This window comes from Chrysoperla carnea, chromosome 1, assembly GCF_905475395.1.
Source record: "Chrysoperla carnea chromosome 1, inChrCarn1.1, whole genome shotgun sequence".
In the NCBI taxonomy this organism is placed as follows: Eukaryota; Metazoa; Arthropoda; class Insecta; order Neuroptera; family Chrysopidae; genus Chrysoperla; species Chrysoperla carnea.
Genome location: NC_058337.1, coordinates 108,894,308 through 109,182,665, shown reverse-complemented (window position 1 = coordinate 109,182,665; position 288,358 = coordinate 108,894,308). Strand labels below are relative to the sequence as shown.

Genomic DNA, 288,358 nt, shown 5'->3' with positions numbered 1-288,358 from the left:
TTTCTAACCTGCAATAGAATTCAATTTATTTTGATATGCAATTTGATGAGTTACAAATTGCTGTTCATATAACAAGTAAGATTATCTTGAGTCAACGATGTCAAGGTTTTAGTTCAACAAAATAAGTAATTGAATGCTTATAAACTTTCTTGAACCAAGATCACTTTTACTTGCTACAATATTAATAATATATTTTCTGCAGCTTTTTTTTATCCTCATAACAGAATAAGGTAGGTATCTTCTAATGTTGCCCGATTATTGATTCAAAAAGTAGTGTGTTATGAAAGATGCTCAATTTATACGATGTCACAAAGATTTCCATTTACCTAATATAAATTTATCTCTACAACAACGTCTCATTTCAAATTGTTTTAAAAGTAATACATCAAATAAATTTAAATTAAAATACTTATTTATGCCAAGAAACCAATTTAAAATTAAAAAAAAGCATTAATTAAACTTCTTAAATAAAATAATCAATTGTCTATTGTCAATTATAAAAAAAAACTCTTGTATTTACTAGATAAAACAATATTTATCTACGGACTCTAAAAATAATAGATAATTTAGTGTAACATTTTATAAAATGTCTATGTATTTTCATCATGTACCATAACTCTGGCTAGTAGAGAAATAACAATTAATGAAGAATATAGTCAATACCGGCACGAAATATATCTAAAAAATTTGAAATTGTACATGTTTTCAACAGGTACACCAAGTTTTTGTGAGTATTCTCATTTTTATTACTTATTATTGTTGTTCACATTTAATTATGCACACAATATTTACATCATGGTCTTTCGACTAATTTTGATATATAATATGTTACATTCAATCGTAAACTAAATTGACAAATGTCTTGTCTAGCAATCTTAATTAAAGAGAATTGAAAAAAATACACTCGAACCAGGACTCGAACCCGGACTTCTTGGATTCATGTCAAGCGCCCTACCAATTAGGCTATTCGAGTTCTAGACACGAATGCAATTTTTTCAACTCAATGAATTTTTTACTTTGTTTATCCACCTTATTTATTATTATTACTTATTATTGTTGTTCACATTTAATTATGCACACAATATTTACATCATGGTCTTTCGACTAATTTTGATATATAATATGTTACATTCAATCGTAAACTAAATTGACAAATGTCTTGTCTAGCAATCTTAATTAAAGAGAATTGAAAAAAATAATAATAAATAAGGTGGATAAACAAAGTAAAAAATTCATTGAGTTGAAAAAATTGCATTCGTGTCTAGAACTCGAATAGCCTAATTGGTAGGGCGCTTGACATGAATCCAAGAAGTCCGGGTTCTAGTCCTGGTTCGAGTGTATTTTTTTCAATTCTCTTTAATTCTCATTTTTGCTCATTTTCTATAAATATTTGGTTCCAAAATTAAATCTTTCTTTTTAACTATAATCAATTTCAAATGACATAAATGATATAAATCAAAAAATTAAAAGAACATATTTAATATGCTACAAGTCAATATATTCAATTATAACAAATTGTAATCACTTATATTTTTATTATAAATATTAAATTACATTGTTTATATTTGTTCATAGAATATTATGAACAATAAAACTTATATATATGTAGATTTATTAAATACAAAGATATATTATAGACATGGAGGCACTGGCCCCAATATAGTCTTTTGGGACAAGCACGGTGACCTTTTTGAGTCAAATAACCTATCTATATTATAGTCCTGCGATCATGCTTTGGAGATCATCATTTTTCTTTTACAGCAGATGATTGATCTGAAGAGAAACGTGGAGGTTTTCAAAGTAGAAATTTCAGCAAGAGATTTGGGTTAGTTCAAAAAGCAAAATGAAGAAAAGCTAAAGTAGGATCGAGACTATTGTATCATAGGTTGAAACTTTGGACTGAAAATTGATAGCAGTAGGGTAAAGAGTCAAGAGTTAAGAAAAGTCATGTCTGCATGGTCACTGGTGTAAGGACAAGCCCTTACAAGTTTATCACAGAAATCAAGTTCGGAAGATGGAGGATTATGTTAAACCCACAATCTCATATCTTGCGATTGAGTGTATTAAATGGTTTAGTTGGTACTGAGAGGGTAGATATTGAAGAAACAATGTCCACCAAGTTAATGGCCTCCGATGACCTAGGCCTGTCAACCTAGCCTAGTAAATGACTGCAAATTTGGTGTCTACGTCTCCAAGTCCATGAAAATATTGTTTGTATATATTTGTAAAATATAAACAAGTGTAAATGTTATATATTATAATTTAAAATAATAAAATATTTATAAATAAATATTATAATTCATATGTAAAAATATTATTAGTGTAATCATTCAAATTTAAATAATTTATTATGTTATATGAGAACAATTGAATTTCTTTTTATTTGCTCATTTATTTTTGTATAAGTTTCAAATTAAAACAACCAAAACTTATTTATAGCTTATTATATACAGAGTGTTTATACACATGGTATTGCAGTTTGCTATATCACGAAAAAGAGTTGAAATTAAGTTAAGAGGGTGTACGCCTGTATGAGAGATTGTTTGCGTTTACTGCGTTCGATAGTAGGTACTAATTCAATTAATCTACGAAACGGATGACAAAATTGCTATCAGAAACAAAAAATACGTAATTATAGAAGAAAATAAGCTAAGAACATTGCGTGTTTTCTGTATGGCTAATCAATGACAAACACATCTCATAGGAAAATTTTACACGTTTGGGTTTCCTGCAAATAAATGTGGCAATTATTATAGTTATTACTTAGAAAGCCTAATGGATTAATTTTGACATTCAAAACTATTTTCCTGTTTTCAGACAGAAAAAAGTATTAGCTGTTTCAATAAAACTATTGAATATTAAAGAAAAAGTCCAATGTATCTTTCTATACAAAAACATTTCTTTTCACTTATATTACAGACTAAGATTTCTGATAACTTCGTATAATTCACTCACAGATGGCGAGACTATAGTTCACAATGTACGTTAACAACACGCCAAAAATCGGCTTGTATGATATCGTTTCGTGTAAGATTTAAGTGTATTCCACAAGTATATTAAAGCCCATAAACATCATGATACATTCTTACATACAGAATCAACCATTATTTTATACTCATACATTTTAGGAATCAAAAACCATCTTCTGTATAGCAATATTAAACTGGTTAGTGATATGTGAAAGGGGTTTTATTTTTGGTTTGAACCCTTATAAAATAAATTACTCATGTGTGTTATATCATCCCTATTATATCTACATATTCGGATGTGTGTCTGTTGTATAGAATATATTTAATTATCAATCCTATCTTCATTCCCAAATGTACTATTATTCTCATTTATTTTCAGTGACGGAGATACGATATTATTTTCAGAATGAAGTAATTAAACTTGTAGGCTCACGATAGTACAAAGGATTAAACAGTTTTCATTGGTTTAGTGGACATTTCATGTCGTAAAGATTAGAGATTCAATTTTGTTTTGATATCAGGGTTGGAATATTATGATTGCACTTAATGAAATCTCTGAAAATAATTGTTTTCTGTTTTTTTTTTTTTTTTGTGGGTTTTGTATTCCATAGAAAGGCGTGTGTTGATATTTTTTATCAAAACTTCTATTCAAAATAGCGAACGAAAAATTATGTTATGGGAATGATTACATAACAATAGCATAGTTGATATTTTTATTATGTAATATTTATATGAGTGTACAAATTCTCATAAATTTCAAGCATTATTTTGAAAATAATTATTTTGATAACAAATTTTTCTGTTTAAAGTAAAAATTCTAAACCAGGCATATTGTTTAATTAAATTATCACTAAACACGTTTACTTACTTGTCAATGTTCTTATAACGAGTAAATATGCGATCTCATAATCTAAGAAAAGTATTTGGCAGCTTAAAACTTTTTTTTGAATCCAAAAGCAGCATATTTTTAAAATATGGCTACATACATATTTATTGACCTTTTCAATATGTATACATTGTAACATATTATTATAATATTTTATAAATATGTATGAAACACAAATTTATTTTTGTTTGTAAATAAAATTATAATTCAATATACATATTGTTATAGCCAAACAAATATTGAGAAGATATATAATATACGATACAATATTTTACGACATTCAAGATCCAACGTAAATCTGCATGTATTATATTATACGATATTCAACAACTGAAATAATATATGCAACTTTGGATATATCTGTATGAATACTATACAAGACATCTACTTGTTTGAACCCCCTCCTGCTTTCTGCATTTAAGAGCATGAGTTATATGGATTTAAGAAAAAATGTACTCTCATAATCAAAATAAGTGATTTTGGTAAATATACTTAACTAGGTACTACTAAAAATTCGGTACTCCGCCCATACTTCAAATTTTTGCTACTACCAAACCTATCCTTACTAATGGTCCAAAACATGAATTGTAAGAATTTAAGAAGCATCATTTTGATATAATGATTTGTAATAAAAAACGTTTCGAAGTTTATTCAACCGTGTTTTGAAAGAGAAAGTATAAGTACCTACTATCTGCATACATACCGATTGGAAAACACTTCAATTTTGTAATAATCGGTTTATATTTTATACCTTGTATATTGGTAAAATCACTAATCACGTCAAGCAGTAAATATGGAGTAGACTAAAACAATTAAAAACCAACACTGGTTTAATGAATCATATAAAAAGAATGGACTATGTTTTTATTAGTCAGTTGGTTCAGACATTCAAACAATTTTATAGTAAGTTACTATGGTTTTTAATCAACTCAGTTGAAACCTGTTATCGTAATTATATTGAATAGCACCGACATGATGTCTCATTTGATATATACTAAATTATTTCCAATCACTTTCCTCAGGAAAAATAATTCACCGATGAAAGTGGCATCATAGATCACTATATTCTAGTGGGCTCCACAATGAACTTCCTACATAAATTTCAAAAATAAATAAGCAAAAAAGGCAATGATTTTTCTAATATGCAGGTAGTTTTCATAATAGCATTGCAATATTATTGACAAAATAATTTTCAAAGTTTATGATCGATCACTAGAAACTAGAAACATTTATCAATCTAGATTGGTTCAATATTTTCGTTTTTAACCATATTGATTGCTGCAAAATAACAATGTACGTTCTTCAATCTTTATCTGAACTGCAGATAAAAGTAGAATCTTTAAAATTCTTTGATACAAATTGTAGTATAATACAAGAAGAATTTATAAGACGTTTACAAAATATTTATGTCTTTCATATACAATACACATCACAAGTTTATTTAAATTTGTGAATGTATTCAATAAGTGTTTTTAAAACAAAATTTGTTTAATGCAATAAATTTTATTTAATTTTATCAATATATGTACATCTCTTTACTTTGACTGGATGCTACAAATATCATACACAAAATGTCACAGGCCTAAATTCACTAGCGATTTACTTTCACTTTCTTGAAAATTATTGCTAACTATGAGACAGAAACTTTATGGATCCAAAATTTTTGAGAAGGTAAGCAACTGATAATGGTTATTCGCCTAGTTTTGTCTTTTTTGTCAAATAAAATAGAAATACAATTTTTTAGTACAAAATCTATAACCTTTCACTTCACTGCCTAGGTAAAATCACAGTCTATAACCTAAATCATTGCTTATTGGTGCTTTACCACGTTTAAGTTGTAATCAAAACTAATGTATAATATTGAGGAGGTAGTTTCAAATGACCCACCATCATATAAGATGTGATCGTATGAAATTAAACAAATCCTCTAGCTGATATGGCGCAAAAATTGCTGTTGGCGAGATCAAAAAAGTTTTTGCAGGCTATTGTTATAGTGCTTAAAGGTTCTAACGGCATTAGAGAGAACACGATATCATAGAAAGAGGAAAATTATAGTTCTCTAAATAGTAGTTCTATTAGCGCACTAAATCTGCAAATGTTATAACGAATACTATAATATATTGCTAGTCTGCATATATGCGAATACTAGAATATTTTGCTCATCTGCTTAATATGCAAGCTGCACAATGGCCACAGCCATCGTCACTTCGTCCTCGTAATATTCGTCCAAATGGAAATTTTGTTTATTGTTTTTCGTAAACTAAATGAACAATTACATTTTATTTAGCCTTAAAGGATCCCTTATTTGTTTATTTACATGTATCTTGTTTTGCCTGGAAAGTTACTTTTATAGCAAAAACGCGAACTAAAACTATTCACAAATGTCTTCTAAATAGTATGGATTGCTTATCCTTAACATGCTTATTGTTGGCAATTTTGAAAATTTATAGCAGCTAACAGAGACGGTCAATAGTCCTAACATTTTACAACTTTGTGTTGTTGAAATATTTTCTTTTTACATCTATTTTCGTTTAAATTTTTCTTTCGAAACTACTTTCAGCGCATGTATAAATGAAGCATGATTAATCAAGCATGATTAATCAAGATGATTACGTAAAGAAGTTATAAAACTTAGCCAAAGACTTGGAATTGAATTGAGGAATCTGGAGATTGATATCATCCACGATCTTTTAAGTATGTTCATTCCGTGCGTTTCAATATCATATCCTGTTACACCCTGTGTGTTGTACAAAATATTTGTTGATACATTCATGCTTGTTGTGTATTTACTAAATTGAATTTGAATTCAATTTTTAGTGATATGAATGTATATAATGTAATAAAAAACAACATTCACAGTAATTTATTTCATATATACTCTACGAAATAATATTTTGGTTTTACGCTTCAATTATTTTTATTGCGATTTTATAAAATGTTTATTGGTAGTATTTAATTAGTTGATATACTTAATTATATCAAATTATTACTAATCTTTATACTTATTAATTACTATATAAACATACGAAATAGTTTTATCAAATTTAGGTATATTTGGTTTATTATCGTTAAATTTGATAACTTATTAATAAAATTTGTTCATATATTTATAAATTAAGAATGAAAGGAAAAATAATCATTTAAATGACCTTGAAATGATTTTAATCACTCGATATCTCTGCTTTAAGCGCACTAAATAATTCATATTTCTCTTTAAAACTAAAGTAGAGTTCTTCATTCGAACCCAAATGTTATTAGAATAATTGTTCTGATCTATTATCGGGATTTAACAATATCATCCTCATCAAGATTCTAGGTCAAAGATATTACAGGATCAAAGAACTGTGAATTGTCCTGCATAACATGCGATAAGAAAACTCGTAATCAATTGGTTCCAAATGTAGAAATCAATTGCGATCTTTTATAGCTTTCAATATCAACGAAAGCACTTAGCGAAGGCTCAAAAAATTAAGTTCAGTTGACGAGTTGATAAGCATCTCTCGAGATATCGCCGAAAATCTCTTCCAAATATAGGAGTTCAAACATATAGGATTCGAGGACCCGGAACTTCGTTTCAGTTATTATTAATCTTAATTAGCCTGTAGCTATATTGTATGCTAAGCCCGACCGCCAAATACAAGTTTTACTCCTATGTGTTGGATAGAATTTAGGTCTGGCTGGACCCTTCGGCCGTGGAGTTTCCTACGCTCGCATATATCTTGTAAGAGCTTGTTCTTACATATTAAAGTTGGAATATGGAGATGAAATAAGAACAACCATTTGACGTCTATAAATCCACTTTTCTGGGGCTTATTGGTTGTTTGTGTAACCAAAGTAATAGGTATGTACGAGATGTCAAGCATGGATCTCATTGATCTTGCATACGATCAATAAGAAACAAGAATCGCCAGCCCGTTACATACCCCCCCGCAATAGAAAAAAAAAATGGAAAAACTAGCAATATTCAATTTAAAATTTTTAAATTGATATTAATAAATTTTTCGGTTTTTCTTTCAACCGAAGAAAAGTTATGGATTAATTTTATTAAAAAAAATAATACATATTCAATATTATTAGGGTAAACGACCATTAAAAAAACTACTGCAAGTGATTCACTGAATTGTACATAATTTGAAAATTGGAGAACAATAGAATTAGTTTGTATTTAAGAAAAGTTTGATATTAATTCAATATCATAAATAATTTTGAAAACAAACTAATTTTAATATTATTTTCCAAAAAGTACAATATTAAAATACATAAAAAACAGTTCATTGTGTGAAGCGTTGATGTTGACTTCTGTGAAATGGACATTGTATACAAACATTACCTTAGCAACGCCTGTTGTTTGTACTCCACATAATTGCGGAATAAATTCTCAAACATAGTTCTTTTGGTTTTATTTCGTATTTTATTTCAGCATTTTCATATGTAAGAGCAATCTCTTACAATCTCTAATAAATACCAATTCACAATAATTGAATAATAGTAAATAATACCTTTATACTATTCAAATACATATTCACAATTCTAGAAAAATATGGTGGGAGCGTAAATAAATACATACTACATAGTTAGATGTAATGTAATGCATAATTTATATGCGTTTCCACCATTTATTTCATAAGTTATAATTATTTGGTGAGGTAAAAATTTAGGCCCTAAAATCAAGCTTATATTATTCGTATAGTTTTTGAAATATAAACCAAAATCTTTTATGAGCCATTTCTCGAATTTCGCTATTTACAATTATTTTATATCAGTAAATAATGTATCTAGGTGTCTTACATTTCTACTGGACTCTTAAGTATAGTTTGGAACCAGCAATATTTAGACTCACGTGATCTCTCTCTTTTACCTTATTCATAATTTATGAGATCTTTATTATGAAAACCATAACTTTAATGTTGTAAACCAAATTTAAATTAGATTAACTTGTCATAAATAGTAATAGAACAACAAATACTACTGTATTCGATCAATCACACCCGCATGCATTTTATTGTACAATTATATTATTTTTATAACTCTTGCCGGCAGCCATATAATACCGACTCCAAAAAAATATAAAAAAATAAACAAAAACAAAATGCTGAGTAAAAAAAGAGAAGAAAAAACACAGGCGTATAGTTTATATACATAAAAGCAAAAAAATAAACTTTAAAATGGATGAATAATTCAAATATAAAACAAATCAGTAAACAAAAGCAATTTTTGTTTTAAAAGAAAAAAATTTCAATTGACATGTTTATGTTTATGTTTATTTTATTTTTTTGTAAATGGAATTTTTTGTTTTGGTTAAAAATTCTTGTTAAAGTTGTTGATAAGACTACGTCAGGCACATATGTTTAGAGATTGTTTTCAAACGATTAAAAAATATTAATGCATATGAACCATTTCATAATTTTAAGATTAAAAAAATTACTGAGTTAAAATGTCTTACATTTCATAAATATGATTTATCTGAAATTCAAGGGTTGATAAAAAAAAGTCAGCTTTTATGAACGAGATAAGTTTTTAACATAACCATTTTATAATCACTAAAAAAAAAGTTTGTATGCTCTAAATATGGTATTATGTAGATTTGTTCTTGGTTGGAAGAAATATTTATTTTGTAAAGTATTGAGATGAATCAAGTAATAGTTGAATCAAGTAGTATTTAGTGTTTATACATATAGAGCTCATGGACTATCGATATGAATAAGATTAAATTGACCATTTCCGCGAAAAATATAAAATTTCAGATTAAGCAAACACCGCAATTATTTGGGAGCTCGAAATAAAAACCCTTGTTGAACAATTCCCTGCCATCTTGGCTGATGATAAATACGTACTTGAATTTTGCTCATAGACTGGTCACACATCAATTTTTAGAATTTATTCAAAATAAATAATATTCAAAGTAGCGTCCCCATCCCATTTTTGGAGACCTGTTGATAAATTTCAAACTTTGTGCTTTTTTTCTCTTTCTATAACTTCATTACGGTTCAACTTTCATGAACTTGACTTTTTCATACCCAGAGAATCTTGGTAATATGCCTTGCGCGCATCCTCAAGGTTAACAAATATAATTCATGGCCAACTATAAATTACAACCATTATAGGATTTTAAAAAATAAGTCCATAATATCAAAATATTCATATACTAATAAACTACAGTTGCAACAAAGGTTTAAAAAATATAAACAAAAAATATAATTCAGCAATATTTAAATCAGTTTTGGGAACCACAAAATGATAAGTATCGGTTATTTTTACATCATAATTAATTTTTTTCAAAGAATAAAAAAGCAAAAAAATATTATACAATAAAATAAATAACGACAAAATTTCAAGAACACATCGTAAATTTCTAATATTAGTAGCGTGAGTGAGGCTCAAAAGTGGATTTTTTTTTCATAAATATTTTTTGAAAAAAATAACAACCAACCACAAAATTATATGTTAAATTAGATAAATAAAATAAAAAAGACATGAAACATTTTTTGAAAAATAATTCCCTCTTAAAGTAATAATTTTAGTTAAGTTATTAAGGGATCTGTCTAATTTTATTTCATTTTGTTCACCAAGCATAGATAAGAAAGAACCCAGAATATATATAGGATAAAGTGTTGTTCCTTGATGAAAAAGCTACGATAAATAATCAAGTTTCAAATTGCAACAATATTCAGTCTCAATAAATATATTGTTTTCTATAACAGTCAAAAAGATTTCTAGTTTAGGAAATATATTCTGAGAAGCAAATAATTATTTTCTTGATTGAAGAAAATATTTACTGGCTAAAGTTTCATTTTTAAGCAGTCAAATACTTATTTTCTTAAATAAAGTATTGAGATCGTTGGCTCAAGAAATGTTACTGCCAACAGTAATACTTTCAAAATAAAATTTACATACCTACCAAAAGGAAAGCAACCGTGTCTCCATATGCCCGTTCATGTGATTTTACTTTCCTGTAAAATAAAACAAATTTTATAATAAAATGCAAGACTAAATATCGGGAAGAATATTTTACAATGCAAAACCTTTAGCTTTTAGTTTTTAAATATTTACAAATTTTTTGTTGACTTGTTATACCTTATTTATCTTTAAAGCAAGATCAAAATACACTGTTCATGTACCTTGGGTCAAAACAACGTCTTGCAATAGTGCTCAATAATCACAGGTACTTATCGTAACAATTATTTTACTCAGAAAATGTGCCAATAAAAATTTTTTGGATGTTTCTTTTCAATGTTTTAAGTTAAAACTTCTTAGTACGCTATTCTGTAATGTGAACTGAGATAATTCCTGTTGAAAGGGGTGCCTCTAGATACAATCGATTGAGGTGATGATAGTTATGTTATCGAGATAGTCTATTTCTGTTATTTAAAATGAAGTTTCATAGCACACATTAAATATTTGGCGTATAATACAGCTGAACTGAAAAACGATCAAGAAACATTTCTTTCGTAAAAAAATTTTACTATGATTTCAACTGAATACAAACTTGAATACTCTGTGGAGGTGCGCTATCCAGTTGTTCGAGATGTTGTTATAAATATCATTAATTTGATATTAACAGTTAGCGTGCACTTGTTTTTTAATTTTATTACCATTATTTTCTTTAGTTTTAACCTCCGAACTAAAAAAATGGGGTTTTATAAGTTTGACCGATATGTGTGTTTGTCTGTTTGTGTGTCTGTCTGTCTGTGGCATCGTAGCGCCTAAACGAATGAATCGATTTTGATTTTTTTTGGTTTTGTTTGAAAGGTTTTTTAATGAAGAGTGTTCTGTAGCTATGTTTAGTGCTTGTTAGGGCTACGTAGCCGAAAAATTTGTCGGAGAATTTTTAGTTTTTGTAAATTTCACTTGTGGAACGAACATTTGTCGATTAATTTCTCTGAAAAGTTTTAAATTTAGTGCATATTTCTTCTTATTTTATACCTAATATACCACAGGGTACTTCGTTCTTATCGAGTTTCCTACGACATTCTTTTTTTAAGTAACTTCAAACAACAGGTAAATATAAATTGTGATTCAAGGCACAACACTCCTTCGAATATTTATTTTTCTTAAAGCTGTTTAAAAAAATCTCTTTTACCTTCGTTTCTACGTTAAAATATTGTTATTGGATGTAGTAAGATGCCGAGTTCTTACCTTGTTCTTGTTTGGATAGAAGATATTGCAGACAATTTATGTGTATATATCTATGTGTGGGTTTAAACTATATATACCTTTATGAATGTAAGCCCCTCCATGTGATGATGATTATCGTTCGATATATCTACCAAACATTGTACTGTTTGTCTGTTTCATATACCATAGCATTCTTACATGATAGGTTTGTTGTATATTCGTTTTGGAGGGCTCCATCTTGTTTAGTTGTGGTTGTTTGTTACATAGTTTATGAGATACATTCACGTATACCTCTAACAGAAAATCTTCCCTACCCATTTCCTACTTAAATATCACGCAATATGTTATTTTTGTTGAATCATTGATGTTGAATTTTAAAGTAGATTCGAAACATTTTTGTAAAACAAAGATTTGTTTAAATGGTAACATTTAATGAAAATGTCCTGAAAAGATCTTCTTATGATCTAATAAGTTTTTACATTTATATTTAATACTTATTTATTAATTTTTATTTATTAAGAGCGCTTAATATTTTGAAAGATAAAATTGAAATATTTAGTTGAAATTGAATTGGTTAAAATAAAATAATATGAAAATTAAATAGTGTAGTCAATAATTAATTTCGTTCAATAATATAGAGGACTAACGAAAAATTTTAAATAATCCGACGCAAAAAACTTTGATTACCTAATATCTTTATAATGTACTTTAAAAACTTTACCCGAGTAGATCTCAAGGTTATTCTTAGAAAATTTTTTTACAAATTTTTCAAAAGTTTTTCTAAATATAGAAAAAATCCAAAAATGTAGTAAAGAGAGATGGTTTCAGCTTGTGGTCAAGGATTTTTTCAATCAGTTTTATGGTATTTCGAACCAAATCTTGCTAAAGTTTATATGCTTTTCTAAATTATATATTTCTGAAGGAGATTCGAAAGAAGTTAAAAGAACAACAACAACAACAACATTTGTAACGCAGGAGATGCGTTAGTTAAGCGAATTCCCTCAAAGATTGAATAAAATAACACATTTTTCTTAAAATCGAATATTGCTTTATTAATTTTTCAAGATTTTTTATTTCGAAAACTAAGCGTCTCGAGAAAAAGCCAGATGAGTACTTTTTTTGCTTAAAACTGATAAATAAATATTTTTATTTTGAAAAGAGTCTAAATTTTGAATTTTGCGTATCCCTTCACCCTTTGTCTATCGGTCGATTTTTCTCATTAACGAACTTGACCTTTCATTTCAAAAACCAAAATCCTTCTTGAAACGAAATTATATTCAAATTGGACTAATAAGCGTAAAAACACACATAAACATAAATATATATATAAATTTTAACGATGGTCTTTTTTAACATCTATGAGGTAGGATCGATAAATATTTGAAGAAATTTTTTCAAAATTCCATTATGCTAGTCACTATATCTGAGAATATGTTACTAAAATAATCAATATTTTAATGAATTGTAAATTATATTCTTCTAAAATTTGTACAAATTGAGACTAAATATAAATTGCTTATTCTGGGTATGCATCGATTTATCTACTCCATTGATGTTCACTGATGTCAATAGTTAAATACTTTTCGTATAGTTCATAATTTCTATACTTAACTGGTAGGTGTCACATATAAAGTAGATATTTTATTGTTGCGTGGTAACAAATATAAAACGTACGCTTCAGTTATATTATTGGCCGAAAAATAAAAATTCTACTTGATATTATTTATAAATAGTAAATTGTATGTTGTATGTATGTAGGTATATTGTTAAGCTTTTTTATTTAATAAAATAAATACTTTCAGGTATTCATTCTGAAGAAAATAATAATAATATTCACAAGCTAAGCAATATATTATAATAAAATTCATTAAAATTTATATGAAAATGTAGACATTTAATAAAAAATAACTTAAATAATATGTATTATAAATTATACAATCTTATTAACCAGTTTAAAGTATTAACAATAATATGTAATCGGTAATATAATTTATTTGATGTTTTATGAAAATGTATAAGCCATTGAATCACATTTCATCTTATTTATTCAAATATTTTGATTTGTAAAGTATTTGGATTTATTTTGATAACTCCAAGAGCTAACTACCAGTTGCAAACGAAGCAATAAATTAGTTTTCTGAAAACTATCCACTGAAATGAAAAACTTAATTCTTGGCGATGATTGCTCCATGTTTTTATAAGATTCTGAATATCTGAAGTTATCATAGGTTAGATTATACTAGCTGTCCACGAAGGACACAGTTAGGCTATAGAGCCCATTGTGATACCATACATGTGTTTTACCAACTTTTCGCTGATAATTTCATTTATCAGCTCCTCAATTATTTTCAGATTCTGAGTGCACCACCTTCATGCATGGTACATGCAATACACCAACCCATCACAAACATTATTTAAATTAATTTTTGTTGTGACGTAGGGAAACGAACCCGCTATCCTAGGCATACCGTGAACGGAATGCCTGAAGTTGCTACATGCTTCTGAGTTATTCGAGCTAGTTGCTCTATTAGCTTCATATTAAGCGTTAGTTAAATAGAGATTGACAGTGCTTAATATTTGTAACCTTATAACGACGCAATATTGCAATCTGATTAAAGGTTTATAGTACCATGTTTTTTATATACCTTTTTTATACAAGCTGCTAAAATTTTTTGAACATGTTTCAATAGTTCCAGCTCAAATTTATCGAAAACTTGTCGTTTTTTTAATCTGGGTTAACAATATTTTTTGTTTCGAATCGCCTGAGCTACTTATTCAGCTGTTTTCAAATAACTTGACAATATTGATTTTTATTACGTGCCGAAAAATTGAATATTGGTAGAGTTCTTTTGTTATGAAAGAAATCACCTAAATATATAAACACGTATCGAGAACAAAGTTTTCAAATTTAAAAACAGGTTCCTACTAAAATAATGCTTTTTATGCTTAATTAATTTATAAGCGAAGAAATTTTGACAAATTCTAAGAGACTCCCAGGTGTTAACTATAATTTTATATACACAAAAAATGATATAATTTATAATGCAAAATATTATGCCTTCTTTCATTGAAGCACAGAATGGAAAGAAAGATCCACACATTGAAAAAGCATAAGTGAAAAAGTGATACAAGATCGTATATTTATGGGTTATGTTCTTTATTTTAGGGGTTGATTCCAGTTTAGTGTATGAAGAAGAATCTCTCTAAGGGATATAATGATCGTTATTATTTCAGTCTTTTTACAAAAACAAAATATAGCCATTATAATATAGGATACATACAACATCCACCATCATCAATAAATGCTAAGGGTAGATTTTTACCCCCTGCTTAGGTGAATTATGATGATACCAGTAGTGTATAGACTTATAGAGTAGTTTATAACAAACTTATTTATTTAAGAAGGGGTGGTTTGGTTCTTTTTACTGAAAATAAATAAATAATTAAGCTACTGTCTTTAACAGAATATAAAAAAATTATTGAATGCTAAAATAAATATGTTAAGAAACATTTACAATATGTGCAATAACAAGCATTAATACAAATAAATAAATGCAACAAAAAAAAAACACATTTGCAGCAAAAAATAATTTTGACACAGGAAATATATTTTTAGTAACCTTCCTGTATGAATGCGCCATGTCTCACAATCTGAGCCTTTATTCAATCCAACATATTCTCTATATCATTCTAAACTAAAATTTTTTATAAATTTGTCTTTAAACAAAGACTATAGCAAATGAAATTATCACAGTTTTAAAATTTCCTTAGAAATTTACCGAAATTGCCTGATTGTTGAATAGTTTCCAAGACTATTCATAGTATCTCTGGAAGAGTTCTTATTAGTAGAAAAATCACTAATGACGCCCAGCTGTCAATATTTCAGTCAATAGCAGGCTTAAATTAAAACAGCACTACCCTATGGAATAACTACCATTAAAAGAGTTGGCGAATTTTCATTATACAGTTCATTTCATCTTTTGATTTATATTGTTGTAAATTACTATAGTTTCTTCATATTCATATATTTAGTCAACGACCGTTGAAATCCAGTCTAAGCCTGTTATCGAAATTTAAGCTACCGGTTCTGCCATGGCAAAATGATTTTGAATATAACAAATAATTTCTCTAACACTGATTCCATGCGCTTCCACCAATAAGTAATAAAATTTAATATTGATTTAGTTGTTTAAATAGGAAGAAAAATGTTGTAAGGAGCTTCTAGTCATTTTAGTAATAGGACGGTATTTTTCACTTTTATGAGCATTGGATTTTCAAACTGAGTTGTTCTCAATTCAAAATATAATTGGTATATATTCTTCAAATATCTTAAGTAATTTTTTGTCTTTTGATCCAAATAAAAGTAGCTACTTATATGCTCGTTGGATTATGATACAATTTCAAGATCTTGTGTAAAACTAATTTTAAGAAAGTTAATTTTTTGATTTTTGTTTAATACTTTTATTATGATCAAACTGGCGCTACAATCGTAAAAGCATTTTTAAATCGTATTATTAAATAATAAATAACCTCAAAGTTTCAGGATGTGAAAATCTACAACAAATAACAATTAATAATATGAAAACTATATTTCTTACACAATCGACGTTTTAAACAAAATATATACACTAAGTGTTTATAAATTTTATTTATGCATCTATAGAGACATAAAAATATTTTCAAGCTTAATTTTATATTATAATTCGCAATATAAACATGCAACTAACATAACTACTGATAAGGATGTTTGAATGTATTTATTATCTTTGTAAGTGTAAGTCATTAATATATTTAGGTCGTGTATTAAGAGAGATACATCGAGATACTATACTTTATATATTTTGATACTGTAATTATCTGGAGCGTTCTTTGTCCCATGTTCTCTGTTTTTATATACTAAGAATCATCGCACACTTGAAATCTCAACAGTAACTATTAAAAGATGCGTTTTGTCACAGAAAATAACATTTTAACTCAAACTTATTACGCAGAAGCATGTTTATGTCAAAAAGGAGTAAGATAGTGGCACAATCGAATTCTTCATTTTCTCGTTTCAACCATGAAATGAGCCAGAAAATTATTTCGGTATAGACTAGATTAGGTTAGACTAGGTTGGATTGGCTTTCCATGAGGGACACACTTAGGCATAAGGCCCCATTGTGGTATCATATATGTGCTTACCAACTTTTTCGCCGATAATTTCAGCTCCTCAATAACTTTGAGATGTACCCTAGACAAACCGCGTATGGGTTACGCCTTAATTAACTGAGCCACTAAGGTTGACCAGTGTGAACTAAAGTCAGGAAAAATTTTCCATTGAGCCATAAGAGTAACATATGAAAAAAATCTTCTACAATTCCGTGAGTCCTAGACCTTGCCAATATTTCTTGTGACTTCACAGTACCCACTTCAATACTTTTAATTTTACGAAATTATGTCCTTTTTTCAACGTTTCTGCTACTTTTAATAATTATTCCTATCTCTGTTTTTCAAAGCAGGGTTTAAATTAATACAGTGAAGATCGAAGTCCAGGAAATTATAGCTGTTTCGAAACATGGGAATTCAAATGTAAAAATGGAGACAAAATGTTCTCTTGTTCAAGTAAAAACTGTAAAGATTTTCCGCCTCTATAAAAGAAAATAGCATAGTTTGACCTGATGTCATAATCATAATAAATAAGTTGTCTCTGCAATGTTGTCAATCGAAAAAATAGGTAATTGCTTATTGCGAGCATCAAATTAACAGAATAGTAGTAACATAATATTATGCCATGTTTATATGCGAAATATCTGTCATAAAAGTTGGATATTTTGCAAAAATCGTGTTTATATTATAAATCGTGTTATTTATTCTGGCATACACAAAATTAAATTTTATTTTCAACGTGTTTTCCATTTCATGTCATAATATATAATGACTTTATATTAAAGTTAGCTGTGCGTTCTTTATTACCGTTGCGTTGTTGGAGATTAAACCAGAATCTTTTTAAATAGTAAACAAAGATACAAAGTATAAAATATTTATAAAATATCATTAAAATATATTCAAAAATGTCAGAAATGTTTTCTTAAACATTTTATTTTATTATTATAAAAGTATCCGTTTTTTGCTTTTTTATTTATTAAATTTGGTGCTATAGACTTACTATAAATTATTTCGATCTGACACGTATTCCTTACTAACAATTCTCATTATAATTTTTCTAAAACGTCTGAATAGCATTTTTTTTTTTGCTGATAATTCGGCGTTTCTTAAGATTAAGCAGTTTTGGTATTATAATTTCCTTATAGAAAACATGTTTCTTATGTCAATTAAAAAATAAATTATGGTTTTTACTTAACAATTTTGACCCCGATTAAGTCTTTAATTTTTAATGAGTTCATTATAAATGAGTCGAGAACTTTTAATTGTTTAACGTCTTGATATCGGAAAAATCATTTTGGCATCCCACAACGAGTTGTTGAAAGTGATCTATTTGAACAAGATAAAATTGGATTAAATAGGTGCAGGGTTTCGGCAGGTCAAGCAATAAATTGATACTAAGAAACTATAGTAATTTAAGATAATACTGTTCAAATGTGTGAAGGAACTGTCCAACAAAAAGGATCCCACTCTTTCAATGGTCAAGTGATTAAGAATCTTACCATGAAATGATGAAGGTCATATTCTGTGGTAATATCTTTTCACTTCTTGATGGCTGTATTTTTGTAAGATTTGTAAGTTGATGAAAATTTTATGATAATTTTTAGTTTTCTTAAACACGACAATAAAAACATTTTAAATGATTTCCTTCTATTTCAATTTTAATGGGTTTTGTTTAAAAATATTATTTTATATTACTTTAATCATTTTATTCTTGTGCCACTAAAATATGATGAGGTTGTGGATGGTTGAAGAATGGCACACTCATTTCGCGATATCTTTTTTACGTAATATAATAAACGAAAATGTTTCTTTACTTTGGATAAAAATGTATACAGATACACTCGCAGGCAAAGAAATAGGACCACTTATATTGTATCTTAAATTAATCACTTAATTTTTTAGTAGTAAAATGCACTTATGATTTGTGTTATACTTTTACAAAGATTATGAATTAGAGATGAAGTTGGTACTTATAATCAGCTTGAACTGGCATGAGCTAAAGACGATCTAAACTACGTAAAATTAAAAAATTTAACATTCAATCAAGATGGTCTTCGAAACTTGATGAGATGTTCAAAATATTTCTTCAAATCTTTCTTTTCTTCCATATTCAAATGATGAATTTTCAGGATGATATTCAAACAAATGGCCAAATAGATAACAATCGCAAAAAGTATTTTATCCGCCATTCACCAAAACTAAATGTCTTTTGCCGCTTCAAAATAGCCGGTAATCGGTTTTGTCATACCGGCTAAAAAATATTCTTTTAACTAACGAATATGATTAAATGAATAAATGGGATATTACTTAGCGAGCCGATTTCTTTGTTAACAAGTGTATATATTTAAAAATGTATAATTTAATGTTAATTATATGATTATTATCTTCTTTTATTATTTTGTATAATAATAATAATTGAATTTAATAAAAAAATATTATTTAAAGGTATCAACTATTTTGTATATAAAATTATTTTTGTTATGTTGGAATTTTTGCAAAGACTCTTTATTTGATTATCATTAAATTAAAGTTATTTCAAGGTTAACTCATTAAATATTTTTGCAATTATTTTTATATTTTAAGTAGGAATTTTAATTAAAAAAAATTATATGTTTATTGACACGCATTGTTTCTATATTCTAACTGGGTTTCTAGAAACCGTTAATTCTTATGATAACTGCACACAAAGCTACTTCACGATGTTATTTTTTCTTTATTTTTTTGTTCTTCAAAAATTTATGAAATTTTTCCTTCTATTAATTTTCACAAAAGGATAAAGTAAAACTCTTAAGATGTGATGGATAGTTTCAGTATTACAAAAATAATTTCGGTTGGGTAAATTAAACCAGTTATCCCGTTTGTATAAAATTTTGGTATTCGCACTTCTTTTTAAAACCCGACTAAAAAGAGATTTAACGTGTCAGTGTATCTGGGTATCTGTCTGTTTGTCTGTGGCATCGTAGTTCCTAAGCGGGTGAACCGAATTGATTTTTTTAAACAGTAATTTGATCGACAGTATTAGTACCCGATAACAACCAGAAAAGAGAAACAAAATTGGTTCATACTTACGTTTAAGAGTTTCGATGCCACAAACGAGTAAATTAGATCTAATTTTATTTCGGGGGTTGCTCAAAGTTTTTGATTTAATATTATGAACAGTCTGCGATATTTTAAAGGAAAAGAATAACCCATTCCTAAAAAAAATATAAAAAGTTGCTTTCTTATTTCAAATTTTTCAAGATGACAAAAATCGAGGAAATGTTTTTCTGGCGTTAAGCAAGTTCTTCCTCTATCCAAGAATATTTTTATTTTTCTTTTAAAAAAATTACTTTCTGTGTAATGCCATTCTTTGCTATTTATAATTTCGTATAGGGATATTGTTTCTGTTTTCGATTTATACTTACTCATGCAAAACTAAAGCAAAATTAGGCCAATTTTGTTGCCTTTCAAACGTTTGATTAAATATATCAGTTCTGTTTAAACATTTTTCAATAGTTTATTAGACATCCTCATTTAATTTATAAATATCTTCGCAAAAATAATCTACTCAGTATCTACTAAAACTTTAACTAAGTTTATGATCTTTGTTGCTTTAAGGTAGTACCAGCATGAAATCACTTTTCGACAGATTTGGCCGAATTTTTTTTCTCGGGTTTATAATAGCTTTATTTATGAATTCATAAAATTTCATAATTTTTGACCGTTTAGATCGCGAGATATTTAAAGACAAAGTTCGCGATTTTGAGGTTCATGTCCCATTTAAAGCATGTAAAATGTCCGGTCTCTCCAACTATTTTTTATGATATTATTATATATTGAAGAAAAAGTAGAAAAAAATGTTTATACAATACAATTCTAAAAAAAAAATTTAGAAAGTAATTTTCACTTTCGAGATATTAATTTTGACGTAAATTGATCGAAATTGGGACGTTGGCATAATTATTTCCCATTTTAAACGGTCAAAATTTCTGAAACTTTGGGAATTAATAGTAAGCACTATTAAATTCTTAAATTTAATTTTTCGTTAAATTCTGTCGAAAAAAAAATTGTACCATTGCTTTAACATAGAAACTGCAAATACCATGCTGGAACATCCTTAAGAAAAAAATAAAGGTTAATTATATCCAAAAGTAAGTTTTTTTTTTTCAAAACAGATAAACGTATTCATAAAAATGCAAACACATTACATGCACATACGTCAAAAAAAAAAAAAAAAAAAAACTAACGTAATATTATAAAGTTTTTGAAATATGTTGGGTGTAATAAATTTTAAATCGTATATAAATCACATTTAACAAATTACATATGTTTTTAGGGTTTTTATTTATTTATTTTATTATATGTATATAATATATATATTATTACTTTAAGTTGCGAACTTCCGTAGATTTAAATAATAAAAATATGATCTGTAAACATTCTATTTTCAATATAAAATTTTATTAAAATATTGTCCGAGCGAACCGGGAAAGTAATCCGGGAAAAAGACCATACCTGTCATTTGTCTCTTTTGATCAGGTTTACTTAAATTGGAAACAACACAATAGGAGAGCCTCTAGATTTTAAAAGCCTTGGCAAACTAAATTGCGTGATGAAATTAAAATATTGTCACATTAGCCCTTAAGCTATGAAGGTTCCTTAGTTACTGCCAAATTGCCAATTTTTTTAAGAAGTAGTTTTAGTAATATTTACAAGCATTTAGCAAACCCCCATTTTCTTTAAAACATTTAGCATCCTGTCTGTCGAAATGACAGGAATTATCTTGATTTTATCGTTATCTACTTTTGACAAAATTTGGCAATTATAACTTGAATAGCCATGTATAGTGTGATCTAACATAATTTTCCTATTTTTGCAACTCTTTAAATTAGTTCATTTTGTTCACTCGCGCTACAGAAATAACAATTCAGTAAGAGCTTTGTATAGAATTTTACGGGAATAATCTTTCAAATTGAATCTTCTTAGTTTAATAGGTGCAAGTTGGATCACCTCAAAGATTGAATCGGTCAAGTTTCAATCGAAATAGCACCCCAAGACTTGCAAAATAACTTACTACGAACATAGAACCATAAAAAATTTCTTCGAAAGAATAAACTGCTACAGAAAGTTCAGAAGTGAACATTTGGTTGACATTATTTTTCATATTAAATTTATAACATTTAATATTCGGTGAATAAGAATATCAGCGAAAGAATCCAAATTCTGTGCATTTTAATTTTTGATAACGTACAATGTGGACCGTGACTAATTAGGTACAGTATATAATTCTGTATATTTATTGCCAAAATATAATCACAATCAACAAAATAGTTTTTTAATCAAAATGCTCGTTTTTTTCTTTTTATTTTTATTTTTTTGTAATTATATTTTAAAGACTAAAATCGGTTATGATTAACTTTATATAATTTCTTATCTAAATTCATGTGCATTTATTGTTTAAGTATGGTAAGAAGAATGAGTCATTTAATCAAGGTACACCTCATTAAACAATTCGATAAACGATTTTATACATTGTAAGGCACATATGTTCTTTTTGAACCAAGTTTATACACTATTTTCAAAGAGTGTGAGTAGAAAAAGAGAGCCTTATATCAATGTAATAGCAATATCCTTTTCTACTTGCTAAGGGCACTACACTAATGTAAAAATAACAAACTAGGAGTAATAAAACAACACAGTACCATTTTTAAGTTAAGTAAACAGCAAACTTACAAAAAATGTAATTATTCGCTTTAATCTGTACAAACGAACGATATGTAATTATATAATTATATTATGCGTTAAGTTGATATTGATTAATTATACAAATACAATATACGAAAGCACTTTATACACCTAATTTAATTGTTCCTATAAATTGAAAAAATTTGTTCCAGTAATTTATAAATTACTCAATTAATTTAAACTTTATTATAACTAAAGAAGGTGGGAGTGCCAGGGATAAAAGGCTTGATTTTTTTTAAATTGGAAGTTGAAGGAAAACGGTAGAAGCAGGGCAAATATGCAAAAATTTTATTCATATTTTTCGTCTACATTCTTGAAATTATAACAAAATGCATCATCAAAGCTGAAAATAAGGTACAAATAATTGCATCCTCAAGTCTAATCTTGCTTTGGCGCTCGTACTATCTTAACATCAAATCAAACAAGAAATACGTTCAATATTCAAAGTCAGCCGTCTCTACGTACCTCCCATTGCCCTGTCATTTGCCCCATCCTATTATTTTTACATGGCCTGTACAATGTATGAATTGTTAAAAAACTAAATAAAGATTGAAATAAATTCAACAGACGCCGATGTTCAGCTCTGACTTTGCTATGCATTTTAATGTCTACAACAACTTATTTACATTGCATACAAATATCAACCAAGTTTTCATTAAAAAGACTTCGATAGTTATAATCAACTAGCTCTAAGTTTTTATACAAGTTCTCAGTCTCGTCTCGTCAATCTAAGGGATGTTAAATATTTTAAGTAAATTTGAGTGAAAATTTGTGTTACTCTTCACGGCAAACATGGGATAGAAACACTGGGTTGAAGTAAACACGTTTGATGCTCTTATAACGATTGAATATTTCTTGAGTTAACAAGCTCAAATAAACAAAAAATTAAAGTAGATATCTTGTTGAACTAAGAATATATTTATTTGTTACTATGTTAAGAACATATTTCCTTTCAATCAGTACTTTTTTTTGCCGCATTCTCTTTAATGTCTACAAACTTAAAAATTTTATGTCATGTTGCTAGTTACGATTTGACAGTAAAATATTTTTAATAAATGAAGAACACTTTGTTGTTTGTTCTTCGCTTATGATTTTCAGATATTCTTTTTAAGCTATAAATTTATATATAAGTTTACATACAGATATAAAGATTAAATCGAAAACTTTTAACAATGTACTCTTTACAATATATGACCGAACATTATTGTTAAAATATATTGTCTAATATCAGCAGAATTTTAAAGACACAAAAAAAATATTGTAGACTTAAAAAGAAGAAAATAATCATTTTATCTTCATTGCTTTATCGAAAGAAGACCACTTTCATTTAACTTCTGTATATACAGACTAAAGTCCATGTTCATTTTCGTGTAAAGTATGGCTTCATTTTAAAGTTTCAGACGATGATGGAAAAATTAACTTTTTTTTTGGTAGGTACGTTAGCTTTTAAGTTTTCAATACCAAAAAATGAAACTTCTACTGCTAAAAAAGTTATCTACGACTTTTATGCTTGGAGACCACTTGAGTATTTATATTACTATTAACCATGTCTTAAAATGAGCACATTAACTGAAAATATTTACCAATAAAGAGTACTTCTAGCCTACATGTCGTAGATTACACAGAAAAAATATCTCAAGATTAAGAGGAAATGGAAATTTTCTAAAGAAACAAATTTGTTTTGCTAAGAAATAGAAACACATAAATTCCTTCTCGATCCTAGAATTTTTTTCCGGGTATAAGCTTTGCTTGCATTTTTCATTTGCCTTCAGCTATAAATAATATACGGAGGTCAAATATGGTTCAGATTTTATGTCTTGTTATTTCTTATATAATAATATTTCCACGTTGAATGATATTGTTAGATAAATTCATGTATGAGATTCTTTTTTTTTGCATTCTACATCGTCTAAAATAAATCTTAATATAAATGGAAAGATGTCAGAAAATGCAATTTTCTATGAAAGTATTCAACGAATTTTTAATTTAATTTTTATTTTGCTTTTTGTGGTAATATAAATATAAAAAATAAGAAATAAAAAGAAGATATTCAGATAGAAAATATCTAGACATTAAAGTACAGTTCAAGACTGTGGATGAATTATTTTCAATCTCCATTCTCTGAATAAATCTGAATTAATTACTCTTTAGTTTTGTAAGTTTCTACTTAGTTGCATATGCCTGGTTTATAATTTTAAATCCACCAATACCAATATAACTAGTTTTAAAACTGTTTAGAGTTTTGTCTTCTTCGGGATCTTATATGTATATTATGTAAGAGATATATTAGTAGTGGAAATACTATCTCTACAAGTTATTTTTCTTTAATTTGTTATTTGCTCTAAGACCCTGTATTTCGAATGCTTACAATGTTTATGTATTAAGCTGAAAATAGGTAATGATGTAACACACAGTTGGGTGTATACCTACCTAAGAAGTCATAAGCTGTATGTGGTAACAAGATACGAGTATAAGGTAGAAACATAACAAAAGCTTTTATGAAGATTAGAATGAAGAAAATGTATTAAGAAGGAAATTGCACGTCACATGTAATGTAAATTATGGTTCATGATATTGTCTTTTGTAATATACCTTTTTGAACCGGCAGCTAGCAACATTTTAAATTAACTCGTTTGTTGCCCAAAGTGGCCTACTATATATTGGCTGCCTACGGAGTACATTCATAGATCGTTTCAGTTTCTCAGTTATTTTAGAGGCTAAGTACACCTCCTTCATGCATATACTACGTATGGCAACATCTCATCTCAACTACTAATAATTTTATAATGGCAGAAATTGGGTCCGCTAACCAAAAGAAAATTTTCTCTATCCGTGATTTGTTAGAAACATTAGTTATTTTTTAACCCCCTTCACCAAAAAACCAAGGTATGAATTGGAAATTTGTACCAATCGCCATCTTTCATCTGTCTGAAAAGTACTGTTAGCAGTCGGTCTATCTCCATACAAGGAACGTCTATTCTAGAATGTAACTGTATGGTCTACATAAACTAACTATGTGAAGGTATTAAAGAAATGGTTATATGAAGAAAAAAATTTAATTAAAGAACTTATACATTTATTATTTGCATCTAACTAAATTAAACCAGCGGTGGTAGTTATGATTCTTATAGAATAGTCCACTAACTTAGCTTAGAAAACGAAAATAAATATCACCTTCCGTCACATATAGGTAATCAAATTCATAAGAACTGGTTCACTCCAAAATACCTATGGTCAAACTATCTCCTTTACTGACAGCTTTTTAGCATCCTATACAACTTGCGGCCCAATTTTCAAGCAGACTTATCAGTGCTAAGAATGGTTGTATCAGATAATTTTTTTCTCAAAATTTTAGTCATACAGTTATGGACGCACACACAATACACACGTTTGTTATCAAAAAATGATGTGACAAAATTTTGTATTCCAAATTTGGAGAGAATACAATACCTTTCTATTTAAAAAATAAACATCTTGGTTGCAACAGAAAATTGCAACTTGTTTTTATTTAGCTATTGCATGGTTAGTTGTGTAATAAAAAATTAAATTTTTTTTTTAATGAAAATTAAAATTTGATAATTAAAGTTTCCCTTTTTTACTATTCATAAAAATACGTACATAATTAGAAATTAAAATTAAAATTCGTGATAGTGTATTTTGATGCAACCAATTTTGGTTTTTGCATAATGGCTGTGCAAATTTGTTGCATAATAGATTCAGCTCTTTCTAAAAACTTGCATCTAAAAAAATCGTGAATTCACTCAAATTTATCGAAAAAAGCTCTAGTTGTACGAAAATATCTATCAAATTAAAATTTTCTGGTTGACTTCAGTATAGAGGCCAAATATTGTGAAGCTCATAAGTTTGGACATTTCGCTGATAGCATAAATTAAATTAGCTAGTAATAACCACTTGTTTTTTTAGGCATTTTTGTCTCCTTTCACGCATACCATTTATTACTGGTGTTGTGAATTTGCTAAGTTTTTGTGCCTCGAATTTCAATCATAATTTTTCGAAGTGCTAATTCCTACTGAATGCTTGGAAACCGAAATTATTGGGTTTTAGAAATTTTTTTTCAAGGTTTTATAATTTACTATTTTCATTATAAAGCAAAAGCCGTTTATTTGTTCGTATCATCAAATGATTCAGCTTGTTAAAATGAAGAAAAAAAAGTGTTGGTTGAAACCTTATTCCAATGAAATAAAGTATGAGGTATATTGTGGAGAAATATATGGCATACAAAAGGCGAACAACGATTGTTATAAGAAGACGTTGTTCGAATGAGAATAAGTGACTAGTGTAGCGAACGAAACAGGTCATAAAACCTTTACCAAAAGTAAAAGAATATATACCATATAAGAACTTAAAAGACGCGTTTCCCACATATATGTGTATATTTTTTACAAACATGTGTAAGAGACAAACATATTGTTTAACAATGAAACTTATATTTCCTTCTCTGTTTTATCGAATCATTTTGGTGATCATTTGTTGATAAACAAAGATAAATAATCTTATTATAGTATAAAATCGATGGTTCTATCTTTCTTTGACACAATACAGTAATTTTTGGATTTTCTTTTTGTATGAAAAAGTTGGTTCGTTTCCTATCAACAGAAAGAGTGGTACGTGAGCCAATTTCTGCAATACCAAGGCTAAGTTTATGCTTCTTTTTTATAACAGGGTTGTTGCTACAATTTAGTATTTAATTCAGTACCTAAGAGATTTTATGGAAATCATTTCTTGCACTGTTTAAGTTGTACTAATAATGCTCAAATGTTTCGATTTTTTGCAATTTTTTTAAAGGATACCCCTAGGAAAAAATCGAAAAAAGCTTTTTTTTTTTTGAAAACTCGGTAGAAGGGGTAATTTTGATCCAAAAAGTATAAAAATTAGGTTAATTTAATGATTGGATGGAGAGTTTCTGAGATATCGCAATATTTGGATCGATTTTAGTCCGTATCTCAAAAACTATTCGACCAGTCATGAAATGCATCCGATTTTTGAACTTTTTGGATAAAAATTACCTTATATACTGAGTTTTATCAAAATTGGAGACAACAAATATTTTTCGATTTTTTGCAAGTTTTTTAAGGGGTACGTACCCCTTTGAAAAAATCGAGAAAAATCGAAAAAAAAAATTTTGTTGGAATTTGATGAAACTCGGTGGATGGGGTAATTTTGATCGAAAAAGAATAAAAAATAGTTTAATTTAATGATTGGATGCAGAGTTTCTGAGATATCGCCATATTGGACTATCTATCTTTGGACAAAAAGTCAAGTTGTAAGGTTTGTTGTTCGTAACCGTTTCTCATCACGTGTGCCAAGTCTGTCAAAATCTACAATTTATGTCGTAGCAAGATGAATTGTAAATATTTACAGCATTACAGTTTAATTTATTCCATTGGCATGGTCAGTTTCGATAAATCAACATATACATTAGTTCATTAGAAGAAAATATTCATTTTCATAATTCGATACTCTACTTTTGTAATTCTCAATCACTTTTACTTCGAAAAACGATGATTTAAATATTTAGATTTAATTATTTGATCTATAGATAAAGATTCAATAAGTTAGTTATCCATTTAAGTTTCTATAAATCTTAGAAGCCGGTTCTGTATTCGGAACATGTACATAGAAGAGTTTTAGAATTGTTATTTCCGTAACGTTTGCAAACCAACCGACTGACTATATATTTTTGCTAAAATCGAATACGTGATGTTTTTCTTCTTAAGAACTATGTACATTAAATAACAAAGAAAACCGTATAGTTTTACCAAAATAAAAGAAGATTGAACAGCATTCTAATGTCTTCTATACACGAACAATAAACAAATAGTACGTCAATAAAATTTCAAATATATATTCATTTCGTTCTTTATATTACTTACATAGATAGTACTTATATTCCTTCGATTTAAATATATTTTGCCAAAAAGCAGTTTTCATATAAAAAAGTTTCTTTTTATTTTGCTGACTCTGTCCCCATTTTTAGTAGAAGTTTTAATAGAAACAATATTACTGTAAGAAAGAATCAATATTACTAAATCAAGAGAAAATAAATTAGCAGTACAAAGTCAGTGTGGTGCTGAAGTCGTGTGAGTGAACATTAAAAAAAATCTTCAGTTAGCCTTCATGGATTATTCTTCTAACATGTACTGCAGATTATGCTGGAACGATAATTATCTCCATAGATAAATGATTCTGTATATTCAGTTTTTTCCAGTTTTTTTTATTACCATTAAAGAACTGCTCATCTAATTCTGCTAAACTCTTTCAGTTCTTAAATACGCGATTTCGCGTCGAATAAGCCTAGTCACGTGTTAATGTCATAACTGGTTCGCGAGATAATCGACCCGAAAGAATCCGAAAGAACATACGAACATACGCACAGACATCGTATTAAAAAGGCTTGATTCGTATATTGCGGCCTAAAAACCGCGGAAATATGTAAAACTGGAGATTTTCAAAATCGGCTCCATTAAACTAACTTCCTCTGGGATTTTGTTACTTCTATGCAATGATTTTTAAGTACCTACGAAAGCTGAAAACGTTTTCGAGTTTATTTGAAGAATGAAGAATAGCAGACATTTTTTTCCATATTGAAATAAGAGACAAGTTACGTTTTGCACCTTAAAAAAACCAAATTTCTATCTGGCAAAATAAAATTACGTTCTTTAATTATAGAACTAAATAAAATTTTATTGATTTGAATTTTTTTTTTTTTTTAGAGTGATATCTGGCGCGAAATTTTTAGAGCAGATTTGTATCTCTTAAAAATCTTTTGAAATCATGAGTATCTCGTTTGTATACTATTTTGCAAGTTTCGTGGTTGATATAATTAAGAAAGTTTCAAATATTTTATTTATAAAACAAACGTATTATTATAGCATGCAACTGTTGTATTCCATCTTTATATTCTGATTACATTTATACTTTCGTCTTGTAATATTTACAATTTATCCATGATATAAATAGTGAAATAGATACTCATTTACATGTAAATTTATTCATGAAAAACTTTGAATATAAAATATACACATAATACTTTGACAACAAGCATCCAAACAAAACAACATTGTCTGCCGACTTTCGTATTTTCCTAATATTTGTCTCCAGGGAAATAAATAATGTCAATATTAACTTTGTACATGTTTTGTAGATGAATTTATATTAAGTTAATATTCAAAATGAATCTTCGAAGAAAATTTAAATAAGAATTATTTGTGTAAATGATTGTGTTAGTTTTCTTTTTTGTAATCATGAGCAACTTTTGACTTTCCAAATATTGAGTATAGTATATACACAGTTCATTTAATCAAAACAAATTTTTATAAGCAAATGTAATTTTGACATATAATTTAATTACGAAATTCTTTAAAATATTAACAGATAATGAAGTTAGGCGTACCTATTTTAAATTTTTTGTCCCTTTCTCCCCAAAAGGCTGCTGAGCTTTTTCACATGGCCTATGATCGGCAGGAGTGGAATTCCATGATCGCCAACGTCTGTTGAACCGACATGGCACACAGTGATGATGATTTTGAATTTAAAAAAAATCTCTAATCGGTCAACAGGTAATGCAAAATAAGGACTATGGCGCAACATCTGCTCCCATTAAAGAAACTTTTTCGCATTTTTTATTTTACCCCAAAATAAGCTCTGGAGTAAAATAAATGATTATAGCGAAGAAAAAACGAGCAAATGTGCTGAATTGTCTAATAACAATCATAATTATATGCCCTATCTTGCCATAAACAAACCTGCGTGGAAAAAGATACACAAAATACGATAAGACTCGCCTTGGTACGCCGTTCTGCCAAGAAGCTTTAAGTACATTATCTATTCACGGTTTATAAAAAAACTGTACAATTTTAATATGCAGTGTCATAAATTCATATGACTGATTCTTGGATCGTCGAAAATATTACCTTCTTCAAAACATTGTTAGTTTTAAGTAAAGTATTTGATTAAAAAAAAAAAAAAAATTCAGTAAGCTGTGAAATTTGTTTTTATAACCTAATTTGGCGAAAAATATCAAGAATGATAGTTTATTCTAAATTATATATGAGAATCAAAAATGGAAAATGAAGGGGAGAATTTTAAAACAAATTTACATCACTATATATGTTCTTATAAGTTAAAAAAGAGTACTACTAAAATATACCCTTAATTTAGTCATACATAATTTATCAAGAATTCTCAAGACGCATTGCAAAAAAAACTGTCATCACTTTGTTCCCACTTATAAAATGCATTGAAGCGTATCCGCCACATAAAAATTGTTATTTATTCTCACAACAACAAAAAATTTGAACAAAACTTTCATTCACAAAAGGGAATACACTTAAAAAGATGAGAAAATGGCAACCTTTATTTACGTATACACACATAATTTTATTACAAAACTTTTACCCCTTAAATTAATAATAATATCATCTAAACATTGGTGGCAAAACATGATATTAAGGGAAGGTGTAGTATCAAAAATGCATATTTCTATTTATCTACTTGTCGAAGTTATACTGTTTATATGTCTATCATTCCTAAACACTATTCATTTTTTTGAGAACTTAAATATCAACCAACTATAGACACAACCGCAATGGTTAAACATCCTAGCGTACCATGATTCATACTCTAATATTTTACGAATGACCCACTTCGATTGGTCTTTTCACCATGCGTTACAGTTCACTCTAAGAAGAGTATCATAGAATATATGTGATTGGACACGTATCTCCTACAGAATTTCACAACTCTGAGCGTCCAGCAACACTTTCAACCGATATTTTCATGACTTGGGAAAGTATTTGAAAACAAAATCACATTAACAACCAGGCTTCAGCCTACCTGCATTCTGATGAAATATCTACATTTCAATAAAAATGTTGTCCAGTATCAATTTGTGTAACGAAACTACAAAATGAGGTACATTTAACTCTAGGTACTATATCTTACCCTAATATATGAAACTCTCTCATTGTCTCTCTCAACTCTCATGGTGTTGTCATAAATTTTGAGATCATAATAATATATTTTTATCATAAAGTTTTCACAATAATAATAATATTTTATTTGTAAACCTTTTAATGTCTTTATTTACCTTTTGACTTAGATTATTATATGTGTATCATAATTTCAAAGTTTTCTATTTATGTACATAAATCCTACGGGTATTTAAGAATTGTAAATGTAATGCTGTATAGAAATTCTTTGTTTCTTTGTATTATATTAAATAATAAGTAGAAACAAACAAAATATTCTCATAGATATCCGAGCTCTATTTATACTACAATAATTTTAATTAAAATAAAAAACTGTTTTTCATAATAAATAAAAATTATTATTTCTTAAATAAAAAATACCGGTCGATAAATTCTCGTATCTAAGAACTGAAAGAGTTTTCAGCAGAATTATTTCAGCCGTTTTTTCATAATAAAAAAACTGAAAAAAATAGAATAAACAGAATCTGAAAAGTGGATAAAAGACATCATTTACCTATAGAGATAATGATCGTTCCAGCATAAGCTGCAGTACATGTTCGAAGAATAATCTATGAAGGATAACAAGCCCTTTTTTTAACGTTTTTCCCACTTTGGGAAGTTACTCGTGTGGACTACAGGGGTCGCACTCACACGACTTCAGTACCACACCGACTATGTTCTGCCAATTTATTTTTATTTGCATAAAAGTTGATTTAAAGACGAACTTTGGTTATTTCTTTTCTTATTGGGGCGAAATACGCCTGTTAAGTACCTGTGATTCAAAGATTTGTCGACGAAGGTAAACTAGATGACCCACTTTGGCAAAGACCCCACCCAATAGACCATGTACCATGGTATAAATATGAAAGTGGCCAATTTATAGATGTTCAAAACTGCTATTCATATCACTCCTACCACTAATTGCCAGGCTGTTGTTAACTCTAAACCAGATACTCTTAGCGTAGATCCAGCGTTACTTTACGTAACTGCTTGCTTTACCATCTCTAGTACCACTTCATCTTTTCAATCACGATGGTCGTTCGCTATGCTTTAAATAAACATTAATCAATAATTTTTAGCTTTAACTCCTTTTCTAATTCGTGAGTTTTGTAAACTGTACTTATTTATTTTTATTACTCTGATGTCTGCTTCTGGTAATTTGATTTTTTGAAAAGTAAGAGTTTTATTACATACTGCTCAAAAATTAAACATATTTTCTACATAAAATAATCAAATTATTTTTTTACGAAAAAAAAAAACTTTAGTAAAGAAGAAAAATATATAATTTTTATCTAAAATCATAATTTTATGGTAGATATCAATATATACTTTTTATCTAGAGAAAAAATACAAATTCAATTCAATGTACCATTTTCCATTTTCTTCCCATCCCGCTAACAATACAGATGTAAAAGATATGAAACACAATGGTGGACGGACGGGGTGGTAAACAACACAGAACATACATTTTCTAATATTTCAGCACAATTCGTTTTGTAAAAGCATACAGCAGAAAAGAAAATAAGAAAAAAAACACACTAAGAAACGATTTTATATTATATTTTATTTTGAAAACTTTTCAGTGTTTTAGACATTTTCCAGTTCAGTTTTTATCTCGATTAAATTTTATAACTTTTCTCTGTTAGGTATATGTTTTCAATTCAGCATTTTCTTTTTTAAAAACATTAAATGTGATATATATATATACATATATGTATGTAGGTATGTATGTATGAGTAAGTGAAATAAGTGAAAATAACATTTTTGTGTTTTTCTTTTATACATAAGAATTTTATGTTGGCATGGTTTTTCTTTAAACTTCTGTATACAGACATATAGAAGAGCGAGAGGTATCGCGGAATACCCCGAGCTATATTTTTTTCGCTGTAATTTTTGTAAATATCTTTTGTCAGTCATAAGTTTCTATCTGACGACCATTTTCATGATTATTCGGAACCGTAACCACAAGATACGGACTACTTAAGAATGCTATTAATATTTCAAGATAACCAACTACCAAAAAGGGTAGGCCAACAATTTTTTTTTTTTTTTTTTTTTTGGCTAGGAACAATTTCAAAGCTGATTAAGTTTACTGCGAGCTTTAAAAACGCCCGTTACTCAATACAGTGTTGACTTCTCTACGTTGAGCATAGTATAAGGCATTTTATATATTACATCTATAATAGTGCTGTTATATTCGTTGTGTGCGTATTCATGGTAGGGACAATAAAATCGATGCCGGCGCTTCCAGGGAAAAATGTTGGCCATAAAGGAGGCTGTTATGACTAATTTGCAATTCTTTACATGTTAATGTTGTAGAAATGTCAAATTAAAATTATTGAAAACACTAATTAAAAAAATTGTGAAAATAAGAAATCAAATTGCACAAATATTATTTTTCAAATGTAAATTATCATAATTATTTATTTAAATTTGTGATACAATAATATAAAATTTTCAATGTAAGTCATAAATGCAATCCATACAATTATATATGCATCCATACAATTCTATTATTAAAGTAGTGTATCGTTACTATGGAAACGCCTCCAATAAAACTCATACACGATGCGAATAAGTTATAACTACAGGATTTCATTTGATGATAGATAAACGTTAAAATCGAGTCAATTTCTAAGACATACATTTGAAGGTTGCCAACACACCTACGTAGAAAACTTGAAAATTTAACTGCATGAGCTAAAAATTCTTCATGATAAAGGCGATTAGTCAATATTCACAAAGTATCCTTTTTTCTTAAAATTTTAACAGTCTGTATGTAGAAAAGTACGCTTTCTCAGCTTTGAGTGTCTGTTAGAGCTTGGTACACCTTGTATAAAATGAAGAGATTTTTATGGGCCAAGTAAAATTCGTATTGCCGTCAACAATTTTATACATGTGTGAGCAACTCTGATCTATCACGTAAACACTTTATTTAAATCTTTAACCTATACATGGAGGCTTTTACATCAGATTATATTTTTTTTTTTACTTTTCCACATGAATAGGTTTCCACCTAACTTATTTTCTTTCAGGCAACTAACATTTTCTTATAGAAAATATATTGATGATTTATACGAACATTTTGATTTATGCGAAAAACTAATGGATATTTATACGTTTTTTATTCAAACCTACATAAATTTTCATATAATACCAATATTAAAAAAGAAAAGTACTGAGAAAAAAAAACACTGAACGAATGAAGGCTATATCATAAAAATTTACGTTCCATTAAATAAATATTGATTAATATTGAAAATCAGATTGCTGTTATTTTCTTTCTATAGTAAAATTTCTGGGTCGATTTCTAAGTCATGTTCACATTTTTATCATTGGCTCAGTAGCCAATTTCAAACCTAGAATTGATTAAGTTTACTGCGAGCTTTAAAAACGGCCGTTACTCAATACAGTGTTGACTTCTCTCTAGTGCTGTTATATTCGTTGTGTGCGTATTCATGGTAGGGACAATAAAATCGATGCCCGCGCTTCCAGGGAAAAATTTTGGCCATAAAGGAGGCTGTTATGACTAATTTGCAATTCTTTACATGTTAATGTTATAGAAATGTCAAATTAAAATTATTGAAAACACTAATTAAAAAAATTGTGAAAATAAGAAATCAAATTGCACAAATATTATTTTTCAAATGTAAATTATCATAATTATTTATTTAAATTTGTGATACAATAATATAAAATTTTCAATGTAAGTCATAAATGCAATCCATACAAATATATATGCATCCATACAATTCTATAATTAAAGTAGTGTAGTTACCAGTGTAACCGAATGATATTCATATCTCCCAAATTAGACCTTAGATTCAAATTTGGAAAAGAGTTTTTTTGTTGCTCTTGATGAGCTTATTTTCGGAAGCTAGGTTTCTGCAGTCAATAACAGGACACGTTGCATATAATTTTCTAAATTTGTTCGAATATAGGAAAGGGTAAATTAATCGATTGTTTTCAAAATTGGATAATTTTATTTAATTGTACAATTCAAATATTTTAATGATATTATTCCCAAAGCTCATAAATGTTTTAAGTACATTTGTATTGAAATAAAGGGGTATATTTTTAATTAGAATTTTAAATTTTATAGTTTCAATGTTATTTAATTTCGAGTTATTTAAACTAAATTACATTTATTGTAAATTGTGCCATCAAGAAGTAAAATATCTCCATTTAATTGTCGAATGTTTGATTTTACCACCGCAAAGTCAATTAAGTTTAAAGTTGTATTGTTGATAGCCACGCTGAAACAACTTAATTAAAAAAATTGTTTATTTGGCAATACTTCCGACATTTGTACCGTAGGTACACTTATGTGCAGCACGTTTGGGTAAGCAGGTAATCATGTCAACGCTACGAGATGATTTGGGAACGAATCACAAAGACATGAGTGGGAAAAAGAAAGTAATTGAATGACAGATGATTGAAGAAAAGATTTCCCTAGAAGGAGTTCCTATTGCCAAAGAATGGTTGATTCAAATATGTCTATGTACTCATTAGCCGGGAAGTGACTAATGAGTGCAAAATGCTTAGAGAGAGAGATTAATTATTTGTAATGACTGAAATCCGATATCCATACGTGATTCACTCATGCTATGAGTCACTCATACATGAAAAATCTGGAGGATTTTTATCAGTAAATCCTTTCATTTGACACTCATGTACTTTGAGTGAATAAATATAACGAGTTTGCCATCTTGAGTGGTCTGACATATTTGGTTTTGATTTACCTGAGCTAGCTTACTTTATTTTATCATCCAAACTAAATGTGAATACAAAATATTAATGCAATCGGCTGATGATAGCTGCTTGAAATTCAGTCAAGATTTAATCCGAGCAGATATGCAAATGTTGCTTGTTAAATAAAAGCATGTAAAAAGAAAGAATTTTACCGTTACAGTAAAACGTAAGTTTTTCTATAGAAGTCTTACTGTAAAAAAGGGGTTGTATTTTATAAAATGTATCTAGTAAGCAAGGGGTCTTGCCTGTTGTTTTACGTGAATATACTACATAATTTTAAATTATGGGGGTGGTTACAATTTATCAAAAATAAACATCATAGCAGAAGCTGGATAATATAGTTTTATAGAGTAACCTACTCCCTCCCCTCCCAAAACGCAACGATTCACTCTTCTCATGTTTACTTTAATAGTTGGCTGTCTTCGTGACGGAAGTATGAGAGATAAATGTTCCTCCATCATCATGTTGTGATGGGTATAAAGTCAATGTGGGTAAATGAAATTGCAGTTTACTGTAAATCCTGTATTTATTTTGATACCCATTATGCGATGTACATATACAATATATACGCAGAATCTACCAAAACTCACCCCAATATGCACATAAATAATTTGTTCTTTTTGTATCGGTGAGCTAGATTGAGTGTATACAGAAAATGATGATGCTTCTACAGTGTTCTTATGATTGTCATTTCCTGCTTGCACCCAGTGTAAATAGTGTTTTCACTACGGTACAAAAAGAACAAAACATAGTGAATTGTGTTGGCTTAACTAACAGGGTGAATAAACTGAGAATGGTTGAATACAATTTTAGTATAGTTCATTAAACATTGAACACAGTCAGTAAATGAACAAACAGCAGGGTTCAATGCAATCAAGTTAAATTCGCGTTGTTTCGTAGATATATTTCTGATGAGCGATGATTCTATCATAAAACCATATAATCCTTTCTTCCTGTTAGATTGGGTTTGTTTATACGGAATATATCGTAAAAACGTAGTACGGAAGTTTATTTTTACTGGCAATATGATAAAATGAATCAAGGACCAGGCAAGTTTCTGGAAGCTGGTAGACTAATGTGTCAATGCCAGGAAAACTTAATATTTTGGTACTTTATTAAAAATAAGCCAAATTTTGTTTTTTACACCTAATTTTCTAATAGTCAAAGTTGATTTTTCAGCCCCTTCCGAGATACAAGCGACTAAAAGTGGAACATCAAAAAATTATACTGATGATGAAAACAGTATTTTTTAGGACGTGCGCCCACGGTCTAGCATAACACACCCACACAGAAAACATTTAGTTATATTATTCTAAATTAAGTTTAATTATAATTTCAATTGTTTTATTTATTTTTTCTTTAATATTAACTTAATATTATTTATTATAGAAGCTTTAAATTAAATTTTCTAAACAATTCATTCAGATTTAAATTCTTTATTATTTTGGTTATTGATTGTTTTTTTTTTTAAATATTCATAAACTGAAAGATGATGTTGAAAATAATTGTTTTTTTTCCATAGAAAAAAAGAGAGAAAATAGGAATCGTGGATATGATTCTGTGGATATTAGTCTGATTATTTTTCGACACAAGAACTTCCCAAAAAAGTGACATAGAAAAATTAATGCCTGGCTCAGGGCTCAGAATTTTGGTTTTATAGTAATCCTCAGATTTTTCCACGATCGCCACGACAAAAATTGTATTATATGAAGATTATTTTTGAAAAATTGGTTATTATTCTGAATAGAAACAGAGTATGATAAAACTGACATTTTGATGTGAGGAACATTTATCCGGTGACGAACAGTTTTTTTATAGAGAAGAAGAAAACTATTCTATGTCTTAAACTAGAAAAACTTTTGTGTGGCATATTTTCTTGAACCCACATTAAATTCGGAACCATACTGAAATTTAATGTTTCATCACTTGTAGCTACGATGGTTTTATCGATACATATTCCTCATATCAAAATATTTGTGTAATCGTACCTTGCTACCTTAGTGAATTCTGGCCTTTCCTTGTAAAACATCGGGCCTTAAAATAGAACATGTCTCAGCCGTCTGATGATCGCCCCTTCATCGTAATCCTTTTATTACTTGGAAGGATACTGTTTTGTATCTTAAAAATTTTTTCTAAACTAAATTTGTTGATTTTTGAAACTTTAGAAGTTAAGCAATGCAGAAAATGTATTTTAACAATGTATCAAAATGTTCCACGTCACTATCACACCCCTATGCTTACAAAGCAAAATAGCAAAGATAGTGGCAATAATCCCCTAATTTTTCTAAATAAGGGACAAAACTGCTGTATAATCAATTTATAACATCTTAGAGAACTCAATTTACTATATTGAATATCATTTGTATTCTTCAGAATTGCTAGTTAAAATGTATTTTTAGTTTGTTAAAATATTCCGTCTTAACCAATTCCAAAACTGTATTTTTAATATAAAACAAACTTTAAAAAATCGTCGGATAAATTTAATCTATAACAAGTCCACCAAAAAAAAAACAGACAGATTTTTTTAAAAACATCTTTTGAAAAAAATCAAGTTTTTTTTACCTATGTTAATATAAAAGCATCATTCTTATTGGTTGACTGGATTATATCGTATCTTTGTCATACAAATATAGAAATAAATTTCATGGACTCTATTTATTATTTATACATATATACAAGTTTGACGCCATGTTTTTGTTACTGAGCTCTATTAAAAATATTATTGTGACTTAAGTAATAATGATTCGGTTTTTCTACGAAAGAAGGGAATCATAATAATGATGATATCTTAATTTTGTGCTTAAAAATTTTATTACTCGACAATGGTAAATTTTTTTCACGATGTTTAAAAACACAATCAGTGCAATTATTTTTATTTGTTAATAGTTTTTTTTTAATTATTTATTTATTTACATTTCAAGTGGATTTTTGTGCTTTTGTTTGTGAAAAGTGAATTTTTTTTAATCGTTTTTGTTTTATTTTGACGTAAGGTTATATTCTTATCTTTTTCAACTTTATGAAAAATGTATATTTAAAATGCAAAATAATATAATAATATATTCATAAATATTATAATTAATTTAATTAATTATAATAATTAATTGTAAAAATTATGCAAAACATTTGTACATTAATTAATTGATTTTTATCAACGTGCTGAGAGCGTTTTAATTACAAATTTTTTTTTGCATTATAAATGAGCTTGGTGCTCGCGGTTTTGTTTATATTTTAAATTATAAATTAAGGTTATTTAGGTTATTAAAAATTCTTTATTAATATACAATTTTTATAATGAATTTATAAATGATATTATGCAATTACTTTGAAAAAAAAAAGTATTCAAAAATTGTGTACAATAAACCAGTTTAGAAATTTTTTTATGAATTTTTATCATGTTTAAAATTTGGCACGATTAAGTACATCACGAAAGTATATATAGCCGGTAAATATATGCAGACAGCTAATATATGCGGACATGATTTTTAAATTTTTACCATACTGTAAAACAATGTTCTTAATGGTAGCATATGTTCTTAACATGGTTGCAAGTAATTATTTTTTTGGTGCAAGCAAATCTTTAAGTCGAGGTCGTTGACTCAAGAAATATTTCCTTGTTATAAGAACATCAACAGCCAAGTAAATGCGCTTATTTCAGTTCAATTTTCTTTTACAGTGTACCGATGATAAATGAACTTAGATACTTGAGACTAGAAAATTTATGTTTCTTCTACAAATTATTCTTTGAAAATTTTCAAAGTTTGTTTTTTTAGATTTGAAATCTCTTCTAAGACAAATTCCGTCTCTAAAACTATTCTGGTTGGATTTCCAAAGTTCTCACGACTCTTAGTACCCTATCTAGTTACCCTATAATAGGTACAAAATATTTTGTTTTGGAATATTTTGTCCAAGTAGATATTCGACCGAAGAAAATTTAAATACGACTTGACCATTCCTTCCAAAGAAAAACTGTAAATATTCAAAAGTGTTTTGAAATAAAAGGACCAAACGATACTTGATTTACTGAAACAGATACGTATCTGGATATCATATAATTTACTTTTCAACATTAATGAGGTCAGTTGTATCAAGTTACGGTAATTTTTATTTTCATCTGCAGATTTTGCTTCGGAAATAGAAAATACACCAAGTAATTTATCTGCAGTATTTTGAAAACAGTTTTGTTAAATCCTTACAAAAATTCTTAGATTTTTCAAACAAACCTTGCTTATCTATACACATTGGAAGTAATTTTAGATGTAGACCGGATTATATTGAAATTTTTGTATCCAGTGCCTCCCACTTTCATTATGTTTGGAAGTAAATAAAATGTTAATCGTATAATTAATTAAAACTTAAAACTCACCGACAAATTAGAACTAAGCCGGCTGAATTAGTAATCGCATAATTAACGAACAAACAAACTGTTTTTATTAATTAGTATAACAATAACTTTTTGCAATAATTAATTGAAAGTATGTACAAACTGTTCTTTGTAAAACTACAGAAAAATTATAACTAAAAATCAAAAATATTTTGGTATGATATTTAACCACATAAACCAAAAATGTCTTTTCCAAAAGTATATTGTCATTTCAATGATTTATGAATAGCCAAAATATTTAAATTTTTATTACCCCTTTGTATGTGTTAATAAAATGGCCTTCTTACCTTGACGACAGTTTTTTCTTTCAAAATAAATATGACTTTTGTTGAAATATTTATGACAATACATGCGTTTTGTTTCTAAAAATAAAAATATTTCTTATTATGCATTTGGATAATATATTTTATACATTTTTAACCCCCTTAGAATTAATATACACTTGGCATGCATGCATGTCATTTGAAATACTCGACTGTGATTGGTTCGAATAAATTAAAAGCCATAATAACATACACAAAACTCAAAATGTTTAGATTTAGTTTTTTTTTTATTATTAAGATTAGTTTATTTGAAATGTTGGCGGGATATCAAAAAGTGAATACATAGTTTACAAAAAAAAAAAATTAGTTTTTTTAAATGTATAGAATTATTTTATTAACAAATTACTCAATAACTAAAAATTTTTATACCAAAATTTTGCAATAATTTTTAATATCTAATAAACACCTAATAAAATGTTTTACTGTATTTTTATGGTCGTTAAATTTTATATTTTACTGTATAGATTTTTGTTGTTTTTTATATACGTAAATGTTTTGTTGTTTGTTTTTTGTGTGCGTTAGTACAAGTTCCGGTTTGTTTAATATTGTTTTTAATTGTCAATTTTTCTAAATAGGTAATTATTTTTTTTAATTTTTCCCAATTCTAGTTTTTACGAATTAAAGGATATTTATTGAATCAAATAGTATTTTGAGCAATAATTAAATTCAATTTTTTAGCGAGAAATGTTGATTAGTTGAAAAATTTTCGAAATAATCTTCGAGGCCGCCCTTTTTAATATATTTTGATCGATATTTATATGAGAAATTATTTGATATTATTTGAAAAAATGTCCACAAATCTGTCTGAATTCTCTTCGAACAGCACCCTTGTCATTTGATGTGATGATCGAGATTTTTGGTTTTGAATGATTCATGAAACTATAAATTTTATTTTATTGTGTTATAAATGGAACGATTTGAAACCAAACGTTTTCTCCAAAATAATTTTAAAAAAAAGCAATTTGAAAAAATCTGTGAGTATTTTTATCAAATTTTGGCATAACATTCAGAAATTTGTAGCATTTTTATCGTTAACGTTAACTTTGCCGTCGCATCGTTAAAAAATCTTAGAATCAAAAAGTACCTATATTCTTTTCAAAAACTAAGTTAAAATAATTGATTTTTTTGTCAAGAATTTCATGGAATTTTCCATTATCAAAGTGGCTTGTGGGTGTAAATTCAATAGCATTAATTCTCGAGATAGTTTGTTTGATTTTAATATGAGAAAATAACTAATTTTTGTGTGTGAAAATTTTATTTTGGTCAAAGAAAATGCAAAATATTAAATTGAATATGTTATATAACATTTTCGAGATAAAAAAACAAAGAAAATTCAATGAAAAGTCATTTTTTTGAGATGGAAACAAAATTCATCAAACATTTTTAATGATATTGCAAACGATTTATTTATGGAAAATTTCATAATTTCATTCTTTCACTCTTTCTACCAATACTGTTTTGTATTCGGCATCTTATTTTCGATATATATGAGAGTTATAAATCTTATATTTAGTAATTTGAATGTTTACTGCTTGGTGGAACTAAGAGAAGATCGAAAAGTGGAATTTTTTGAAAATACAGTCCCTGTAACAAGCTCTTGAATACAGTTTAGTTGGAAACCTGGTTTGATTACAATATGTCTTTTACTAGTTGTGTAAAGCTACGATAATATGATTAGTGCTCGGAAGACTTGATGGATAATATCAGTAATTTTTAAATGTATTCTTCCTTGCGTTTCCACCATAAAGTGTGCCTTGGACCTACTTTGCGTTGTTTTATTCAATCGGTTAAAGTAAATATGTTTTTTCATATATTTCCCAATTTTAATATCAATAATAATTTAATTTTCCCACTTCACACTTGTAAATCATACCTTAAGTACCTAACAAAACATAAAAATATATATATTTAAAATATATTATTATTAAAAATATTAATAAATTCACATATAAGATATTTTATTTATATTTTCACATAATTTCTATATATATATAATAATAATAATAATAATATCATATTAATCACGAAAATATTTGAATTTTAAAATATTTATAATAAATACAAATTCAGTTTTTATTTATTATTATCAAACTTTTATTGAACTCTTATAGCGTCAAAAAGACTATACAAATACGTATATTATTATTACATTTTACACATATAAATAATAAATTGTAATATAATATTTATATAAATATTATAAAAATTTATATAATATTTATATAATAAATATGGTATTTTAAAATTTTATATATATATATATATATATATATATATATATATATATATATATATATAAAGGTATAATATATTGATATGAGAGCTGGCAACGTTTCCGCAAATTTATGTTTATAGGCGGTTGTAATTAAAATATTTTGTTCTCTCCTTATTTCCATATTTTAGGTAGGAAGTGTGAATAGAGTGGTTACGCTAATTAATATTGGGTTCACATCAGTAAAGCAACCTTAATTGTGGCTAATTTCAATTACATTCTTTAATTATAAAACAAAATTATATTAAAATTACAGCTACGCTAAAAGGATTAAAACTCGTTTTTTTATTATTTCTAGAATAATATCTATTATAATTATTATTGCTCAAAGATCATTAAAAATAATTTTTTTTCAATTGATTAGAAAATCTTTTACAGGAATGTGCCAGGAAGGTGCCAAACGTATGTTATTCCTACCTAATTTCAGTTTGAAATTCCAAAATTCCAACCATATTAAAATTAATTTTTTCATGATGGTTCTAGCACTTATACTATAATATTTAGCATATCCACTTTACAAATGCAATTATAACTATAATATATGTGTGTATAGTGATTATAACAAAAATGTTTCCAACTTATCCAAATCTGACAATTGTAGAATATTTTTATACTTTCTCACGAAATTATAACCCCAAAATGGTTTAAATAAAATAAAGTTCGAAAACTTAAACCCCGACAGTTACAGAATCGCGATCTTAAAAGTATGAAAACAAGAAAATATTTTCATCTGAAATTGTTATGACATGTAAAATCGTCACCTCTAAGATTAACAGTTTTCCACAAGACTGTAAAGACGATTTTACTGATCGTAACAATTTCAGATGAAAATATTTTCTTGTTTTTATACTTTTAAGAACACGATTTTATAGGAGAGTCGGGGTTTTAGTTTTCGAACTTTATTTTATTTTGTGTATCAAGATCTTTGCTTCCATGTATGCAGTATGAAAAGATCCTTCACAAATTAAAGAAATATTTAGATTGGAAATAATCCAATGTAAAAGCGCGTACACATTATAGATGATACCCTTTTGTTTTATGTTCAGTAAAACTGTTTTATTACCTATTTATATATTATGTTTACTGATACAGTGAAATGTGTATATCTTAATAATGTCATTTATACTTACCATACATAAGACAAGGATAATAAATAAATATATATGCAATATATCTATCTTATTTTAACACAATCATATAATATATTGTAAATGCTGTATATGCATATAAAATTTATTATGCAAGTAAACGATATCAAAATGTATCAATAATTGTTGAATTACAATTTTTATACCTTTAAATACTTGTACATTGTTTTGCATTGTTTTTTCAAGTTTTCAATTTCTTTTCGTTTAAAATCTTACATGAGAAAATCTCAAGTTCGTACTTTTAATCGTTTGTACAATTTATTAGTTGGGAAGCTGGAGTACCTTAGATTACATTTTGAAATTATACGAATTTTAATGCCATTTTTTTAATACAACAATAAAAACAGTCTTCCTTGAATGCACACATACACTAAGTATTGTTTGGACGATTTCAATAAGAAAAGTATTTTCCATGTAATAATACTATAATTTACCATGAATCGCAACCCAGTTTACTTTGAATCAACTACATCGCTTTTAGCTTTGGGCGATGGCTTCCCTATGTGTGATCTTTTTAGTCCACTGTAGGTTACAATATCACTGATAGAATGTAAATAAAACACTGAAAATCCTTCTACAAGTTTGCCTTATCTTGTCTTCTATTGCATGTTTTGCATATTTTTCTTACATATTAAGCTTCGTCTTGCAAATCTTGTTTGGTCTTCCTACCGTGGAATAGCAACAAGATCAGAGTACACTTCTTAGTAATATCTGTGTAAGATTGGTTTTTGTCCTCATTTCAAAGAAGCTTTATTAACAAACAGCTTGGTTTTTCTTTAACTGGGGTGAAGAACACTTTTCTCATACGCACCACGCGACATGCTTGCCAAAGTAAAAATAATTTTAGTATATCTGTGATTATTTTTGATCAGAGGTTCACTTTATTGTCACAAAATTATTCTGAAAATGTCATATAAAATTACCCACCAATAAGTACTGCTCGAATCTCTGCTCGAAAACAAAAGCATATGAACAAACTACTGTATCAATTGATTGGGGTTGTCACATAAGGGTTATCCAAGGTACAGTAACATCAAGGAACAACACTCTCCCCTCTATAATATGCAATTTGTACATTTTTTATTTAGATTTAATATTTTTTGTGTTTATTTATTACCTGTTAATTGATAGAAATATAACATAGCATATCATAAGTATTGATATAAAATGTATATTAATTCGAGAAATATGAAACTAAACATGTATTAAAAAAATTATTATATGCTTACAATAATCAATTTATATCAAAACTTAACAAAAATTCAATCAAACAAAACAATTATTTATTTTTGGTATACTGGCTGAAAAATTTTAACCATTGAATTTTTGGAGTAGAAATATGAAATTAACCGATTCCCTTACTCTACGACTTTCTCAATAGCGATCACGTTAAAAGTCATTAATATTTACAATAACATGCATTATTATTACCATAAATGTACGCTTGCCTTATACCTATAACTATATCGTTTTAATATTTTCTAAGAATTTTCCCCTAGGCACCATGTTTACATGACATTTTCTCATGAAATGGCTTGTCAAATGCAATAACAATTACTAATTAATCAACAAAATGATTGGCCATTATGAATAAGAAAAACTGTAATGCGATTATTATAAATAGAAATGAGGCAATTTTTCAAGTGAACTTTTTATTTTCATGGTCGTCAAGTTTGAGTAATTTATTTTGGTTGTATTGAAATAAAGATAAAGCATTAATTAAATTTTTTATTCCAGTCTTTTTGTAACGCATTTTTGGATTAAGTTTTCAAATGTGTAAAAGCTGTTTTGAAAATTAAAAATATTTCGTTTATGACATGACCTGAAAGTTTTATGGGATAAAACATGCATGCGAAAATATTTTAATTTCCGGTTTATTTTAAAATGTATTCTATAATAATAGACCATATATAGTTTACATATTTTAATTTCCGCTCAAAAAACATTTGATACTTTTTTTATTGAAAATATATAAAATTTTGGTTTGAATATCTAATTTTATTTAGTACTTAATATATACTGATAAGATAAAGTTTATAATAAATATTTTCTTTTTTATATTGCAGATTTTGCAGTCCCTCTAAGTTATATGATTTAATTCAGTTTTTGAGATCCATGGTAAGTGATGACATTTTTTATTAAATTATTTTTAATGTATTATTTTTAAAAAAAGTACATCATTCATTTTTCAACAAATTTTCTTACTTCTCACAGAATATTTGTATACAAGATAATTTTTCCATAAATTTTCCACCCTTTTATTTGAAAAACGAAATGGAAATTCAGAGGTCAACTTTGTTTTTTAAATAGAGCTAACTTTCTTTGTAGCTAAATCTTATTCTTTTTTAAAGATCTCAACTATTTGCACCTGTTTCTACGCATTTTCCAATAAGCTTACACCCATGAAATTTTCATCTCGTTAACTCTCAATAAAATAATTTGCTTATTTTTATCAACAATTCAGGTTCAAAATTCAAATAATGTTTCAAAAAATGCCTGACGTCTGCGGCAAAGAACAAGAAAATGCCACAAAAAAAGTTTCTTTCTATTTCTCCTGAAACTGACCTGTATTTTCGCGCTTTTCTGTTTTCATATTCGATTTTCGAAATGCAACTGTTGAAATTCCTTATAAACATCACTCATATAAGAACATAATATAGAAATACAGTCGAAATCCTTTCTAAGGACGAAAAAGAAAGGTTCCGATTGGATCCCAATATTGAATCTTTTTAACCTTATTGACTTTATTTTGGACTTACTCATTTATCGGTGTGAGTATCTTTGCATTTATAAGACCAATCAACTTAACTGCGTGAAGAATTGATTCAAATAGACATTTATTTTAGAGTATTTCTACGAGATTGTTTCACTGATATCAATGTTGAAACGATCTATCGTGAAAACTTTTAACGCTATCATACAAACAGAAAATTCCAGCTATCTTTCTGTGTTACATTTCGAGCTCCATTAATTTTTTGTTAGTATTTACTTTTATCAATTATTATTATTATTAGTTTTTTTTTTTTTTTTGTAAAAAAAATTTACCTACCTTTCAGCTTGTGTGCTTGCTTACTTGTGTGTATTCCTACCTTATACCTAATAGGTTATAAGAAGTTATGTATTACAGCTTCTTAATACATTTATTAAGGTAATAAATTTTATAGCCTAATAATAAAATTAATTTTATTGTTTAATTAAATTAAGTGGCCTATTTACACTTTACACAAATTATATTATTATTATTACTATACGAGTATATTGTTTTGAAAGGGAAATTCATTTTTGACAAAAATTTTTATGGTATTGAACAAAAAAAAATCTAATTGATATAATTTAGGGTTTATAAGACACCATAATTTATTGTTCATGTGAATAATTTCAGTAACGATAACTTTTTTGTACACAAATTTGATCTCTCCTTATATATTCACTGTCCCATCTACCCAGTCGCACCAAGGTTAACTGAAGTACTCACTACTTGAGGAGCTTTGGAAGTGAACTACGCAAGTAGGTACTCACGATAATGTAAAGATGATATAGGTTGTGGAAAATTTAGAAGATAAAGGATTTTTTTTTATCTCTTATTTTCTATTGAAATATTCCAAGTTTTTGTTTATTTTGTTTCAATTCTTAAATATTAATAATTCAAAAAATTTGTGGACAATGATGGTATACATCTTTGTTGTGACCTGGTCACAATAAAAATATTTATGTTTTTATTAATACAAAAGTTGTAATAAAACCTTAGAAATAAAACATATATCTTAGGACTGAAGACTTGTGTACATTACTTTCCTTCAATTTAAGTGATGATGCATTTATGACAAATAACATTTTGTCGTTTTACGGAAATAACTAATGTCATTTTATTATATTTTGGTGTATATTAACGAAATTTCATTCATTTGTTTTACAACATTGTCCAAAATCTCTGTAAATAATCACTATCAGTTACCAGTCTGCTTCACTGGACAGTACCTACTTACTTTTAAAACAAAGACTGGTACTGAATTATCTTTAACCTCTTCCCCCCGCCTCGTAGCCCACAATTAATCTTCTTACCACCAAACTTATCTCTACTACTCGGACAAAAGACTTTCACTTTGGGTAGGGTTGATTTGATCACTTTTGACTTCATCCCCTCCAACTCCACGGCTCCAGAGGTAGACGTCCAAGAGGGGAACTATATCAAACCTAGGACCTTGTTGATATAAACCCTGATACGAAGTTTCACTGCTGTCCCCTCAGCCTCTCCCCTAGAAAATCCCATTTTCCTGTATTTGGAAAGGTTTTCCCTAAGGTGTGGGCCTTCTCGAATTTTCCCAGATATGTGGTTTATACCAATCTTAGGAACACCTTAAGGCCTAGCCCTGTGCCCAGTTTAATCGAAATCGTTAGAGCCGTTTGAGAACCCCAAAAATCCTCTTTTAGCCTAGAGGGAAATACCCTTAAAAAAGGCCTAGGGAAAAAAATAAAAAATCATCTGGAATTATGACCAAACTGAACCTAGGTACTAAGTTTGAGAAAAATCGGTTGAAAATTGAAGGCACCAGCTTGGTAACAGACATACCGACATACCGACGGACGCAACTTTTTTATATTTATAATATAATAAAGTAAAAAACCACAAATTTTATGATAATGTAGGCAAAGCAAATAACAACTGTAAGAGACATTTAAATAATTATTGTATTCATATATTATTCAATAATTAATTTATAATAATTATAAATCAAAATTTATTGTATATTATTTTACAATCAAGAAAAACAACTTTTAATTAATTTTACTCCTTCATTTCTTCTTTCAATTAAGTAAATTATATAAAGAAAAATACTTTTAATTGTTTTGTAAATAATTTTTTGTAGCCTGAAACAAGAAATAGTTATTTTAATTTATTGAATAATAATATGATCAATTATTCTGTAGTTAATGCGCTCGCGGCTTCTTATTAAGAATCTATCGAATTCAGGCGGATACATTTTTGTCAGTGTCGTCATAGCTATAGAATCGCTTTAGAAGCCATCGTTGATAAGTTCCTATTAACTCAATCAGAACTTGAAAAGACGTGTTTACGTTAATTCCGTAATCTTCTAAAATAATTCACTGAGTTTTCGTTTGCTTCGAAAAAGGTAGTTTCCCCTTTAAAAGGCAAAATATTGTAGCACAACAAAAATTCGGAACAGGTACATATTGACTGTATTTTTTATAAATTTATCTCGATTTCTTAATATTTTTATACTTACAAGTTTTCTGTATATTATTTGACTAAATTCAAGCACGAAAACTTTATAGTTTAGACCGTATTTCGTTCCATTTGTCTAAAATTAAAACAAAAATTCTTTATCAAACATGCTATTGAATTATTAAAACCAAAAATTAAATAAAAAACATTGACCATACATTGAATAAGTTTTTTTGTGAACATATATACACATGGGAAAAAAATATAGTTTTATTAAAAACAATAATTTTAATTAAATTATTAATATTAAAAAACTTATATATATATGTATATATATATATATATATATATATATATATATATATATATATATATATATATATATATATATATATATAATATATTTAATAATAATAAAAAGTATAATATTTCGGGCACCAAATATGTCAATAAATAATTAAAACTTTATGTATAATAATCTGGAATAAATAAATAAATATATATAAAAAATTAATTTAATTAAATATATCAAATGTAACATTATATTAAAAAATTATTTATATAAAATTAATTTTAATAATTCAAAAAAAAAAGTAACATTAATTTTTCTAAATTTAATTATTTTATTTCTAATATTGTTTCATAAATAAATGTAATTCTCTTTTTAAAATTGTTAATATTATTATTAACGAATTCCCTTGCCAAAAAAAAATTAGCAATGGTTTTGAAAAAAAAAAAACAAGAAACAAAACAAGTACTCAGTTGCAATGTCTGATGTCTATCGATTCCTTTATGCGTAAGATTATTGTCCAATCGGAATAACATTTGATATCTAACTTATTTTTGGAATAAAAAAGGCTGGAAAAGTTTGTATAATTTCATAACTGAAGCGTATACGAGCTCAAATGCTAGCGGTGCTCAAATATGATTTTTGAAATTTCATATAACAAGTTACACCTTCATTGGATGAATAGTAATAATTGTTGAGTATCTACCTAATGTAAGGTCTGGTACTCGATCCCAGAACTAATGTTCGATTATAGTCATATTCCTGGCTTTTTTTTCTGAGCTATTTTTCCTTAGACATTCATTCATACGTTTGAACAGTATTGTTGTATGCTACTGTTGTTTTTTATTCAACTCCAATTAAAATCCACGTTAAGCCTGTTGTCGTATTTGTATTTTAAGCCATCGGTAGCCGAATGGCAAAATGATTTTCCTCAAATTACCCAATAAGTGACTATTTTATTTTTAATCAAGAATTCTTTTAGTCTATGTAACTTCTGCGAGATGGTTTTTTTTTATGTTTTAATTTGAAACAAAAATTTCTTGACTTAAAATAAAACGATCACATTACTTTAATAACATGTACTTATAACAATTACTTACTATAAGGAAGTACATTTATTTAGTATTTAGTTTTCAGTTTATGTGCAATGGATTATTATTTTATTGTTCAAAAATATTGCTTAGAAATTATAATAATATCTGTTCAAATTGAAATAAATATTTAATTATATTTGAGTGGATATGATTGTGAATATTTTGTGAAAAGTGCTCATTTAATTATGTAATGGATTAATGTTTTTAATTTCTCAACTCTCGCCATTAGTTTTATAACCTTTTGAATGGATTATTAAGGTACTAACTGCAGTTTTTAACTTACAATTTAATACTTAAAGTTTTTGAATATTTCAATTTTTCGTATAACAATGTTTCAGGCTAGGAAATAGACCCAACTCGTAGAAGCACTATCACCAAATTTACAAAAACCGTGTAACGCATGTTGTTTTGTTACGACTTACGTAACCCGATCCATAATCCGAACCACAGTGTATGATTTATAGGTACAGTACACATATATGATGAATATATGTATTTTTTTTTTATTTGCCAATAAAAACAATATAACGACATCAGTGACAAAGCGTTAAGTATGTTATGTCTTTATTATTTCACACTCAGTTCGAATTGTGGCGCCATACAAATTATAATTTATATACAATACACGTTTTGTTTCATTCATTGCAAGGTCGTCGTCATCGATACTTCTAGTATACATATACGTATTTACTCATTATTTATTTATTTATTCGCGGACTCAATATTTCGATGTAGTGCCTACAGTAAAATCTCTATAATTCGATTTCTAAAGATCAAGCTACTTGAATTATCAATATTGGATACAATTTAGATGTTTAAATGAAATTATATTCAAAAGAACAAAACTAGTTGGAAAATAGATAGCAAACTATTTGTCGATGGGCATTTTTCGATGAGATTTAGGACATTTTAAAATAAGTAATATAGAAATTTAAATATTTTAGTTTGATCCGTTTAAAATTTTCTTCTTTTACTGGATACCTAAACCTTGACCAGCCTTAGATTCATCATCGTCCAAAATAAATTAAAAATGGAATGAAATTTTTTAATTCCACTGGTTTTATACTTTGAAAGATTAAATTTAATAATATAAAATATGATAGATATACGAATACACGTGGATGATTACTTAGTCGGTAATTCATTTTCATTACATACAAGGTTGTTGAGTGAGATGTTACCAAGTAAATGGATGACATTTTGTCGAAAAATATAATGAACAATTCTGTATAAGAAAAACTAACTTGGCAAATAATTAGTCTTGATTAGACATGATCCAAAATTTTTAAAGATTTTTTACTGTACTTATTTGAACCAATCAAATTAATGAGTAAAAGGGATATTTTTATAGCGGAACACAAAATATTTTATTCTTTCCATGAAGAACAAGTCCTTCTTCATCAGCATTTATATTTAGAAGAATTATCAAAACGTATAAGAACTACGCTTGGCTGTTCTCCATGCTCCAGCTGATCACGACCAAGAACAGGCCAAAAGTGCTAATTACGCCCTTTAGTTTCATACCATACACGCTATCATTAAATCGAATTTTGTTTTTCGATCATAACTTTTACTCCTGTAGAGAGCGCCATATTCAATTTAATGTGACGCCACATAGCCTATAACCATCGGGCAATCAAAATGCATCTAACGATATCTCATTTGTAAAATTATGGTCAACAGTTTAGAAGCTCGATGGGAACAGATGACCATACATACATATGTACCAAACACATAACCCTCGCCATTGTATAGTCGGGGTTAAAAGTAATTTGCTAGGAAAGAGTATCAACCGTAGATAAAAACTCCTTAACTTACTCTGAACAGAAAGATACACTTGCATTAGTCTTACAAAAGCTAACGAAATTGTATTTTTATGTGAGTGCAAATTAGTTTTCATTTCGATAAATATTCGGGAGATGTCTCAATCGTAGCGGTGTTTCGTAATACCCATTTGTTTTCCATTTTTTTTCAACGGGTTATTCTTAAACTGTTACTATCTTATAATAAACCTTAACTAGAACACTTATTTACAACCATTGAATGCTTATCTTATTTTACCTCTGATTAAAATTTTAAAAAGAATCAAATAATAATAACTTTTTATTGGCATTTGTTATATAATAAATAAATACCTATGCGATGACGTCATAAAAACATGAACAGATACATAAATTAACTGTACAACAAGAATGAAGTTAATAAAAATAATATTAATGACATCACAATAATGTTTTTAATATATAATAATAATAAGTATTATAATAGTTATGGCGTGTGGTTTAGTGGTAACTATTTTGTGGGAATATAAAAAAAATTGTACATTCATTTCTTTTTTTACGCGATTTTAACTTGATTTTTTTAATGTTTCATTGAGTAGGTCAATATTTAATTTATTACTATCTGCAGTCGTATAAATCGTAAACGGTTCTGCACATTTTTTGCCTGTTTGACGTTTGAAGCATTTCTTTGAAAAATTAGATCCTTTCTTGATAAAAAATGTTAAAAATTTTGAACAGATAGTGTGAAGTATTATTATACGGTATTAGAAAACAGTACGAGACTCTATGTACTTTTTTTAAATTTTTCGTAGATATATGAGATAGTTGACATATAAAGTTTTTGGTATCAGCTATCTTTATCAGAGTTTGCAGTTCAGCTACTGTTACATCCAGTATAAAACAAGATTGAAATCTGAAAAATTAGAATTATATAAACAAAATAATAATTTATTCAATAAATACAATAATAATCAATTGTCATGCATATTTAAATTATTATAAAAACTTTATTCTTAGAGAGTAATAACAATTTATTTTATATATGAATTACCTTATTGTTTTTATTAAAATAATAAAAATCAACTACTTTGAATAACATTTTATAATACTTTTTGATAAAATTGCAAAGGTGCGCCTAAATAATATTTTTCAAATAACATACTTCAAGTTTACATTGTTTATATGCACTGGGTAAAGTTGCTTAGGTAGGTCGCTTGTTTAGCCTGGGGCAATAAAATTAGTTTTTCTATTACTTTATTTTACTATTAGTTACTTTTTGCTGTGGTGGAGAGGAACTGATCACCACTGCTACAAATTTCTTACCAATAAATGTGTTTTAAAATCTGTGCCACAAAATTTTATGCTTTCAGATTGAGACATTGAGACAGAAACAGAACGATTGAATCAAATAATAATGATTGGCACAATGAGATAATGCTAGTGTCTTAAATTAACCGGTAAATTTCGGAGGGTGTCGTTCGCGTATCGTTTGTCATTTTTTCAACGTTCAATGAACATCTCATTTTATCGAATGTCGGACCAAATCATTTTTCACTTATTCGATGATTAGATAAACACATAGTTTTGAGTGAAGTAATAGGTAGCCTGAAAGTGAAATTGTTTTCATTTATTTATCGATTAACCAGGAACTGCAATTTTTTCTTTTTCATGAAGCCAGGGACTGACCTTGATGGACTTCTCACAAACATTATGATAAAATCTGATCAGAATATTTATGATAATAATTTCACGTTTTTTTTTTTTTAAATTTTAGTTCAAATTTAGTTTTGTTTAAATCATTTTGATAATTTTATATATTTTTAAAAATGCATGTAATAATCACATTAAATCATATTTTATATATGCCATATTTATATTCAAATTATACCTATCTCTAAAATTTATATATTTTGATTGGGGATTACTTAAATGAAAAATTTTTATTTGTTAAAACTATTTCAGATTTGAATGTCAAATTTAAGTAACAATATTTCGATAATCTATTTATACAAGATTTCTTGTATATCAAATTTGTGTAAAATAATGTGTAGGTGTATATAACAAGGTTGTTTCAATTATTTTATAATCAAGTATCCGAAAAAAAATATGTCTGCACAGCATTAAATTATTTAATTAAATTGCTTATTTATAAGAAAATTATATCAGCCAAATAAATTTTATTTGAACACTCCCCGTTTGAAATGACGAATGTTTTGCAAGGCGGTTTCAATTTTTTGTAGAACAGTTGTACAGATGAGCTTTGCAGAAACTGATTTAGCCAGAAACATCAATATTTTAAGCGCAAAAAGAATAAAAAATAAATAAAAAATGGTGAATTTTTTTACTAAAAATGATTTTTCTTCATAACTTCTCTAGATTTTGGTATTTAGGTACCGGGTATTTAAACAATTATTTATATTTGTTGTTATTTCTCGTACTTGAATCTTTATAAACTAGTATATAGGAATACTTAATTTACCTGATTTATTTCGTTTCCAAACTCTTCCACCATCGCATCGTCGTCACTTTTCAATCATTTGTGCGAAAACGCTATGGCCAAAATTATATTTTTAATGAGCGTTAATTTGCTTACAGGAAACGAAATGTGAATGACAAATTGAATCTATCTTTATTCTTTAAAAGTCCATACGAGTCCGACAAATGTCATCCAAAAATGCACTAATATCTACCGAATATCTTTTGTTAAAACGATGCAGGAGAGAGAAATGCAATTGGTCAAGGAACCTAGGATTGTTTCGTTTGTGTTTTTCCTTAAATCAAGTTCCATTGTTGTTACGAAGGTGTCGAGAGATTATTTCAAAATATCATTTTAAAAGAAAAAACGGTAAATCAAAGACGTAATGATCAAATTTTCTGTATTATTATTTTTGCCATTGTTTACAAGAAGACGCCAAAAAAATCAAGTTATTACATTTTTTGGGACATATGACGAACTGTATATCACCTTATATGCGAGATATTTTCTCTTGCTCTTGTTTTAATAAGTTTGTTTTAATATCGTTTGCGCTGCGATTCTTACATGAATTGTAGCCTTTACATATCACCTTGTAAAAAAATGTTTTTGTTTTGAAAGTTTCATTTAATATTCACAGCCAATAGAAACTCTATCTATCGTGTCTTCAAAAATTTACATAATTATTCCAATGCATGTCTAGTCGTACTTAAAAAAAAAGATGGTATTATTGCGTTATCATCAGATATAAACTCTAAATATGTAAATTTAATAAAAACTTATAATATGTCAATATCACGCATTTAATGCATAAAAATTTATTTACAATTCTACGTTTTTTTTTTATCTCGATATTTTTGTCTCGAAATTGTTATTTATTATTTTAAGTATTTGGTAAATTTTTTCCCATTCTGTACAAATAAATATATTTTTGCTATCATTAATAAAATATATCTATGTTCTATCTCTTAAGTGAAAATGAATTATGGCTTTTGAGTGTTTGAGCCTGGTAGAATATGTATGGGATTTAAACATGAAAACCCCAAATGTATTAATGCCAAGAAAAATTATCGTGAAAATAAACTGACTTGTATAACTCTTATGATGTTTATATTCTATATGTTTATAGTTTACTGTTGTCTAAAATATAGGTTTGCATTGGAAATTTTTGTATCTGAATTTTTTTATAACGTAATCCTCTTTCATGTTTCAACTAAAAAATAAATTTAACTTAAAACGAATTAAATTAAAATTTTTGCGGAAGCGATGAGAAAGAGCAATTTAGTTTTACAATTCTGCTTTTTTTTTTTTAAATATTGTATTTTCTCACTATCTCATCGAGAAGTACCTTAATTTTCAAATATAAGATTCACATCGAGGCAATAGATAGACAAAAAGTGAGTTTAAAATTCACCTTAAAACACGATTTTTAACTCAACGTTTTTGTTACTGAGCCTGGTCATTGAGAGAAAACTATGCCGCAAAAATATAAGTATTATTGGTTTTCTTGGACGAAACAGTTGTACTTAAGTGCAACGAAAGTCTACTTTTCAATACACGGCACAGCGAAGCAGATTACATTCTACATGCGATACTGTTTTTTTTTTGTTATACAAAACACATATATCACTTGATAGCCTAGTAAAATGAAAAAAAAAATACAGCATCCACTCAGTGAACAGCAGACTTGATACACTTATGTAGTAAATGTCATTTTCAGTAAACTCAAATAGTGTTGTATTAAATTTTGTAAAATCTGAATCAAGAATTGATTCTTTTTCATAAAATTCTCCAAAATGAGCTATTTAACAAGATTTACGACGTTCTCTATAACAAAGACTTTTGTTGTTGTATTGAAAACTTTTTTGGGGCGAAATGTTTTAGTGCATTTTATTTCATTATTTTGACTAACAAGGTACCTTTAGATTGTTATTTCCCAATCCTTTCTTTTCTTGAAGATTCATTGACTGGACCAATTAAAGCTAAAATAACGGGAAGCTTGCAACTCTTACAAAGATTGAGAAATGGAGTGTAGAAAAGAAAACGCGTTTACATGGACAAACAAAATTCGTTTGAATTTTTGGCGAATTTTTGGATCTTGGGAAAGGCTACATTTTGTAAGCTTAATAATACGTTGTCAATGGAAATTAACTATATTATATTTTTGGAATTTGAAACATAAACGGTATATGTGTAAGCTTCTGAATCAGTTTGAATCAACTCAACACTAACTCTCAATACATAAGTTGAAACATTGCTTCTTGTTTCTCTCAACTCAGAATATAGTGTATAACATAGAATATAACAGTTGGCAGCAATGAATAATGGTTTCGTTTCGTTTCGTTTCATATTATACATGGTTGGTATGGTACCATGTTTTATATTTTGTGAAATATATCTAGATGCTCCCATTTGGTAATAATTCCCAGACCAAAAAACTTTTGTAAGAAAACACATCTTGTTAATAAACCAGATGTGTTTGTTGTAAATATTGTGTGATGCTGGAACACAAAAGTGTACGGGGCTTGTTGATATAAAATATATGTTATTTTGTATTCGAAGAAATAAATTTTAGTATCGAATTCGATTCATGGTTTGAAATACGAGCTTCGAAAAATAACAGTTATAAGTTTCTTATACAACTCACTTTTCTTAGGCCAAATTGCGATCCTAAACAATTTAAATTGTTTTTGAATTGGGGAAGCGCAGGAAATCAATTCATTTTGTAAGTATAAACATTAGGCTGTAGAAGATCTCAAATGAGCTCCATAAATTTTCGTCACCAAAAACCAATACTTACACCGATTATACCAGCTTGCAAAAATAATCGCATTCAAGTTTAAATATTGAAAATGTCGAAGCTTCAACGTCTTTGATTTTAAAGCTTTGCTTTTTTTAAAGCAATTTTCTCTCAAATAATTGTGGTTAATAAAAAACAATGGTTTCTGGCCTTTTTTCGATAGGTTTCCTTTAGAACAAACAAGTTTTATAAACCACTTTTTCACCAAAATTTCACAATTTCATTTGTAAAAAAATTAGTCTTGGTGTTGCACTTTTTTTTGAACCTAGACTAAGATATAAATGCAAGGCTAAAGTAAAATACTGAGTGTACAAGTAAAAATATTCAAAAAATGACACTGATCATCCTTCTGCTTTTCACTACTTTTCTCCATTTACCAGCATTCATTCTGACAATGGTAAATACAGTGTTGTTTAATCTATTAATTCAAAAACTTTTTGGTACGATCGGATAGATAGTAAAAAACGTGCAAAGTACCACCCAAATTTAAGATTTGATTTCTTGAAAACTGGTATCAAAAGTTGTTTTAAAAGTATACTTCCAAAGATGGGTTTTGACGGAATCTTTTCAAGCAATTTTGGATGCCACATCACAGCATCTTATCTATCAATTAATTGTTATCATCTTCTTGAATCAATTTTTACATATAAAAGAGAGGATTTTACCACAATTTATTATATTTTGAAAACATTTCCAAATTTGGAATACTAATTAAATCGTCTCATAACGATTAAAATAAAATATAAATAATCTCCATAAATAATGTATTTACTAAATTATTTTAATCAAACGAAATTAAATTTTACTACAGTCTTTGAATTTATGTAAATTATTGTGTTCGCCAAATAAACAAGTTTGTATAATAAAAATTTATTTTTAAATAAATGTTCAAATAAATACTTTTTAATAACTTTATTTACCACGGATTAAATTTATAAAATATACTCATTAAATTTTGTGGAATCGTTTTAGTAAATTTTACTTTATTGGATTTTTAAGATTTTTTTAATTTGGAAATTTTTTTTTGTACAAAATGTATGCTAACGAAATCTTATTATTTAATTAAAATTTATTTTTATTACTTGTCGCGAATCGTGCTAATCTTTTGCGTTAAATTATTACTTGAACTCTTGTCGCATGTCCAATTTTATATGGTATTAAAAATCATTAATTTAAAAAGAAATTCCGTTTCTAAAATTGTCTTTTGTGGACTCTTCTGGATTTTATATTACTTTCTTTCTATAGAATTCTCATTAAATGATCTACTAGGCCTTAATCAGATAAGTGGTATTTCAAACAATTTACTTTAGAATTCGTTCCTTATAGGAAGACTAAGGAAACAGAGATAATCCAAAATCAGGTAAACAAATCCATAACCTAACTTCGGAAAAAATCCTATGGAAATAGGTCAGTTTGTTAGAAAGCTCAAGACTTGAGTAACACAATTAGGAAACGAGTCAATAAATGAAACAGTACCTACTTAATACCAATTTTTTTTTTGGTCAGTGTTATTAAAGGCTTTAATCTTTGTAGATTAAACTTGTCATAAAACATGAGAGCAAAAGTCGTTCAATTAGAAATACATTAGATTTGGGAAATAATAACTTTTTGAAAAAACTAAATTTACTCATATTTTTTCCTCTTATTTTACAGCGAACTGTTTAAAATTCTTTTTATTTTGTAAATCTCAAAAGAAATAATTTTTTAATATTTCTATTTTTACTTTTAGGTATTATAATGTGCATTGTAGACAATTATTTATAATAAATATATTGACAAATGGTTGATATTTTTGCTGAAAATATATTAAAATATAAAGAAAATTTAGCTTTCGGATAAAATAAGCGAAAAAAAAAACTCTCAATTTTAATATTGTTGATAAAAACAGCAGACATAAAAAAACTTCAAATATAAAGGAATAATATTATACTGCATGCACAGCAAATACAAGGCAGCCATCCATGTACACAAGACCAAACGATATGAGAGAGTCTAATAATTCAAACTTGAATGACTTGTGAAACTTCATACTGCCACGCCTAAAAATATACATGAAACGTGCCGTGAATCCTGCGTTCAAACAAAGATACAAAATGCAACCGATCTATATGAATAAACAAAGATACACTATAACTATTTCCCGGATACCATGACTAAAAGATAGATATATATTACATTTAATATATTAACATGAAACAGTTATATATTGGATAGCTTGGCGGCCATGATTGTATATTTTTGTATGTATATGTGTGTAATGTAGCGAGAATACAATTTTTGGATGGATCAATAACATTGTATCCGGGGGTTGGTTTTGTTGTATGTAATGTATCCAACAACACTGGTGCCTTGGAATCAGGTAGTTTTCTTCATTCTATGGTTACAATAAGGGTTGTTTTTAGCAGTGTATGTGTGCTGGTTGAATACATTGCTGGTCAATAAAGCAATGTGAACTATGCCTTCGTGTCTGGGGATTAATATGCGCGCGCATTTATATTCTATATATATTTGCATAAATATATTTTATTCTAAAAGGATATTGTTTGACTTGAAATGGTTTTTTTTTCTAGTTGAAGTAAATTTATTATTGCAACAATTTTTAAGCATCTTTATTTATTTTTCAATGCACAGAATTAGATGTCCAAAAATGTTTCAAATTATTTATTTTTGTTAATAAACGTAAACCAGGCTTAAAAAAATTAATGAAGTCATTGAACCAAAATTTAAGAAATGGTAGACATAAAAAAATTTTTTTTTTGTTTTTAGCAGACGGAATAAAATTAAAAATATTGTAATCTTATGTTCCACATGATGGATTATTCATTACACGAAATATTAAACTGGAATATTCGGTGTATTTTTTAAATATTTTATGTAAATTAATGTCTGGGTTTCTGTCCATCGACCTCATTAACCATTAAAAGTTTGCGTTTTGGAATTTCAAATCTCTGCCAGACATTCAAAATTTAATACGGTTTATTGTATTTTTTTAGACTTTTATCTCAAGGGAATGAATTTAAAATTGATTGCATTCTGTTTAACTCTATGGGTCATAAAACCAATATATTTTATTATTAATTAGAGACCTTTTTTAAACAGCTCTTACTCTAGACTAGACTATTATTATGAAATATTGTACTTTACTTAGTATCTCTTGAAAAATGCTTTTTCTGAAACTTTCCATGAGTCTATAGACTGGCTAAAATTATCCGAAAACATCTTTGAAACGCTTAAATTTACCCTATATCGAAGTAGAAAAAATCTTTGAATGCATTTAGAAGTATCTCGTGATGTAAGAGAGGAATCTCTCACGGTTACCAAGAAATAATGCATGAAACCTGAATTAAAGCAAACAAGTAATTCTGTAAATACGTGGCAGGTAGAAATGTAAGTCAAAATAAGGATTACTAATCCAATCGGATTATTGCAGGAATTTCTAATAACGTAGTAGAATAACGAATACATATGCTTAAAAAATTTACGCCTTCAACACTTTTGGTTGAATTTTAAATTTTGTAAAATCAATTAAACAAAATCTCGTTATATATTTTTTTAAATTTTGAAGTAAAAAAACTAATTTTCTGACTAGTGATTGAATTATTTTCAATTATTTTGAAATTAATTTCTGAGAAGTTTTTATAAAAATTAGAATTATTTTTTCTAGAAAAAAAAAGAAAAAACAATTTCAACAAAATAAATTGTTTTCCAGCAATAAAACAATCAGATTGAAAGCATACAAAAAACTTAATAGAATGTGTTCAATTAAAATTATTAATAGTTTAAAAAAAAAGACAATGTTATTCGAGTAACTCCAAGAAGAAAAAAAGAACAAACATAAATGAAAAAAATCTTAGTAAAAATATATTGTATTTGTATTCGTAACCAAACAGGCCACGTATTTTAGTAACAGTATGAGCCTTTTTTTTGTATTTTATTGAAGCACGTGCGTTGAATTTAATTAAAACAAAAACCATTCTAGATGGTATTAGGTCTAGAGCCACGTGTAATTTTTGACAGGCTATTGCTATACAAAAAATTTTATAGCTAAAGAACATTCATTGATGATATACGCGATAGCAGCATCTTGTAAGAGTCGATTTTAAGGTGACCTAAAAGCGTTTGCGTTTATTGCATTTGCTAGAGCTCATTCTCGAAAAAGCTGCGAAAATTATTGCTTTAAAAATCATTTTAAGACGTTTTTTAAATCTTTTTTCTTGTTCTTCCAATAAAAATATTAATTTTCAGTCAGTTTAACAGTTGTTAACTTCACTCCAGAGATTGTTAGACATTATTCTAATAATATTTTAAAGAAAATGTTTCCAATCCGTTTTACTGTGGCTGTAATTTTTACATGATTTAGTCTTGTAATTAAAGAATGTAGTTTTAATTTTTAAGCCAAAATTATCTTTCTATATTTAATAAGAATATAGTTGATCAAAAAACAAAATTTCTAATTTCCAATGGACACTCTATTTTGTTAAATAATCTATCATATTTGCATTTTTTATTCAATTGTCTTCTTGTTTGAATATCACTCTCAATTCTCAATATTAATGAAATAAAAGTACCTACTTGGCTAGCCATTCAAATTTTCAGTCCTTCTGAAATGACTTTCAAATTCTACGCATGGATCTAGACTTTTTTTTATACACACATATATACAGAATGTAATCCATTATATAATAATATTCGTTCATAGGAGAGCAAAAACGTTTCTGTTATAACAAAATTAGTTTTAAGTAACAAATGTTCTGTAATGAGCCTGGAACGAACGCATTAAGAACAACTTTTTATTCTCTGGTATGTCGTTACACTCAATGTGTACGGTTACATAATCCTTATAATTAGTTTTCTTAGAGTTTATGTTAAAAGTTTTAACACCAAACGAAAATTTGGTTAGATAAATTGCCTTTGGTATTACTCAATATGTCTGTTGGGATGATATTAGTATTTTTGAAGTAAAAATATCCATAAAAAAAGCATTGCTTTATATACTTTTATAGACGTGTTTAATCTTAAGAAACAACTAAATAAATTCCTTAGAAATAACGAAAAAAAAATTTTGGTGGATGTTCTGGGTACATTAAATTTACCAATCGCGAAATTAATTTAGTATTCAAAGCTTTGCTATTTTCTTCGTTTTCGCGGTTGCCTTGTTTAACAAAATACATCAATAACAATTACTATTTGCCAAGATTGAGTTAAAATAAGTTTTTGTAACTAAGTGAAATAAATTGTTTGAAAGATATTTTATATTATAAGAATCGATACGTCGCGACGGCATTGAATGAACACTAGCTCTTTTCTACAACTATTAAAACGACTATTTAATTAAACGCATAAAGCAACAGAAAAACTAGTTTTCAGTCCAATTTTAGTATTTATTGCTCAATATAAAAGTGACTGAACTCGTATTATTGAAATGATAAGAAGCCTTAATAAACCCGGAAGTAAAGTTCGTAGTAAAATTATTATCTAAGAACTAAAAAATACTGGTCAGAAGCATAAATTTGCTATATCAAACTCATTTCATCGACTGAATCGCTATAAAATGAAATCGTAGCTTCAGTGTACGTGGTAAGAAATCCATGACGTTTACTACAATGCTGGTAAGGTATAGAGACAGAGAATATAATATCTATGTTAGCATAAGTAGTATCACAGTATTAGATATAGGTATCACCAGAAGTATTGTGGGAATCGCCTACCAGTATGAATGTCAAGCTAGTATGGACCTGACACCCATAATAACTGCATTGACTCGTCTGCCTTTTCGATTTCTAATGTTACTATTCTCTCAATAATGTACACAGTATGGCGTGAACACCGATATTGACATAGTAATATCCACAAAAATTTCTTACCGTATAAAAAGTTTGTAAAACCGTTATAAGTCCAATGAAATTGTGCTCTATTTTTTAGCAAGCACCAAAGAAAAAGCCAAATAAAATATTTCATCGCATATAGGTACGTTCAAAAATATTTACATTAAATTATAGAATCCGCAGATTATTCAATCCAAATTTCACCGTCAAGAAGTTATTATTTTTGTACTCAAGAATAATAAAAACATTTTTGTATAGAACGTTTGGAAAGTATCGCGTTAACACGTTTAAAAAATCCCTATTTGAAACATAATTATAAGGTTAAATTTCCGCGTTGCAACTAATCACCTTTATGTATAATAGTTCAATCTCGTGCTAGAAACAACATAAATATATACTTTCCCAGAGATTAGAGTAAGAAAACTAATTATTTTTAATTAATGTACATGAAACTATATTTTTATGTTCATATTTTAATAAATTATTTCAGTTTTTATTAATCATATTTGTTGCATAAATTCAAACAAAAAAATTTTTTTTAGTAATATTAAAATGTAATTATTAATATTTATGAAACATAAAATAAATTTAATATAAACAGTCTCGACTGCAACAATATTGTAAAAAGTACTTGCTTTTGTAGAGTATTTCGCATCGAAGGTCTTGAAAATTGTTTAAAGTAGTGTCTAAATGAACAGCAAAGTTAAAAATTAATAGGTATTAACCTAACATTAATTTAATATCGGGTATTAAATTGAGAAGTCACGAGCACGTTTCAAAATAGTTTCTCGCTACTCAATAATGGATGGAATCGAGTAGCGAGCATTATTGTCAAAAAGGTAATAATCACCAAACAGTGAGATCAATATAAGTTGAATACGCTGTCCGCATTTTTGGAGATGCATTACTTCATCCCTTTAAAGAACTAATCAAAATTTACCAAAAGCAATTTGTTCATTGGCGTTTATTTAATTTCTTAGGGTGTTTTTGTTGCAAAACTATCTGTTTTAAAACTTTCTAACTCAAGTTTTCTCAATTTCAATAAAATATTAAATTTTTTTAAATTACTTTTAGCGACTCTTCCACCATATCATTCTTCCACCATATCAAAAATAATCAAAGAAGTTTTTGAAATGTTTCTGTTTGAAATTTCACATGAGTTTGATTTTTCTTAGCAGGTTTTATTTCTTAGGATTTTAAGCATCATATTTATCAAGCTTTTAAAACTTTTAGAACTAAAATCTGCAAATGTTTTGATTCTGCTTTTGTTATTTGAACACATGTTAAATTTGTTAAAAGTTATTACAAAATTTAAACACATAAATGCTTTGAATCAAAGCATTTTTTATCCACTAAAATTTGCAGTGCAATTTACATCAAATAATTTGAAATTCACCATATTTTAACAATAATAAATAATAATACATATAAATAAATATTATAAAATGTAAATATAAAGTTCTTAAATTACATATATTATCAATTAATTCAATAAAATTCAACGTCCCATATCAACATAAACGTTTATTATTTATAATCAAATATAAAAAAAAAAAATGTAAGTTAACTTAGTATTTTTAAAGTCAGAAAACTTAAAGGTTATATTGTTCAACTAACCAGTTCAGTGTACAATATTATTTTTTATATAATGTATACGATATGTACGATATGAGTATTTATCGATCGATATTCGATTCGAATCGAACTCAAATAAAACTTGATATTACAATAAGTACTTAATATTTTGTAAAGTGCTTATTTGTATAACAATAAGATATAATTAGGGTCTTTTGTAACTTTAAACTTCGTGTAGAACAAAAAAATTATAAGTTTTTTTACTAAAATATCATAAAGGCTGGGAAAAATAGGGTGCCCTCTTTGAATAGCTCGGTGCTCGTTTCCCAGTATGGAAAATGAAAAACCAATGTGTTTTTGCACTGAATAAAATTTCTAGCTCCAAGAAAATAATATGCCTCTTAGCATTAAAAATTTTCTTAGTAAATATTTTCTTGGTATAAGAAAATTCTTAAGTAGTTCAATACTTATTTTCTTAAAAAAAAGTATTGAGACCGTTGATTCAATAAATATTTACTTGTTACATTTACTTGTTTTGCCAGAGCCTTCAATAATTACCAACCCGAGTGAGAAATAAGATACAAAAATATTATATTCTAAGTTGCACATTGCTTGAACTAAAGAAAATATTTAATGCATATTCGTAGGCAGGTGCAGTTTCCTTTGATAACTTAAAAAATAAATAAATTAAGTTAAAGACATTAAAAATGATATGCATTAATTTCATCACAACGTTATAATGCGAACCGTTTTATTTAAGATCATTGAAACTGTCATTAACGTCACTGATATCGGTTATTTATAACCACTGTCAGTGATCAGGCGAAAATTTTCGGTAAATTAAAAGAAAAACTTACTCGATCAATTATGTGTAAATTATCGTAAATTCCTGTTTGCTTTTTGCATTCTTCTAAAAGGGTGGTTTTTTCAATAAATCAAAAAATCTGTCTTCCATCACTGATGTGCATACATTACATCCAAACAAAGTTAACTCAAATGAAATTGTAATTTGCAGAGAATTTCCACCAAAACTTTAAGTCAGAAAATTTTTTTTCTGAACCAATCAAGCACTTTATTTCGTTGTTAGTTTGAAGTAATCCTTTTAATATTGTTGTGAATTTTACAAATAGGATTGTTTAGTAGGTACTGAAGAACTTCTTTCTATAATCTTCAACCCTTTCTTAAACTGATTATGAGCAGACCTTCTTGTTTAAATATTTAGACATTTATGAATGTCCATCTAATTATGTTTTTATGGTCCTACAATTTAACACTTTCACCTTTTTTTGTTACTTTAACAATAATTCAATTATGTTTGAATTTATTTGGAGTGCTTTATTATGGTAAATTTTTTTTTCATTAGAATTGAAATTTTTATGTTTAATGTCACAAGGAATCCTTGGATTTATACTCCTGAAGGTGCTTATTAGTGCATTTTTAAAGTAAAATGTCTGAGCTTGTGAGATGTGCACACTTTTCATGTTACATGTTAATTTTTGTTTCGATTTTTTTTCTTGTTTTTCTCAATTATGTATATTCAATAATTTTCAAATTTATTTACTTTAATGATTATTCACATTGAATATATTGAACCCACATTGTTAATGCTTTCATAAAATAACATTTCTTTTGCGTTATATACGACGTAGGGCGTAGGTATATTGTGTATTTTAGGCAAAAGTACCGTGAACGCGGACGCAAATTGTAACTACCAAAGAAATCTAATAATTGTGAGTCACTTCTATCAATATAAATATTTTCCATACACTCAACACTCAAGCCACGTTTAATACTTCATTTTTCTCTATTCCCAAACTTTTATTTACCAATCTTCTAAATGGTAGAAAAAAAGAATCATAGAAACGCTGCTTAATTATTAACTCTCGATCTATGAATTTCACGACATACCTGAACTCAACGTTATGTCTGCGACACATGTATACCTCAGTGTCACAAAAAATGCATCGGATTAATTAATACTATATGTAAACCGTGCATTTTTGTGACACTCAGTATATATACCAAGACGTTTAAAAATATTGTAAAACGTAAAGTTTTATAGTTGTAAATATTTATTTAAAAAAAATAAATAAATAAAAATGTATTTTATTTATTTTTCAGTAAACACCTTAACATTATGGAGTAAACACTACATACATTTGTGTTTTATTTTTCCAAAACTACATAAACAAGTTTAAGCCATTCTGTGGTAAGTCCAACTATTATTTATTTATTTATTAATTTTAATCTAAACTTTTTTTTTTTAATATTTTAAAATTGAACATTAAATTCCAAATTCGTATGAATTTAAAAATGTTTTTAAGTTTTTAGTAAAATTTTCAGTAAACAATCATTTGACGTTAATATCGGATATGGACTTTCGGAAATATCGGACTTTCCATCTTTTGTCAAGGTGCATTACGAGAAAAAATATAGCATGCAACTTTTTAGAAAATTGTGAAAATAAAATTTAATTTGCATTAACTATTGCAAATGACCAATTCAATCTTCCCCATGACTCTCTTTTGAAATAGAAGTACCTAGGCATAACGTACCTAGGCATCAAGTAAAAATAAGAAAATGGCAAGTAAACAAATATTTTGAGACTTAAAAATATATATTAAATTTTGAATGTGCGTCATGCAGAATCTTATTTAGGCGGTACATGATTTATAATGATTGCATTATTTAATAATTTAAATGAACACGACATTATTTTTAAGCTGAAGGTCGTGAAATTATTCCTCGATTTACATGGTTATCGCACACAATTCTAAAAATAAAAATTAAATCTACCTTGACATTAACGTACATTCAAAATGGCCACTATCGTATTTGTGTTACATTTATACTGCAAACAAAATTACTTAGGACACTTTTTTCAAACAATCTCATAAAATTTATTATTTAAATGAAACTTTCTATTTGATCATTTATACTATCGAACCAACGGATGTTCTGTGAATTTCGAATCGAATTTCTAATATTATAGAATACATACAGTAAAATTATTATTGGATTGAAGTGAACGCGCTTACTTTGCTGTTGATGTTCTTCTAAGAAATTGGTTCGTATTTTGCTTACAATTTTAGGGTATCTATGATATAGATTGCAAGTTATGAGAGACTTTTGCGTTTTAGACAATATAAATCGTATTAAGTGTAGATATATAGAAAAAAAAATCGGTGCAATTCAAAATGGTCTTTTTTCCCGTAATCGGTACTTTTATTTTAGACTGTGAGCTCATAATGAAACGAAGTATCTAAGATTCTGTCATTTGAAAGCTAGAAAACATGAGTTTATAATCATGTTAAATTGATGTAAATCGAGATTTTAATATTTTTCAATGATTATTTTGTTTTTCATGTAAGTTTTTGCCAAATCAATACTAGCAAAAATGGCAAGAATTTTACTACTAGAAAGGAAAAGGGAAATTGATTGTTTTTAATAACTGCACTTTATTTTTCAACCCTTTTAGCAGTTTGCACACTACCACTTTCTTTCACTTATTGTTTTTTCAATAACTTTGAGACACGATTAAAATCTCAATTTTCATTCACATAAATTTTGTTTCATAAATCAATTTTCCCAACAAAACGCTTGTTTTTTAAACTATCTCATAAAATTCAATATTTAAATGAAATCCTTCAATTAAAATATATAAAAGTTAAAAAAAATTATTATTTTATCATTGAAAGCAATGTCTATTAAAAACAATATAAAATAAATGCCTTTCTCATAATATCAAAATGTCTCTCAAATGTATTAAAAGATTACTTCATTCCATTTGGTGTGTGGTGTAGACAAAACGAAATTGAAGATGATACAGAATATTATTATTATCAACAGTAATAATAATATTTTATACACGTAAAATGTGTATAAATGTATGTGTACAGAGTGGCCCACACAAAATTTAGTTTAGTTGTGTTTCTTTTAAACTTATATTCATTTGTAAAGTTTGTTTCTTGAAATGTTTCTTATATTTAAAGATCATGAATAGTTTGAAGATCTTTTCCTAGTTATGAAAGGAGAAAAGTTGTAAGCGAAATTCAAGGTTCAAGATAAAAATTTGAATATTAGTAATGTTTAAATGGATTATTTCCTAGTGTTTCAATAATGAAATCTAACTAACTTAACAGAAAATGCCCTTCTACTTCTACTGGCAGTTTTTATTAAGTTTCGTAACGCTATTTCAAAAGTTTAAAAAATTATCAAATTTGTTTCAGTAATAAAAAACGTTCAATTAGGAATTGAAAAAACCGTGGTTATTTCAATATTTTAAAGCATATGACGCTTTTTACTGAAAAATGGTTCATAGGGATTCATGATAGCATATCTTTATCCTATTTCATTAGCTGTGAGCCTCACTGTAACCACTGTATGATAAAAAAGGATAAAGTTTAATTAAATTCTGGAGACAAGGAATATGAGAATATAAACTTTGATATGTTTATTTTGTCTTAGCATTTATATATTACATACATTTAGGTTTACTAATCATGGGTATTATGTAAGTTCTTAACTACTTATTTAAAATCTTTGGAAGATGGGAATATAATCCATGAAGTATAGTTTCCAATTAAACTGGCTAAACTTAAATCGATTGGGAAAAAATTAGTTTTTCTACTTTAAATCTCTCAATAAGGTAAATTTCCTTAACGTTTAAAAAAAGATCAAAGTGAATCTTGTATCATAATTTCGGTGAATTGTGTTATAAAATCAGACGAGCAACTCAAGCGAAATATATCAGTCTAAGGTCGAAGAATACCATCTTACACAAAAACTTCGGCTTCGGCACATACTTTCTTACACAAAAACTCACCTCTTGCTTACATAATAAGCCACCCCTTGCCTGTCTTTCTTCATTTTTGCTTATATAATTTCTGAAAATATAATATCATTGTACATATTTAATATGGTAGACTGACTTTTTGACTTGAATGAGTTAAGTTTATTTAATCTTAGAAAGTTTATATTATACATTTTGTACATAAAGTTTATTAGGGTGGTAGCACTGTTTATAGATAATTCTTATATATTTATGTATTTCAAACATATAAAGATTCGTTGTTAAGGAAGCAAGATCTTTATTAAAATATCTTCTTTAATGGTGGAACTTTATTTAAACGTGACCCTTTTTGACATGATAAATTTTCTTGAGAAAAGCAACGTTCACACTTTGTTACTGAAAAGGGTAAAAAAGTCTAGCCATTTTGGTGCCGTCTTATTCACCCTCATTCCACTGGTATAGAATCAATCGTTTTTTAATCATTATGATTTTTCAATTCCTGTTCAGTTCTGTCCCTGTTCAGTTTCAGACATTTTCTTGTTACGGTTCCTTTGAATCACCGTGACTTGAAATGCAGTTATTATTTACATTTTTCATTTGTACATAATAGTTCATTTTAGCCAATTTCATAAGCACTTACCTCACTTACCTAATGGCAATTTTCAAACTTAAACCCTTTCTTTCTGACAGTGTTGTATTTTGTAGCCTATAAAAATTCATAAATTTAATTTTTGTGTTGTCAATTAATGTTAATTTAATCGTAAACTCTTTTAATTATATTGACTATAATTTTTTTTAATTGAATCAATAATCTTGACCAAGTATCGATAAATCATTTAAACATATCAACATTATAAACATAATATCAATTAAATTCGATTAAATGATGTAAATGAAACATGTCATCACTTTTTAATAGTTGTCTAATTTAAAAGAAATGTTCAATATAAATCACATTTGAAATAAATATGGCTGTTCAAAGTTTAATGAGGTTTATGGTTACCTACTATAAAATTTCATTCAAAAAATTCAAACTAATTAATTCGGTAGTGATTTGTGGCGTAAGTTTAGTCAAAAAGTACATAACAAAAAAGTATATGACTACTTAAAAATTAAAGCAGAGCAGGTATATTGTTTCCCTTAACTATCTTTGTATAGTCTGTTTACATACGCCATTTTAGTTGTTTTCTCGTGACGATAGTAATTGATTTGTTTGCTCAATTATTATCTCGAAATATTTTATAAAAACAGTTTTTAAATTTAATGCTAAACATAAACTTTTATAAGCGGTTTTCTTGCATGGAGATACTAACTTTGAAAAACAAATGTTTTCAACAACACTATAAATAATGATTCAAAAGATTAAAATTCCAATTACATATATGTTAATAGAAACAATTATTTATAGATCGTGCGATTATATATAAATCGTAAAAATAATGTAAATTAAGACTACAAGACTATACAAGACTACGGAATAGCTAATTATACGTTATACAGAGACTGGGCATCAATTAACATTATTTTATCAACAAGTTCAAAAAAAGGTTCGCTATTATGAATATATTATAAAGTAACCATAACAATCTTTTATAAATTAAGCTGTGGTGCATTTGACCATTAGAACCCAAATCAATGACATTTTTTAGCGAACTGCTGAAGGAAATGGAGGTATTGCTTTTGTATTGATGGTGGAACTTTGGAAAAATTTCTTAATATAAATTATATTGTAAATTTTAACGTTTTCAAAATGAAAATTCTTGAAAAATAAAAATTCATTTTTTAATTTCTAAAAAATGGTTTAGCTAACGCAGCTCCTGCGCGTCGTATTTTTTTAAAGTAGCTAATAAAAGAAATTTCCCTTTTAATGTGCCTTACTAGGAATCAAATCTGATCTAAAGTGATGCCGCGACAGACAAGAGTCGATGCGAAAATAAGTCATGAGTAATGAGAGACAAAATTATAATAAGAATTCTATTTTTTGAAAAATATTTAAGAGACAGGCGATAGATTTTTCCAATAATTAAAAAAAATACTCATCGCTTATTTTCGTCAAAAGTGGAGATATAAGAATTTCGCCACAAAAACATATGGCGTGATTCATATTTTGTTAGGATTTTGAGATAACGACATCGTCTTTTAATTGGCTAAAATTTAGTAGATATTATGTTCTTGGTAACATTAAAAAATTTTAAGCCGTTGGATTGCGTGAATCATATACAAAAGCTGTCTTAAGCACAAAAAGACAATTAAAGCTTTGAATAACGTAATTAAAATGATTAAACTGAGTGAAGCTCAGTCGTGGCATTTATTTGAAAAAAATAAACATAACCCCCATACTATAAACTGAAATATACCATACTCGTTTTCTATTTTGTTGGTCGGGATGAAAACAATCATTTTCTATCACAAAGTTTAAAAATGTATGTACCAGACTGTACAAAACACTAATGACAAGAAAGAAAAAACGACAAAATTATTTTAATTTTTTAAGAAGATTATAAATGGTAGATAATTTTTTCGAATCCATAATAATCATAAAAAAAAGAACAGAATTAAATGAGAAGACAAGAACCAGTTCGGTAAGAATATTGGTAAATAAGTTACATATTTAATGTTCAAAGATTTGACAGTTTAAATTGTTCCTCTTTTTTTTTCCAACATGAAAGAAACATTCGTAGGTAGTAAATGTTATAAAATGTTTAACAAAAAGTTATACAGAAACTGCATCATTAAAATGTTGAATTCATTACCGTGTATTATAATCATAAAAGAATTCGTCATGCAGAAGCTGCATAGACTAAGTGAATTCTTTTTAAAAATAGCTTTAACTTCAATAATAATACTGAAAAGTATATATCAATACTGAAAATCTATAATTCTAGACCAATCGTATTAAAGACATACAAAAATTGAAATAAATAAATGATCAGATGACAAAAGAAAGTAAAATTGATGGTCTATACTTTGTTGATTATAAAAACTCACAAATGTCACTCAAATTAATCCAGATATTAATAATTGAATTATAAAATTAATAAGCCCTCATCTGGATCGCGATAGGTCTCAAAAATGGATTATCAAAATTGATATAAAATTTGTGGTCTATATTTTAATTGAGAAGTTCCACAATTTTTTTAAATCTCGTCCTTAACCGTCTTTTTTTCCAAAAACAGTTAAAAATTAATGTTATATTCCTTCGAGTAATCATTGTGGTCGAAGACGCGGTAAAATTTGTGTTGAAAATATTACTTAAAATATTTAAACAATATTTATTTTCGTATTCCGCTAGAATAATCTATGAACATTTAAAGAAATTTTTCGAAATTTCATCATCGCTATAAGACCAATAGCTCATTTTCGTTGAATAGGAAATTCGGTTTAAATTGTTGCATACGTTTGAATGTAGTCTGAAGTAAATGAATACTTTATTTTTATAAAAATCACATATTTTTTAAATGTGTCCTTCACTTTTGATTGGTTCAAAAATCTTGAATTCCTTTTTTTTTTGTATTCTGTGTTATTTTGTCATTTATTTCAAACTTTTTTTGTATACTATTTTTATAAAAAATACATTGTGATTGGTCTTTATTTCTTACAAAGTAAATACGACATGATTATTTCAACAATGTTAAAAAATATAAGCAGTAAGAAAATATGTCTGAATACTCTTTTTTAATGGAATAATACGTTCGTAAAAAATACGATTAAGTAAGCTTTTGAAGATTCTCTTAATTTTTTTGTAATAAATTTATACATGCAAGCCCATCCTCTCTTCTCCGAATTTAACGGGTCGGATTCAAATACTAATTTAAATACATCTTGCCAATCGACTTACCACAGGATACGATGATACACACCAATTATCTTACCTGGTCACCAATTCTTCCACTTTTCTCGAATTTTTTCACAATATAACGAATTGTTCGCTAAGTATATCGATTATATTGTCCATAATCTTCCCGTAAAAGTTAATTCATTGCTATTTCCGAAGATTAATTGCTCAATTTTAAGACCTTGAGCGTTTGATAAGTCTAATATTTAACGTTAAAAATAAGTGACCGTATTCATAGCTTTCTAATTTACAGAATAGCAAACATAAATGCAAATGAAATTGGATCACATTTATAAAAAGTTGTTCTGAGTAAAAATTCTCTTGGAACTGTTCTTGTAGTTCCCAAATGAATGACAGAGTTTCCGAACAGAACATGCGCTTTTCTCTTGAAGACAGCTTTAATGTGAAACTTTTTTTGAAATGTTGAACAAAATTCGTTTGGGATATTTCCATTTTGATGGAAGCGCAGATAAGTTCATTAAACATACTATATCTTCTAAAATTTTAGTGTTCTTTGCGCTTCCACCATAATTAAAATATTAGTTCTATTTTATCTGCCTGCGTATTTGTTAGTGATCTTTTGGATTAATTTTGTTTGATGAATGGTTTAATATAAAAACATTTATTTTATTTTTGTTTTAAAGAAATATGCACATTAGTTGGAATATCCTGACTAAGGAAGTGTAAAGATTTTCGCTACATTATACCTTGTTTCTCACTTAGTTTTTTTAATTTTAAAGATTACATTAGCCAAATTTAAAGTAATATTTTTAAAATGAATATATTTTGCTGGCTCCAAAAGTTTAAAATAATATTTTTGAATACTTGTTACATAAACATTGCTTCATAAAACATCTTGAAAAGCACTGAATATATATCACACGAAGGTTATAGTTAAACGGACAAATCTTAAGGTTGATCCCAAATTTTACGACATAGATTTTTTGTTCCTTTTACTTTCATTTTAAAAGGATTTTTTTTTTATATGTAACCCCTTCAAGTATTGTAACATACATATGAATATACAAAGACAGAGAGCGAATGCTAAGTTTTCCTACTGCTTATATATTCTTATCTTTATTTTGATTTGGTATATATTACATACATAAGTCGTAATAAAGCCTCAATTTATTTCCAGGGTTATATTTTTTATACACTTTTTTTTTTCTGTACCATTTTGAATATTCATTACAAAATTATACAAAAAAAAGTCTTCTTTATCCATAAAAATGGAAAGTGCTATAAAAATTTTTTTTTAAAAGACCATCACTAAATGTATTTTGACATTTTTTTTATGCATATTATAAATTTTGAACTGCATAAATTAATGTTTTTCAGAGAAATATTTGTTAGTTGAGGGTCACAGACATTTTGCTTTTATGAATATCAGGATTGAACAATTTTGTAAATTAAGAAACAATCAATTTTTAATCTACCCTTATGTGCCCGGGTAGCTTTTCCAATATTAATTATTGTAAAAAGAATCATTATAAATCGAATTAGTAAATCGAGTTATCTTAATTAAAAGTAATTAAGCCACCATATTCACGTTCAAAAGTAGCGCCCACTATTAATAATTGTTGATGATCGTTTCATCTTACTTAAGACAGGAATTCGGAGGCTCAGAACGAAAAAATAAAAATAAAAAGCAAAAATGTGACGACGCAGGCACCTTGGTGCGCCCATAAGAGTTAAGCATACAGAGGGAAAACTTTTTACATGAGACAAGAAAGTTTAAATTGATTTAATTTTAATAAATCCATCAAAAAAACTCAATTCTTTACTAAACTGAAGTTTAAAATTGAGTCAGGAATTTCATTTCTAATTGATACAATAGCATATCAATTGATAAGAGAATTGAATTGAGAATGCAACAGAAAATTATTCATTTATGCAAATCTTATATTATAATTATATTCAATATTTATTTTACCTACTTCTTGACTCGTAAACAGGAAGATTTTGTGGAAAATAATGGTAGAAAATTTATCTAAAATCAGTGTTGATCAAAATCTGTCTTAATTTCACAGCCTTCTTTTAAACGAGATCAAGGCAAAAGCCAATACAAAGAAACTGTCTACTACAATAAGTTGCCTATTTTGGATTCGTTTGGCCTACTTTAGTAAAATGTGGTACTGTAAAGTTGCTTCATTTAAATAAATACAAAATTTTTACACTAACGCTTTTTTTAGTCTTTGTTAATGAACTTGGTTTCCCTTTGTCGCACCCCTTTCATAGAAATTTTCCCCTGTCTCTCAATTTTTTTTGAGGGCCTAGTACATGCTCCTTTTCCCACCTGTTAAATTTTCAACTGAAAATGCCACAATTTCCATCAAGGCTTCTCTCCATTGAATATTACTACTTATTAACTGTACTCCCGTTGGTTCGAAACGCTTATATTATATACCTATGTGCCTTCAACAGTTAAGAAATTTTTCAAAAATAAAAAATTTTAATAGGCTATCGTGTAAATGAAATTTCCGATATTAAAAAAAATATACTCTGAACAGTAATTTGTATTACGTTCAAATATTTCCGCCGTTCAAACGTTCAAACATATGAAATGCGTGTAAGATGTTATTGAACGCTCTCCTAATACCCGAACCCAACTTGTAAACCACATTGTAAATATTACAGTAGTTCACAACTTTTTCAATAGATGGCAATATAAAAATTTGAGTAAAATAAACTTGTATATTTTAGAATTTATGAGAAAAGTAAAAACAAATTAAGTTATGAAAAATAATATTCATTTTATTATATTTTAATGACAACATTAAAATTTTGTTTTATAATAATTATTTTTATTATTTATTTATGTTAAAAATTGATCGATTTTCAAATAAATACATTGATGATTATTCAAATTGTAATTACTATTTGGAATTTGCATAAAAATTTGTTGAATTTTTCATACATATGTAAAACATCACACAACTTCCATGGTATTCGTATTGATTTTAATGATTTATGTGAAAACCATAAACTCTTCTCATTTTACATGCCATAATTAATGAACACTCCAGTGATAATATAGTGAATTTTCATCAAAAAAAAGGCATAACACTGGTAGTCAACGACTTTGTTGCTTAGCTTAGAGAAAAACTAATTAAAATTCTGCCCATAACAGTTAAAAACGAATTCTAGGATTGATACATTAGCTGACAACGTTTTCGAGAGTTTATTTTGGGACGGTGGAATTTGTGATATTTATTTTTGGGATAATGAACTGAGATTGAGGTGAAGTAGATCTTGCATCTGTGGTTAAGTTAATTAATGCGAAATATGTACATGTTAAGTAACCAAATTTCGATTGAGCAAATTAAAATTACATTATTTAATTATAAAGCTAAATTATCTTAAAATTATATCCTCAATAAAATGATTTGAATATATTGTTTTGTAAGTATCAATAATATCTGGCACAGTGTAAGCAAAAGTAAAACTGTTTAGAAAATACAATTTATATCAAAAAGGATATGAAAAATAATTTTAAACAAATTGTCTGAAAACGATTTTAAAATCAGCAATTTTCACAGCTATTTCGGAAATATGTACGTTCTATTGAGCGCAATAAACGCAACGTCAAGTGCCAGACGTACTTCATCCTTTTCTAATTTCAGTGATGAAAGAAATATCTAATACACATTCTTCTTTAAATCAACTTTTTTGTGACATTGTCAGTTCTTATTTTCTCAATAACAATTTTGATTGAGATTGATGATAATAAATAATTTCATTATGAAATGGTAATGCAGAAAAAATTTAGCAAACTAAACAATTACTTTCCCATTAAAAAAAATTTCCTATGTATATTATTCCTTCATTTTCCAGATCATTGACAAAAACAGTTAACAATTTCCTTGTGAAATTAATACCCGTGTAAATAATGTGTAAACATTACTGTTTATAATCGGAAGCGAAGATTTGTTTTAAATTGCTTTTGCTTTAACTATTTTTAACAGAATCGTAAAAGTGGAACAAAGGGGAAAAATAATAATAAGAAAATTAATATTAAAATTTATATAAAAACTTCTGTTTATCCAGAAGATGAGAACTATCGTATCGAAATTATCTGTCATTTCAAACTTGTCGACTTCCTCCTTCGCACTGAAATGATTATCAAATACTATGCCTGGATAGACGGGTATACTTAAAGAGTGTATAAAATATAAAAATGAATCATTAATAGTTTCTGTCTCATATGTAGAATTTTATGATTGCAATTTACTTCATTAGTAACCTGAAAATAAAAATTTGAATAGCTATACAATACCTGTTCCGTTGAAAACTATGCATTTCCTTTTAATTAAACCTTCCCATACTAATTTAAATAAAAATTATTTAAAACCAAGAAGGTCTTAATAAAATAAACTGATATTAATTAAATCAATTAATATTTTTACTAATTTCTCATATTATTTTATTCATTCAATAACGTCAAACATGAAAATTTATGGCTATGAATTTTTAGAGAAAATATATTGATTTAAAAATTTTAATTACCAATACTGACGGGAAAAGACTTGTGTTAGTTTTGGGACTGCGTTTGTATGCCAACCACACTGGTCAATCGCAATTTAATAATACCTATATGAAGCATTCTCATATCTGTCTTCTTAACAAGTTGCTGAAAGAGAAATTATAAACATTTTGATTTAAAAATTATTTATTATTATTAAAATTTTTATTTAAGTCTTTTTATTCATAATAATTTTACAAGGTTTTAAAAAATGTATATGTAAATCAATCGGAAATCCATATAGAAATTTTTATTGCTTATTAAAAAGTGATTTTAAAGTAAATTGAGAAAAATGCCATTTTTACCTAATATAATTTCTAATAAAAAATTTTCAAATAAATATCATTTTAATCGTTTTTATTTTATATTTCTTAAATATAAAATTATACACTTTTAATATTTTGAAAACTGAAACTTAAGTCTAAATTCTTATAATATTATATTTACAATTTTTATATTTTATTAGACATACTAAATTGCAAATAGCACATATTAATTTTATAGTTTTTATACACTGTAAAAACGCAATAACATGAAAATGGAAGGAAAACGTGTTGACTTAATAGTAAAAACAAATTTGCATACAGATTTTTTGCTAATAGAGCCTTCAATGAAAAGTTTTGCAAATTTTTTTTGTCATTATATTGGAAAAAGTCTGTATTAACAACACAAAACGTGAAAATAACAGAAAATTCACAACTGTCGAATAAATTAAAAAATTAATATTATTATTTGAAATTTCAATTTCTTTTTTCAATGGCAAAGCGAAAGTGTTGAAACATAAGAGTAAACAAATCCACAAAAAAAAAAATAAAACTTGATTTAATTTTGGGCTCTCGAAATAAAATAAAAATTTGATTGTACGAAAAAATTATCTAACAACAATTCGTAAAATTGACTATGAATGATTATTTGGGCCCTAGTAACGACTATCCAAATCTCTGGTTTGATGTTTTTTCTTTGAACATAATTCGTTTGCTCCTTACAAACTAAAACAATCAACTCTTTTTTATGTTCGACAATATTTCCTGAAACACAGTATAAATTTAAATAAAACTCAAAATAAATACAAAAATGAAATTAAATACAAAAAATAAGTCTTTTTTTATTATAAAATCAGAAACATTTAGTACAGCATAAAATATACGATTAGTTACATTGTATACAGAATCCCGCTGAGTTTCACATTTAATATTAAATATTAAAATTGTCAATAAATTGATACTCCATATTGAGATTTTAAGTTGTGATTTCCTTTCACAGACATTTACGTATACAATACTGAACTTATTATATTATAAGCACTTTTCAACCGCTCAGATAATTGGTTTCAGGACTAGACGGATAATCGTTTAAAATAAGGTCATAATTTACAAGAAAATAATTGTATCTGCAAATAAAAAATCTTCAATGCTGAGGATTGAATATTTAACAAAATTAAATGTAAATTTCTTCTGTAAATAAATGTTTTAAGACAAAAAATGAATACGAAATGAAATGGTCTGTGCTATCCAGTAAGAATAGAATGAAAGGCTCTGTGTCATATTTAGTCCAGCATGTGCTGTTGTTCGAAATAAATTGTCAGTATTTCAATTATTTTCAGTAATTTTCAGTGAGAAATTGTCAGAGTTTTCAAGGCAGATTATCGGAGTATAGGTAAGCATATCATGCAAATCAAAATCTGACCATTTTGGAATAGCATCAAACACTTTAGTTCGATCAAAAACAAAAATTTGTCTATTCATACATCTGTTGTGATGCAAACTATGTCTTTTTGCGTTACGTTTCTACAGACATTTTGCGTTTTCAAAGTGTCACATCTCGAAACCGATATTAGTTTGGCTATTCTTAGCAGTACAATATTTGGAATCAGATTAGTTTTGGTACGAAATATATATAAATAATGAAAAGTTATCCACAAATTTTTTTGGATGGCTACAATAATATCATTGACTTTGGGCTTGGTAACACGGGGCGTAATACAAACTGGCCATACACTTTTTACCTGTCTAAAAAATTGGCGTTTAGGAGCTAGACTAATACAAACTGTTATACTACACATAACCGTTATAAAATGTTATATATTCATGCTCATTTTCATGCTTAAACTTTGTGAATACAATGTTAAGACATAATGGTTATACCGGGTGTGTCACGATTAACTACCGATGATGAAAGTATCTTGCTTAATTCACGAAGATGGTTACATTATAAACTTTGATTCCCAATATAGTATAAAAAAATTAGATTTTGTTGAAAAAAAAGATTGATACAAAATATTTTTCGATAAAAGAGAGTGTAGGAAAGTAATTGCAGCACCTTATGATGTGCTTTTTATAAAATTGAAATGGGAAATTGTTGAGAAGTTTACACATGATTTGCGAAATTTGTCATGAAACACTCAGTATATATATTTGCATGTCATTATTTTAATAGCAGACCATGTTCTAGGTTTATTCTCTTTTGGTGGATGTTTTCAAACAATATTATAATGTATAACTCGCCCTCCTTTGCCCCACTTTTTGCACCATGTGACTTTATTGTATTAACGCAATTGTCTTTTATAAAATTATACATATATAAATGTTTTAAAGTTTTACTTATATACTTAAATTTTATAACAGTAAAGGCCAAATTTTATGTTATTCAAGTCATTTTGAACACAATGTATAACCTAAGCTATTTGAAAAGGTCACACAAAAACAGAAGATCGATTTGATCTTGAAGAAATTCTCGATTTTACTAAAATGATTAAAACATGACGTTGTTGTTGATTCTAATATGCTTAAGTACAATAGTGCGTTAAAAAAATCAATATTCAATAAATCGTAGAAAGTGCAGCGATGTTCATTTCAAATTTCTAATCCAAAGAAATAAAATTTCCTTGCTTATTTGCATTATTTAGTACCTGTAAGGTTTTTCCATCTTATTGTTTAACAACATGGTAAAACATAACTTCCTGGTGAGCTTGGAATTATTTTGATAACATCAAAAAAAGTTTTCTTACTTTCATTAAACAAAAATTTAAGTAAGTTAATGAGTTGAATTTAACGCGTTTACTGGACATTTTATGTTTCTATAACAAGTAAATATTCCTTGAGTAAACGATCTGAATACTTTATTCAAGAAAATAAATATTTGACTGCTAAATAATTAAATTATAGCAAATAAATATTTTCTTGGTTCTAGAACAATGCCCTTATTCTCTTTTAAATCATGGCAAGTCCAATGATAAATCAAGATTATAAAACTTTTGAAATCTATCACTAGTTTCCGGTTTACAATGAAAAATAGTTATTAACAGAATTTAAAATCATAAACAACCTTTTACAAAATTATAATATCTTTAGCCGTTGTTATTATATCAAAACTTTTGTTCCACTATTTCCTTCTCTAGGGCTTTCTTCGTCATCCATTCTTCTATTTAAATTTAAACAATGTTATGTGTCTCCTCATACTGTTGTCGCCTGTTACCATTTCTAATCTAGTTTACTGTAGGCTTCTCTATATGTGACGTTTTCATAAAGTTCAAGTCCTATTATTCAAAATTTTATCTTAATGTTATCAGCATGTATTCAGACTTCAGAGACGTATTTTCATTGAACCTAAAAATCATAGAAATAAGAATAAAAATATAGTTTTCCTAAAGTTAGTCTAAAAATAGTGTATTTTAAAGACTTTCACAACAAAACATAAAATTAGACATCATACTTTATCGGCACTTTCATATCTGTAAACGAATTAATTTCTATGCAAAACGTACCGCTTATGTACATACATAGGTTTTATAGATGGCTCCACTCCGTAATTTTATTTTCTACGCTAAAAGCCACATCTTTTATGTGTTTTGTGAGTTAGTACGAATTATAAATTGCCACTAGAAATAACGCCATACTTTATTAAGTGGTAAATTTTCATAATTTTAAAGATGATTTTCTAAAGGTCAGAAGTAGCTTAGTATAACTCTCTTATTTCATCATTGGAAAAATAATTTTTACCATGTAACAACCGGTAGCCTTCAATAGAACTACGAAAGAACAGGTACAAACTAGGCTTCAGCAGGCGTTGGATAAATATATAGAAAATAAAAGTGCCTGTCTAATAAAAAATAACCTAATAATATTTTCATGGTCTAGTCATTCCATAGATCACTTAATCTATGCTAGGTACTTTTCCCAATATTATCCACAGGATATTCACATGCCCAAGTGTCATGAAGATGAAGTAATACATACTTTAGGTAATAATGTATATCATTGGTAAAGTAATATATATTTAAGAGCAATTTCCAAGTTACCAAGTTATATTGATAGCCAGCTTGATACTTCCGTGTACGATATCCATAGATGCACAAAAAATCGTCCGTTTCTTATCTGTTTTTTAAATTTTTGACTTCAAAAGCAATGCCTCAGCCTCTAGACAGAAATAAGAGATACCCCATTCTTCTAAGTTTGCTTATAAAGTGACAATGCATTTAACTTTATACATCAAAATTCTCAGACAATAATGTATTTTTACAGTCTGTATTTTAAATTATTTCTGAAAATCGGATATAAATTTCACAAAGTCATCATAAAACGTACATTCATAGAAAACTATTCTAACTTTTTAATAGATTTTCTTCAAACTTAAACTTTCCAAACAAATTCAATTTATACTTCGAACAAACTACATACACAAAAAAAGAACTATATATATTCTGTATAAATCCACCTCTGATGTAAATTTTATACTCAATGGCGAGATGTTAGAATATATTTGGTGCTATCTTTCGCTCAACCACTCAGTAATACTAATGGACCATGAGCCCATGACGAACGAAACTTCTCCAATTCTTGTTGCCATATAGAAGACTGATAAAGGCAATTTTTGTAATATAGATTAATTAGTGAATAATTTTTCGATCTTTGTGTTCTGAACGATTATTTCTTTGTCTGTTTTCTTTTATTTCTATCTTCCCAGCACGGGAAATTTATTGTATTGGGCTCTAAAATATAAAATGGAGTTTTTAACATAGCTTTACTATTCATAGTCAGGAATAAATCACAGTTAATAACGTTCTCGGATTTGCGCCAATCGTTATTACATCAAGATCTGAAAGATTGATAAGAGTGGCACGTGCACTCCATTTTAATCATTTATGAAGGTTTTCAAGTATTTAAGACTTGTTTGTAATTATTTTAATCCATTTTCCAACTATTGCATCAGCGACCAAATCTTCCGTTTTTTGACGTATTGTGTTGTCAATAACTTTCTTTTAACATATAAGTCAACAATAAAAACATTGTTTAAAAACTAACCATTATCAATCCCCCAAATGACAGACAGAAAAACGACATTTCCCAATTAGCTCACGGTCTAAAAAATAAAGATGAATATATATAACACTCATTTAGAATCAAATGAGATAACAAATTCAAGTTTATACGGTTAAATTACGTTTACTACTTCGAAAGCTTTTCTAAATTGTATGCTTTTCATTACATTTATTTAAAAAACGTTCAAATTTCTATTTATTGAACAAGGATAACATTATTTCTTCTTTTAACACATTTAAATTTTACTAAACAAAGACAAAACATCAGTAAATATACATCCCTCTCTTTTTTTGAAATTGCCTGCCAACATTTTAACCTAGAAAATTCAAATATTGTTAGTATTTTCTCTTCTTATTTAATATTTGTTTAAGAAAATTTATTCAAGAAACAATTCTATTTAAATATTATGTAGGAAATTTACATATTTGTTTAAAGGTCGATGGCGTATGTTATAGAAGGATAGTATTACATGAAAACGTTTTAACTTTTATTTAGTTTCTTTGTCGCTGAAAATCCAACAAAATGTTACTAATGAAATATTTCAGTATATATCAAACAAAACATTTATTTTCGCGTGCTTGCTTTTAGTCTAATTAAAAGGAAAATGTTTTTCTTTTGATATTTTCCTCTGAGAATTTCTCATGAATATTTTCATAAACTATATATCTCATTGGCATACTTTAATTTTACAATTTATAAATAAAATTTGTTTAAATAAACAAAAGTTTGTTTTAAAAATTAATTTATATTTACGTCAATATTGAAAGTTTTCTGCGGGGTGAAAATGAAAAACAGGTTCCAGGTTTTAAATTCTACCAAAAAAAACCTTTTATTTTGGATCAAATAACTATAATCGCTCATTGATTTAGAAATTCTTTATTAATCTTAAGGAAAAATTCGAGGTTTATCTCCATTAGATTTCTTTTTATTTGTAGCAATGTTTTGGAATGTTTACTTCCTTCTTCGATGAAACTTTACCAAGCTGTAAAAACATTTAGTGTGTTTAGATGCATGTTCAAAACCAGTCATATCTGCCTCTTTTGGTGTTTTTGATATGTATGTTCAAGCCCGATTATATTTGTCTTTGCGTAAAATATTAGGCAATTTTAGTTAAATTTACTCTGCGCTTCCACCAAAACTTTTTACTTTATAATATTAATCTTCTTTATGAGTTTTTGAAATCGTTTTCAAATTTTGTAAATTTTCTTTTATTAGAAAATATTTGATAGCAATTTAAAAACATTGATTTTTCTTTTATCTTTTTTAAATAGAAGAACAAATTTAGGGAAAATTTTATTAACTAATCATTTTTTATACTGATATACCTTTTCAATTAACTATTTTGATAAATGTTATAGTTTTCGAAATATTAAGGCTTTTCATGTGCAAAATAGCTAACTACCTTAGTGCGTTAAGCACGCTAGTACGTAATTTTTGCTGTTTTTCGCACACGAAAAATAGTGCAGAAAGAGAATATTGATTATTTCCATTTTCTATTAACGTACTTGACGCACTACGTTGATAATAAGCTATTTGTTATTGCCCGGAAAATTGCGCAGAAATAGAGGACTAAACCTGTATTGGGACAGAAAGACAAGGAACAAGGAACAGACTCCAGAGATAAAGTAACTCGCATCGTTTGTACTTTCAACTTTACTCTCGTTTGCAATTAACTATTAATCGTACTAGTTACATAATATATATACTGTGTACAACCGTAAAACAAACGTTTGGAGGGTTTTCTTTCTTATTAAAACTAACTACAAATATCATTCAAATCAAACAAATGCCGCATGTTATTTCCAATATGCAAGAAAAACAGAAAAACACACAAATCAATAATTGATTTCTCAAAAAGTCCATATAAATTAGTCGTTATTTTGAGTTACTTAAATTGAAAATTTCCATATAATTGTTTGGCTAAGGTCTCTGAAAATAAATTTGGCATGCAATAATTTATAATTTATATTTCATACACCGACACGATGTCTATACAATGGAAAATATGTATTATTTATAATGAAGCAAAATTGCACATATTATGAAACAAAATGATTTTATTTTCTATTTTAAGGACGTTATTTATTTTAATGTAAATATTTGAAACGTTTATTTAATGGCTTGTTTCCAAAATGTCTGAATCAATAACGGTTTATATACAAATACATTTTTATACTTATGGGCAAAGAAAATGGAGCAAAAATTATATATTTTGTACACTACAATATTACCTGATATACCGTGAGCTTATAATAAAAGATGAGTTTGTGTAATCAGGAAAATTGAGATGTAAACCGCGAACGAGCAGTGAACTAAGTGCTGAATTATGGATATTGATATTTTCGAGTTTTTCTTTCTCGGGGATTGTTTTTTGTCTACCGCAAGTGTTCAAAGAAAGAATAGCAATATTAAGAAAGTGACCATTTCCAAAAATTTTAGAATCGTTTAGAAAAATATCGGAATGATATTGATTAATGGTAAGTGACCTGGTTGTCTAAATTGCAACTACTGAAAAAAGTACACTTTCTGTGTTATTTAGTTAGCATTTTTTACCGCCATTTGGAAGGATTTATCTTTCAATTTTTATATTTCAATATGAACATCTTGATTGGCCTTTAAAAATTGTAAGTACAAGTATTGCTATCGGGTAGTTCAAATTGGAATTAATGGAAACAGGCCCACTTTCCGGTTATCAATTCCTAACAGTTAAGTACAAATGACAAAATATTTTAAGAAACATATCTGATTTTTTTTTCAGTACTACTTAAGTATCAGGCCATTTCCTACACATTGGGCTAATATCCTCTAAATTGTATAATTCCTTGCATTTCAATTATATATGAATTTATATTCAGTCTTCGATTATGTTATCTCAATATGTTTATCGGTCGGTGTACAAATACGCAATTGGATATTGCAAAAAATAATTTTGCAAATTAATAATAATTTATGGGATGCCTATGTGTATTAAAAATATTGCTACTAATATGTGGATTATATTGCTCAATGCTCAATTTCATAATTCAATCAAATGAAATATTAAAAATTACTTTGAAATTGGATTACTCATAAACACCAAAATTATTTGTTTACGCTGATAAAATTATACTCAAGAAATATGATACAGATATTAATTTATTCGCAAATCGGATTATTTGATAACTGTTTGGTTAAATTGATTATAATTGGTGATTAGAGCATTTAGCTTTCGGGTTATAAGTCATTTCTTCGCCGAATTTCAATTCAATTGTTTTACAGTGGCATTTATTTTTTCAATTTTTGAGTAGAATAAAACCATTAAAATCATATTCGGTTTTCAAAATGACAGTCAGACCATGTATCTAAGACTTATTTAGGACAGGGATCTGCGATAGTTATATTCTTGCCGAAAAAGAACGCTTCCCATTATTAAAAGATGCATCTGAAATACATGAATGAAATAAATTTTGACTTTATGTTAGCCCGAGGTAAAAAAAGTATCCAATAAATGTGGAAACCGTCAAAGTTACTAAACTGTTATCACAACCGCTGTGCTTAAGCATGATTATGGGAGAAAATTTCGTATAATTTGTTTTGTACAAAAGGTTTGCAGTCACGGGTTGATGCAAATAGTTTAAACGTATTTAGTTTAAAGCAACAGCGAATTGAAAACCATAGGAGTTTATTAGTAGTACGATAATCGAAATGTGTCTTATTGTCCATCTAAAAGGGATTTCGTCAACGAATAAAATCACACTAAATAACGTAATGGAATCGTAAAATTTTTTGACGTTACAAACTTCAGATTAGAGAGCTTAGACACACGCAGGATATTTGTATAATCCCTAGACTATCCGTCAACAAAATTTTAATTATATTTTAAAACAAAATCCTATTATTTAAATAATATTCTACTACGACGATATTTACTTTTATAATTAAATTTCGTACATTTACTGGACTTTGAAATAGCTTCATATAACCAAACGAAAATTGCCTTTCGAAGGTAGAATATGTGATATATAAAGGTACCAACCTTTAATGTTAAAATATTCCATTCATACATAGTATAATCGTAAATGTCCCTAGATTATATTTAAAGTCATGATCATATTGTATAATGTTCCTTCAAGTAGAAAATCATCCAATTTGCATAAATGGTATAAAGGGACCATCTCATATTGTGTATTTTCTGTTTTTGTTTCATCATCAAGTTCATTGGTCCCTTTTTCTCTCCGTTTTAATTGTTTTCATTAACGTTTTACATGTTCCATGTTCGATAATAGCGTCCGAAGTTCACATTGCAGCATTTCTATAACAAAGTTGATTACTCGTTGACTGTTATTATCTCATTGTTATTATCTTCATCATCAAAGCGTCTCTCTCTCAAGCTAAACAAGGATAGATTGTAGGTATTCTTTTCTCGTATTTGCTTGTGTTTATAATAATACAGTGTCCATTGGTCTGATGTGAAATATAAAGATCATTATTTTAATAACCTGAAAGTAATTTCAAAGTTAAATTATACAATTTATATACACGAATGATTACGTATAAGTACCGAATGACATAGAAATAACGGTTTGTATTTCAAAGAATAACCATGTTCCATACCGGTTTAAACGAATGCTAGAGTCAGTGTTTTGAAGAATTTTTCAAGAAATCAAAACTTTGTGTAATCGTTGTATTTAGGAAGCTAGCCAATAAAATCCTATTGCAAAAGTCGTGTTAATCTAGCGGGGCAATTAAAAATATCATCGCACATAAAAAGCGCGGCTTTTTCAATAGTCCCTTTAGTGTTGCGCTACTTAAGGACTGTATCTATTTTTGATTTTTTGCAAATAATTTAAAAAAAGTGTATACTGGATGTTACTTCTATAAAGCGATTATTTAGTTATAAATTTTTGTGTGTTCCTTCACTTCATATGTCGCTTCTTACTCTCCTTTTGTTCACAATTTTCTTTAACCTCTAAAACTATAAGTGTTTATTATATTTTGAATGTATTATATATAAAAACCTTCCTCTTGAATCTTCATCTATTAGAAAAAACCGCATCAAAATCTGTTGTGTAGCTTTATAGATCTAAGCATACTAGGGACATAAGGCCAGGCAGCGAAAAGCGGCTTTGTTTTATGCTTTGATTGATGATTGTTACATATTTTAGTTTTTATTTGCTAGTAGCGGGGCCGTAGCTAGAAATTAGGTCCAGAGTGGTACGGGAAACAGCATGTTATCGATTGATATATCTTCAAGGCATGATTTTCATCTTAAGAAAAATTTTTAAAATTTTGAATGAACTTGCAGAATTTTGTGGCAGTTTTACCTTATGGCGATTTTATGCCTTGGCGAGTATTAATTTTGCAATGAAAAATTTAAAAATATTTTCATTTCATTTAATCAAAATTAGTTCTATATTAGTGAATACTACCCTTGACAAATTTATTCCAGTAAAAAAATTACTAGATTGAAATAAACGTGTTTACTGGTATGTTGATGTTCTTATAGCATGTAAATATTTCTTGAGACAACGCTCTCAATGAATCAAGAAAATAAGAATTTTACTGTTTAAAAATCAATATAAACCTAGCAAGTTTTTTTTTTCATGAATTAAGAAAGTATTTACTTGCTACAATGTTAACATATTTAGAAGTTGCTACTTTATTTCTTAATTGTAATTTTGATCCCAATAAGATCGTGGGATGTCCAGTTAACGACTTCTAATCTCAGACTTTAAAGTTAAAACTTTAATTAATATGTATGACATTTTACTTTGAATAACATAAAAACCTTTTATCATGGTTAATTATTATCTGTTTATCTTTTTTAATTAAGAAAAAAAACTATTTTATGTTTTGAAATAATTTTCAAATATCACCATACTTTCATATTTATAATCAGCTTATTTAGACATGATAAACACTATATATATATTAAATCGAATATTATTTAAAAAAGGATTGCATTATTTATACTTACGTTGTTAACCAGAGTCGGATTAAGGCAGTAATGGGTCCTCGGTGTAACCACGTTTCAAAATCGCTTATTTTATGCTTCACTGTTCCGTAAGTGTAATATTCTGTTTTATTTATCAAGCCACCGTCGTTCCTGCACAGATTGATTTATCAATTTTCCATAGATTCTGAAACAAACCATACATTCATTTTTGATACCATTTTGAACATTTGAAGTTATTGTTTCCTAAAAAATTTGCCCATTTGTCCGTTGTTGTTATTGGGTTGTGATTTTAGTACCTTTAGGTACAGAGTGAAACATAAGTGCACCTACAATTATAAATGCTTATATTTTTCGTAGTTAATCTAATTTATTTCTAACGTAATTGGTACTGTCGACTTGTGAACTAACTAAAAATGAAAATTTATGAAATATATTCACAGCAGTTTTCTCGTTAAAATTGTATATTATTAATTATGATTCATATGATCGATTATCATGAAAATCAACACTGTTATTGAAATAGTTTAAAAATTACATCCATGAGACAGTGTTTTTTAACCCTCGAACTAAAAAAAGGGGTGTTATAAGATTAAGCTATATGTGTCTGTCTGGCTGTCTCTCTGTCTATGGGTAAACCAATTTTGATTTTTTTGATTTTGTTGTAATGTTAATTAATTGAAGAGTGTTCTATGCTATGTTTTAAGTGCGAATTTATGATTCCTTACCCGAAAAGTACTAAAAATTGGCGATGATCTTCCAAATCGGCTCAGTTTGGATAAGGCTTTAAGGAAAAAGGAAATTTAATGGAGAGTGTTCTTAGATATGTTTCAAATGCGATTTTAGGGTTCCGTAACCGAAAAATTTTTCAGGTATTTTTAAAATTTTGTAAATTTCACTTGTTTGTAAACTGATTTTACACTTTAGGCGTTGTATTTGTTTACATTTTAAGTTATTGAACAATATAAATAATTGTCATGGGAACGTACATATTGGTATCATTGATAGGCGGATCAATGTATATAAACGTACCTACAATAAGATATATAGAGAACCAACAAACATATAATTATTCTAATTACTGTATGTGTTATTCAAAAACGAAAAATTCTTCAAATATTTAATGAACTTAAATACGTTTAAGATATTTTTAATATAAAAATAAATTTAAATGAAACTATACGACCTCCCAAGATGAAGAAACTAAATGATTATTATAATAAAACTAAAGAAGAAGAACTCTAAATTCATATAATATATGTAGAATTGAGGGTAATGTGTTGTACCTTGACTACAATGTACCTTGAATCACCTTTCAACGACCAACGAACCTATGTTGATTCCTCTCATAGATCAGCTGAGTTCTACACAAATTCAATCACTTAAATAACTAGTTGAATAAGTAATTGGACGCTCAAAGCTGCCAGTCCTACTAATCACTACACAGAACTGCATATTAGTTTGAAGGACAACTCCAAAGTACAATTGGTTGAATTGATCAATAGAATGTAATCCATAGTAAATTATAATCTTGTTTCATGGATCAAATTTTAATAAAAAATTCTCAATTAAAAATCTCAAAAGAATGCATTGTGTATGGGAATAATAGTGTTATAAGGATATATTATTTCTATTATTACATTTAAAAAAAAATGACTTGAAAACATAAATGTAACTTGTATTCTAAGGTACAACATGGCCCCTATATATCAAACTAAAACTTCAAGTATATATGTTGTGACGTCATTTTAAATGGCTGCAGCTGTTATAAGATTAACTAATTGGTATCCTCCATGAATGTGTAGCTTCATAAAGTATAATTAAAAAAAAAAATATATATATATATATATATAAATATATAAAGTTAGTGTAGTACCTACCACCACTTGAAAGTTCATTGGTTAACTTTTTTAAACTAAAGAAACTAGACTCATATATTATATTGTTTTACGTGACATATTTAAATTACATTGACAGATTTATAATTCTTTTATATTATTATGAATATTATAAATATGTTTATGAGATGTTGTCGTCTCTAATATTGAGGCCATTGCTTATTATTTGTTACTGCTTGGATTGTTATACAAATGAGAGTAACATGCATTTATTGTTTAAAGATACCATTTTCAATACATTTTTTAAAATTAACTGCATTTGATTTCGATTAAATATTTCAACATATATATTAATGGATTTCTTAGTTCGAAGATGATGTTGGAACCTAGAAAATAAAGAAAAGAACTCATAAAGCAATATATAGCATTACATAGTATTGATAAAGGAACCGGCACAAATTTTGCTCATATTGCAAGATTTTTTACTTTCTTAAGTCCTGATCTAAAGTCTCAACGGACAAGGTCCGTCATATGCAACAGTTTTTAAGATATGGGCATTGAAATGTGAATAATTTATTAAAAAATGGTTTGTGTTGGAGGATGACAAAAATCTTGTAATATGAGCAAATTTAACCGAAATTCAAGCTCCATAAGATTTGTGCGAAATTATTTTGCTAGATGATTAGGCATAGCACAACTAGAAGCGTTGTGCAAACACGCATAGTTAATATTGTTCCTAAAAAGTCCTCTGGATCTTATCAAAACTATGTTTTATAACTGTGGATTCTGATGGTTTTTAATTTTTATACATAATGTTCTAATGATATAACAATGTAAGATCAAACATTTTGTGGCACTGAAACATATTTTAATACACATTTATTATATGCTACAACGTTCTTAAACAAAACATTTTGTCTAAAGAATAATTCACGTCACCGTATAGTCACAAATTTCAATGTTTTCTTGACAAGAAGATCGTACAGCCTTACCTCATTAATATTTCTAGGTAGTCTAAACGACTTCTGTCAATGTTTTGTTAGTCGTGAAATCGTATTTTTTTATCGTTCAATGTTTGTCCAGTAAAAAGTTGCAAGAAGCAAAACTCTGCAGGCGAGGTGCGTTCATCTGTAGCCCACCACAGCATGATGTATTCTGAAACAAAATAAACAAAATTTGAAAATATATTCCTTTAAGTAACTTCCAATTTCTCACTTGCAGTATGTTTGAACTACTTTTTACAGCATTAAGACAAAAACTATCTGATTATTAACTCTGATATTTCCTTACAAATTTATTTGTACAGTTAAGCTCAATCTAGCTGTTATTAATATTGTAAAAAACACAAAAAAAAAGAACGAATCAAATATTGAAACAAAATCGTTTAATTTCAGTTCAATTTCAGAATCGAGGTAATTTGCATTGTCACCAAAACTCATGTTTGTAAGAATAAAAGCTATGAAAAGGTTTATCTAATAAAATTTCGCAGTTTTTGTTATACAAGATTATATTTAGGTACTTCTGGGTATACATTTTTTTAACCTGAAACAATTCGGAGACTTTGGGTATAAATTTGGTAATACGTACAAATATTTAGCGGAAATTTTCGACACATAAACAATATTTATAGATCGTTAAATCGATCGAATTAATCAATTAAGAACCTACAGTATTATAAATTACCTATATGTGAAATGTAGTACCTGACTTGGGTAAGCGGTAGGTAAGCTCGATTAGTATTGATATTATTATTACCAGGTTTTTGTTTACATTGTGGTAAATTTATTGATTTAAATACACTAAAGACCACCAGCAGTCTATAAATAAAAACCTACTTAGTCATTGTGTACTTGAAAAGCCATTTAGCTATTTAATATATTTTATTAAATTGTATTCCCACTAAAATAATTCCTTTTAAAGTTTTATCATATTCGCTCATGGGCTAAGGAAAGAAAATGATGACAGGTTTTACTCAGCGATTTTCTAGAATATACCTCCAAGAAAAATATACTGTAAAAATTAGTAGTATGATGAAAAACTTTCTTCTTCTTTTGTAAACAAATAAGCTGCTTTCAAACAGAAAAAATTTAAGTGTTCACAAATGTTTTACCGAATTTATTTATCAATATACTCAATAATAAAATACTTTCAAAATCTATTTTAAACTATGCATTTTTTTTAAATATATTTTTGGAATATTTAAAAACCAGATTATTATTTGACTTGACATATCGTTTAGTAAAAAAATTAAAAAAACAACATAGAGGCTGATAAAAAGTATGATGAGTAATTTTAACTTAAAATATTAATTTTTAATTTTAAAAAATACAGTGTGTTCAAAACTACTGCTTTATTTGGGAAGAAAAAATTCAAAAAGCTTTAATACATTGGCTAAATCAATCAATACGGACTAAAATCTTTGCTTTCAAATTTCAATGAAAATATCTATTTTGAAAAAATATGGATGATATAGGTATTGTAAATACTAATAACACAGATATTAGACAAAGAGATCGGACATAGTCTTGGACGTCATATACTATACGTCAAGAAGGAAGAGCTAGAAAAGCTAGAAAGAGATATAAACTTTGACCGCCTTTACCTCAGTAATTTTTAAAGTAATTCGAAAAATAATTTTTCTCTGATGTTCGCTACGTGAATAAGCTTTTATTTAAGAAAATCATCGATATTCACTATTCGACGAACTTTTAATTTTGAATTACATTATACTTCTTGTTGAAAAAAGGAATTCCTCATATAGTTACAACCTTCGGTTCAAAGTAGCTTTCTTTCATGAATTTTTCGAGGAAAATTCAATTAATGTTATTAATTACGGAAACTGACTGATTTGAATTCTAGTTTGCAACAATAAGTTGTGTCCATGTGGAAGGTCCTAAGACTATTGTTTGGTTTATATTTTTTAGCTAATAATATTTCTTTTAAGTGCGATTTTTCGGTTTCATGCTGTATATTAATTACTACATAATTTATAACGAGATTATATTTCAAATTTTTTTTATTTAAGCGATAAATAATCGTATGTTTACCTAAAAAATAATATTTTTTCTGTTATCTACATTTTGTAGTAGTTTGTATATTAAAATACCATAAGTTTCGTAAACTCAAACTATTTTTAACACTTCATACGATTGGTTAAATATTTATATATTTATTTTGTTTATCTATTTTATTAACATTTTCAAGTAATATCAACTATATTGCCTCAACGATATTTATCCATCGAAAATCATTCATGCAGAGGAGGGAGGCACAAGTTCCTGACAAGTTTAACTAATTCCTAGAGCAACTAGCAATGAAACGTATCGTGAAACAAAGTTTGAAACAGTTGTGCGGGAAAACAGTTGTCCAAAATTAATAATTTTAAAAATTTAGTTAAGGTATTAATTAATATTAAAGTTTATTCAATTCTGCGCGATCTTTCGTTTCTGTTTCGGCGTACCTACTCAATCCATCATTTTGAGCAATAACCATTTCAACAACATTCATTCTCTTTGTGTCTCTCAGCTTGTGATGGCATAAAAAAATACTCCTCTTGAGCTTAACATAACAATTTCTCCCCTACGAAAACTCTCGTAAGTTAAACATTTTTCTTTTACGAGTACTTTTTTCCAGTACGATTTGGGGAACTACATTGAAATTTCTTGTACTAAACAAGAAAAATTTTAATCAAAGGTACAATTTAATTTATGATTTTTAACTTGATTTTAACATCAGTAAGAGCATTTTTTATGTTGGAGATCAATAAGCTCTATATGTATGATCCCGCTGGCAGTACAGTTTTGGAGATTGGTACGCTTTATGAAACTGATTTCCAAAATCCTTCTTTTTGATGAATTTTAATAAACAAAATATTAAGTTTAATTAATGACAATTAAATTATCAACATTTCGCTCAAACAAATTTAAAAAATTATATTTGATTTATGCACAAACTATTTAAAGTTAAGTGATACGATCATGGATGGCTAGTCTTCCTTACATTAAGAACGTGGTACACATGGCTTGAACTGGATCCACATATTCTCATGCACGTAGATTATAATATCAAGTACTTTGTACACTTTGTTTAAACTATAATAATATATGCTCTCATATTATACGTACGTACATACCTCTAAAATTTATATTATAAACATTACATATATGGATGACGATGTCTGGTGCCATTAGAATGTAATGGTGATGGCTGGGCTGGTTTACTTGAAGCATCGTCTGACGCTATTAAACAAACTACTAGTTTGAATCTTGAGTAAATCGTGCAGTACGATACAATTTTTTAATGTTTTTTATCTAGAAAAAAATTGTTTATGAAAATCGTTTCTATCAAATGTTTGTTTATAAATTCGTGTGTGTTTTTTGTCAAATTTTCTCCGACTATATAGACATATGCAATGTCTCGAAAGTCAACGGTGATGAGTGGGTATTTGTTATAAATCCTATTCATGACTCCAAGAACAGAATTTATTGATTCTTCAAAATATATATCTGCAAATTTTCTAATATGTTCACGTTTCTACTTTGGACTATGTCAGAATTTTTTCTCTCAAATCAGCTGAATTCGATTGGTTTTGATTTCAAAGTCGATCGAGGTTATAAAATAGGGGACTTTCGATAATTTGAGATTGCCAGGAAAAAGCCGTTTTCTTTCAATATTTTTTAAATTTAGGGTTGAAAATGTTTCTTAGAATTGTGTTTATGTTAAGAAAGAGCCTTTTGGTGGTGTCACATTCCTACCCTCCTTCTCGTGATTCTTTTATATAAAACTTTCTTTGTTTCAAAATAATTAAAAGATAAAAATCATCCCTCTTCATTTAAGTACAAAACATTAAAATATAAGAAGCGTTTTTTGACGGGGAAATACGACCTTAGAGATGGTTTTCTGCTGTTCACAAGTTTTTTCTTCTATAAATAAACTCTATCCATATTTACAACCAAATTTAATTAATAGCATAGTAATAAATACGTGAAAGCCCTCGACATTAAACAAAAATAAAAATATCCGTGTTTGAAGCGGAGTTTTGAAGATAAACACAAATTTCCATCGCGTGTTTTAGAAAAAAGTCAAGACGATACATCATAAGTGTGATAATTTATAATATATGAATAGGATTGATATTAATCTTATTAAAATTCCAGATATATCGTAATATTTAAAGCCAGGACAATAAAAGATCATTTTAATTAATAAGTGTTTTTTGTATTCTTATGGAACACCCAATTTGTAGGGCTTAAAGCCGAAGAAATAAGAGAACATGCTAATTAAACAGCGTTTGTGTATATATTTAACACAAAATTAACTGAATTGAATTTTCATAGCTAATTCCTGTCAAATGGAACTGATTTAATGAGAACTGATTTAAATAATGAGTTTTTAATCCCATGCCTTCTTTTCGTGATATTTGCTTGTTGTTGGGAGGCGTAAATGAGGCGCATTGAAATTGTTAAAATTTCAAATTTTAACTAAATACATTCGTAATTCAAAGCTTCTCATGGGAAAAACTAGGCCACACGCTTCAATGTTGTTAATAACATAAAACTAATCTTAACAGTACTACGATTTCACGTCTGTAGATAACGCTAACGGTGACCAATTTGCAGCACAGTTTCACTCCAAAAGTATTCGATAAAAAATATCGATATCTTATACTGTTATAGACGTCATTGATCGGTCTACATTTTTAATGGCTTATTTTGACTTTCTGGTGCAAGTAATCGCGTTTATATTTTATTCCAAGCTTAAAGTTAACAAGGACAATACAAGTACAAAAAGTGCAAAAATTATTTTGCTTAAAAACTATGTACAGTATTATACAACTTTTATCATGTTTATTAATATTAATAATATTAATTTGTATTTACCTTTTTTTTCATATAATTGTTAATTTAAAAAAATCATAAGTCATGAATAAAAAAAAAAAATTAAAATTAAAAAAATATTTGAAACCATGACGTGACTCTAGTACATCTCACGGAATTGTAATAAATTTGGTCTGCCAAACTTGATAATTAATTTCAAATGCACTCAAGGCCTTACAGTACATTTCAAGGTACATTTCATCTTTACAATGCTCATGAAAACTTCTGTTTAACAATGGCCTGTTTTTAGCGACGCAATAATAAACTAAGCGTAAAATAGAATGAAAAAATTCGAGGTATTGTGAATCCACGATTCATATATATTTCTTTAGTAAAATGCCAATAGTACTTATTTCGTATTAAGGCATAGACTTTAATCAAACTACATATGAGATTAAACATGTAATAAAAATGGAATTTACATTATGTCAACTTTAATATTCGGATTAGTAAAGCAAGTTTACATACACAAAGTATTAATTAATAAACACTAGTAATAAAAATTGATCTTGTGCACTTACATAAAAGATATTATAGTTTTTCATAATTTCTAGTATTACAAGTCTTAACGATAATTATTGTCATAGAACAATTACAGCTTAAGCAATTCTTAACAAATACATAAATAACTCAACTTGTGATCAGCAAAGCCCCGTCATTAAGCTCATATTTCTCTCTCATTAGATACTGCTTACAGTTAAATTGTTCAAGTGTCATCAAGTTTTTTAACATTGAATGTTTACCTATAGAAAATAGCAGGAAGGGGAGAAGGTCAAATAAGGCGCTTCCTTCCACGGATAAAAATTAGAGTAAAAAACGCGAGGGTAACATCGTCATTCAGGACTAAACTTTTATTGTAAAATTCACTATTTACAGTACAAAGATTAGATTAGACCCATAGATTTATATTTAAAAGTATGCTCGAAACCCATCCGCAACGGTTTTGTGTTTACAAGTCTGGGCTGTAGAGATGCAAAGAATGCAAAGCTTTAATAAACGTATACGTGTTTCGATATAAAAAGAGTTCCTAGAAAGTTGACAGCCCAAAAGAAACTCAAAGGCAACAATTCACTTACGTGCACGATTTCAATCTTCTATCTAAATTTGCTGTTGTAAAAGTTAGCAAATCCTTAAAAACTCCCAAAAACTTCATAACTTGACTCAAATCAAGAAATTTGACACTCGCGAAAGGCACTTCCCTTAGCTTTATCGGACTAAAGCGATAAAAAAAGTCTTTAAATCGTTAAAATTAAATCAACAGGCATCTCCATCTCCTTTCGCTGACCTTGAAAGTATGACATGCCATAAGTCTATATTTTTAGAGATCACTTAATTTATTATAAATACAGTAAATAATTTAAATAAAATAATAATAATAATGATTAATTTCATGTAAATAATTATAATTACTTAATTTCCATTGCAAATAAAATAAGTAGACACTATAGTAGTATCTATAAAGTAACTCCACATGTAAATTTATTATAATCAGAGAATCATTAAAAATAAACGTCGTGTTTTTTGTTGTTGTTGTTGTATATATTAAAACTGTCTGTAGGTGTAATTTATTTGCAAAATTTTTTATGCATTTCATTTTGAAAAAACTTTGCTTTTATCTAAACAATATTAGAAAGAAAATTTATTCGAAACGTCAATGAAAAATTTTTTTTGAATATTTTAATTTATGTTATATTCTGAAATACACATAATTGTTTTTCTAATGATACGAAGGTTATAGCTAGGGCTGCCAAATGATCCGAATTGAAGTAAATTTTATGAAAAGTGATTAAATATGATGTGAATAATTTACAAACACTTGAAGGTCTAAAGATTAATAAGTCAACATATAATTCAAGCCATAGAACTTGTGTAACTATAAAAAATTATAGAAAGTCTTCGACATCCAATTTAGGCGTACAAAAATACTATACACAATATAATTTCAATGTTTAACCTATAAAATAAAACAAAATTTACTTTCATGTCTTGAATTGTTGTTTTATAAATTCAAATTTTAAATACTTGTAGATAAGTTAAAGAATGAGTAAAACATCTTTAAATACTATAAAAAAATTTGCATATACCAAAAACAGTTTTATAATACCCATGTATATGAAATATACTAAGGTATATATAGTTTAGTCCCAAGTTTGTAATGCTTAAAATGATACTATGAACAAAATTTTGGTATAGGTGTTCATAAAATCACCTAATTATACCAATTCCGGTTGTCTGTCTGTCTGTCGTCTGTCGTCTGCCCGCCTGTCTTCACGATTACCCAAAAACGAAAAGACATATCAAGCTGAAAATTTTATAGTGTGCTTAGGACGTAAAATGTGAGGTTCGTAGGACCCATCTTGTAAACCGTTAGAGATATATAAGGTATAGGTAATTTTGACCCAAAAAGTACAAAAATCGGGTGCATTCGATGACGATGATGAGTCAGTTGTTTGTTTTCACTTGTTTTATATCTAGAATTTGAAAAAAAATTTAAAATATTTGTAAAAAAAGATTGTTTTTTAATGCAAGCAAATAAAATACTTGATTCTATTGGTTTTGTGATTTTTGTCACATTCATCGATAGCGTGTTAAGCGATAATTTTAAATCAAATTAATTGTTTATTTTAACGGTTCTATTGATTATGGATGCATGTGAATGCATCACTAGAAACAATAATGCTATTATTGAAGTTGATCTAAAGAAATTCTAGTAGTTAATTTTTACGTCCATACACAGAAAATATAAATAGAAATGGATCAAAACCATAGATGGCATTTTTAGTCAATATATATAATTTTTTTCTTATCATTTCAGAGTTGAAACAACTGCCGACAACGTTGTTGTTTTATCAAAAATGGTCGGATCACTGATTCTCAAGCATTGATATTTTAAATTTTTTTGTTTTATATTTTAAATACTTTCTTATAAAGTATTTAAATATATTTTTTATATTTAATTCAATGTAAAAATTTTGAATTTTAGCAATTTATACAGAGGATACTTGAGTAAATTACACCATAACTTTAATACCACAATCATATTCGCGAACATAATTCATATATAATAAAAAGTGTTTGTGTAATAAAATGCAATGCCGGCGGATATAACTTTAATTAATTGTATTAATAATAGTAACACTTCATAAACATTGGCATAAATTTAATTTTAATTCTTATAAATATTATATTTTAATACATTATAGAATTATTTTTGAAAATCATTCAAATGAAAACAATTTTGTATGAGATACGGTTATACTTTTTGAGTTTTTGTTTTGTGGTAACACGATTATTTTTAACGGTATTGCCCCCAGACTACGTTTATGTACAAAATCTAGAAGATTACTTCAATTATATAAATATTTGATGGGAAATTTTATGCACGAAATATTAAAAAAAGCCTACGTGATTTTCTTCAATTAGAGCTCTTAACTACACAAAAGAAAGAGTGTTTCCTACTTCGAACGAGAAGAAAACGAGGGCAAGTAATATCGTTCGTCTGAATCCAATCGTCTGTTGAAACTTTTGCAATATTTAACGATAACAATAATATTTTAATATTTAATCTGATCACCTTTTTAAAGATAAGCAATTTCTTCCTAGTTTGAAGAATTTTAAAGTACATGAAATAGTCATTTCTAATAAATGATCAAATAATCAAACTGAAAAATTGTTCATAATTTCGGATGAAAATTATTTAGAAACAGGTAAACAGGTTGTAAAACGTTTCTTTTCAAAACTTAAAGTGCTTCTTAAATTAGTTTAAATTATAATTAAATAAGATTTGAGAAATTTTTATTCCAACTTCCGGTAAATCACAGCACAGATGAATGGTAAATCACTTTGAAAAGAATGATTGTGTATGCCTTTGTTAAGAATAAATTGTCGATTCCATATTAATTGAAAACAATTGATGTAGCTAGACATTAAAACGTAATATTCGTAAACAATGATATCAATCAAAGTATAAACTTTAAAAATGAATACCGTATTTAATCTTATAACTGCATTGAAAATAGTAAATCCACTATAAAGAGAAAGTTATCATGGTTGGCCCGCAATAATTATGCAGTTTTTCTATTAGCAACTGTGAATTTTGTTTGTGTTTTGATTCTTCCTAATGGGAAACCTCTTGGGTGGAGGAGTTCATTGTTCAGCTAATTTTTTTCTCTATCATGGAGATTTCTCACCAAACCAGTTTCTGGCTTATACATGAGCGGGTTTCTCACTTAAAAAGATTTTAGACAAATGCAAAATTGGCTAGTTTTACGAAATTGAAGAATGGATCAATGATCAATTGAAGTGGTATGGGTTAAATACGCTTGACTGTCGCTTATAGGGGTACAAGAAAGTAAAAGGCTCTTGTAAAGATCGAAGAGAGAAAAGAGGGAAAAAACGAGTTTCTCTAATAGAGGTTCCTGTTCTTCACTTATAGTGTCTAGAGGGTTAAAACTACAGGCCTTGGCAATTACTCTCAATTGTAGTATTTTCTCGCTTATCCAAGTCTCGCATACCCTGATTTTACTGTTATCTTGCTTATCTAAGTCTCACACACCCTAATCTTAGTCAAGATGGTACCATTTGAGCAGTCTACCTTGACTCACCAGTATATTGGTGAAGTAAAGATATCGTGAAGGTCGAGATATGATAAATTTTATATCGTTATCGTACTTTCCGGCGATATTTGTGTAGGAAGTATCGACATAACATTAAGAATAAGTATGTCGACGAACTATTTGATGCTTTCGACATTCGTCACTCTGAATAACGAAAGAAGAGAACAATTGAAAAGTTTGAAATTTCAGCCACCAATTGGCACTAATGGGCTAACCTACATAGCATGGACAAACATCCAGCAGATCTTATGAATGTGTTCTCCCGACTTTTTGACGATGATCAACCGCGACAACGTTCCTCAAGAATCCACTATACATTATTTATCTATAATACAACTACAAAAGGTACAACTGCGATTCTTTTTATGTTTAAAAAGCGTCGCTTTATATGCATATACTTAATAAATAGTGTAAGAGTCATCCATCTCGATAAACATGTTTTAAAATGATAGACATATACGATAGAAGTCTAAACATGACAACGTGCTTCATAAAATGATCATAAAATAAACGATTTTATGAGATAGATAACATGTATTTCTGTATAGAAGATATATTTATTTTGTGTGTATACAATGATTTTTAGTGACCATTATTATGCTGTTTTTTTCTAAGATTAATTCAATTTTTTTGTGATGTTTTAAAAATATTTTGCATAAAAGAAATGGAGTAAAAATGGATAAAGGTAAAGTTGGTTTTTTAAGTCTTTTGTCGGTATTTAAAGTCAATTAGCATTTCAAATTTTTTTTATTTCTTATTCTCTTCGTATCATCTAACTTTGTCGGATCAAGTAAACATTTTTTTGGTACAAATTAAAAATTCAAAAATGATAAATAAGAATAAGGTCTTTAACATCAAATAATGTAGTTTACATAATGTTTATGGAAAGCGTTTTCATGGAGTGTATTTTGTCAAAACCCAATGAAATTTCATCATCAACCCATGTGCTCTTTATATCCATGCATTTTATTAGTTAAGCCATCTAGATTCTAGAAATCTTCTTACAAAGTCCACACTGTGCAAGCCAAGCGAACTACAATGTCGCTGGTTGTGATACTCAGCCCCACCCAAGAAACAGGATGGGAGTCTCGTATTTATCAGAACCCAACACTACCCTACTGTTTGCCAAGAAGATCGTGAGTTCGTGTACAAGAGAAAAGCAAACTCGTAATAGTTTTGTAATTGCCAATCCTTAAGTCAAATAAATTCTTTTTTTTTTATGTTCGAGTTGACAATCTTATATTACTGTAACTATTAGATATTAGAACTTACATATTAGCTACATATCATTTACCAGACCCTCCACCATAATTAAGAGACAATTTCCACTAGCCAACAATTGATAGTTTGTTTGAATTTAACTTAAGGATGTTCCAGCATGGTATTTGCAGTTTCTATGTTAAAGCAATGGTACAATTTTTTTTTCGACAGAATTTAACGAAAAATTAAATTTAAGAATTTAATAATGCTTACTATTAATTCCCAAAGTTTCAGAAATTTTGACCGTTTAAAATGGGAAATAATTATGCGAACGTCCCAATTTCGATCAATTTACGTCAAAATTAATATCTCGAAAGTGAAAATTAATTTCTAAATTTTTTTTTTAGAATTGTATTGTATAAACATTTTTTTCTACTTTTTCTTCAATATATAATAATATCATAAAAAATAGTTGGAGAGACCGGACATTTTACATGCTTTAAATGGGACATGAACCTCAAAATCGCGAACTTTGTCTTTAAATATCTCGCGATCTAAACGGTCAAAAATTATGAAATTTTAGGAATTCATAAATAAAGCTATTATAAACCCGAGAAAAAAAATTCGGCCAAATCTGTCGAAAAGTGATTTCATGCTGGTACTACCTTAATAAGTTTACAGAATACAACAATTTTAGAAAGAGAAACTCAATTTTGATGAAATTGAAATAAATTCTTTAATAATTTTACTACTTCATGAATTAATTTTATTCATATATCTGATCCAATCAAAGTAAACAATCAAAATGGGTTGTTTTTCTAGTAGACGATTTCTTTGTAATAATTTATTTTACAAAAATTAATTAAATTGTAACTAATAAAGTAGTTATATTTATGCTTAAAAAACAAAATTCAAATCTCCTTTCATAAATATGTAGTAAAAAATCATTATGAAATATTAATGTATAAGGTTTTCCATTGGGAGGTCATTTAAAAGTTCACAAGTTTTTGTTGATAAAGATATATTATTTCAAGTATAATTTCAGGCTGTTATTCATGAAAATGAGAATTCATTTGTGGCAGTGAGATGCAGCACTTATTCTAAAAGCATAGATATTTGAAACCGCAATTGTAGGGACTTGAAATCAGACTATAAAAGTAGATATTTAGTATGGAATTTGTGACACATCTTAATGGAGGGCTCTTTTTATATTTTTTTAGTTATATTATAGTCAAACATAAATTAAGTTATTAGTTACAAAATTTTATTTGACGTCTTTTAATCTATTTAAAAAAAAAAAAAATTAAAAAATAACTTAATAAACACGTTTCTATGTTCACTTCGAACAAAGTAATACATTTACGAAATTGTATTATAAATCGTGGATTTAAAATACAGAATGTTACAAGAACTCTTAGTTCATAAGAAACTAAAAACTGACCTACTGAGTAGGTACTACTGAGTAGGTAGTACCTCATTGGCCAGTGAAATAATAAAATATTTATGATAATTATTATAAGAGATATTTAAAACAAAGTAGGCACATAATTTTCGTAGCCGTTGCAGAGCCATATTAAGGGTACAATTTTTTATTCAACAAAATTTTAATTAGTAAAATTATGAAAGAACATTTTTAAAATAAAAACTGTTTTTTTCTGTATTCATTTCCCTTCGCTTTCACCACATTTCTGGTGGAAGCTAGAATTAGAATTTCCTTATTTACTTGGAAAGTATTATTTTACTAGAATTGTAGATTCTAATTAGCCTACAATCACTTAAATAAATCAGTGACACATGTCACTTCTTGTCTTAAATTTAAAACATGAAAATAGGTTTCGAGAAACACAATTGAATGGAGAACTCAATGGACCCTTTTCATCCTAAGCAATAGCTCATCCAGTTTTTCAGAAATAAAAAAAGTTAAGGTGTTTTATCGGTCCCAAATTTCTTTCGGTTTAACTTTTAAATACAAATATTGTCAATGAAAGACTTCATGGTAAAATTATGCCCAGATTGAACAGGAAGTTACCACGTGGTGGAGATTTTGTTTACATGATGCTCAAACTTAAATCAGAGAAAGTCGTTATCCAACTAAATCGTTAGATAACGCCTTTCTCCGATTTGAGTTTGAGAATCATCTTACCTTTGTTACCGTTTGAAAGAGTTATTTGGACAACATGTTTTTCTTACTTAAATGAAAAGATCTTTTTGGGCAGAATATCTCATTTACGTGGTAATGTCTTTTTGAAAAACCCTACATTTCCTATTTTCCTAATCTGGCCGACACAGTATGTAATAGTATTCAGTAATTGTGTACACTAATGCTTTAACACCCATTTAAAATCGCTTTATTTAGGTATCTATATCAAGGAATGTTTTTTACTCCTTAAAAAAAGGTTATGTTCTTATATTTGTGTAATAAATAATATATTGCGGTTTTTTAAAGAAGTTTAGCGATTAATTTATTGCAACGGGATTCATAAATAGTCTTTATTATTTGTCTATGTCACTGAAGATCCAACGAACGTGAACGCGAATTTTAAACTTATGTGAACGTTTACGTAGGTATGAGAATTTGAAAGTGGGCCACCTTAGAAATAGGGCCATCTTAGCCGTGGGTACCTTAAATGAGTTTAATGATGTTGATGGTAATCAGGCCCTTCGAAATATAGTCCGTTATGAACAAAAATCTTAATAACGTCTCTATTTTTCATTTTATATGACATTTTACATAAACAAATCTGATTTACAATTCACAACACAAAATTATTTTTATTTTGCACGAGGCAAAAAACTTTAAAATGACAAAGGTCTAGGCTTCAAGAGTAAAATGTTGATCTATATAAAACGTTTTAAAATATTTTATTAAGAATGTATGTATCATATTCGTGTGATACGAATCAATTCCTCCAGATGGCAATTTTATTCGAAAATATACAAAATATAGGTATTAAGTACAGAAGTTATTTCTTGTATCACAATAAATAACATTATTATATGTATAGAACATAAAAATAAATGTATGCGTTATGAGTATGTGTAGCATGGTACATTTCATATTTATGGAATCATTTAAAATAGCTGTCTGTCTATAGACATAGTGTCAGAAAATTCTAAATTTTTATAAATTAAAGTGTATTATAATACAATTACCATGAAAAATTAAAGTCGATTGAAAATCTCTAGCTCGCAGCAAACCTAATTTAAATTCATTGGCACGTAAAGAAATTGGAGAGGTTGTATTTTTTCTAAGTTCTATAATTCTAGAATAACTATCAGTCAGAAATTTTTTAAAAACTAACAATTCCTTGATGCATCTTTTCAGTTTTTCCATCTCGTTGCTTAGATATAAAAACGAAATTTCTTTCGAAAGTTCCATGCAGATAAATTATAGTCCCTTTTTGAAATTTTATTCAGATTTAAGGTGAATTCAAGTTTCTTGTTGGTTTGATATAGACTACAAGACCATGCTAAAGTTTCCGGATAAAATGACCCACCAGGAATCATGTGAAAAAGATACTACAATATGTAAGGTAATTTAAGCACTATAGCGTCAGTTTTGCACGGTACAGCTCAGTACAGGTGAGGATATGCATGTCACACTCCTTGGTGTCCCCTGCAACAGCAAATATGTTCGACGTTTCAGGATATTAACTCTGTATAAGTATTCAAAGCGAATTAAATAAATGCCGGTTCAGGGGTGGGACACCAAGGGGGACTACATTCATATTCTCACATCTTTTTCAAGAAGATATTGGGTGACTCATTTCATCCGGAAAAATTTAGCATGGGCTTGTTGTCGTAATATACATGACGAACAAAATTTTAAAAAATGAAAGTCTCGACCAAAATGAGAATGAAATTGTCGATTTAGACTTTACATTTGAAAGAATCTCAACAACCTGATTTACGTTGCGTTCACGTAAGTAGTTATTTTTTAACAAATTACGGATTGTTTCAGTGAATATTTCCTGTACGTATAACTAAATAAGAAATAATCGGTACATAAATTACCTACATGTTCAGTTTTTCTTAAATACACTATAAAATTTTTCAATTTAAAAAAAAAAAGAAACATATTGAAATAGTACATAAATAACTCAATTTTTTTTATAAAATTGCCCCCGTCTTAAATTCTGTTTTGAAACAATGGAATATTTTAGAATTTACGTGCGTGATATTTTTGTAAATAAATTAATTTATACATGTTATAAAAAAAAAAAGAAGAAATATTTTCAAAACTCACCGCGCGACAACACACTATTAAAATTTCAAAAATTAATATTTTATTTTCAACAACAAAATTTTTTTTTGAAAAACAACTGCACAACTCAAACTGTCAAACATAACTACAAACTTATTGGCATTCTTAAAAACTTTTAATATCTCTACTTTCTAAATTTGCTTTGACTATGAAACAGAAATATTTATAAAAAATTTTACATAATTTTTTTGGTTTTATTATCTATATTTAAGAGACCCTTTTATGACATTAAAAAAAAATTCTTTTCAAATATTTATTGACCAAAATATTATCGAAACTTTTACGAATATAATAGACACGATTTCTATTTTTATGTAAAAAAAAGTATTTAAATGTAGCCCAAAAAAATTTTTTTTACTTTATTGACCAATATTTTATGGAAATTTTACAAATACAAATGATTTCTTGTGTACCCACACAAAACAATTATTTAAATTTACCCAAAATTCTTTTGAAATAATAGAAACGATTTCTAAAATCCAAAAAAAAAACTTTTTGTATATTTATTTTGTGTAATGAGCTCTTAAATTTGAATATGTTGATAAACGATTTCTAAAATTTTACGACAAGATTGTGGATTGTCTGTTGCCTCAGGTACGAATAATAATGAAATTAATTTAAAAACTCAGGAATGGAAATATTTCAGAAAGAACAAAATATATCTATAAAAGAATATGTAAAAGTTTTAGGCTTAATTAATCTTGTAGGCTTTGTCTCAGTTAGAGAAAAAATCTTTTTAAACTGATCAGTTATTTTTAATAGTGAATTAAACTGGTCTTGAAATCATGGACCAGGTTTCTCAACACAAATATTTCACTCAAATAATTTCCAGAAGAAGTTGGAAATAAACACCAACGAAACGTTGAGAACTTTGATAATGTAATATTTTATTTTTACTATTACTCCAAGTTCCCGAGATTTAGTATTTTCATTTTATTAGTTTTCATGTTCATTATTTATAAGATACTCTCGGCCCCTGGCCTATAAAAACTATAATACTTTAAGTATTATACCAGATGTTCAAGGAATAATGAGGAAGTATATTACCCGTATAAATATAAACGCCTTGTCTTTGTAGTATTGAATACTTAGACATATCATAATTATATTAAATTTTTGGCATTTTCCCAATATTCCAGTACCTATAATTATAATTATTGAAATAAATTGGCGCGAATACAATCACTGATTCAAAAGTTTAGTAGTCAAAATTATATAAGGCACTACACTTTATTATTTATTACCATACGAAACGAATTTATATATGCTGTATAGAACGCATTTTATTTCTTTGAATTTCCAAAATTTAAGATAAGCAAGTTTATAAAAATGACCTAAGGTGTATGAAGTCATTTATGATGCAGAAGAAGCTTATATATCAGTCAAAATAGATTCTAGCAGAATCAAAATTAATATTTCTATTGCAAGCGGAAAATCAAACAATGACAAAAATATTTTCGAAGTTGCAAATTTCGTAAATTATTGGATTAGAACAACATTCATTTATCATTTATTATAGATTTAATTTAGTGGAAGAGGTGGGAAAAAATATACTTACTATACTAATGGATATAAGCAATTGAAAAGCGACTGTAACTTTAATTAATACAGTTAAAGTGAATTTTTGAGCGAGCATAATTCACACATTGAAGCGATTTTTGCACAAAGTTTATACAATGATCTGCAATTTTATTATCACGACAAAATTTGTCATTAATACATTTTTCTTAGCCGTTTTATTATTTTTATACATTGTCTATTTTTCTTAGAGCATTTTTTCAGATGCAATGATTTAATAATATTTAATGACTGCAATCAAACACATCAATACTTTATGCCGCCCTGTGTTCAACCATAACGGAAGTTTTTTTAACTCTTAAATAACCCTTTTTGATAATAAAAAGTCATAAACTTTTAAAATATATCATAAATACGATTACAGTTTTGATTAGATATGATATTTTTTTAAATAATTTTTATTTTATTGATAATCATAAACGATCATAACTTATCCCTTTAAATTTGATCTAAATATTATATCATTTGATAAAACAAAGAAATGGAAAGAAAAAAATTAAGAAAAAAAACTGTTTCGTTTTCCCTTTTTATTTTATGAGAATTTACATAATATACATTAATTCCCAAATGTGATATAAAGTTAACTATAAGTACTTGAAATAAAAAGTTGAATTTTTTTTTATTATATTAATTATTGTAGATAAAGACGGAATTATTACATTTTACTATTTATCCATAATTTTATTCAAAGAAATAAAATAAAATAAAAAAACTTTTTGTTGTATTTTGAAATTATTTTAAGAATACCGGTAGATGTTTTGAAATATTCAAGTGTGTGTAGGTGTTTAACGTTATTTTGAAAATAAGACGAAATTTTTCAAAGTTTATTATGAAACTAACATAAAAGTATCGAAAAATTTATAAATGTTTCTCATTGTTTATTACTAATTTTTGAATTAAATTTAATGATAGCATTCAGGTTTTTGAAAAATAATCCAATTGGTGGAGTAATCTTCTCAGAAAAGGTGCTTCTAATCAATATATATACCCGACTTTTCTCTTCGCACCTCTCCAGGAAATTACAAAAAATCGAGAAATTTGCCTCCGACATCGATAAAATTCATTAAATATGATAACTTTGACCCAAAAAATCCAAAAATCGGATTTACATAATGATTGGATGCTTGGCTTTTGAGATATACCTAATCCAAAATTGAACAAAAAGCGAGCGATTTTCTCAGAAACTAAGCATCCAATCGATACATACATCCGATATTTGTATTTTTTGGGTCAAAATTACCTTATATACAGAGTTTTATCTTAAGAAAATTGTCAAAAATCGAGACCCAGTTGACCTTTGTTTTGCTTGTTTACTTTTTACTGGTAATCATTTTTTATAATCGATTAAATCCAGATTGTAATTAATTTGAAACAAATGACCAACTTCATGCCAAAGCCCGCATATTTACCTACATTTGTATTAATTAGGCCATGTGACCATTAAATTATTATATATATTTTTTCTTTACATATTCAAACGTTTAAGAATTAATTTTAATAAATTAAAGTTATTTACATTTTAGCTATAAATACGTGAATAATGGCAATTAGTCTTTTTTCTTTAAAATTTAAAAAAATATGTACTTAAGGGGTTTGAAAGTTTTAAATCAGATTCCATCACGATTCAGATAATAGACAATATTTAATTTTAACTCCCATTTTTATGTTATTTCTAATTTCGTAAAGAAATGGTCAGCTAAAATGCTTACAAAACTAAAAATTTCTAAACTCACAGGTGTTTGATCAAGCCTTTTGAAATTTAGGCCGAGTCCGTTGTGGGCTTGTGGAATTTTCACAAAACCATTAAAAATGTAGCCTCTTCGAAATTTTATTTTTATGTTTTCATATTAATAACTTTTTTAGCATGCAATGCCTTTATCGGTGTCGCCAAGTGACCTATCGGAAAATCCCCTATACTAATCCCCTCAAAATAAATTGAATAAAATTTATAAATATTTAAAAAAAAATATTCGATTCATGATGGGCATAGATAAATGTTTTTTTTTTTTTAAAAACTGTTCCATTTTTAAACTGCAAGAAACCATGTTTATTTTTTCATTGGATACTCATACGATTGGTCCCCGAATATTCTAAAATGGTTTATTTTAAAAACTCAATGAGTCATTAATTTCTTTTGCCCATAATACGTTCATTTTTAATTGAATTGATTGCATTAATTTTGTACAAATCAATCGTTTGGCAACAGATGTACATACTTTAAAACGTAACCGCACATTTGATTTGTTCAAAGTAATTCTTTTTCCTATACGATAGGTATACCTCATACATGAAGAATGTATGTACTTACTGCAGATCATACATGTATGTACTCTTTGCTTCGTGTACTTAGAGTATGACCGTTTTGTATTCTGTTCTCCTAATACAGAGTATGTACACCTAGATCATACTTCTAAGTCATGTCGAACAGTTTGGTGGCTACTGATACAATTGCGGGGTAATAACTATATAATTATAAATATGTACTAGAATTTAATGTATATGTGTGTACTAAACATATCTATTCCTCCCCAATATGGTCCGGGAGATGTACGGGAAAAATAAAGATAGGCGACAATGTGCCTATATATCGTCCCATTCGCCATTCTGCATCAAGGATGGATCTCACTGGGCCCTCACCACAAGTTAGCCCCCGAGTGCATTTACAAAGACGAAAAAAAAGGAGAAAAAACACAAATTTGTATGAAAGGGCACCACAAGAGAGACACCAAGTTCAGTAACGAAGACTAAACAAAAACAAATGTCCTGAAACTATAATTTCAGAGCCCCTAGAGAGATTTTGCCCATTTGGCCCTTTTCCTCCAATTCAGCAATGGATCCGAAAGAACATATCATCCCCAAAATTGAAATAAATCCGGAAAGATTTCATTAGCTGCATGGCGAAACACGAACAGATAAACAGCTACAATAGACCTAAGCGCTACTTTGCTATAAATTTCGTCCACCTAGTTCAGTTGGAGAGGAAATATATGTACCCAAATTGTTCCCAAAAGTTATTGGAATTCACAAAGTCACGAAGAGCACGAAAGTTTTTGTAAAGTAATCTGTCATATAAGTTTATCTTCCCTATTTGTCTCTAGAATGGGCCCCGGAATTATTTCAACTTAGAGGGTCTGCACCTCAAACTCGATTTGAGGTTTGAGATAGAATCTGGATTCAAAAGACAATGTATTTTGAGTCGTATTTAAGTCTTGAGGCAAGCTTCTGGCTCGGACTTTTCCCGTACATCTCCCGGTCGCATCTTTCATGTGTATATGTAAAACCTTTTTATACGTATGCTCTTCAATGTATTTCTGTTTGTGCAAGTGCAGTTTTCCTATCATGATGCAGGTCAGAATCATTGCAATACAAAAATAGCATCATTTGACGACAATATCAGTTGCATTTCATTTCAAGCAGTTGTATTATTTCCATTGCACAGTGCCGTAATTACAATTTATTTTTATTTTTATTGGTAAATTAAACTGCATTTCCTCATTTAATTAATTTCTTAAAGAACTTAAAATTTTATTTCGAAATAAAAAAATTGGTTAATTTCAGGACACCTTAAAATTGATGATTAAAAAAATTTTTTAATTTATCTATTTTATTAAATTTATTTATTTATGAGTGAATTATGCAAACTATTTTACATACTACGCATGCGCAGTAATTAAAACATGGTTCCTAAATCATGCTACCAAAAAAAATTCACCAATCATTCACATTTCTTATACGTAGTACAAATAACATGTACTTAAAAAATAATTCATTCTAATTTGCAAATCAAAAAAATTTTTTTTTTGTAAGGCTGCTCTGATTGTATTTATTGTTTTTAAAAATTTTTGATTTTATTTTATTTTTTTACAAAATATTCAAATATATATTGCACTTTGATATATTTCATATTAGGCGAACATGAAAAACAAGTGAGAAGTAGAAAAAATAAATAAATAATACTACTATGTTATAAAACATTGGGCGGGTTAACTTAGCTGTTTAACTACACTGTTTGTTCTCACCACTGCCATGCATGGTTGTTGACGGATGAATACTTGTGTGCCTGTGAATACTGTGAACTTATCTATGTATGTATAAGATAATCAGTCAAAGGAGTGGGGGTCATATAATATAATAATGTGTTACTTAGTTCATAATGGAAGGTGATCTTGTTAATATAACTTGATAATTTATTGAGTTCACAAATCAAAATCGTTTAAATTTATATTATAAAAAAATAAATAATAAATTATACAATCAATAATAATAATTTTAATTTATTTATTTGTTTAGATCTATAAAAATTAAGTATTCAATTCACACACAATTCAATTGTTTTATTTAGTTATCTTTATCTAACTTGTATTCAAATGTATAATGTTTGGTTTGTTTTATTTATTAATATGTGTTTTTGTGGTTGGTACTCTGTGTATATTTATTGTAATAATTTTTTTATGACTATTTCTTCATTTTTATTGTGATTTATGAGTACATATTTAGAGAAGTACATCGTTCGTTATATTATTATGTGTGTAGAGATGAACTACTGTTTTTGAAAATAAAATATTATGTGTGTATTTGTTTGAGGAGGTTGTTAATTGTTGGTTCTTTTCTGAAGATCTATTTGTCGTTAAAGCTTTAATCTATTCAGTCAGAATGAAGTGGAAGGTGGGTGCTAAAGCAGACCATGCAATTAAGGGAATTATATCATCGCAACTTATTGTTTTTTAATTCTTCGTGTTTAGAATGTCCGTTCTATTTGGAGAAACAGATCAAATATAGATATCTTAGATCATACTTAGGAAGAGAAGCCAAATATATCGCCCAGATGTAACACGGAAATAAGAAGATATGAAAATCAGAAGAGAGAACGACTTAAAAACAATTACGAACAAGCTAGGCTCGTTGAATAATTCCAAGTTAGTTATTGGAAATATAATAAAATACTCTAGACCCAAGCGTTTTTAATTACAGGTTACTGAAAAAATAGTTTCATTGAAAATGTCGAGTATTGTGGTTTGTCAAACTTGGTAACTCTTAGAAAATATGATGACTATAATACTCTTAGTTACTCGTAGATCATATCGGTCATGTGTTTTTTCTTGTTCTTGCTTATCTCTCACAGTCTTGACGTTCTGTGGCTGCCACAGATATCCTAAATCAAGATTTTGATCATTACAACTCAACTATAGCCCTAGGAATAAGTTAGTTACATGTCTATTCAGATTTTCTGTATCTATTTTTTCTTTTATGGCTTGGTGCAAGACCAAAAAGGACTAAAACTTAAATGAGACCTATAGAATCGAACCTTTCGCCGAAATAAAATATTATTGAAGAGTCAGAATATGAGCATAGCTGTAAGGAAGGAACATTTTGAATGAAGTCGTGGTAAAAGTATTGAGTATGAAACTGAGAAGCACGATTTTCAACATCGAATACAATCGAGACTAGAAAATGGAAATTTTTAACTGTGGAAAGAATGAAGGATATGAAGGACCATAAAATAGAGTCGAAACCAAATGGAAGATTACCACTTGTCTCAGGCTATCATGACGTTCCTATGGCAGTTACTAGTCTAGGCATAACGTCGATGGGTGAATCATAATAGAATCCAAGTATAAAACATTATTATATTTATTAATTTTTAAAACACAAAAGTATTAGTTTATTTTCTTTTTGTTGTATTACTGAATTAAATATTCATGTAGGCGTGCAATGTAACATTGTATTGCATTTATACATATAATTTTTATAATTTATATGCGAGATAAATGTCAGGCCCTTTAATTGTTTTTAGTTAATTAATATTTCTTGTATGAATTACATTGTTGTGTGTGGTACGTATTTTATAAAAAAATATGCATACAATGTAGTCAAATGATTGAAGGAAGAAACGAACATGTTCAGAAAATTTTTTTTCTTGATTGATTTATGATGACATTTGATATCCTTGAAAATATTAACTAGCTACTTATATTTTAATGTCATTCGATAAAAGTTTAATAATGCATTTATTGACGGCTACTGTAAATGCTTGAATATGAGTATATTAAAATGCAGCCAAGAAATCATTCAAAATGATTCATTTCATCAAACGACACATTCCATGCATTCTTTGACGGTTAAAATTAAGCGAACACAATGGTCACACAGATACTTTACGAATGTGGAGACTCCAGTTTTTAATTCACTTTTGTTTGTTTGACTTGTATGCAATCTTGAAACGATTTAAAATTTCGGAAATGATGATTTCCTCGTGGAACAGAACAATACAGAAATAAGAAAGTATGTAAACGGAATTTGGAGGTAGAAAAGAACAAAAATTATCCCTGAGCTATTTTCAAAAATGAATGTTTTATATTTTTCTTTTTTTTGAGAGGTATTCGAAAACTGAGTACCAGAAAATGGCCACAAAAATAAGAGGGTCTACTAAAACATACCATGGTTAAACAAGATGAGAGCAGCCAATAACAGAGTGAGTTAGGATTATTTGTGGAGACTTTCTCATCTTATGCCAACAAAATTAATGTAGCAAATGTAGCAACACTGTATTTTGATAAGAAGAGGGACCATACTACATTAATAGATATACCTAAGTAAATATTTTTACATTATAATTCAGAAACCATAACTTTTTTTCATTCATATAAATATGTTTTCTTGTTTTCTTTACAAAAGGGAGATGAAAAGTGAAATAATAAAACACAGCAACAGAAAAAAAATCCTATTGTGAAAAATGCTTTCTCTTTTCCTATTGTTTGAATTTTCAATAAAAATAACGTGCTAAGATTTTCATTTAAAAAGTACGTCTATTATTAAAGTATTTTTTGATTAAAGCTCTTTTATTAAAAACATCATGATAGTGTTCGTATCCCATATACCTAAAGCTTGCTCCGCCAAGAGATTGCTGAAGATTTTTGAATGGGTCTAGCTAAATATTTCTAATATTTTACCTGCTTTTAATTTTTCATGCAAGTATCTTCCCTACAGTGATGTGGAAGACCACAAGCAGTAATACATCGTTATTACCGATCAAATTTGTAAAGCACATTATTAATGGAACTATAAATTAAAAGCAAGGAAAGATACAATAGGTTAAATAAAAAGAAAGATACAATTAAAGCCGTTGAAACTATAGATATTATTATAAAAAAACTATACAACCGGGAACAGCCTTGCGAGAAAGAGATTGACAATAACTGCCGGTGATAAGCGAATGACAAAAAAATAATAAATTTTACTTCGGGCTGGAAACGTTGTGAAGTTTTGAGAAAGGGACATGGCTACGGCAATCCGAAAAAATGTCAGCACTACTGATCCACCTTCTGAATCTAAGTACCTGTATTAAAAGATAATTAAGATTCTTTATTCGAAGACCAAAGATTATACATGGTATATTTTACATTGAATATTTACGTTCAAGTCATTGGGAAATACGCATCAACCATCACAGCCTCATGCTTGTTTGCATCCCCTAAGTATATATTTTTGTTTGTACACTCATAATGTTGGGTAGGTAGGTATTAAAAGCAAATGTCCAGCATGGATCACAACAGCACATTTATTTACTCGCCATATTATTATTTTAACCACCATTCTCTTCTAATCTATTTTTCTGTTATCCATGTCATAAATACTACCTACCCAACCATAATGTACTTAGTACTTTTCAAACTACACAATAAGTCTTTTAAGTCACGCAGTGAATGTAATAATATATAATACGTATGAATGCAACCAATAACAGAAAAAATAACTTTATTCTTCTAGAAAACAAATAATATTAAGTTTATTAGATTCGACTTGTTAGCTGATGTGGTGAAATGAAAACACAGCATGGTTTAATCAAAAATATTATATAGAAACCATATTGGTTCAAATGTATCTAATTTAGTTTTTTTTCTCATTAAATTATAATTAATTTATCATTACTGAGTAAGCGGTCTGAATGTCAAACAACGGGAGATGTTTTGCTAATAAATTTTTGTGATAATGTGGTATAAGAAGAACAATTATTCAGGCCTCGCTTATCAGATAATAAACAAAATTGACGTGCACCAAGATCCTATAGTTAATTCAGTTTAGTGATGAGCAACAACACCAAAACAAGATTAATATGATCTTTATCTTTGACACACAAGCTTGAACGAATTCGTATGTTAAACGAATAAAAGAAAATGCAGTACCTACCTCTGGTCTTGGTCTTGGTCTGGCTTTTGCTCAACACTAATTCAGTGGCAAAGCGTTGTAAAAAATGGAAAGGTATAAAAGTTCTTTGACTGCTATTTCCGAGCCACTACAATTATAATGGCTACAACTGTAAATGGCTTAATTTACCGCGCCCTATTAAACAAATCATGATCCGAAATCATTTCAAATGAAGATCTTTAGAGCAGATTTTGATATTTTGATCTTCCTCAATCATCTTTTACTCGATATTTTGATCTTCCTCAAGCATCTTTTCCTATTACATTTGTTGTAGTTATTGTCTTTTATAATCTCCAACTATTTTGACCTTCAACCACATAATACGATTTTCCAAAATTACTACTTATTGTGGTTTTAAACACCAAAGGTTCTTCATATGATTCAGTTGCCACTTGGTCTTTCTGTTGTCCAACCATGATAAATACTTTAAGCAATTACCAAGCCAAATTGATTTTACTATACCTCTCCTTTACTTTTTCTTTAAGAATCCAAAGACATTTTCTTTAAGTGATTGAACGTTGATAGTGGAGAGTATGCATCTTCACATGGTCTAACTCAAAGGAAGAAGGAATACAAATGATCAACTGATCATATCAGAAGAAGGGAAATCATATTAACACAGAACAGTTCCTGGAAAGGTAAATGAATTTTTTAATACAGGGCAGCTCAATGAGCGCCATTACTCCAAGTAGATTTCAGCACTATTGACTGAAATCTTGAACCTGACTGAAACTATCTTTCTACCAATGTGCTTACCTCTAAAAGTATTACTTTCCTATAAACGAAACAAAATAAATGACAATGTTAGTGAATAGATGTTCAGATTCACATGTAAAACATGTCTGAGATTTATCTAAAATCACATAAAGAATTATTGCGTACATTTAATATTAGTAACACGTAAAAAAGGGTACACAATTTTTTCTCTCCCTTAACCATATTTATTATTACATTCTTACGTGAATACACCCTGAAGCAAATATTATATTATTATAAGTTTTATATTATATGCACATACGAGACATTATTAAGGGCGATATGCTCTACTGCTATGGTTAGGTAATTTTCATTGGTTTATATGTGGGTGTTTGAAACGTGCTTAAACAGTCAAAATGATTGTTTGAAAACATCTTAATATTATAAAAATTTTGAGATATATCATATTATATTTACCATCATCCCCTTTTTTCGTTCGACATTTTGCAATAAATTTTTTGAATTTCTTTAACTAAACACATCTTTAAAATTTTTACGATTTGTAATTTTATTTTTATCTGTTAGTTTTTATGTTTATTTAAATTGCCATACTTAAAAATTTTAAGGATAAGAAGGAAATAATATAAAATCGAAAGTATAATTTGACAAATAATTTTATTATAATTTATTGTTTGGAGTTATCGAATTAACCATTTCAAAAAATGCAGTATTCTTGTCTGGCAAAATATTTCTTGAATTTCTGATTATATGTATATTTATCAAGAAAGAATGTGGTATTGCATTCGGTATCCTTCGGTGAAGCTCATTTGAAAACGAAGCACTTTCGAAAAAAGTACAGTTCAGAAATTAGTTAACAAAAAAGCTGCTGTCGGACTAACATTTCTGTTGGGTTTTTTATTGAAAATGTTAAAAATTTTAAGTCATAGACAGTAGAATAACAAGTGCGGGGTAATTTTATTTGGAACGTTCTGTATATTTGCTTTCTTTGAATTGATGTACAAAAAGCAAGAAAAAAGTATTTATCTTTTGTGTACATATCTGTAGAAATATATGTTTGTTCATTTTCTTTACATTCAAGAAAAATTTCATTTCCTAAAAGGATTGTTGGTTCTATATACAAATGTCTGCAATGATTGTGACTCACTTCAATGATTACATGAACCCTCTTTTTTGGTGTAAATATACTCAGTCTTACATCATAGATTGTTTTTATATCATGAATAAATAAATAAATGAAAGCAAAAATACTTTGAATTTCTTTTATTGATTGGCATTATATACAGAAAATTCTAAAAATATATATATTATTTATATTCTGGGTATTCAAAAAATATTGTCATACCCCCTTCCTTATCTAATAAGATCGTTGGCTAAATAACTTTTTATATTTATAAGAACAGCATCCTAAGTAATCCTTGCTTTCTTCTAGTACCTATTTTTGTTTCTGTGCATGTGAAAGACTATAGCGCTTTTAAAGTAGCTTTGAATTCAACATGCAGATTCATTATGCAGTGTCCCAAAATTTTACTGAAATTCCTATTCGAAACAAGGTACTATTTCTGAAAATAAAAGAAGAATACAACTCTCTATAGTAACCCTCTTAGTCTTTTTTCAGTTGTTTAATTTTTAAAAAGTGGCCACGCTACTGTCAATCTAATTAAAGAGCTGTTTATCAAAAGTTTAGTAACGTATGAATAATATTCTAAGACGTCCAGTACAAGACAAAAACGGCTTTAAAACAAACTTTTACGACTGTTGTTTTAACAGCAAAATATATTGTTTTTTTAGATTGGGAAAGGATATATTGCATAAGTTTAGTTCATTACTTCAGAATCTGATTTAAACTTTTTAGTAAAACATACTTCCATTAAAATTTTCATTCAACTTCACTTAGTGCAAATCTCCGATAAAAATAACAAGAAAATCTCTGTCTTGTCTTATAAAATTTTGTTAATCTAATTAGTAATTTTATTTTGGTTTTATATGAATAAAAATTTTTCTTTTCTCGCCTGAAGGAAACAAAAATGTGGTTAGACGATAATAAGATAATGCTGTATAATTAAAGTGGGGTAATATTAAAGTTTTTTTTGGGGTGATGATTGCAAGAAACATGCTTTATAGTTAAATGTGTTTTTTTTTAACCGAGGCACATACATTTCTATGTTTAATTTGTGAACGATAATATCAAATTCGTAATATTTTATCGAAACATATGTCTGAAATTCTAATTTAAACCATTTTTGGCGGATCGTTTGTAAAAGCGGTTGAAAAAGCTTCCCACATCTTACCTATGTTTTTCTTTTAAAATTTCCTACCGTATTAGACCACGTTCCACCAATATAATACCCTCCCCCAATGAGAATTTCTGACTTATACTTTTTTTTTGGTCTTACCAGATTAAGAATTCAATTGTTTGCCCTTATTAAAACATAAAAGTATGTGTCAATACTAAGAAAAAAATGTAGATATGTGTCGAAAATTGTTATTGAATTTCTAAGAAAAACCATTTCATTGATTGAACTGCCTTAAATTAAATCATAAGTATTAAAATTTTGCTAATAGAGAACAGGAGTAATGCTTTAAAAAATGAATTATCTTGAGCTAAGCACTGTTTTTATGAATTATAATTTAATAAGAGAAAATAATTCATAAAAACTTACTCTCGCGAGAAAATTACTCTCAAGAGAAATATTTTTAAAAAAAATCATAAATCTATCACTATTGCATTTACAACCATTCGCTTAATTTTCTATTTATATTCGAAGTTAAACATATTATTATGCATATTAAACTGAATACCGTAACATTAACAATACTTATACTTTTTAATAACTTTCCCGACAGGTATTAAGAGTAAATTTACGAAAGGTAAGGTTATTTTAGCACCACAAACACTGGTTTTGTAGTGGAAGATGCAATTATGATCATATATTACACATTGAAGTTAGTTTTACTTTCTTATGAATCCAAATTTACATCATTGATATGGATGTAGTTAACACTTTTTGATTTCAATACTCTTCTGACTTAAACCTGGACAACCATAGATAACTTTTCTTGATACGAATGATCATTTGATTTTGCTTACCGTCGTTCGTAAACTAGAATTAACTGTTGAGTTAAAAGGGTAAGTTCATGGTCCAAATTCCTTCTTTTTTTCCACCAAGTCAACTTGACTATAAAATACCAAATGTTAAGATCTCATTAGAATCTTTTACATTTAGATGCTGTAATTATTGACTTATCAGTACAGAAAAATAATTTGTTAAAACATTTATTAGCGCCATTATTTCATCAAGGTTTTGTTTTCCCTTTAATGCTCTTGAGCCATGAAAACCATTTGCTTTACCACACTCTTTATACGTGACTAAAAAGATTTAAATATATATGAAACGATAAATATTGAGTCTTTTTATTAACGATGAATATAAATAATATTTTTTTTATGTAACCGACGCAGTATTTTTCAGTATGAACATATTATTTATTATATAAAATATTATCTATAATAATATAATATGAATATGTATATTAAGCATTGAGTAAGAGGAATCACAAACCGTTAAATTAACTCATAAAATCAAACACTTTTAAACGATTTCTTTTGTATATTGCGTTTGTTAGTTTTTATAGACAATATATATTATTATAATGTTATCGACTATAGGATAGAAAAGAGGTACGTGTGCCCCGTGGCTTTGATCCCGTTATGCTTTGAGAAATTATTCCTATATGGATTTTATACGCTAGTAATTTTTGTTGAGAGAATAATGTGATAGTTAAAGTATATTAGATAGATTAAAATGATAAAATATTCCGGTGCATTATTACAATTTTTAACTGGTACATTTTGGTAAATACAAAAAGAAAACTCTCTTTACGGGTGTACTTTAATAGATCAATGTCTTGTTTCGAAATAACCTTACACAGTAAAAAAGGGTAGCAAGTAAATACTCTCTTGGCTCAAAAAAATATTGTTGACTGAGTATCTAATTTAGTATTTATAATCTTATTTTCTCAAATTGAGTACTGAAATCTATAACTCATAAGATATGTACTTGTTATAAGAACATCGACATCCAAGTAAAAGACTTTCAGGCTAATAAGCAATAAAACAAACACTTTCATGTCTTAAAATTTACAGTAGTGCATATGAAAGATTCCAGATGCCTAATGGCATACGCACAAAGATTCAGGAAAAATTATTCGATTTAAAGGAATTTCAATAATTCTTTGTTAGCAATGAAATGATTTTGCAGGGCTGAAAAGTTTTGAATGAAAAATCAAATGAATATAAAAAAACAAATTTCTTCTTTTTTCAGCATTTTTACACAACAATTTTATATGAGACTAAAAAGTTAGGAATGAAAATCAACTGTACTAACTACAATAACTATTGTATATATGCTACTTTTAAGCAAAAAAGTTTAAAATATATACAAACGCAGTTTTTAACAACTGTCGAATTAAATAACTTTATATTTTTGTTCAAAATACAATATTCAGTCAAAATTAAGTTAATGAATAATAATAAATGTAAGAAATTAAAAATTTTTGTATGAAGTAAAGGTTGGATTATAATCGTTGCAGAGTTGACAAAATTAAAACATATAAATGAAAAGTTATATATACATTGTTTCATAACAAAAATAACTAATGTCATTTTTCATCAAAATACAATGCAATCTCGTTTCGTTTTGTGTGTTCCAAATACATAAAAATAAATTACCAACAAAAATAGCAAAAATGTAGTAAGTTATTATATTTTTTGGGAAACATGTGCAAAATAGTAGTAGTTATTCTTGTATATGGATATTATATCCAATATGTGCCAGAAAGATATCATTTTCAACCATTTATGTTAAATAAAGATAGTAAATGTACAGAGAAAAGTATATTCGAGCAAATCTTTATGTAAAATAAATATAGGTTGAAACTCGAAAACGTTTCGAAATCAAGGAAAGTTTTTAGTTGAATTTACACTAAGCATTAATTTACACTAAGCAGGTTTTCTCAATTTTGTAAATCTACTATCTTCACTTTGGGACATTCCAGAAATGAAATACATTTTTGAAATAAGCGTTTACTCCTGGGAAATGCCAATAGAAAGGAAATTTGTGTTTTTTTTACTTCTTGGATACAAAACTTGGATAAAAAAGATCAAATTGTCAGATAAAATTTCCAATACAGGTTCATGAAGATTCATGTGCCAAAAACAATTAAACCCATTGAAACAAACCAATTAAAACAAAAATTTGACTTGAAGTTGAAGGATAAAAGTCGACAAAATGAAATAGACTTGTAGTAAGGTGCAGTAATCGATAAAACTGTCCAATTTGGATTAACATGGAAACAACTGTAGCACAATCTCAAAAATGAATCAAGCTAAAGTGGAATACATATCCTCTACTTCTCAAAGACAATATAACACCCGTTGATTGCTTGACAATATATCTGCGAACATTTTCTCTAGTGATGAGCACCAAAGCCAAAATAAGGCTAGTTTGGTTGTCTTCATGCTAAATCTTAGGCTTGAACTTTCCTTGTGTCTTACACATTGGTTTTGGTTGCAGTTGTTATAACTGATTTTGTCTTGCATGCTTGGTGTTTTACTTTGATTTTGCTCTTACATGTGCAAGACCAAACAAGACTGGCAAGACCGAGACCAGTGGGTAAGACAAAAATGTTCGTTAAAGATAAATATTCGTCAAATACAGTCTTTGTTTTGGTCTTGGTATTGGTCTCCCCCATCACTCATTTTCTAAGAATATCTTAATGTCTCTACAACTCTGAATGATTGAGGGTAGTACGTCTTTATGCATACCAACCTATAAATAAGAACGACAAATCCGTTATAGCCAACATGAAATAACGAAGCAACAAAACGAAATGAACATACATAGATATATAACACACAACCCCATCAACCCTTATAATGCACATGTGTGTATATATGTAGACACTCAAGGGTTTACTATAGACGACTTGGAGGATCATAGGGAATATTGGAATAGCATGGGTATAAAATGTTAGGTTATGGTTCTAGAGCATTCAACAACAGAATGAAATGGTAGGGAATTACTCTTATTTTATGCCACCCACAATATATGTAATGTATGTACGTGAAACGAAATGTTAGTACTCTCTGTGAACTCTTTGTACAGTACAGGATGCAACGAAATTATTTAAATTACGTAAATTTTATCAAGCTTTAATTTTAAAGTCATTTTAAAATAACACTAAACTATCCACCGGAAGTCAGACTTGAATTATCTAAACATTTATTTATGCAGATATTTTAATATAAAATAAAAAAAACGAGTATTAGTTTTGAGCTAGTGTCGCTAGTAAAAATTTACCCGGCCTTCTACCTTAGCGCTTGTTATATGTTTTTGAAGGAATACAAATACACATTTTTTTATTTTCTTTTACTGTTTCCAAAGCACAATCAAAAGCTTTTTTCAAATCACTATATCAACCAGAAAACAACGGAACAGCTGAAAAACTATCACCTTTCATGTACTTACATACAAACATTTCGATTAATTCAATAAAGCATGAGAATTAAAATTTGAAAAACCGTCTATCCATTTGAGGAATAAGATGTGTTGTTCGTTTTGAGCTAGTGTCACAATTAAAATTTTGTTTGGCCTCTAATTAAAAGCTTGTTATGTGTTTTTGAAGGAACACAAATGTGCTTATTTGCCTTTACTGTTTCCAAAATGCAATCATATCAATAATCAAATCTCCATTTCAACCGGAAAACAACGGAAAGGCTGAGCAAACTTTCACCAAACATATTTAACAAACATCCCGATAATTTCAATACAGCAGGTGAATAAAAATAAAAATCAGTCTACGAAAGAAACACATTAAAAATCTCTGGTACTCTCCAAGCTTATTTCTTAGAAAAACAGAACACAAGGAATTTTGATTGTCATAAGTATCGACTCAGATGAGCAGCACATTTTTAATTTTAAGATTCAGAAGATTATTTCATCTCAGTTTTTGTTGAAATATTTCTCTTTTCCCAGTTGTTGCTGTACGTCTAATTATACCAAGAAATTTCCCCTACACATGTCCAGTTCTTAATGATAGTAGTTTATTGTTCTTTTTTAAGTTAGAAATTCTCTTACATAACACTTCTTAAAATTATAATCATTGTGTTAAGTTGTATAAAGACCGACGCTGTTATAGTCAGTATTTTCACTAAAGCCACATCAAGCTCAAAGCTATATTATATATGTATGTATAATATATAAAGTAAAGATATTGTATCCCATTCTGTAGGAGCTTTAAGAAAACGTTTCTCGTATACATATATATTGTTAGTATTTTATAAATCCGATATTTTAAATTCAAACGTTGTCATCAAAGACATTTATATTTTTCAAACTTTACTTCTGTACAACTGTGTGGAAATGAAAGAAAATTGCATTTGTTTGAAAAGCGAATCAAAATGAGAAAATTTAATAATACATTTTATTTTTCATTTTACTATTTATTTTATTATATGTACACTTCGTTACATTGTTAGAAATGGAACATATAGAAATGTCACAGTGCAACAAAAACTGCATTTGAATTTAGAAATTGTTTTAGTATGTAAATTAAATTTTTCGTTTATGTATGGCAGAGATTTGCCATATTAAAGAATCTTGTTCATTTTGATAAATTGAAAATTATAACAATGTAAAAAATCACCGCTTTTACAATCAATTCAATTTTGTAATAGAATTGATGCCTGAGTAAACTTCCTTCGTGCATATACCATGCTCTACGTCATCTCACAATTAAAAATATATTAATATTTCTTGTGACGGCGGAAATCGATAGTCCAAGGCATACCGCGTACGAAATTGGTTAAAATTGTTCTTTAACTTTTGTCGAAAACTGAATATTTGTCCCACAAACAGTGTAAAATCAAGATTAGAAGAAAATTCGTTGTTTTTGAAATTGTTAGAACTAAAGAAACGATACATTTGGACATTGATTAAGCATTGAAAAGTAATAAAAGAATAACGATAGCGCGATGAATAAAGAGAATTATTCCAAGATAAATTAGAATAGATAATGACGCCGTTCACTATATCAGTGTTTAATGAAACTCAAAAAAAGAAAAAGAATATTCTGTATAAAAATCGTAATACCGGGCATATACTTCTTGTCTCTTATACGATGTAGATACAAGCTTGGGATCGCTAATAAATAAATTAATCTCGTAGGCACTGACACACCAGTGCGCTATTTTCTCAAATTGATTCTTTATTGGGATCCTTGCTTTTGTCTACAGACCTAAAATAAAAAGATATTATATAACACAAACATTAATTTTTTGTTTTCATTTTGTGTCTGTAATGACGGAGAAGCTTGAAGTTTAAAGAAGACAACAACAAAACAAATACGAAGATGATACAAATATAAAAAAAGCAATGCTATATATACAGAACATGGCAGAGAAGTGTAAGATTTTGAAAACGTTGTAAAATTTCTAAATTTGTTCAATCTCACAACCTACAATTTCTTTTTGTAAGTTTACCCAAAAAAAACAAGCTCAGGGGAGCAAGAAACTGTAGGTACCAAGGTAATCAACCATAAACAGTTAAAGCACTGAAAGAACAGAACTGATCATAGGTCGTTCCAATCCAGTGGAATATAATAAATAACTTCATCGGCTGGAAAAATGTGTAACCTAAAGGTGCGCGTACAGGATCTACTTTTTGAACTCAGCTATGTATTTTAAGATTTCAATAAAATTATTTAGAAAATAAATCGGTGTTTTTTGACAGCGTTTTCAAAATCTCATACATTTTCCATATCCAATATATACATTTGAGTTGAAGCTTAATGTTTTTTTATATATTTTTGTCCGTTAGACTTCGTATGCTTTTTCTTATTTGACGTTATTATAACAATGCCCCTGAGATATAATGACGACTTATACATATACATTCATATACATATACATATATATACATTCAGACAACAAGATACACAATAATATATACACAGTTCTTTTTCTAAACAATGGCATAACGAATACAGCAAACTAAAAGTGCGAGTATTATTATATTGCTTATTCCTATCGGCTATATTATTACTTTTATGCGCACTTCATTTTATACAAGGTGTATTAGAATCCTGGATTACATTTTCTTGATTTGAGTGCGAAAATGGTTTCTATGTAGGTGTTAATTTTTCTTTTTTGAGTAGTTAGAAAAAACATAACCTTCAATTGAAGTTTTCTTCTAATTCGAAGGAAAAATTTTGTTTTTTTAGTGCAAGAGCACAACTGTTTTCTTACAAAATCATGCAAGTATAATGCTTTTATTAGATTTGGAACAGTTTGCAGTAACCTGAAGATTTAAAAGAAGGAAAAAAATAACAAAGATAATTTTGTTAACTCTTTGTTTAAGCTAAATGACACAAAAAACTTGCGTCTAACCAATTGGTTAAATAAATATTTAATAAGTGGCGTAGAACAAAATCGAAACAAATTAAAACAAGTGGTTCCAAATAAAATAATACTCGAAATTTAAGGAGACAATAAATTAAAGTGTAAAGAAATTAAAGTGTAGGTGAACAGTTTCCTAATTAGTAAAACACCTGCTTACATTGTGTTTAATTTGTTGCAACAAATCAAAATTTATCCTAAACATCGCCCAAAAACACAAGGCATTGGAAGCTGCACTTTTTAATTGCAGAGCTTAGAAAATTTTTCACCGTGCTATAAGCCTGAAATGGATTTATGTGCGTTTTTAAGAAAATCAGTTTTTTTGTCCAAGCTATTACTACGTCAAAACTCATTTTTATTTCTTGCTAATAATTCTAAAAAATATATTGAAATGCACTTTATTCCATTTCTGTACAGTACTGTTACACCCGGTATAACAACCTTTGTAAATCAAATTCTATAGACGTTTTAAAAAAAATATTTTGAAATTTAGGTTAATTTACTATAATAATTTCAATCATATTTATTAATACAGTTACTACAAAAATAATTGTAAATTTATCATAAATAATTGTAAATTTAACACAAAAAAAAACTTATTTTAAAGCAATAAACAAGTAATAATAATAATTGAAATGTATAAAAAATATTCAATTACTCATTAAATTTAATGAGCAATAATTTTAAGTATTTAATTCATTGATTTTAATAGTTTTGGAAATGTTATGTGTATCATGTTTTATAATACTGTTGCCCGTCTGCATAATATGACATCATGGATAAATACACATTTGGAAATTCTTGTTTGTAATTCTGCTGTTTTCTGGAAAATTCCCGGAAGTGTCCTTTATCCCGAAGGGCGAATAATTTATTATTGTTGCATGAAATTGATATCTAATCCGAAACTTTGAAAACGCTCTGAAAATTGCGTTCGGCGATAATACATTGAAAGCGATCTATTTTGTTGAAAAAATGATTTGTTATTCAATTTTTTTCGTTTGAAAATTAGAAATGGGCATAATTCATCAATTTTTAGCTTATCCAAGCAAAAAAAACTTCCCAGACCACGTTAAATAATGTATCGGTTACAGTTAGTTTCGTAGAACCGCAAATTTTTATGCTTACACTGTAAAGAAAAGAACTACTCTTTTCTTGAATTAAGTACTGAGATAGTTGACGGTCAAGTAAACGCCTTTACTTCCATTCAGCAATTTGAATAATATATCGTCTCAAAATAATTTGTTGAGGTGTATTTATATAAACAATGTATACTCATTTAACGGGCTCCTAGACTATTATAATAATATTAATGATACTGTTAATTCGCATTTAATATCATAATATATCAATTGCGATTTATATCATCTTCATGTCGGCACCTTAAGGGCCCTCGCAGACTGCAGACTTTTTATCGGCCGATAGTTTGGTCGGCTTCTTAATGAGTATGGAGAGGAATGCATATGCGCACACTACAGCGATTCAGTATCGGCCGATAAAAGAGTTTGATGGGCTACCCGATTACATTCAAACAAATCTGTCGGCCAACTATCGGCCGACTGTTTAATCAGCATTGGCGCATACACGGCTGCGCATACATGACGATTGTTTAGTCGGCCGATAGCTCAGTTCGCTCTGTGATTTGGCTCTTCCACAGGTATAGAAAGTCTATTTGTATCCTCCTTCGCTATTGCTGGTCCAATTAGCTTGAAAAGTTCATTGAAGCTGGTAATGCTCATTCAATAATAGGCGGAAATTTTTTTCGGGTAATCATGTAATTTGGAATGCATAGTGTAAAATTTTCCACTAACTAATCTATCACTGAGAATGGGATGCACCCGATACTCTCGGAATCTCTTGTTGATTTTCCTCCTCCGGAGTATGTTGGATAGTCTGCGCCCTGTTCACCAACCAAACTGTTTAGTTGCCTCGGTGTGCGCACTTTCAGCCCAACCCGACTAAACTATCGGCCGATAAAAAGTCTGCAGTCTGCGGGGGCCCTAATTGTTTTACTGAACAATTTTTTTCTGTACAAAATTTATAAAATTTCCATATAAAATTAAATAGTTCTTTTTATCCTCATTGTGCTTTGACTTTAAGCTGCCCCACCCAGATTTTACACATTAATTTATGTTTGGGAGTACGGACATCTGACTGATATTTGTTGGATTTTTTTGGCTAAGAACTACTGCTTAAATAAGTTACACCACGCTGACATGCATAAAACAGCAATTCTTTTTATTCATTTTGATATAAAATTCTTTCGTATTATAGACGTCAGTCATGTTATCATTCTACAGTCATTATTATATCATCTTCGAAGTTTAATTTCTCTTAACTAGCTAAAACAAATGAAAAACAACGTCTCTACATTGTTTTAAGTTTTATGTAAAACCATGCACAACACCAACGCTTTTTATGATATTATAATAATTTGGGTTCTTTGTTTATTCTTTATACTTACAAATGGTACAGGAGCTGGCATCGTTTTCGAGTTTTTAATTTGAGAAAGATAAATTTTGAATATGTTTTTCTCTTCTTGTTAAACTTATGGGGGGATTAAGTACGTCTAGCGTTTGAGTACGTCGGCCAAATTAAAATTGCACTCTGTTATTATAAAACTAAATCAGGTAAAATGACCTACAACAAAAGTTATTTGAAAACGTTTATTTTTTAATTATCAGAATAATATCTGGCGCATTGTCGAAAATGACAAAACTGTCAGGCTTTTAACATTTATATTGCTAAAGGAGTATAAAATTTTAGTTTTCTTAAAATGGTCTTACAGTGATTTTAAGTAATTTTAGTATCTTTTTTCAAGAATGCGCTCTATACGCGGTAAGCATAGACGCTTTCAGATGCAAAACGGACTTCTCTACGTAGTTTCAATTAGAAAAGATATAATCCTAAATACAGCCGTCTTGAAATCAACTTTATTATGACATTTACCAGCTCTAATCAGGTCATAAAACAAATTTTCAAAGGATCGCATAGATATAATTTAAAATTCATTTATATGTAAATATTGTATTTTTCAAAGATAGCTTCTGCATTCCTTTTGTTTCGAGGTAATGCAGATTTGAATAATAAGTATTAAAATTAAAATTACTTAAATAATTATATGTAGAAGTACCTATTAATAAGTGTATGTAAATCAGTTTGAACATAAAAATTAACTTGTCTACGCATTTTTATTACTTCAATAATTGATTTATAAATAAAAAACAGTTTTAATGAGATTAAAACGTTATCTCCTTCTGGGACTTTTCTTCATCTGTCTTTGTAAATTGCGAAGGATCTTAAAAATTATGGAATTAACTGTCAGTTTAAGGATTATTCTACTTAATTCTATGTCGAACGAACAGTCAATTTTATAGGTTCAGTTTGTTAAAGTAGGGATTTTGAAGTAGTGATTTAACATAATATGATACTTAATGACTAAACTAAAGCAAGAATAGCCACATTTTGATCTATCAAATTAACTAGAATATACATTGATTCCATAGTCAACTCCAAAAAAAAAAGCTGAATATACCCTAAAATCTCGTAGAAAGTTCTATGCAAAATGCGCGAAAGCAACCATAAGAAAACTCCAAATGTTGTGAACGACGGCGAATCCATAAAGTTCCGGGTATTTCACTACCCTTTGACTCACAGAAGCAATATTCTTGATTGAACTAACGCGTCGATGATGCACACGCCTTAACCTTCTAGTCTTTTCTTCAATGCTTCTAGTCTTTTCTTCAATGCTTCTAGTCTTTTCGAACTATTTCACAGTGTTACGAATAATTGTTTTCTTAGTTAAATTGGCCATAATCTTTTCGTAAAGTCTATTCACAGTTCCCACAGAATTTTTACTTATGTAGAACAACTGATCAATCATTAAATATTGAGCGTTATTTAAGCGGGTCATATTGTAAATGTGTTGTTTTAAACCAACAGTTGACGTTTGAAACAAAATTTTCACAGTTTTGTAATTTACAGATTTGCAAACATATGAAACTGAAATTGGAACACCCCTCTTTTAGAAATGTGTTCGTTTTAAGAATGTTATATCAATTTTATAAAATAATGAATGACAGTCCTTGTTTAAAATAAAAACACGTGCTACTACTACTCAATGATTGCGGTTACGCCAATTTTAATGGAAATATATTCAAAATTAATTATGCTATGATGTAATTAATTATTACTTTCAAGCATTCAAATTTAAAGAATAATCAAGCAAATCTTTATGTATATAAAATTATAATTAAACTTCAAAAGCGATATACACACACACATACACACATAGATACATACCCACTCGCACACCACAATCTTATAAGACTTCAAATAAAACATATATAATCAATTTACCATTAAATTAAAAGCTGACTATGTATAAAAAAATATATTGTAAATGAATTGAAAATTTAATTTTATAAAATGAACCAGTTAAGTGCAAATTATTTTATAAAATATACATCAAAGATGTTATGACGGTGCGTGGATACGTCCCTCTATACAGGTTGTTCAATCGAGACGGGTTTAAACGCAAACATAGATTGGACAATTAGTATAAAATGTTAATTGTTGGGATATGATGTGGAAATTTGAATTAAAACAAGTGAAAACAAACAATTGATTGAGTAAATTGTTGAAATACGTTGTATAGAAAGTGTTGAATATCAAAGCTTGCATTTTTTTTTTTATAAATTAGAAGAATTTAAAAAGCACAATTATGGCGGCCGAATTTTATTGGGATTTCGAAAAATTGTGAAAGTATTTTCTAGACTTTTGTTTCGTTTTACGAGAATGTTTCACAAAATCGCTAGTTGAAGCTACCTTAAAATGTTCAGCTCTCTATCTTTTATAGTTTTGGAGAAAATGGACACCAAATATTTGTCCCAATTTGCACCCTCGCATATAAACAGAGACGTTTACCAAAAACTTGTTTCACACAAAACTTTTTTTTATAAAAAAAATTTTTTATGCCTAAACTTTCGTTCTATCTCCGACTGTTAACAAGATGGGTCCTACGGGCCCACGACTCAATTAACCTATGATGCTCATTTACGAACTCGACCTCACTTTTTACGTCCCTTGCACGCTATATAAATTTCAGTTTGATATTTCTTTTCGTTTTTGAGTTATCGTGTTTACAGATGGACAGACGGACAACCAAAAATGAACTAATAAGGTAAATTTATGAACACCAATATCTAATCCAGAAGTGAATTGTACAAGCACCATCGATATTCAATTTACTTATGTGCTGTGACCTTGCTACATGCTGTACTTTGAGCACTTATGAGCAATTTATGAGAATATTCGCTACTAGTGCAACTTCTATTTAGGGAAATTAAAATTTTTTCTTTCTAAGATACACCTTTACTCCGACAGAAATACCGTTAATATGCGAAACGTTCGGAGAAATGTTTCTCCGTGTCTTATAACACTTCAAAAACATTTCATTAAAAAGTAGTATGCTTATAAACAGAAATGAAAAGCGTGTTTGAATGTTCGAATACTGATGATGGTAGGTATGGTTGTATTTAAGGCACTCATGATTCGATGGATGCCGAGCGTGTATTTTGTTTGTATTCTTTTACATAAATAGAACATTCAAAAACATTTATTACACGTGCTATGTTTTCCTTATGTGCGTTGTTTATATGATGATGGAATCATTGACGCATTGACTTCATAATTAAAGATAAGCTTCTTTTATGCCGAATAACTTAACTTTTCGCAATCTTTTTGAAGACTGGCGTAGTTTTGCGTCAGTTGGATAATAATAATAGTAATCAAGGGTTTTTCAACTGCCGCTAAACACGTCAGCTTTCAAAAAGATTGCGAAAAATTAAGTTTTTTTTTGTTTGAGTTTTGATTTTGGTTGTCGGGTTAGCAAAAAACCCACATTATCCTGAGACTCTAAACATTTATCCAAAATAACGTAATTTCTGCTAGACAAAAAAAAACTGATAAGGTGCATATTAAGAAACTATATAGCAACTTACATCAATATTTGATAAAAAGTAGCGTACTCTTTTAATGGTCTAATCCTCTAATCAATTACTATACTACTCTTTTAGATATAAGCCAGCTATCGGAGGTCATATTGACTTCTTCATTTGCTAGTTCAGAAAAGTTCAGTACAATCTCACTAACTCGGCACTTCAATAAACCGATATATCCAATAATTTGGCACCTTCCGACAAACGAATTTTATAAAAAAAAATTACCAAAAAAGATGAATTTCGTATCAGTGACGATTATAATCTAGTAATCCGAATATTCCATTAATCCGATACCCTCTGGTTTTTTATTGTGTCGAATTAGTGAAATTGTACGATTGTATTGAACTATTTTTGTTCCAAATGTGACACAAAATGAAAATTCACGTAATTCTTACAAGACGGACCAATCACGCCATTAAGAAAGATTTTTAATGTAAGCAGTTTTCTTGAATTTGGAAATGTAATATCCATATGATCTGGTTCGAGGACATTGACCAATCTTTGTGTAGTATGTCTTTTATACACTCTCATATACTAATGTTGTGTATTTCGATATTATGATTAAAGTGTAAAACTGAATAAAAATATACGCAAACGTCTTACGTTAAAGTGAATAAACATTATATAGAAAAACTGGTTATACATACATTACTGGATCGAGTGTTTTTGTTAAATAAAATGTATGCTTATTTTACAAAACTGTTACTTTACTGCTAACTTTAAAATGTGTGTGGGTATACATACTTACGTTAAAATTATTATTTAAAATGTTGAATAAGCTTAAGTGCTTTTCTACATAGCCGTTGCAGTTGATTAAGTTTAAAAAAATAACGAAGTAAAGATAGTTAATTCACTTAGGGTATTATGAGAAACAGTTTTGTCTTCTGGTATTTAGGTAGTGTTAATACCATTTGATTTAATAAAACTTGTATGTTTCTGATAGTCAAGTCGATATCTAGTTTGCTTTGATACTTTGGAAAAATAACTGTTCTTAATTGAGTCAAGTATCTATACTCTGGATTAACATACTCAAAAAAGGTCGGAAATAGCTCAAAATGGCTTGCCTGAAAATTCTTATTCGCACCGTGCATGAGTTTTATTTTTGGAGTTTCCATGGTAGTGACACACTTATTATAATTATGGATGAACATATAAGTTTATGGATTGTACATACGGTTTTCACTGAAAATTTAATACTATGTTCTAAAATATTTAAGTTATGTTATTTTCAAAATATTATTTATGAAAGTTGATCTTTTATTTTCACAATTTCTCCTTCAAAATTTTTGTGATTCAAATGCAAAGTGATTTTTATTCGACATTCAATTGGTAAACCAGTATGTAAACAGTTGAAAAATAGTGATATTTTAAAAACGTCTGATTTATTACAAATTTTATAAGAGAGCAGCGCTGAGATCGATTCAGTTGCCCCCTCTACTTGCTTTCACTGTACACACAACAAATTAATAGTATTTTGAAAACCATTTTATATAAATTTCTTAGGAAATGTCTCTTTAAAAGGACAAAGTAACAATGATTTATTTTGGATGTGCTAGTCGATTGCACACCGTATTAAGTAAAAAACATCCTTTTCCAAAGGAAACTCTGGAATTCTGGTACGGATACCATGAGTTTTTCCTTAAATAGGAAATTCAAGCATTAAATTTAAAAGATCTTCACAATGATTTTGATAAATTGAGAAAAAGCAGTCCTATTCAATTGTTTGATTATAATGAAATACCTACCTAAACTAAAAATTTTTTTTTAAATTATAAAAGTCATAACAATCAAAAAGATTGCATTAAATGCATTTCATTAAAATCTTAAACTTTATTATAAATAATAAAAAGATTGTCATTTTTAATTGTCTTTAACATTTGTATGTTAAGGTGCATGTTTTTCAAAATTTCCCATCATAACAATAAATTATAAAAATGATTACATTTCTCGCGTTTTTTGTTTTCATAATAATTATCAAATTAAAACAAAAATTGAATATTTTGTTTATTTTTATGATCTGTCAAAGAAATAAACCACATGACGTTATGTTCCTATGTTTATGTGTAGATGTCTCTATAACAAAATTCTTTGGATTATTTTGTATATGAAATGGGTTTATGATAAATCCAGATATAATAGACCCAGTGCCCGTCAACTTTTCTCATTTATAAATAGACCTCCAGCAATAGGGCATTCTACCATATTTAAAAAAGTACTTCAAAATGTTGATTTTGCTAATAAAAAGCCACAAAAAATTTATTTCGGAAAAATAAACACGCTTTCTTGCCAAAAACTTAAATTTTAAACCTTTTTTAAACTGTCTAAAACACGGGCATCCAATTTGGTGACGTTATATCGGTATCATTATACGAAATAACACAGATAAGTTTGACAGATATATTCATAGACATCTGATTATAATAAATATAAATATTTATTATATATCGATATATTATACCCAGCTGCCTACACTGAACTAACTGATGGTCTATGGCTCATACCGATATGGCATCACAGCAGGGCTTGCCCGCGTTTTAGGTCACTTAATATTTTGGGAAAAATGATTTTGGTATTTGCTTATTTTCCTATTAAAAAAGAATAAATATCCATCAATTTAAAGCTTGCCAATGCGATGAAACCTTTCCGATCAAAACCGTGAAATAATACGTCTCACTTTCAAGAAATGATGAAGAGACGTATTTTTAAATGGCATTATTCTCTTACGGGCTCTGGTACTATAAGCTTATAATACTTGTGTAACTGGTTTCAATATTCGATTTTACTCACATATTCCAAAGAAATATTATCTGGAAATATGCGATGCATGCGTACAAACGGTGACAGTGTGACCTAGCAACGCTGACTTGAATACATTACAAAAATTACACAACATATAAAATGACCTCAGGGGCTATAAATGTACATGGAATTTAAAAGAAAAAAAATTATTGTATTAATAATTTGTAATTACTGTCAAAAAAAAACCATTGACTTCGTGTTTAGGGCAGATGTTTTACAATCAATGAAGAATTTTGATGAATAAATTAAACAGATTATTATCTTATTTAGTTGATTGGGCAAGACTTTTAAAAATGTTTTTAATTATACACAAATTTTTAATTTATAAGAATTTCTTATAAATATTTATACTACAAAAACCAGTTAAATTTTTTTTTGATTTTAAGTTAAAATATCTTATAATAAAATTATTTATATTTCCTTTAAATTAACATCTAATTTCAATAAATTATTGATATTTAATTAAAATTGATAAAATAATTGTTTTCAAAATAAATTTTAAATATTCATGTCTAAAAATTTATACTGTATTTTATATCATTATTAAAATAATATAGATACTGTATTATATAAACATTTAGAGAATTGATTTTATTTATAAATTTTCATTTAAAGACGTTCAATAAAACAGAACAACATATATAAACTGTATAATACTATCTTTGTTTAATAAATATGTACGGTTTATAGGGTTAGAATCACAGTTGACAGGTCTAACAAGTTAATCGTGTTCGGCCATCTTGGATTTTACAATAACCCCGCCTACTGTATAAGCAGTATGGATATTTTTAGAGAGAATTGAGCTTATACCAAATATCAATATATTTAAGAGAGATGTGTATATTTAATTTTATTAAGGATAATATTTTTCATAAATTTTCGCATTATTTTTTCACTTTATGTGGAGCGTAATATAGTTCTTTGATATCGTTATAAGGTTTCTTTTAAAATAAGAACACGTTAAATTTGTATTTTTAGATTTTTTGATCCATACTTTAAAAACGTTTGTTTTCGATATTAACATTGCCTTTTTTATTTACCGTCGGTACGATGAAAGAGTACCTATTTAAAAAAATTAATTTCTTCTTTTGTTTTAAAACAAACTTTTATCTTTTTAAAAGCAAATGATTAAAACACACAAAAAAAAGTTTTTCTTTTCAAGGTGGCGTAAATAAAAAAAAGTTCTATTTTTTTTATTAGTATTCTTGATTACCATTTTCTCATACTATTTATTAAGATTAAAATCTTCCCGCTTTTATAAATTATACTACCAGAGAATATAAAAAAAAAAAATGAAATAATCTGAGATAGTTAAAAAAGTAAAACGACAATTTCAAAAGAAAACTTTTATTTACTTTTATTTAAATGAGAGAAGAAAAATGATTAAAAAAAATTTATACTTTACTCATCTTTAGAAAAAGAAGAAAAAGTTTTTCTTTTTGTGTTCGTTTAATTATATTTCTTTTTTTTAAGTTTTAATTTATTCTAATTATTTTTTATGGAATGGGAAAGAGATTTTTTTTTTTGCCTACATTTTCATTTTAATTAAATGTTTTGAAATTTAATATTTTTTTTAAATTTTATAAAAATTTTTGACCAGTCAGATAAAATTTATGAGTGAAATCATTTATTTAAATTTTTTTTTATAAAATGCGTTATTCAAAATTAATTGATTGATGTCCCTATAACAAGTACATATTTCTTGAGCCAGCAATCATTAGACTAAATTTAAGAAAAGAAGTATTGACTGCTTAGTAATTTTCTTGAACCAAGATTCTGATCACATTTTCAGAGTATTTTTATGCAACACTATCAGAAAAATTTGGTACCTAATAGAGATTAATGTCAACTTTGCAAGAGTTGGTAACATTTTTTTTCGGTTTTATGTTCATAGCAACGTTAATTTTTTGATTCAGGGAGATTCAGCAATCAAAATTTCTTTATTTATAGTGTTTGTTGTAGCTTCCTAATTTTTTCCAGAAAATAAGTCCAAATAATTATATTTATCGAAAGTTTTCTGATATGAGGCATCTAAATATCCAGAGAATATCAGTATATCCAATACTGGAGACAGGCACAACATTTTTCATAGTTAATTCAGCACTGTTTTCTTCTCTCCTATGATAAACCTTCTCATTTTGGGTTCAACCCTACGCCAGAGTTCTTTAATTATTAAGTTTACACGTGCACGTTTACACGTTTCATTATATTATTAACTAAGCTTACACGTGCCTTTAAAAATGAATTTTCAAATAGATAACAAATTACTTCTTTAATATATGGCTCTAAAACTAAAGTCAAGGTAAGAGACCATGAATTAAGAATGCAAATATATTCAAATCGGATTTTAATTTTTTATTGAAAAAAAGATTCCAAAAATATCTTAAATTTCATAAAATTTTACTTCAGACAATATCTGTTTGTTCTGTATGATAACGGTCAATATTAATTTGACAGTTATTGACACAATTTATGAATCTTATACCAAATTTTGTGTGGATTTTTTTTTATAACACTCAGAATTACTTAAGAAAATAAAAAATTCCATAAATTAGTACACAAAATTTATGAATAATATCACTATCAGGTATAAAGGAATTAAGTCAATAATGTTAATGTAAAGATTTTTTTAAAAAAAGTATATTTTTAGGCTTAGTATCTTGGTTTAGTGGTATGGGAATGTTAGACATTGTTTTTTTAATAAATATCTTAAAATTAAGCTACCTTTACGAAATGGAGATACTTAGATCCGAGAAGATCTTTTGAGTGAACTCCATGGAAAACAAGAGTTGATTATACAGGGTGAGCCAAGTTACATTGGCAGGACTTAAGTGTTTGATTGATTAATGATAAAATATATACATTTATAACCGGGTAAGCTACTCTTTCTAGATACAGGGTTTATTAAAGTTAAAAAAAACATAAGACATTTAAGTGAATATTGCCAAAATGGTTGCTGAAAAAATGGAAATTTTCAAAAAAAATACCCCAAGAAATGAGAATTTCAAATTTTTTTTCTCGAAACCAAACAATGACGCACTCATATCTTTACTTCTGGTTTTCGTAATTTATCACCTTTGGCCTTTAATTTTGAAGAATCTTTAGCTCATACTGCCAAAATTTCAAGTTTTCATTCCTTTCCTTTGGCCGTTCAAAATTTCTACGCTCGAAAAGGACGCTTTTTTGACTCTAAATGTATTGAGAAATTGTATTTATTTATAATTATCCACCATTTGATGAAGTTCTGCTGTTATGGATTTACGTTACTTTAGATGCAGTAATCAAGTTTATTCACTTATCAAGTTTGTAAGAAATTGCAGTTTCAAGTGGTAATCTTCTGAGATGAAATCTTTATTTTGACGAAAAATTAACTTATAATGATTACTTGACAAGATATTTGTCAACATTTAGTTATCGCTGTATGTATCATATTAAAATATCATCAATTATAATCGAGAGATCGTGATGTAAATAAATATCGTACACGTGATTAAAAGTCAACAAAAACAAAAAGTAATAACGAAAATCTTATTTAATTTTCACAAAGAATACTTAGTACCTTTCCACTTAACATCGAAGAATTATAATAATAATTTTTTTTTTTTTTGAAATAAAAATATATGATGATGATACAGCCAAAAGTTGTAAATAAAAATGAAGTTTAGTGTAAAAATTTTTGTTTTTTGTTTGTACAAAAATATTATAAATGTTGTATTTACAAGAAACACAAACATCTACTAAAAACATAAATAAAATTTAACATCTCAACACTTTTTGGAAGACGACACGATGCAAAGAAGCTTATAATACAACATTTTCTTATTTAAAAATATCTGTATGGAAATATAATGAAACAATTTATAAACATGTCTTGAGAAATATGTGAATAAAAAAAAAAAGAATAAAAAGATATAAAAAGGATACCAAATAACAGATACAAAATGTAGAAAATGTAATAAAAATATATACTTTTTTATATAAGAAAAAAAAATGAAAAAAGTTAATACCAAAACTTACGAATACATTTACAGTTTTTTTTTTTATAAAATTATTTTTTTTCTTGTAAAAAGTACAAATTTTGTAATTTTTTTTTGTTGGGCTATTAAATATATAATTTAATTCGTTCGATGTGTCTTCATAATTTTGGTTACTGTATCAAAAATATGAGTTAAATGTTTTCCTATTTAATGAGTTTCTTGTATTTTAGCTGCTTTTCGTTCGTTGAAACAGTACACAGTAACAAAATACTATTTGATTAAAAAAAGTAAATGTGTTTACCTGGGTGTTCTTATAACAAGTAAATATTTCTTGAGTCAAAAATCTCAATATTTAATTCAATAAAGAAAGTTTTTGGCTGCTTAAAAATTAAAGTTTTGCTGCCAAGCTAAGCACATAAGTATTTCCTTGCAAGAAATTCTTTTTTTAACCATAGTTCTCATCGGTTAAAACAGCCAATTTCACGATGAGAAAGATTTAGTTCAAAGTTCTTGCTGAAAATTAAACTTTTGATAAAAGCTTCATGCTTGGTTTTAATATAATGACTCTTTCTATCTAGTTTATGAAACACCCAACGGAAAAAGTTTTGGACATTTTAAACTTGCTTTTATTTGCTTCATACGTATGTTGGTATGTAACGGAAACATTGAATATGATTTTGAACCCTTTCAAAACATCGGAATAACTCGAACTTTACCATAATTATCAAGGACCGATGACAATACAATAATTAAATAAGTTTATTTGATTATCCTGATTAGGATATGCAGGATTAACGATTTCCATATCTAAAAATATATACATTTATTTGCGCTCCCACCATATTTATACTGAATTTTTGATAAATAAATAATAGTCTAAAACGCTGAAAAGCACAAAATAAATAATAGTTTTAAAAAACTATAAGAAAAAAACGCTTTTGTAACTAGCTGAACTTAAAGGTAGAAAATAATTTCTTTAAATTCAAAATAATCTTTTTATCGTAAAAAACAGTTGCAAATAATACCTATATCCTTCTTGAATTAAATATTGAGATCTTTGATGAGAAATAATTGAATTTACAAGAACATCAACAACGAAGTAAATGTATTTACTTCAATCCAGTAATTTTGTTTACTGTGAATGCTATCTCGACAAATTCTGATCTCAGACGCATTAATTTAGGATAGAATGAAATTTTTCTGAGTAAACAAGGGAACAATATCCCCAATATTCTACGTTGATTCTCATTTCATGATTTAAATGAATTGTTTTAAAATGTAATAATTTGCTATTTAAAAACACAAAAGAATTGAATCGAATTTAATATAAAATGTAAATTAAGTTAAAACAATAGACATTTTTAGTATAAAAATGCAAAAAAGTATATATTTTTATCATTTGATATGAAATCAGAATGAATAGAATTGTCAGACATACGCATATCCAAATTCAATTTAACCAAATGCATAAACATACTTATATATATATTCATACTCTTTACCAACGATAATAATACGAGACAATAAAATTTATACTAAATCAATATTATCAATGCCTATAATATCTGATAAAAGCCGTTCATTCAATCATGTAACCACAAATATATTTATTCCTTTTTTTTCGATATACTTCAGCAATTTTAAGTTTGCGATGTATCCTTTCTTTATTTTCTGGATATTGATTGTTTGTTTGTTTATTGATTATTGATTTGCACAAATTTAAAATAGACTGCCCATTAAAATAATAAATATAATCGTCCTTCGACTTTGGCATACGAGCCAAATTTTCGTGAATTTTAATCTAATGTACGAGACTTAATTTATAAAAGTTTCTACTTTTTAATCTACAGAAGATTAAGCAGCATATTCAAAACGAATGCTTCATTTAACATTTGCTATTTATAAAAAACATAGTTCCTACAAGTGTCGTGAAATACCCGGTAGGAACTATGTTCCATTCGTAACTTGTACATAATAAATGTAGCACTTACTTTTTTTATTTAAAAGTTATTTTTGTGAAAATTTAAGGTATTAATTTTAGAAGTCAAATACTTGTTTGATTCTTTCAAAAATTTAATTTTATAGTTACCTTTAGTTTTAACTGTATGAATTAATTGTAGTATTAGTTTAAAAAAAACTACTTTTGATGAAGTAATCAACATTAGATTTGATCAGGATATTTATTGACATAACATACAAATTTCATTACACTTACTTTAAATTATCTCTGTTAGCTTTTACTTCTAATAACTTTCACAACTCATTTTTTTTTAATGAAATTTTTTTTCGTTTTCTCAAAATTCATGGCAAGTTGAATCGATTGAAAAAGTTTCAGATTTCTAGGTAACCTACATGTCAGTTTTTATTATCATTCATTTTCTTGCACTTGTTTTGATTTTACTTCCTAACCAGCAAATAAATGAAAACGATAACTTGCGATAAGGAACTTAGTTCCAAAAAAATTTTTTTGTATACTTATGAGTTAACAATAACATATCAAAAGTTCAGATTTTTTCTATACATTGTTTTAATGTACTATCAATCTTAAGTACAAGTACAAGTACAATATCAAATAAAATGGAGTATAACAATTGTTTTAAGCTGATTGTTTTTATTTTGATTGTATGTATATATATTTTTTAGTATTCTCTAGATATATAAACACACACAAAAAATCCAATCGAATCCAATTACTTTCGAGTACAATTTTATTATTTTATGCAGATTTTTTTTTTGAAATGTATTTATTTAAAAAAATATATATTTTTCATAACAAATGCATTTACTATCATACGCGTCATCGCCTACTCAACCAAAATTACCTTCACAAGAACGCAATACAGAGTGGGGCAGAGAATTATGTGAATTTAAAAACGCTACAAAAAGAAATTTCATAAATGTTTCTAAATTATCTTTTTATCACTTTAAATATATAAATCATTAATTAAAAGTACCGAAAAAATTTAATTATGTTTTTCCTGTCGTCTATATTCAGCAAATATTGCAGGATATGTTGCTGCATGTGCTAAAAACGCCTTGAAGAACGACGTCTTATTGAAGCGTAAGAAATTAAATTATATATTTACTAAATAAACTGAATTTATTGAAAAACATGATACAATTTACTTAAAACAGAGTTAATTTCCTTCAGTATACTTAATATTCTTACATGATTTTTTATGTAGTTTCAGGTGGTAAAAAGATCATTTGGTAAAATTTCTGAGGTTGACAAAATTTTTTTCAAAATCGCACACAACTCTGCCGGCCTCTGTATTCAAACGATTATATTTTTTTCCCGAATTGGATATATTGAATTCTTCACACTATGAATAAATTATAATAAATTGAATTGCTTCTATAAAAATAAATTTTTTTATATTCTTATTTTGATTTATGTTTTTACCATACATATCCACATTTTGATATTATTGTTATTATTGTCAAAATGTCGCGTTGGTGGTGTTTCGATACGATAAAAGCAAAGCTTCTTTTATAATCAATTTTGATGATTACTTATTTAAATTCATCACACATGAAATTTATGTTTTTAAGAATGTCTGTTTGATAAAATCTTTGTTGTAGTCTTATTAATATTTTTAAACATTTTGCTATATCTAAAGTGCATATTGATTATTAAGAGACGATTTTTTTTATTCAAAGGCGTATTGATAACGGACGTAAGGGCTACATTTTACTTTACAAGTAATACTAGTCATGTTTCTCGTCTTTGCTTAAAGATTGTAATTGTTTGCACTTTGTAAGTTTTGTCAATTTTTTAGTACGTCCTTCCCTTTTTATGTGAAAACACTGTAAATCGTTAATAAAATTATTCTGAGTGTATGGAAATAGTTTTTCTAATTTTTCTTAATTGCAAAATTTATTTTTTTACTTGAGCTACTATGGGTAGCTAAATCGTTTGTGGATTAGCTGAAATAACATGCCAATGAAATAACCTTCGGACTACTGCACTAAAATTGGTTCCGAATATTGAAGAACAATGAAAAAATATTTCTGGATTGACGAAAACCCACTTACTTGGACTTGGACTTGGAGCCTCAATATTTGACTCAGAAAAATGGGTATTTGAATGCTTAATAATTAAAGTATAGCGATAACAAGTAAATATTTCCTTGAATCAAATAAATATTTCCATGATTTCCATTTGATACCATGGTAATAACATTTTTTCTAGTACTTTACCAGTACTTTTTTGAGGGTGAATGATTGAAAATGCTAATACTGATGATTCGAATTTTGTGGCCCAATATCAGCACTTACAATTTTCCACATGCCAATACTTTTATCAGCACAATTTCCTGCAGTGTATACAATATAAAAAAGACTGAAAATACCGTTATCCGATCAAGATCTGAATAACGAATAACATTGTAGTTTCGAACTATTATCAAAACAACTTTTCGAAGAAAAGAAAAAAACATTGTTAAAAGATAAAATTCTTCTTAGTAAAATGATCGCATTCCATTTACAAAGAAAGTAAAGATATTTTCATAAAAAAGCTGTATTTATTGATGGAAAGAAATTCAATATTCTAAAAGTGTTTTTCACTGTAAAAGCGTTTAAAAACGATAACGATATACGCATACCTCGAATCAGAAAAAATCAAAGTTTCTATATAAGTGAAAACTGTTTTTTCTTTCATTTATGTACATTTTTCCTCTATGTACCCGTTATAGGATAAGTATGTCCCGGAAATTGAATATTTCCCACGATATCTAATCCAATCTGTATATGTATGTGTATGGTTACTCACTGGTTCATCCCCTTCATAGAATATACTTTGTATATGTACATAAAAAGGAGTTTATTGTATAAAATTATTTAGGGTAGTAGCTGTTTACATGAAAATTTTCCATTTTAATATGTTAAAAACATTTTCCCAACCATTTATTTTAAGTAAATTTACGTTAATATTTTTGTACGAAAATTTATGCTTCAAAAACTTTTTAAAATTATTTATACATGATAGAAAAGCTAATGGAAAATAATTAGAAGCCGTTTTCAGAATGAATTTGAGCAGTGTCATTTGAGAGAGAGTCACAATTTGCAGTTCTTCCTAACGATTTCCTTATATGTGATAACAAAAATTTGGTTATCATCCCCATTTTATCTTCTGCCCTGCGCCAACACCATAATTCTAAATTAATATTGCATTCTGCGACAATTATTTTGTTCATTTTACTCATTCCTTAATGGATGTATAAACGTACTTTTGGAAACAAAGGATACTGAGGTTTTAATCTTGATCCGGACTGGTGTCAAATGGTTTTGTTGTTAAAATTGCATTTCATTTCTCACGGGTTTCAAGCTTTTTAAAACTCATTCCTTCTCAACTACACTGAAATATGAAGCTGATAATAAAGGTGCTTCGTAAAATATTTGAGAGAGACAATTTATATCAGGTAAAATAAAAATAATAAAGGGTAGTATATAATTTTCTGGAGAGATTGGGAGTATTACCCCACCCACTCTTTTTGTTTAAATATTTTCAACTATTTAAAGAATTTTTCTGTAATGCATGCTCAATTTTCATTTTGATATTCCTAGGGAACCACATCACATTTCTTGATGAACATTTGCTCTTAATTAATCTTTCCCGTAGTCTTCATCCAGCCAAATAGAGAGCTCCCTGTGTGCAGTCGGTACAACATGCTGTTAATTTCATCAATGTATAATTAAATATTAATTTTCTTGTGTGTATTATATTATATGTGAGAAATATTATTATGATGGGGTTAGAAATTATTTTGTGGTATGCCAAATAATATCGTTGTGATAATATTTTCATCTATTGCCTATACTACACCTCCCACCAATATATATTTCTTTCTCCATCATATAAAATACAGACAGCGGGTGTTATATATTCGTTGAGAAAATGAAATTTACATTCATTATCATATATACGCCATGTTTTTATCATTTTCTGTGAGCTTTTAACTTTTGAGAAATTGTGCTATATTCAAATGGTTAAAATTAACTACTATTTAAATATTTAGTAAATAATTGTAATAACAACTGAGAGGTTGACGATATTTGGGATAGTTTCAAAATTTACTAATATCAAGTCAACAAAACCTTTAACTTTATGTTTTTAATTTTGGACTGGTTCAATTTTAATTTTTCTTATATCTAGGTAGATATAATTTCATACTTTAAGGATATACAAGCGCCAGGGAAATTTTGGATAAAAAGCTGAATTTATTTTTATATATGAAGTTGGACTAAGTCTAAATCAATTCTGAAAATTTTAGGGGGCGGTTGTCCAATTATTTAAATAAATAAATGACTTAAATAGTAGGCATATTTAACATTGATCTTAAGGGAAAGCGGAAAATGGACGATATGTTTTCATAGATTTCTACAAAACTAGTTAGTAGAAATTTAAAATGATGAGCACGGTAGTGGGGACTAAATAAATGACTTGTCAATACAAGACGAAAAGTAAGAATACAATTTTGCGATATCTTGAGTAATTTTCAAAAAATGGAAAATTGAAAATTTATTTAGCTTTCGATATTTTTAAAAATAAGGCAGATATCGAAAATTTTATTGTTATTTTTCGTCTACAATCATGAAGTTATAACCAAATTCATCATCAAAATTGAAGATGAAGATTGAAGGTAATTACAGACTTCTCGAATATTGAAAATACAAAGAGAAACTAGGAGGACTTAATTACATTGTCTATATATTTTAAATCTGTAGACAGATTAAAAAAAAACAACTAAGTCGTTTAATTCAAGCTTTATATGAATTTAAAATAGGATTATCTGTGAACAAACTCTGCGATGTTATATAAGTTTATTAGAGCCAAACATTGAACAAAAGGGTTTTTACACACAGCACAAAGAACCAACAGACACATATTATTGTTGCTTGGGCGATTATAAAATCTTGAGGTTCGTTTTATTCGTAGGCTACCAAACAAATTTAAACGAAAATATGAGCTTTTTGTATCTATCTTCAATTTCTAGAAGGAATTCACGTACTATACAGAGAGATTGATGATGCTTTGACTCTTAGCATTTTGATCACAGGTATAACAATTGGTCAATTTTGACGAAAGACATTTTTAGTCGGATTTCTGTAGTTCATATTACAGCTCCTAAGCAGTCACAACTTTTCATACGGAACCATATTAACTTTGACAAAATAAATACCCGCATTCAAAGTGTTGTTTCCTCTTTATATTACAAAAAAATTAATTCTCAAGTTTCAGTGAATGACTTATACAGAGATTCCCAGAGCCTCCACCATAACTTTTTTTAATAGAAAAGTCAGAAAAAATAAAAATGCTTTTGAATTTACTAAAGGTGATTATTTCGAGATTGGTTATAGTAGTTGTGTACACAAGCATACTGCGGTCAGTCAAGCGAACGATAGAACAGTGGTCAGATATATGCAATCGAAACGGTCATAATTGTCATGGTATTTAAATGAATTAACAAAAGCTAAAAATTGTTTTACAGATTATATATTGCATATAAATAACAGTTATGAGAGTCAGTCTGTTAAATGCTAGAACAGACCTGGTCAGTCAGCCCTAATGTATATACAATAAATAAATAAGATTCAGTTATGATTGCTGTGGTATTTAAATGAATTTACTAAAACTGAAAATTATTATACAGGTTTAATAAGTTCAAAATATGGCTCTTAATCTATAATGTCATTATATTGACTTGATTATCAAAACTGAAATATACTTAAATAATTTTGAATCACTTGTACGCATCAGTATTTACTCATACATGTATATTAGAATGTATATAAAACGATGTTGTACTAACTCTCAAGCATCATATAACCTGGGTGTTGCCTAGGGTTTTCATAATTTAATTTGACTCACAAAAGAGAAGAGACATGATATTCATTTATTTTCAAAGTATGAAAACTATGTCAGGAACTTTATCCATTATTATACTACACTGTATATATATGTATATATGCTTGTGCGGTTTTTAACCGCACTAAAATATTAGAAGGGCGAACGACGAACACACAATGATGATATCATTTCTAGATGATATACATAAAATTCTTCACGTTGGAGCTGCGTGTGCCAAGTAAAATTTCTTTTTAGAATAAGTAAAAATAAAAGTACCAATGATTAAGAAATTTTAAAAATTAGGTTTTCAAAATATTGATTTCTCTTTCAGGATATCCCACATTCAACAATTCAGTTGATAATTTGTAGTAAAAGTTACAGTGTACAAAAATTCATAGTTTACCAAAGCTTTATCATTAAGGAAACTTCACAAGTGTTCGTAAGAAAATGGTTAGTTCATAGATTATAGAAAAAAGTATAGCAGTTGTTATAAAAAACCTGGTAGAAACGAAGTACTTTTCGATAATTATTATAATATATTTATATAACAGAGCGTACAGAAGTTTATGTATAAACTTAACTTTAAAGGCAGGATTCCTAAAATATTGCAACAACAGTTCATTTTCTTTAAATAAGAAATTCGCTAAGATCTATGGTATCTATGTAGTATCTATGGTGTATGAATTTACGCATCATATTTTATGTAGTATAAAATGGTTAAGTACAAGTTTGATATATGTTTTGTAGGATTAAATTTTCGTTGGAATAGATTTAATTAATATTATCTGTGTATAAAACCTTCAAACAATTTTATGTATGGAATATGACGAGAAATATTTAAGCTTTAAATTTTGAGTATTTCGTTAATATCTAACTTTTATAAAGCTATACTGTGTCAACAAAATTTAAAAAATGAAATTATATTGCCGTTTTTTTTTTTGAATTTTTTAGGTTATCTTTAATAAATTGGCATGTTGTGATTTTGTAACCTTGAATGAACGACACTTAAAAATTTTGAAGATAGCTAGTCGACGAGACTGAATCATCGAGAAAGAAAGTATCACTGGAGCAAATCAAATTTCGAATCTGTCTATCAAAAACTCACTGAATTTTAATCATGGGCTGAATATCCTAAATTTTTTAAAGCAAACAAGCATTTTGTAAAAAGGCTGTCTACATATTCGCTCTGATATTTACTTAAGCTAAAAACTGTCGACCACTGCACGATTTTATATTGGACAGCAGGTACTTATTGCATCGATAAAATATTGGCACTTTTTGAAGCATACTTTTTTTTCGCAGTTAAATATTATCGTGTTTTCTTAGTAAAATAAGAAAGAAAATTCCGGTTCGGTTGTTGCATCTTGTGCATTACACGAAAATAAAATACATTTTCAATTACTTACGTTTGTCATATTTTAAACAGAAGTAGCCAGACCCATTTGTATATTTTTCTTATTAAAGTTTTATTACTAAAATTTAATTGCATCAATTAAAAAAAATTATTCATTTGTGTAAATAACAACCAACCAAATTCAACCCTTAAATAACACCAGAATGTATACTTTAATTATAATTTGTAACGCAATAAATTAGAAACAATACTATAATCTTCCCTCGAAAAAAAGTACAAACAAAACAGAAAAAAATTATACATTTTAAAAATATTTTTAATTAAAATGCTTTACTTGAATTAACTTTAAATAATGCCTCCATTTGCTTCTCTGCTCATTTAAAATTCAAAACAAGCGATGATTTTTTTTCATGGTTAAAACCATCTCACATAACAACTAAATGAAAAAAAAAAAAGAAAAAAAATGCAATGTAGCTAAAATTAATAACGTGAAATAATATTTGATTTCGTCTGCGTTTATAAGGTTGCAATAAAAGGTTATTATAAAATACTTTGCAAATTTTGTTAACTAATTTAATGGAATTTAATATGTACATTTATTTAAACTTGCAATTTTATGTAGTTTTAGGTTTTTTCGACAGTGCACAATATTATTTAAAACTTTATGATGCAAATAAAATTTTAAAATAAAAAAGACGGGTAAAATCACAATCCTTTTTTAGTCATGATAATATGTTTGCATTATTGTTTATCGATTAACTTTACGAACAATTTCCAAAGAAAACTTTTTGTAAGACGAAAGAAAAATTATATACATACGAAAAACTAAAGAAATTCGGACAAAATAGTCCGAAAAACAATATTTTAACAATGTGTTAACTATAAATAACTTCATTAAAATAGCCCCAATATATCTATCCATCCATTAATAGCGAAAAGATTTTGCTTTGAGGATTCAAAGGAATTATTCTCTTTTAGTATTCCTGAAGATTATAAGCTAAAAACGTTTCTGAAATCTAGCTTAAAATAAAGTGAAATATTGGTAAAAAAAAGTTTAAATTTATAAAAATATAAATCTAGTTCAATTAAATTCAATGAATTAACAAGATATAATTATTGTTTCAGGCATTTTTTTCTGTGTGGAACCGTTACATGTAACGCCTCAAGCTGTTCGCAGACGTGGAAAAATCACTCCGACCTTTTGAGCTGTCAAACAGGTAAATTGAAATATATTTTATATGAAACGAGTTTAAAGCTATTTAACATATACGGGATGTCACACGAAAAAAAATACACAAACTTTAAGAGCATGTTCCATCCACATATTTGAATTGAAAATACCGTCTGCACTTTCGGTTGAAGAATTCTACGGGCTGTAAAAATAAGTGATAAAGTCGATGAGAAAGAAACCAGTATATTATGCAAGCAGTAATTAGTTTTTGTCCAATTTTACTAATTAACAATTTTTGGGAGTTTCTGTATTATAAAATCAGAAATATCTTTAAATTTTTATGTTGTTTAAAATCTCGTCCTAACTATTAAGCTGTAGATAAAAGTGTAAAAAGCATTTTCGATTTAAAATTGTTCAATATTGAATGTGTAGCTCAAGAAAGTGCAGTTTATTCGTGGGACACCTTATAGATTATTACTTAATTATTACAATTTTTTTAAAAACTGTGGGATAGTTTTTTTTTTTTTTTTAATAATCATAATTTGAATATTATAGATAAAAAAATATAATAATGAAAAATTGTCATGAAATAATTTAAAAATATTTAAATGTCATTATCTCTAACTAATAATTTACTTTAAAATGTCGGATATCATAATGGAATATTAAGAATAATAAACATTTTTGTTTTTTTCAAATGTTTTAATTATTTTTTAAGAATATTATTAGTTGGTTTTTTCAAATTATGTGTCTTTGTTAATAGAAAAAAACAGTCTACCATTTTAAATAATTTAAATTTGTATAAGAAAGAAAGGGTCATTTACATTAAATTTTTTTTTTTCCAAAAAAAAAAATGTATATGGAATAAAATTATCATTTACATATATTTCATTTTGTAAAATAATGTTATTTTATTCTCTTGAATTTATGTATATTTCAGTTATTTTAGAATTTACAGATCATACGATGATGTTTTTTTTTTTGAAAATTGTCTGAATATATTTAAATTTTAAGTAGTATGTAAGTACTTTAAATTTAAAATTTTAATATAAAATCAGGTTTATGCAAATTAGTGACTCCAATTTGTAGTAAAATACACGTTTGGAAGACTTGTTCCAAATTATCAATTTAAAGAAACGAATTTTAATTATATTATCGAAAATTCAACTTGGTAATGGTTTACAATAACTAAAATAAAGCAAGCGTATTCTAGGTATTCTAATTAGACGATAGACAAGTGAAATTTACAAAGTTAAAAAAAAACCCTCGCCAATTTTTCGGGTATGGAACCCAAAACTTGCACTTGAAACATATCCAAGAACGAAACCAAAAAAATCTTAATCGTTTCATCCGATTGCTACGATTCCACAAACAGACAGACAGACAGACACACACAGATAGCGGTCAAACTTATATCACCCTTTTTTTTAGTTCGAAGGTTAATAAAATAGCTTCCGAGAAAAAAGATGTGCGATGTCGACACCCGAAAGATTAAGTAATGATGCCGGGCTTTAGATACACCGTTTTGTCGAATGAGCCGTTTTTTAAAAGACTTTTGAAATGGTTCCAAATTATCTTCTCGCCAGAATAGCCCTTTTCAAACTGAAATTATTAACGACTTTTCTTTTGAACTAATTTATTGTTAGCTAATTCAATAGAGTGAATAAAAAATATATTCTATCTTATTCCACGTTATTAGGTACTGTCATTCTTTAATTGGAAAGGTGATTTTAATCATTTTCAGTTGCTAGCAAAAGTATATCCGGCTCTGTTCTTTAAAGGTGACTGTCATGATATCGGTTTGTTTTTTAGGGATAATTTCAAAAAATGTATACTGTATGTGTAAATAACGTAAATTCATTCATTACGGGATTCAAAAGTATTACAAAAGTTTAAAACAAGATATTAAATGGTAAAGTTTCCAAATGATAATTCTAAGAATCTAACGCGAATAAAACTAATCCACAAATTATGATCCAACCAAAATACAATTTAGTATTTTTTTTTAAAGAAAAAAATTTATAGTTATAACTTAATAAGTATGTAATTTATAGAAATTTCATAGAAAAATAATCGATAATCGTTTCATATTTCATAGTATAATCAATACCTAAGGCTAAAATATACTTACCATAAATTAAAGCAAACTAATTCCCATTTAACTCCTAAATAACTAAACAAGATGGGTAATTCTAGGTATTGAAAAACTTATTTTATAAACATAATATAAATAAACTTATTTAACAGCACACTTGTTTGTATTAAAAAAATGTAACACAAAAAATACACAAAAGATTACATTGATTCGTTTCAAAAACAAAATTAAACACCGCCATCTTATAATATTTACATTAAAAACATGATTTTTATAAACATATGAATATATATGTCTGTCGACAAAAATTCAATACCAACGAGGATTAAATAATTTATATTTATTAAAGCACTTAAAAAACATGTTCAGCATTAACTCTCCAAAAATTTCGCATTACATAGCAGTCAACGCCCTCTTAAAAATATTTTGAAACTAATAATAAATTCGCGTAATCCATGAAGCGTGCTTATTTACTTGACTATGAAGATTAAAAAGCAGTATAAACTAAGAAATCATGATCTTAAATTAGAAATCCCTTACGGTTTTTTTTTATCTGATGAGGGTAGAAAGTTTGTTTTAAAACATCAAAAATTATGTGTAGCCAATAAGATTTTTTGGGTGTAAATTTTTTTTTTGAAGTTTTTTTTTTAATACATTTTGTGAAAGTTTTAAAATTTATGGCTTGGTTTCATTTTTTTTTAAAATAAATATTTTGGTTAGAATTAGGTCATCAATAGAAATTTTAATACATGTGTGATATTTTAGAATTATATTTAAGGAGACAAAAAAAGAAACTGAATATACCGAAATAAACTGTGAATGATACTTGGATGTATTTACAAAATATAAATAGAATATTTAAATTTTAGTTATGAAAAAATATTTTAGACTAGTTTCCAAAAACTTGACTTATTTTGAAAAATCATGCGTTTACCAACAACAATATTCTGTTTCTAAATAGTTTTTGTTAAAGATATAAAGTCGAATTCTAGTTCATGAATGTTGCTCAGAAATTTTTACTTGTGTAAACTTGTGGTAAGAAGACCACTTTTCACTGCTAGAAAACAAATTTAACTTTCCTAATTTTAACGGCTATCAACGATTGGGTTAATTTTTAGTGAGATATCTGCTAAACAATTACGTTCACATTGGCGGTGGGAATTTGAGATCACTGTGGCACTTTTTAAAACGTGATAAAATCAGTGAATTTATTTTTATATCGCATAGAATTATATTTTTGTGGAAGTGTATCGAGATTACACCTACTTCGAATGTTTAATATCTTGATTATTACAAACAATTTCGTTTAAATAAATTGCTTATACTTTTGAATAGTTTTCGTTCTTCGGCTGTAATTACTTGGATGCGAGACATTGTGTCCGCGTTTTTATCTTTTGTGCTTTTTCCAAATTTTTCTTACATTTTAACTTTTAAACAGTCGTGTAAATTTCATAACTTAAGTTTTATCTTAGCTTATGTTTGTTTACTTAGGTATCCGCGATATATATTTGATGTATTTTAAGTAAACAAATCGAAAATCTAAGGAAAGCTCTTGGGTATATAGTTTTATAGATACTTTCGATAAAGATTTCGATAAAGATAAAAATAAGTACTTTAATCATGTTAAGCTACTGTATTCACAGGAATGTGTACCGTATTTGCAGGAATGTGTTTCTGCTATCATCTTCAACCGTGTTAATAACTATAACTATCAATACTAATAATTTAGAACCACAAGCGTTATTAGATCGTTTCACACTTGGCTCATTTTACCATGTTTCTTTATATATAATTAATACTTAAGAATAATTAAATGGCAATTATAAAATAATTATATTTTTTTTATAAAAAGAAACAAAATGTTTCAATATAGATATTAGAGCTTTATAACTCTTACTTTTGTTTGTAACTATATTGCCAACTGTCGTAAATGATATTATTGTTTTTTTTTATGATCGATAAAAAATATATACACACCTGTAAAAAATATTACAGATGTTTTATGTAAAAATTTCATCACTGGATGGATATTTAATATTTTTATCCATTAATTTGTCTGATTTGTGTTTTTGAATGAAAATTTACAGATACTTTGTTTAAATTTTTAACTATCCAGTTTCAGAGAATTAGTTGTATTTTTAAATTTTCATATAATACAATTTTGTATTACACACAGTCTGCCATGTTCGTGACGTAAAATACATAGAAAAGTTTATACTTTTTAAAACATTCAATATTCAGGTTATTACGTAGAACGTTGTAAAAAGAATTATATATATTTTTTTTACTACTGCAAAATTATTCTACTTTTGAATAGTTTTAAGTTAAAACATTTTTACTTTTCTATATTTCTAGTTTCAACAAAAATGTATACTTTAATTTAATATCAGGTAGACACTCCTACCTGTAATTACGGTAATCTTTAGGGGAAGCCTTTGTCCTACTATTGGGATGATAAGCTTTATTATTGTATTATTATTATAATGATATTATTGCTCAATTCAGACCATTCGCACGGTATCCAATAAATTACACAAAACAAAAAAAATTACTCTAATTGTTATTACACTAATAAATATATTATTATTATATGATTTTTTTTAACATTCCTTAATAATAAAAAGATGTGTTGAGCATCATGATGGAACATACAAAAACGTACATAATAACATGAGTAGGTACCTACACAAAGTTAACTACTACCTAACTACCTAACCTCAAGCCGTATACACATAAGTGTTTCATAAAAATTTTTATTGGGTCAATAAAAATGTGTAGAAATGATTTATAATATAATAAAACTATTAAAACTAGACAAATAAATTTATAAGTTGACATAATGTTTAAATATCAATTAAATTTTATATTTATTTATTTTTTTTTTGTTTTTTCATAAATTATTGACAAATTGATTTAAAGTTTATCAAAGGCCGTGTGCTCAAAATGAAGCAAAATTTTAATGATTATTGTTGCTTATCTTTCTTAAGATTGATAAAGGAATGTTTGGTAATAAATAAGTTAAAAGTTTTCATCGTGGCTCGAGTGTCCAGTCTGTAGAAATCGAGTTTTACGATTTTAGGGATGTAGACGAATGTGTTTTATTATCCATATATGTTAAATGAAAGTTCTTGACAATACAATCAGTGGAAAAAAAACTGCACAAAATTTAAAACCGTCGAAAGGAGTCGAAAAATTACTGTTTTTTAATTTCACTTTTTGGCGAGTGAATCTTATTTCGAGATCAAAGTCTACAAAGTAATTGAATAGAATATTGTTTCCCAAGATTCAAACCAGCCTAACTTAATCTTACGCTGGACTTCTTGCATTTGCATATATTGATAAGACAATCGACATATACGACTCATAAATCCTACACGAAATCACATATTGCAAAGAGTGACTTTACGAATTGCGTTATCTTTTCGTATTAAGCATTTGATTTATTCTTAAGCTTCTTGTATCTATAAAATTTTATTTTATCAAAGAGCGTTCATGACATCCATAAAGTATATAATAAATATATAAATAATTCTTGAATCAACAGTCTATCATCTGTAATTGTAAGGTAAATATGTCCTGCTTGCCTCGAATTGCTATAAATGCGTGATTTTGTAATATTTGTGGCGAGATTCCAATATCCTTCTATGAAAAAATTAATAATAAAAAGAAATAAATACCTTAAGCCTTAATTATGATTAAATTTAAAAAAAATTTGTTTACCTGCGGTGTTTAATTTAAATAATCAAAAATTATAAAATGACACACGAAAAATACTTTTATACACAAACACAAGCATGTCTTATTAATGTTTAAAATTTATAAGCTAAATATTATTTTATGACAACTTCTGAGAACTTCTTACAACAAAATATAAAAAAAAATATAATAATTTTTTTAAATAATTTAATCTTAATCCTGAATGAACATCAATTGTATAAAATATACCATTTTTATTTTTCATAATTACCTTCATTTTTTTTTTTAATATTTTATTTATTTTAATAAATAAATATAAAAGAATATGGATATATTCATAATTTTCTATATCTTTACCCTTATTGGTCAAAGACTTCTTAAAAATTCTAGTTTCTGAACCCATCAGGTGTTTTTATTTATTTAAATGTGAATATTGGTATTTCGTTTCAGTTGGTATTTTTTTTAAATAACGTACAACCAGATTCTTAAAATGCATTTCATTAAATATGTTTCTTAATTTACGTTTTACTATACTTAACAGTTTCTATAATAGTTACTTAAGCAATGATATTGTACTGTTTTCTAAATCGTTGGAGTTTGGAGCTTTTTTATACGGGAAGAACAGTTTTGTGAGCGTTATTAAGTGGTGAGCGACCACTTTGATTTTTAATAGCAGTATCTTTTTATTTAGTAATTTATCTTGTTTCATTATTTTTATATTTTACGAATAATTTGATTTCAACCAAATTGGCATTTTCGAAGGCAAAGTTTCGATTAAAAAGTTTACCGCAAACGCAGATCCTACCAGCTCCAATTTCGATCGGCCTTCTTTGACCCTCTATGATTATGAATATACTTATAAAGTGAATGTAGTTTAATAACTAAGAAATTTGTCTGAAAAACCGAAGTAATGCACGATTTTTGTTTCAAAGCGTCTAGACGAGGTTTGAAATCATCGTAATTCCTATCGTTGATTTGATCCGTATTTAGAGTTTTAGCTTTAGAAGTGTAATGCTTGGACAATCTGTTCTACTGAGGCTGTTGTATGCCTTGAAATCTACTAAATACGCATGCGTTTCAAGTTGTATATGGTTTAGCTCAAACATTCTCATTATTGTGTGATTTATGGATTAAAAGTCTTGGTAGTGCGCCTGAACAGGGCTGAGATATTGTTTTCCATATGCAGTTCTAACTGGTTCGCGTATAGATTAACCACCTCTTTCGTAATTTACTTCTGGTAATGCCATAAATAACTATATGTTTTTCTTAAATTTAAAACCATTTAACAAAATTACTACTTCAGAATTTGCTTCAATCAAAAATGTATGAAAAACTTACACTATAACGCCAACCACTCTGCAATGGAATTCATTTATTGCACTGATTATATATATTAAACTTGGGTTCATGAATACATAATATTAAAAGTTACAATGTGTCACATAAGATATCTTCTTTAGAGATCATAACCAGGTTCCAGTTAAATTTTATGAATATTACTAGTTTGTTACAAACATACATAGGTAAACGTCTATTTATTATTCTTAATATTGATTTTATTTTTGTGCATTCAAATATTATACAGTTTACAAACAAATATCAAACTTCTAGCCAGTTAAGTTGTACAATAGTATTAGTTGAACACTTTTAATTCATTGCCTGACATTCAGTGGCGGATTTAGAGATTTGCCGCCCGTAGGCTATTCAATTTTTGCCGCCTCTAAATTTTGAAAGGCAGCTTTGAAAGTGTACGCATTCCTGAACTAAGTCTGTTTCTAAATCATTAGGATACATTTTTTCTAAAAAACTGGCTTAGTCCGTCAGAACTGATGGTAACAACTCACTTATTTTGGTAAGAAATGAAAATTTCTCGTTAAATCCGTGATAAGCCTCTTGTCGTTTTGCTAACTCGGATATGAGTCTGTCTATGACAACGAGAAATGTGTTAACCCTGAAGTAATCACTCGCAGCTATTCCAATATCTTCATCGGGTGTTTCATCGAATCTTTGTTTTCTTTTTGGTTGTCTTTTTTTCTTCTCTCTTGTATATTCTTTTGATACGCTTAACTCGATCGAAACCAATTATAGTAATTATCAGTGAAGAAAATATGTAAAAATAACTAAATTTCGACTATAATATGGAATCGCTATTGCGATATTCTAAAAATTCATGATCATTACATTATAATCAAAAGCGTTTAGCAATTGTTTATGCAGAGATTTTGAGATATTTATTATTTAGCACTGTATATAGGACTATATTTTGGTTTTTGTTGAATATTTTAATTCCTCTATAATTTTTGAAATTCGTATTTTGTGTGTGTATTATAATTTGTTCTAAATTTTGTCAATCGAAATAAAAAATTTATGAACTAAATTTGCCGCCCCTTAAAATTTGCCGCCCTAGGCTCCAGCCTACTCAGCCTGCTGGTAAATCCGCCACTGCTGACATTTGCTTAAAACAGTCTACAATGTTCGTGTCTTTTCATTTTTTGGAAGGAGGTACTTAACATGGGATAAAAAAAGCTTGGAGTGCTGGTTTTAAAAGTGCGACAATCCCACTTCTGTACTTTCTTAGGTTTGCCGTGATGTCACATTTTTCTTTTGATAATTCTTGCTTAATACATTCAGAATCTTGGACCTCTTCGAAGGTCAATTTTTGATAGAATATACAGCTTCAACGAAATAATCTGGTTTGCTCACGTGACTTCCTTTTCCTGTATGACTTGCTCGATATTTATTTCTCCTCGTAGCGTTGCTAATGAGTATTCTAATTATTATAATATTCACTTCTAGGTTTTTATTCATCTTTTTATGGCTAGAAAACGATAGCAGATCTTGTCATTCCGGATTTAGTTCCTTATTTTATTATCTCTGGGGGGTAAATTATAAAATGGATCGTTAATTTGAACACTATGCATTAATTTCCCCTTCTTATATACCTACTTTAATTCTGCGTCTATTTTCTACGTCAAGTACCGCTGAGTAGATTTCGTTTTTGACCCCCCGATTGACTGAGGAATTATGATTACCTATCAATTTACTCTTCTTTCTCTAAATTTAACTTTGTTAAGTGCTGTCAAGTTCAAGACTTGCTTTACCCGAGTCAATAAGGCCAAATGATATTAAATATGAACTCAGTGACTCAAAAAATCCTGGATCCTAGTTTTCAGCAACTTTAATGGTTTTATAAGGGGCGATTATACATTTATCCTTTAAATATGCACAAAACCCAAAGGTGCAGTTTAGATCAAATATCATTAGAATTATTCAAACAAAAAATTATGAAAATGGGAGTTGTGAATTAATTTTTCATCGGTAAAATTTAGCCTCAATGACTTGGGTACTATGTCTTAGGAAAATATTGTTAGTGGAACTGGAACTTAAAAACCATACTCTGATTTAACATTTGCATCATGCATTTATTATTAAGTGTTATTGACAAAAAAAAAATTAATATTTTCTGTGTGTAACACTTTGTATAACAATTGTGGTTGAATTCATCCTATTAACTTAACGATAGCCTTCATATAAACTTAACGATTATATTGACAGCAATAAACTGATAACATTATTATTATTATTGTGATTATTTATAATTTTATTAAAAAAAAAAAAATATTATTCAGAAGGTGTGTTTATAATAAATACATTGTATGGAATATGGATAAATATATCTTATAGGCTTTATATGCGAAGGTGTATTATTTATAAAGATTTCTAAATTTATATTATATAGTGGAGAGATTATGGGAGACGATTGTACCTTGAAGCAAAGTTCACATTAAAGTAATCCATGGGACAAGATCATAACATCATTACGTACCAAGGATCATACCTTAATGTACCTGTGGTAATCTCTAATAATTGTATTTGAAGTTCCTCTCTTCCATACGAAAATCTTTATTGTTCACTCTGGTTAAGAGCATACTAGGTGAAATGTGATAGAAGCAGTGCAAATACCTTCAAGTCTGTCTAACAAACATATTTTCGCAAAGCATCCAGGAATTGTTTAAGCGATTATTTTGTTAATTCAGTGGTGTGACATGCTTTGTCATACTTTGTTCATTGGCCACTGGCATAGAATGTGATTCAATTCAAATCAATTTTATTCATTCTTTTTAGAAACAGTACAAACATTGTACAGAACATGTCATAAGAAAGGGATAGGGAAAAGTGAAAGGAAACGGGAGGTATGTAGCTGTAACTGTCTTCGTTAGTAAAATCTCTTATCCTTGAAAACAAAAGCATATGACAACTACTCTTTTTCTTTGGTAACCTGCTTGCTCTTTGGCTCTTAAGTAAAAGTGTCTCTGCTACGGATACAACAATAAGTTTCCTGTTAATTTATCTTAATAATGAATAGTTTATCTTAATAATATTTACATGGTCTGATGTTATGTAATATAAATATTATTTGACAATCAATTTTTAGACTTCTCTTTGTCGTGTCTTTTATTTCTTCGGCTTGAAGGTAATTTGAATAACTTTATCAAGATCTTGATATTACAACTTCATATAGTTATACTATTAGAGATAATTGTACATTTGTAGAGGTGATTCACGCTATAAGGTACAAGATATAAGTCTCCAAGGTACACCACTTTCCCATATTATATGTAGAAGAGGTTATTGTCAATATAATAAAATGTCTTCGAATATTTTTAAACAATATTTATTTATATTTTATTCTTGCATATCTTAGTGATGATAATGAGGGTATAACATAATCTTCTATATGAGAGACATGTGTTGTTATGTTCTCAGCTATTTAAGCGGCCATTGCTTCTACAAAATCATGTTTTTTCTTTGGAATTTTAATAAACATTTGCTACATCTAAAGTATTTTAAAGTAAATACAAATGATAGTCTCCTGCTACTTAAATATTTAGGTAAGTATAAATACCAAAAATTTCAAATCACTTTGAAACAATGATTTAAGTGAAATTTTGAACGATTCTCAAAATATTATCAAAAACTTATCTTTTACGTATTAGAGGTTCTTATTGAAGTGTTACACTATATCGTGGCTTAAGAAATCTGTAACTTTTCTCAACTTCTAGCAAGCTAAAGTTATGTCGTTTATTAAAGGAAGAGGAAGGGCGCAACTGTTAAAGTGTTCTTTTTGATGGAGTCAAGCTTTAAAGCGTACTGATTTCGGCCATGCTATAAGTCCGTAGACTTTATATACTGGAATACAGGCCGGAGAGGAAGGTTCACTGATTTTACTGAAATCATTATATTACGAGCTATGATAAGAATTTTCAATGGTAATTAGAGATTCCACAGAACATTAAAATTTTTAATCGCAATACGGAAACCAAACTTAACATGGATAATTAATAGCATAGTTTCAAGTTGTTTTTGATAATGTTATTTAAATTATACAGTTTTCTGCTTGCGTACAACGACCCGAATAAATTTTCAGTTTATAGTCTATCAGGTTAATTAAGAATTAATATTCGGACATACTATTAAAGTTATTTCATTTCTAAAATAAATTCACTGTAAAAAAAACTACTATTTGCTTGGAAATATTGCACTGCAATTAATTCTTTTCAAATTAAAATCTTAATTTCCAAAAGCTAAATAAGTGCATTTACTTCAATCCAGTGTTTTGTTCATGTGCTTTGAGCTTGCAAAGAAACTTAAACGTTCAAAGAATTCTTTTTTTTAATCTAATCTTAATAGAAAATCAAAATTACTTTTTTAAATTTATATATCTGAAGGCATAATTATAAGTTTGTCGGTGCCTCTACTATTACTAAGAAAGAACCAAAATGTAAGACCTATTTGACTACTGCTTGAAGAACTTGCTCCTACTAGTTTTGAATCTTTGCTTAATATTTAGTCTTTTTTTGTATAAAGTACGAGGCTAAGTGTACAAGTCAGAAACGCTTAACACAAATTTGTTAGCGCAAGAACAATGTCAAAATCGATGTAAGTAAGAAAGAGACAGTCAACTTAATTTTATTTTATTTTTGCTCTTCACGCTGAATTTGGTACCAACGACAAGTCTTTTTTTTACAGAGAGGTAAAATGATACGCCATAGATTGGTTGCAGGAAGGTATTTGGGTATTATTATTATTGTAAAATATGAAATACCATCTAGGAAGTCTTTAATGCTACTCAAGTAATAATTATTTTAATATGTAATAGGTATCTTATATATTTATATATTACATGTAAAAAATAATAAAAATCAAGCAGAATAATTTATTGATGAGTGACATAGTTGGTGTATTGTGTGCGGCAGTCAGGCAAACAAAAACATGACAAACATAGGGTTATAATTATTATTTATAATATATTAAAATGGTATATATTACTGTTTGTGTATAAATAATACCGAATATTGTTTATCCCAAGTACACGCAAAAAATGAATTCATTCAAAAATAAGTTGACAAACAAAACTAATATAAAAAAAAAACGTTAAGTTTAAAAAATTACACATTTTGACTGCAGCACGTATGGCTCAGTTTGCTAAGGCACTTGGTATGAAAACAAGAGGCCCCAATTTGACTCCTTTATGTGCGTATTTATTCAATTTTCCTCAACTTGACAAGTTAATGATTTTCATAGTTTAGGTACGCTATACTATCATAAAAACATATAACCGAAGCCTTTGACGGTTAAATTTGTATACAAGATTTACTAAACAAACGTAAATAATGAAATATTCCAAAATTGTTTACGAAATCTACATCAAAGTCTCAAAAAAAATCTGTAGCGCACTTCACCGACAGACAATAATAGTATGTCTTAATTTTTACCAGTAAGCTGTTGCGTAGTATGTGCGTTCTTCCCTTTATTTGAGCTTTTTGGGAATATGGGATACTGTTTCATACGGTCGTCTAATGTGCTTTTTTTTCGTTTAGTCGATCGGTTAGTTGCTTGTTTGAAGTGTACATGTAATAACAGTATTAAAGTATCAGCCCAGGTACTATAAGTACATACCTCCATTCATTCGTTCGTAGCATACAGGAAGGTATCGTTATTGTTATATTATTAGTATATTATTATGAGTGTTACATATGACCGACTGTTTTTAAATTTACGACATCATTATATCGTTTTTATTAGTCATATAAATGTTATTTAACATCAAAAAACTATTGCAGATAAATATCTTTTTTTTGTGAATGTAAAAGAAATACATACATACACGAAGAAGAATATTCGATGTAGATTAATAATCTTCTCCTGTTTTGAAGAATATGATGATATTTAGACGTTTTTATTTACTCCAGAACAACCTGTTGGATTTAAAAATATTAAATTCTTAATTTTATGCAATTATATTTTATATACCTCTCTATGCCAGAATCAGATGATCATGATGCTTTATTGTGTTTTTCTTGCATGAAAGTGTAATTTGACTATACATTACATTATTAACATGTAAATATTTAATTTTTCAGGCTCTCTCGCGTTTTTCCGACAGCGACTCTGGCCAGTATTCATCAAGGTGAGATTATCATTTCTAGATTTTATTTTTTGTATTATTTTGAAAAATATTTTGTCCACAAGTTTTCGTAAAAAAATTATTCTCAAGTTATTGCCAATTAATAATTGAAATAATTAAAACGGTGTTTTCTCACGTATTAAATTTCAAGCGTCAATTAAGATGAACTATAAAGATTAAATAATTTAAATTCTTTTTGAAAATTATGTACGGTGTTTCTTTATTTATTAGTTTGAATCAAATGTTTAAATAACAGCTAGTCTGGCATGGTTCTTTATTACACTTTATAAAACATACTGTTGGGAAGAAAATATGTTTTAACATGATAGCACGTAAATATTTTCTGGTTCCAAGACAGTTTTTAAGTTATCAAATGTCTATTTTCTTGAATTAAGTGTTTAGATCGTTGACTCAAGAAATTTTTCCATGTAATAAGATCAGCAACAGCCAAGGAAACGCTTTTATTTCAACTAAGTAAATTTTGTGTACTGTGTTCGAATTATTTGAATACGATCGTACGACAGTTTTATTTCAGTGACTGTCAATTCAGTCTTTGTCTTAAAGTTTCTAAATTAACAAAATCATCTCGTTTATAAATTTATTTATTTTTTTTTAAATTACTTTTTTCCTTGCTGTATTTCTAAAAAATTATACAAAATTGTAATAAAATTACTTATTAAGGACTAATTATGATTTCTTTTAAAATGGTAATAATGCTAAAGACCATTGCAATGTATAAAAGTGGGGTTTTCTCCAAGTGAATGATTTCGTGATAGACGACAATTACTGGTGTACCTACCATAGTAGGATATGCCAACATATAGACTTAAATGCGACCATTCACATAGCAGTATTATCTCTAATTATTTTTAATGTTTACGTAATGTAAATCATGATTAGGACCTCCCTGTAGTTATCATAATTAATATAAAAATTTTTAAAAATATTTTGAATTATGGTTGTCATAGCATATAAATTATAATATTAATACCAATGCCGTGAATTAACTAAGCGTGTAAATTATTTAATTTTATTCGTAAAGTATTAGTTAATTAATAATAATTACCAGTAATTCTTTTAGTTTATTATTTAAAAAAAAATTCAAAACTATACTTTTGTATTTTTGTATGAGTAGTCCACAATTCCACAATCTGGTACCAATTAGATGTTCCAAATCTAGTTCAATTAGTTAAATTTTGTTTTAAATTTATAGGCAGCTGCAAAAGAAAAAGGAAAGCAAAACCACACTCATATTCAGTTTTGAATCATGACAAGAAATTTGATCCTTTATTCGTCATCCCTGCACTTTGGAATAAGTCAGTTTTTACGAAGATTATCAGTCCAAACTTGATTTATTTGCAGATAGCTCTTTCTTTACAGGTACAATTTGGAGAACAAAAGTTTGTTTTTGAAATTATTTAAAATTAAAGCGAAAGCTATACTCGCTCATCAATTTCTCTACATAGATTGGTTCGATTTAAATTTCCGAATAAATAGAAAGGATATAAGTTTGAGGTATTTGCATTTTTGTATATCTGTCAAAAAAGGGTTGAACGGTTTAGATGTGATTATTCATTTGCGAGGGTTATTGTCGATGCAATGTTTGATGCAAATTTGTACTGCAAGTATATGAATATTATCAACTGTTTCCAACTTATCATTGCTTTTTTATGGGTGATAGCGCGGATTAATGGATAAAATTTATGTACTTATTTGTAACAACGCTCGATATATCAAGAGTTGCCATCGTAGTTATCACTTAGCTGCTTACAGCAATATAATTCTGAGATTGAGGTCAGACGAGCATTGATTTTAACCAACCTTTTTCACGAAAATTTAAACTCATTTATGTTAGAAAGGCATTGAGTTCTAACGTCCGAACTAAAACCAGCACTGACTTCATTAAAATACAATGACGTTGAGTATTCTATAATTTTCAATGAAGCCAACGGCGTAAGAGATTTTTTCGAAAAAGGGCTATGATAAATCCGAATCACCATAAGCTTTAAATCATGAATGTGGATCTTTAATGTGTGATTTCACCAAAAGCTTTAAACCATAATGGAAGGATCCTTAATGTTTAAAATTTTTCTGAGCAACTTACTTGGCAATAATTCCAAAATTTCAACATCTTTTATCTATTAAAATTTCCGGCTATAAATGTACTGAGAAATTATCATTTTTTTAACATTGTCTACCATTTGCTGAAGTCCTTTTGTTAAAGGTTAGGCCACCCTGTAAAACACATAAACTCTAGAGTAAAGGACTTATACAAGCGGTTATTTATTAAAATCTTTTAATTAAACTTCATAATTACTATTAACAACCGAGATTTACATAAATTAATACAGTTTTATTTCAATCATCATAGTCACGATTTTCTCATGAAGCAGTATTATTCCAGCATTGTATTTTTTATAATATTATTGTAAGTAGTTTTTTTTTTGTATAATTTCCATGATACAAAGTATGTAATGGGTTTACTGCATTTTTTTTAACCCTTTGATCTCTATGTATTTATACTTCCGGGAAAGCAGCCGGTAGTCGAGTGAAGGACAGTTAGATCACTTTCTTATTAATTAATAAATATGTAATTTGAAAGTGTATAGCTGAAATTATTTACGACTGGGCGTTAAAAATGATCAATCTTGATTGTAACGCCAAGTTCTTTGAGATTTCATATACGTAAATTTAGCAATTCTTAGTTTAAAAAAAAAAAGCTTTTCACATAAAAATGTGACTTGCCAAAATCCTATCAGTGAAACAACGAACCTTTTCTCAAGCAAGGGCAGGAAGTAATACTTCATCAAATATAAAATGCATGTATTGTACTAATCATAAAGCTTCTAGGATTTTTAGGAAATTTTTTCGCAACTGCCGATTTTCATTTAATATTAAACAAATGGATTTATTAGTTGGAAAGTAAAGATAAGGAAAGCAGAGTTTGAAAGTCAAGATAAGAGTCAAGCTAAAAATGTCATGTTATCGGCAAACATACCTATAATTGATGAAATATTACTATGTGCTTTTGTAAAAAAGTTGTTAAAATTATGCTAAAAGGAATTAAATTTCTAAAATAACGTATGTATCTCAGCTAAAATATAAGCAAATATGTTAATAATAAACGAAAAAAAAAAAAACTAATTAGCCGTTTATACCCGGAAATATTGATTACTCATTTACTTGGCAGTACTCAAGTTTCACACTCGTTAATGTTAGCCTGGGAGGATGAATGGTGAAGGCAGAGTGTCACAGGTCAACTGCAAAGTGACTGGTCAAAATAATGCAAGTAAAAATAAATCCGCATGTCAATTTCGTTAAGTCACCTTCGTAAACCGAAGGTTAATTATTATAGCTCTACTTATATGATACTAGAGATCTAAAAACATATTTTTTTTATTGAACATATGCACTGTAGCTTGTTTTACATTTTACATATACGTTGATCGCAGTATTTGATGGCACGCATACATTCAATGAACACATTTTGCAAAATATTCAGCAGCTGAATGAAATTTATACGATGTATTTACCAAATGTAAAAACCTTAGAACTTATGAATAATCGAACCCTAAACTCGCACTTGAATTCTGGCTAAGAACACTCTCCGTTAAATTATCTTTCAAACGATCCCATAAAAATTAAAATCGGTTCATCCGTTTAAGCGCTACGATGCAACGGGGCTAAAAATATGCGAAGATGATCGTGCAAAAATTTGCAGACATAAAAAACCAGAGAACTTTGAAAAAAGAATAAACTTAGAAAGTAAAAATATCCAAAGTTCAATATATGGCTATGCAATTAACTAATTTCGCTGAAAGTCATTTCGGAATGTAGAAGGAGGGAGCTCAATATTTTCCAAAATTTTTTGTTCTTTAAGTTTTCTTTCGCTTAGGAAGTTACATAGATACTACGTATAGTGAATGAGTGAAGCCCAATGGGAGTGATGATGTATGCGTTAACATATGCGCACATGTAAGAAAAAACATATACACGTAAATAGACGGTCAAATATGTTGTAGCTTATTTGTATATCAGGAAATCATGCCAGGATATCATATTTTATCAACAATGTATATTCCAAACTCAGGAAATGCAACAAAGAACATCCATTCAACTTCCATACTATAACATCGGTATAAAAAAATGTTTTTGTAACATATACCTTACTTAGACAAAAAGAGCAATTCGACAAAAATTTTGCTTCTATCTGGAGAATTTTCTTTTAGGAGAATTGCAAAAAACTATCCGAAGCCCACTGTTCTTTTGAGTGTCGTATCAAACAAATAATCCATAAGTTAAGATCTGTTGACGCATTTAAATATTTCGGACCCTCGTTTTTGTGTTTCAAGGAGGTAAAAGTTGTTAGTAATGATATAAATTACATCCAATAAAATTTCTACCTTTGTCAAAATGAGTTAGAAGAATTTGCTCAAGTCCCGGCTCTTTTATCGGAGTTAAACAATCTGACAAGCCAAGAGCTTACATTTAAGCGCTAAAGTTGATAAGGAGATTTCGGTCACCTTGCATCATGAGTGTCTTCTTTTCGACGGCTTTACGTAGTATGAAAAACGATCAGTCAAATGTAAAAAAAGAAATAGCCCAACTTTAACAAACAGAACTTCTTACTGAAAGTACAAACCAATTAAAGTTCAGTAAGATATTCTTACCTTCAGAATTATTCATACACAATGGCAGTCAATTTATATACAAGCCCCGTATAAACATGGATAGACTTATTCTTAATTAGAGTTTTTTCCGTTCGTTGTTGTATTATACAAACATGAGAAACAACAAACACAATGAAGTTTGAAACACGTTCCTCTCATTAGCGTGTCTGGTATTATAATAAACGTGTTTATTTGAAATGACCAATGGTCGATAAGCATGAAGTAAAAAAAGGTAAAGAAAAAAAAACGTCACTTTTTCAGTTGCTGCTGTTTATAGGCTTATATTAAACTCATAAACACATTATGCCTTATTACAGAGAGTTCGCATATTTTCTGAGTATAATTTTTGTTTTTACAACCGTAAAAATTGGAACTGGAAAAATAAAATTATTCGATTCGATTCCTTTTTTGAGATTTTAGTATATTCGAAAAGTCTAGAGCTATTGGCATAAAATAACTAAAAAACTGGACCCTTTTTGAAAAAAGTATATCGTCCATTTTTTAAAGTACCTACTATAAAAAACCTTGAAAATGACAAAAAGTTTAAGTCACTTGTACGAAAACAAGATGGCTTGTACCTTTTTTATGTTTATTCAGCACAAAAAAGGTGTATTTTCAATGATAAACGGCGAATTTCAATCGCCAATAGCTCGGAACTTCTTTCGATCCTCGTTGTCATTTTCACTCAATTTTTGCTACCCTCCAAAAGGGAGGGCTACGATACCTCTGAGAAAAATCACCATTTGGCACCATAGAGCTTTTATTCTTATCTACTTACTACTACTTAATCAGAGCTATATGAAATAATTTCGAGGTTTAGTCCTCATATAATGGAGTATATTTCGTAAGAATTGTTATATTTGTGAAATTTCCAAGCACCATTTCTATAAATGAATATCTACGTTTATATCTGGTCGACTCACAATTTAAGAAGGACATCTGAAATAAGTGTCTCCTATAGAGCGAGTAAAATAACAACAAGGAAATCAAAATTTGTTAAAAATATTTTTCGTGGAAAACCATAATCATATTTCAAAGAACTTTATAGGTATTTAGTAAAAGGTTAATTAAGTTGTTTATTTCATAATTTAGCATAAATTATCATCTGAGATTACACAAAAATTTAAATTTTAGTTACTTATTAAGAAAATGTTAAATTTTTTATGTTAATTTTATTCTAAAAATTTGAAAAATTTTGTTAATTAATTCAGGTACTAAATAGTTGAATTTAAATTTAAATTTTAAACTTACATTGTATTATGTAAAAGTTAGGGACCTTAAAATTTAGTACAAGTTTGTCTACTGGTCTAAAACTGGACCTCAAAATTTAGTAAAAGTTTGTCTACTTTTACACACAGTTCTAGTTCGGAAACAAATTTTAAGGCGATTTAAATTCTTCAGTGGATAATATCGAAAGTTCTAAATAATAAAAGGAACTGAATTGCAGAAAACACGATCTTATCACAAGTAAATATTTCTCAACGATCTCTATACTTTTTTTAAGGAAATAAGTATTTGACTGCTAAAACATTTTCTTGAACCAAAAATATCTTTACTTGCTACCATTTTATTACAAACTAGCTGGGAACTACCCGCTTTGCTGGGCAACATCCCCACTTGCACCCCTCCTTCCACATTTCCTTGCGTTGGATAACAGTTTTGTAATGTACACGTCATGCTCTTTTATTTGATACCCCACTTAGGTATATTTGTAAATATTCGATATTTCCTTCCCACTTTCTCGCTACACCTTTCTACCCTCCGAAGGTTAAAAAAATTTCTAAATGTAATTTAAAACATTCTGACCAAGTTTTGAACTATTAAAAGCCATAATTGAAAAATATGAATTTTTTATTCATGAACACCCCCGCAACCCCCCTTGTGGGTGGAATTTCGTAAAATCCGTTCTTAGCTGACCTCTACTTGGCAAAAGGAATATTCCTGCCAAATTTCAAGTCTCTAGGTCTTATAGTTCCAGAGATATCGTGATGAGTGACTATCTATATCTATAGAAAGTCTCCTATATATTTATAGATAGTACTTTTTTACAGTTTACGTTTTGATAAGGCTGTATTTTTTTTTCCAGTTCCGGTTCGGAAATCTAAAGAATAACGCTTCTTCTCTTTTATTTTTGTGGCTCTTCCATAATTTTACAAAGGTACTTTACATCTAAATAGTGGATTTGTAGTTGAATACTTATTTGGGAAGCTTAGATTTATAAAACATGATACTTCACCGAAACAAACAGCCTTTTCTGCGAACGTATTCACTCCTTTTGTGGATTTCGAAGAACCTATTTGTGTAATTTAAAAAAAAGTTTGTTTCACTTCTTTTCTTTGTTACTATACCATCTCTTGATCTATAAGGGATAAATGAATGTAGATATATAGAATAACATTAGAAAGGCATCTTCTAGTTAGGTTGGGGTTAGAGTGGTTGACTTAGAGTGGGATACCTTTGTCTACAGAGTCCGTTCTTATACCGTTGTGAAACATTAAGACCTGTTTAAGAATAGCAGTAGTGCTTCAACGTCAACGAACTTCAGTTTGGAGAGGTCGTCAAAAAAAAGCTGACTTAAATGATCCCTTGTTCTCATGACACGAGCAGATGACATAATAAATTAGCAGTCACAGAGAAGATCTTCTAACCGCCTCCCCCCCGCTTTGACAGCTCTTGTAATAATTGTGATTTACGGGATTATACTTAGATCTTACCTAACTTATGTATCTTCTAAAACTCTTTTAAATGATAGAATATCATTTTCATAAATTTGATTCACATTAAAACTTTGTTGCCTCTTTATTGGTCATTAGAATGCGAAGCTTACGAAGCAAAGTTCAGCATTATATTACTTAATTTTACAACTAGATGGCTTTACATGTACTAAGCTACATTTTCATAAAAAAGCATTAGAATAGTTTGTTTTTCACACCCTCATATATTTATATCAGTAAATATCCCTTATCACAACAAAGTATAGTGATATATACACAAATGGTATGTATATCTAGTCACCCTTGCATGCGACATATGACTGATGCATTCACATCAGTCTCAAGGGATCTTGTATAATAGTGACTACGTATGAACAATAAACATGCATGTTTCACGATTTCAAATAGTTTTTACTTTCCAGTACAGGAAGTTCATGTAATCGGTCTGAAAATCGGAATAACGATTATGCCCAGGGAAATTTATTTACACTAAATTCAGATTTAGTGCCTGTGTGTGATAGTGATCCTGGATATCCGCCAATAAAGCAGGAGAATCGGGCTTGTCTATACATATGAAGATAAATTATGGAGATCAAATAACACAATGGTTATTATCGTTACCAAAGTAACATTCAGATATGAAAATCATGGCTTTAATTGATTTTGAATCACCAGATTGCCACATTTTCATCTATATCATGGTACGAAATTTCGCAACATATCTGGTTCAGCCAATGCCCAAGTTACAGTCGAACACCTTCACCACTACCAAGCATTGGAAAGCAAACTTTTCATTATAATTAGTGTCACCTGTATTCTAAGTGACTTGAAAGAAGCACTTTTATTTTTAAGCCAAAGAACTAGAAAGGTTGGATTATATTTTACCCTGTCGTTTCTTTACAATTTCGCTACATAATGATTTTTAGCATTTTCATAAATGATGAGTCCGAAAACTTACCATGGATATTTCCAGCTGATAATTTTGCCATCATATTTACTTTCATAAAAAAAAAATTACGAACACAAAGGATTATTTTTAATGTTTGTGCTCATGCATGACCGCACCTGCCTGTATTATCAAAACAATAAACAGTTAAAAAAATTACTTGAATGAAATACATGCGCTTACCCTTTGGCTGTTGAAGCTCTTATAAGAAGTTAATGTATTTACCCCGATCTCAATACTTAATTTAAGAAAATAAATACTTTTTCGTCAGCGTAACAGTGGCAAACTACGATATCTTTACAATGTCATCATATATAGTAAACAAACTATGTCATACCCTCATAGTTAAAATAAACTCTGTTCGGTAATAATTACATAATTTAAGAAATAAGAAGAATAAACTTCTATTTAAAAAATACAAAAAATCGTATTAAATATTTAATTACCCCAATGATCTTAAATCATACGTATAGAAGCAAAACAATATATAGGTATAAATAAAGTCATAATATTAAAAAAAAAAAAAAAAAAAAAAAAAAAAAAAAAAACATATAATAGGTAACCGACTTAACACCTTTATAGAAAGTTATTACGATTTTATGACTTTAAGGACCTTTACGTATACAAACCAGTATACTTACAACAAAATAAACAATACTATATTATGAGTATACGTGTAATGGTGCTTTTTATTCAAGCATGATGCAAAACACAGATTTCAAACTAAAAAAAGCTATTGGCTGCCTTTTGAAAATCTATAAAAAGTCTTATGAGTGACATAGAAGTTGATTTAATGCGTTTTTTTTTTACTATTTGAAGTTAGACAATCCGTATATGCTCATGCAAAGTTCATGCTGCTCTGTGCCAGCGTTAACGTGTTTTGATTTAGAACGGTTAAAAAATTCTAAAAAAGGTTAAAATTAAAATAAAAAAATACCGCAATTAAGAATTGATATTGATTGATCTTAGCTTTTCCAAGCACTAACAAATACATTTCCAGAAAAAAAAAAACATAAAACTTTAATTTTCAGGAAAAAACACTTTGATTGTATTATTAATTCTAATTATTATGCTTTGTAATATGTTATACAATAAAACTTACCACTTCCCGTTCCCTCCACCAAAATTAAAAGCAGAATAACTAACTTAAATAATTGTAAAATAATAGAGTTTGATAAAATGATAAAGGAGAGTATAACATTTTTATTTCATCTTTTTATGATTTAATAAATTTTGTCTTTGAATTTTCAAGCTTTATGAAAAAAATTCGATCTCACATCTTAAAGAAACCGTTGTTTGACACTGAGGAATTTTTCGAAAAAAAAAAAAAAAACTTAAATTATATAAAAATGCCTGGTTTTAAAAGCGTGATGAATGGGCTTTTCTAAATAAAACAATCATTTTTACCAACTTCTATTTAATTATCCTAATTATTTTAAAGTTTGGAAAGTTTAATTGGAATAAAAGTAGCATATTCATAAATATAAATAGTGGAGGTAAAAAGAAATTAGAATATTTTTCTTAAAAATACAAATATTACCAAGACAACATTCAATTATTGGACTTAAATACACTAAATGATTTTTATTGCTTAATTTTTCCTCTCAATAACTAGCAAAATAGATATAAAGAAATGTGAGCTTTTATATTGAATTTGAAGTCGAACTGATCTGTAATATTAGTAAAGAAATTTAATTGTTACGATTTGTTTATTGTTGTCAAACAAACTTGAAAAAAAAATCGTATATACACAAGTTGATTATTACATTCGTATGTGTGATATAAAAGACATACACGATATGTATATATGTATAAAATAATCAAAAAAAAGATATGTAAATATTTAAATATCAGACATACTGAATATCATTCCATCGTCGGAAAATTATATGTAATTAAAAAAGATAGCATATATCATCGTATGTGGTGACTTCATTCAGCTATGTGATTTGATAACAGCATGAGCACTGAATGCGTTCTAGTGTATTAAATGCGCCTGTGCTACAGTCTGCGGGAAGAATTGGTCTGTTTTGTTAGCGACGAGTTTTAGTTTTAAACAGCCAGTGTATCTTATAACACAACGCAAGCCAAAAACAAAAAACAACACAGTTACCATACACAAACCATATATAACAAACAAAATTTTATTCACGGCAAAAAAGATTTTTTACGGAAAAAAATTTTCCAAAATAAAAAAAATAAAATAATTAGTTCAAAAAAATTATTTAAAAAAAAGGGATGATTTTTTAATTTCAACCCTAAGTAATAATTCACAGTGGGGTCACCAAAATGTTTTATTGTGTTGTTAAAAACCGTAATAAAAAAGGACTATAGAAATTTAATACTATAACTTTATACCTTTTGGGTTTTTGATTATTATCGGGTCAAAAAAAAAAAAAATATATATATAACAAAAAGTTTCTAAGCAACCCTTAAACTTTTTTTGTTGTTGTTACTGGAGTGAAATTGACTTAAGCTAGAGTTTATTTTATGAATTGAGAAAATTTTGTACATTTTTTATTGTTTTTTTAATCACGTGAATTGTGAAGTGTAAACATTAAGTAATTTTTGTGATATTAAAAACAGTTTTTTTTTATTGGTCGTAAACATTTAATTTTTTGAAACTTGTGGACAAAATATCTATTTATTTATTTTTTTAAAGTGTGTAAAAAATAATGAACATAATTTTCTAAATGTGTGTTTTTCTCTTTTTTTTCCATATTTCCTCGAACTAATATACCAACTACAAAACGAAAAAATTTGATGAAAATTCTGCAAAAATAAATAAATTCTTCGAAAAATAAATTTTTTGCACGTGCTGAAAATCTTTGATGGATGTTCTTCGTTCGTAAATGATTGTGTCGGCATCTACTAACTCAAACTGATCGTCATACAAAACTTGTCGACTTCGACAACAACACTGAACGGATTTCACTACACGTTCATATAACTCCCCACTTCAATTTTACCGAACGATTATTCTTATCACATTTTATCCTTATACAAATATACATATTACTATCCTTTTCTAATACATTAAATAAACGACTATTATCGAAACGCATTCATATGATCATTTTTCATCAAATCGATACTCGATTCAATATTTCAAACTAACTAATAAATTATTTTAATTTCTTGTGTTTTGATTTTTGTGTGCGTTTTGTTTTAATAATTGTTTAAAAATTATCCTTGTCAAATTGCCACCAAATATTATATTTGGTGATAATTTCCTGACGTGTACCCGCCAACTACAAACATCACAATCCTCACCATCGCCGACCACGTGGCGGTCTCTGCCGCCCCACCCCTCTATGACAATGTCCACCCAACGGCGGCTATGTCGCCAGCCACCGGAAACTCCTCCGGGGTAGCTTGGTGGGCCATGATGAATGGAAGTCTGTATGAAGATAGTCCTCCACCCCCAACAGCTGGGCCACCACAAACTGCTACTACACCAAATAGTAGCGGGGTGACAAGTCCAGGTCTTGGTGGTGGTACGACAACAAACACAACAAATAATGGCAAACAAGCTCAGCAGGTGACGAACACAACATCGACAACATCATCCACATCGCCCTCGTCTGTTACTAGTAATAATGGATCTGGCACGGGTCCATTACACATACCGGCAAAACGAATACCGTACGATCCTCAATGTGTAGAGCCTGCGAGTAGTGTTATACATCGACATCCACATCATGGCGGTCAATCGTCGTGGCCATATTCACCCGCTGAAAATCATCATGGAACACCGGCTTTTGAACCGTCTGGTAGCCTAAACCACCATCAATATAATAACACCCCTACATATTATAATTTAGCACCAGAAGATCGAAAACCAGGAACCGGTTTGCCGTTTTGGCCACCCACAGCGGCAACAAGTGGTAGTCCAGCCGATTATAAATATAATGATAAATATCCTTCGGCTGGTCCGAGTACAGATCCAATAACAACATGCCATCAGAATTTCTCAACTGCACAAAGTTGTTGGAGTACGTACTCTCCAAGAACTTCCCTTTACAGTACACACGTGGATCCGCATCATCCACATCAGCATCAGACTGTCCCGTACCTGACAACATCAGCAGATGACCGAGGCGCTAGAGCTGCTGTTGTAAATGCAGCTATGGCTGCAGCGGAAACTGCATTTCCACATGATCGATATGGTATTGGAAATTATGGTGCACCCGAATCTGTACCTTCAACGCCCTATCCACCTCCAGGTAAATTAGCTTTTTTATATATTTTTTTCTTTTTTTTTTTCAATTTTTTTTTTCAGTAATAAAAATATCAAACAGAAGGTTCTTTTCTCGAAGAATGTTAGTATTTTTCGTTTTTAAATTACAGTTGAACAGTTTCCATCCAAGGCTTTAAAATTGAACAATCTCTTTTTGTAATTTAAAGTTTTTACGATCTAAGCACATTGTGAAAGAATCTTTCAATGAAACAAGATTATCAAAAATACTTTATTATTATAAAAACACCCAAAGTTTCACTAAAAAATGTTCTTTTTCTCCTAAATCTCCTAAATTCAGTCTTGTTACTGATAACTTCATAAAGTGTAGTTAGGAGAACCTGTGAATCTTTTTTCTCTATCTGTGTGATATGTGTGTGCTTACAGCTACCATTTATTTTGTAAGAATTTTACAGGTCACACTGTTTGACTGTTTTTAAAATCAGTCAGAACATTTATTGTCTAAACTGAAGCACAAAATTGGGAAAGTATGGTCTATACAACCGAAATCTTTTAAATGGTGAGACATAAATATATATATGCGTTTTGTTTGAAACATTTTTTCAGAATTTCTAATAGTTTACTTACAATATTTATAAATATTGCGATGTATATTGTGGAAAACTTCATTTCGATATGCGAAAAAGATTTGAGAAATAAATATGTTATGACAAGCTGATTATAAACTTAATTTAAATTTCAATTTTTATGAATATGACTGTACCTATTATTTACTAAGAGTGATTATTACAAAAATATTCAAAAAAACATGCGTAATAACTTAAAAATATCAAAAGTATTTTTAGTTTTAATACGTCTTGGTTAAGGTTTTTTAATAATGCAAAAATTGTGTACCCACAAGGTACCATACGCGGACCATAATACATATCATCACGTTGTACCATTCGGTTACAACTGATATCACTCTCTTGATATTTATATCAGTAATATTTGTATAAATGTAAACACGATATGTTTAAGAAATTTCTTTTAATGCTCTACATAGTAGCTGAGAGAGGTTTACCTAAAACGTATGCATAACTTAATTTTGTTTTTGTAAATTTAAATATATTAGTATTTAAATTTATAAAAACAAAATTAAGTTGATTTTTTAGAATGTTTTTAAAATTATAAAAAAAACAAAAAACTGAAAATTGAAGGTCGTGAAACATTTTATTGAGATGACAAAATGTTTCATACACAATTAATTAATTCTTACATTCATTTTTTTTTTGCTTAAAATTTTTTTAAATCTTCAAAGAAAAAACGAAATCTTAGCTTCAATTTTTAATGAAACCGATTTGCTTTTACCCGATACAATTTTTTATTTTTTGCATACTATTTGCACTTACGATAAAAAATCATTAATTTTTAAAAAAAAGAAGAAATTTTGCTTTTTAGTTAAGTAAGATTTCTTGAATCGACTCCAAATTTCCGCAAAAAAAGAAAAAAAGAAAAAAAAAACATGTTAATTAAAACCGCGATTACTTACTTCCTGCGCTTTTGGAAGACCATCGAAGAATTTAGCAGATTATATAAGATTCAATAAATAGGAATTAAAAAGGGGGTTTGGTGCGGCTTGGTTTGCGTCCTAAAAACAATTCTGACCTTAAAAAGTGAGATAAATGTAAATGTAGAAAACCTGAAACCATTCTAAGTATGATTCCCATAACATTGCCTGTAATTCACATAGATATAATGTTATTGTTATAAAACTTAGAATGGTAGAACACGTGCATTTATTGTGCATATTTATAGCATGTCTGTTTTAAAATATATAAACGGAGAAATGTTGTCCATAAAAACCTAGAAAAATCACACTTTTGATGATATTTCCTTTTTCTAAATCTCAAATTAAAACCAATGTTTAGCAATAACCGAAACTTCCATCTTTCTGTATACTGAATCCAACAAAATCTTGTAAGATTCAATAAAAAATCTACTTAAAATTAAATTATTTAAAAACGATTAATAAATTTATAGAATACACCTTAATTTATGATAAAATTAAAGTGGAATTTGTATAAATTTGATGAAATATATATTTCAAAATATATTTGTTGAAGTTGTTAATATTAATGACTTTGTTTTAACCTTGATATGATGAAATCAGATATAATGTAATGCATTTTTTCACGAGTCACACAAAATTTTAGTTAATATCTCGGAATTTATATATACTATAGGTCATTTGAGACTAATTAAGCATTAATTCTACCAAAATAAAATCCATTAATTATGAAAATCAGAAAGCTTTTATAAGTAGTTATATTTTTTGTAATTAAATTATGAAATAATTAATTTGTACAAAGAAATAGTAAACTGTACTCAAATTGAGAAAAACTGAACAGCTTAAAACTAAAAAGCCCCCCTCCCTTCCATGAAAACAGTCAAATGTCAATTTTTAACAAGTAATGCTAATCTAGGTTTTTTGGGTTATTTCATGTAAAAAATTTGGGTTCCAAGTTATTGACAGGTTAACACCTGTTTCGTCTTAAAAGCGTATTTCAAATACTATTAATATCCTTCTTATGAAATAAAACGCTGTTTTTTCAAATAAACTTTTTGAGTGCTAGATTTTCATCAAGGAGAATTCGAGGGAAATCATTTAATAGTGGCGTCAAGTGCTTCTCAGAGCCTTCGCCATTTATTCTTGTTGATAAAAATTAGAAAATATAATGTAGAGCAAAATCCTTACACTACATTTAATATTTGCCTGATATATTACTTATACAAAATCAGCTCTCTCATAACATCAACAGGGACGGTAGAACCACAGTGGGCCAAGTAACATTTTTGTTTGAGAGAAAATAAACAAAATGTGTTATAAAGTTTTTAAGGAAAAATTAATGATTTTTACTGGTTAATAATAAAAAAAATAACCATTGTAGGAAAAATAGAGGAATAATATTATAGTAAATTGTTAGAGGTTTGGTTGGTTCGGGAAAAATGATGAAAAATTGTACTTAGGTGAGGAAAGGGTATGAATGATTATGAAGATTTACGTGAATAATAATTTTTTCTTGTTTACATGCCAAAATCTTTATTTTCAGAAAAATAATCTTGGGTATACTACAGCTTTGTCATCAAATAATTATTCACAATCGATTTATCTCATAATAATATTTCATTAGATAATATAAGAAGAAATGCATCATAAAAAGTTTTTTCACAAGAAAAATGAAAGTTATACAAACCTATTAATTTTTTATACATATTTATGTATTTATTATTATTATTATTATTGACTTACTATAACAGTTCAAGGTCGTTAGTGTTTAGAACATTAAATTTAAATTCAGCCATTAAACCAAACTTGTAACAGTATTTATATACATAATATACACATATATAATATAAAATAATGTGGTAGCCGTGACGCAATTTTATTACTTAAGTCGTCACAAGTTGTTAAAAAAAAATTATGTATTTGATATTATTTATGTAATATGTATAATCATAAATGTGTACCATATTTTAAAAATGCACAAAATTGTAACTAAAAAAAGCTTTAATCCAGGAATTGAATCAACAGCAATCATGAGTCATTAATTAGATTGCTTTTATACGCAATATAAACGGAGCTGTATGGACTTATGAAAAATTCGCCCAAACAAAATAGTTGTTTGTATTTTGAGACAAGAATATCTTTTTGGTGTTTTGAGAGTAAGATTTAACCCTGGATCGTGCTCTAAAAGAATCGTCTCTCTTTCGCTCCTGAAATTATTTTTCTTTTACACGTGATAAAAATTTTTCTTCGTGGTGTTGGCGCAGGGAACTGTACAGTTTCTTTTATCTTTTAAATTCATTATTTTTAAATTAATGTTAAATTAAATACTATTACCCTGATATTATACTGTGACTCTACTGTTGCACTCTTTTGCATAATAAATTTTTTCCAAATATATTTTTTTTACTGCAAAATTTTTGCTGCATGTTTGGATTAATTTTGATACAAGAGCTCATTCAAAATGAAATAAGAAATCTATTAAATCAATTTCATCACATAAGATTTTCAATTTTATCACATAAGATTTTGAAAAGTGGAAATTGAAACAAATTTACTATCTATAAATATGTATATATTACAGGCTAAAGTTTCTTCAAGTTAAACACTTAGTGTGTATTAAAAGAAAAAGATATATCATATTGTAGAGCTTTCAAATATATAGAGTGTCAATTAATGGAAGTGTAAAATCAATGTGTCTTCGTATGTTCTAATTTTCTTTCTATACTTAATTTATTTCTTAGATAATGGTAATAAAATTTTCATAGCCCCTACATCGGACGAAGATTTTATTAAATCCCTGTTTCATAATGTGGAATAAAAATATCAAGAAATTCTTTGTTAGAGTCGTGGACTCGAAGGATTTCTTGATGAATAGCCAAAAAAAATATATATGCTTATGGTGTAAACTTTTCACAAAGTTTGCGACAGACGTATTGACTGAGATCAACGAAAAATTTTGAATAAGACATAAAACAAAATATTTTACGATAGCGAAACAAATTATTTCGCAAAGCTGAATTTACAAAACAATTCTCCGGAAAATAACATCAATGTTTTACCTTGCAATCAATTGTTTTCTTGTATAAAATAAATGACAAACAAATATTCAAACATGCGAATGATGTCATTTTTAACTAATTCGATTCCAAAAATATCTTATTTTATATAAAATTGCTTTTCAATTCAGACAATTACACTATTGAATTACAAATAAAATTAATGAAAATTTACCAAGGTCTCCACAAATGTTAGTAATACTACTTTGTTATATAACTTTTCACTATTTTAATCATAATTTTTGTTTTAAGAAATTTCTAATATTTCCTTTGTGCAGAGAAAAGTGATTCTTTCGTATTTTATAGTATTACAATATCGCTTAGTTTTAATTAACACAAATTCCTTTAATATTGCATTAAATAATTTCTGATCATATTTTTATTAAAAAATTTGGATCCACTAATGGTTGGATTAAATTTTAAGGCCTGTTTAAGAAAAATTAACCTTTAGTTCCACTGAAGTAGAAGTAAGTAAAGCAATAACAAATGTAAAACATACTTTCACTATCAAAGTACTTTGTTTCACGACTCCTCCACCAAAAAATAATGTTGGTTCATATACACTTAAGCAATATAGGTTGAGCGTGAAAAATGGATTGTGCCGGTATTTCCGTTCTGTTGGCTTTTATTGATTTTCCATGATTTCTTTACGCATCTTCTGGAGAGTTTGTAATTTTGGTAATAAATAAAATTATGGTGTAACCATTATTTTCTTTGTCTTTCGTGCAGGCTAACTGGAATTCATTGACAACACAACATTTTGGCAATGGTGGAAAGTTGGCAACTGTTGATTGAATTGAGAAATCGTCTAATCTACTTAACAACTTTTGATTAAAGCATTTTTCCGCTGTTAGCTTGTTTTTTTTTTTGAAGCTAACGTTTTTCGTAAAAATGTTCCAAACAAAAATTTTTACGTTTTTTATGAGAATCAACTTTCCAATTTAAAGTGTTATTATATCTATCTCCTACCGTTTAGGATCTAATTTGGATAATAAATAAACTCGAAGAACTAGGTCCAATCCGATGTCCAACTAATATCTAGGTCCAATATAATGTTCCCCATCAAACTGTGCAACTTTTGATAAAGTTATTTTTTGATTGATTAGCTACAAAACAAGATATTTAGTTGTATAGATTAAAATGGTCCACCCTGTATTTGCTATCGGAATACCTTTATACTCAAAGATAAATTGACAACACGGTATAACCAGTGTCATATATACATATATTTTAGTCGGTAGTAGCTTATAGTACAATGAACAACGTTGAACGTTTCAACTCATATTACAAATACTACTACGATACATTCACAAGACGTTAACATTGTACTAAAACCGTAAAAAGTTCAGTTTTATATTCTCTAGAGACATTTTACAAACCATTCATTAATATATTACGATAATATTATTATGATTATTATTATTATGTATACGTTTTCATTCTACTTGTTTAAGAAACAATACAAAATTTTATTTAAATTTTAAACAACTATTTTTGATCAAGAGTCAGATGTAGAGTATTTAACAGACCTTACAGAACGGTTTGGAAAATTGTGATGCTGAAAATTGGAAATTTGAGAAACGGTTGTTAAGCTCGAGTATATATACATTTGAAAATACGAAAATTATCATTTATGTTCCAAGAAAACTGAAAAATAAAATTTTCATTGAACAAAGTGTTAAAGCAAGCTGTTGCAAAAAGGCTGTAATTTTTAATTTCCACTGCACACATATACCAAACTTTTAATGTAAAATTGCTATATACTTTTATAAAAGTGTTGATAATTTCACATACTACGAGTATTTTTATCAATACGCTATGGGTTACACATAACATTATCCAAAAGTTTTAGTAAAATTACCATAGAACTTTTGGTAAAATAACCATAGAACTTTTTGTAAATACATATCTACATATCTGTCCCCAGAACTATTGTTATTCATATGGTAGATTCTGTTTATTTTTTAGGAACTATAAACAATTCTATTCACATTTTACATAAATAATATTTGTCTACATGTAATAATAATGATACTAATAATAATACCTGTATGTTAATGTTTAATTATACGACATATGTTCATAATTAAGTCATCATTATGTTAATTTATGGTTAATTTTTATTGATGTTTCTGATTGCATTGACGGTAAACACAGGAGCCGATAACTGAAAGTTATTGTGGGTGGTATTTTTCTTATTGGTTGGAATATTCCGAGCTAATCATGAAAACCTTTGAGCCCTAGGCTGTCAGATAGGCTGTATGTACTTAATATCATTCAAACGGGTCACATTAGATTTATGGCTATTAGAGTAGCGAACACAATTAGTTGATTTAAATTCATTTAAATTCTAAGAATAATGCGGGCACAAAAACATGTTGCAGAAATTCAGATTTTCTATACTTAATAACGAAAATTTTATTCTAATGATAACAGATTTCACTTTTTTAAGAAAAAAAAATCCAAAAATTCATTTTCTCGGACTCTTTCATCGTTTGTAATTTCCAAAATTGATATCAGCTTTCGAACAATAGACCTTACTAAATATCGAACAGGAAATGATTTTCGTAATGATATGTTTAAACTCTCTTTTAAACAACAAAAGTTACGTAGCAATATTTCAATAAAACGTGCAATATTTCAATAAAATTTCTTTTAAACAACAAAAGTTACGTAGGTATCGTATTGTAGCACCCACGTAAATGACGCCTATGGTATGAATACAAATTTGAATTTTTTGCTTTAAACTTTTGTTGTAATTTAGTTTTATCGTGCAATATTTCAATAAAACTTTTGCAAATTAAGTGATTTAATTTTTAAAATTAACATAATTTAGAGACAGGAATAAAATACATGGCTCGATAAGAATTTGACAAATATTTAGCTCAATTCACTTCTTAGATTGTTTCTAGTTTAACTTTGTCACATAATGTCAATTATAGCAACTACAAATTGTTGAAAATTTTAAGTGAATATTAAGGCATGGGTATCTTGTAGCATGGACAACACATTGTATCACGAGGTAATTTCATTGACCGTATTTTCAATTGTTTCGACAATAGATGTCTCAAATTCGCTCAAGAATTTCCAATTTTTTCATGCGCAAATAAAAAATGAACGAAATAATACAGATATTGCCTCTGACATATCAGTGTTGCCCCTAAGTAATATATTTTGTCCGACGCATATGCTTAGGTCGATTGTGTTAATGATCTTGACATACGCGACATTCCAGCAGTAAATACTTTTAACAAACAGGTGGAAAAAAAAGTTTCGTGTACAAGGTAGTCATCTTCAGTATTAATCAAACGTTTGTATATATGGATTTATTCAAATGTACATGCAATTTTAGTACCTACTGACTCGTAAAATAAAAAAATTTTATTTAAATTATTGCACATTGCTTATTATTCAAAATAAATTGCATTAATTGTAATTAAAATATAATTTTAATGATTTTATAAAGAAAACATTCCGCTAATTAAGAGATATCTCCCAAATTAAATTGTAAATTTCTCTGAAATTGAAATCTGCAAAAAAATAAATAAAAATTTTATAAATAAATAAAATAAATTGTGCAAAAGATTAGTTGAAACAACCGAATACATTTATGAATAGCAATTATAATAATATTTATAAATTCAACGAATTTTATTCAAACAAACTGATTAATTCAATAATAATTTCTTGTTTAATTATTATTATTACTTTGGGATAGTGTTGTACCATGAATCCCAATTCACATTTCTTGTGGTATTTAATACATGACAATGGAAATTATCTTCCTTAGAGCATCATTATTCCAAAACATTTTGCTTTTTTGTGAAGCGAACTGTTAAACAGATAAACATTGAAAATTCCATATGATATTTTAATATCCCTCTATAGGCATTTACAACTACATAACACACTGATTAAAAATGGCAGAAATAATTGTCTCATTAAAGAACTGTAAATGACCTTTGACTACTGATATATTATGTTTGATTCAAGATACATGGTGTTGTTTATTTAATTTTACCTCCTCAACATTATAAGTCATGCGAAAAGCAACAATATGGAATGATAATTTAATCACCTACAACCAATGGATTCATGTAAAACGATTTATAATTTCAAACTTAAAGGTCACACTTGTAATCAAATTATTATTAAAGGAAAATTTTGTATTTTTTGCTCAACAAAATTAAGGTCCTATTTTACTTGAACAAAAAGCACATTGAGAACCATTATCTCGGTTGTTTGTCTTTTGACAAGAAATTTAAGAATGATTCAGGGTACAATGCGTCAAGGTTCATGACTTTACCCAATATTAAACAGAAGTGAATTCTCTTTTTTCTTATTTTAAAAAATTATATTATTGAACAAAAAAAGAGAATATTGTCGACTCTTGTATATAATTTCAAAGGTCAATCTAATTTAAATTTATTTCAAAATGATAAGAAAATCGTTTTCAATTTAGTATAAAAATGTATTCAAATGCAACAAACTCTGTGAATACAACAAAACAAGACTGGTCATTCATTTTAAAATTGGAAAATTCAATTTATTTTATGAAGTTTTGTTTTTTTATTTTGTTATTTGGCATTCTTTTACCATCAAATATTTTTATATTTAAAAAAATCGTTATATTGTGAGAAATCGGTCTTTTTATTGGAATAAACTTTTTCTGGATACTACTATTCTAGTAAGTTATAGTAATATTTAGTAAGCTCGATTAACCATCTAAATTTTCACATTCTTTCAAATTATTTATTGTCTCACACAACGGCTAGTTTCGACTAAGAAACACATTTAAAGAACAGTTTTTCCTTGATATGTATTTTGAAAAAGAGTTTTTCTAAGAAAAATTTTCCACAATCCATTTTTTCAGCATTTTCTTTGCGACTCATGTAGAATAATAAAAATACCGACGATGAGGTATACACTTGAGGAGTATTTAAATATGGTAAAAGTTCTGGGAGATCAAGCACTACCATGAAGCAATTAATTTACTACTCGCTTACATACAGTGTCAAAATAATAATCACGTGATCAGTCATGTATTTGAAGTTACAGAGCATTTCGACAAACCAGGCTTATCAATCAGGCATATACGCACATACACATACACAAGGGTAGATTGACCAACACTGCTCTAAATATTTAAAAAATCGAAACATATCCGTGTCGTGGCCTCTTCAGAACGCAGTTTTTCCTACTTGAGTCAGATTAAATAAATATTTAAACATTTTCTTGGAAAAAGAAAATCATCAAGAAAAAGAAAGAACATATCTATACGGAACCCTAAAATACGTTTAAATATGTGCAAATTTTCAACAAAAAAAAAACATATGTACCATAAATTACAGTCTTAGCACGCAAATTTCTGTGTTCACATGATCAAATTTTGTTAATCCTCAAACACACGATTTGAATAATCAATTTATTTCATTCAAAACCATATTTACATTAATCTGAAGGACAACTGGATGGTACGTTTTTATTTTTATCCAAAATTTTTAACGGTTTTGATTATTCATAATATTTTTTTTTTTTTTTAGACAATTGTAATCTTAATTGAAATATGAACTGATTTAGATGTAAAATTCATATTCTTTTCAAAATCTTATAAAAAAATAAAAAAAATAATTTCTTTTGATATAAAATATTCACAAATCTTGAACGAAATAAAAAAATAAACAACTTAGTCTATTTTTAAAACGGAAATACTATGAAATCCAATTTATATTTAGTTCATTTAATGTTATAAGAATTCTATTTTTTGTATTGCTTTATAATTTCTTTCCAAATTGATCATAAATAAAACATAAAGCTCAATCAATACCTTCTAAGAGATTTACCTTTTTATCATGATTTTGAAAGTCATTCGATATTATGAACAATTTACAATCCTAGTCTTAGCATTTTCTAAAATTAGATGTAAGATTTTCATCATTTCTTTCTTTTTTTCTTATTATTAACAAATTTTCTAACAATTCTACAGATTATGGTTTGAGATCTTGTCTCCTAATCTCTCTTAATAACTTTTTTCAAGATAATACATTCTCAAAATTAACTTTATGGCCAAACAGAAGGGAAAGAGAATAGGTATTACTCGTCTTGCCTCGAGCTAAAATTTAGTAAAACTCTTGTCGCCTAAGGTTCACCCAATTTAAATTTTGATTATTTGACTTTTAAAACAAGTGATAGTTCCTTTTCCGTCTTTCTTGATTCGACTCTCAATCATTTGATCTCTTATCGCACCGTCATTCTAGTTAGTTCTTCTATTAAGTTTCTCTGCTTTCATAAACTTTGATGCTACATGTTCTCGAAAACTTTTTTTGGGATTTATCAAAATTCCGAAGTTTCGAATTCTAAAGGAATGGTGAAAATAAACAGTTTATAAAGATGATTTAAAAAATAACCAACCATGAATAAGTCCCGTAAGTAAATTTTGAGTCCTGAGACAGCGAAATCTCTTTTCATAAATAGTTTTCATTAAAGGAACAATTATTCGATTATTTTCAATTCGTGTAAGTATTAGAATTGACAAAAAAGTCTTCAATAAATACATAAGATTTAATAAAAATATCTAGGTTGTACACTTCAATACACAATAAGGCCATAAAGATTCACTAACAAATGAAAAAGATAAATGATATCTTTGTAAAAAAACAAATGCAAGTAAAAATATATTTAAATAGTTCCAATTATACTTAAAAGATGGTAGTATATGTATCACATTAGTACTTTATAAGAGTTATTACAATATATCGTATGTGAATCACACATAACTGATATGACGTCACATGGCTACACACACACACACACACATACACACATAACTTAGGTCGTTTTTACGAAGCGTGTGTATGATATTTAAATATTACGTTTTTATAAATACGACCGATATACTAAGTTGTGGGGGAACGACGAGGTATTATGGATGTTACATGTTTTGTAAGACTAGAAAAAAAGGCCTTTGCCCTCATATGTATGCGTTTAACATAAAACGAAGAGATATGCCTTTACATTACACCACTTGTCTACATATTTTGAATTTTTTTTTCTTCTGTTAGTTATACTTTTTAATATGTCAAGTTATCTAATGATTTAGAGTTGTTTTTGTATTAACAGACATGTTTTTTCTTAATTACTTCATTAGTTTCTGTTTCTGAAAGTTCGTTATTATTAGTTAAGAGTTTTCCATTTAGAGTGTCCAAACAATAAGTGTATGAAATATTGTTTAATTTTTTTGAAAATTTGATTGAATAATTTATGGCATTTTGTGTGATATATCGCTTGGAAAACTTATCATGCAACATTATTTGCAATGTTGAACAATGTATGAATATGATTAAATTTTTTTTTAAATCAAAATGAGTGTTTAGTTCGAGCTACTTACCGTGTTCCAAATGATTTTCATGGGATATTATCGTCAAGAAGGCTCAGACTCATTATTCAGACGGACACCGGCGGAAGAAAGTCTGGTTCTTTAAGTATAATATGTGAAAATTATAATTATTTTCTTACTTGCTTTCCTGAGCAGTTAACTTCCTTTTTATTATAAATGAACTACCTTATTTCAGATAGGCATTTTTCACTAACTGTTGTTATTTTTACCTCATCCAAATTGAAAATTCGAAAAAACTTTTTCTTAAGGTTTGCTGCAAAATCACAGATTCTAAGATTTTCAATCACCCACTCTAAGATTTGCAGTTGTAATATTTCCCAAAGTTTAAACAACAGTTATTTTTCTAAGAAGATGTCGTAAAATATATATTAGAAGATAACGAAGATATTTATTAGATTCAAGTGAACGGTGATTTTTAGTCTTCAATTTAAAATATGATTATAAAAAAGTCTATTTTGGATGTGTCTAATTCAAAACGTGGGGTGATAGATATTTTGATAAATAAACGAATATTTGAACCATTCAGAGAGTACCCCCACGCTTTCTAACATTGAATTTCACATCATCATAAAAATTATTTCGTATGTTTTATCGTACACACATACTTTAGTTTTTATAAATTAAATTGTATTTTAATGCCTTTAATATGAAAGTCGTAGATTTACCGAAGAAACTTTAAAACAAATCTTTTACATTCAATCATTCAGACTCTGTAGTAATGAAATCAACCCACTTATACAATAAACCCTCTTAGAATAAAGTGATTGTCAGAGTGAATTATGACGTAGGTATCATTGTAACGATAAAAATTTTATCACTTGAATCACGTGTTTAACTACACAAAATAATAAATATTATATAACTTTATAATATAATAAAAATTTAATATAATTGTTATTTATGCAATTAAAAATAAAATATTTTAATTTAAATAACCAAAAAATACTAATAATTATTAAAAACCTAACAAAAATAATAAATATCTAAATTATTATATTTATTTGTTAGTGTGGTATGAAACAGCACTGCGCTCTTTGAAAATCGTTTTGGCACAGCTTTTTCATTTTATCTACTGAAGTAGATATTTTACTAAAAAAAATTTAAAAAAAATTGTTCTTATAACAATTAATGATGATGTTCTTATAACAACTACCTACATATTTTTTGGGTGAACGAGCCTTTTAGAGCTAATTTTCCTGAATTAGCCTTTGAAATTTAAGCGGTTTAGGAAATAATTGATGACATTCATTTGTTACTAAATACAATATTGTAGAAAAATACTGGTATTTTTAGATTAAAGGAGCGTTAATAAAAAAAAAATATGTTTTCTAGTTAAAAGAAATGACTTGCAATTTTTCCATTATTACGAAAATTGAATAATCATGAATTCGTGTTTTAGGATACTCCTTAAAGAATATAATTTTTTTATTTTTCTCTGACATTGGAAAGAATCTGATAATTGTGTGACACAAATATTTTTTTTGTTCAAGAAAATATGTACTTTTGAAACTTTAATTTTAAGGCAGTCAAATACTTATTTTCTTCAATTAAGGTAGTTGACTCAAGAAATAGTTACTTGTTATAAGAATTTTAAACAGTTAAGAAACCATGTTTATTTCAATCCAATACGTACTTTTTTTTAATGTCGTGTTCATTACACAGTTTTCAAAATTGCTCCACTGTGTAATACTGTATAGTAAAGTAGCAAAGCATACTCAATTTAATATTAGTAAAGTAATATTTATTTTGTAGACAGTTCTTGTAAAATATTTAGTGCAGGTCAGTTTTATAGCATTGTTAAAACTTTATTACAATAGAGAAATAAATTTGTTGTTATATGATATTTATGACTAATACATACATACATATAACATACATTTTTATATAAGATATCGTTTGGGTTGCATTTCTTTTTTTTTTTCTACAACTTACAACATGATGTCGTAGACGCTACTTTAAAACGTGTAGACGCATTTTTAGTTTATTATTATTAAATATGCATTAAGATTGTAGATGAGAAGTATTTGTAAATTACGGATGGAATTCTTGATACCAGACTCTCCACATCCACATTCTCGCCAAGTATAAATGCGAAAGTAAGCTGAAATGGACTCTTGTCTTACTTTACGTTGAGCGGAACATTAGATAATTTAAGAAAAATATTGAGTGCAAAAATATTAAATGCAATAAATGGTGGAAACGCATATAAAAAATGCATTATATTACCTTATTATGCACTTATCTATTTATTTGCGCTCCCACCATATTCATCGAGAATTGTAAACAGGTATTTGAATAGTATGAAGGTATTATTTATTACTATTCAGGTATTAGGAATAGGTATTTATTAGAGTTATATGCAAACTCAGGGAGCTCCTCTGATGAACACTTTAGCCAGGCCAACGACCGAAGGCCTGTCCAACATATAGTAGTAAACTTTAAGCGGGGGGCGAGCTTGCGGGTGAGCTAAACGGACTTAGGGTGCGGGCTAGACATAGTACAGCTGTTAATGAATTGGAGCTGCAGGTTAATGAAGATTAATAATCGCTGAAGAATAATAATAGTTACATTTAAATAAATTGTTGGTGAAACGAAGTTCACCCGGTTTGTACCCATTGATTTGGATACAAAAAAATTCCTGTTGAACGAAGTTTGATACCGTATCACCTGCACATTTTTGTTTTTTACCCGACTTGACACTACTTGTACTTCGAAGTTAGTTTTCTTGCAAGTCGGACTAGTTGCCGCACAAGTGAGGACTCATACCCTAGCAAAGAAAAAACCAACATCTAATCTATAAAAAAAAAAAAAAACTATCAACAAAAAACAAAAAAAAAAACTATCTCGGATTAAATCAACTATAAAAAACAAATAACATATACTGAAGGGTCAACCTTGTCAAGAGAATAATTAATTATAAAATTATTAATTGGTGATAACAAAATCAAATATAACTAATCACACACGACGAAACATTTTTGCAGACAATATTATATCAAATTCGTATCTATTTAAAAATTTTATTCTTTTTTTTAATGTTTAGTCTTGTGCAGCTTCAATAAAAATGTTTAATATCAGTTTGTAACGTACACCGATTACTTTATGTTTTAATTTTTAATTTTAATTAATTTTAATTTTTCTTTTTAAACTTCATGACTTTCACTTTTGAAAATTAACATAATATTTTTCAAATTGTGTTATTTTTAATAAAAAAAAAAATATTAAAATTTAGATTAAAATAACATTTGACATTTCTTTGTTTCTTAAAGAATATCGGTCAATGTCAAATCAATCGAAAGGTCACACATAAAAAATAATTTATAATAATTATATTATAATTTAATTTGGTTGACTTATTACCTTCTTTTTTTGTAATTTAGATTTCACTAACTGACTACTTTTTTGATAGATATAGGGAATAACTGGGATTTTCTTAAATATCTAATCCATTGAGCTTGCACAAAAAAGTTATAGAAAGTTGATTGCTACCTATTTTGAGGGAAGTGCGAATGTTAATTGATAGTTAAAGAACTAAGCGACGACTTAAGCTCAGATTTAAGAAAAGAGATTATTATTTATTACACTTGTAGGTAAGCGAGAATGATAATTACTTTTTAATTACGGCTTTTAGGAATGTCTTATTTTGATATCATGCACATAAGATATGACTTCCTCTTATCATTTGATCTCACTGTCTTCTGCATTTTTGAATTCGATGTCGACCTTGATGACGGCGGCCAGACAGGAAGTGGAAATCATTATTCCAAATTATGGTGGTAGGCAGCTGAATATTTTGTCTCCAATGTATACAATTACACGGAAAATAATTTCGGTTGAGCACTTATCTCTTTTTTAAAATATGTTCTTACAAATAACATGTTCCTATAAATAACGAAAATACGAGGCTGTTTTAATCTTAAATACGGCGACGTAGAAATTATTTTCTCCGTTGCCACCTGGTTACATAATATGGTTTGCACGTTTTGCAATATTTATTGGCTTTTAAAAACTGTTTGATATTTTTATTATTCGCTTGCTTTATTGATGATTTGAAAATTTTACTTAAATGAATTCAGACTTTTATTTTGGACATTGGTAATCTAATAAAAAAAGAATCATTAATATCGTAAACTTTATTTTAGTTGAACATTTAATCTAACTAATTGTTTAAGTGATGTGGGGATCATCCCCATCTGGCCTGTTTGCTGCAGGTTCACTGGGCAGTGTTGCTGGCATGGGTGTAAGCTGTGGCAGCGGAACAAATCCATTAGAATGGACTGGACAAGTGACCGTACGAAAAAAACGTAAACCATATTCCAAGTTTCAAACATTAGAGCTGGAGAAAGAGTTTCTATTTAATGCATATGTATCAAAACAAAAACGTTGGGAGTTGGCACGTAATTTAAATTTAACGGAACGTCAAGTGAAAATATGGTTTCAAAATCGTCGAATGAAAAATAAAAAAAATTCACAACGACAGGCTGCACAACAGAATAACAATAACAATTCAAATGCAAATAATCAAAATCATCATTCGAATAGTCATCATCATCATTCGCACGCGTCTGCGCATCATGTTGTTGCACAAAATCATCATAGTGCTGCCAATGGTGGTGTGAAACATCATCAGTGACCCGTACCATTCTCTGGGGTCATGTTTGGTCACCATCATCATGGACTTGTTACCTAAACGAATCGAACTGTATTTTCATTTTTAAATAAAAAAACATTCTTTTTTTTTTTTGATGAGGTTTTACTGTTATTTATTTTGTGTTTTTGTTTTCAATATATTATTGTTGACTTTTTTTTTTAAACACATACGTTTGTGACTTTTTTTTCTTTTTTTGAAGTATTGTGCGTGGTGAACCAATTTTTGTGGAAAAATATTGAACTTTAGAGAATGGCCCCAGAGAATTCACTTGTTTTTAACAAAAGTATTGAGTAAAAAAATAGAAATCTCTCCAAAGAATATTGATATTTATAATTCATAACTATTTACTCCTATTTAAAAACAAAAATAAAAACTTTGAATAAATGTAAGATTTTTCTTGTAAAAAAATAAATTTATGAAATTTTTATACTCCAAACTCCCTTATCCAGTGTTTTATGATTTAAAATTACAATTATTGTTTTTTTATACATATTTTAAAATATTTTTTCTCACTTAATTAATTATTGTTGAATGATTGTTGTAAAAAAATATTGTGTTTTTCGTTTAATTATTTTTTATGTTTTTAACAAAGTGAATTAAAAAATGAATTTTTTGAAAAAAAAAGTAGACTGTTTTTTTTTTTTTGATAGGGCTATTGTGCATTATGTACCTACTATTGATTCAATATTATGTTGCGCGCGCTCTAAGCGTATTACAAAACATTACTTAGATAAAATTTGTAAAGCATATTTTTTCCCAAAAATTTTTTGGAAAAGAATAAATTTAAAAATATTAGTTAAAAAAATCTTTGTAAATATTATTCTTCTTCTCATAATATAATATCTCATCTAACTATTTTATCAAAGAACATCGACGTTTTTTGTTTTTGATAAAAAAGGATTATCCCTTTTTCCCCCCATTTAATATTAAAAATAACTAATTAAATTAAAAAAATGTATTACGTGTCTGAAATTAATTAATATTAATATACATATATATAAAAATTATTATTTAGTATTTTAGTATATATACATATAGAGAGTGATCATAAAGTCTGTTAACTTTTTTTATTTTTTAATTTTAATACAAAAAAATCACTCTGGAAAAAAAATGGATGTCGTTTTATCCCCTCTCTCACTTTTTTATTGTAAAATTCATTTGAAATAAAAGAAGAAATTGGTACTTAATAATTTACTTTACGTTTTTTAAATTCAAAATAATGTTGCCAAAAATAAAACGATTATTTTGATTTTTGAAGAAATTTTTTTGGATGCTACAAAAATGAGTAATACCCTCCATTACTAAGATTAAAAAAATATTTTAAGATAAGTGTTTTGTGTATGTTTACAAAAAAAAAATGTATGGTAAAAATTAATGTGAAAATCAAAAATGAAAAACTTATCTCTAGAGTTACGAATTTTCACTTAAGAAACGTAGTAAAGTGAATGAAAAACTTAAGAAAAAAATAATAACTTTAAAATTTAGTAGCTATAGAGCATACAAATATTTTTTCTCAAGGCTCCACAAAAATGGAAGCTTGATATAAAGAAAGAAACTGTAAAATTGCTACTAAAAACAAAAGTCGTTTTGTACATAGTAAGTTAATTAAAAAAAAAAAAAAAAAAAACTATTAGTAAAATTAAATTAACTAAAATCCTACTCTTAGCAATGTAAAAGTATTACTATATTTTGAAGAAAAAAAATTACAAATTGAACCAAATAAAAATGTGTTATGTAACAAAAAAATAAAAAATAAAATAAAACTTAAAAGCGTAAATTAATGTAAACATAGCACATTTTTATATTGTACATTCAATATTATAAATATATTTATTAAAGAAGAAGCTTTTTGACATAATTTTGTTTCCTTGTTTCCCTTTTTTCCAATCTCCAAGGAGTGCAAAATATGAAAGAATTAAAGAAGCAATGTATTTGAAAATATTTCCATCCTATTCTTATCTCGAAGGAAATTATATTAATTGTGCCAAAACTATATTTCTTTTTTGTTTAATGTTCTTTTGTTACGTTATACATTTTTTGTTTTTTTTTTTTAGGTTACAAATTTAAAAAAATTCTAATGTGCAATTTTTTTGTTTGTAAATATTATATTAGTTATAGAATTTATTTCTTTATTTAAAAGGTGGCATTGAAGGTGATCATAATTTCAATTTAACCTAAATCTACTTATAATAGTCTTAAAGACATAACGATCATAATGCTCGCCAAAAAGGGAAATATTAAAGTTAATGCTTCCATTTCGAAAGATTTATCGTACTAATTACTCAAAACTTGGAAATATTCTCTATTGAGTGCATAAAGAAAAGCTATAAGTTTACCTCTATAAGATTAAATAACGACCCCGTTTTTGATAATTGTTAATTTTTGGTAAATACTAAAAATTGTTTGCCTTGTGATCCAAAATAATAGGGGCACTTAATTAGATCGAAGTATTTAAATTCCCAGTAGTGCAAATTTGGCGGAGAGTGTAAAAATTATAACATAGTTTTAAGAAATTTCTAATAAAAAGTTACTTTTAGCAACGGTTATTCTGTGGAGAAAAAAAATTGAATTTCAAACACATTTTGGGTTAAAATGCGAAAGGAGGCACGAATTTTTAGTGACGAAAATGAATCCTTATACAATGACACCTTACATGAGATATTTTCAAATACATCAATAAGAAAAACAAATTAATGAAAAATAGAAAACTGTAAAATAAATTTTTGTTTCTTGTGTTCAAAAATCCATAATTTCTTTAAAAAAAATATTATTGTTAATTGTGTTAATTTTGTACATGTTTATGTAATTACATTATGTATTTGTAATAAAATGAAAATTGAAAACATTTTATAAAAAAAAAAATCAAAAATATAACCAAATTTCCAAATATCTTTTTTTTGCGTACCATCATTTTTTGTTTTTACAAACTATATTGTTATACTCATACACTATTTATAGTATAAGATGTAAATAGACATGGTGCTTCAAGGTGATAGAAAAGGATGGAAGGCAAGTCACTGTCGCATGTGGCGGTAAATTAAACTTATCGAAGTTATTCCATTCGCGATAAAGGATTAAATAGTTCTACTTTCATGCGTGTACCTTGGAGCGGGGATCGGGGGGTGTCAACTGCCTCCCACCCTGAACCTATACGGGCTGCTCATTTACCTGAATAAGAATATGTTTAAGCTTAAATATTGATATAGTTTTGAAATTTTAGGCCGAGAATTTTGAATCTTAATTAAGCCCCCCCTCTCTTGGGCCAGAAACTGAAAATGCTAGATTTTACACATACAACTTCAAACTGAAATAAATAGGTAATAGTGTTAGAAATAGGTAATAGAATTCAACGAAATATTTTCAAAAACTACAAATGCTAAAGAAGCTTTTTTTCGAAATACAATTCTTAGCTCACGGTTTTAAAAAAAATGTTGAATGCATGCTTGAAACTTCGTGAATGGAATTTTTTTGACGAGTCTACTAAACTTTCCTCTACGAGTGATTGTGTTTTCAAATGAGCCTGATGACGTTATATTTGAGTTATCGGTCAAAAAAAAAACTACCACCTCGAACATGCTGTACTTGATTTTCCATACATACATAATTTACTTTTGCTCAATTGTTTAATAATTATTAATTTTATCAAGTAGTCATAGTGTCCGACAAATTCTTTGCTGCGTTTTTTGCAGAACGATACCTCTAATATGACATAATCATGCTCATTTGAAAACGCAACGAAAGTTCGAGAGACTTTTCAAAAGCATGCCACTCACGAAGTTTCAAGGTTGTATTTATCTATTAGTAGTCATGTGTCAATATGACCAAGAGTTAACGGTGGGATGAATTTAAAACAAGCGGTTATGAGGCCATGTTTATTTACACTATACAACACGTACAATTCACATCTCGGCTATTTTGTTTTTCCCAATGATTTTTCTTTCTACACTGTCAACTTATTATTTTAAAAGAGTTATGTGTTTTCATTTTTTTCCTTTTCCTGATAGCTTATTTAGGTGTAAGGATGAAAACTGATACAACATGTTTGAGTTTTTATACCATGTATATGAAATATATACAAGGTATATTAAATTTAGTCCCAAGTTTGTAACGGTTGATACTATTGATGCTACCAACAAAATTTTGGTACAGGTATTCATAAAATCACCTAATTTTCCGTTTTCTGTCCGTCTGTCTGTCAACACGATAACTTAAAAACGAAAAGAGATCAGGTTGAAATTTTTCTAGCGTGCTTAAGACGGAAAAACTAAGGTTGAGTTTGTAAATGAGCAATATCAGCCAATTGGGTCTTGGGTCTGTAGGACCCATCTTGTAAACCGTTAGATATAAAACAAAAATTTAAATATAAAAATAGTTTCTTATAAAAAATAAACAACTTTTGTTTAAAACTTTTTTTCGTAAACATCACTGTTAGGTGCAAAAATCTGTTAAAGACTCTTAAAAATTTTATTTGAGTCTTTTAATCGTCAATTTGAGTTGATAATTAATAAGATGAGACTACTTGATATTACAACTGTGTTTTAAATTGATTAGCTGCGTTGATTTAAATAAATAAAACGTGAATCTCTTACAATTTAGACAAAGAAATAGAAATTTTAGCGTGTTTACTCCGTGACATAACTCTAAATGTTGCCAGAGTACAATGACTTTGCCTTCGCTGCTCCGTATTATGCAGTTAAAAAATGAGCAATTTCCATGCGACTGCGCACTTTTATCATGGTGACAGTGATACACAGAGCAAAACACTTTGTGGTTCTGTGCTTTTCCTGTTTTAGAAAAGATGAATTAATATTCAGGACAAGGTTACCGCTTTACTTTGCATGTTTCTTGTATGAAAAAAGGATATACCTCTCAGCTGCAAGAAAATTTGGGGGTCTTAAGGGATTATTTATGAACTAAAATTTTCCGTTAGTCTTGTACTGAGTATTAAAACAATTGCTCTCTATTTGTAAAGTGGTGCTATAAAGCATTTTCAAATAAAATTTAAATTTTTGAAAGTCAGAAAATCGAAAGGGAAAAATGTACCGATCAAAATTGCTTGAAGCGCTAAAAAAATGTTTGAAATCAAAAACATCAATCAACTATTTATGTTAGTTTTATAAATGTTGCGATGAGCTAGATAAGTTAGATTCAACAGACTATATTCTGCGGCTCAAATGGAACCCGTGCAATGATTGTTAAAAAACATGCGTACACTCATGGAAGTTTTCCCGCTATGTTAGCGCTCTTCGTACGAAAATACTAACATTTAGACCATGAGACACGACGGTTTCTTTTAAAATGATGATACATACTTGAAACTTGAATACAGCAGGGAATTTGTCGGACACCATGACCACTTGATAAAATTAATAACTATTAAACAATTCAGCAAAAGTGAACCATGTACGCTTTCAATCAATATGAGCTTATCGATGCAGTAGTTTTGGTGGTTTTGCGTTTTGTTAGAAATTTTATTAATCGTTGAGGAATAATCGTAGACTCGTCACTCACGAAGTTTCAAGTATATATTCAACATTTATAAAAACCTGTGGTGTCCTACGGTCTAATTATCTCTCAGAGATAATTTTGGTAAAAAAAAAATTTGATTTTCAGATGAAAAAAATAATATATACTCTAGAACAAACTCATTATTAAACTTACAAGATATTGTGATTTTTTTGTACGAGGAAATTTAATTCAAACATAATTTAAATTTAAAGCAGGTGGGTGAACAGGAAGTTTAGCGATTTAAAATTGTATTACGCTAGACAGACATACTTTATCTAACTCGTTACATCTACTATAATAATATCGTACAAGGTTACATTGAATGTAGATGTTATGAAGATAAAAATACAACTATTTGATGCATATGAAAATATTTTAAATACTAGTAGTAATGTTATTTCTTTTTATTCTTAATTAACCTATCTATTTTTAGTACAAATATCAAGCTGTAGAATAATTAGTTGTAAAAATAAGTTGCGAAGATATATTCGTCGAAAACGGCTTTTGTTCGTCGTTACAACAAAAATTACAAGGTCATATATTTTAAATATGCCAGTCTTTTATAGAGGTACATGTAAGAAACAGTTTCAGTTATAGAAGTCCAGGAAGGAAAAGAAGGAAAAACAATTATCTCTTGTAGAGATACCTATTTCCCAATTTTTAGAGGTTTTAAAGGGTTAAAATGACGGGAACTGACAACTACTTTCACTTGTAAACTCTTCATGTTCACTCACTCATGTTTAACTGTCCATGTTTGATCTTTCTTCGCGGTTTAATAAGTGACGAGCAGCTAATTGCACGCTATTGAAATGAAAATTGTGAAAAAGAGGAAAAATTATCGTCCATTCGGTAAAAACTATGTAAGGCCGGGCGGGTTATTAACTTGAAGTTTCTAAAAAACCTGGTAAAATGGTATTTTGTTAAATATTATTTTAGTATTTCGTTAAATATTAGGTTAGTATATGTCTAACCTTACGCAATTAATCCCCTTCCCCTGTTAATTCTGCAACTCATTTTTGCGATCAAAACTCAAAATAACGATACTTAGATTATTTCATGGCCAGCTAGTTTTTCCACGATCAATATTTCATGCTATTACGAATTTTCGGCCAAACTGATAAACCGGTGTACATTTTTTTTCTCAAATCATTAATTGTACTTCAGTACCTACTTTATAAAAGATAACCATTTAAATTTCTAGTTATAAATGCATTATTTATTAAAACAAAATGTAAATTAATTTCCCGTAAATTTATTTTTCCGAATGGGGTCCCCCATACACATTGTTTTAAAAAAAGTTCAGTCTCTACTGAATAGCGACCATGCATGTAAAAGAACTAAAACATTTCATTACATTTGCATATCAAATAATTAGGTAAAATAATCAATGCAAATTATTATTAAATTCAGCATGCAATGAATGATTAAGGCGATATATTATTAACTTTCCACAGGAAATTTATTGTTATGGGTCCGAAAATTCTAATAGATGAAATCCCGTAGATGTATCATTTCATTCTGTCTTTTATTTTATGATCGTTCGTTTGTAGATATTTTGTCGGTAACGATTTCTCTTAAATTTTGCTAATAGAAATTCACACGTTAGGGGGGGGGGGTGTAGAAAATAAAAGATTGTAATTTTTCTTAAAATTAAGGAGCTGGAAACTTTGAACATTAAAAACGAATAGAAATTCAATTTTACAATCATTTATTGGCTTATCGGTTTTTCTGTAAATTTAATACTTACAAAAGCATTTATAGATATTGAATTTTATCTTTAATTACAATAAAATTTTATTCAACTGCCAGTTATTGGTGTCAGGCTTTCTTGTTTACAAGTGCGTGTTTAGCTTCGGAACTACACATCTTTATTACAATAAATTAATTTACATTGCTGTGTCTAAATCGGTTAAAAAATTTTCAAGCTATTGGTGTGGACTATAAGAGTCACACACTTATAAACAGCTCGTTTAAAGTACATAAATTGTATCAATATGACCTTGAATTTTGATTTAATAAATTGCATTTTGTATTAATGCAGTCGTAATTTTTTTCACAATTACATGAGTTCGTTTCTTATATAGACCTCACCCTTTCATATATAAAAATTATACCTAATGATAACATTATTTTGTACGACGACAAAAATAATAATAATTTTAAAGGATGCTCCATCTATGTAATCAATTCAGGCAGACATTTTCCTTTTAATTAATTTGATTTTTTTTTCACGTTTCAAGTTTTTGGGATGACAGCAGCATAAATTTTCAGAGGCTAATATGCACAAAAATTTGTGCACAAGTTACTGTTTCATTTTCTGATTGAACGATAAGTTTCAGAGACAATGCTCTGAGATATCGTCTTTCGCATAGAATTTTGTCCTTTGAAAGTATCGAGAAAATCACGAAATTTTTTTTATATTCCGATAATTGATGTAACTTCTAACAAAGGATAATTTCGACAAAATAAGTACAAAAATCGTGCTTTTTTTACGATTGGTTGGGAAAATTTTGAGATATTACCTAAGGTACTAAAGGTACTCTGGAGATAGCTCTAATGATCATCACCAAAAGGTTAAATTCGTTGTTTTTGAGTCCTTATTACTCTAAATATTTCAGAGAGACAAATTTTAGAAGAATTTTAATATTGTTAAGTCCCAATTAGTTTAAATAATCCAAAGACACCGAAATTGATGTGATTTCACGACTGATAGACAAGTAAGTTTCTGGTTCATTGACAGAAGAAAAAATTACTTTGCCACATCACTCCTTAGATAATACCTTGATATTGTAAGAGAAGGTGAAAAACATTTGAAAATTTCCTGAATCGACAAAAAATGTTGACATTAGGTTTTTGAATAGCCAGGTAAGATTAATGACTTGCGTAATGGAGTTCCATTTTTCAGTATATTATCCACACAGTTCAAATCAATCAAAGCTAATTTCATTCGAGGTCAATAATCGTGATTGGTTACAAATATGAATATAATATAATAATTTCGGTTTTAGGTCGCTGTTAATTATACAAATGGAATGAATAATAACGAAGTATATTTAGATTATGACAATAAAGTGATTAATGGGCAAATAATGGAAATTAGAAGTGATAAAGAACAATGCTGGACATAAGAAGTAATCATGAGAATGATGGACATAATAATTGTAAATAGTGGTAGAACAATGAAAATAAGAAAAATGAAAATTGAGAATCTGTGATCTAAAAATGGTACCTAATCAAATGAAAGAACATTGGAAATAGCAAAGACGAAAATTAAGAATGTATGGTCTTGGGCACTGAGGTTAAGAAAACCATGATATTTAATGATTTATAATTTATGAATTCTGTGATATTTTATTGGAAATTTTGTTCACAACAACGAACAGAATGTAAATTACATTTGTGGGTCATGATTTTTATTTATTTTATATTATTACATAACAAAAATAATATTTTGCAGAAATTACCTTTATTATCATATTTATTTATGATTTACAGATATTTTATGGTTTTTAATTTAAAATATGTATTTGTTATTGTTAAAATACTTTCAAAATAAAATGAATAATACTTGTGGAAATATGCATAAATAGAGACAATTCAAAGAATAATGAGTGTTTGAAATTACGAGAACAGATACTCTATGTAGGAATTATATGGAATAGCCTTTTGAAAATGCAGCGAGTTTAAATTCAAGAATAAAAATTTCAAAAACACTTGCTTAGAAAAGTTGGAAATTTGACGGTTTGAGCTTCATGATTTAGGGCTTATGATGATGAAATATGAAAAGCAGCCATAGAAATATGGATGTACCCCTTCCCTATCAAATGTTTCGAGAAAATCTCTAGCTTCACTGACTTTATTGCAAATACAATAACGCCAGGCATCGGAGCTTTTTTATTTAAATAGCCTTTTTGCAATAGTCTTAGCAATATTCTTTCTTTTGCAAATGTTGATATTCAAGATGATTTTAATTTGAAACGGCACAAAATCACAGAAAAATGATAGAAGCATAGGAAAACGAAAAAATTTAACCAATGCTTTACACCTGTCACCCTATAGACAGCCTCTTCTTGAAGATGAAAAATTAAAATTGTATTTTAAAAACCTCTTACTTTGAAGAAAGTTTCATATTGTCAGTCTTTTGTGGCTTATATATCAGCTGTTTCCTAACTAGAGTAAAGAAAACTATCCCAAAATTGTCTGACCAATAAATATTAACTTGAAAACTTATTTTTATAAAAGAAAAGTCTTTAAAGTTATGAACGAATAGTTATTTTGTCTTAAATTTGATCATTACTCTTAAAAAATGTACCTATCTGTAAAGGCAGAATATCTTCATTATCTTCAGCTCATCTTCAGAGTCATTGACCTCCGCTAGAACAAACTGGTTTAGGGTACCAAGAAGAATATAATCCAAGCCAGATAAAATAATATTATTTGGCCAAGACTATGTCCTAATTAAATATTAATAAATAGTACGTGTAAAGTTATGCAACAAATTTGCAATGCAGTGCTTTCATAGCTATTGTTATTTCAAAGCAAATCAGTTTATAACCAGATTAACATTTACGTTGCATGCAGTTGGATATTAATAACAGACAAATATAATTTATTAAAATTTCAAAATTTTTTATTGATTACTATACTTATCTGCTGATAATTGATTTTTATCACGGAGTGATCGGTACTTTATTTGATCATATAATGTAGTAAAAACATTGAATTATTTGTAACTGAAACAAAATTTTCACAAGTTTGTCTACCTTAAAATTTGTGAATGTTCATACGTGAAACATATGTCTCAGAAAAAAAAAGTGGTTTCAATTGAGTTATTGATGAAAATCGGTTCATGATTTTTGCCTCAAAACATGCATGAATCGTAGAAAATAGAAGCAGATTTTTTGTATTATGTGTACCTGGTACTACCGGGGTAAGATATTCCACACGAGAATTCCAAAATGGATTTCTAAAGGATGCTTGATCAATGCCTATCTTCAAACCTTTTTTTATACATCGGCCTCTGTGTGTTACTCGATTGCTCACAAATAAAATAAACTGAAAATTAAAGTTATTACACATAAACGATACATAAACGATACATAATACAGATGATTAAAGAAAACATAATTATAAGCCTATACAATAATCAAAATGAGATTCAGCTAGAATTTTTGTCATATTTTATCGAAAGCAATTTTTTGTTTTTAAAATGTATATGCCTTTATTTTACAGCTGGTCTATGCTGATCGATTATCAGGACATTCCTTTGAGTAGGATGAAAATACCGAAAATAATTGTCTAGGCCTTTTGATGAGATATAATGCAGAGTCTTTAGTTTCGCAATAAAAATATGAAGTTGGTAATACTTTTATGAGCAGTGTGAACTTGTTTGTGTATACTGTATACATAAAAATAACCATATTTAGCGCAAATATCTTACCCATCATTGAGTCACTTACGTATAAGAGAATTTTTTTTTACTTTATCCACGTACTAAGTCAATTTTTTGTTTCTTAAATTATTGATTTCACACATTTACAATCATCAAAGCCCTAATAATAGTTTTTAAAAGTAAACCTATGTTGTTTATCTTTCGCAAGTTATTTCTATTTTATAGTATCATGCTGCTTACAATGATAGGAAGCATAAACATGATAATGAGGGTAGGCCATGCAATATTTACCGTCTACTGACCATTAATGTAGTGATTTTATATATTCAGACGTGAATATTAATGTACATACACATACGACTATACTTACTGATTAGTTTACAAGCTAATGTTAATACTTGACTTCTATTAGGCACGCCATTGTTTTATGTGAGAGAAGAAAACAAGTCAGAAGTTATTAACTGTCTGATAGAAAATTATTTTATTCATATTGAAAATGGAAATAACAAGGAAAAACAAACAGTTGACTGAGATAATTATTGAAATACCATGTAAGGACAGTGTTGATTATACGCATTCGTTTGTTGTTTTTACGGCATGTTACTAAAGAAAGATAAACAAACAAACACATACATACTATATGTAACGTATAAAATTAATGTTTATTTTATTAATAAGGAACATTTTTTATATTTACATTTGTAAACTCAATCGGTTTACAAGATGGACCCAAGACTTTAACCAATGTTGCACCTGTACGAACTCGACCCCATTTTTTACGTCCTGAAAAAATCTCTATATATAACTCTTTTCGTTTATGAGTTATCGCGTCGACAGACGGGCGGATGGACAACTGAGAATGGACTAATTAGGTGCTTTTATGAACACTTATACCAAAATTTTGTTCGTAGGATCAATATTTTTAAGTGTTACAATCTTGGCACTAAACTTAGTATACCTTGATATATTTCATATATATATTATGGTATGAAAATTATGTCACTTTGTTTTTAGCCCCCGGCCACAAAAATATGCCTGTTAAAAGCTTAGCGTATCTGTGTGTGTACCTGTGTGTCTGTTTGTGACGTCGTAGCTCCTAAATTATTTTTCAAGAACGAGATGATGGTCTGCAAACCACTGCGTAAATTTATTAATTAATTAAAGGATGAGATGGGTAGTGGGCAAATATCACTTCCTTAACATGAACTCAATACATCGACAAATTTGCGCCCTCTTTGTATTCTTTTTTATACATATAGAAAATAACGTCGATTTGTCTAGTAAACAATTTTACACACCGATTTTAGGAATAACAATTCATTTGAATAGTTGGGTTGGCTAAATATGTAGAAGCCCATTTTATGAACTCTTACGTATTTCCTGCACGCTTTGAATTATTTTTATAGCCTGAAAGGGAGTATAATATTGCCCTCGTTCAGTTTGGTTAGACTAACTTAGGAATTTGTCCTCACAAATTACGTTTTATACGCAATAATCAAAACTGAGAAAAATTAATTTATTCAGTTTTCCATATTTATTTCCCAGTGCAACAACTAACTTACTCAGAAAGTAATGGTATAACTTCTAAAAGCTCAATTCATTGCAGCTTGTTCTATTAAATTAATTATATTATTATATATCGAAGGACGTATTATACAATAAATGACGAATTTGCTTGCATTTACGATAATTTATTGTATTTTTAGATATGACATCATTATAGAGGTCTATTGTAATAATAATAATAATAATAATAATTCTAAGAATGAGTTAAGTATAGGAATTTGTTTACATAAAAAGACTTAAAGTATTGATTGGTTAGTTATTTTTTCTGCATAGAGTCTCTTCATTTGCTGATTTCATAAATCTTCCGAAAGGGGGTTTAATAAGCAGTTTTCCCTAAATTGTGTCCAAAAATTGATTCGTCCAAATATCAGTTGGACCAAATATCAATTGGTTTCCCAATAGTATTGGTTGTCTCAAAAGAATTTTTATTTCAGTACGCCAAAATCACAGATATAGAGAATGGCATACCCTCATAAAGTTGTCATCACTATTTAGAAATAAAGAAAGCGACCGTATAGCTAATACCTGCTTTATCCCTATTGCTTAAATTTACTTAACAAGTAATAAAAATAAACTCAAGAAGTGAAAAAATTTCGAGAGAACATTTTTGACTGAAGTATTTTATATCTGACAGCGTCGCTTAATTATTAACTTTGTAAAGACAATGTCATCACATGATACAATCTTTCTCTTAGGTATTCCGACTACAGCACACATCTTACATTCGAGTTCATTGCTTGGTAAGCGTTAACCGGTAAGGGGTTTTTGGATGAAGAAAAATCCCCACCACTTTGATTTGTTGTCGCACGCACGCATTATAACCATACATGTATTAGGCAAACAGGATGAAATATATAATTTACTTTTTGTACTATCTTTTGTGTGTTATCCTTCCATACGCACAATATGATAACAAGATTTGTGTGTCCTGCGTGTGCGTACGTCTATAATATACCTATGTGTGTATATCTAATAAAATAAGTTTATAAACTTTCTATATACTTATAGATATAAGGTAAACTCTATATGAGACATTGGAGCTTTTAATGGAAATTTTGATTGGTAGAAATAATTAAAGCTCTTGGTGGACTAAATGAAAATGCTTTTCTTTCACTAATGAAACTGAATTTTGAGTTTAACACATTTTTTGATACAAATTTTTAGTAAAAGAAACTAAAAATCACTTGAATAGGTATGTTAAACATGTGAAAATTTTCTGCGTTTGATTCATTGATATTTGTCGTTCATAAGATTAGAAGTGTTTGAAAGGTTCCTCAAGTAGGCAAATTTTAAATATTCAACCAACAACAAAAAATTTTACAAAAAAACCTTAGAATATATTTAAAAGATTAAACTTTTTTTTCATGTTTGTTAAAAATTTTTTCTGCTACAATTTTATTCAAATTTCGCTGATTGAATTTACTGCAAAACTTAAGTTATTCTAAAAGTTGATAACTGGAACTAATTTCCGGTTTTATACCTGACTAATTTCTCGCGTTTGTAAAAAACAAGTTTTTTTTGTATTTCATATTCGATTCCTGCCAAATTTGAAAGTGTAAGATCAAAAGTTGTTTTTACTTTATAAAAAAAACCATTTCATTTAAATTTTCTACTATCTCTCGGTATCAAAATTGCGCTATTTGAACGCTGGTTTATACAACAATGAGAAATATTTAGCTCCATGCTCATAAATTAAGAAAATTACTAATTTAATGGAGCATGACAGCAAGAGTGTAGTTCTTATTTTCAGAAGAAATGAAATTCTAATTGATTCAATTATAGAAATTTTTCGTCCAAGGTATATTCCATTGGATTCTTGGAAAAAGTGGATTTTGTGGTCAAAAATACGTAAAAAAATACATGTTTTATCAATTTAAGGGGTGCTTATATATATCGAGAGCATTATATTGGTGAGAACTTCGAAAATGAACTTTATGAGAGAGTACCATAATTATTTCTGATTCTTACCTATACAAATTGAAAACCTTTTCACACAAGGTTTCATTATATTAATTGAATATTAAAAGTAAAAAGGTATTTAGAATTACTTTGTGTAAATGATAGCAGAATATAAAAACTGTTGATTAATTGAATTTATTCACAATAGTTCGAGAATAGGGAATCCATCTATACCCACTCAAACCAGAACACAAATAATCAAATCTATTTTAATTTCATTTAAAAGTTGAATTCAATTATCTGTATTATCACCAATTGCTGCAATGATTATTCGCCCTCTTCAACAAATGAACGTGTCTATTATTGTTGTTGCTCTTAGAAGAGCTACATTAGGTCAAAGGCCAGAAAAATGTTGGACAGTTATTATGGATTGGTTCAAATTTTGATTAGTTGATGCAGATCGGCTCGTAAGACAAAAATGGATCGAGCAATGACTTTTTAGAATGCTTCCAAAGACACAAAGAAAATAACGATTTTTTTTTTCTTTTGTCAAGCAAATTGTATTTCGAATCTGCTTATATTATCGATAAAACAATACTGACCCTTTTTCGAATTGGTATTAAACATATGATAAATTACTATCCCATATGCGATTTATCAAGCACTGGCAGTTTTGTTTTTGAAGAGATTCTATCAATTGATTCGAGTGCCAAAACTGATCCATTTTTTTGGGTTTGTGACTTGTCAATTGTCAATTATCGTGTATAACACATTTTTCCTTTTCAAAAATTTACATCACCTTTGAATTGTCTTTTCTTTTGAGTTAATGGAAATTTTCTTATTGCGTAGCCAATTTAAAACTGTTGAATACTTATTGTGTATATTTTGAAAGTCAGAAGATAATGTAAGATAAATGCAAAAATTATTTTTTCCAACCTTTTTCAACACAGAAACTTTGAAGTTGTTGAACTATATTATTTTTACATTTTTTATTTCAATTATTTTCCTATTCAAATGTCGTTCTGATTTGATATTCATCTAATTTAAAACCTTGCACTAAATTAAGAAGTTTTTCGGGTCTTTTGAAAGAGAAATCAAGAAGTGAGCCACGACTTTCACTACAGTATCTAAAATTTCCAATCGTTCTTAAATGACTATCGAATATTACTCCTGGTCCACGACCTATAATATCTTCTCCAAAGCAGAACACATTATCAACAATTATGTTGTATAGTGTATCTTTCTTCGTTTTTTTCTCATTTCATGTTTTTACTCCCACATTTTTCTCACTCTAACCCAATATTTATTTACTCTTCCCCTGAATGATACACACATCTCTGTTATGTGTAATAGTGTATGTATTTGTATAAATGGTAGTAATAATACTTTCTTTGGAAAACGTTTCATTTATATTAGCTTTATGTGTGTGAATGTGCTTGCTATTTCACTCTAATCATTATTTTAGGGTTCTTATTCTTAATGTTTTTTCATACCCTACGCAAATTAACTGCTTAAAAAAAGAATAAGGATAAAATTGATGTAACATATGTTACTCCTTGACGTATGATGCAAAAGCAGCTTCACAAATTCTCAAGATCAATAGTTTGAAGATGACAATCTCTTGGCACTGAATTTGGATAAGATAGTTGTTTGCTATTGTCTGGATTTGAATTGAATTCGTTAGTTTTCTATATTTATCTATAGTGTCCCAATGAAAGTAAGCAAATTCTTAAATATTGATGAGAACCAAGACCAAAACAAGACTACTTTGACTGTCCTTATCTTACACACTTAGGCTTGTACTTTGCTCTGTGCCTGGCCCTCAAGACCAATGAGTAAGACAAAAATGATAAGCCCAATACACTAAATTCGTTACACAAAGATAGCAAACGCAGTCTTGCTTTTGGGCTTGGTCTTAATTTTACTCACTACATCACTACGGATCAAATAAATGATTTGTTCAGAAAGTATCATGCTGAAAAGTAAAATAAAACTTACGTTGTTTTAAACTCAGTGAATTAAAAACCCAGTGAAGGAAATCGAGAAGAAGCTTACGTTTGAACAAAACCATAGCAGTAAATTCAAAATAATCGTTTCAAGAAGACTAAAAGTATTGACTTAACTACAACTGACTGATTCGTGGCATTTAGTTTCTGTCTCAGATTTTATACTCAAAGTTAGTGTCTCTAGGATTGATATGACATTAAATACAAAAGAAAATTTGAGCTAACCGACCCAATAAAAGGGTAATGAATTCATAAATAGGTATTTTAAGATCATTTCATTCTCTGTTACAAGTATATTCGCAATTATTCAAAGATTGATTTGTATAAAAATGTTTGATCAAATTTCAAAACCAAAAGATAGGAATGGCTAAGAAATAATTTTTGAGATTCTTTCAGTAACTATCACAACTTGACAATTTTCTAAAAATTCACTCCAGTTTTGAAGCAAAAGAAACTTTATAATCGTAGAACCCGAAAATTTTTGAAAATTTTCTGTTTTAATAAGATTGATAAGTTTTATCTTCATGAATTTTTGCCTCCGCTTTTATACAAATTTTTTGTTAATTATTTCTTAACTGTGAAACATATTCTGATTAATTAACAATCCGTCCTCAAATTTTAAATATATATATCAACATTCGACATAAATGTTAAAATGAGATAGAAGATATGATCAATGATATAATATCTTACCTGGATAGATGAAGGCTACATGTATAAAGTATATAGGCCTCTGTAATGCTTACAAAATATATTTTATGAGTGTTAGCTGCTAGGAAGGTAATTTGTTGGACCTCGACTCATTTGGACCATTACCGATTCTTAGTTTTTTAACAGATAATTTTGCTATATATGAGGTAGCAACTTTATAAAGACAAAGTTTACTTTTTGAAAGCCGAGCAATCGAAAAAATTTATTTGTATTTGTTTTCAAGGAAAAGATAAATACATTCTTTAGTGTTTAAAAGTAAAACATTTTTCATTTATTCATAAATTGAATCTCGTGTTAAATCGGATTCTACCTAAATCAGCGCTTATTCGCGAGCATTTTGCTCCACTGTATTCCAGTTTTAAACTAAACGTAAAGACTTTGGAAGTAAAAATGAACACCATGCTAACATGTGCCTTAAATCAAATAGTGTGCTGTATCACTGGTCCATGATAATATAGGTTTACATTAAATTTAAAGTATTTTTTTTCTTGTTTTGCCTAGTACAGGTGGAAAAAAAAGAAGTCATAGTCACACTGAATCAATAAAAATACCACTTAGAGAGCTTTAATTCTTTGAACTGTTTCCTTGATTGAACTGTAAAAGTAATATGTGGAACAGATTAAAGTATACTGTAAATAGAAGTGTCTCCACGTGAATCAGGTGAATCAGGAGTCCTTAGGTGGACCATGATTCACATTATATTGTGATAGTGTACCTTGAATCACAAATTAATAAAATTATATTCCATTTTTATGAATAGCTATCAAAATTGTCAAAAAGATGCATACTGTGCAAGAATCAAAGTGCCATAGATAGAGACTATGTCCATGACTATATTATTACAAGCTTTTATTTGATATGATAGACTAGTAATTTTTTATGCACTCCCATGACATGGGTATCAAATGAAAGGCATTGTTGAGAAGAATACGAATAGGTATGTAAACCGAACGATAATGAATTATTATGGTGAACATAATATCATTTTCCTATCGTTTTTTTATATTTGATTTTTAGTTTTAAATTAAAAATTAAAATAAGGAATACATTTTAAAGAGCTTAAGATTTAATTGTGATAAAAAGTAGAAAATGCATGCCTATTCGAAAAAGCTTGAGGTGCTCTAAATTATCCTTGATATTTTAAATTGGTCGCGTCTAGCTTTTACAAATGGTCATGTGTGAGTTACTAATGGGAATGATTAATTCCTAATTTTTATTACAAAAATATTTTTAATGGCTTCCAAAATCAATAAAAATGCAGATTTTGATCTTAGACACGACACTCTCCCCGATACTTAATAGACGACGTAGCACAAATATAGACGGTGCGCGCTTGGCTATAGGTGTTATTTCGAAATAATGTGAGTGTATTTGTGTGTTATATATCGACATGTATAAAAGTTACAATGTTTCAATACGCTATTTTGACATAAAATTTTCTTCAACATTTCTAGAGAGTATATATTTTTCCAACAGAAAATAAGTGAGAGAAAACATTATATAGTAGAAAATTTGTGTAAATGAGAAAGATATTTTTGAAAGAAAATAAAGATAAAAAATTATATGGAGATGTATACATTACATACGTTTTGTATAATAAGGGAGGAATATTGTTGTGTAGTAATTTATTTGTATGTACAATTTTGATACACAATATTTTGTACGAATCCATTGAAAGAAATTTTGTTGGATCTGTAGAAATTTTCTTGTAACTTTAGCATTTTTCGATGTGGTTTGAAAAGCACAAATAGACACTGAAAATTAATTGCTTGAAAACCAAGGCTATGTCGCACGAAAACAAGACTACAGCCTCTATTTTATTAAACGGAGAAATGATACGCTTTAATATTTTCAAATTTGTAGGATATATAATATCGTTCAAGAATAGAGGCAGTGTTGAAGTGCAACAGACTATATTTAATACATGGAAGCGGTACTGATCTCTTAATTTATTTTTTAAGAACAAATACCGGTAGTTGAAAGGCTAAAGAAGGCCTGGACACTCGCAGCATTTGCAAATATTTTTCTTTTGAAACTCAAAACGAACTCAAAAAATTTTATTTCTAAGTTTTTAGAGAAAAATGGTCAGAGGATAAATTATAGTTGTTAAATTGATTTCCTACAACTTTAATAATTATTAACAATTTTCAGCGCCTATTTACAGAAAAGTTTTATTTTTGTTCTTCTCCCCAACATCGCAATTTTTATGCAATGCACTTGACATTTCATTCACGAGACTATAATCTTTTCAGCAAATGTTATCACTCAACGATTCGCGCTAATACATGATCGTCATGACATTTCATTCACGAGAAATTTTAAACGACACACTTATGTATACACAAAAATCGTTATGAAAGTGATGTTAATAGAATGTTCTGACTATGAAAATTTCTACTTGGGATTTTTGGACCCATAACTACAACTTCCTTATGAATAGTCAGAAATATTATCCATGATAATTCGTGTATTCAACAAGTTCTTGCATAAATCGGACTTCTTAAAACAAGAAATAGCGTTTTTCGTAAAGCCATCCATTTTGATCTATAATTTCGTGCGAAGTGCTATAGTAAACGATATATTCTAAAATAAGAAATCTTGCACACTACCAAAATTTTACAGGTCAGGTCGTTGTTATTACAAGCTATTTTTAATTAATTTTCAAAAAAGGATGAGTATTATTATATGTATGCTTATTAATTAACTGAGGTAGGTATGTTTAATTAATGGACATAAGAAACAATAATCTTATACGTCAATAAAAAAATAACCAGTTTTCAAGTTTATTATTCAAGTGTCTACCAAATGAATTACATACATTTAATATAAAACAATTGTATCTGGAGGCTTCATTCAATAATTTTTAAAGTCGTTTATTTTAAATGACCACTAAAAATATGTAAACAAAAGATACAAAGTTTGCCAGAGAAGTGTAAGATTTTGGAAACGATTTTTATCGTAGGTACTCAATAAAAACCATAATTATAAATCAAGAGAAGCTTTTCCAAAACAGCATTGTGTGTTTTTAAACGAGACAGTACATACAGCATTGAACAAGTGATATGTAATATGATGCAATTGTGTTTTAAGAATCGTAATAATGACTCGTATTAGATGTATATCCAAACAAACATTATCATTTTTGAGTGATTAAAAAGAGAGGTGTGGAAAGTGGACGAAAAGTGTTCCAGTTAATGGACCGTCCTGATTATTGAGTGATTTGATTATCAAAACTCTACTGTATAGGTAATAAGGAATTATTTAAAAAAAAAAAGAAGCAAATAAAGTTGAATTTTACAACCAATAACTCTTTCTTGTAAATTGTACCTAAAATGTAGAGTATCAGAATAATCTCCCACCATAAGTTGAAATATTGAATTGGATTCCCAAAAGGTGGTACTTCTGCAGAATGCGATGAATTACTTCGTCTGGAAGATTGTGTATCCACGTCTGAATGGATGTCTTCTCACAGGAGTTATCTTTTGAACTTAAATAACCGTAAATTTTAATAAGTTTTAGATATTTTTTTGGTAATTTAACAATCTTAATTGTAAAAAGTATATTTTACTCAATGAAGTTAAAAATACCTCTTATAATTCATTTGAAAATACAATTTATCTTATTTTCACAGTTTTTTTTTTTTTTTTTTTTTAAATTATTTCTTCAAATTGTAAAACAATAATTTGAATCAATTGAAATACTATTACTTGATTTTGTTTTCTAAATTGCACCCCTCTCTGCCTCATCTTATTTTAATTTCTAGTTTTTTGTTGATTGTAAAATTATATTCAGAAGTGAAGTTCGAGTATCCCGTGTATGGTCAAATAATTTGTTTATGATAAGGTTGTTGGAATGCTAAATACGGCATAGTCATTAAAAAAAAATTGAGAGTTGAAACAACTTGAAGTTGTGAACTGTTTAGATGGTTTCCATAAAACAGTATTACGTAATATCTTTGTGTCAAAATGTTTTTGTCTTTGAAATTTTCTTATACACTTGTCATAATCTAACGAAATTTGAATTTTCAAAGTTATGGGCAGGCTACTGATTTGTTAATTATCTTCTTATTAGAATAAGAATAGAACTTTATATTCATCTATTTTCAGGTCATAGGACATCTTAGTATTTGCAAGGCACAGAAATAGTAGCTGTTCCAATATTGGTCTTACCCACTCTATTGCAAATAAGTTCATAAAATGTACGCTGCTCTATGTAAGGTTTAGAAATTAATTTACAGATTTTTGTGAACATATGGGCTTATTTCATGATATTTTTGCGTTTCTTATCATGGAGTTACATTTGCTGTTAGCAAGCTTTTTAAATTAGTTTCAGTCTTAAAATAATGATAAACTCTTGATTAAATTTCCCGTTCCCTCCACCATTAAATGATTGACCAGTGGATATTTACTGTATATGTTATTGAAGTTTTATTTAATCAAAGTGACCTACATTTTTCAGCTTGAAATGTTAAAAAAAAAATTATATTGTACAATTAAAAATCAAATTCGTTTAAGTCAGTTAGTTGACACAAAGATTCAGACCACTTTAGTAAATCTATAATAACTGAAGGATATTTTAAGTTCATTGGTCTAGTGTTCTAAGAAAAAAACCACTGTCTTCAAGCATAATATGTACCTTATAACTCCATCATTGTTTACAAGAATACAAATAAAATTCGAACATTAAAAAAGAAACACTATACATTTTACTAATACACCTAAAAAATACTACACCTAGCGAAAGAAAATACACCTATATATATGTATATATAAGAAAACCATAAATTTATCCTAAAATATAACTAAATTTTCCCCTGGTAAAGCAACATTGTACCCAAAATAAATATAAAACAAAAATAGCTTAACAAATTCAATGAAAGAAAAGAAAAGAGAAAAAAAAATTGTATATATAATAAAAAAAAAGGGGAAAATTTTTCTTATACTATTACGATGTAGACACAGCATCCCATATTTCACAATTTGGACCATATAGACAAAGATAGAGACACTCAATACAAATAAATATACCTAACCCCAAAAACAGATGAGAATTTTACCTATAAAGAAATAAAAATTTTTAGTGTAAGAGAGAATACGCTATATATACATATAATAATATTAAAATATATTTCTAGTTAGCTACAGTAACAGAAAGTGTCCTAAAAGTTTTTACAATCGGCGTCTGTAATATATACCGGTTGATGTTCTGTCTTCCAATGTGAGTTGTTCGACGTCCAACTAAGATTTATACGACTGCGCTTTGACTCCGCCTATTTTAACACACTATACACTAAAATGCTATATGTTTTTAAAACAAACTTATACGTTGCTGTCACTATGGACATGAATAAAATTCACACATCCTAAACACAAAAATCATAATTTTTTTTTTCAAAAAATTATCATTATTTTTTGAGTTGGTACCTCTTAATATCTATTTTAAGTTATTAATTTAAATTATCAACATATCTTACCTTCAATGTTTATTTTATACATTTTCAAGTTTTTCATTTAATTAAATAATTATTTAAATTAATTTTTAGTATATTCAATTTATTTTTTATTTCATTAGTTATTTTGTGTTTTATTTATAATTATTTATTTATTTTTTATTTGAAAAAATTAAAAAAGTAGGCCGGGAAAAAACATAAACATTGCGTGGTGTTTCAATCAACATGGCCGGGTAAAGTTTTGTTATAATGTGTTTATTGGTAGGAGAGTTTGACAGTTGTTTTATAAAAGCCGGTAAGTAACTTAATATTAATTATTAATATATGTAAATTATGTTTTTAAATTATTATATTGCATGAAACTATTTATTTGTAATTTTATCTGATTCTAATATTGTAAGCTTTTAAATAATTTCCCCGTTAGAAAAAGTAATGTTATTTTTAAATAATCTAAGGAAATTTATTTTTAAAATTAAATTTTTTGAATTGCACATGCGTTGAGTATGACCTAATCCAGTTAATTTAAAAATAAATTTTTTACGAAAAAAAAAAAGAAATGTACGTTATACTTACCATATTTAAAATATTAGCATAATATCATTTTAAAAGAAATTAAACTAAAGGATGGTTTGTAGAGTGTCTGTATTGGTTAAAGTGAGATAGTGTTATCATCATGAATGAAGAGTCATATACCAATTAGGCCAATTACCTTTATCCGTTTGGTGAATTTGTCTGTCAAGGATATAATTTTATTAAATTTACAATCACGTTTTGTTTAAATGATTAATCACGTATTTAATGAAATGTAGTATGGAAATAGTTTTTAAAAACCTTTTCATATATTCTTATACACAGACACCACGTTTTTTAGCTTTCACTATAAAAGCAAGATCTTTTTTGATTTGTAATATGATAACATCAATTTGCTTTTAACTTATAAATAATATTAAATTTATTATCAAAAAAGTAAATTTGATATAGAATTTTTATTCCTATTCAACAATTTTGCAATTTTTACATCGAAGTTTTTCACCAGCTAGTACCGAATTATTTTTAAAACAAAAAATATTTGTTAATAAATAATATCTTTCAATACTAAGGCCTTTTTGAAATCTTTAGCATCCCATAGACTGCTTACTTACTTAATCAAAAGAACTCCTGCTCATGCTCAGAAATTTTTCCTCTGTGCGCTTTGGATCTCAAGAGGCTCCTGGTAAACCATGTTTAATTTTTATCAAATAATTTCTTTCAATATAAAAATCTTTTCGAAGTCATTAGCATCCCATAGACTGCTTACTTACTTAATCAAAAGAACTTCTGCGCATGCTCGGATATTTTTTCTGCTGGGTGCTTCGGATCTCGAGTGAATGCTTGTAAACTATGTCTAATTTGAATAGAATTTAATCCAAAACTTCCCCCAATAATAAAATCTCATATCATGGAATTATTTCAATTCACCTTCATGTGTATTTAAGGGATAAATGAACATTCTCCGAAAGTGGACCCATGGCAAGGTGGGAAGAGGATTAAGAAATTAAATACTTGTTGTACTTTACTAATGTTTGAAATAGAAAATATTAGAATTCCCAAAAAGAGGGGAGAGGAAGAAAGGAAAAATATTTTTCACGAATTTAAATGGAGAAACTGGCATGTCTGTTTCATTTACTAGAAATGAAACAATTCTCTTTGCTATTGGAAAACAGGCCTAGAAACCTCATACCTGATTTATCTTAGTTATTCCGTACATGTTAAAATTAAGAGTCTTTCGTGGAATACTTTTATTGGGACCGTTTATTTGCCATTAATAACCTCTGTATTTTTCGATTTTATAATCCTAATGCCACTATTACTCTGTGTTTCTCAACTTATCTCTGATTTCGTCACGCTGAAAGTGTTTAACATTTCTTACAGTGTATATTAATTTTTGGGTTTGGTATCTTAACATTCTAACATTCCATTAGAATTTAAATTAAATGGGCTTTTTTCAAAATAAATATAATTAAATATGCTGTCTGATAAATATATCTACATAATGAACGCATTTTATTTCTTTATTTAAAACAAGTTTTATTTTTAAAAAACCTTTAAATTTTAAAAATACCTACACCTAATTATTACTTATATTGACTTCTGTACACTGATCTACTGATTATATGACCCCTCTTGTATGTATGGTATCACGTGGTTTCATATTTAAATTTATAACGTAAAAATATGTATAATGGTTGACATTGTACAAGAAAGAAAGAGTGGGGAATCTACAAAAATATAAATAATAGAACCATGCATGGTAAGTATTGAAAATTTATTATTAAAATTTTTGTACAAGAGGATCTTCGAAAAAAAAAATCGATTTTTTTCTATTTTCCAACTCATATGGGCTACTTTTGGTAAATACTGATAGATTTGGGAAGGCTAAACAGAAACTTGTTGAAATGGTGCAAGAAATTTTTCCTTCAATCAAAAATATCTTAGCTTTACTGTCCAAAGGAAATTTTCGTTTGTTTTTCTAATATTCCCAAGACAATATTTTTTTCTTTGTAATCATATTGAGTCAAATAGACAAAAGCAGCTAACATTTTCTACAAGTGAAAAAATAGTCGATATGCACTTAAAGAACATGATTAGTTACTGGATATTCCTTATTTAGAAAACTTTGGAATTAAAAAAAAAAAGAAATTTCTTTGAATACTTAACATGGTGGAAGAGGTGGGAAATGTACAAACATGTCGAATTGTAGTTGTTACAGAATAATAGCACCTCATAGCACTCCAATTTGACATTCGAGGTTGAATCATACTTATCTTATTAGGAAGAGTTTCAAGTTTGTAAAATTGAGTTTAGTTTGTGACTGGGGGTGGATGCACTAGTAGTTAAATCTGTTCGATCATCGAACAATTGAAAAATAAAAAAAAACCTTCAATGGGATACTGAATACCAAGCAAATTTTAATTGGAAGATTTTAATAAAAGTAAGCCTAAACAGAAAATAGCAGGAGCTAATATAGCCTTTTTCTGTTTGTGTTAAAAGCGTCCACATTTAAACAGAATTGCACATGAAATTGAAAGAGCTTTCTTGTTCAATGGAATCGCAAACCGAAGTAAGATTTCGAAGGATTTAATAAAAACCAATATTACGATAAAATTTATTTAATTTAACGTCTCGTAGTGCATTGTTGTTCAATGGGAAGGAAAAGTAAATCATGATGATAAAGGGTCTTTATAAAAATGGCGGTATATAATAATAACATGTAGTTACATAAAAAAAAAGATTGAATTGTACAATTTTCTATTATCCGACAAAAATAATACAATTTTTTCAAACGATAAATATATCCTTATAACAAAAATAAAAAAATATTAATTTTATTTACCAATCTCCCAACCAATAAAATATATCAACTTATTAAATTAAGTTAAGACTTTTTATCTATAGAACGACTTGACTTATTTAAAAGAACCTCATCGTGCATAGGAGTCTGCATGATCAGTCTTTTAATGTACACTCCCATTCAAGAAAACTCATACTTCGTTAGTTGAAGCCAATAGGGTAATATTGGTCTATGAAATTCAAAATGTAAACTAATTGGCTGAATCTAATTATTCAAATAAAGTTTTGTGGAAAGTAATGATTTACGTTCTGTTAAATATAAATGGCAGACAATCAATTTTCTTTACGTGGTTCATTTTACGAAAATAATAAGAATATTTTTTTTTTTAAATTATTGAATCCCAATTATGAAGACTCTACTGTATTAGTTATTCTTTAAATAAAGGTAAAATAACAATAGCTTAATATAGGTTATAAAGGTGTTCTCATTAAATAAATACATAAAACAAACAAAATAAATATTAGCTACTTTAATTATGAATAACGCAACATTAAACTCGTGCTTAACTTGTGTCATAATGACTTTATTTATAAATATAATTATAATAATGTCTTAACATATATTATGTTTTAGTTGCATTGTTTAATAAACATACTTATTATTATTATTATTATATATAGAAGTTAATTATGCGAGCACATGTGGTTAACATATAGCACTGAATCTTTGTATTGGGTGGCCCTTTTTGGAATAGCTTTGTGCAGGCCCAAATTGTATTATTTTTTCTGTAGATAAAAGAAATTAGTTAAAAATGAAATTTGAAAAGATTATATTTTATGGTGGAAGCGCAAGGAAATAGCTTATGGATGAATTAAAGTAATTTATTCTTTACAGTACATCAATCATCATTCCTCTTTACATATTCAACAGGTATCAAGTGCCGATGTATCCATCAAAAACTGGATTGTCAATTATGGCTAACTATTCTTTCAAAAGTTAACGCGGTTGATTGATTCAAAGAAATATAAGCCAATATATGCCAAAAAGCTTCCATTATACGCCAAATGTATTCCTTAACCGTCATTTAAAGCCAAAGAAACCTAACGACTTTGTCTTAATAGGTTTATTTCGGCCTTATTTACTTGAATTGTCAATGAAACACGTGACTCCTTTGTAAAATTATTATTTTAATAAATTCGCCATGGAAACCTATCCAAGCAAGAGAGTCTCCATGGGCAAGCACTGGCAAACAGATTAAACTTGACATTCCAAACATGAAAATTTTTCAAAAATATTCTTTAATTACAGTTGTTTGGCGTAGAAGTTTCAAATTTATACAACTACGGAAAGTCTGCACAGACAAACTATCACTTTTTATTATAGGTAATATTATGTGAGATAAGAAAAATAAAATCTCAAAGAAAGGAAGGAGAAAATAACTCTTCTTGCTTCCCATTCTAGGCGTCCAAACTTCCATAACAGTTTAATATTAACCGAAAGTGTAATTGTACCCCTTGTAACTACGTCGGAAGTCATTCTCTGCAGTCAAATTAAACATCAATTAAATTAACAAATATTGATTGTCAAATGAAAATTTTCTTTCAATATGGAGTTGTTATTAAAATGTGAAACACTATTTTTTTGATCATCCATGCCGCACTGTATTAGTTCCAAGTATCTTTATATAATGGCCTTCAATTATTTATGGCATAAAGACATATATTTACCTGCATTTATTAAAATTACATATTGTTTCTAATAGGCATGTACTTGTATACATAACCTAACTATTTTAATAATATGCTATTTTGAAATTCATTTATAAGTTTTTATCGCTTAAGGTGTCATATTTCGTAAGCATTTACTTAACCAAACAATATTATTAACTTTAATGTGTGTATTAAAAAAATAACAAATATTCTATAACCAGGATTTGAACTTGTAATTTTTGAAACTAGATCCAGCTAGTTCTACTTTTAAGTTTAATTTGGTATTATAATAGCAGTATGATAATTTTCAATTTTTACCTCTTACTTTGTGACATGCTTTGGTGACATGCATAGTTTTATAAGCAGAAACCAATAAAAAATATTTTGCACCACTAATGTGAACCCAACATACACATTTTGGACCTTATTTGTTCAGAAAAACTTTGATTGCAAAAGAACATCAAATTCTATATTTAAAAGTATGTTATGAAACTTTCCCTATTTTCATAATTTAATTCGACAATTTTAACTGTACCTAATTAGTTCAATCTATTCCTGATGGTTCGAGCCTAAAAGTTTTAGTAAAAAATGATTTCAGATATGGAGACAATAATAATCACTAACTGCCTATACCTACTAATGTTTAATAAGTTTACACAACGTTTCGGTGGTTTATTTTACCTTCTTCAAGTGTTTCGTAGAGAAAAAGAACATTTATGTAATTAAGAACTTGAGTAGTCTTAGTCAAATTTTTTAGGCTCCCATTGCAGAGATGTTTGTTAAGATTTCATATATCATAAAAAGTAACGTAAAATTACTTGTTATAAAAACCTAACTTATTATTTCAACAGTTTTCATTCAAAAAAATGAAAAGTAAATGATAAGTAAAAAAGTATTCATTTTAGCTTCAATATTCTAAAACTTATTCAAGCTGATGTTTATACTGAAATTATCTAAATCTATAAAACGAGTAGACCAATGTCTGGTCTTATTGATAAAATCCCAACAGTAGTTTGTTTTATTCGTTGACTAAATATTAGCTCATAATTTAATTAGATAATCAATCATCGTAAAAAAAATTTTCCATTATAACAAAGAAATAATTTTATGTTTGATGTAATTTAATAATAGAATTGAACAAACAATATTTTTAGATCATGTAGTAGTAATACATATCGCACTACCAACACCACCAATACGCCACCCCCCTTGAACATTATTACACTTTAGGCAATGGATAAAACCATATTCGATGTTCATATGTGTGTTTATAGTACACATGTATGAATATTGGAAGCTATAGCCGGTTATGATGAATCAAAATCTTCTAAGCGCCACTATTCTGATTCAAAGTGCGAAATTCAAATGATTAGACTCATTTGGGGTATCTGAGTGGTGGGGATAAGTTAGCGCAACGTTATTTCTCCGGAACGAATATTGGTAAATGGAGGTTAATTGAAGTGAAAAAAGATGCTGAAGTGGCGATTTTGCTGTGACATGATATTGCGCCCTATAAAGTTTTGCTACCATTTTATACACAATAAAGTTAATTTACTTTCATTGTTAAATTTTAGCAAATTTGTCACGTCCACGTTTCAAATACGATACTGGTGAGACGTATTTTCTTAGATTTTGGGCAAATTTTTGTGGATATGTGAGAAAATATATTGAGGTTATGTTTGTTGCCTGAACCAGTATTTTCATAATTTGTATTCTTAGATTTCCTGAGCGCATGCGTACACTTACTTACCATGAAGATATTTCATTAAAAGATGACCAATGGTTTAGTTGACTTACCGGTTAACTGTCTTTTACACTTTTGGTATCTTAGCTTATATATTAAAACGAGCAATTCTTGTATGTATAGAGTTATATACAAATATCTATCTCGGCATCGGCTGTAACGATTTTGATTATTCGAAATTCTTATACAGATACTTTGGTGGAGGGTATTTTTTAAGAAAGCTTTATTTTATATACCTTTTTATATGAGGATGAAATAAGGTTTAATCTGACTGAACTTTGAAATCCATTAGACTGAGACAAATATGACCAAGCTCAAAAAAAGATTGAATTTGCAATGAGAATATTCCAAAGAAATATTGTAATCAAAAAAAAAGGGAAGAGTGCTCCCAGTTGCTTCGAATGACTCTATGGATACGGAGCCGGGATGCATTTTTATGTAAAATTCCTATACTCTCTGATGGTTGATAGGTTCATTGTAGGAGATAAGACGATTATTTTTAAGTCTCAGCTTGGAAAAATTTTTTTTATCTAACTTTCTAGCTAGATGTTACCAAGTAAATCATCTCTTTTTCAAAAAATGTCACATTGGATCGGAAACCCATATATTAAGAAGACAAATCGATAATCATTAATCTAACTGATTTTTAACAACCCATTATAGTGTAACCAGAGGCTCTATTCTACTACAACATACAAATGTACTCGCCAACTTTTGTATTACTCACAGGTTGTTAGTATCCATCCATTTGATATGTATAAAGTTTTAATACACGTTTTAAACATACTATAAAAACAAGTCTGGCTATATACAACATCAATGAAACTAGAAATTTGACGCCATTTTATTGATAAAATTTTTTCTTTTTGTCATTAAATATATAAAATATATCATAAAATGTATTGGTTTAAAAAAAATTTTAACCATTTTTATAAACGTAATTGACTGTCATTATTTACAATGTAAGGTGGTTTTACATGATTTTGTAATACATATATAAATTAAATTCAGTAGCGGTTGCTAAAAATATTTGATTTAAGAAAAAACTTACATTATACAACTCAAGAAATTATATCCTGGATCATGCTTAATATATAGTCCTTTATGATAAATGATAAATATATGCTTGAAACTTCGTGAGTAACCTTCCTTTCGACAAGTTTGTCCAACTTTGCCTGTCAAACTACGACTCTTTTTCGAAAGTGCTTCGCTTCCAAATGAGCATGATAACATCATATTTAACGAAGTTTCATTTACCAAAAAGGCTAAATACAATGGTGAGTAGACAGATCAAAAATCTTTCTGGAGATTAATTTCGAGAAAATAATTTTTAATTTCGTTAGATCCTGTTATTCTGCTTGAGTAAGTAATAAATATAACTGAAAAAAATTCCATAAAAGTATTATTTTGTAATTTCTCCTTCGAAAAATAAAATTAGCCAACTATTTCTATTCACTTTAAAATTTTCATCCTCTCACAAATGAAATGTGCTAACTTAAATGATAAAAAGATATAATAAGAATTGGATGAAACAAAAGTATTTATCTGTTATCGTACGTATATCTACTTTGGCAAAAGTGTAGGGTGTCGTAAGTAATAAGCAGAGAAAGGAATAGCTTCTTTGTATGTATCTTGTATTATATAATGAATTTAAGATTGAAGATATACACATACAAGTTCGAGTCAAAATAGTGGCTTTCATCCTTGAGCGTAATGGACATAAATGTGTATATGTTCAATGTTAAAAAAAAAAAAAAAATTAGATTAAATTTTATTGCAGTAAAAGTAAAAGCGCAATAGAAATCAACCAGCACTCTACCAAACTTTTTTTACGCTTGTTAGATTGGTGGTTGATTACTCAATAAAATAAAATTTTTCAATTTTTTTGTACTGTATTTGCAGAGAAAGGGAAAGTTTATATTTACACACCTAAGAAAGAAGAGCAAAAGTAAAGATTTGTATGAAACTTTGGTCAATTTTGTAGTTACAAATGTAAAAAAATGATATATGAGCATGGTTCACCACAAAAGTTTCCTGTATTACTATTTTCAAAAAATTCATTTTTCAAGGGGGTCAAAGTATATATGAAACTATGTCATTTTTGAAGTTAGAAATATAAAACTTGATATATGAGCTCATGGTCTGAGACAATAGTTTATTATAATTTTTTTAAATTGATTCTTTAAGAGGGTTAAATTGGGAATGAAAGTTTATATGAAACTCAGTAACTTTGGTGGTGAAAAGGTGAAAAGGGGATTATAGTTTGTATGAAAATTATGCATTTTTTAATTAACTTCTTAACCGATTTTAAAAATTATTTCACCTATGTATTTCTATTCTGTGATATCGCAAAATTTGGGTCGATTTTAGTCCGTATCTCAAAAACTATTCGACCAGTCATCAAATCCACCCGATTTTTGTACTTTTTAGGTCAAAATTACCTTATATATTGAGTTTTATCGAATTTTTTTAAGGGGTACGTACCCCTTTAATTTTTTTTTTTTGGAATTTGATGAAACTCAATGGATGGGGTAATTTTGATCCAAAAATTATAAAAATCGAGAAAATCGTAAAAAAATTTCTGTGGATGGGGTAATTTTGGTCCATAAACAAAAATTGACAAAAAATCATTGAATAGGTTTTTTACAATATAAACAATTTTAGAATGTCTATTATGATGTATTAAAGATAAAGTTTAGGCTAGGAACTATAATTTTAGGATACTTTGTAATAGAAAATCTAAAATTTAAACTCTTCTTATAGTGAGTGGCTGCTTTACTTAAACTGTATTTTTCAAGTCGGCGAAAATGTGTCGCCGAAACACATTTACATTGTAATAAAGGTACAACACTCAACCCTATATTATCTTTTATTATAAATATAAATGCAACAATTGTATATAAATGCTTTACTACACTCATATTATTATGATAAAGATAACATGGTGGTGTATTATTATTTTGAAGGTAGGAGTTAAAATGTATGCAAAAATATTTTATTTGATCATAATAAAATATAAATGCCTGCAGGTGTGTGTATTGTTGTAAAATGACTACAAAAAAAAATATTATCTATTTCCATTTTCTTTTTGCATACTTTATATTTTTTAAATATCCATGTTTATAACACATTCTAAGAATTACAAATTTTTTTAAAAATTATTTTATACTTATTTAAATTATTTAAAATATTTTTTTTTAATTTATACTGTTTTTGCAACAACTTGGTAATTTAACAGTAATTTTCATATATTTGTAAGGAGCGTGTTTATATCATTGCCTGGCTTGATATCCACTTTTTGTCTGGCCAAGTATATCTAGAAAAACAATCCCTATATATTATAAATGTGAAAGTAAGGATGTTTGTTTGTTTATTTCGTTTTCACGCAAAAACTACCGAACAGATTGGAATGAAACTGTACAAAAATATAGCCTCATACATCAGAATAACACGTGAGCTATAATTTATAAAGATAAATTTTTAAGAAAAATTAAAAAAAATTAAATTTAATCTGACATTGTACTGCTCAATCTGTGATCATCACTTTGAGCCATAAATTAAAGATTTCTGTAAAAATTTAAAATACCAAATGTCAAACAAGTCATGGTAATCTTTTCTGATACACTTTTCTGATATAAGGTGCATATATTTTAGCTGTATAAAACAATATCTGCGAGTGTTATAGAAGTATGTATTTACTTTTAAGCCCAGTTAAGCGGGTGGGTATTACTCTACTAGAACATAAAATAATGACAAATCAGAGTGTTAAATTTTGATTTTGTCTGGAGGAGAAGGCGCTGTCCTATATATATATCTGAAAAAAAAGAGTGCAAAAATAAACTACGAATGTTTCTCATTTTCGTTTTCAAACACCTCTCGTTAAATGAAAACAATACACACAAAAAGAAAATTATTATTTTAATATGTGTGATTCGAAACAACATATAAAAAAACTTCGGTCTTACGATAAAGTACAAGTCTTGATATTAGAAAAAAAAATTAAAATTAAAAATTGGTTTTTTAAAAATATGGTGAGGATGATCAAGGACAATTGTGAAAACCTCTCTTAAGCATTTTCTAAATACAATGAAAAAAGGAGAATAATGTCCTTGAAGTCTTCTTCGATTCGCTGGTGTACTTCATTCATGATGTAGCGTTAATGTTGATGATCTGATGTTCGATATTGGATAATTTGATTGGATGTATCGAAGAACCAGAAACAAGCAGAAAATCAAATCTGTATGATAGCGGACGTCGTATGATTAATCCTGTTAAGACGAACCCAAACATCTTGTGAAAGGGTAATGGCAATTTGTGAAGTATGGCGAAAATTGGACGATGCAAATGAGCCCTTTACTTTTTTTAATCGATTCTAAATGTCCTTCTTACTAAAACGATGTGATTTATAATCTTAAAAAATCAAACTGCACAAATTTAATGAATAGTACTGTAAAAGAACACTCTTAATAATTCAAACAGGGTTTTCACATAAAGTTTAGCAAAAATTATGATTAAAAGATTAAATTACCTTAAAAAACCATTATATATCACACGCTATACGAAACAAATGTTTTAAAAGCAGCAGCAGAAAAAATTAATTATTTTGACATATTTATTTAAATTAAACTAAACATACACAAAATTAACGAAAAAAAAGTTTCTTTCGTTATTTGAATAAATTAAGAAAAAAAAAAAAAAAAACATTTAAATATAAAAATGGAATGGTATACAACAAAGTAACCATGTTAAAATAAACCCCTAAAACTAAATAGAAATAAAAGAGAGGGTTGGTTTATTTTTTTCATCCCTTTTTGTATAACAAACATAAAATTGTGTCCTCGTAACCTTTTTGTAGCTCATAGTATACATACATTTTACTTACAAAATACTAGACAAGGAAAAACTGTATGTTAAATGTGATGGTTCTATCTTATTTTAATCTGAATTCGTTTTGCGTAATAACCCTCCATCGTGTTATTAACTAAGTCAGCATCTCTCGGTTTTTTGTATGCAACGAAAACTATGATTGTATCTTTTAGTTTGTATAGTTAGCGCTGTAACTCTCGTCTTCATCGCCATCTTGGACAATGCATTGTATATTATACTTTCACATAAACATTACGCATTCTTTTGAAGATTTTTTGTAGGTCCATTAAGAATAATTTGATTGTGCTTTGAGTTAAGTTTGGTGTAGGTGTTTCCCATGAGATTAGTTTAAAGATCGAGTTAATGTTTATTGATGGATGTAATTATACCATGTGATTCGTTTCTAATGTGGAATTATTTTTTCGAGGGGATTTTACGAATCGATTATCTTGTACTTCAATCCAAATAAAGAAAACAAATAAATTTTGTGTGTATATTAATACTCAGTACGAAAAGATAAATTTATTACCAAAATATTGAGAAACTTCACAAATCAATATTAAATTCAGGTACGAAAGAGCGTATTCTACGGAACTAAAGTTGGGATGTAATCAAGTGAAAACAAACAATTGACTGAGAAAATTGTTGAAATATCATGTATTGAAAGTGTTCTATATCAGTATTTGCATTATTATTATGATTTTTTGTATACTTTAGAAGAGTTTAAAAAACTAACACAATTATGGCAACCTTTCGGCCGTCATTTATTTCTTTCCGAAAGTGTTTCTATTTATTTTTTTTCGTTTTTCCAAAAATATTTCACAAGGAAAAATAGCTACTTGAAAATTTCAACTTCCTACCTCATATAGTTTTACCGAAAATGGACGCCAAATTTTATCCTAATTTGCGCCCCCAGGGGTATTAGCTGTGAGTTTCACGAAAAAATTTTTCAAAACAAAGTAGCCTATTTTTTTATAAGGAACATTTTTTACTTTAAACTTTTGTTCTATCTCTAACGGTTAACAATTTGGGTCCTACGGAATTAAGACTCAATGGACCTATGATGCTCATAAACAAACTCACTTTTTATTCACTAAGCACGCTATAAAAATTTCAGTTTGTGCAAAAGATTGTTGTTAAAACCTGTATGTAGTTATCTTAACCCCTAGTTATTTTTACCCGTCCATCTCCCAGGCCATACTATAACTTCCGAAAACAGAATTTCACTTGCCCATACCATATTTAAGAATCATTTTATTAAATATTATGCACATTTGTTATTAAATTTACACCTTTAACATTTAAATTTCGCAGTAAATTTATTAAAACCGAGGTTTCATATTACTTATTTATACTATTTACAGATTTTTATCGTGTCAATCCAATCTGTTAACTTTATCGATCGATTATGGTAATAATAATTTTTAATATATTCCAAGGTAATAAATATCATAATTCATAATACTTATTCAAACAAATTTATTGTATTAAATTTGTATTTGAAATTTAAAAACAAATATGTATATACATATAATATATTTTTTTCACAAGTTGATCATAACTTCAAATTGATATTAAATATATCTTTAATCATGAACACAGAGAATAAAAACAAGCTAGTCCTTTAAATACTTAAGTACTATACTTAAACTTACTATAGGAATATGTGCCATCATACATCAAATATGGTGGAAAGTATGTGAAAATCCTGTCATGCTTATTTATAAAAATTATCATTCGACTTACATATGCCATTCGTATTCTTCTCAGTAAACCTTTCTCATTTGATATCTAGATCATGAGAATGAATAAAAAGTAACTTATCTGTCATCTTCTGTTGTCCGCCATTTTGCCTACCCAACTACCGTTAAAATCAAATCAGTAGGTAATTATTTATGTAAGAAAGCCGACACTGAAATTTTGTATGTAGACATATACGTTGCAAATATAAAATAAAATTCAACATTTCCTTGACTCAGAAGTCTCCGATTAGCTACGGTTTTGCAACAATAAATTCATAAATATTGTGAATTGTAAACTACCATCACTTCTATTACAAATTGAAGGAACGAAAATAAAATACGTCCTAGTAACGCAAATATTTTTCCAAGGAAATGCATAGTTTCATAGTCTTCAAAGTCGTTTTAACCCAGATATATTCGACATAATTTCATCTCTATTATTTTTGAGCATTTTTCTGTACCGGTGAATTTGTGGCCTGTTAAGGTGGACTATAAAAGATAACTAAAAAGCATTCAATCGATCATTCAACCAATACCCCGTTTAAGGATGCTCCGTTACAATATTTGTCCAAAAGTCTAATACTCTACTATAGTTGGTTTGTCCCCACAATTCTTTCCGTATCCTTTCACTAAAAATTATCGTCTTAATGATTATTATTATTTTTAATTTTTCACTTTGTGGTACTACAATGTTATTTTCAATTTTTTTAGTCTTATTTAATATGGAGATCTACAAAGAAAAAAAAATTTATTTTTTCTGGCTATTTTAGGATAAATTCGCTGTTTCTAATGAACTGCAATGTCTATATTCAAGTGCAGAGGGTGTGAAGACGATATTGAAAACAATTTGATTAATGTCTCATCGTTTTTTTTTTTTGGTTTTTTTTTTTTTTTTTTTTTTTTGAAAAATTTTGTTAAAGATTTGCCTGGAATATTGAATTTGAACATTGAATTTTTTTCACAAAAATATCTGTCTGAATGCACATACAATAATAAATTTATGCATCTTTTTTTTTAAAATCCTTCGAACACATTTATTTTTAAATAATTTAAAAAATTTCTTTGAATTATAATGCCTTTATAAAAAAATTAGAAAGTTGGGTTAAATTTTTTTGAATCAATTTTACATATTATGTAAGATATACAATATAACTAACCCTTTTTTGTTAGAATCTTGTATGAATAATATTTAAACGTAAACTTTCCAATTTTTTTTTTCATTTTATGGAATATTTAAAAAAAATTATGCATATTGATGGGATATCGACATTGATACTTTCACAAAAGGTTCATAAATTTGAAAGTTACGTAATTTTTTTTGACCATTTCTCAATTTGTTTTACCGTTCCAACGACTTTCTAATTTTTAAAAGTAACAATAATACTTTGGAAATAATATAGGTACATTATGGATTTTGAATATAGAAATATTTTCATTCCCGGTAATATGATAGAGGTTTAATACAAAATAGCTTTTGAGTGAATAATACTACGTCTGATTTCGCTGTCGATTTTTAATAAAATTATTATTTTTTAAGATAATGATAATTACTGCCCCTATTTTTGGACAGAGAAAAAATGATTAAAATGGTTTAAGTCTCAAGCAGTTTATTTATAATGCTTTCTTATGCCCTTGAGGGCATCGTTTAGTTTTTTTAATCGTTGAAATTAAGCTTATAAAGGTATATCGGTAATAAAACAGTAAACTATCTTCAGTAGTATTCGCTTCCGAATTGGTTATGATTTTTATTAATTTGTCGTGATGAGGGCAAATCTTGTTGAAATTTTAATGGTGGTTGGCTTCCCCTTTTTTCTCTGTTAAGTTCTCAATCTCTGGATGAGTTAGAGTTTTGTAAATCCTCTAGAATTAATGAAATATATGTCTTTTATAACATAAAATCGATATTAATAATTATTTTAAACAGCTTCAAATATCTAGGAATATTTATGATTAATGAATTATCTTTCTTCTGTTTGATGGTAATTATCGCCGTGTTCGCGGAAATAAAAATTTTATCCACCTAATTATTATTTTACTGTTAAAAATAAATGACCTTGATTGTTATTTGTTTATATTACGCCACTGGAAGTATGCCAAATATTTATATCAAAACACGTGGCAAGAAAAAACAATATCTTGGCGACATTTGCATATACCTTTATTTTATAGGCGTTAATAAATTTATTCATAAAATTATTTGTCTAGGCGTCAGATGAAGAAGGCCACACCTGAGGTGTATTTGCCTCGAAACTCGAATCGATTCCCGGGAAAGAGACTCTCCAAGTATTTAAACAAACTCTTATCTGCGATACGAGATTGATACGAGACTGATAACGACCCAGCAGCATATAAAAAAGGCTCATTAGCTTCGTTTTTAAGAAATTAGAAAAGAAACTGCTTTACGGTACTAAATATATAATTAGTTTTTGTATGCTGAGTTGTCAGAACATTTCAAAATGGGATATCTTTTCGAAGATAAATGCATATTATTGTTTAAATACACAACTGATAAGCATGCAAAATTGCTAGGTACATTCAGTCTTTTTTTACCCATGGTAGAACGCAAATAAAATATTTCTTCAAACTAAAAAAAAATTGACTCATTTGAACCAGAAGATGACGGTATCGTTAATAATATTTTAAATTATTTTAGTGGATCGAATGAGCAAGGCTTTGGGAAGCTTTTTACTAACACCTTAAATTTGAACGTGCACGCGTTTTTCGGACATGCTCTAATGCTACATTCTACACGGCGTACAAGTGGTGAGCTCTAACCACTCGCAACAATTTCTTCAGCACCCTTCTTAGTAGGGACAATGATTGAAATTTTTCACAAAAATCACATAGTTTGGTTTCTATTACGGTACTTTATTCTAGCCAAAAGATTAATTGTCGAAAGGTTTTAGTCCTACGACATACAAAACATTTAACATACTCGCTGACGAGAGTTATCTAAATGAAATATTTATATCAATATTTATACAATATTTTATACAAGAATATCTGATTGGCGTACTGTGTGGCATAAAACATTTCCCATTGCTATTACTTTTTATACTCACTCAACAAACGGATTCCATGGCACATATCATACAAACCTGACAGTGATGAGTGTATACAATATATAGAAATACTCGATAAAGAATGTCGTATTCTACATTCTGATTGGCGGGTGAAACAACGAAATATATAGTTCAGTCGTTGAATGTTATTGAGCGGCATAATTAAATTAAATTGGTAAGTTTATTGACAAAAATTCATTTTATCACAGTCATGAGATACAACAACAAAAAAACACTACTTATTTGTTTATTTATTTAAGTTTTTTTATTTCTTTGAATAATATTTTATCGTGCATAAATAATTTATTGGTGGCTGGGAGTGGGCTTTTTTCTAGGTTTTTTTCTGTTGAATAAAAATAAATTATCTTCTCTTCGTAGTACAATTTACTTCTTCTTGAAGACAGATAGTTCTTTCTCTTCAAGATACGTAGACACATAGTGGCGTCTTCTGAATTATTATCTAATTCTAAATTTTGTCAGGACTTGGATTTGAGCGAACTGGTTCTCTTCAATTACCATTTCGCCACTACTGATGCTCCATATAATCTCTTGGAGTTAAAGTTTTTGTTACTGCACGTCTCAGAAACATCTTAGAAGCTTATCAACATTTTATATATTTAACTTCAAATTTTTACTTAATGAGTATACAATGTTAGACATGTCTTTAATCTGAAAAATGAATTGGGGCGCTGTTTTGGACGCCATTCAAAGAAATTGAAAGTATCCCTTAAAAACATTTTGAACCCAATTTAAGCCAATGCAAAACTGAAAGTGCTTCATAAATCGCATTTAGGTTATTTATTTAACGGAAATTTAAACTGTAATCGCAAAATTCGAGAATCCGATGTACGTAAACTTTTGCTAAATTGTCTGTTTCTTGACCATATATCAGTTTTGCTTCATTTTTGTACCTTTTATCATTCTTTATCGAAACAGTCTACATTGCTATCGTAACATTGTGAAAATCCAATTTAACAATCGTTATATCGTTATTTATCGAAGTAAACGTTGAGGATTATTGAAATAGGCTACGAATGTTTATGTCTAGAAAAGAATCAATTAATTGATGGAAGTGGCGTAAAGATCAATTGTCCGACTTGGAGCAAATTTCTTACAACATTTTTTTTTGCTAACATAACTACCGCATTTTGTACCTCTATAGTGTATTAAACCGCCATACACCATAAACAGCTCAGCATAGAACTAGCTAAAACGTGAAATATTCCCTAAAAACTTTTCTTTGGAAGTTAGGACGTACCTATGTGACTATTTTTGGGTATAGCTTTTGCTCATTAGCAACTTCTTATACAAATAAGTATTTCTATGGATTCATATAAAATAATGGTTTACAATTTGAATGCTCGGTGAATTTTTACTGAAGTATTTTTTCGTATCTTGATTAAAATTTATTGTTTTATTTTGTAAATTTTTGTTAAAACACAACCCACAATAAAATTGCTTGATTGAAGTATACTCTTTTGGTTGGCTATTGATGTTCTTATAACAAGTAAATGTTTCTTCAGTCAACGATCTCATTACTTATTTCAATAGAATAAGTATTGGATTGCTAAAATTTTCCTTGTTTCAAGAAAATATCAATTTCCTACCATGTTCACTCATATTTTCTTGCAACTACTTTTTTTACCGTGTTCCATCGGAAATACTATTATCATTCTTTAGTCGAACATAATCGTGGGTACATCTATTTGCTAAAACGAATTCTTGCTCAAACTTGACGTGCTAATTTAAAATAAACTCAAATTCAATAAAACTCATAAAATTTATTGAATATTAATTTTATAATAGATCCATATTCTTAGCCAAGTGGGGAAAATTTTTGCTCAAAAATTTATACGACAAGCCTCGTACGAAGAAATGTATAAACTAAAAGAGAAACTCTTTTCCTTAAATTGAAGCTAATAATAAAATGTAATGTTTTTAGGGCGGAGCATGTATATATATACTGCCGCTCAATGCTTTTATGTTATATGACTAGTGTGTTCCATTGGATTGGCCGATAGCTGTATATACTGATTATGGTGGCGTGCGAACGATACATGTAGTCTATAGCTTAAATAGTATCTGACACAAGTATCGACAAACTATTCATCCACATCATGTTTATAGCGCGTTAACATAAAACGTTCGTGATAACTTTATTCGTAAATTATAATGTTCATACAATACAAATGTAAAGGCTCATCGTTGATCGAATATACTACATGGTTTTATCACTTTTTTCGGGGTGTTTCTAGGTTAAGAATTGTATTTAATTATCGGTTGTTCTTTGACATGCGACGAATAATACAGTTTTTGAATACAGAAAAAGGAATAATTCTTTAAGCTGACCTTTAAGAAGAATAAATATTTCAATAAGATAACACAGATAGAATTTTGCATAATAGCCAATACAAAAGAGTGAATTTCACCGGAGATTCAACATCAATCGGAAAACTAAGTACCTATTTAAAACAAACGCGTTCGTTGCTTTAACGAAAGGCTCAATCAGAAGGCTCAATAATGAACGAGTATAATGTTTTTCACTTCAGGGTTTCAGGAACGTTTTTATGAACTAGCCACTCTGACGATTGTTCAAGTGAGTGATCAGGGCACCAAATACTAGCTGGTTTGACTAATTAATGAAAAGTCCGATAATATTTACTTCATTAGTTTTAACTATTAATTTTTGAATTATTAGTGATACATGTGTCAGCTTAATGACAATTTTGCCAATCCGAACAGTGCGAAAGTAGGAATGAAAGTTGAATATCATGTTTTTATGACCTTAATTGAGTTAATCGACAATAAAAACAAATGAATTCAAAAAAAAAAATTTAATAGCAACAGAATGTATAATCCGTCTAATATGCATAACAGTAGATACAGTGGACCCGCGGTAATCCGACAAACGTTTGCAAGGTGTCGCATTATCGAATTTGCCGTACTATAGAGTATTGCCCTATAGTTTGGAACTGTTTTAAAATAGAGAGAATACCTTGTAATCCGATAAATTACATATCAAAGTGATAAGATTTCAATCATTTTCTAATTTCAGCCACGAAAAACTTATGTGTTTATAATAAACCAGCATTGTATTTACCTGTATAGTTATGTCAGATTAGAAGGTGTGTCAAATTAGACAAGAGCCTGATTACCGCGGATCTACTGTATTTTACAATTGTCAATTAATAAGAAAATTTAAAACCTCGACCATGATTGTTTTGCGTAGTCACATCATAATCTTAACATAAAATATGAGAGGGCAGAGTGGAAAGTTCGGACTGACAAAAAAAGTTTTCGGTTACTGGACATCTCCAATTATTGAGTCTTCCGATAATTGAGAATCTTCTGTAAATAAGACGCATTTCAAATTCTCATTCACTATTCATGTAACATAAATTTCCAAGAACTGTTAAGTTTAGAAATTTTTTTATATCATATTTTCGCATACTTTCGGCAATACACATGATTTTATTTTAAATTCGTATCACCTGACTTTCCTTTCTTTAATCACAATGGAAAATCAATATAGGAAACACATGTCATATGACAATATCAAAGGAAAAATACCGCAAAATTCACACAAGAAATAACAAATTTTGCATTTATGTCACGTTTAATTAATATTGTACATAAGTACCTGTTTACGCACAAATGTGGAAGTGTTAAGTTACATATTATGCTACCTTGCATATTTATCAGTATGAAATGGAAATAAAAGTGTTTGTAAAAACTGTACATATGTTTATGAGTAAGATATTAATTATGAATTTAATATTGTCTGGGTATTTGAAAAGAGAAGAGACCATAATATTTGTATTGTGAAGAAATAAGATGCCAAACACGGACAGGATATGCGCGAATATATTAAATATGTTTTTTTTTTTTAAATAATTCTATTAGAACTCTTTGCTTTTTATATATAAATTAAGTCACCACGTTAAATTTTTCGGAAACTTTTTTTCACGACATACATTTTCCTATATCTATTTTGGGTAGGTATGGTTAAATACGAACTGAAATTCAATATCTACTTTTTTCGAAAAATGAAAGAAATTTATCAGCATAGCTAGTGTGTTTATCAGCATAGCTAGTATTGCATCGACTTTGAAAAGTTTGTATTCATATCATCTTATCTTGTTTTCGAAAGATATAGAAAAAATTTTGTTATTATCACTTAAAATAATTTGACTTGTACAACCTTTCAACTACCTGTTACCAAATTTTCAGCCAGATGCAAAAATTTAAAGATCAAAAACTCTATTCCTTGTAGTAAATGAAGACAGACATTTATAAAAATATCTTTAATATATACCTAGCTTATTTTAGTCGAATTTCCTGCTATCCTGATCACATTGGAAGTGACAATACATGCATCTATCTGTCTCTGCACCACTAGAGAGAGAACCATCAAGAGATAGATAGATAAAGTTACAAAAAGGGTGGGTAATTTTTTGAATATGAAAGAAATTTTAGCCGCTCTGTAAGAAACGGAACGAAAAAAACAAGGTATTGAAATTTTAAACCATCATAGATATAAAAAATTTGACAAAGAAAATTTTCTTTCACTGTTAACATTAGAATAAATAATCTTGAAATAACCTTTGCGTGTCACTTTGATATAGATATCATAATATTTAAATGAAAGATATCAATTTTCATACAGAAATTTATTAGCTATTTACATGAAAACATAATGTATTATGCCTTTACTTGTAAACAACACACGGATATAATGGATATAAACAACACACGTACTAATGTTGGTTACCTGAATATAAGTAATCATTTATATAAATTTGCTTTTTCTGCTTATGTTCTCACAGTTAAAAATATTTTAATTTGTGCTTATAAAGATTTTTAAACGTATTAAATCGTATTAAAGTGGCTGCCACGTGGAACTTAAAGCAAATTAAGAAACGAAAAATAAAATAGGTTTCCTCCAATAACTGAATATACAAGTTTAACTGGTCTTGATACTTTTTTCATAGTATCTAAATTATCTTGAAATATAAAATATTATCCTCCAAGAAAGACGTGGTATAGTAATTATAGTGCTTGCTACTTATGTGGAAGGTCGTTAGGTCGAAAAATTTAAATTTTTATCATTCTTTTATTTCATCACTGACGATATTTGCGGTATCTACAAGAAGAGCTTAATCGAGGAGGCTTTTGGAAGGAATTTGACTTTAGACCTCTGAGGAGGGGGTCTTTTAAACTGGAGGACAAAAGCAGTATGTTGAGTGTATTTTACTTCAATCAGTCCAGTCGCACAGAAGATAGTAAACATTCGCACCAACGATTTTATGCATAAAGTACACTAGGTTTTATTCATTTATCATACTTTTACTCACTTACTCATTTTCATCCAATTTGTGTGTGTGTAAATAAAGGTTTTTGTCGTAAATACTTTATTTTAGAAAGAAAAGAGAATTTAAGGTGTAAAAAAACACGCGGATACTTTTTTTCTTACTTAGCTCAGAACAGCTACAGCCTTATGAATTAACATAATCAAAAGATTGTATTAATTAAAATTTACTTAATTTAATCAAGGTTCATTGAAAGAAATGAAAATTTTAAGCTATTATTTATAACAAAATTTATGAATAACAATTATTAAATTATTGAATATCCAAATGCCATCTATGAATAATATTTTATAGCTATAAGAAGCTGCAGTAAAGTTATTTCGTTAAATGTTATAAGGTTATAAATACAACCTATATATAATATATATGTAGACAAGTACAATATAGAATCGTTATACTGTAAATGGGTAAAATATACATATAATGGATATTACATATATATTGGGAAAACGATAACCTTGAGTTTATACATTCACCATTGATGGCAGCACTAGTTTATCGTGTTGTATGAAAAATGTACGATAAAAGTTTTAGTCCAAGCTGTCAGAGCAGTAATAAAGACGTCATAAGGTAGATCATTCGTGAAATAGATCTTCTTAGGAATTGAATAAAATTGAAATATAAGATTAATAAATATGTTATGTATTTAATAAAAAAAAGCAAATTTTTCACCGTCAGTGGAAAGAGATACTAGCAATCAAAATGTGAATAATTAATAGGCTGAAGGTATACTAAGTATAAATATATTTCTCGAAAACGGTTTTTGCCTTTTTTCATACATATTGAAACAATAATTTAAAGAGAATTTTTATCGTACCAAGAAAACGGTTTCTGCTCGATTTGTTGAAGAGATAAACAAGTAAAATCAATTCTAAATTTGCAGTTGTGTGTGCTTTGAGTAAATGTATACATACAATGTCTTAGTATTGTACACTATTATAACTAATTGTGAACATATTTTTTTGGACTTGACTATAATGAGTGAACTACTTAAGTCACTGAAAATATAAAACACTGAAAATCGCAGCTAGGACAATGGTACAAGAGTCGTCAAAGTTTTCGAGAGCTAGTTTCAAGATGGTTGAATTTTGGATATTTCTTTTCTCATTGATCTTAAGTGGGTGTTGGGTATGTCTTGTCCTTGAGAGTGGTTGTGTTAATTTTTATCGCTAGAAAAGCAATCGATTTTCTATTTGGCAAGTTACAATAACATTCTTTGGTTTTAAAACTAAATCACATTCAAATTACAGCCAAACAATAATGATTTGGTCACTTATTTTTAAATTCCTTAATAATGGCTGAAAATAATGTGGGAGACTGTATGGGCTCGGAATGGTTTGATTTTCCAAAACGAACAACGTCAACGAGCTTTTTCCCTGGAGTGTATGTTACGCCAGATATTTCAAAAGTACTATTGCTTATAACCCAACAGTTTTCTCACGTAACCACGACACAGTAACCACGAACAAACAGTAACCACGATCGGAATCGAAAAACTTTACACTTCACGCGTACCCAATGAAAGCTTGAAAATGTCTAAAACCATTATAATTAATTTTCCACTTGGATAAAAGAATGTAGCTTGCTCACACGTCAACAATCTTACTTATTTGAGTAAGGAACTTGGCAACAAAAACAAAAATTTTCTGTTCTAAAAAAAAAAAAATGAATTTACAACCGGACACTATAAGCCTTACGTGCATTGCAACGCATGCCAGGTACAGCTAGTATTATTATAATAATGACTTTTTGTATCAATTTCACTCGTTTGCTACTGTCATGGGAGTTTGGAATACTATTTCTTCTACGTTCAAGATAAAGATGGACAAAAGTCATACTACTCTAATCTACCCATGTATATGTGTATCCTTTCGGTTAAGTTCGGCCCTTTTTATATATATATGTTTTTAAATGGTATTTATATTGTTACCATTATCACCGTTGGACGGTCGCGAAGACATTTAAAGAGTTCAAAGTAGTGTGAGTTCTGATGCAATACTGTTTCGATATCAGCAACTGTTGGAAATAGAATTTATTGTAGGTGTAGGTTTTTTAAAATATTTATATATTGTAATTCAATTTGATTCACTATTATTGTTCAGTATGGTTCAGTTGCGTATTAAATCATAAAAAAAATATACGGATTTTCACTGAACTTTATACAAGGTTTAGTGCGAATAAGATATGTTTTGAAAAGAAAGGCATTATTGAGGCTTATGCATTGGCGTTTAAAGAAAAATTGATGTACTTGACAACAAACGTCGCAGTCGCAACACAAAAGTTCTTCTAAAGCATTCAATTCTATATAATAACTTCTGTCCACCTGTTAGATAACATAAGTTGAGCAGAACATAAGGAAACTAAAGAAAAAATATTAAATGCAATAAATGGTGGAAATGCATATAAATGAATCATTATATTACCTTACTATATACTTATTGTATTTATTTGCGCTCCCACCAAATTTATTTAGAACTGTGAACAGCTATTTGGATGGTATAACGGTATTATTTACTACTGCTCAAGGGCCCCAGGCCTTTTCAAGAGATAGTAGTAAAACTTAACGAGCGGGCTAAGCAAAGTACAGCTATTAATGAATTGGAATTGTAGGTTAATTAAGATTAATAATGGCTTATAAAAAGTTACAATTAAATTAATTGCATTTGAAACGAAGTTCACCGGATCATCTAGTATGTTATAAAATAAGCCTTTAAAAAAACACAAGCATGAAAAGTACTGAAAACTGCATTTTCCATTGAGCTATTATCTTTTTCGAAAACCACAAATAAACCTTACACAAATATTTTTCTTTATTATACCCGCAATTTAGTAGAGTAAATTACATGCAAAAACTTTTTTGCATTGTACAGTAAAAGCATGCGTGAATTAAGGAGAAAATAATGAAAAAATTCTAAATATGATCAAAGCTGAATTTTTTCTGATCCATCTCTGTAACAAAATATATTTTCACTTTTTTTGTAAAAATAAATAATTACACATAATGAGTTTACTGATTTTACTAAAGTTATACCAAAATTAAAAACAGGTTACCAAAATTAGGAATCACGATTATGTTGTAATCATTATTGCTAAAAAATATTTTCAGTTCAGTGGAGATACATATTTTATACCTACGGCAAATAAAAATATAATATTGTTTTGTTTCATATGTTCGATTATAACAATCAACACACAGTGGGCATACGCAAGCAGGAGATTGTGCAACTGATTGTTGTTTGTCTGAAATAAAACCACAAACTAGCTTTGATGTTCAATCTCCATACTTTATGTAATATTTATGTATAAAAGTGACTACGACTCAGTACAACTGTTTTAACTTGCAATATATTCGCAAGTTTGCAAAATGAATAAAACCTTACCAGAATGTATGGAATTAATGTCAATCCCAAATTGGTAACCACTTAAAATCTTGTCTTGCTATACGTTTATTTCATAGTATTCATTGGAGCTTGCTCTGGAAATTTGTTTTGTGAAAGTTACACCCGTGGACCGCTGGTAATCTATAGTGCTAAAAGGACATGATTTAAAAAATATTTTAAAATTGATTTCAAATTAGGTTTTTTCGTAGCTTTTTCGTTTCTTATTGAAATATTTTTTTATGTAGTTTTATTATTTTTTTATGTAGTCTTTAGTATTGACAAGGCTTTGTCAAGACGAGTTATTCATTTCGTGCACTTTCGGCTAAATCTTAGGTTATACTTTAAATATAAGCCTTCAGTATAGACGTCTTAAAATAATTTATATGATTAATTGTAGCTTGTAGACAACCTTGACAAAATTTCGGAGAGCTTTTAAGCTTTCAACTTTGACCAAAGATTATGGTGATACCTGAATAGTCGGCTTTGAATTCGGCTTGGGCCAAAATCGACCTTCGGTCGGTCACTACCTTACAGCTGTTTTGTGTTTTAAATATAATAAACCACGTTTTGCTTTTTAAAAACACGAAACAATTGATTACTCGATTTCCTTGAATAAAATTTAGAATCAAATATCTAAGAAGCTTGATGTTTAAATAAATCAAATTGATTTAAAATTTTATCATCATACAGTTGAACTTTTTTATACAGGGTAATTTCATTTCAACAACATAAGTAATATAAGTTTATACTTACCCTTGTATAGGTTAAACATATTACCTCACCATACATAAGCTTAAGTTGACCGTAAGCCCATTATGTGTTACAATTTCTATGATTATTTTCATCCGTCACTTGGAGGATGGTAAGATATAAAAAGAAGCAGGTAACAAAGAATTGTGAGGTTTTAATGAAAAAAAATTTTCTCGGAACAATCAGACGAAAAGGAACACCAAAATTTTCTTTTCTTCTTACATCAACAAAGTTTTCTTGCCTCTTGTAAATTTCTTTGTGATTTTAGAGTTTTGTTTCCCCTTTTAAAATTCAAAACTAATCTTCAATAAATTATTTTTCTTTGTGCGGCTCATGTATCAAATGTATGTAAATTATCAACAACTACTTTTTCTATTTACATGTTTTGATGATTCTTTTTTTGTTCTGTATATTGTGACTAGTTTTGTATTGTAGGCTCAGCGGAAAGTTCTTCTTAGAAGAGGATGATACTAAGTCTGACATCTAAAGTGACTCTGCGAATAACAAAAATAGGGCATGGTTTTCATCAAAACTTCATAAACTTGACAAAAAAACAAATTCAAAAAACCAATTTCCATAAATTCTCCCCTATAGTCACAATTAAAACATTAATGCTTTTGCGTTATTGCCAAACTTATTAGTCTTTCGAAAAAAAAAATACCACAGAAATTTCGCTCCATTATTGGCTCACGATCTGTAATAAATATAACCCTGCTATGATAATATTAGACATATCTAGGTGGAAAGATAAGAATTTGATAATAAAACTGAAATCAACTATTTTCCTGCTTACATATTCCTATACTCTGTAGATATAACATTGGCAATAAGCATGCCTCAAGATAAGAACATTTTATGCTAACCATCCATACCCCATAGTGTTGTAGATGTTATAGGTAGGTGTATATTTATATTTCATCTATCTAGTTTCTAGTTTCTAGTCTACCTACCTTCATATATGAATGTTTCTAGGTAGATTACATTCCACTAATATAATGCAGGTGCCAGTCAACCACTATGCTCATTTTAGTATAGGTAATCTTATTTACAGAATTCTCTATTAACGATATAAAACAAAGTTTGAAGCAACTAAAAGGCATCCTACATTGTAAAAAAAAATACTGGAATGAAGTAAATACGTAATCATTATTTAATTCAAGAAAATAAGTAATTGACTGGTTAAAAATGGTTTTGTTATCATGTTTGCAACGCATTTTCATGCAACTACTTAGTACTTTTTTTACATAATAATAACAGTCAGTTTCAGTTTCAGTTTCAGTTTCTTTGGAATCTTATTTATTTGGATAGTTACTAATTATAAGGTACGAAAAATCATTTAGATAACATGACATGTAAATAACAAAACACAAAATTTATTTACATTAAATATAAGGATTATTTTTTGTTTTTAAAAATAAATTCTTTCAAATTATACATCCGGTCAAATGACAGCAAACATCAATCAGATGTACTGTGAAAGTATATGAAAGGCTATGTAAGATTACAAATACGAAAACATGTAAATTTGCAAATACTTGTAAATTTGGATATTCAAAACGGTTGTGTGTCATAATGGTTTGATGTTATTCAAGACGCCATGACACTCTACACTGTTTTAGAAGTAAATATCAATTGCTTTTTTAAAATGCCAAATACATAATGTAAATAGTATTTTTTTTAAAATAATACTTTCTTGGTGTAAATCAGATACTAATGTAACGTATAGACCAAATTTAGGACAAAAGCCTATACAAAGGCGCCATCCACGGGAAAAAAAGATCATAGGACACCCGATACTGGTCTGTTGATGAGGGTCATAATTGGCTAGTTATTGAGAGGCGTTCAATTACTTTTATAGTCCGTAAGTAAAGAACAACTTCTTTTTACATTGTGATTACCCAAAATTCTTGCAGTTTCTGGCCTAATTTGTGCCAGGAATCACGAAAATCTAGACCAAGTATGGCAAAAGATTGTTAATAACAATATAATTGTTTAAATCGATAAAACTCTCGAAGCATTAATTTGAAGACTATTCACGATTTGCATCTGTAGGTATTAGCGTGAATAGATCATGCCGTACGCAGACATCGTGGATAATATTCATATGTTTATAACTTACCGTCTGTTGTACATATTATTTTCATAAGATATATAAACACAAAAAATAAATAAATAAATAAATAAAAATAAAAAATATCCATCTCTATAACATCGCCATCCATGTTTCTCTTACAATAATTTTAACTTACGTGAATATGTCTGCAAGCAACAACAAACACAAGCTCATATCATATATGTGGAAAAAGGTAGTTTGGTTTGGAAATTGCTGGCTAAAATGAAATGAAATGTCTCGTTCGTTATTTCTTGGTGGTGTTTCCACAAAACATATACAGGGTGACGCATAGAAACCAAGTATTTTTCATCGAACAGTTCTCGATCATAATGAGAAAGAATGATTTCTTGACTTGACAACTTAAGAATAATTTCTTCTTTAAACAGGAATCGAAAACAAAGGAAAATAAATATGTTTTGACGCAAAAAAAAAACTTCTTCTCGAAAGTAATTTTTTTCTTTACTTAAGAAAATTTTGCAGTTAATATTCTTGAATTAAGAAAACCCCTTGTTCTGGTTAAGAAAATTATTAACTCAATATATTTCGGAACCTATCACATGCTGTTGTTATCATCTTAGATGTAAGAACAAGTCATACTCGCGATTGACTGTTTTTTGGGAGAAGCAAATCGATAACTGCTGCGTGTCAGTGTGAATTCGCCTTAGATACAATGGAACATGGAGCTACTATTTTTAGAAAAGAATGGTGAATAATGGAGAAAAAAATGTTTTGTTATTATGAAGCTTTTTCATTATTGAGCCAAAGATGAAAGTTCAACAAACGATTGGGGCAATACGAGGGTTATTTCGAGGGATATTAAATCTCTGACTTGATTTCCACCATTTTCTGCCAAAATTGGCAAAAACATCAAACACTTATATGCGTTTTTCTACACAGTAAAAAAATAACTGGATTAAATAAACACGTTTATTACTTAGTTCTTGATGTTCTTTTAATAAGTAATTTTTTCATGAGCGACTGGTCTCAATACGTAATTTAGGAAAGTACTTTCTTGAGCGAATAATATATTTACTATTTATTAGTACTTTGTTTTTACTGAGCAACGTTTAAGATGATGACAAACAACTCAAAAAGGAATAATTTAAGTTTAAATAAACTTAAAGACCGCATACTCCTCCCTTTTGTAACACTCGTTAACGGCTTTCCGCTTAAAACACACTTGATTCCTATTCTGCAAGCTCCACCCTGTATTAAATATAGTTTTCTATGTTTTAGTGGCTATGACTCTTGATGTGTGGTAAAAACCATACCATACACCAAAAATATAGTAAAATGAAGAGTTATATGTAAAACTAGAAATAGCCCTGCATTTATACAATTTCATTCGTCACTAGATACTAAAAACATAAGTTTGTTGTAAAATTTCATGTTTTTCAGGCAAAATGTTTTTCATTTCAACAACTTTAGACAACATACAGGTCATCATCTATCTAATTTTATTCAATTCATTTTCTTTTTTAGTTTGTAGGTGGTATTACTTAAGAAATAAGCTGCATATTTTTTAGATAAATTGTTATTTAGTTCTGTAATGCTACAAATTCTGAGAAATGTGATTTGTTTTTCGAATTTATTGTATGTACATCGTGTAATTATACTCTTGTGAAATGTTTTGTGATGAAATATTGAATTTATTTTGAATGTAAGTAAAATACCTTTTAAATGAATCAACTTTTTTTTTTCAAAAGTAGAATGTACTGATTTTATTTGCTGTTCTATTCATTTGAAACACTATCATATACAGAGAGTCACAGAATTTACCGACACTACTTTAGGGATATGTTTTATAGCACAAATTTGGGATAATACTCTTTACTTGAACAGGCATTGAATAAATAGAATGATATATAGAAACCGTAGTAATGTATAACAATACTGTTTAAATACAATAATGAATTGTTTAATAAAGAATAGTCCACTCTTTTAACAATCTAGTCAACCAATAAACCACTACTGTTTTTTGTAAGATTTAAAATCTGGGCCTCAATGCAGTTACATTATTTTGTGTCAGAATGGATAAAGTCCATGGATTAATTCAAGTCTATTGGCACGTAATTAGAGCTAAGGAATCGAATCGTGGAAGCTGCAGCAACGGTTAGCTCCTAAAGATATAATGCTAAACAAATGTCTCTAAGTCTCCTATCTCGATAATCACTTAGCTTGAAACATCTAACTCAGTACCAGCATTAGACGACGCAAGATCTAAGTGAGCAAGAGTCGTATGTTTTTCGCGAGGCCGTTTCAAATAAATAAAATAGTAGAAACTACATTTTCCAAGTCAACATTTAATTTATTAAGGGATTGTTTGTTCGCAAATTTCTTATCTAATAAATACCAAAGAAAATCACCATCATAAAAACAAATCAAATAGAGTGTCAATGCCTAAAGTAGTGCTATGTAGTTCTGAAACATCTTATATATTAGCTTAAGCGGTTCATATACGTTGAGTTTATTTATCTCTTGCACGTTTCTTTTCTCAATCAAACCCATCAAATTTCTGTTTCTGTAACTTGTCAAATTTACTCTGGTCCCAGACAGTTAATTCTTCAAAAAACATTACCTAGGCAATATTATTTATGTGCGGGTATTTCATTTAAATTGTAATTTTTGATGTCGAATTTATAATATTGACTTCATGGAAATATGCCAAAAAAGTGAATATTATATAAATGCTCTGCAATGCAATAAATTTTCCAAAGAATTTTCTAACGAAAAAATTTTTGCAATATTAACACGAAAAATACTGTTTTATAGTCCAGTCAAACTTATATAACAAATTATAGCAATAAATATTTGTGAAAAATTGAAATTTGGCACAAAGGTAAATTTATCGATGAATGTTGCTCGATGGTCGCTTATACAGATATACAGGCAAAAAGCAATTTCAGTTACGGAAATTCACGAGGTAAAAAAGGAAAACATGATTCCCCTTAAAGAGATTTCTGTTTTTCACTTATTGTAAAGTTTTCTTATCCACTCACCTAGGTTTGATTGTTGCTGTGCTAAGCTACTGTTAAAGCTAGGTTAGCTAGTGTTGCTAGTGGTTTAAGCTTCTGTCAAATGTCAATTGTCTTTGTAGCATGTTAATTTTTTAAATTGAAGTTTTAAGATTTTAATAGTATGGAAAAGAAAACAATAACGTGAAGCATCCATTTAAGCTTATTCTGCTTGACTAATTTTAATGCATGCGTAACGAATTTGTCTTATTATCTTACAAAATTATACACAAAAAAGTCTAGTCAACTTTTTTTGGCTTGTAAAGTTATTAAAATAAAAAAAAATAATTATTATACTCAAAACTATTTTAATTGTAAAACATTTTAAGTAAATTTTCAAATGAAATCTCACGGGTAATAAAATTTCTAAATACACAAAATGACATCGAATGTGTAATATTTTTCCATATAATATATTAAATTATATAAATTGAAAATTTCAAACAATAAAAATTAAATAATGTCGACAAACATTATTCTATTTTTTCTTTTATTTTTATTCAATTTATTTTTTGGTTTTTTTGTATAACCATTTCAAAAATTGGCACGTATCCAATTGAACATGTAAAATGTTGTAGCAATGTGCACGAGAAGGCAGAGAAATATGCGATTTAGAAAACGCTATGAAACATACAAGCACTAACTAAAGCCATTTTTTGCCATCATTGAACACATAAAGAAGCATTAATAAAATTCATAAATTGTATTTTTAAGTTAATTATAAATTGTATTTTTTTGCTAAATAAAAAAATATATGTTAAATCAGGGCTTCTTAAACTATGGGTCGCGACCCCATTTGGGATCGCGTAGCAAAATTCTGGGGTCGCGAGAGGTAAAAATACAATTTAACAGAAAGTGTTTTTTAACTTGTAAAATTATTGTTATAAAGATAAAATAACAATTATCGTAGATAAATATATCATAAAATCTTCTAGTTCGGAAAGATTGTTTGTACCTGCATTTCTATTAAGAGTATTATAATAACTTGAATAACATTTACTATGAATTATGAAATGTTATTGGAATTAATAAAAAATATAAATTTATTTTTGTCAATCTCTAAAAGTCGAAATAATACCGAGAAATAATTATCAACAAAATTTCTAGGTATTAATGCTGAAGAAACAGCTTTAACACATATTAAATCCCAATATCGTTCAGCGATAAAAATGTTGAAGAGGTGTTACGTCTAGCAGTTTCAAACATTCCACCAAGATTTGATTTGTTTTCAATAAAAAACAGGCACATCCATCTCATTAAATTTTTAACTTATACTTTAATTTAATACCACGCAACTACTTGAATATATTCGAGAGAATTAAGACGGTCAGAATCCACTTTTATTTTTGAAACTATAATAAATACAATTTTATAATTTTTTGTGCAATTTTTAATTTTAGATTTTTGTATGTTTCAAAACGAATTCTAAACTTATATATTTTCATATGTATATGTATATTGTTACCTAATAAATAAATCATCAAAAAATATTTATTTATTTTTCTTTTATATTTGTATGGGGTCGTCAAGAAACTCGCAATCATAAATGGGGTCGTGAATTACAAAAGTTTAAGAAGCCCTGTGTTAAATAATTAACTGACAACATATGGTTAAAATGCTTAGGAAAGTAATGAAGAAATTGATCTTCTGAAAGAAAATGGACGCTTGAATGAATGTCATCTTACTGGAGTTACTTTTGAACTCTGTTACATTTAGTTTTCTCGAATACATTCTCATGTTATTTACCAATTTAAGTTGTAAAAATACAATTTACTTAATCCAGTCAAAAAATAATTTATATTTCAATAGAAAATTCAGTTTATGTTAACTTCTTAAATACTTTTTACGTTGTTAAAATTTAATTTAGGACAAAAAATGAGTGTATTTATATCACAGCTTTCATAAAATCGCACACTTCATTTATCCACTCTGTATACAATCTTTAAAAATTTTTATCGAATTGAATTTGAAGTAATGAAAATGTGCAAATATCAATATTTATGACAATCGTTTACGTTTTTCATATAATTGAATTATATTTTTTTGACAAATTGGATGATTTTGCATTTTATTTATTTTCACTAATTAAATGCAACGAGTATATACAAAAAATTTTCGCGTGGGAAAAAAATAACAATGCTTAATTAATTATTTTAAAAACTGGATTTTTAAAGCCTTAATCAAGCGAAAATTTTCAATGAGTTAAAAATTTATGTAACACGCCAAGACCGTCAGTGATAACACGGCAAATTGTCGTGACAATGCAGCGCATTTGTATAAGGTAAATTTTTGAAAATACATTTTCTGTTTTCATTTTCTAAGATCGAAGAAGATAATTTTTCATTCTTGCCCCGTGATGTTGGGATATTTGTGTCAAACTTATAATTACAATTCAAGAAAAAGGCAAAATTTGAATTTAAGAATTATCATAAAACTGAAACAAAACTTGTAAAACGACCGGGGGATTTTAAAAGCACGTAGCGTAAACAGGTATAATGTTTTTACTGTTCCGAGGTTTTGTGCGGCTATTAGAGACAAAAATCTTACAACATCGTTATTTTTTCTGCCCATCCCATCTGTAATTTAAAATAAAAATTTTCCACAAAATTACACAACTTCTAGTGCGATAGAGATTTTTTACTAAGTAGTATCATAAATAAAATTTATTATTTTTATTTTATATGAAAACTTCGTCTGTATGACATGACAGTATAAAAACATTTCAAAATAAAAATTTCGTTTGCTGTAAAGTGAAAATCTTCGAGTGTTATGGTTATTTTAATGAGTTTAATACAATGTAAGAGGGAACCATTTAATTTTTACAATGTTTGTGGTGATTCGAAGAAAAGAAACACAATCAAATAGAAAATTGCTACAATATAATTAAAAATTCGAAGCATTACGTAACATAACATAGGATCAACTTTAATGAGGATTCTTAATTTGATCTTTGTTTAAGGCGTCACAAAGCTCACCAGTTTTGAATTCTAGGATGGTTACACAGTGAAAAACAATTAGTGGGTTGAAACGAAGTTGACACGTTTATTTAGTTGTTGATGTTCTTATTACAATTAATATTTCTGTAGTCCACGATCTTGATAGTTAATTCAAGAAATGACTTACTTACTACAATATTAATAATTTATTTGAAATAACTAGTGATATTTTTTACTGTGTCGTAAGTTCTGGTTCGATTCTTTATGAAAACCCTGTATGTACATACTGGTTTTATTATTTTTTTAAATCTACAACCAACTTATATTTTAATACACTTGTAATTAGTTGTTAATACACAAAATTTTAATTAATTTTTATGGTTTGCTTTTGGCTGCAATTAGATGTATATGCATGTCAGTAAATATTTTAATTAGTATCACTGGCTACATACCGAATATCAAAAAAATATTCAGTGTATAAGTATTAAATAAATTTCCAATCAAAAACTGGTTATATGCTACTGATGATACAAACAATATATACATTGATTATATTCGATTTTTTTTATGTGAAATTATCTTCTATATTTTAAGCAACATTATTTTGCTCATAATCTTATTTTCTTATTTGTAGTTTTACATTCATTATACGTTAATACAGAATTTATTCTGGCAAATGAATTAAAATTACGAAAACAGCTAGAACTTTTGAAATATTCAAAAGTTAATCCATAAATAATTTGTTATAAATATTGAAACATTTCAATATTTTTCTTTCTAATCGAAAAATACACAAAATCACAAGACTTAAGCATACTTGTTTAATCAAAAAAGCCACTTTCCAGCCTTTAAGCTATTTAATTATGGTGTTTGGTTTCAATTCTCTTATTTTTAGTACTGAATTAGTCAAGAAATCTCAGAATATCAAGAATTTCCATTAAAATGCTAAATTTAAGCATAAACTTGTCCACACATGGTAGTCGTAACAATTTTTTTGAGCACTGTTGATTAAAAGTTACGAAGTACAATCAAACTATCAACGAAAGGTTTTTAGAACCGACTCTCACTATACTTTTGATGCTCAACCCCAACTCACGTGTGGCCATAAATTAATTCAATAGATATTCATTGAATTAATGACCTTCTGACAACTTATTTGGAGAGATTATAGTCAAGGTCGTCAAACAACTTCATGGAAATCTCAACTTTCCCTTTTGAGGCCCTGGAACTGCGTCTATTGATCACACGTACAGGATGACATTCAAATAAGAATGCAATTTATTAGAAAATAAAAAAAGGATGTCGGACACCTTATTTTGTTACTAGGACATAATTTTGCTTTTTCAATTATCTTCTTGTTGGAATTGTAGATTTGGATGAATTATAAGAATACATAAATAGTAATTTAGGGCCCTAAACCAGTTTCTGGTTATAATCATTTTCGCTCAGAAAAAAATTGTTAAATTTTACAAAATGCTGTCTTATTTCTATAATTCAAAAAATGAATACAAAATAATTTGAAAATGTACACTGGCCTTAAACCTTAACAACCTTATAAACATATTCTGTTTATATATCCATCGTATCACAAAATTTTTAGCGATATGCTAAGCATTTAATTATTACCATAAGTACTTATATATTATAATAATATTCAAAAGCAAATATTATAGGGGTACATCCTATACACAAGTTACAATATGGACAGAATTAAGAAAAAACAAGCATTTATACGAGCTAATTAACAAAAAAAAAAAAACCCAAATTATTATATAATAATTTACAACATTACAAATTTTAATAACAAAAACATATTTTTTTAGGTTAATAATAATTGTCAAACATTACCAGTTAATAAGTGTAACTGACCTCGTAAAATAAATATTATTATTAAAATATCACTTTTCTAGAAACTCATCTATTATAAATTTAAACGCATACATGTGTTTTCATAAATAAAGTATGTGTACCTACTTAGAAATAATCAATAATAGTCGATAAAAATTTACTTAAAAATTCATTTACAAATTGAAATGTAAGTAAAATTTATTCATTGTTTTGGTGGTGTTTCTAATTTAACTGGCCTTGGATTACTTTTAAATTCCATAGCATATATATATTTACTAATCATATTATAATTATTTAGATATTCAAGTAACTGTTAAAAAAATTATTGTTGTCATTATTGGATGGAATTTTTTTCATGGTACATTTTGTGTAATTAAAGTGAATTTTTATCATAAAATTAAGAAATTGTTTGGACGTAGTGCTAATGAAATACAATACAAAGCAAGCAGGCACTCAATCAAACCGAGCTTTTATATTTATAAATATATAGTGTCTTAAATCTTATGGTTATCAAAAATTTTAAGGTCGTTTGATGACACGTAAAAAAATTACTGAAGTTATTTGTTTATGTACTCAGCAGCCAATTAAATATTCCATGCAGCTTTCTACACAATAGTAGTAAGACGCTACAATTTTTCGAAATCAATTTACTGTGGATTAGAGTTTCAACGATACTATGAGTGACTGAATTCACCATAATCAACTTTGGGTGCTTAGGAATTTATTTTATCAACTCAATGAAAACATAAATGTGCCTAGCATGTATTTTCGTTTGTCTGACATTGCTGAAAGAACTTAAGAGAGTTAAATATTTTAAAGCCACAATTTTCTTAAAAAATCCCTTTCTGAATGTTGCTGCTGTAGTTTATACGCAAATACAAATAATTCCAAAAATTTACTGTACTTGACTGTAAACATAAACTGATAAAAAGTACATGTTGTCAGAAAATTTTTGACATGGGAGCAAGTAAATATTTTTTTTGGTTTAAAAATATGCTATGAATAAATTTTTAAGAAGTGAAATACTTATTTACTTGAATTAAATATTGAGATCGTTGATTCATGAAATATTTACTTGTTATAAGAACATGCAACGCCCAAGAAAATGTGTTTACGAAAATTCACAATTTTTGTTTACTGTGCAGAAACAATTTATCTCATGCAAGGAAAAAAACTTCATTTTAAAAACTCGCCTGAGGACAATATAATGACAAGAGACAATTACATTAATGATACTTTTCCCTCCAATTATGATAAATAATTAATTATTTTTTGTTATGACTGTCCATCATACAATGGGAGTCATATTATATAGTCGAACATGACATCCTCTTTTTCAGACATTTTAGTCATTTTGTATGGCCTTGATTTATGTTAAAAACCATTTCCAATTCTGCGAAAAAAGTCTTTAAATAATTTTGATTGACTCTTTTTTGAGTCAATTTTGTTTATTTAGTTTGTTTTTTTATTTGTAAATTGTCCTGAAATCGAACTTATAAAAGAGCTATTTGAAGCACAAAATAAACCCAACTTGATATCACGTATAAACACAACATATAAACTCAAAAATTTCTCGCGATTGGAGAATTACCAAAAAAGTGAATGAATAAGCGAAACTTTATTTTAAAATCCTCAAGAGTAGGTAATGTGATGTTTTAATAACAGTAGGTAATATCTTTCAAATTTTGGTGGAAGCGTCGTGAAATTTAAGTGATAAGTAATAAAGATTCTGTTCTAGAGCTAAAACTAAATAAAGCAAATTATTTAAACTCAAATTGTAGAACAAAGCTTAATGTATTATTTAAATTTCATGCAAATATATGTTTAAAACTAGAAATTTAAACCTAGCATGCAAAGAATTATAGTTCATTATGCTTTCGTGGCACGACTTTTACAAAACTAAAATTTATTTACTTAATGACATTTACACGAAATATATCGTTTCATTTAAGAAAAATTTTTTTAATACAAATAATTCACTGTGTAAAAATTTAACGAGTTATTATTGACATTCACGAATCATTTATACTTATCACCAAAAGTTCATATTCGATTTATTTATAAGTAATCATTTTTACAATTTAGCTTATTTCGTCAATATTAAGTTGGAATAATAATTTGAATTTTTTTGTTACAGGAACTTTCAGAGAGAAAGTGTTTTTAAGCCGTGGTGAAGTGCTCTAAAAGTAAAATAATAAAATAATTTACATTTCATGTTTTCTTCTTATTTCTTGGTCCAAATTTCATTTCATTGCATGTAGATTCATTTCTTCTTAAGGTAGGTTCTTTCTCCTTATTTTGAGATCTTGTTATGTCTTGAATTATTATTTTTTTTGTTGCTTAATAACAAAATTCACAAACTTTAACCCTCCAATTATACTTCTAAATCAATTTGTTATAAATTTTGTTATCATCAAATTTTAATGAAGCATGGCTTTTTATTATCTATAATTATCAAGTTCAAATTAACACAAAATAATATCAAAACATTTCACCATTTTTTATTTATTTTTCGTTTAAATGTTTAAAAAAAATAAAGAATAAATTAGTGTATTTGCATATTTTTTGGTGTATACATAAATAAAAAAAAGTGTTACGATCTCTAACGGGTTATGTGTTTCGTTCGTATGGTAAACTCTGTTATTCGCTCGTAGTTTTATTTTGACAATTAATTTACGGGTGGCGTATTTTATTCATATAAGTGTGTGTTGTTGTACTCTGTGTGTTTTTGTATTGTTCGTTGTTTGTTCCTGTGTCGTTGTTTTCATTTGACAAGGCGTCGATTATTTGGACGTCATCTTAAAAACACTACACCACAGTGTTGCCGCCGCAAAAGCCCTCATGTATGTGAACACACACACACAAAATAAACTTATGCTGATCGCATGATTCTCGTCTGCATATCTGACAAAAAGCGTCCATATATATCTGAAAGCATAGAACAATATATTAATTTTAATAAAAGTGTGGTATTTGTGTGTCGTCATATGGAGAAGAGAATACTTTGGATAAAGGTAAGCTCGATATTATTCTAGTATTTATTTTCTATGTATAAATATTTAATTTTGAGTGTTTTCTGTGTGTAAACGCACATGTTGTGTATGTGTAATCATCATTTGTGAGTTGAGTTGGTAGCCATGTTTGTGTATATTTTTGGTGAGGTATATATATTGTAGACCTATTTTCAACTGCGATTGCTCCGCATTCAAGACATACAAAATATGATATGAGAAATGTGTTTTTATCAAGATTAGTTGCAGTTGAATTTTGTTAGGGCTTTGTTTAAACGTATGCGTTTTTTTCTCAATCAAATATTCGTTAATTTTTAGGATAAATTCAAGGGGGGTTGGAAATATTTGAAATTGTTTTATAACCAGGAGTGTACCTACTAAATTTGATTGACAAAATCCTATAAATTATCAGTTTTTTTCCTGATGAAGGCATTTTTATGGTTGTCACAGGTCAATGTTAAACAATTTTATGGGAATCTTTTTAAAGTCTTATATAAGCGGATAATAGTCTATCGGAAAAAAGTTCACATGGTAATATTTTCAAAAAAAATTTTTGAAATAGCTATCTTAAACTAGAATAAATTGGTACCTTACGGCGTAATTTAATACACCTTCTAACTTACTTTTCCAACTATAATCCACTTTTCCAACTTGATAATTTTTAATCTCTAAGTGTTTTTTTAAATTATGGAAGGTGAAGATGTTACTGAAAGTTTGAAATGTGGAAAAATTTAAATGGATCTACGATATAGCCGACTCTCTAATATTATCTACGTTTCTGATTGCAATACTGGTTCTATTGATTTTGAATTCCAATTTCAAGAAAAAGATTGAAGAAATGTGGAAAGTTTTTTGCTTATACAACTAATATTTTGTGTAAATTTTTGCTTTTAAATACTTTTGATAGCTTGGAGACTTAAGTGTATTTACTCGAACTCAATGACTTTCATTATCAAAATACAAACATATCTTTTTTGGTTAATCTCTCTAATTTGCTGATTATTGAATTTATAATACCTACACGTGGCTTATAGTCATAGTAGTGTTTTTATCTGTATTTTGGTACATTTTGCGCACCTAAATATTTTCTTTTATGCCAATAATTTTTTTAAATGAGGAGGACGACATACATTAAATCTGACTTAAATGTCGATTTTCTCAGATTATATGAAACCTCCTAACTAAATATTTAAATTTATACTAATTAAGAAGTATTTTCAAACACTTAATTAATATTTTTTTTAACAAACTTGGATAATAAATTTTCCGCGTGGGAGACAAACATTTATTGTAATTTTTTAATCCTGTTTTATTATTAAATTAAAAAAACCTTTTTTTTGTTGGCTTTAAATTATAATCACTGAAAAACTGGCCTATTTTAAGAATTATTACTAATACTTAATAAGTATAGCTAATAGAATTGTGTAACGTACTTAATAAAATTCGTTACGTCGCCGGAATGCCGAACTACTTTTGTATTTCAATTCATTACCATATCAAATTTGAAACTAAATATTATTTTAATATGGTTTAAAAATTCTTATCAAAAAATCAAAAAAAAGTAAAATACTTACATATTTAAGTTACCGTTAAAATTTATCATACATGATTTTATCTTTTTCTAACTTGTAATAATATAGATCTATTACACTCTTAAAGTCAGTTTAATGTGTTTTTGCCTCAGTTGATCAGCGAAACTGGTGTATTTATATTGTGGTCGTAAAGGCTTTGTTAAATGGTGATATATTTTTGTTTAATGGCATGTTATGTAAAGGTGGTTATTCAATATTAAGTACTCAAAATCGATGCAAACTAATCGTTGAAAATGTTCAGACATAACAGGTTTTGTAAAATTGCACATTTGCATTTGTTTTACATGAATGTGTACACTAATTATAAATATTTATAGTTTTTAATCGAATTTTCGATCATTCAATTGATTAAGAATATTAGATTTTTTTACTTACGAAGGACGGAGGAATACTTCGAACCGCGACATTTAACCTAAATACTGAATCACAGCTCCGATGGCCTATATTATTGAGATTTTTTCAAATAAAAATTTAGGCCACCTCCAATAAAAATATGAGACCCATATGAATTCATGTAAAAATCGAAATGAGTATATCAAAATCAGAGTCTTTTTATTTTTCGATCTAAGCACAGATAAATTATATTAAGTTTATCTACTCTCCTGCGCTAAAAGCAACAAACGTTATTTTCAAAAAACACTTGCAAAGAAGGTCTTGAGCGTAAACTTCAAAATTTAATTTAATCAAGATTAAATTAAATATGATAAAATATACTCAAAAATGAGGAAAATCAAAGAACAAGATGAATTAACAACCTCCAAAAAACTTAAAATGAAGTTTGAATAGTTCTGTGGGAAATTTGGGATCTGAATGGTAGCTCAAAAGAGCCCTTGAGATGCGAACAGTAGCTCTGAGATGTGATAAATTCAAGAAGAATTTAAAAAGAAGCAATAATTTCCTGCTCATTTCTGTGATTGAAAGCTTGATGAAACTGGAGGAACATTGAATTATAGTCGTCGATCATTGAAAAAAATAATAGCGGCCCTGCCCAAAAATTTTCATTCAAAGAATTTTATTAGAGAGAAAATTATTGAAATCACGTAAACGCATTAACTTGCCTGTTGATGTTCTTATGCCAACTAAATATGTCTTGAGTCAACCATCTCAATACTTAATTCAGAAAATAAGATTAATTTAGAAAATAAGAATACAAGTGCTTGAAAATTGAAGTACCTATAGCAAGTCAATATTTTCTTGAACCCGCAAAATATTTATTGCTTTCATGTTAAAAAAATATTTTCTCGCAACAAGGTCTTTTTTCTGTACAGAGGGACGCGGTGGTTATATAAAAAAATGAAGCGTATACTAAATTTAAAAAAAAATTATTTTGGAAAATTTATAATAGTTTTAAAGTATAATTAATTATAATATTTTCTAACATTATTAACAGTTATGATAAAAATTAACTTTTAATAATCAGAATTGAGTTAAATATTGCATTAGGTATTACCAAAACCGTCTTAAATTAACAAATTTTAAACGCCTAAAAATTATTTATATTATTATTTATTAAAATATTTCATTTCTTATTTGACGTGTGCAACCTTCTATTTTCTAAGAAATGTTCCAATTCACTATGCTAAAGAAATTAAAACACGCAATGTTTTATTTAAATACATGCATGTTTATTTTGAGTCATAAACTATACACTTCCTGGTTTTAGAAATGAATGAATTATAACCAAACCTTTGTCGGCTTTCAAATGTCCGTTATAGGTGTATCGACTTTATATAAAAAAACCATTTGAAGAAGTTCTTTGATGACTGTGTTGTTCAGTTATTTGTTTTTACAAATTATAAAAAATTAAAAATGAGCAAAAAACTTTGATAAATACTATTACTACAGGTCAGTGAATTTTTACGCCTTAATTAAACAAAAAAATTCCATATGTATTATTTTTAAAACGTAGATTATAAAGTTATCAAAAAATATATGAAAATATTTATTTAAAAAAAATAAGCGGTAATATTTTAGGATTAAAAATATATAAATTGTATGTTTTTTAATAATAAATTAACTACAAAATATCCTTTTAATTTAAATAATTTTCACATTTTTAATATTATTACAGAAGAATTAACAATAATATTTATGAATAAGTAATTTTCTTCAGCTGTGGTGGCTCCATGTTCAAAAAAGATAACCACCACGTTTCCTTATGCTTACAAGTGGATAAATGACGTACATCCACATGTAAACATTTTGATTAACGTAATATTTGTACACGTTTGTAATGTACTTGTTCATGTATTGACAGCCATTACTGTGTTGTTGGGTGTGGTTTGTGTTTCTAGCATCAGACAGACTGGGTCGCATTTTAAATATATGTTGAACTTAGCATGACTCTTTGCGTCAAGCGACGGTAAAAACATGGTGGGTTCGTCTCCTTTATTTAACTTTGTTAGTTTATTCTTGTGGAAATAACAATTTGTTGAAAATTGTTTTCGCTTCAATTATTTTGTCAAATGAATTTAATAGATTCTTATATTTAATATTTACAAAGAAAATTGTTATTTTTTTATTTTTATTAATCTTATTTTGCCCACTAGTTTGTTTTATATTAGGTATACAAATTATTATTTTAAAATTTGAATTTAGGTATTTCAATTAGGTATTTTTTGAAAATATTTTTTTAATAAAATTAATCGGATATTTTTCTAATTTATTTTAAAAATTGTTTTTATTTTAATACATTTTTATTATACGCAATATAAATTTTTTCTCAAAATAAAAGTGGCTGCTTTGTTATATTTTTCTTATTTTATAATTTGAATATTATCGATAAATATCAGCTTTGTATTTTAGAAGATTACATATTTTGAGTTTAAATGTTGGGTAAAATTGAGGCTACGAAAATTAAATAAATTTTAAATCATTCCTTTGGCAATCATGCTGGAATATTAAGCGGGGAGTTTAATATTCTTACAATAAAATTTATAAGAATATTTTCTTAGAAATATTTGTTCAATAAATATTTGGCCCAATATCCTCCTTATAAGAAAAAAGCATTTGTAAAAACTTTCCCTTTTTTTATTTCTACCTTTAGAATTCTTATTTCCAGAAAAAAAAACATTATTGGTTGAAGAAAATATTCCTTGAGCACTATTTATATGTAATAATCATCGGCGAGGGCTTGTACAATTTTTTTGAGTTCATTCCATAGACCTACAAATTAATATTTTATGTAAAATTGATCCCTTAGAACTGATTTTAATGAAAAATTTCGACATTGAGATACAAGAATGTAAAAGTCTTGGAGGACTTTTCAGTAGGTAATTATTTACTATTTTTTGAAATATAAAAGGCATTGAAAAAACGCTATTGAAAAACACTTCATTCTAATTTCAATTATATTAAGTAAATAGCTTGATTAAAATGAAAGCGGAAAAAAATCAATAATTTCCAAAGTAAAATAAACATTAAAATACTTTGAAACCAGTACCTATTTATTCTACATTCTACATTCTTAAAGGTAATATGTTATTTATAAAATCTACTCGAAACTTAGTGAAATAAAAATGTATATACAGCAGCTCAGCAGACACATTTTGCATCTAAGTATGTGTAATTCTTTTATGAGATTGTACAATTCTTTCAAAAATACCTCCAAAATGCCTCTGGGTCGAAATTAGGCAATCTATTTCTAACAAGCAGTGTTTATTCCATTTTAACTGTATAACATAATCATAATTAAATTTTTAAGCGAATTATTCCCAAATATTTTAACACATTTTTATCTTACTTAGTTGGCTCTTTTTCCTAAATTATTTCCCAGCCCTTCCACCATTAAGAAAAAATGCGAAGTTATTTCCAATAGTTTTAATAGTAGGTACCATCTGGCGTTATTCGCATCGGCAAAATTGTTAGGCAATTACCCACATACCTATATAGTAACTGACTGTCTGAGTAACGCAATTACATATGTGTAATTCTTTGACACTGCAGAAAATCACTAAGGAAGTATATCTTGAATTTAATCTCAAAGGTGATGCAAAATGGGATGGATTTTTGTACGAATGGCTGATATCATAAGAAATAGATAAGAAAATTGTTCCATATAAAAAAATTAAAACCCATGAAATTGTGAACAAAAGGCGAAACAAAGTGAAGTCTATAACGAGGTATCTTTTGTTTTAATATTGGAAATTATCCAGTGAAGTAGGTGGGTAATAGCTAGTAATTTATATTATAAAAATTAAACGAAAAATTCTCTTAAAAATGTCTTAAAAGGATTTTAATCCAGCATTTTCGGGACTGCGCACTAATAAACGCAATTAACTCAACGGCCCTCGAGTAGCAGACATACTCCCAAGCAGATTTCAAATGAAGTATTCAAAATTAACTTTTCCGTGATGTTTAGTTCTTAAATCATTACAATTTAAAAAATTTGTAGACTTTTTCGAGCCAATTATATTCATTTTGTATACCTAAGTATGTAATTTTATTTTATAAGAATGTGGTAGAAGGATTAGAAACATTATATCCACATTTTCTATCCTTATTTATTTTGTAAGACTACAAGTTCTACAATATAAGTCTTGTTCGTTGTACAATATACCTTCTTACAAAGTTCATAGCCATGTATAAGTAAAGTATATTTTATATTCAATACGAGTAACGTTAAAAGCCTTCAACACTTCTAAAATGATTGAATCAGGGAAGTTTTTTCAATGTAATATGTTATCGATAGACTGACGACGTTGTTGTATAAACTTTTGAAGAATACATATGGATGGCTCTATTCATTTCTTTACCCGATGCGATGGTTGGCTCGTTCGATATATTATTATGTTCTTACATGGTATCTATACAATGTTGGATATAAAGTTTTAGGTGTGGAAAATTTGTTACTCATTTTAAATATCAATCATGTGTACTTGTTGAAGTTGGCACCTTCTATATTCATCTCATTGGTATATTTTATTTTCATTGTTTTTAAGTCTTAAATACAAGCCGCCTAAAATTTTGACCTTTAAAATACTTGGAGAGCCTTGACAATGGAAAGAAAAGGATAAACTTTTCCTAAACTTTATTCCTAAGTCCGTAGTGGCTAGGAGTCCATGAAGGGCTTTTTGGAGTTAGTGCAAGAAATGAAAGCCAGTCTTGGATGTTAACCTAGATGTTGGCTCAAATTATTTGATGAATGCATACTTCTGATTTTCTTAACTGGTTTTCAGGTGTGGTTCTCGTAAGGGGCTTTACATCGAAATATTTGAGCCCAAATTTTAAATTATTAACTCTCTACACAGCCTCTAATATGTTAACTACCTACTAACTTCACCAATCATTTCACGGCGATAATGAATTCTGATGAAATATTTACAATAATCCATATTTTTATTGAGAAACTTTTTGGACCAGTTCCAAAATTGTACCAAGTCTTGATGAAAGGAACAAACACACAGCACTCTTAGGAAAAAATTCATGAATTCTTGATATCTGCAAACAAGTTTTTATAAGTTTGAATTTTTTATAACAAAATGATAGTGGTAAGGGTTAACATTTTAGCTATCATTTACTATTCTTCAAGTTTTATTTGGCCTGTGTTATAATAAGTTTACTTGTACATGTAGTTTTGTTATCATGTAGATACGTGATTTGTCTACGTAATATGATAAAGTTTACATATTTTAAAATATAGAAAAGGTTTTTTTATAGTATAGGTCTGGGACCAGGCGTAGCGTTTCACAAGCATTTTAGAACGGCTAGAAGATAAAGAAAGTGTTTACAAAGTTGTATCTAACAGATTTTTCCAAGTCATTTCAATTCAATTTTATCAAATCAACCTTGTTTTTTTAAACGTGTTTACGTGGTAGCCAACATGTTATAATAGTTGGAAACATACAGTTATGATTGGCATTGTCAGGAATTATTCCAATGATTATCTTTGTGCAAACCTAACGGAAAATCGAAAGAAAAACTTTATAGGATAGGCAGCACCAACTCAACAATCAGTTGTCTCTCTAGTGATATTCAACAATCACTTGTCTCTGGAGTGGTACTCAACAATCAGTTGCCTCTCCATTATTACTCAATTCTTAAATCTTCTTCAATAACTATTTATTCATTTTAAGATTGCAACACAATTTTCCAGACCTTTTGAAAGTGAAGTCCCTGGCAAGATTTTCGTAGAGAAAATAGTTGTTATATAAGGATCATGACAAATACCTTTCAAATTTATTGCCATAGTGGAATGACTGACAAATACTACACTTCGCGCTAGACCTATTCGTTTTGCCTTGATAAATGTAACCACAAAACCAATAAATGATAATAGTTTCGATAATCTTTTTCCAAACTCTTTAAGAATAGGTACGGTTTTAAATCAATAATGTAGATAAGCCCTTCATTTAAATAATGAGGTTATTTATTCGATAACAATTTTCTTTCAAACGATTTATACAACAAATTATCTAAAATAAATGTATAAATCTACAAAAATGGATATTTTTCTGTTTAATGATCTATTTATATTTTGAATATTTAAAATGGGCAGATGATTTTAACGATTGCTGTTAACCGGGTATTATGTAATCAATTGCAATGCAATGCTTTTTTCAATTTTGTGAAACATTTTAGTACCCAATTAAATCCTTCCCAAGAACTCTAGTAGACTTTAATATCAAAAAATCCGGAAAGTTAACGATCCGATCAATTTCAAAATCCGATAAATTTTGAATTGAATTTTTGTCTCTTCTAAACAATTGCTTTAAGTTATTATGGTGGGAGCGCAAAAAAAAAAACGATGTACAGAGTAATGGTACTGCATAATTTCATTATATTTTCACACAAATAGAAAAAGTTAGTTTCTTTCTGATTTTCACTAGCTATTATTTCATTCAGGTCCTTATAAATATTAGCCTGGTCTTAATCCGCTCTCAAGACATGTGTAGTTGAGAGGTTCACAGCTTTCGTAGCATAACGTATCATTTACTATACTTGCAATTATTGATTAAAGCATACTTATATGATAATTACTTGAACACCCTGTATTATAACTTTATATTAAGATTATATTGCCTGCTGAACACTAATAAATTATAAAAATCAGTTCAGCTTCTCTAAAAATCTGATATTTTTAAAGCAACGCTATGCATATTAAAGATTAATATAATAATTTAAGTTTAATAGTTTATATAATGTTAAAATATAAAGCCATTATAGAAAGAAATTATTAGCATTTTGTACCAAAGTTAAAAGGTATTCTTCTGACACTCATTTCACTAACTTGAGTTTTTTCTTGAAAATTGGGTTAAATGACGAATTTTATTGGATATGTTATATTTTGTTGAATTTTAAATTTGGAAACACTGGAATAAAATTGAATGCCAGAAAATATGTTCTTAAAATGAAAGTATGTATATAAGATCATATCTTGATACAATAAAATTTTCAAGCAATCTCTTGAATTAAGTGAGATTGTTGATTCAAGGAATATTTACTTGTTATAAGAAGATCCACCGCTATCAAATAAACTTTTCTTCAATCCAGTCATTTATTTTACTGTGCATTATAATACCAACTTTAAAATACGGAGTACTCCAAATGTATATTTCTCTAATATTTCGAAAGTGTGTTTGAAAAATTATATCTAGCAATACAAGATCTGAGATAAACTCACACTTGACGTCAAGTTTCTTGTATGAAAATAACATAACAAATTATTATATTATTATTTTGTACTTACAGGCTTAGCAAAATATTTTTCTTAGAATAAAAATGTCGACATTAATTCAATCATAATTTACACTTTAAAATATTCTTTCGTTACATTGTATCAAAAATAAGAAATTTACTTCAGTTACGCGATAAATTCTTGTATTAATTTCTTTTTTCGTTATGAAGATTATGTACTAGAGCAGGGAAGTTTTCGATTTTTAAAATGCTGTAAAACGAAACCCATTAATTTTTCAATTTTGGAAATCCTTTCAGATAATTACATTGATTGTAAATTCAAATAAAGTTAAAATTATATTTTTAACTATGTTGTCTAACTTGTATCTTTAGCAAGTTAATTTGTTCAAAAAAATTAATTAAATATCGGTTAGTTACTGAGTTATAAAGTAACTGTATTTGGATGGCGTTCATTCCGGATGTACATTCTTCCAGACAACCAAGTAATTCATCACGTCCCACGGGATATGAATCACCTATTGTAAGTTCGATTTTTTTTATTGATGTTACTGCTGTTGGCCTTTTATCCTGGTACGTTTTCTCTATCACTCCTCAGATTCTTCTTTCAATAGAAAAAGACGTCCGTCCGACAAATGAAACTGATTAAAAAAATTAATTAATATAATTTGTAGTAATACTTTGTTAGATATTTAAGAATAATTTGAAGAAAACTGATAGTTTATTCAGAGCTTTTTCAAAATTGCATACTTCTGTGTCCCACTCTGTATTTTTTTTTTTTTATAAATACGTGTTTTAGAAAAAAAAAACTTAAGTGTTGAATGCTAGCGGAATTTATTTAAATTATTATAATATTCATAAATTTTAATGAGTGCTAAGATTAAATGTGTAAATTTTAACAACCGTGAATTTTTTTATTTTACTTGTTATTGAACTTAGTGAGTATTATTTATTAGCGTCTTCCTCAAATTTATTTACCAACACTTTTATACGGAGCTAATTTATTGTTGTAATTTATGTCGGCATATACATACTCAGTTGAAAGCTTTTGATCATTAAAAAAAACAATTGCACGATGGACAATCCAAACTTCCTTGTTACAATTTATCCAACAAAAGATTTTAATATATATTATTAATGTGTTATTTTTTTTCAATCTCTAAGGAAATTCGCTTAGCTAACGCAGCTCCTCCGGAATGAATTTTTATTATTTTATAACAAGATGTGTATATTTGAGTATAAACATGACTTTCAATGCCAGGAATCAACATTTGATAAGTATTTGCAAAAACGTTTCATAAAAGTCAATTGTCACACATATTTCTATAAATTTTTTTTTGCACATGTAATGATACAGGGTATAAATTAATATACACAGTATATATGTTATATATAACAAGGTATATTAAGTTGAGTCCCAAGTTTGCTTAAAAATATTCAGGCAATTTCCTTTACTCTGCCCGTCTTTGTTCTTGATATATGTACGAACGGATCTATCTAGGGTCAAAATTTGTCAACCTGCCACTTTATTTCCTTTTCTGACCCATCCAGAAATTTTTCAATTTAAGTAGATACTTTTTAGACAATTTTTATTTGATGATAAACGACTTCAAAAGCTACTTTGCACTGCCAATTAGTCAGTTAAATCCAGTAATCCCTCTGTACTAGATAATTTCAACGTCAAGGTAACCTTGACTAATCCACATGGTCTGTTTTAGACAAACCTACATAAAATTGAACTACTTTCACTAATATGAGTGACAAAATTTCTTGTTAACCTTAAAAAAATTTGCACAGCCAAAAATATAAATTAATTTTGAATATTTATTTTTAAATAATATATTATTTTTTTAAATGCCATAAAATATTTTTAATTCCCGAAAGAATATTATGAAATTGAATTAAATAACTTAATTTAGTTGTAGTAAATTAAACGAATTTTTTTTATTATAAAATTGGGTAAAATATTCATGAACTTCTGTTCTTTGCTGTTTGGCAGAGTAAAGATAATCAAATATAAAAAAAAGAAAATTTATTTATAAAAAAAATCGTAAATCAAAAATCTACTAACTTCAATATTTTATACCGTATTATAAATATATTCAAGAAAAAAATTTTAAAAAGCAAAAAAAAAGGATATAATATCTAATAAGATGTAATTGAAGAAGGAGTAGCCACCAGTCCTAGCAACTGGCACCCGCCTTCTGAATTATATTTTATACAGTATTCTGTATGTATGTATGTATGTATGAAGCAACATAATATAGATTGAAACTAAGCTAATATAACAGAAATCCAATTTGGTAAATTTTCTTACAGAAGAAAATGTTGTTACTCTCATGAACCTGAAGCTATAAACATTCAGCAGAAGATTGAAGATAATATATATATGTTGAAATAGTGTCTAATTCAACTATGAATACCCGATATATGGTGGTATCGCATCCAATAACCGGTCTTATAATTCAAATTGTGTGATATCTTATTAAGTTAAATTCTTCAATATTGGAATAAAATTTAGAATTTTGGATTACAAAATCTTTATTCAAAACAAATTTTGAGGGTTCATGCGTTTGTAAAGTGATGGGCACTTTCTAATATTCTTGTGTTTACGGTTAAAAATTTCTGCAGCTAAATTACTCATAGTAAGACCATCGGTATTTGACGTAAGCAAGTATACCAAATTTGAACAATTTTTAAGAGATATTTGCAGCTACAATATGTTTGTTTTTCAGTTTTATGCAAAAAAATACTCTTGTGATTTTTTCTCTAGTATTTGAAATTAAAATTTTTGAAAAATTAAAAATTCGGATAAACCAATTTTTTTTTTGGTTTTGTTTGTAAGGTAATGTAATGGGAATGCTCATATCTATGTTTCAAGTGCGAATTTAGGGTTCCGTATCCGAAAAAACTAAAAATTGGCGATGATCGTCCAAATGGGCTCAGTTTGAAAAAGGTTTTAAGGAAAAAGGCAATTTAATGGAGAATGTTATTAGCTGTGTTTTTAAAATTTTGCAAATTTCACTTGAATACTTTTAAAAAGTATTGTTATTAAAAAATGATGTGGGTTTAATCTAATATAATATCTCTATAATTACGTGGGTACTTCGTATCAAGAACTAAGCGTAAATAAAATATGAAACAAAAATATATATCTATGTATATTTCATACGATGTATATAATACACTACTCTGTATATACATGGTATCCTATCTTCTTTGATCCTTAAAAAGTTTTATATAGAACACGAGCCATGTAAGTATATTCCTTCGAAAAGGAGTTTGAGAAGTTATCAAACTCAGCAAATTTTTACAAAAACTTGTACCATTTACTTTTTATACATTTTATATATCCACTATATTTGTGTATGTGTTTGTGTGTATGTATTTATAAGAAAAAAATATCAACTTTACAGAAAAAAATAATACGGGCGTGGATCGAGCTGTTTTATACCCACATCGTAGAAAATTCTACATTTTTGTTTTATTTTCGTGTGCTAGTTTTACTTAAAACTCGAATGCATTAAATTTAGAAATAGAATAACAAACATATAATACACAATGTATTTAAAAATTTGATTCTGACAACAATTTTCAAACTTTAGTAGTCCCGCTGTTTTTATGTGAAACAGCAATCGATGAAGTATCTATGTTTGTTTATTACAATCTTAAAGTTCATATTATTTGTATCCCTGACTAGGTGTCTTCATGAAAGTTTCTTCAAATTCTTAAGTGCAGAAATAATTATTTTAATTTCTCTGTGAGCTATGTTAATTTTTATGACCATATGGTTTCCATTTTCGATTCGAGAATTGAGAAAATATGTTAGGTAAGGTAACACAGTCTGTCCACGGGAGAGACACTTAGACCTTAGGTCCCATTGTGATCCATATGTGTCCTAAACATTGTGATACCATAGATGCTAGTGTAGCGCCACTTTCTCATACAATGAGCCATTCAGGCTTCCGTACTTGGATCATGTGATTAAGAAACAATAAAGCATTATCATTCATTGTAAAAACAAAATTAATTTAAATTGTTCATTATGAATATTTGGTATTCAACTTTTTAAGATTTCTGTACCTAATAATTTTTTTTTCTTATTTATCCAGGTAGATAAAATTTGCATATAAATTTACATTACTAAAAAGCAAATAAGTCGTGTAGTATGCTTTCGGTGTACTTCTTTTGTTTTTTGCTCATTTTGTTCACTGCTTTTATGCTTTTATGTCAAGTAAAATGTAACAATTTGTTAGAATTTATATTTTTTCTAGGTAAAGTTACGCAATTGGTGGAAAAATGTTTTTCTACCTATATAATAGAAGGTATTTGTATGCTATGACTGTAGTTTGGATTAGGTGTACCTCCATATTATTGTGTTATTTCAGAAGAGAGTTTACGAAACTCAAGAAATTAAAACTGTTTTTCTAGAGTTTTGTGTCATATGAGAAGCAGAAATGCTCTTGAAAAAGTTGTTCCATTATTTGAGAGGCCGTTGAAATTCGTCGCAAGTGCGTGCATTTGATGACTGGTCGAATAGTTTTTGAGATACTGCCTAAAATTGATCCAGCTTTTGCGATATCTCAGAAACTCAGTCTCCAATCATTAAATTAACCTGACTTTTATACTTTTTGGATCAAAATAGCCCATTCACTGAGTTTCATCAAATTCCAAAACATAATTTTTTTTTTGAGTTTTTCTTGATTTTTAGAGAAATGCTCTTGAAAAAGTTGTTCCATTATTTGAGAGGCCGTTGAAATTCGTCGCAAGTGCGTGCATTTGATGGCTGGTCGAATAGTTTTTGAGATACTGCCTAAAATTGATCCAGCTTTTGCGATATCTCAGAAACTCAGTCTCCAATCATTAAATTAACCTGACTTTTATACTTTTTGGATCAAAATAGCCCATTCACTGAGTTTCATCAAATTCCAAAACATAATTTTTTTTTTGAGTTTTTCTTGATTTTTTCCAAAGGGGTACCCCTTAAAAAATTGCAAAAAATCGAGATTTTTCAATAAATAATTTCAATAAAACTGAGTATATAAGGTAATTTTGACCCAATAAGTACAAAAATCAAGTGTATTTGATGAATGGCCGAATAGTTTTTGTGATCCGGTATAATATAGATCCAAACATTATGATATCTCAGAAACTCTGCATTATAACTTATAAAAAGTGAAATAATTTTTAAAATCGGTTCAGTAGTTAATTCAAAAATGACGAATATTCATAAAAACTATAATCCCTTTGCACCACCAAAATTACAGAGTTTGATACAAAATTCATACGTTGGTCTATATTTGTCTATAAAATTATTAACATGCAGTTCCCATATACAAAATTCGCATCCCCTTTAGAGCCCTTAAGGGGATGAATTTCTGAAAATCCCTTAATGCTCACTAACGTTACTTAAGGAACGTGTGTACAAAATTTCAGGCTTCTAGATCCAGCAGTTGCAGCATTGCGTTGATCGATCGGTCAGCTATCATTCTTATATATATATAGATAGTATTTTTTGAGATATTGCTTAATTTGTTGCAGTGATCCCTGACGTATGCATAATAAAAACTATAAATACTATATGGTTTCTTGAAGTTTTGTAGTCTTGGAGTGTTACGAGCCTCCTTGACATATACAGGGGAAGAGAAGTGTGTGATTGTTAAAGCTCGGTAAATACAAGTTTCAAATTATAATTTTACTATTTTAAACTACACACAAAAGCATTTAAGATAACTAAGTAGTGAAGAAAATTATTTGTGTTTAAATGAAAATTGTATTTTGTTTTCCATTTAATTATGACATCTTGTCTAATTTCTTAAAACTTTCTGCTTCAGTAAGATGACTAAATAAATTAATTTTTTCCATTTTCATTAACTACCCGTAATGCACCCAAATGATTACAATTGTTAATTATTTTTGTCGCAACACAATACCTAATAAAAACAAGACACTGCGAAAGACTTAAGAAGAAAAAAAATACCTTCATAAAAGTAGTAAGAAAATTTCATTAGACGGAATGAAAATCATAACAATGTATAAAAAAAAAAAAACAAGTGATGCGTAAAAAGAAAATAAGAAAACAAAATATAATACCAACAAAAAAACAAGCGGGAGTGAATGTGAATTTTAGAATTTTGGTCGAAAGCTTTCTGAGAAAATTATTGCATTGATAAATTATAAATGTAATTTAATCATAAACTTTAGTTGGTGGTAGCGATGGGAAGTAAAGAAGTTTATAGTATTATTTACCTATTAAAATACTCTGCAAATAATTAAACCGTAAAGAGAGTGGGCTATGAATGACATTAAGGCCTTTCATACATTTGAACAATTTTGTGCCAAATAACTGCGGTTATACATATTGATAATCTAGTTAAATTTAAATTATTCGATTATCTCAAGTTTCAATGTTTCCCATTTGGGTTTTTTCAAAACAGAAAATCTGTATGTGAGTGGAATTGTTCAATGAAAATATATTCTATTCACGTTGGTTATTTGTGAGATGTCTCTTAATAATTCAGAATTATAATAGTGTTGAAATGCAGATGACTGTAATGATGCATTGTGGTAACAGCCAGATGATATATTGGAATACAATCTATTTTTACATGTTTCATTTTGATAAATATTTCCATTTTTGGAAAAAAACTACAGAAATTCCAATCTTGGTGTTAGTCTCTAGTTGAATAAAAAATTTCAAATTTTATGTTAGATTTTTTCTAAATATCTTCTTTCTCACGCTTTTTTAGTGCAATCTTCATGAGATTGATTGTCTCACGAAGTTAGTCGCATTGTCTCCCGACCAAAAAATAATAAAGCTTATATGTTGAAATTAAATTATTCGGTTTCATTTTCTTCGTGAATGACATAACTTTCTTTCAGAAAGCTAGAAAAACAAACAACATAAACAAAAATAAATGAATATTATTATATTCCTGAGGGAATGTTATGTGAGCGATGTATCATGACGTATTTTTCTCTGTGAAGAACAATTCATATGAATAAATGTTCTGAAAACTTATTGTATGAAGAAGAAACTTTGTAACCAAAAAAACAGCTAACGTTATTCCACTTGGAATAAAATATTGTTAAAAATACATAGTATGATGATACAAGTAGAGTATGATAGCAGGTGCCTTGAGACTGTGATCTTATCACATAGAATTATGTCTCGTGACGATGTATGTACGGATTATATAGACACAGTCTTATTTCTTATTATTTGTAATATGTATGAGCATAATTTTACGTACAGGTTGATTTTCGTTAGATAAAACGTGCAATTCTCACTTACGATTGAAAGATTCGCTACTGAAATTTCTTCGGAATATTGCCCTTCTTTTTATTCTTTTGAGCGAAAACTCAGAAACTAATGGTCCAGTTGTAAAATTAACCCCATTTTTGTATTTATTGGGAAAAAATTACTTCATGTGTAAAGTTTTTGGCCAAATAGAAAATAAACAATTTTATCTGATTTTTTTCATTTTTCTTAAAATATCCCTTTGAAAAAATCGAGCAAATCACTTAGAATTTATTCTTTAAGAATAAAAAGAAATTTGTATGTAAAGTAAAGTTGACCTAAAACTTTCAAAATCGGGTTTATTTAGGAAGGGGATTAGTATTTTAAGATTTCGTCTGTAATCACGTACGAAAAGTCTTTAGAGCGATTCTGCAGATATTTCGAAAAAAAATTTTATGAATTTTCATGATTTTTCCCTTTTTCCTGATGAAATTGCACACTCCGAATTTATTCGATATCTCAGACAACCACACACCCACTAGTCTAAGGGACACGATTTTTGTTACTTTTGGAAATTTAGTTTTCCAAGCCAAAATAAATAATTTTTCTCAATATTTTGCAATTTTTTTCAATTTAAATCTCGAGCAACCCAACAGGAAGGTGTATTACTGATAGAGACTGAAGTTATTCCACTTTTGGAGTAGTAGTAATAATAATAATAGTAATAATAATAGCCCTACAGCCCTATTGGGCAAAGGCCTCCTTCAACAACTCCCACTTCTTTCTGTCTAGAACATTTCGCAATCATGGACCATCAACATATCTCACCAGTTCATCTTTCCACTTGGTACGAAGACAGCCTCTTACTCTTTGTGATTCGCGCAAATAAAAAGCATTCAGTGAGTCAAGACTTCAACAATAGTAATATCAAGTATTCTTGTTTAATGTCTGACTTCGAAGGTACGCTTTAAATTAAAATCGATCTATCGACAATTACAGTTGTTATCCACCTTTCAAGGGTTCGTCTGTATATACGCTTTAATTGTATCAAATTTTGCTATATTGAAGCAAACTTTAATCGATTTACATTTTTAGTGTATAAAAATTGTTATAATTTTATATACAAATAATACAAAAATGGAGAATTCATTTGAATATGAATGTCTTCATTGTTTCAAAAAAAAACAACTTTATTATAAAGATTTTCTATATAGAAAAATAAACATCATTTATTCTCATATTTCGATTGTTTTGTTTTCTCATCAGTGTAAATATCTATACATTTATATTTCAAGAAGAAAATTGAATGTAATAAAAGTTTCTTTCGTTAAAATTAGATGAATGCAATTTGCTCTGCGCACTCATTTCAGATCTTTTCAGATACACAAATCCTAACAACCACCTCAAGAAAAATATAGGATATTTTGGTGTTTTCATTTTATTATATATTATTTTAGTAAGAATAAATCTTTTTGTATTAAATGATTTTCAGTTCTGTTTTTTGTTTGCCGTGCTGGTTTTTGTTTGACCAAAACATTTCTAAGTAATTGGATTAAACTAAATAAGTAAATATAAAATTTTATTATTGTACTTATTAAAACTTTTTATTCTTAAAAAGAAAAAAAGAATTTTTCAATTTATCTTGTCTGAATGTGGGTGTTTCATAAATTTCCATTGTTCTTTAAGTTTCTTCTTGTAAAATTTATTGTATTTTTTTGTTTTCCAAATTAAATTACTGAAATTGAAAATCCACTTATATATTTAACTTGTAATTACTTGCATGATACCATTGGCATCATTAAATCCAAACGTAAGTGATTGGGGTTGTTTGAATTCTCATATGCTATGTTTAGAAAGAAATTTTAGTTGGATTTTTTTGTCAACAAAGGAATTATTTTCAATTTCAAATACTCCTTATTTTACATATTTAAAAAATGCATCCTTAGTATGTATAGAAGTGGAGTATTAGCCTAAAGAAACATCTAACGGTTAATGTAGCAACGTTAACATAAGCCACTCAAATGTTTTTCTTGATAAAACGAATATCAAAATGTATACTGGCCCAAGACCTTTATATTTATTGGCTATCATTTACCGGACTTTTTCAGGAAATTTTAATGTTTCAGTTAAATGAACTGCCTGAAATCAGAGTTATTCAATAGTGACTTGATCTGATTCCTTTGAAATTTTATATATACATATTTTTTTTTTTTAATTCTTGGAAAGTCTATCTTTGAAGCTTGAAATAATTACGAGGAATTTCAAGGTCATTTATTCACGTCGCATGAAAGATCGCAAATAATTAGAAATGTATAATAACACTTAATTACTTAAAAAGATATTTCGCCAATTTCTCTGTGAATAATTTCCTCGAAGCAGAAGGAAGCAATCATAATGAAGAAACCAACAGAAAAATTACTTTGCTAACAACTTGACGGAATAAGTTCCTTTAACATGTAATTAAATCTGCAATCACATAAGCTTTACTAATAGTATTTTGGAGAAAATACAAATTTGTTTTACCCAAAAATTTATTATTATGTGGGGTTTAAGTTTTATTTCCATCCTATGTGTTAGAAAATTTACTTTTCTCATTAAAACTTTTTTCTTTAAAATAATATATTGGTCACATAAAATTTATATATGCTGCATTATTAAAAAGTTTATTCATAAACTTTAAGAGGATGGTTCAAGATAAGAACAATGTTACAAAAATTATTTTTTAAGACCAAACAAATTTTGAGAGGCGTTGTTTTTGAATGCGTTGATATTTATTTATTGCAATTCTTAAACTTTTTAAGATATAGTTATAAAATTTTGTAACAATTTAGAATAAGTTTTGCAATATTTCAAATGTCACTTTTTTAATTTTTATGTTAGGTTCATTAATTTATTAGGAAAATTATAATAATTGATGCCTAGAAAAATTTGAAAACTGTTATAAGGTTTTAAAATGGAATTCCATGCGATGTCACTTTTGAACCAGTCTACGAAAATAAGTGTTTGTAACGCCTTATCCAAAGAAAAGTGTTACACAAAAGTTACCTGGTGGAGACAATGGAGAAAAGACTTCGTTCTCTGGACAAACACATAACAGTTTGATCATTAAAAATTTTAGTTTCCCTTCACTAGCTCCAAGTAAGCGTTTAAATTCATTCAAATTGAACAGGTATTCCATAAATATACCAAAATCAATTGCATGGTCCCGCAGGATTTACTAGATGGGGTCTAGATTCCAATTTCATTCCCATCCAATAGCTGTGGTCAAATTGTGTCGTATTCCATTCCGGAAAGAGTTTAGCAATTAATACAGTATGGTTTTTAATAGTAAAAAACTTTAAACGTTTTTGTCAGTTAAAGAATCTTGATCGTAATTATGGTTAATTTATCTCTCTTTAGAAATTTTATCTAGGATACTTCTTACTGCTTATTACTTATGTACGGGTTTATTCCCTAAGATTGCTTAAAACTTCCTCATCTGTGTATACTTAATGCTTTTTCCTAAAAATATTAGTTCTTTAATTATTAAAAAAATCGTCAAGCAGCCATAAGTAGGCTTGTATATTACAAAAACTAGGATCGACTTACGGAATGATACACCATTAAAACAGTGGAATAGTTTTTATCAGACATTTCGTAAACACACTTGAACAGTATTGTTGTAAAATGCTATGGCTTCCTAATCTCAATCTGCTAATTCAACGCTTGTTGAAACCTTTTTTAAGCCCTTATCGTAGTTCTATTTTAAGATACTGGCTTTTGTATGGCCAAAATTATTTTCCCAATAATGATCTTCTGTTTTATTCATCCTATATCTTGCGATACTCGAAACAAATATCTGACGAAATGTATAAAAATGGATGTTGTTAACAAATATAAGATGTATTTACTAGATTACATCATATTCGTCTTCAATACAAAGCACGAGTAGATTATTTATAACATCCTATGCTTTTGTTTCAAATTTTGTTGTTGTTGATAAAGCTTCTTGAATTTATATTACCTTTCAAATATTTTTTTCATTTTTTATTGACTAATTCATAAACATACATAAATATTTGGTACCTAACCAAATTTAACCACAAGAGAAAAATGAAATTTATTTTTGTTCGTTTGTTTGTGAAAAAAAAATGTATTTTCAGCAAAAATCGTTTGCAATAATAATCTCTGATATAAACACAAAATATTTTTACTTAGAATTTTTATTATTTATAAATAATTTATGAGGTTGACATGTGATATAAATATGATTTGTTTGTTATACGATTTTTTGTAAGCATTTTGAATTCCGAGCAGTTATTATTTTCAATCATAAAATTCAATTGAATCTTTATTTATGAAAATTTGATTTGGTCATTTAATGTTAAATATTACCTTTGAAAAGGCTATGTTGCCTTTTTTGTTTTCCTGGTAGAAAAAAAGAATATTAACCCAACCCACCTATACATCTTTATACATCCCGCTTTCGTTCATAAAAAGTAAATTTTCTGATATTTACCGTTCAAGATCTCCACTTTACAAGAAATTTGGGCTTGAATTGGTAAAGATGGAAAATTATATTAGGATTTTTTCCCCATTTCAAAAATTGGAAACAGGCAGCCTCTTCAATTAAGATAAAATTGTCTATATATGCGTTTTTATAGTTTACGCTAGTGTATCATAATATACACCAATTATACCCCAAAAGGCTTTGACATTTAAAATTGTATGCAAGCTAGTAAACAAAAACATAATTAATAAAAGAAACAGGTAGATCATCAAAATCCACTCTCGATGCTTATTTAATATTAAGAATTACCATACCTTTGTCTTTTTTGCTCGTCAATCATATCTTAAAAACTTTTTTACAGATTTTGTTAATAAACGTATTCCAGACATTTAAGTGGTCCTGCAATTTTAATATTATTTAGGTTTACAATTAAATATTTATGTGTTTCTTAACGTAATCACCCTCAGATTCAAAACATACTTCATCTTTCATATTCAAAATTCAGCTTTATTCAGCTCTTAAATTAAAATCTCGAAACAGATTGCCAGCTCTCTTACCAAATAGAAATTTAAGCCAATCAACATTAGAGTTAGTAAGACGTAATTTACTTTCTTTAGTATAATAAAGATTAAATATGTCTGAAAAGAAAATTCAATTCAGTTGTTCATAGGTATAAGTATAAATGATACCATTGAGAGTAAAATAAATTTTTATATTTATATACTGTAACACTATTTTTCTAATAAGATCTTCTCGAACAATAACAAGGCTCTATAACGTAACTATTCTTCATTTAGTAGTTGTTGTGTATTGTAGAAGTTTATGGACGTCGTGTATAAGTCTGTAGGTATTATGAAAAATTATATCGAGTGAAAAACTGGCATGTAAAAAGGCTATAGAATTATTTTGTGGATTATGTGATTTTCTACTTTTTTCATTGATCCTTCGTTGGTTATAGTCGAACAAAAAGTTGGGCAATTTTGAAGTTATAAATGTAAAAATGATACATGAGCATGGTTCGCCACAAAAGTTTCCTGTATCTTTTAGTCCGTATCTCAAAAACTATTCATCAAATGCAACCTATACCAGTCAACAAATGCAACCAATTTTTGTACTTTTTGGGTCAAAATTACCTTATATACTGAGTTTTATCGAAATAGGAGATAACAAAATTTTTCTTTTTTCTGCAAGTTTTTTAAAGGGAAAATCGAGAAATCCTTTGATAAATCGAGAAATACGGAAAAAAATTTTTGTTTTTGGTATTTGATGAACTATGGTGGATGGGGTAATTGTGATCAAAAAAAGTATAAAGTCAGGTTAATTTAACAAAAGTTTTTCATATAACAAAAATACGATTTTCAAGGCTTGTTGAGACAATCGTCATTAGACCATTTCAGTACCTGGTTGAAATTTTTTTTCCGAGGCCAAAAAAGTATTGGTTGCAAATGAAGGCACAAAACGTGAGCTTGCAAGTAGTTTGAAATTGTTTATTTTTGGTACGTTCTACAGTACAGGCATTGGATATCGTTTTTTCAAAGCAGGTTATATGAAGCTATAGGTCAAGCCATACAAAAATTATCTTCCATTTGAACATAAGTAGGTGCATAATAAATTTCAGCCAGAATCACTCTCATCAGATTGAAACACTCCACTGTTCTTCTCTTAAGCCTGAAAGAATCTCTCAAGCATAAGTTATTAAAGAAGTTTAGAAACTTCAACTTGAAAGTGGTGCTAAATATGACGTTTAAATTTTGATAAAGAAAGTTTGTTTATAATATAAAGTACTTATACATTTACATTTAATTCATAAAAATGGATATAGAACCACTTTTTAGATCACCCAATAGATATAATCATATTATGTGGGAAAAAAGTATTCGTCGTTTGGCATTTACAACGCCAAAGAAAACTGAAACTGACAAGGTCAAAATTACAATTGTTTTGTTTTATTTAATTAATAAATATGAAAATTTGTAGTAATAAACAAAATTTGGAATCTGTTCAAATTTGTAATATAACCACTGAAATATGGGAAAATGTTGTTTAAGAAATCATTGTGTTTAGCTTTAAATAAAATCGTGAAGAAACGTTTCCCTTTAAATTTATCTCATCTTTTCCAACAAATTTTAAAGTAGTTTTATTTGAGAGTCGAAAAATATGGAATAAAATATTCATAATTGCAGAATAAACACACGTTCATGTCTCGGCAATTGTTACAAAATTGGATATATTGTTTTCTTCTTCAAAGAAGACTCTGATTCCAGTTAATTTCGCTTGAAAGAATTTTTTTTATATTATTTCTAAAAATGCGCTTTAGGAAAAAAGTTTGATTTTGAAACATAAACATTCTTATTTATCCTACTATAAACTTAGATTTCAATGTAACGAATTTTATCTTTTTAGCTACAAAACTATCTTTGTATAATAAAGATGTTTCTTAATAAAAAACAAATTTTTTAAGACTTTAATATGAATACACACAAAGTTATGGCCTGTAAAATAATTGAAAATAAAAATAAATTGATTTCAATTGGCTTTGAAAACTTCTTTACATAGTTTCTACAAATGCGTAGTTGTTGTCATTGCAGGTTTATTATGTTTAAATATGTCGATTTTCGAATAGCAAAATAAGAAAAATAATTTTTTTGACATGTCATTTTATTGTATGTAAAGGGATCATAAAAAGTTAATCAACATCGATTACAAGCATGCGTTTATACGATTATACGATTATGTCACCATAAACATGACTATTAAGTATGAATGTTCATATCATTTAACTTCACTAATGTTGCATATTTATTGTCCTGTCCTATTTTGTCTACATTTCAAGTATTTTTATGTGCAAATTTCTTTACGCAAAATATCTTTTAGTTTTCTTTTGTTTTATATTCTGCTTTGTCATGAATGATAAAAATTGTTCAATATGTAGGTCAAAACTTTTCCCCTTTCTTCAAATAAAGCTCTATTTTAATTGAAAATATTTAGCGAAGAGCTTTCAACGGAGATATACATTTCAAGCAACTCTAAATCCGTTTTAACATCTAACAATCTATCTTTCCTTGTAGGTAGCGAAAATATTTGATAATCTGAGGAATGGAAAAAACTTTAGTCTTGGGTTGTTCGTTTTGAATAAATGTTTGCTTATTTTCAGGGATCAAGAAATTCAAATACATTTCAGGGGATCTGTATTTCCTTGTTTTTAAACCACTCATTAATTGAAAATATTATCATGTTACAAGCGATATCAATACTGATTGATATAGACAATAACAGTATTCAATATTGACAGTATATTTGAAGAACAATCATGTTCAAATTTTTTCAGAGCAAATTTTATTTTATGTCTGTTACGAAAGTATAAAAAGTATCATTTGTACTTTCGGAGCAAATAAAATATATCTACTTATTTATTGTAACAAAGTAGACTGGACTAAAAAGTATTTTGATTAATTCACAAGTTTTCAATAAAATAACAAAAGTACTTTCAAATCCATAAAAACTGTACTACTGTAAATGAAATATAGTAAATTATTCTGTAAAAGTCACTGAATGAAAAAATAACTTTACTATGTTATATGTATATATATTATAAAACTGGTATCTTAAAAATGGTTTAATTTTTTGAACAGAAGTGTACATTAATGTAGGTGGAGTAGGATGATTTGGAATTCATTGCAAGTACAAATAAATTCTCTGAACACAAAAAAAGAAACAAATGAACATAAGTTATATTACAAACAAACATGGTTGAAAGATATATATTTTTCTACTTTCAATTCTATTTGGCATACCTTTTTTTTTCTTCTCGTATTGTATTATAGAGGATATATTTATGGTACGTGCCTTACTATTGTGTTGTGTGACTGTTATTTTGTTTTTTTTTTTTTCATCCAACTTTTTCGTAAGAAGTAGTAGCCAGTATACAAAAAACCTACAGCTACAGAATATAGACGAACGAACGACACAATACACATTTTTACTCTCATCGTGATGACTGACCGTGCTTTTTGTATTATTATTACGTGATTCGAGTTTCTATTTAATGTTTGGAACGTAGAATATTCTACTATTGTGTCGTAATACTGTGTATATTTTCTTTTATATGTACAGAAACAACGAATAATGAACGTGTCTTTAAAACAGTATGATTATTATATTTGTATTCATTTGCCATTAGCTCAATAAAGCTTCGCAGGTTAACAGTCAGCCTGAGAAGTTTCAACAGTTTGCCATACTTTTTGCTAGGAATTTGACTTAGCCCTTTAAATAATTGTGTTAAAATCCCTAAGAAGTACCATATTTTAATTTTTTTGAATCATCTTCTACGACTGAATTTTTAGCATTTTCGCTCTCTGTAACTGTTTCAACATCTATTTTTGTATGATAAAAATTTTCCAAATAAAACATGTCCATATTTGACTCTTTCTTCCAACCTTAGTAGGTATAAAGTAAACCATAGACCGGCTTTAAACTTTCGAACTCTCTAATTTAAACACAGAAAAAAGGTCGTAACTATTGTACTGCGCTTCCACCATTTTCATATTATTTTTAAGGCATGTAAGAGCTCCGAAGTAAACTTTAGTATTGCTTGCATAAATTCTATACATATAAAACCACAATCCGGTACCTGTCTGAAATCAAATCATCGCAAAACTACTGAAAATATCGAGATGTTTTTAATTTTTAAATGCATTAGTTAGTTGACCATTTTAATCATCTATTAATAAAATTTTAACTACATAAGTTTTTATAACATGGAGAAAAAAAAAGGCTATTTTCGTTTTTGGAGTCGTTTTCGTAAAATATTCTTTTACGAAATAATAATCTACTTCTACTGCTAAAATGTATAATTTATTTGACATTTGTCGAAAGAGCATGGAAAAAAACGCAATTTTCTCTTTATTTATATACACAATAATAATAAATAATATAACACACGGTGAGAGTAAAGAACCCTAAATGAAAATCCTTTTTTGCTTCATTAATACACGTCTACTGAAAGTTTATCATGAACTTGGCATGTATATAATACCAATTTAGTATACCTCCCTTTTAGTATTCGTAATATAAAAGTAAATATATTCTGTTCGGTTGCCAAAGTACGATACTTTATTTTTTCATTCTCACAGACTTCATAAAAAACGGATCAGAGATGTAATTATCAGATGTGTTTATTATATAAATATTAACTAATTATTTTTTAACTAGAATTTATTTATAAACATGGCTTCATCAAAATATTAACCGTAATTGTCTCAATTTATTATTAAAAAGCTTAAGAATAATAAACAGAATATTTATTGTAATTTGAGGTTTCTTGAAATTTTTTTAGAAAATTAATCTTAGGATCTTATTGACCCTAAAATGATCATAAACTCGATTGAAATGAAATGTTAAACGATGAAGATGATTTTGGAGACTCCCGACATAAAATCAGGTCTGATTGATTCGTTTATGGTATCGTAGCTCGTAAAAAGATGAACCAATTTTGTCTTTTTTTGTTTTTATTTGGAAGCTAATTTGATCAAGAGATTTCATAGCCATGATTTAGGTAATTCTACTGGAGGATCATAATCTCTTTTCTAGTTGTTATCGGGTATAGAACCCTCAACTTATACCTAAGAGCATTCCCGATCAAATTATCTTCTAACAAGCAAACAAAAATTCAAAATTGGTTCATTCGCTATTATACATCCATTCAACTTAAAACACGCTTCTTTTTTATCGGGGGCTAAAAAATTAAAAGGGAGTAGTCTATTGCATACCGGTGCTTTGGTCATACTTGGCAGTTTTCTCCTAATCTTACGGATAATTCATAGAATAAATGATAAATCGGCAATCGACACCAATAATTGAACTTTTATATGGCGGCTCAATGTAAAAAATAAAGTCGTCTAAATATCAAATAAGTTTATTGTAACATTTTTACATAGTTATTTAGCTATTTGGAATATTATTACTAAATAATTATAGAAGTTATTTTGATTTTTTTTAAATTCTATCTAAATGGTACCAATTCAGTTGCTGAAAACGTATAATTAATAAGAATCGTCTGTGGTAATTTGAGGAGGAATATAAAAATTACTGATTTCCATACAGTGATGCCGAATAATTGATAATTTTTTTGAAATAGCATCCACGAGCTTTTAGTAACGTTTTAGAACACACTGTCAAAAACAAAATGTCTTCCTCAAAATATTTCCAGCATATTTCGGACAGTAAACAACAATAAACTAAACAAACTAAACGACCCCATTCCTTGCATGTATGTAATGTTTTTCTAGCACTAGCTGTTGGTTACATAATAAATAAATATATTATAAGTGGGTAGTGGTAGACAAAGAGGGTAAACATAATATTTTGATGGTGTAAATTATTCTGTGTGTTTTATATAAATATTTATTCTCTGCAGTTAGTGACGTAATTTCATAACTTTTTCGAGCGCACACATACTCCAAGTAAATTAGCAATTTCTTGTTAGTAATATTTTTTGAAACTTCTATGGAAATATCTTAGTTAATGATGTTTTCAGAACCCCTTGCAAAGGATAGATCAAAAAAATGTTTTTTAAAAGGTCGCTAACATTTTTAAAACTACCAAAACTGACGAAAGTTAATTTTTTCTTTCGTCATATCTGCAATAAAAATATTGAAAATTTTGAAAATTTCAAATTGATATTTTGAATACTTTGATCTTTGCGAGCGACAGCTGAACATGAGTATGCCTTCGTTTAAAAACCTTACCATTTCAACTTTACGTTGAAAAATTGCTCGTTTCAAAATGTAAGTACGAAAATGTCTAATTTGCTTGGAGTAACACATTATTTATACGTATGCTAATGGAAATGTATGTTAATGGCATCTACTGCAGAACAGGAAACAGTGGAAAATGTTTATGAAGTTCATGACTCGTAATGAAACTTTCACTTGGTTTTCATGTTACGATAATATACATAGGTGTTGAGCTAAAGAGTTTTATTTGCCTCAAAAAATAAATTCAAAAATAATAGAATATCCAGTGTAAAGTTTTTCTAGTCTATTGAAGTGTCGCAAGTTATTAGGTCCTACAACGGCTTAATGTCATAATGGCCTAACGACACTAAAAGAACTTCATCATAGCTTATCTTATAATGTAGTATTAATAAAAGATAGACAGAAAAATTTCAAGTGGCAAAGGTCTGATTTTCTTAAGAAACATAGTAGTTTTGCATGGTTTAAGCCAATTGAAAAAGTGACAATAGATAGAGCAGGGCAGTGCAAATGGTCAAGTGGTGTCAAAAGCCCAACAAAATTTTCACCCCTCTCCTCTTAAATACATGATATACAAGTCCCTCGCTGAGAGGAATCCCTATATATTTGCATAGCTGTTAAGGTTTAATTTGAATTTTTAAATGTTTATTAATTCACTAAAATCAAATGAAATTTTTATTGTTTTGAATTTTTAATTGATTAATTTAGTTTCTGTGGGAATATAAATTTCAATCAACAAACAATTAAACAGCCTTTCATCATTTTTAAACTAATAAAACAAAAAAGTTAATTAAAAAAAAAAATTTCGACCACACTTAACTGTTTTGTTTCAACTGATTAAAATATTATTATACAAACACAATTGAATTAAAAAACGTTGGTTCAATAGAATTTCAACACTTTTTGTTTATATATGTTTTATTTTCATTTAGTTTGTTGGATAAAAAAAGGTTATTTCAAACTGTGATCATAAAATGGATAAGGTAAAAAAAGGTTTTTGTGACAAATTAATCTATATTTCTATGTATGTTTGTACCTTCATGTATATATGTTTGTATATACCTACATATGAAGTGACTGTTTTTAATTTGTACATTAAATTTAATTAAAACTTTTGGAACTATGTTGTAAATACGGTTATCAGCTCTAAAACAAGTATAGTACTGTAAACCGAATCGTTCAAAAAACGGGAACGCTCAATTTTTTTTTCTCTTGAATTGAATGACAAAAAAAGTATTATTGCTTTGTACAATTTCCACACGAAAATTGTACAGATGTTGATCGTTTTTGTTCTTAATCTTACAAAACATACTCCTTTCGCCAAAATTTCATCAAATTTGGCATGGAGTGTTTTCTGATCTACTACTAATGCCAATGCCAGATTTTATTGAAGATGACGACTAACGATATTTAAATAATTTTTGAATTTATCAATCATAGATAAAGTTAATTCAGTCTGATCAAAGTGTGTACAAAAAATGCGATCTAAAGTTTCCAAATCTTAATTTCTTTTATATTATTGGTCAATAAACAGAACGCGTTGTTCTTTCGGATATTGCTTTGATTTTGACGCACATATGGAGCAAGATTTGAATCTTGTGTTCATATTGAGACATAAGTACCTACTTTATTATTTAAAAAGCCGAGAAAAACAGCCAAGGAACAATCCTAATCAATTAAGAAAAGTAAATTTTTATTGTTTTTTAAACGATTTGCCTTCATACCTACCACCCCATTGGGTGGATGAGTAGGCTCATTTTTCCGTGTTTTAAGATTCTATCTTCTTAAAAAGCTCTTTAAAAAATGTGACTTAGGAAATGATAATTGTTAAATCTTTGAGGCCATCAAACATTGTCAATTAATTTGGAAATTATGACCGAAGACTGATAATTTGAGCTGATCTAATCGAATAGAGGACAATTTTTCTTGAAAATAATCGAATAATCGCACAATGATACTTGACATATTTGAAATATTGTTTGAGTTTTAACTAAAGCAGATCAGTGATCGTTGATCCCTGGTCAAACCAACCTTCACTATATATTATTACTAGATTTTTTTCTATCTCAATGTGTAAGAGTGAGTGAACAATTTCTATATTCAAATAAAAAGAAAGAAGATCAACTGATTCGTACATATTTCAAAAAAATACAATAATTTGTTTTGTTTATTGAATTTTACGTGTAATAATAGCCTGTACGAAAATGTTCATCAATATTTTTATAATACTATAAAAATATTTTCACTTGTTTTTAATGTTTTATTTTATGTATGGAATTTTTACCATTATTTAACAGTAACGAGTGTATTTTTTCGAACATATGTCCTAAATTTCTATCTCACTTTCTAACGGTTACAATTTATAATACTATTACGCATACATGTCAGGTCATTACAGCTAAAAATATGCGATGTTTAAGAGAATTCTGGTTGAATTTTACGTAAAATAGGTACCTACCGGTATTTTGTTTATGAAATATCATTCTGTAGTTATTATTCTTTGTTTCGTGAAACAGTGAACGATAAGTACATATGGAATGTTATTTAATTTGTTAATCGTAAAACCTGTTTTTAAAATCACTTTTCAAAGAAACCATTGATAATTTTCAGCATCAGGTTAAAAGAGTTCACTTCTTAGTCTGTGTATTCAAGTTAATTACATTATTTTGATTGGCCATTTAATATTACCATGTTTTTAGACTTAAGTTCATCTCATGAAATTTATTTTAATACTTGTCTGCATGTGGTTGAATACTCTAAGAAGGAAGTAAATTTTTCATTAAATAAAATAAATAAAAACATCACAAAATTAAAGTTGCTTATTAACATTCAAAATCAATTTATTTTTAAACATCATTTTAACAGTCTGAGAGTCAGTGATGCATTTCATTCTTTATTTGTAAATGTCTTCGCTAATGAATTTTCAACAAACAGTTCAATTTATGAAGATCACTTAGGTCTGTTTTCTTCGACCTTCCAACAATATTTTTCAATAAAATGAAGAATAAACTATATTTGGAGCGAGATAAAATTTGCTCGGGCTAAAAAATTCTTATTTCGGAGCCAATTTTCGTTTTCCTTTTTATATTCTTGAACCATTCTTTTTCTGTGAAAATATGCAAGAATGATAGTTGGTATCTTCAAGTATATTTGGAACGTTCGAAAAATTTCAATTTCGGCCCATACAGATCACAGAATTCCAAAATGGATTTAAATTAAAATTGATTTAAAAATCATGATGGTATGTTCTAGAAACATCTGGCCATTCGAAGAAATTCCCTAGTGTTATTGGAATTGGACTGTCTAACTAATTAGTAGGTCAAATTTTAAGTCACTATATTGTTTTCTTTTTTAAATCAAACGACTTTTGCGTAAAATTTCTCACGGTTTCTCGAACTATTTGCTTAATAAGTAAATAAAATACAATTTTTTATAATATGTATAAAAATGTCGTCTTACGTAGGTATTTTATTTTAATTAACAGAAAGTTGTTGATGCTTTAATTAATGGAGAAATAATTTTCATCGTGTGAACGGATTTTGAGATTATCAACTATCGGATCCGTGGGATCATGAAAATTTTATTTTTAAGGGTCACTTTAATGACATTTAACATAATTACAGAAAATAATGTATTCATGAATTCGCATACTTGGGATTATAAAAGTTTAGTCTCCCTAGGTTTAAGCAGTTTAAATGGCAACTGACGACACTTACTCTGATGCCAGAGGCCCATTGCGATACCTGAATAATTTAGCTTCTCTATTTTAATAGGCTGTTTCCTTCGATATCCATGTCAAGTTCTTTACGTGATCATCAAAACCATTAATTAAATTAAACGCGTTTACTTCAGAAATTTTTAACAGTGTAATTAAGTATAATTAACGTGTTACAACATTGTATTAACACTAATAATTATCCGTACTTCCCGCTTAATCAATAAGTGATACTTTGAAAGTAAACACCAATTATTAAACCATTCAAACACTATTTTATAATAAATTATTATAATATTTAATAATTAATTTATGTTAAATTTTAAATTAAAACATTCAAGTCGTAAAATTGTATAATTTAATTATTAAAAAATAATGATAAATAAATATACCTAACTGGTTTTCCTAACAGATCTCCAATAAGAAATTAAATTAAAATATTATTTTTTATAAAATTAAAATATTACATCCATCGCAGTTTACTCTTTTCAACTAAAGGATGATCCAAATTGACTTTCCTAACTTTAATTAAAAAAAAAAAAAAAAAAATTAAATATATTTTTAGAAGGTATATTTTTCGAGTATATTTAAAGTATATTTTTCGGCATTAGCCAGAAAGATAAGCTTTAAAACGATAGATAAATAAAATAATTTGATAAAGAATTAAGGAAGATATCGCGTACCTATTGTTCCCTTTCGCGTAAGAGAAGCTTCGTTAATTAAGTACGACAAAAGATACAAGATACGACAAAAGGTAATAGTGATCATGGAAAATTTTAAATTCTTGCCCACAGATGGCCATAGCAAAGTGGTGGATATGGCAACTTATTTTCAATATCATGATTATTGCACATAGTAAAACAATAGAAAAAAACCTTGGTTTCTCAAAAATTTTATTTTAATCAAGAGTCAAATGCTTACAACCCAAATAAAGAAATTAAATTGCCTACAAATGAATTGGATTGAAGTATTCGAATTTACATGCCTATTTATATTCCCTTAGCAAGTAAACCTTTGTTTAGTCAACGATCTCATTACTTAATTCAAGAAAATTAAAGACTATCCAGTGGACATATTTTCTTTAATTAAGAAAATATTTACTTGCTACCATATAAAAAAAACATATTTCCTTGCACTAGAACTTTTTTTACTGTACTACTTGTACCATGAGTTGTGCTTATTTTCGAAAATATATTCACGTTTCGATTCCACTCTTCAAAATAGTCATTCAATTCTTCATTGTACGTATCATCAAATTAAAATATTATTTAGTTGATAAATAGCATCATGGCGTATTTATAGTACTTCAAATTAATTTATTGCATAATATTTGTTTCAATTAAACTAAATTGAATTTTTTATTTTAATTTAAAAATAGTTTTGTCTGGTTGGGTTGAATACTATGATTAAAGTAATAATGATATAGACAGCATTTGAAACTCACTCGTTCAGTGGGTTAGAGTTAGTGTATAATGCTGTATTTCAATTAAAATTATTTAGAAATCTCTGTCTATATTTATTACTCATGATTGTTTTAATTAAAAATGATTATCATACAAATGATGTGTTGACAAATATAGTATTCAAAGTATCTACAAATGTATACGTTAAACATTTGATGAAATCACTTAAGTTGGTTGGTGTGATAGAAAGGACTAAGGGATAAGATCTATTCATTATTTTTTTAAAGCTATACTTTTGAGAAACACAAAACATTAAAACAGTGTTAATTGTTTTTTGAATTCTTGGCTTTTTGAAATATACAGGATAAAGAAAACCCAAGGAACTCTAAAATTCAGTTCCTGTGGTAACTAACCAAGCACTTTTCGAGTAGGTAGGTGTCAAAAAATCTCCAAAAAATAGGGTGATTCTAGGCGAAACCATAAATAATAGTCAACCAAACGTACAATATCGTCTCATTTTGTTGTTTATTCGAGGGAATATTATTATTCTTAGTAGCAAATATTATAAAATTCTGAAACAAAATTATGTTTTTGATTTTTTTTAAAGGAATGTAAAGAAATTTAAAGAGAAAAGAAGAAAAATTTGTCGTCCCTAATATTCATTCAA

General features: G+C 28.0%; 1 protein-coding gene across 3 annotated transcripts; it reads left to right on the top strand.

Moving 5' to 3' along the window:
- Positions 1-46,770: 46,770 nt before the first annotated feature.
- LOC123302804 (homeobox protein abdominal-B) lies at positions 46,771-193,536 on the top strand. 3 transcript variants are annotated; one of them, XM_044885906.1, is made up of 6 exons: positions 46,771-46,823; positions 67,849-67,936; positions 150,978-151,069; positions 164,239-164,285; positions 175,963-176,838; positions 192,984-193,536. In XM_044885906.1, the coding sequence occupies exons 5-6, from the start codon at positions 175,998-176,000 to the stop codon at positions 193,442-193,444; spliced, it is 1,302 nt and encodes a 433-aa protein (XP_044741841.1). In that variant the 5' UTR covers positions 46,771-46,823; positions 67,849-67,936; positions 150,978-151,069; positions 164,239-164,285; positions 175,963-175,997; the 3' UTR covers positions 193,445-193,536. The 3 variants fall into 3 exon arrangements, with proteins under 3 accessions (XP_044741841.1, XP_044741836.1, XP_044741830.1); XM_044885901.1 differs by lacking the exons at positions 46,771-46,823; positions 67,849-67,936; positions 150,978-151,069; positions 164,239-164,285 and having other exon boundaries at positions 175,679-176,838; positions 193,023-193,536; XM_044885895.1 differs by lacking the exons at positions 46,771-46,823; positions 67,849-67,936; positions 150,978-151,069; positions 164,239-164,285 and having other exon boundaries at positions 175,679-176,838.
- Positions 193,537-288,358: the final 94,822 nt, after the last annotated feature.

Excerpts from the sequence above, each read along its gene's own strand:
- LOC123302804 (XM_044885895.1), top strand. The coding sequence starts at position 175,953 with ATGTCGCCAGCCACCGGAAACTCCTCCGGGGTAGCTTGGTGGGCCATG. Across the intron at positions 176,839-192,983 it reads AACGCCCTATCCACCTCCAG|TGATGTGGGGATCATCCCCA; the intron begins GTAAATTAGCTT and ends TAATTGTTTAAG.